Consider the following 225,267-nt stretch of genomic DNA (forward strand, 5'->3'; position numbering starts at 1 on the left):
ACAACAGGTGTAGATCTTACCGTGAAATGCTTACTTACAAGCCCTTAACCAACAATGCAGTTCAAGCAATAAAGTTAGGAAAATATTTACTAAATAAACTAAAGTAAAAAATTTAATAAAAAGTAACACAATAAAATAACAATAACGAGGCTATATACGGTACCGAGTAAATCTTCGGGGGTACAGGATTTGTACATATAGGTAGGGGTAAAATTACTATGCATAGATAATAAACAGTGAGTAACAGCAGTGTAAAAACAAAGAGGGGGGAGGGTCAATGTAAATTGTCCGGGTGGCCATTTGATTAATGTTCAGCAGTATTATGGCTTGGGGGTAGACGCTGTTAAGGAGCCTTTTGGACCTAGACTTTGCGCTCCGGTATCGCTTCCCGTGCGGTAGTAGAGAGAACAGTCAACGACTTGGGCGACTCGAGTCTTTGCCAATTCTGTGAGCCTTCTTCTGATACCGCCTGGTATAGAGGTCCTGGATGGCAGGAAGCTTGGCCCTAGTGATGTACTGGGTTGTAGGCGGTGATGCAACCAGTCAGGATGCTCTCAATGGTGCAGCTGTAAAACTTTTTGAGGATCTAGGGACCCATGCCAAATCTTTTCAGTCTCCTGAGGGGGGAAAAGGCATTGGCCTGCCCTCTTCATGACCTTTTTGGTTTGTTAGGACCATGATAGTTTGTTGGTGATGTGGACACCAAGGAACTTGAAACTCTCAACACGCTCTACCTACAGCCCCGTCGAAGTGAATGGGGGGGTGTTCGGCCCTCCTTTTCCTGTAATCCACAATCCTCTTCTTTGTCTTGCTCACGTTGAGGGAGAGGTTGTTGTCCTGGCACCACACTGCCAGGTCTCTGACCTCCTCCCTATAGGCTGTCTCATTGTTGTCGGTGATCAGGCTCACCAACGTTGTGTCATCAGCAAACTTAGTGATGGTGTTGGTCGTGCTTTGCAACACAGTCGTGGGTGAACAGGGAGTACAGGAGGGATTGAGCACACACCCCTGAGGGGCCCCTGTGTTGAGGATCAGCGTGGCAGATGTGTTGTTTTTTACCCTTACCACCTGGGGGTGGCCCGTCAGGAAGTCCAGGATCCAGTTGCAGAGGAAGGTGTTTAGTCCCAAAGTCCTTAGCTTAGTGATGAGCTTTGTGGGTACTATGGTGTTGAATGCTGAGCTGTAGTCAATGAACAGCATTCTCACATAGGTGTTCCTTTTGTCCAGGTGAGAAAGGGCAGTGTGGAGTGTGATTGAGATTGCGTCATCTGTGGATCTGTTGGGGCAGTATGCAAATTGGAGTGGGTCTAGGGTGTCCAGGAGGATGCTGTTGATGTGAGCCATGACCAGCCTTTCAAAGCACTTCATGGCTACCGACGTGAGTGCCACGGGGCAGTAATCATTTAGGCAGATTACTTTCGCTTCCTTGGGCACAGGGACTATGGTGGTCTGCTTGAAACATGTAGGTATTATGGACTCGGTCAGGGAGAGGTTGAAAATGTCAGTGAAGACACTTGACAGTTGGTCCGCGCATGCTTTGAGTACACGTCTTGGTAATCCGTCTGTGAATGTTGACCTATTTAAAGGTTTTGTTCACATCGGCTACCGAGAGCTTTATCACACAGTCATCCAGAACAGCTGGTGCTCTCATGCATGCTTCACTGTTGCTTGCCTCGAAGCGAGCATAAAAGGCATTTAGCTCGTCTGGTAGGCTCGCGTCACTTTGTTGTCCGTAATAGTTTTCTAGCCCTGCCACATTCAACGAGCGTCTGAGCCGGTGTAGTAGGATTCAATCTTAATCCTGTATTGCTTGTTCGATGGTTCGTCTGAGTGCATAGCAGGATTTCTTATAAGCGTTCGGATTAGTCTCCCGCTCCTTGAAAGCGGCAGCTCTAGCCTTTAGCTCGATGCGAATGTTGCCTGTAATCCATGGCTTCTGGTTGGGATATGTAAGTATGGTCACTGTGGGGACAATGTCATCGATGCACTTATTGATGAAGCCGATGACTGTAGTGGTGTATTCCTCAATGCCATTGGATGAATACCGAAACATATTCCAGTATGTGCTAGCAAAACAGTCCTGTAGTGTAGCGTCTGCATCATCTGACCACTTCCGTATTGAGAGAGTCACTGGTACTTCCTGCTTTAGATATTGCTTGTAAGTAGGAATCAGGAGGATAGAATTGTGGTCAGATATGACAAATGGAGGGCGGGGGAGAGCTTTGTAAGCGTCTCTGTGTGTGGAGTTAAGGTGGTCTAGGTTTTTTTCTCCTCTGGTTGCACATGTGGCATGCTGGTAGGAATTAGGTAAAACAGATTTAAGTTTACCTGCATTAAAGTCCCCGGCCACTAGGAGCGCCGTTTCTGTATGAGCATTTACTTCTTTGCTTATGGCCTCATACAGCTCGTTGAGTGCTGTCTTGGTGCCAGCATCGGTTTGTGGTAAGTAAATAGACGACTACGAAAAATATAGATGAAAATTCTCTTGGTAGATAGTGTGGTCTTCAGCTTATCATAAGGTACTCTACCTCAGGAGGGCAATACCTCAAGACTTAATATTAGACATCGCGCACCAGCTGTTATTAACAGATAGACACATATTACCACCCTCGTCTTACCGGACGTAGCAGTTCTGTCCTGCCGATGCACTGAAAACCCAGCCAACTGTATATTATCTGTGTCGTTGTTTATCCACGACTCGGTGAAACATAAGATATTACAGTTTTTAGTGTCCTGTTGGTAGGATAGTCTCGAACGGAGCTCATCCAGTTTATTCTCAAGTGATTGCATGTTGGCCAATAGAACGGATGGTAAAGGCGGGTTACCCACTCGCCAACGAATTCTTATAAGGCACCCCTATCTCCGCACCCTGTACCTCCGTCTTTTCTTCATGAAAATGACGGGGATTTGGGTCTGGTTTCTGAGAAACAGTATACGGACTCATTAAAGAAAAAATCTTAGTCTAGTTCGAGGTGAGTAATCGCTGTTCTGATATCCAGAAGCTCTTTTCAGTCATATGTGACGGTAGCAGCAACATTATGTACAAAATAAGTTACAAACAATGCGAAAAAACACACAAAATAGCACAGTTGGTTAGGAGCCCGTAAAACGGCAACCATCCACTCCGGCGCCATTGTAACCACAAAACCTAATATAATTTCAATTTAAGTCATTTAGCAGACGCTCTTATCCAGAGCGACTTACAGGAGCAATTAGGGTTAAGTGCCTTGCTCAAGGGCACATCAGCATATGTTTCACCTTGTGGGCTCTGGGATTCAAACCAGCAATCTTTCTGTTCCTGGACCAACGCTCTTAACCGCTAGGCTACCTGTCGCCCTATGTCATGTATTTATAGACTCCAGTTTAGACAACTATATCGTCTAAGATGATACAACAACAGTACAACAACCACTAAACAATGTAGCTTTACATTTACAATGTCTAGGTTGGGTGATGGGGGGAAAGGATCTATTAGAAGTGGTGGTAGTGCCACAGCTGGCATCCTAGTCCATGACCACCCACTGCTGTGGTAGAGATGTGCCCAGCTTAAATGTACATGGGGGATTTGTCTTAAGCCCGCGGGCAGACACATTGCAGGCCTGTGGGGGTTAATGGGGTTGAAGTGGGGACTAAAAACTCAAAGTGTTTAGATTATAACAACTCAGCTCTGATTGCTATGGGGAGATTAGTTCCCAAATGGGGGGGTTGAGGTCTGTGGGAGTCCGATAGGGGGTGCTAGCCATGCTACTCTGTCTGGACCCCTGGTTGTGCAACATGGGAATGAGTTGAGAGTCTTTGGTGTTAAAGCTAAGAAGTGGATGGTTTGGTGATATAAGGATAATTGGGGAAAACATCATTTGGTATAGCAAAGGACATGTCCTCGTCGATCACAAGGAGTAGTATCTCATTGTAATGTCTGTTAGGTTGAGTGTGTGTTTGTGCGTGTTGCTCTATGCTTGTGTGTCCAAATATACTCGAGTGTGTGTGCATGTCTGCCTATATTCCCGTGCCTACACTCAAGTGGTATCTTCAAGCAGACAGACCCCGGCTCTGTTCCCTCTCTTCATCCCTGGCTCTCTCAGGTCCATGTTTTATCTGGGATATGTAGAGTTCTGAAAAGTGGCTATACAAATAAAGAACATTTCCACTATCGTTAGTACAGTAGCTTGGGCTTCTAGATGTTTTCATGTTTCCCACAGCGGGCCCGCCACTAGACCAGTTGTTTGAAGCTGTAAATTTGTGAATAACAAGGCTCTTCAAGCATGTACTTATTTATCGAAAGAGACATTTTCTCTTTCTCCCTAACTTACGCCTCTCATGCTCTGGTAAGCCTGGTGTGATGTGTTAATGAGCCACTAATGAGTCCAGCTCAGTATGAATCTCACATGGAAATCTATTTCAGCATGAAACATGGAGCACAGAGGCGATTTAAACCCACCCCGGGTCTGGGAAGGCAAGGCGCTGCGAGTTGGGACATGAGAGAGAGAGTGTGTGTGTGTTTGTGGGGACCGGGGGAGTTGAAGTGTACAGTGTGTTCTTGTGCGTGTCTGTGCAGTGCAGTACTGTTTATGTATGGATGTATTGGCTGGTGCGAGGGTGATAGGCACTAGTGAGGCAAAGTAGGCCTGTAAATGAAATTGGAAACAAATGAGAATGAATCACCTACATAATAGCGCTCTTCTTCCTCTGCCCAATCCAGTCTCAGTGTGCCCTGCAGAGAGAGCCCTCACGCCCTGGGTCTCATAATGGACAGAGCCCTTTATATGGAGGATACATCTGGAGAGGTCACTACTTTGAGAGAGGTCACTACTTTGAGGTGACTACTTTGTCTTTAAAGTCTTTGAAGTCTATGTGTGAAGATGAAGGGCAACCCTCCCTTTCTTTCCCTTTCTAGCTCCCTCTCTCCCTCCTTGTCTCTGCTCTCTCAGGTCCAACGGAATAATCCTGTGGCCTTCTCTCCCTGTCTCTCTCTCCCTCTTGCACTCTCTCTCCCCCTCTCATTCTCTCTGCTCTGTCTCGCTCTCACTCTCTTTCCCTCTCTCCCCCTTAAAGATGAGAGGCTGTCCTTCTCTTCAGCTGTTCTAAATGGAGGGTCCGTTTAGTCTCTCCCAGCAGGTGTTCTGTTGCTCTTTACTTCTTATCATTTTTACCACTCTTTTACCTTTGGGAGCCCTCTAATCAATTAACTCAATTTTCTATTGAGAATCATCTCTCTGAGTTCTGCTTCATCTGAATTTAAAAGTTATAAAGAGCGCATCTATCCTAGTCAAAGTTATGGTTCAAGTTTAGTATTGAACTTGGATGAATAAAAGAGTAGTCAATTTTATATTCCCATTGTGGCGTCGCTGTAAAGTTTAGGGGATATTAGACTGTGTTTCAGTGCTGAGAGTTGTCCCAATATGAACTGCTGGGAAGTCATCTTTGTTCTCTTTTTCCTGTCTCCTTCACTTCTTGACCAAAATGCAGAGAAGGATTATCTGGGATTATCAGTTTTTCAATCCCACATTTCCCTGTTTTTCGCCTCCTCCTTGACTTCTGGTTCACCCCTGAAGCATAGACATTTGATTTACCCTCACCCTTGTCTGGACAATGTTAATACTTATCCTGACACGTTATTGGAAAATCATTTTGATTCTGCGTTTAGCTACAGCTTGCAAACGGTAAATACTAGTTTTGTATCACTTCCCATCAGAAGAAATATATTTTGATAAACTTTATTTTGACAACCCAAACTTGAACTCGGTTCAATTTAAGATGCAGTCGGACACCTGTCCGGGATTGAGTGCAGAGCGAGGTGTACAGTACTACATTATGATCAAAGTGACAGTGGGCGAGGGGGCAGCTGGGGAATTGGAGCAGCAGAACAATGTCTCTTTTGCTACAAATCTGGGTCTCATCGTATGTGTAGGGGTGGTGTTAGAATAGTGATCTGTAAAGATTTGCTCCTATATTGAGGACACACTCAACACACACTTCACACGCCACATGCAAGCATGGCACACCGTGCCATGGACACACACAACATACACTTCACACAATATTCATGGCGGTGTGGCACTTTGTGTTAGCGATACGCCATAGGTTCCACTCTCCTCGCTCTCCTCTGTAGCACACTCAACGCTCCCATCATCAACGAGCAGAACCTGCTAAAAGCATCAGAGGCCATCAGTCTATCTGCCTCAGAGCCTGCTAATAGATGTACGTTCTTACACTCTGACACACATGTACTCCAGTGGCGGTCAGTGCCGTTGAGGGAGGACGATTTATTTTTCATGAGCATGGCCTTATTTCAAATACAGCATGTTGGATGACTGTCATTCATATTCCATTCACCCAGTTCAATGTAACAGCAATAGGTTTAGGCTACTACATGATAACCAAATTTTCCCTATACCCATCATGAGGTTCCCACAACCTAGCTAGCCTATGAATTAAAGTTTACGACGTAGGTACACACAGGTCGAGAGACAAATTTGAGGCGACAGACAGTGACACATGGACAGTGACATTCAAAACTGCCTTGCACACTCTCTTGCCTGCATCTAGCTGAAATAGGGTGTAATCATTAGTCCAACAGTTGCAAACGAGACTTTCTATTGGACAAATTCAGGTATGTTTATCCCCGTTTTGTATCCGTTTGTTTGTCAACAGAATCGGCTGAATGAATGCACCCCTGATCACACGTAAACACAGTTCACTTTCATAGCAGCCACGTTGTATTCCTTCTATGCACTCTCCTCCTCTCACTTTGTCCCTTCACTTGTGGACTTCAATGCACAACACATCAGCTGTATGTGACCAGGCGAAAAAACCTTTCCAAGCCAAACCGCTACACACAGCCTACATCGCTGTCCCCATATTAGCTAAAGTAACGTCATAGTCAGCATAGCTAATAGAACTAACTTTGTCACGCCCTGACCATAGAGAACCATTGTTTCTCTATGGTATAGTAGGTCAGAGCGTGACTAGGGGGTGATTTAGTATATGGATGTCTATGTTGTATTCTAGTTTATTATTTCTATGTGGGTATTCTAGTTTTCATATTTCTAGGTTGGTGTGCTTGATATGGTTCCCAATTAGAGGCAGCTGGTTATCGTTGTCTCTAATTGGGGATCATATTTAAGATGCATTTTTTCCACCTGTGTTTTATGGGATATTGTTTTGAGTTAGTGCACATAGCACCTCTTAGTTACGGTTCGTTGTTTGTTTCATTCTTTCTTTGTTATTTTGTGCATTTCTATTGTTAAATATGTGGAAACCATATCGCGCTGCACCTTGGTCCAATTATTATGATGAATGTGACAGAATATCCCATCAAAGCAGGACCAAGCAGCGTGTTCACCAGGTGAAGGATTTCTGGACATCGGAGGGAGATAATGGAGGACAGCGACGACGACAGGGTTCGCAGCTACAGAAAGCCCAAGGACAACCGCAAGTTTTTTTTGGGGGGGGGGCACATGGAGCTGGCGACTGAGCAGTGTGAAGAGCCAGAGACTGTCATGGAGGCAATGGCGAAGTTGGGAGAGAGTGAGATGAGAGAGATGTTGTGCAAGTGTGTTCTGCTCAACATCTGACCAGAGGATCCGGTTAGCAGTCTGGTGCAACCTGTGCTGGTTCCACGCTTCAAGTGCGCCTCTCCAGTCCGGTATGTCATGTGTCTCCTCCTCACACTCTCCCTGAAGTGCGTGTCCCCAGTCCGGTGCGTCCTGTGCCTGTTCCTCGCACTCTCCCTGAAGTGCGTGTCCCCAGTCCGGTACGTCCTGTACCTGCTCCTCGCACTCTCCTTCAAGTGCGCCTTCCCAGTCAGGTACGTCCTGTGCCTGCTCCCCGCACTCGCCCTGAAGTGCGTGTCACCACTCTGCTGCCACCTGTGCCAGTTCTACGCACCAGGTCTCCAGTGCGCCTTCACAGCCCAGTACGTCTTGTGCCAGCTCCTCGCACTCACTGTGCGAAGTGTGTCATCGAACCGGTACCATTGATGCCGGTTCTACGCACCAGGTCTCCAGTGCGCCTCTACAACCCAGTGCGTCCTGTGCCAGCTCCACGCACCAGGCCTCCAGTGCACCTTCACAGTCCAGAGCTTCCGCCGACAGTTCCCAGTCCAGAGCTTCCGGCAACGGTTTCCAGTCCAGAGCTTCCGGCCACAGTTCCCAGTCCAGAGCTTCCGGAGACAGTTCCCAGTCCAGAGCTTCCGGAGACAGTCCCCAGTCCAGAGCTTCCGGCGACAGTTTCCAGTCCAGAGCTTCCGGCGACAGTTTCCAGTCCAGAGCTTCCGGTGACAGTTTCCAGTCCAGAGCTTCTGGCAACGTTTCACAGTCCGGAACCTCCAACGACGGTCCACAGTCCAGAACCTCCTGAGATGGTCCACAGTCTGGAACCTCCTGAGACGGTCCACAGTCCGGAACCTCCTGAGATGGTCCACAGTCCGGAACCTCCTGAGACGGTCCACAGTCCAGAACCTCCTGCATTGGTCAACGGTCCGGAACCTCCAGCTCCATGGCCGGAGCACGGCATCCAGTCCAGCTCCAAGGCCGGAGTCTTCTTCTGCGTTGGTGCCCAGTCTTAGCATGCCATCCAGTCCCGCTCCATGGCGGGAGCCTTCCCCTTCACCGATGCCCAGTCCAGGCACGGCGTCCAGTCCAGCTCCAAGGCCGGAGCATTCTCCTGCGTCGGTGCTCAGTCCAGATACGGCGTCCAGTCCTGCTCCATGGCAGGGGCCTTCCTCTGCACTGAGGTCCAGTCCAGGCACAGTGTTCAGCCCGGGTCCAAAGCTGGCGGATCCATGAGCTGAGCGGGTTCTTCGTCCCGCACCAGAGCTGCCCCCGATGCTGGCAGATCCGCGGGATGAGCGGTTTCTTGGTCCCGCACCAGAGCCGCCACAGACACTAATCACCCCCCCACCCTCCCCATTTGGTTTCAGGTTTTGCGGCCTGAGTCCGCACCTTTGGGGGGGGGGGTACTGTCACGCCCTGACCATAGAGAACCATTGTTTCTCTATGGTATACTAAGTCAGGGCGTAACTAGGGGGTGATTTAGTATATGGATGTCTATATTGTATTCTAGTTTATTATTTCTATGTGGGTATTCTAGTATTCATATTTCTAGGTTGGTGTGCTTGATATGGTTCCCAATTAGAGGCAGCTGGTTATCGTTGTCTCTAATTGGGGATCATATTTAAGACGCATTTTTTCCACCTGTGTTTTATGGGATATTGTTTTGAGTTAGTGCACATTGAGTTAGTGCACGTAGCACCTCTTAGTTACGGTTCGTTGTTTGTTTCGTTCTTTCTTTGTTGTTTTGTGTTTTTCTATTATTAAATATGTGGAAACCATATCGCGCTGCACCTTGGTGCAATTATTACGGCGAACGTGACAAACATGTTAGTAAACCCGCTACAATCATACAGTAACATTAGTGTACAGTCAGTAAACAGTTACACCAGCAGGCCCCAGCGGCAATAAATTAGTTATACCAAAGCTTACCTTGACTTGGAAGAGTTCCAGTGTTGTGTTGGATAGTCATAGCGCCAGCTAGCTAACATAGCATCCCTCTGTTTGAGCAGGTTGTTTCAGTAGACTAAACTAGCTAACTGCATTTGCTAGCTAAGTAAGTGATACTGAAAAAAATCACAATCCCTCTTGCTTCTCCTTCATTTTGGAGGAAATTCATTTGTTCAAAACTGTTCAACTATTGTCTTTCTCTCTCTTTGAGTCAACTACTCACCACATGTTATACACTGCAGTGCTATCTAGCTGTAGCTTATGCTTTCAGTACTAGATTAATTCTCTGAACCTTTGATTGGGTGGACAACATGCCAGTTCATGTTGCAAGAGCTCTGATAGGCTGGAGGATGTCCTCCAGAAGTTGTCATAATAATTGTGTAAGTCTATGGAAGGGGGGGGCCATGAGCCTCCTAGGTTTTGTATTGAAGTCAATGTACCCAGAGGAGGACGGAAGCTAGCTGTCCACTGGCTACACCATTGTGCTACCCTACAGAATGCTGATGAGGCTACTGGAGACCTTCTTAGAAAAAGAATGTGTTTTAATCAATTGTTTGGTGACGTGATTATATTTAGTATAGTTTTATCTAAAAATAATACCTTTAAATGTTTTACAATTTACATTTTTATGAAATTCACTGAGGAGGATGGTCCTCCCCTTCCTCTTCTGAGGATCCTCCACTGATGTACTCACATGACAATGGAAAGATGCACAGGTTCCAAATAGATTTGTGTCTTTTCGTGTTGCCTGAACCCTTTCTTTCCGTAAAAAGATTGCAGTTACTATATAGTCTGAAAATACAAGGGAACTCTGGTTTAATGCAATTTGGGTATTAACATTTGTTTTTAATCCCACTGTAAATCCTACTGTCATGCTTTAACTGAAGTTGAAAAATGTACGTTTTTCAAAGCCTATATGCCAGTCTTACTTTCAAAAATGTTTAAGCTGAAAAAGATCCAATGCTATTAAGAATGAATACCTACCGGAGGACAATAATGAACAGACCATGTGAAACCCAGAGACAATGCTAATTCAGGCCTGCTAAACCTCTCCATTAAGCCTTTTGAGGTCCGGACAGAGGGGTTAGCATTAGCAGGCCCTGGGTGTATTTATGGGCTCTCCCTGCGGATAATTGAATATCTGTCTTGTGGTCTGATTATGGTAATAGGTCCCCGCGGTACAGCCTGTGGATGTCCTTGTGATTGCAACTGCATTGGAGACTCAGAGAGTATGCAGAGGTACTGCAGCAGCAGCAGCACAGCTCACTGGTTTGTGAGGACTCCTGTGGGGGAGAGATATAGCTGATAAAGTCCCAACTTGAGCCTCATAGTAAAAGAGACACAGGGTTTGTGGGGACTGAAGCTGGCCAAGGTCACAGGGAAGTACACTCTAGGAAGGTGTGTTGGAAAACTTTGACCAAGTATGACTGTGTATGCCTATGTGTACCTGTATAGAATTGAATTATGAACCTAGCTAGTTTTTACATAAAGTAATTGGAGGTGAGTGCTCAGTGCAATATACACAGAGTATATAAAACATTAGTGATAGCTTCCTAATATTGAGTTGCACCCCCTTTTTCCCTCAGAACAGCGTCAATATGTCAGGGCATGGACTACAAGGTGTTGAAAGTGTTCCACAGGGATGACGGACCGTGATGACTCCAATGCTTTCTACAGTTGTGTCAAGTTAGCAGGATGTCCTTTGGGGAAACTGTTGAGCGTGAGAAACCCAGCAGCGTTGCAGTTCTTGACACACTCAAATCAGTGTGCCTGGCACCTTCTACCATACCCCATTCAAAGGCACTTAAATCTTTTCTCTTGCCCATTCTACCTCTGAATGGCAGATATACATAATTCATGTCTTAATTGCCTCAAGGCTTAAAAATCCTTCTTTATTAAACTGTCTCCTCCCCTTCATCTACACTGACTGAAGTGGATTTAACAGGTGACATCAATAAGGAATCTAGAGCAGATGTTTTGTACACTCAGTGTCTAATTTCATTTATAATAAGTTGATGCATCTTTTGTCTCTCTGTGGTTGATCATTTTCCTTCTGTTACGCGAGAGGCAAAAATCGCTGAAGCTGGAGACTTATATTTCCCTCACTAACTTTAAACATCAGCTATCTGAGCAGCTAACCGATCGCTGCAGCTGTACATGGCCCGTCTGTAAATAGCCCAACCAATCTACAGTGCCTACCTCATCCCCATATTGTTTTTCTTTACTTTTCTGCTCTTTTGCACACCAGTATTTCTACTTGCACATCCCCATCTGCTCATCTATCACTCCAGTGTTAATTTGCTAAATTCTAATTACTTCACTACTATGGCCTATTTATTGCCTTACCTCCTCACGCCATTTGCACACACTGTATATAGACTTTATTTTTTTCTATTGTGTTATTGACTGTACGCTTGTTTACTCCATGTGTAACTCTGTGTTGTTGTTTGTGTCGCACTGCTTTGCTTTATCTTGGCCAGGCCGCAGTTGTAAATGAGAACTTGTTCTCAACTAGTTCACCTGGTTAAATAAAGGTAAAATAAATGTAAAAAGGCTGAATGTACTGTATGTCACCAGAGAACGCATCCGAGCGAGCAAAACATTGCCCCTCTGTCTCTGTTTGTGAATCCCATCTATCTGATGCTGTCTGGTCAATAATAATATGATATTGTTGACGCCCGTAGCATTGAGCGTGATCATTTAAAAAAAAAAAAAGTAGACAATCAGCTAAACTGAGTGAGCTCAACTGTAAAAGGTCCTGGGACACCAAAAGAAAGCATCAAGGGAAGCCAGTTTGAATTTGGCTTCACACCAGTCACATCACCCCAAAAGCCAAATAATCTCATTATGTTGTTGTCTTCCGGTGGCTAGCTAAATTAGCCATGGATGGAGATAGGGATTTGGACTTGTGGTTTTACTTAATTCTCCGTACTGGCCAATGATTATAACGGTGATTCTGATCCAACCATTAATTCATACATTGTGCCCCTGGCCTGAGAGGATGGAAGTTCAACATGTAGCTAGATGTAGTAGGCTGATGTTAACTAGCTGGCCTGGCAAACTGAAAGTGTGTACTGTATGCTTGGAATCATTGTTCTTCCTCTGTCATCCATGGTTACCTGCAAGGAAACAAGTGCCGTCATCATTGCTTTCCACAAAAAGGGCTTCACAGGCAAGGATATTGCTGCCAGTAAGATTGCACCTAAATCAACCATTTATCGGATCATCAAGAACTTCAAGGAGAGCGGTTCAATTGTTGTGAAGAAGGCTTCAGGGTGCCCAAGAAAGTCCAGCAAGCACTAGGACCGTCTCCTAAAGTTGATTCAGCTGCGAGATCGGGGCACCACCAGTACAGAGCTTGCTCAGGAATGGCAGCAGGCAGTTGTGAGTGCTTCTGCACGCACAGTGAGGCGAAGACTTTTGGAGGATGGCCTGGTGACAAGAAGGGCAGCAAAGAAGCCACTTCTCTCCAGGAAAAACATCAGGGACAGACTGACATTCTGCAAAAGATACAAGGATTGGACTGCTGAAGAATGGGGTAAAGTCATTTTCTCTGATGAATCCCCTTTCCGATTGTTTGGGGCACCCGGAAAAAAACTTGTCCGGAGAAGACAAGTTGAGCGCTACCATCAGTCCTATGTCATGCCAACAGTAAAGCATCCTGAGACCATTCATGTGTGGGGTTGCTTCTCAGCCAAGGGAGTGGACTCACTCACAATTTTGCATAAGAACACAGCCATGAATAAAGAATGGTACTAACACATCCTCCGAGAGCAACTTCTTCAAACCATCCAGGAACAGTTTGGTGACGAACAATGCCTTTTCCAACATGATGGATAACTAAGTGGCTCGGGGAACAAAACATGGATATTTTGGGTCCATGGCCAGGAAACTCCCCAGACCTTAATCCCATTGAGAACTTGTGGTCAATCCTCAAGAGGCAGGTGGACAAACAAAATCCCACAAATTCTGACAAACTCCAAGCATTGATTATGCAAGAATGGGCTGCCATCAGTCAGGATGTGGCCCAGAAGTTAATTGACAGTATGCCAGGGCGGATTGCAGAGGTCTTGAAAAAGAAGGGTCAACACTGCAAATATTGACTCTTTGCATCAACTTCATGTAATTGTCAATAAAAGCCTTAGACACTTATGAAATGCTTGTAATTATACTTCAGTATTCCATAGTAACATCTGACAAAAATATCTAAAGACACTGAGGCAGCAGACTTTGTGAAAATTAATATTTGTGTCATTCTCAAAACTTTTGGCCACGACTGTACACACATGGCACACACACACACACACACACACACACACACACACACACACCACATGTGCTCAGAGACCGCTGGGCTCTTTTTGAGCTTAAATCTCTGCATCATGTGACAGGCCCTGGAGTCAGCAGCTCTCAAATAAAGTGTGTCTGTATGTTTTGTGAATCTCTGACTGTGTGTTTTTCTCTGTGTGTGTATTTCAATCTGTGTGGGTGTGTATTTCTATGTGTGAGCGTGTGCATGTGGGTTCTGTGCGATATGAGCAAATGTGTGTGTGCCTGTGCCTGTGCCCTGTACGGCCCTTTCTTGCTCCCTGTTGTGTAAAAACCGAGCGTGATGAGTAGAGGTCGACCGATTAATCGGAATGGCCAATTAATTAGGGCCGATTTCAAGTTTTCATAACAATCGGTAATCGGTGTTTTTGGCCACCGATTTGACAATCTTTTTTTTTTTATAATATTTTTTAACTAGGCAAGTCAGTTAAGAACACATTCTTATTTTCAATGACGGCCTAGGAACGGTGGGTTAACTGCCTTGTTCAGGGGCAGAACGACAGATTTTTAGCTTGTCAGCTCTGGGATTCAATCTTGCAACCTTACGGTTAACTAGTCCAACGCTCTAACCACCTGCTTTACATTGCACTCCACGAGGAGCCTGCCTGTTACGCGAATGCAGTAAGAAGCCAAGGTAAGTTGCTAGCTAGCATTAAACTTATCTTATAAAAAACAATCAATCAATCATAATCACTAGTTAACTACACATGGTTGATGATATTACTAGTTTATCTAGCCTGTCCTGCGTTGCATATAATCGATGCGGTGCGCATTCGCGAAAAAGGACTGTCGTTGCTCCAACGTGTACCTAACCATAAACATCAATGTCTTTCTTAAAATCAATACACAAGTATATATTTTTAAACCTGCATATTTAGTTAATATTGCCTGCTAACATGAATTTATTTTAACTAGGGAATATGTGTCACCTCTGCAACAGAGTCAGGGTATATGCAGCAGTTTGGGCCGCCTGGCTCGTTGTGAACTGTGTGAATACTATTTCTTCCAAACAAAGACAGCCAACTTCGCCAAACGGGGGATGATTTAACAAAAGCGCATTTGCGAAAAAAGCCCAATCGTTGCACGATTGTACCTAACCATAAACATCAATGCCTTTCTTAAAATCAATACACAGAAGTATATATTTTTAAACCTGCATATTTAGCTAAAAGAAATCCAGGTTAGCAGGCAATATTAACCAGGTGAAATTGTGTCACTTCTCTTGCGTTCATTGCACACAGAGTCAGGGTATATGCAACAGTTTGGGCCGCCTTGCTCGTTGCGAACTAATTTGCCAGAATTGTACATAATTTTTACGTAACATAACATTGAAGGTTGTGCAATGTAACAGGAATATTTAGACTTGGGGATGCCACCCGTTAGATAAAATAGGGAACGGTTACGTATTTCACTGAAAAAATAAACGTTTTGTTTTCGAGATGATAGTTTCCGGATTCGACCATATTAATGACCTAAGGCTTGTATTTCTGTGTGTTTATTATGTTATAATAAAGTCTATGATTTGATATTTGATAGAGCAGTCTGACTGAGCGGTGGTAGGCACCAGCAGGCTCGTAAGCATTCATTCAAACAGCACTTTCGTGCGTTTTGCCAGCAACCCTTCGCAATTCTTCAAGCATTGTGCTGTTTATGACTTCAAGCCTATCAACTCCCAAGACTAGGCTGGTGTAACCGATGTGAAATGGCTAGCTAATTAGCCGGGTGCGCGCTAATAATATTTCAAACCTCACTCGCTCTGAGACTTGGAGTAGTTGTTCCCCTTGCTCTGCATAGGTAACGCTGCTTCAAGGGTGGCTGTTGTCGATGTGTTCCTGGTTCGAGCCCAGATAGGAGCGAGGAGAGGGACGGAAGCTATACTGTTACACTGGCAATACTAAAGTGCCTATAAGAACATCCAATAGTCAAAGGTATATGAAATACAAATCGTATAGAGAGAAATAGTCCTATAATTCCTATAATAAATACAACCTAAAACATCTTACCTGGGAATATTTAAGACTCATGTTAAAAGGAACCACCAGCTTTCATATGTTCTCATGTTCTGAGCAAGGCACTTAAATGTTAGCTTTTTTACATGACATATATTGCACTTTTACTTTCTTCTCCAACACTTTGTTTTTGCATTATTTAAACCAAATTGAACATGTTTCATTATTTATTTGAGGCTAAATTGATAGTATTTATGTTTTATATTAAGTTAAAATAAGTGTTCATTCAGTATTGTTGTAATTGTCATTATTACAAAGGAAAAGGTATCGGCTTTTCGTGGGTCCTCCAATAATCGGTATCGGCGTGAAAAAGCATAATCGGTCGACCTCTAGTGATGAGTAACCTTGCCTAAGACCTGAAAACATGTGTTAACTCCCTAAGTCAATGCCTAGAGCTTCAGCTCAGAGGGTTAACGCAGTCTACATTTCAGAAAAAACAAAAAAAAGACCAGAGCTTTGGTAAAAGATGAATAGAACTACACTAGTGTAGCCATTTCTCCCCTCAGCTTGGCTCCATGACTCATTTGGGGGCATTAAAGAGGGCGGAGCGACCGACTGACATAGGATGAAAACAGCAGGAAAACAATAAAAAAGCCTTGTTAAGAGTTGTATTACCATTTTCTCCTCTGCAGACTGGAGAATAACAATATCACACCGTGTGCCGGAGTCTCCATAATGGAGCTGAAATAGTCCCGTTTTTTCCCCCTGACACCTTAAAAAGACATTGAGCCATTTTGTATCCCATCAAAACCACCATGTTATTATTGAACATCTTCATAGCAAGACAAGGGGAAAAAGTATAAGTCAAGGGAGAGAATTTGAGGTTTGTGCACACTTTTGTTTCCAACCCTGTCTTTTTCCATGTAGATTTTTAGGGGTCACATATCCAGTAACCTCTCCCTGTTCTTTTGTTGAAAGATTTAAATGACAAGCTAGCCCATTCCTGAACAGATAGTATTTCCAAAGCCATTCGTCATACTGGAGTTGTCCTTGTGAAAGGGAGATTCCAGAGGAGATGATGACACATACAGTTGAAGTCGGAAGTTTACATACACCTTAGCCAAATACATTTAAACTCAGTTTTTCACAATTCCTGACATTTAATCCTAGTAAAAAATCCCTGTCCTTAAGCCATTTTGCCACAACTTTGTAAGTATGCTTGTGGTCATTGTCCATTTGGAAGACCCATTTACGACCAAACTTTAACTTCCTGACTGATGTCTTGAGATGTTGCTTCAATATATCCACATCATTTTCCTTCCTCATGATGCCATCTATTTTGTGAAGTGCACCAGTCCCTCCTACAGCAAAGCACCCCAACAACATGATGCTGCTTCCCCCAAGCGTCACGGTTGGGATGGTATTCTTCGGTTTGCAAGCCTTCCCCTTTTTCCTCCAAACATAACGATGGTAATTATGGCCAAACAGTTCTATTTTTGTTTCATCAGACCAGAGGACAGTTCTCCAAAAAGTACGATCTTTGTCCCCATGTGCAGTTGCAAACCGTAGTCTGGCTTTTTTATGGCAGTTTTGGAGCAGTGGCTTCTTTCTTACTGACTGGCCTTTCAGGTTATGTCGATATAGGACTCGTTTTACTGTGGATATAGATACTTTTGTACCTGTTTTCCTCCAGCATCTTCACAAGGTCCTTTGCTGTTGTTCTGGGATTGATTTGCACTTTTTGCACCAAAGTACGTTCATCTCTAGGAGACAAAACGCGTCTCCTTCCTGAGCGGTATGATGGCTGCGTGGTCCCATGGTGTTTATACTTGCATACTATTGTTTGTACAGATGAATGTGGTACCTTCAGGCGTTTGGAAATTGCTCCCAAGGATGAAGCAGACTTGTGGAGGTCTACAATTCTTTTTCTGAGGTCTTGGCTGATTTCTTTTGATTTCTCCATGATGTCAAGCAAAGAGGCACTGAGATTGAAGGTAGACCTTGAAATACATCCACAGGTACATCTCCAATTGACTCAAATTATGTCAATTAGCCTATCAGAAGCTTCTAAAGCCATGACATCATTTTCTGGAATTTTCCAAGCTGTTTAAAGGCACAGTCAACTTAGTGTATGTAAACTTCTGACCCACTAGAATTGTGATTAAGTGAAAAAATCTGTCTGTAAACAATTGTTGAAAAAATGACTTGTGTCATGCACAAAGTAGATGTCCTAACCGACTTGCCAAAACTATAGTTTGTTAACAAGAAATTTGTGGAGTGGTTGAAAAACGAGTTTTAATGACTCCAACCTAAGTGTATGTAAACTTCAACTGTAGCTAGCAGATGGAGATCTTTGTTATCACTGTTATCCTAAGACAGGGATTGTTGTTATTTTCCATGCAGTGGGGAATAGTGGGGAGAAAATGGGATTCCTTCTTGGTGCTTTTCCCTCTTTTTCCCCCCATTTCAGAAGACGTGGAATGGGAATAATCTTCCTTTGCGTTCACGGAGGTCAGCGGAGACATGGAAAAACAGGGAGGAGAAGGAAGTCCGGGAGAGGAGACGATGTCGCGAGATTCCAGGTAAGGGCGTAACCTCTTTGATTCGGTCACGGTAACGTTTAAGCAACATTATCTCGCCGGCACAGACTGTTAGAGTTCCAGCAAGGATATTAGCTCCACATTAGCAGGACTGAGACAGGTGGACACATTTGTTGAAAAAGTCCTCTTAGGAGTAGCTTTGCTCTCCCTGTGTGTGTGCATGTGTGTGTTGTGCGCATGTACTTATGTGTCTGTGACCAGAGGTGTCATGCATGCCAAATGAAACTAAGGGAGCATTTGGACATCAATGCCCACTCCAGAAATTGTGCATCCCCAACACTGTCTGTGCGTGTGTATCTATTTGTATGTGAGAGATATAGAGCGAGCCTGGGAAGGGGTGTGGGCGTACGGGCCAGGAGGATGTATATATTTAGCCCTCTGCGTGTTTTACCTCCTCAGGTCAGCTCACAGGGGGCCCGGTAGGGCGGATGGATTAAAGTTACCGTTGAGTTTGATACATGATTTATGCATACCGCCCACCATGCAACGCACCACGCCAGTTACTCAGTCTCCAGTGACTGACCACTCTGCAATTAGATCCAAACGCTCCCTTATTTAGGGATTAAGGTGAGTGGAGGTGAACTAGGATGAAGTATGTACACTGTAGGGATCCAAATAGATTATAAATCATAGATTTAGCCAGCACCAGGAGTATCACTTTGTTGTTGTGTGCTAAATCCGTTAAATAGATTAAGTGATGATGGGGGAAGTTTGCACAGGGAAGCTGGGTGGTGATGACAGTGTATGCATGAGAATATTGGGTGCATGTGTGAGCAGGGGTAGAGAGAATAGGCCTGTGCGTTTATTGCAGTTTGTGTCAGTGGGTGATTCCGTGGGTGATTTTTGGCTGTGTGTGTGTGTGTGTGTGTGTGTGTGTGTGTGTGTGTGTGTGTGTGTGTGTGTGTGTGTGTGTGTGTGTGTGTGTGTGTGTGTGTGTGTGTGTGTGTGTGTGAAAGAGCGTTTATGGGTGTGAGTAATGTCCCACTGGGCACACACTGCTTGAATCAATGTTGTTTCCAAGTCATTTCAATGACATTACATTGAACAAACATGGAGTAGATGTTGAATTGACGTCTGTGCCCAGTGGGTTGTGTGATAGTGTGTGTGCACCATCCTCCCAGTCATTGGCGGCCGAGACGGGTTCATCTCACCCACATGAACAGATGCCATAGGGACAGACGGACACAGTGCCAACCTGACACTGGGCATCGGTGCTGGGCAAGGGTAACCTTCCTAGTTTACCCATAGTCCTGCCTGCCAGGAGGGGAGCTGTGCCAGGGAGATGCTTCCCCCTCCCCCCTCCACCCACCCAATTTACCCTGAACCCAGCTGCCAGAGTGCATAAGCCAGCGATAGAGGGAGAGAGAGCTAAAGAGAGAGAGATGGAGTGTGTGGGGGTGGGGGGTACGAGATTGAGAGAGAGATACAAAGTCGGATTTTGAGAGAGAGGGTTGGGGGAGAGAGAGTAATAGAAAATGGAGATTAAAACAGTGAGATCCGAATTAGAGAGAGAGAGGGGTGTAGTGTGAGAGATAAGCAGCATGTTATTATGCACACCTGGTTAAAATGGTATGCACGTGTTCAGTGTGTGATATTGGAAATATGTATCTGATTGGATGTGCATATCTTAATTGGCAGGCCCTCATTGGTTGTTGGCCAGGGTATTCAAGTGTGCTAACTTTGAGCGGGTGCAGATGGACTCGGCTATGTTGTATCCTCTGTCACGTTGGAAACCATCTTTGTGATGGTAATGCTTCATACTGTAGAGTGTCTCTTTGCAATAAAGGGTATATGGAGAGAGAAAAAGAGAGAAAAGTGGAGAAAGGGAAATGTTTGCAGCATCAGTAACTTCCTCGTAGGTTTTCATGCAGGGCCTTCTCATGATTGTGCCTCATTGGCAACCACAACTGGGCTCGGCTACTGTAAGTGTAGCAGCAAATTGTGGGCCAAAAAACGGCTGTCAAAAAATAACCCTGATTATTACACCACCAGTCACGATCTGCAGAAGGTGAGCCAGGAAATTCTTAGACTCAAAAAGAACAATAGGCCCATAGGCCAGCCATCCACAGTAACCACAGACCATCCAAACTGCACTGATCCAAACCACTTTCAATAAGTGCCTATGTCTCATTGCGAGAAGGAGATTACTCAAATCTCTTTCTCTGTCCTAAAACACACTTTTCAGACTAGAGTATGTGTCCATAGACTAATCATAATAACCAGAGACTACCACTTATGTTTAAACATTGCGCATCACAAATTGTCATCCATTCCCAATAAACTGACTAGATGTGGACATAACTGGCTTATGTAGCAAAATGTTTGTGTGTTTTTTACATTGGATTAAAGTAGAGACTCAGAGCTAGAAAATGGTATATCATAAACTACAGTTGAGGAACCATGAGAAAGTAATTCTGCTTTGAAAGTTGATTAACTTGTAACCCCACTTTTGAGAAAATGGCCCTTGAATGATTTGGTACACCTACTGGAGAGCTCTTCGTCTACACCCATTCAGCATCATGCACACCCTCTAAAGCCTTATCCCCATCCATGTCTTTAAGAATTCACATATGAGGCCATGTACTAAACAACAAAAGATTTCAAGACTAAAGGCTGGTTTATACTATGGTTTATACTCGTACATTTTATCTGGAGTGCCAGTGTGCTCTGAGCGTTTGTAAATTCAGAGCTTTTTCAGATTGTACGTTTGTAAATTCAGAGCGTTTTGTTCTCATAGCGTTTAGAGCCTATACTAGTCACTCTGGCTGAGGAATAGGGTTGATACGAGTGTTCTGACCTAAAAACAGCAGTCAATTTTCCAAGATAACTGGCTAACGTTGGCTAGCTTGCTTGCGATATCCAGACACAAATGAGAGAACAGCTCACTCTGACCATTTTACTCTCCCTAGCAGAGCTGGTTAGGCTGTTTTTATGTTATCCAGTGCGTTGGTGACTGCAACTGTGCTTCTGGCAACAATTTTATTGTGCTTTTTTGCCAATATTTGTAAATTCGTCAGTTATTCTGCGCTTTGGCACACTCAGACGAGGGTGTTCTGAAATTGGAGTAGATAGCCAGAGCAAATTTAGCAGCTACTTCTATCAACAGTTGTCGCAGTGACATCATGAACATTCTATTGAAATGTTTACTTGCATAGCTAGCTAAACAGTGAACCATAATCCCAACTCAATGTTACTACCCTGCATGAATCTGCAGGTAGTTAACCAACCAGGTTCAATGTTAGCTAGCTAACATTAGGATATAACTAGCAATGCAAATGGCTCTGAGATATGAATACTATTACTACACAGATCATACATGTAACATTAGCTAGCGAGCCAGCCAGCTAACATTAGCTAGCTAGCTAACAGTACACTTTAACTTGTAATGAAAATGACTTTCGGACAAAATTAGAAATGTATAATATTTCTAAATGTATCTAGATACACTCTCTTACATGCATGGATGGAAGCTCCTCCCTCTCTATCAAGGATGCCATAGTTGCTCTTAGTTTGAAGATGTAATCCGGAGACAGGTGTTTTATACAGCCTTCTGTGTGTTCTCTTTTCGACTCCGTCTAAATGTTTGCAATCAAAAAGCCAGAGTTGTCTCCATCTCCTTAGCTATCATACTCTAATTCCACTGATTTCAAAACTCGGTCCTCCAGTAAGTGGAGAGCAACACTTATGCAGTTCTAGTATGTGATACCTTTAAAAAAAAAGCTACGTTAGAAAGGATTACCTACACATACTGACCAGCTCATGTTATTGACAGAAGCGTGCTACATGGCAGACCAATCCGAACTCATCTCTTGGCATGTCCAACCCATTCATTATCTCAGCCAATCATGGCTACTGGGAAGGTTGCTCACTTTTTCCGTGGCTAAAACAGCTCGAAATGTAAAAATGTTATTCCTATTTACAGATGGCGTGCAAGTTTGTTATTAAAGCACGTGAAAGTTCACATGTTCCAGTAGGCATTTCCGCCAAAAAACACATTTTGATAAAAAAACTAAAGTTTACATTCAAATAGCTCTCCTGTGAAGTAGTGACGCACGACATAAAGTGTGCCTAGTTTCCTGAAACGAGTCACATATAAAAATGGAGCTAATTCCCATTGTACTGTAAAGTAGCTCTTTCCTGGAATAGTACTCTGGAATAGTACTATCTCCAACAGTGGTGTAGTGGTGCCTGGAGAAGTGGGTATACTCTAATTTGGCAAAAATTTCCCAAATGGCCCATGAAGGAAAGGCGCCCTGTGTAAAAAGTTATTTGACAAACAGTGACATTTACTCTGAATGACCTAAAGTTATAAATCACATATTGGTCTTTCACGGGGGAGAATTCCCGAGCTAAAGACAGCTATATCGGTCTCCTAATACAGGACTAGTAAAGGCTCAGTGCACTTATTTTGTGAATATATATTTTTTAGTAAATCGTTGATTTAAAATATATATATGATTTTTCATGGGGTGCAGCTATCAGAGATCAAGGTAAGACCCAGATGCAGACTGTCGAAGTAACAATGTTTAATGTTCCAACAGAGGCAAGTTGTAGACAGGTCAAGGCAAACAGAGGTCGGTAATCCATAGGGAGGCAGAGGTACCGGTCGGCAGGCAGGCTCAGGGTCGTGGGCAGGCAGAGTTGTCAGGCAGGCGGACTCAGAGACAGGACAGGCAAGGGTCAAAACCAGGAGGAATAGCAAAAAGAGAATAAAAGCAGGAGTACGGCAAAACACGCTGGTTGACTTGAAAAACATACAAGATGAACTGGCAACAAACAGACAGAGTACACAGGTATAAATACACAGGGGATAATGAGGAAGAGGGGCGACACCTGGAAAGGGGGGTGGAGATAAGCACAAGGACAGGTGAAAAAGATCTGGGCGTGACTGCTGCAGCACCTTCAGCACCCTTACTTCCCGTGTCTATGCTAGCACTGTTGTTTGGTTAGCGGTGTTTATGTAGCACACATGAGATGGAGTTTACATAACAAATGGCTACTGGATTGATGCAAATAATCATGATATAATTCTGCCAGGCAGGAAGACTACTTTGTAGCTAGTTAACATTTCATTGCAAAACGTTTTTGGGAAAGCCTTTCCATCTATAAGAAGAAGATTATTATATATTATATATATTATTATTATATATATTTTTCCTGTTCCTTAATTGTTTGAAACCCGGACGTTTGACTTCATATTATGAGGCATTTCTTAACTTGCATCAAAATAGCAAAGCCATAATCTGACCATTGAAATGTTGATGGGAATATATTTTATCATCACTTGTTTTTCTTTTGAACTTTCTTTCATTGTCTAGCAGCCATGATAGTTGTTGCATCTTTAGATCTCCACCATTTTTAAACATTTCTAACGGATATTTCCATCTCTGTCCATGAAACCGCTCACATGTATGGTTTGCATTTTAGAATTTGGAACATCCCACTGGCCCAGATTGGCCCGGACAGGAGTCTCTTCTCTTCTGACCCTCCAGCTGTGACCCATATTTCCCAGTGTATCTGTTGGTCAAAAGACCCATCCCATCTGGGCCCCCGAGCTCACTAACTCAGGATGCAAATAACCCCACTAATACACAAGCAGCGGCTCAGCATTAATATATGAAATCATTTGTCGTGTGAATCCAGAGATATATAATCTCTGTGGTTGGTCTAGTGGAATGAACAGAACTGCTGCTGTGTACGCACATACACACTTACATAAATGTGAAGTAAGAGCACAAGTGCAAGGCACTAGGATAATGTGGTCTAATGACAGACACTGCACTGTAATTGTGTGTGTGTGTGTGTGTGTGTGTGCACTCGTGGGCAAAAAAGGCAATTAGTGTGCGGCTGGTCAGTATTTGAGAGCATTTAATTTTCCCAGTGTGCGCCTGTGTGTCCTTTTCAGTCTGTGTAAATGGTGAATGACGTGCCTGCGACGAGTCCATCCAGACAGGAAATGGTCAGGTCTGGGCAGCGGAGTCTCTGGCCCAACGTGACAGAGCACAGCACGGTAACTTCCTGCATCTGCCTATCGTACAGACATCATCACCGCCCGCCAAGCTCGCCGCATAATCACATCAGCAGCTGTAATAGGGGGAAGAGAGAGTGACAAATCTCGTTACAGATGCAGACTCAGTCTGTTTTTATGTAGCTGGCCTCTTATTTATTTCCCTCAATGAAGATTCATGTTTTGCTGTGGGAGAAGTAATGTGATAAGCGGCCGGGGGCTGTGGTGACGCTGGCTCGAGGGACAGAACACAGTTGTTGTCCAGCTTGTTCATTCAGAATGCCGCAGAGGGTGACGTCACCTCTCGCTCTTTGCCTCTCTCTCATACGTCTTAGTCAGTGTATGGTGTCAGTCTGTGTGGGCTTTCTGACCAATGCCTCCTTCATGGTGAGTGTTGAAGAGGCTGGAATGAAGGATAATAGCTCTCTTTACACACTGTAACAATTTGGTTCGTTTCAAAACTTTGGAATGCACATAGTTGTAGAAGTAGTGCTGGACTCATCGCTGGATCAGCAATCCTACAGGGAAACAGTGTCAGGTACAATAAATATATGCTGAACAAAAATATAGACACAACGTGTAAAGTGTTGGCCCCATGTTTCATGGGCTGAAATAAAAGATCCCCAAAATGTTCCATATGTACAAAAAGCGTATTTCTTTCAAATTTTGTGTACAAATTTGTTTACATCCCTGTTAGTGAGCGTTTCTTCTTTGCCAAGATAATCCATCCACCTGACAGGTGTGGCAAATTAAGAAGCTGATTAAACAGCATGATCATTACACAGGTGCGGCTTGTGCTAGGGACAATAAAAGGTCACTCTAAAATGTGCAGTTTTGCCATACAACACAATGCCACAGTTTTGAGGGAGCATGTAATTGGCATGCTGACTGCAGGATTATCCACCAGAGCTGTTACCAGATAATTGAATGTTCATTTTGCTAGCATAAGCCGCCTCTAATGTTGTTTCAGAGAATTTGGCAGTACATCCAAACAGCCGCAGACCACGTGTAACCCCGCCAGCCCAGGACCTCCACATTCGGTTTCTTCACCTTGGGATCGTCTGAGACCAGTCACCTGAACAGCTGCTGAAACTGTGGGTTTGCACCACCAAAGAATTTGTGCACTAACTGTTAGAAACCGTCTCAGGGAAACTCACTTGTGTGCTCATCGTCCTTACTAAGGTCTTAAACTGACTGCAGTTCGGTGTTGTAAACGACTTCGGTGGCCACTGGCACGCTGGTGATGTGTGCTTTTCACGGATTAATTCCGGTTTCAACTGTACCGAACAGATAGCAGACAGCGTGTATAGTGTCGTGTGGGCGAGTGGTTTGTTGATGTCAACATTGTGAACAGAGTGCCCCATGGTGGGGGTGGGATTATGGTATGGGCAAGCACAAGCTATGGACAACAAACACGGCCTGCATACTCACCAGACATTTCACCCATTGAGCGTGTTTGGGATGCTCTGGATCGACGTGTACAACAGCTTGTTCCAGTTCCCACCGATATCCAGCAACTTCGCACAGCCATTGAAGAGGAGTGGGACAAGATTCCAGCGTCAACAGCCTGATCAACAGCCTGATCAACAGCCTGATCAACAGCCTGATCAACAGCCTGATCAACAGCCTGATCAACAGCCTGATCAACAGCCTGATCAACAGCCTGATCAACAGCCTGATCAACAGCCTGATCAGCTCTATGTGAAGGAGGTGTGTTGCGCTACATGAAGCAAGTGATGGTTACACTATATACTGACTGTTTTTTTGATCCATGCCCCTACCTTTTTTTTAAGGTACCAACAGATGCATATCTGTATTCCCATTCATGTGAAATCCATAGATTAGGGCCTAATGAATTTATTTTAGTTGACTGAGTTCCTTATATGAACTGTAACTCACTAAAATCTTTTGAAATTGTTGCATGTTGCGTTTCTATTTTTGTTCAGTGCAATACAACACCATATCCTACATCTTACACATGCCGTATTAATGCAAAGATTGCCATAGTTGTCATCTCAACTTAATTAAAGAGTTGTTGTAAAAAGATGGATGAATTGGGTTGAGCCTGTGGACAGACAGACAGACAGACAGACAGACAGACAGACAGACAGACAGACAGACAGACAGACAGACAGACAGACAGACAGACAGACAGACAGACATCATGCTAAGCCGCCCAGCCAGCCAGTTGAACCAATTTCATGTTTGGGTAAATGAAAAGGCGCAGTGAGTAGCATGTACAATGGTCTGATTATTTGAGTGGCAGAGCTACATGTGAGAAACAGGTTGTATCCAATTAAATGTAAATTACCACGCTACAGATAGCTCTATTAGTGCTGCCAATTCTTGTACATAATTACCCAAATGTTTATGCTTATGAGGTCCAAGTGAGGAATAGCAGCACCCCTCCATGGAACAATGAGGCTGCTCAGAAAGAGCTTCTCTATGTCATTTACATAATTAGGATTAAGACCAGCGGTAGGTAGGAGAGAGGTTAGATTATTTGCTCGTGGCATTTAGAAAAAGAGAACACTATTTTCTAGCCATGGGTCCAGATGACATTTTTTTCCAGGAAGAGACCGATTTCAGTAACATTTAACGAAAACACTGGGGTTGCCTTACTCTTATATTTCCTTACCCTTTACATGGTGTTCACACAAAGCCGATGGTTTTGATACCAGAACAGAAGTAAGCGCCATCTGATATTGTAGCAGGTGCTGTAGCTTAGCTTGCCTCATCGGAGGTGAGGAGTGCACAGTGTATCTTTATTGTAGCCGTCTTCACCCCCTCCTCTCCTCCCTCCTCTCACCTACAGTGATGGGATTGCCTTGCCTTGGTGTGTTCTTGTGCTCATCGATCTGTGTTACCATTACAACAACGGGACACCCACAGATCCTTTCAGATCCCTATGTGGGAAGTCAATACAGAACTCAAACACAAACGGTGAAGTCAATATAGGACAAGCACATATACCCGCAAGCTCACACAAGCTCATAAGCATACATAAACCCCCTCACCCCCTACACACGTACACACAGTACCAACACCGCCACCGACACGTGCACACACACACACACCAGAGGAGGCTGGTGGGAGGAGCTATAGGAGGACGGGCTCATTGTAATGGCTGGAATGAAATCAATGGAAAGGAGTCAAACACGTCGTTTCTTTGTGTCTGATATGTTTGGTACCATTCCATTCCAGCATTTACAATGAGCCTATAGCTCCTCCCACCAGCCTCCTCTGACACACACACACACACACACACACCAATAAACGTCTTTAAGCATGATGTGTATTTACTTTGAGCCTCCTTTTTCAAGCCACTTAGTTTCTGGACTTCAGGAGAGCAAACAAAGCAGACACACAACCCAGTGCGCCTGTGCATGGTACTGTACAGCGCAGAAGGCTATGGTGTGTGTCTGTTTAGCGTCAGAGAGACAACAGAGAGATGCAGGGATGGAGCTGGAGAGATCGAGGCATGACAGCTTGAAGTGGTCTGGGCATCAGGATACCACACTTGATCAGGTTAAATTTCCTTCTGATGTCCTAACATCAGGGAGCCATAGAGAGGGGGATTGGGCATGCAGAGAGTGTGTGTGTGTCCATGCTAAGGCATAATAAAATAAACAAACCTTATGATTGTGGTGTTATATCTATAAGAATATGTTTATTGGTCTGTTGTCAAAACGTGGTCAGAGTTACATAATGAAAGCACTGGAGTTACAGTGCAACAACTGAAACTACGAATCTTAGCATCACAATCTGCTCAGACTATACAGTAAGCATCCTAGAGGTAGGAAATGACTATTCTCACAAGCTTTACAAATGATCTGCTCCTTATGTTGCCTGATACAAGCTTTTTAGGCAAAACGCTGTGCTTCTTTGATCATTTAGGATTATCTTGCAAATCAAACTTCCTTTTTCCTCCAATAATAGCTGAATGTTTTCTATATCCAGTTTTTTGCTTTATTTTGTGCATCTTGGATTGTGAGGCAGTGGTAGAATATTACATATTTTGCTCTTGACAAATGAGCATCTATTTGGGGTGTCCAGTTAATTTGAATTAGCCACTCCCCACGGTACAATGTAATTTCTTTGGGCCTCAGGTGAGAATAATAGCCATTTTGTCTAGCTATTTGGATCTGAGATTGATATGCATCGAAACTGCCTCACTGTCTTCACATTAAACTTTTTAGAGGTGACTTCAACAAAGTCTTCAGGTAACTGTTAAAAATGTCATTACAAAAATGGGATGCATGTAGCCACACACACACACACATACTATTTGAATACCAGATTTAATTTCCGATGGAAACCCTCTAAAGCTGCCCTCGGAGCAGCATGCTTAATACCAAAACTGCAGAATTTGCCAACTCGTACAAATTTTGGTATGCATTCACACACTGTTCCATATTTAATGGCGAGGTGGGGGAGAAAGAAAGTTCAACCAAAGTTTGAGAACAATATTTTTCATTCGCACGCCTCCAGAAAGGACCCCAAGGAGGACCCCAATTGGATGGCATGAATATTCATTTTGAATTTGCAAGTGCTTAGCTTCTCATCTGCATTTGGCCCGCACACCTTTTGTGATGCATTAATCTTTCAGCGTTCCGTCCCTCTCTGAGCATATGTCATCAATCTGAAGCTACATCCTGTTTGTCTAATGCTTAATTTGCTTTGAATGTAATCAATTATATAAATATCTCTGTTGTCGCAGGAAATTGAACAGCAGCGCAGACTTGGGTTTGGGAGAGGAATGGAGATGTTGACACTCCCTCTTATCGTGCAGTGTAAATAAAGAGCTCTTCAAGTAGCTGTCGGTGTTCGGATGCCGTGGACTAATGTCAACATAGCGTGCATTATGACTCATCAATTTGTACTTTATGATTGACAGGTAGGTCAAAAGTAGGCCTATGTGTTCTGGGGGGGGGGGGGGGTAGCTCAAACAACAGAGTGCTGTTTGGAGTGCTGCATCAAATAATTTAAGCATTAAATGCACAATGAAACTCAAATACAGCAGACATTCTTTTTGTCTTGTTGATAACAAAATGTCTCAACTGTCACAGTGAACTTCATGTGCATCATAGGTGATACTGAATACAGCAGGAGTTCTTGTTTTACACTACAGTCAAAAGCCTTTTCTCCACCAAAACTGGTTTGAGATTTGAGGTTTGAGAGTGCAGTGGATAGTTCACAGGTAGTCTACTGCAGCTATCGTGGATCCATACTCGTAAATGCATCGGAGAAGATCTATATGCCCAAGAACAAAATGGTAGCTATAGTAATCTAAAGTTGACGGACAGTTTCCAAGGTGTCTGAATAACTTTTTCAATCAGAAAGTATTCACACAAGTATTGACTTTTTCCAAATTTTGCTGTGTCACAGTTTGAATTTAAAATTGGTTAAATTGAGATTTTTGGGAGTGTCAATACCCTATAATGTCAAAGTGGAATCATGTTTTTTGACATTTTTACAAATTTATTAAAAATGAAAAGCTGAAATGTCTTGACTCAAGACATTTCAGCTTTTCATTTTTTATTGATTTGTAAAAATTTCAAAAAATATAAATCCACTTTGACATTATTGGGTATTGTGAGCAAGCCTAAATAAGTTCAGGAGTAAAGATTTGCTTAACAAGTCACATAAGTCGACTCACTCAGTGTGCAATAATAGTGTTTGACTTGATTTTTGAATGACTACCTCATCTCTGTACCCTACACAAGTCCCTCAGTTGAGCAGTGAATTTCAAACACAGATTCGACCACAAAGACCAGAGAGGTTTTCCAATGCCTCGCAAAGAAGGGCACCTATTGATAGATGGGAAAAAATATATATTTTAAAAAAGCAAGCATTGAATATCCCTTTGAGCATGGTGAAGTTATTAATAACACTTTGGATGGTGTATCAATACACCCAGTCACTACAAAGATACAGGCGTCCTTCCTAATTCAGTTGCCGGAGAGGAAGGAAACCACTCATGGATTTCACAATGACCCCAATGGTGAATTTAAAACATTTAGAGTTTAATGGCTGTGATAGACGAAAACTGAGGATGGATCAACAAGATTGTAGTTACTCCACAATACTAAACTAAATGACAGAGGGAAAAGAAGGAAGCCTGTATAGAATACAAATATTCCAAAACATGCATCCTTTTTGCAACAAGGCACTAAAGTAATACTTCAAAAAATGTGGCAAAGCAATTAACTGTTTGTCATGAATACAAATTTGTATCCTGAAATCCAATACAACACATCACTGAGTACCACTCTCCATATTTTCAGGATAACAAAGAAACGAAATGGAGCTAAACACAGGCAAAATCCTATGTTCCTGAGTGGCAGAGTTACAGTTTTGACTTAAATCTTATTGGAAATCAAATCAAATCAAATGTATTTGTCACATACACATGGTTAGCAGGTGTTAATGCAAGTGTAGTGAAATGCTTGTGCTTCTAGTTCCAACCATGCAGTAATATCTAACAAGTAATCTACCAATTCCACAACAACTACCTTGTACACACAAGTGTAAAGGAATTAATACGAATATGTAAATAAAAATATATAAATGAGTGATGGCCGAATGGCATAGGCAAGATGTAGTAGATGGTATGGAGAACAGTATATACATATGAGATGAGTATTGTAGGGTATGAAAACATATAAAGCAGCATTGTTTAAGGTGGCTAGTGATACATTACATCAGGATGGCAAGATGCAGTAGATGGTATAGAGTACAGTATATACATATGAGATGAATAATGTAGGTTATGTAAACATTATCTAATATAAATAATATAAAGTGGCAAGTGATAAATTGATTACATCAATTTTCCCATTATTAAAGTGGCTTGAGTTGAGTCAGTATGTTGGCAGCAGCCACTCAATGTTAGTGATGGCTGTTTAACAGTCTGATGGCCTTGAGATAGAAGCTGTTTTTCAGTCTCTCAGTTCCAGCTTTGATGCACCTGTACTGACCTCGCCTTCTGGATGTTAGCGGGGTGAAGAGGCAGTGGCTCGGGTGGTTGTTGTCCTTGATGATCTTTTTGGCCTTCCTGTGACATCGGGTGGTGTAGGTGTCCTGGAGGGCAGGTAGTTTGCACCCGGTGATGCGTTGTGCAGACCTCACTACCCTCTGGAGAGCCTTCCGGTTATGGGCGGAGCAGCTGCCGTACCAGGCGGTGATACAGCCCGACAGGATGCTCTCGATTGTGCATCTGTAAAAGTTTGTGAGTGTTTTTGGTGACAAACCGAATTTCTTCAGCCTCCTGAGGTTGAAGAAGCGCTGCTGCGCCTTCTTCACCACGCTGTCTGTGTGGGTGGACCATTTCAGTTTGTCCGTGATGTGTACGCCGAGGAACTTAAAACTCTCCACCCTCTCCACAACTGTCCCGTCAATGTAGATAGGGGGCTGCTCCCTCTGCTGTTTCCTGAAGTCAACGATCATCTCTTTTGTTTTGTTGACCTTGAGTGCGAGGTTATTTTCCTCACACCACACTCCGAGGGCCCTCACCTCCTCCCTGTAGGCCTTCTCGTCGTTGTTGGTAATCAAGCCTACCACTGTAGTGTCGTCTGCAAACTTGATGATTGAGTTGGATGCGTGCATGGACACGCAATCGTGGGTGAAGAGGGAGTACAGAAGAGGGCTGAGAACGCACCCTTGTGGGGACCCAGTGTTAAGGATCAGTAGGGTGGAGATGTTGTTACCTACCCTCACCACCTGGGGGCGGCCCGTCAGGAAGTCCAGGACCCAGTTGCACAGGGCGGGGTCGAGACCCAGGGTCTCGAGCTTAATGACGAGTTTGGAGGGTACTATGGTGTTAAATGCTGAGCTGTAATCGATTAACAGCATTCTTACATAGGTATTCCTCTTGTCCAGATGGGTTAGGGCAGTGTGCAGTGTGATGGCGATTGCGTCGTCTGTGGACCTATTGGGTCGGTAAGCAAATTGGAGTGGGTCTAGGGTGTCAGGTAGGGTGGAGGTGATATGGTCCTTGACTAGTCTCTCAAAGCACTTCATGATGACGGAAGTGAGTGCTACAGGGCGGTAGTCATTTAGTTCAGTTACCTTAGCTTTGTTGGGAACAGGAACAATGGTGGCCCTCTTGAAGCATGTGGGGACAGCAGACTGGATTGATTAAATATGTCTGTAAACACACCAGCCAGCTGGTCTGCGCATGCTCTGAGGACGCGGCCGGGGATGCCGTCTGGGCCTGCTGCCTTGCGAGGGTTAACACGTTTAAATGTTTTACTCAAGTTGGCTTCAGTGAAGGAGAGCCCGCAGGTTTTGGTAGCAGGCCGTGTTAGTGGCACTGTATTGTCCTCAAAGCGAGCAAAAAACTTGTTTAGTCTGTATGGGAGCAAGGCATCGTGATCTGCGACGGGGCTGATTTTTCTTTTGTAGTCCGTGATTGACTGTAGACCCTGCCACATACCTCTCGTGTCTGAGCCGTTGAATTGCGACTCCACTTTGTCTCTGTACTGACGCTTAGCTTGTTTGATTGTCTTGCGGAGGGAATAGCTACACTGTTAATATTCGGTCATCTTTCCGGTCACTTTGCCCTGATTAAAAGCAGTGGTTCGCGTGTTCAGTTTTGCGCGAATGCTGCCATCAATCCACGGTTTCTGGTTGGGGAATGTTTTAATAGACGCTGTTGGTACGACATCACCGATGCACTTATTGATGAACTCGCACACCGAGTCAGCGTATTCATCAATGTTGTTGTTCACAGCAATGCGGAACATATCCACGCCACGTGATCGAAACAATCTTGAAGCATGGAATCCGATTGGTCGGACCAGCGTTGAACAGACCTGAGGGCGGGCGCTTCCTGTTTTAGTTTCAGATAGCATGTCTCGGGTGAGCCATGTTTCCGTGAAACAAAGAACGTTACAGTCTCGAATGTCTCTCTGGAATGCTACCCTTGCTCGGATTTCGTCTACCTTGTTGTCAAGAGACTGGACATTGGCGAGTAGTATGCTCGGGAGCGGTGCGCGATGTGCCCATCTACGGAGCCTGACAAGAAGACCGCTCCGTCTGCCCCTTCTGCAGACGGAGCAGTTATTTTGGCTCGCCGGCTGGGATCCGATCCATTGCCCTGGGTGGTAGGCCAAACAGAGGATCCGCTTCATGAAAGTCGTATTCCTGGTCGTAATGTTGGTGAGTTGACGTTGCTCTTATATCCAATAGTTCCTCCCGACTGTATATAATAAAACCTAAGATTACCTGGGGTAACAATGTAAGAAATAACACATAAAAAAGTAAAATACTGCATAGTTTCCTAGGAACGCGAAGCGAGGCGGCCATCTTTGTCGGCGCCGTATACTGTGGCAAGACCTGAAAATGGTTGTCTAGCAATGATCAACAACCAATCTGACAGAGCTGTTGTATAATCCAGGTGTGGAACGCTCTTAGAGACTTACGCAGAAAGACTCACAGATGTAATCACTGCTTCTACAAAGTATTGACTCAGGGGTGGGAATACTTATGAAAATTAGATGTATGTATTTCTTTTTCAATAAAATTCCTAAAAACATGTTTTTACTTAGTAATTATGGGGTTTTGTGTGTAGATGGGTGAGAAAAAATATTTAATCCATTTGGAATTCAGGCTGTAACACAAAATGTGGAATAAGTCAAGAGGTATGAATACTTCCTGAAGGCACTGTATGCTGACAGCTATCAACCGCAATCTACCTCTGGAAGCTTTAAGAGTGCTTTGAGGAGAAAATACCTGCTATTGGATACTTCTGCAAAGAAAAGTTTCTGCAAAGAAAAGATTCTGAAAAGAAAACCTCACGTCAGTTTTATCCACTGCCGTCTATTGATAAAAGATTGGTTTGAAATTGGGCTTGGCAAAGACTATTCTTTTGCCAGTGATGGCCATTATATTCATAATCAGTTTGGGAGAGCCAATCTTACCTCCGATTCTAAGACTTCATCATCCAGCATCAATGTGTAAACAAAGGTGGTGAAAAGATTTGACCTAGGTCAGACCTCTCTCCCTCTCTCCCTTCCCTCATTTACGTACAGAGGTTTTTCATCCCACAGCCAGTGTTTCCTGCCGAGCAGTTTGGAGCAGGTATGGGACTTTCCACTTTGATTTAAAGTGACTTGACGTGTATGTTTTTTGGGTGTGAGGAGATTGTTATACAGTCCAGTAAGTGCATGGTGGCAGGCTTATGTGACTGAGTAATGGAAACAAATGATCGCATTTTGGGTCCCGCTTTATATTACGTGGTGCTACAGTAAAAATGGGTAAGGTTGTTAAGTTGGCACATATTGTAACTACAGTGTAGGGCAGGCAGGCACACACACTAATACATTACAGTTATATAATATTCACTGAACAAAAATATAATTGACATGGCCTATTGACTAAGGAGACACCTTAAAACATTAGCATTTTATTTTTTTATATTGTTTTGTCGCAATGACCCACTAGGCAATAAATAGGAGCAAAGTGCAATGGTCAGGTCACTCTGAGGAAGACTTCAGCTTGATGTCGAAACATCAGTCACCTGTCCACATCCTGTACAATGGATTAAAGTGAGCAATAAGAAAACAATCTCTACCTTTTATTGTTGAGTGCTCCAACTCCTTTTTACCTCAAATGAATCCTTTTGGAAGTTTTTCTTGGTTAACTCTTGTCATGATTTTTGCTTTTGTTGTTGAGCACCCCTCCTTTCCTTTGTTTGCTGAAGCCCAAAGGCGCACCTGAATGATGCCACAGATGTCTCAAGTTTTGAGGGAGCATGCAATTGGCATGCTGACGGCAGTAATGTCCACCAGAACTGTTGCCAGAGAATTTAAGGATCATTTCTCTACCATAAGCTCCCTCCAACGTCCTTTTAGAGAATTCGTCCAACCGGCCTCACAACCGCAGACCACAGGTGTGGGTGAGAGGTTTGCTGATGTCAACGCTGTGAATATATGTCCCATGGTGGCGGTGGGATTATGGTATGGGCAGGCGTAAGCTACGGACAACGAACACAATTGCATTTTGTATATGGCAATCTATGGCTCCATGTCGCAAGGATCTGTACACAATTCCTGGTAGCTGAAAATGTCCCTGTTCTTCCATGGCCTGCATACTCACCAGACATGTCTCCCATTAAGCATGTTTGGGATGCTCTGGATCAATGTGTATGACAGCGTGTTCCAGTTCCCACCAACTTCACAAAGCAATTGAAGAGTGGGACAACATTCCACAGGCCACAATCAACAGCCTGATCAACTCTATGCGAAGGAGATATGTCGCTCTGCATGAGGTAAACACCAGATACTGACTGGTTTTATGATCCACGCCATTACCTTTTTTTTAAGGTATCTGTGACACAAATCTGTATTCCCAGTCATGTGAAATCCATAGATTAGGGCCTACTGAATTTATTTAAATTAACTGATTTCCTTAAATGAACTTTAACTCAGTAAAATCTTTGAAATTGGTGCATGTTGCATTTATTTTTGTTCAGTATAGATTCTGTAGTCAAGTAACCATTTCTTTGTGGATTTTGATGTGTGCTTGGGGTTATTGTCTTGCTGAATGATCCACGAAAAATGTATCAACCCCTACAAAAAATGCCCATTAATTATAATCGACATAGCAATTGACATTTCCTGTTGCAGGATTATATTCTGCTGTGTGAAGCTGGCTCAAATTAAGATACTTCATCTCAGAGGTGATTTTAGCATGTGCATTTTGTTTTTTTTAGATGTGTAATGGGAATTTTAATGTTTGTGCTTTTCGTATAACTAATGTCTGTGTTCTATTCATATGCTGTTCTATAAACCAATTTCTGCATTCATGCAAGTGGCTGACTGAACGAATCCTCACTATCAGTAGCTGCAATTTGGCAGTACGCCCAGATCTGTTTCATGATCTCAGCTTAGAGAGAGGAAGCCTCGTGAGGTATTGGTCTGTCACGTTATGAACCAGTATTGGTCGGTCACATAGATGACACAAAAAGGAAATGATTAATGAATTATGCTAAGTCATGCAAGTATAACTTGTCTGTGTAAAGCAGTATATAAGACAACTGCACGCTGACAAATAAACAATGATTCATTTAAGATTGATTTCGAGTGTCCCTGTGTAAAGAATTTCCACGACAATTTGGCAAACTGGATAATTGATTCTGCCTGCAGAGCTTTTCAGTGGGGGTCTGCGAGGAAAACCTGTGGCGCATTTTTTGAAGCATGAGTTAAATTCCCGTCTGATTAAAAGACGACGAGACCCACCCAGAACAGACCCTTACTGTGAGCTGCCCAGGAGTAGAAACATCATCTGCGAACAATTGAGCAACGGACACTGATTTCAGTAAGTCAATTTAAATACATTTGTGTAAAAATAAAATAAAAATTATAAAACCAATAAAATGTGACATAAAGATGTAGAGGAGGGTACCACTACCCTACAAAATAACACAAGGTGTTTTTGAATACGGGGTGTTATTTACATGTAAGACCTGTAACTCTGGTGGAATGATTTCATCTGTGTGTTGTTATTCTAAACTAAACTGTTGTTCTGGTCTGTCGTCTCTCAAGGTTATGGTGAACGTGGCCACATATGGTATCTAGATGCATGGAAGATAATTCATCCAAAAACAGTGTGAACCTCAACACCCCCTCTTACCGGCTGAAAATGGCAAAAATGGCTTTCAGTATGGTCCTTCACCACTTCTACCATGAGACCTGTGTCCGCGCCAGCAACCACTACACAGCATCCAGTCGAAGCTATCAGCTGCCTTTTCTCTCATGCTTTTTCTCTCAGGAGTGCGCCGTGGGTCCATGTAGAATGAGCATGGAGGGAGATCCAGTCCAAACTTCTCTAATGCTGCAGGTGTACTGGTAGGAAAATGGACAAAGACATGAGAGACAGGTGAGAGACATTATCAAGGGCCATCCACTTTGAACATGTGCCATTAAAAAGGACAAACTGAAACACTATCTGAAGAAGAACATGAAGAAACGCCAGGAAATGAAGGATGAGTGCAAGGGGGGTGGTCAACTGTGCCCGTAATTGATTTAGACTTATCCAAAATTATTTATTTGGGATATCAGGTTGATTGTGGAGGTCTGCACATTGCTAAATGTATAATAATTTAGACTAAGAATGCATTGAAATACCAATCTGTCATTACCACAAGTGATGAGAAAAGTGAGGGTCTTAAATTAGAGTGATAGAACCAACGTGAAGCACTAAGGACTGTCATTCTAAATTTGGGTTGGATAATTTATCAATAATTAGGATTTGGAAAGGCAAGGCTTCTAGAGATAGAGCTGTGCCCTAAAAAATTAGGGGAGCCACTAGATTGTAGCTTGGGCTAACCTTGCCCTAATCTCATTCTTAGCAAGGTTGGTGTGAAACTGTTATAACGTGTTCTCTCTCTCTCTCTTCCTTGTGAAATATTATTAACATGTTGTAAGGCGATCTGCGCCTCTCTGGCTGGTAAGATTTCAGGAGCTATCATGTTTTCTGCTCCTCCAGAGGATGAGGAACCTAGGGTTGCACATTTTGGGGAATGTTCAGAGGTGGAAACTTTCCGTGGGAATTAACGTGAATATATGGGAATTAACAGGAATATATGGGATATTTACCATATCATACGGAGACAGAAACATAAACGTTTTACCGTATCATAAGTAGACATAATTGCAAATGATTAAATCCTTCCAATAGAAATAAAAAAAACGATTTAGTTACGAATTGAACTTCAATTAAATTAGTTGACTCTTCACATGGGATGATTTCACTAAACAACAAAAGAAAGGAAATATTGAATGATCCATCGCATCTCACAAAAATGTTTTCAACATACATCTGTAAAATGATAGTCTAGAAACTAAAGCTTTGGTTGTCTTCCTCTCAGGCTTCCATGTCTTCTCCCTGGACCTCCACCTCTTGAACATCAGACTCTGAGGTCTCATCTTCACTGTCACTTTCCAATCTTGTTGATGGTGGCTCGTTGTCAGGCTCAAAAAGCCTCACATTTGCCCGAATGGCCACCAATTTTTCAACCATTGTAATGGTCACCCTGTTGCATGCTTAGGTGTGTGTGTTCCCAAACAAGGACCAGTTGCGCTCTGAGGCGGCTGATGTTGGTGGGATTTGGAGGATGATGGAGGCAACAGGGGAAAGAGCCTCAGATCCACAAAGTCCCTTCCACCAGGTGGCTGATGAGATATGTTGGTGTGACTGCCATATTGCATCTCCATCCCAAAGTCCTTGTTGGAAGTGTACTTCGCCAGACTGCCAAGAACCTTGCCCTCATTCAGGCCAAGGTGGCGAGACACGGTAGTGATGACACCATAGGCCTTGTTGATCTCTGCACCAGACAGGATGCTCTTGCCAGCACACTTGGGGTCAAACATTAAAAAATATATGTATAGATTTTTTATTTTATTTAACTAGGCCAGTTTAGATCAAACTCTTATTTACAATGATGGCCTACCGGGGAGCAGGGGGTTAACTGCATTGTTCAGGGGCAGAACGACAGATTTTTACCTTGTCAGCTCAGGGATTTGATCCAGCAACCTTTTGGTTAATGGCCCAACACTAACCACTAGGCTACCATTTTCACCTCAAATAGAAGTAGAGAGACTTTTGTCAGAGGTTGCTTGTTGTGAGCGCTGAGGGATGCACTTGGCCAGATGATGCACTTGGCCAGATGATTCAGCATGTACACTGCGGTGTGTATGGGCTTCAGGCAGAAGTCTTCCCGCTTTTTTATTTCAGAACTGCAGTTTCCTCTGCTTGGAGCAACAGTGAAGTGGGCAGGGCAGTACAGATTTCTTCACTTACATCTGCAACAGTCTGAACATCAGACAGGATGGCATTGTCTCCCTCAATCCGTGCAATGGCTACTGCAATAGGTTTCAGGAGTTTCAGGCTGCTTACCACACTCTCCCAAAATACATAATCCAGGAGGATCCTCTTGATGGGGCTGTCCATATTAGCAGACTGTAATACGGCCATTTCTTGGAGAGACTCCTTCCCTCCAGGAGACTGTCAAACATGATGACAACACCACCCCAATAGGTGTTGCTGGGCAGCTTCAATGTGGTGCTCTTATTCTTCTCACTTTGCTTGTTGAGGTAGATTGCTGCTAGAACTCGATAACCCTTCACATACCTAACCATTTCCTTGGCTCTCTTGCAGAGTGTATCCATTGTTTTCAGTGCCATGATGTCCTTGAGGAGCAGATTCAATGCATGAGCAGCACAGTCAATGGGTGTGATGTGAGGGTAGGACTCCTGCACATTAGACCAAGCAGCCTTCAGGTTCACAGCATTTCACCAGTGAAAATACCTTCTGTGGTCCAAGGTCATTGATGACTGCCTTCAGCTCATCTGCAATGTAGAGACCAGTGTGTCTGTTGTCCCTTGTGTATGTGCTCTTGTGGAATACTGGTTGAGGGGTGGAGATGTAGTTAATTATTCTTGCACACGAACATTCGACCACCCATCAGAGATGATTGCAATACAGTTTGCTTTCTCTATTATTTGCTTGACCTTCACTTGAACTCTGTGTAACTCTGCATCTAGCTAATGAGTAGATAAATCATGTCTGTTTGTGGGGGTGTATGCTGGACGAAGAACATTCAGAAATCTCTTCCAATATACATTGCCTGTGAGCATCAGAGGTGAACCAGTTGCATACACAGCTTGAGCAAGACATTGATCAGCATTTCTCTGACTACGTTCCTCCATTGAGTCAAAAAAACTTCTAATTCCAGGAGGACCATGAGCTGTTGCAATCGATAAGGTGTCTGATTCATCATTTTCACCTCGAACATAAATAGAGGGACTTTTGTCAGAGGTTGCTTGTTGTCAGCGCTGAGGGAACTTTATGCACTTGGCCAGGTGATTCTGCGTCTTTGTTGCATTCTTCACATATGATTTGGCCCAGTATTTGCAAATGTACACATATTTTCCTTCTACATTAGCTGCAGTGAAACGTCTCCACACATCAGATAGTGCCCATGGCATTTTCCTGTAAAGACTAGGAAAGAAATTGTAAAAAAAAAAGATACAATTCCATATACAGATAAATAGTTAAGCAGTTAGATTAAACCACTCCTTTGTAACCTAAATGTTTTTAAATGAAACATGTATGGAAACAGGTGAATTAACACTCCTCAGTTAGCAGGCTCAAGCAAGCTAAAACCCACATGGTAGAAAAAACTAACTAGCAGAAATTGTTAACAAGTTAGAAATGATTTAAACACACTTTGCTGTAGACTATTATTTACTAGTTAACAAAAAATAATGTATGGCATATAAAATATATTCACCCCACCCAGTATTGTAATCAAAACAGAAAGCATGTAGTCCTTGGCTCAGACAGGGTAGTAGTTTGGGCTCAATAGCGTCTCATTAGTGTGCAAGATCTTGAGAATCAGCTGTACATGTGATGGAAGAGTGCACTGCACATGTGATGGAAGAATGCACTGTGCATGCAGAGGGTTTCAATTCCATTGAATTGGGGATAGTTTAACCAAAATATGCCACAAGACCTATAATTGCCTTATGTATATCCCACAAAAAAGTTTAATTGTTATAAGCTAACTTTTTGGATGAATTTAAGCAAAATTCCCAGGCGTAACTTCCCATGGAAAATTTCAGGAAAGTTTCTGACTTTTGCAACCTAAGGTGAAACTAATGAGCTGCCAACTCTGGATGAGCCCCCATTTTCCCTTGTAGATACAGGCGATGAGTAATGATTGAAGGTTGTTTTCTTTGAACAAGTTGAGGGTAAGGTCATCTAAACCCTTAACCGGTTTACATTATGTGGAACACTGAGCTGATGAGCAACCATCAACATTTTGAAGGTCTTAGCAGAATTGTTAAACAACTGGGTTTTATATTTTGACTAAGTTGATGTCCCAGGGACAGTTACATTTTAGTCATTTAGCAGACACTCTTATCCAGAGCGACTTACAGTAGTGAATGTATACATTACATACATGTTCTTTTTTTCCCATACTGGTCCCCCGTGGGAATCGAACCCACAACCCTGGCGTTGCAAACACCATGCTCTACCAATTGAGCCACAGTTGGTAGAGTCCAGTTAGTGAAATACATAAGTCAATGCAACTTGATTGTGGTTTTAACACTCGTCGTTGAAGGGGGACCAAAACGCAGCGGGTAAAGTGCTCATCCTCTTATTTATTAAAGAAAACACTTAATCAATACTAAGCAAACGACGAAAACAGTCCAGTAAGGTGCATAGACTATACTAGACACAACCACCCACAAAACCCAGTGAAAACAAACACAACTAAATATGGCCTCCAATTAGAGACAACAACAACCAGCTGCCTTTAATTGGAGGTCATTGACAAAACTCACATAGAACTAGAAAAGCTAGATAAACATAGAAATAAGAAAACTAGAACCTAAACCCACAATACCCAACCACACAAAACAAACACCCCCTGCCACGCCCTGACCAACTACAATGACAAATAACCCCTTTTACTGGCCAGGACGTGACAGTGGTAAAAGATATGGAAACAATGGTTAACATTGAGAGATGTATTCACCTCTGAATCTACAGATCCCGTGTGTATGTGTTGATACTCACTCCCATTAATAGAAGTATAACCAGTGTCCAAAATGTACTTTTTGTCTCACCTGCCAGATGAAGAATTCCACCAGCCAAGCATATTTTTTACCGACCAAAATAATAAATTGCCTTTTTGTGTCACATATACATTAATTTCAGTACATTTCATTGATATAATAAGGTATTATGTTGAATACAAACTTAAAGAAGAGGCCAGAGCAAAATTTGAAACAAAATGATTTTAATACATTGATCAACGGTTAATCAAATCAAGTATATTTGTAGAGCACATTTAGAAACAACTGTAGTTGACCAAACGTGCTGTGCAGAGTGAAAACACGCCAATCAGTGGGCACACAATGAAATAAACAAAACATATCAGATACAATGAATAAGAATACATAGAAGTCAAAACAGGGCAACAACAATGGTAAGATACAATTATGAGAAGAGCAGTGGACATAGAACTGGTGCTCTCCTGATACAAAGGGGAAACAGGGGAAGCAGGTTTACATATCCTTTGCTTTGAGTAGAAATACCCTGATAAAATACAGTTAAAATAGAGACTTATCAGATGCTGATTAATTTTGGATGTGGCTAGATTTAATTTCCCAGCCTGAATACAACTGAAGAAGTCTTGAACTCAAAATGCTAAATAAGTATTTTCTATTAAATGTACTTTAGGATCAAACATAAAAGTACATTTCAAGGTTTTGTAATCCTATCAAATGCTTAATCATTTTAATCAACTTAAACCTCCTCATCAGACTCCTCACTCTCTTCTCTAGTCACCCTCTTTGCACAGTCCATGAAGTCTGGCTTCCTGCTCCTGACAGAGTCCTGGTGCCTCAGCATTACAGCTTTTATCGGATCATACTCCCTGATCTCTGGAGAGGACAGCTGGAGCATAAGGAGATCTGACAGTGTATCAGACTTTAGGTTAGACCGCCAATCGGTTTCCACCTGTTTCATGGCATTAAAACCTCTTTCACATTCAGCTGTGGAGGCAGGGAAGGACAGGAGCAGGTCAACCAATGCCAGCAAATCAGGGCAGGAATGCTGATGGCTCCTGTTGACACGGAACCAGGACATCTTCTGCAGGGACTGGGGCTCTTGGTACATCAGCACCTTCAGGACAGTCCACTGGTCAGGGATCCTTTCAACATGGATGCCAGAGGTCTCCAGGACAGGCTTGAAGTGGTTCACCAGGGTTTCCAGTTCAGTGTCACCAAAATCTAGAATAATTGTATACATTACAACAAGCATCATGCCGTTTTAATTCTCAAACTATAAATATATGATCATGAACCTGAACCTAACCTGACTGCCCTGTAATCCAAAACATAAAGTAACCTGCTGCTTCATCTCCTGACTCTGGCCAGTTGGTGAAGCTGACCAGCTTGGTGGCACACAAGACCCCTACACTGTCGTCCTGGAACCTGTCAGTCATACTCTCGACTAGCCTGTCAAGCATTTTGTCCTGTGAGGTGACGAGGGTCTTGCTGTCTTGCAGAAATTCCCTCATATCTGTTGGCCATTGTGGCCTTCATCATGGGCCCATCTCTGATGAGAAAAGGGCTCATTTTACCATCCTTTCAGAATTACAACACACTCTCATTCACACTATCTCTCCCTCTCTTATTGACGTAATCCTTTTTCTTAATTCTCTATAGGTAAGTATTTCGTATTGCAGCTTAAATAGACATACCTGGTTTTGTACTTCTTAAGTACGGCCTGTGTTGAGCACATGGAGCTGTGGTCTTCTGCTATGGTGATGGTGGACCTCTGCAGACAGGCAGACAGGTTGCTCAGGTGTGTTAGTGTGTCATGCAGGAAGCCACAGAAGCGGATAACAACAGCCTCCCTCGCAGTACTGTAGTATTTCCTGGCCTTGGCCTGCTGGACACCTCAGACATTTTGGTCATCAGCAGATTGAATCTGAAATACATAAAGAACAAAATATATAGAAAAAACAATTAATTGCTGTCCAAAAAATACAATATTATATATGACACATTTTATCAGTGCATAAAGCATTGAAACATGATGTTACCAGCTGTAACCATGTTTGTTGTTATTTACTGGACATTACATATTGATGATGACTTTTGGAGTACTTAGCATAGCAATCTAGAGCCACTACCTGTTCCAGGTGCTGGACAAGCCCCTGGTAACCTCGCAGGAAGTGGTCCAGTGCACGCAATAGGTGTCCTACCCATCGGGTCCCGCCAATTCTGGTGGGCACCAGTGGTGTGTGCCCAAGAGCCTGGAAGCTGTTTACCAGGTTTGCCCTGTTCAGTGGACTGGTGTGGTAGAAGGTGTAGAGCCCACTGAGGAGGTCTTCTACTTTCTGAAACATCACGTTGGACTGGATGGCATCAGAAAAGGTCATTTCAAGATGGTGTACCATACAGTGGATGCCGATGATGTAGGCCTTGTCCCCCTTCAGCTGTATGACCACACCATCCTTGGCTCCGGTCATCACAGCAGCTCCATCTGTTCCTAGAGCGACCAACTTGCTCCCCTACTCATCACACACTCCCTCCACGATGGCACTGATAACGTTGCTTATGTGTGCCGACTTGATGCCAACAAACTTCGACTCGATCTTGCCCTTGTGACAGAATCTGACATAAAATAACTCATCCTCTTTCACAGAACTGTCTGTGGAGCCATCTGACATGATGGAGAGAAATTTGGTGTTTTTCAGATTCTCTCTGATGTTGTTTCTCTCCACCTCTGCAATATGGTGCATGAACTCTTTGGCCTACTTCTCATTTCTATATGTTGAGCCCACAGCAATTCCTTTTTTTTCATCCAAACTGCAAAAATCAAACATCAAATTTATTCCAGAATAATTAAATATACAATCATGCTATCTAATATAGCTGGCAGTTGATTGTGCTAAATTAGCCTTCTACCCTTTTTTACTTAAGGATCAACACTATAAGGCTGGTAAAGTCAATTGTGTCACAATGGTTTAAATGTAAACAGCATCTGGAGACAAACATTAAAATAGAATGTTACAGAGCCATAGGAAAGCATGGAGAGCCATGTCAGCATCAGTAGGCCTATCATTTTATGGTATTTATACACTATTTTAAGGTGAGCCAAAGCTTATCAAGAGCTGAGAAATAACCTACAATACTGGACCACGTCTGCTAAATACACTTGAAAAAACAAGCTACAAAAGTACTAGTCTAGCTACAAGAGTGACAACATTTTCACTTACTTGCACATCCACTCGAAGTCAGAAAGTGGTCTCGCCTTCTTGCCAGTGGCATGTACAGTCCTAAACAGTATTTTCATCTTCGTGCTGGTCTGCTCTAACATTGCCATTAGCGCCGTCACAGAGGGTGTCAAGAGGAGAGGCTCTGATTTAAGCCCGGGACACAGACATGCAGGCAATGTGACACTTGCTGTGTTCATGGTCACGAATGTTCTCCAGCTTCATTGTTTTATTTCCGATGACAAATTAGTTGTTTCTGCTTTTATCTTTAGCATACTGGCGACACACAGAACAACTCATCACCACAGCCTCAGCATCATACTGTAGCCAACCTCTTGAAATTCCTTTATCTCCAAACCACAATTTCTCACAGAACTTTCTATTTTTATGTGATTCGTCCTCCTTTTCATTTCAAAGGTTGGCTTACTCCAGGTAAATGTCGCCACATAACAGCTATTTAATAAACGGTAGCTAGCAGCAGACCTGTGGCAAGTGAGCGGTGTCGAGTAGCTGATGTCCCATACGGTAAACAATGCCGCGAAACTAGGAGCACTAGAGACGGTCTGTGGCTGGCAAATATGAGTATTTTCCTCCGAGCCATCATGCCAGATATTTTATTACATTACTATTTTGGTACAAACATTTCCCCGCGAGTGTGACGGATAGCCTTCTGAGATTTACTCGCCAAACAGAAAATCTACCCGCATTTGGCGCTTGTCGGGTGTTAATTTCAGACCCTGAGTATAACTGTTATTATGATTATAGTATTACCATACTAATTGGATTGTACAACCCAGAATGAAGGGTTTGAAATGATGAAGTGTCTGTTGTTTTTGTGTTGATTTCCCTTACTTTAATAGGAGTATATAATATTTTGATATAGAAGCTAAAATCAAAATGCTTACATTAAAATGTAATGATTATTATCACAAGTGATAGGAGGATGGAATGTAATGGGAATTTGTATATTTGTGCTTTTCTTATAACTAATTTCTGTGTTCTATTCATGTGCTGTTGTATAAACCAATTTCTGTGTTCATGCAAGTGGCTGACTGAACGAATCCTCACTATCAGTAGCTGCAATTTGGCAGTACGCCCAGACCTTGTGTTTAAGAACGAAAGACATCTCAGTTTAGAGAGAAGAAGCCTCGTGAGGTTTTGGTCTGTCACATGTTATGAACCAGTATTGGTCGGTCACATGGATGAAACAAATCTGTAATTATTAATTAATTATGCTAAATCATGTAAATATAACTTGTCTGTGTAAAGCAGTATATCAGACAACTACTGGGACTGCCCAATCAGTGCTCCTGATGTGTACTATGGTGCATTGAGTTGGTTGGAACCTCCCCAGTGCGCTGACAAATAAACAATGATACATTTAAAGATTGACTTTGAGTGTCCCTGCGTAAGAATTTCAAACGGTGCCCACAAACTGTTAGGGCCTACATAAAGCTGTCCCAACAGCAGAGTTTTCTTTTCAGCACCATGGAGTGAATCCTTACCACTGCTACACCTGGCAATCAGCGGAGCCATGTCTGGCAGCGAAACAGTTCATTCAGCCTCATTTACTGCCTTTTAAAAAAAACATAAATGTCTGACATGCTTAAACAAATGAGGTTTCTACTGACAAATGAGATGTACAAACTATGGCCTAAGGGAATGATGAGCGAATAAGAGGCAATCCGTTATTGCGATTAAGACATTATTGAGCGAGCTAAGACGTAATAAATATAAATATTTGTTCAGCCGTTTTGAAAATGTACAGTGACAGAATTTAGAACATGGGCCGTTCTTACAGTATTCTCCCTGCACACCAAGTCAGAACCGTAGGATGAATAAACGGGGCATATACAGTGCATTCGGAAAGTATTCAGATCCCTTGACTTTTTCCACATTTTGTTACGTTACAACCATATTCTAAAATGGATTATATACAGTACCAGTCAAAAGTTGGAACACAACTACTCATTCCAGGGTTTCTTTATTTTTACTATGTTTTTACGTTGTAGAATAATAGTGAAGACATCAAAACTATGAAATAACACATATGGAATCATGTAGATTCTTCAAAGTAGCCACCCTTTGCCTTGATGACAGCTTTGCACACTCTTGGCATTCTCTCAACCAGCTTCATGAGGTAGTCACCTGGAATGCATTTCAATTAACAGGTGTGCCTTTAGTTAATTTGTGGAATTTCTTTCCTTCTTAATGTGTTTGAGCCAATTAGTTGTGTTGTGACAACGTAGGGGTGATATACAAAAGATGGCCCTATTTGATCAAATACCAAGTCCATATTACGGCAAGAACAGCTCAAATAAGCAAAGAAAAATGATAGTCCATCATTACTTTAAGACATGAAGGTCAGTCAATGCGGAAAATTTTGAGAACTTTAAAGTTTCTTCAAGTGCAGTCGCAAAAACCATCAAGCACTATGATGAAACTGGCTCTCATGGGGACCGCCACAGGAAAGGAAGACCCAGAGTTACCTCTGCTGCAGAGGATAAGTTCATTAGAGTTACAAGCCTCAGATTGCAGCCCAAATAAATGCTTCACAGAGTTCAAGTAACAGACACATCTCAACATCAACTGTTCAGAGGAGACTGCGTGAATCAGGCCTTCATGGTCAAATTTTTGTATTTGTATTTATTATGGATCCCCATTACTCTTCCTGGGGTCCAGCAAAATTAAGGCAGTTTATACAATTTTAAAACATTACAACACATTCACAGATTTCACAACACACTGTGTGCCCTCAGGCCCCTACTCCACCACTACCACATATCTACAGTACTAAATCCATGTGTATGTATAGTGCGTATGTTATTGTGTGTGTGTGTGTGTGTGTGTGCGTGTGTGCGTGTCAAAGTCTTCCCTGTTGCTCAGTTGGTAGAGCATGGTGCTTACAACACCAGCATGGTTTGTGCAACGCCAGGGTTGTGGGTTCAATTCCCACAGGGGGCCAGTAAAAAAAAATGTATGAAATGTATGCATTCACTACTGTAAGTCGCTCTGGATAAAAGCGTCTGCTAAATGACTAAAAATGTAAAATGTCAAATTGCTACAAAGAAACCGCTACTAAAGGATACCAATAATAAGAAGAGACTTGCTTGGGTCAAGAAACACGAACAATGGACATGAGACTGGTGGAAATCTGTCCTTTGGTCTGATGAGTCCAAATTTGAGATTTCTGGTTCCAACCACCGTGTCTTTTGTGAGACACAGAGTAGGTAGACGGATGAGCTCTACATGTGTGGTTCCCACCGTGAAGCATGGAGGAGGAGATGTGGTGGTGCTTTGCTGGTGACACTATCTGTGATTTATTTAGAATTCAAGGCACACTTAACCAGCATGGCTGCCACAGCATTCTGCAGCGATACGCCATCCCATCTGGTTTGCACTTAGTGGTACTATCATTTGTTTTTCAACAGGATAATGAACCAACACACCTCTATTCTGTGTAAGGGCTATTTGACCAAGAAGGAGAGTAATGGAGCACTGCATCAGATGACCTGGCCTCCACAATCACCCAACTTCAACCCAATTGAGATGGTTTGGGATGAGTTGGACTGCAGAGTGGAGGAAAAGCAGCCAACAAGTGCTCAGCATGTGTGGGAACTCCTTCAATACTTTTGGAAATGCATTCCAGGTGAAGCTGGTTGAGAGAATGCCAAGCTGTCAACGAGGCAAAGGTTGGCTACCTTGAAGAATCTAAAATATAAAATATATTTTGATTTTTCCCGTGTGGCTCTGTTGGTAGAGCATGGTGTTTGCAACGCCAGGGTTGTGGGTTCGATTCCCACGGGGGACCAGTACGGGAACAAAAAATGTATGAAATGTATGCATTCACTACTGTAAGTCGCTCTGGATAAGAGCGTCTGCTAAATGGCTAAAATGTAAATGTTTAACACTTTTTTGGTTACTACATGATTCCATGTGTTATTTCATATTTATGATATCTTCACAATTTTTTGACAATGTAGAAAATAGTACAAATAAAGAAAAACCCTTGAATAAGTAGGTGTGTCTAAACTTTTGACTGGTACTGTGTTCTCTCATTAATCTACACACAAAACCCCATAATGGCAAAGCAGGTTTAGACGTTTTTGCCCCCCAAAAAATTATAATAATGAAATAGCAGATTTACATAAGTATTCAGACCAAAGCTTCGGTAGATATAACGTGATTTGACATTTTATCTGTAGCCAATGACCTTGAGCCTTCTTGGATGGGCACTTCTAATGTGAATCTATGGCAGCACCCAAGGGGGCTTGAACATTCTAGCTCTCCCTGTAGATTTTGAGGTGGTGTAATGTCTCCACGAGCGACAGTACACTCATCTTTATCAAGGGTGCCAATATTTTGGACCTGACTGTAGGTACTGCATGCTGTACTGTATGCTTTGAGGTAGTGGGGTATAATGAAGACACTAATAGGAGTGATATTCTGTTGTTTTGCTATCAGGAAGGTATGGGTTAAATGATCAATAATGTAATTACTGTCATTGGTCAACTTGGCCTTGGAGGTAATCATGTATGACCAAGTCTAGAATGTTAAAAATACATTATTATCTCAAGTTCAGTCCACACACACGCACACAGGGAGAATACTTCTGCAACCAAGGAAATGTGTCTTTCATGATAAATTCTCATTGGTGTGTCCAGAGAAATCCAGCCCATGCCGACAAATCAACACATTTTTCAATCTCTCGCTCTCCCTCCCTTTCTTTCTCTTATATTCCCTGTAATTGATTTTTCTTGCCCTTCTTTCTCCCTTCCTATCCCTGCTCTGGAAACAAATGGAACGTTCCTCTAAAATGTGGTGTCAAAGTCTGCAAGGCTCAGCATCATTAAGAAGAAAACTAGCAGTTAGCATGTTACATACTGCAGGCCACATACTATAACAGCGCCAATAAAGTTGACCTGCTCTTCAATGTTAAAGTTCACACTTTATTTTCCTATTCAGAGACCTCTACACATGTATTTATTTTTAGCAATAATGATTGCGCAGTATATTCCTTTTTGGCAAAGTATAAACATCAACACTAACATCAACTGAAACCCAATCTGCAATCTTTCATCATGTTATAGTGGTCGACGTCTGAATGGACTGAGAGAGGAGAGAGAGAGAGATGCTTTAATTTCGGACACAGTGGAAATGTCAGACCTCTGTCATTAATAACCAGTGAAATCTAATAAGGAGGAAGGAAGAGGGGCACCGTTTTTTCCATCCCCCTGCCCCTCTGAAGTCAGTTCCAAAAATTGGAAACAGCGGCAGGCCCTAATCTTCCATAACATGCACGGAGAGTCATCGCGACGATAAACGTCCCCAGATATACGTCCCCAGATATACACCCACATGTAAATAAAAAAGGGCCAGTCAGGAAAACAGACATTTCACATAGTCCCGAGACTAACTGCCTTGCCTGTCTATATAGCATTATTTATAAACAGACATTGGTACCTTTATTGATATTTATGGAAATCAGGGGTGGGGGGAATAAGACCCCATGGTTACGGGATATTGTAGAGGATTTAATTTCACACCGAGTCGCCTCGGACCCGGCATGCTCAGAAATTAGGTCTGGTCGGACAGAGCATCTTGGAATGTGTCCGTGCAGATCACACCATTCTTCCTGATTACTTAGTCAGGGCTCTTATCTGCAAACTGCCACATGGATACTACTTCGGCATCGTACTGTAACTCCATCCCTCCTTCTTCTTCTTCTTTAACGGCTCCGTGGTCTTCTTCTCTCTGACCTATATCCTCCTGTGCTGATCAGATTAAAGACCAAACTTTGGCCAGAGGACTGCTACTAAAGTTACAACAGAGCTGGAATGCATTATTAGAAATGTGTGACAAATATGTCAAGCCTAATTATTGTGCTGGTGTGGAAAAGTAGACAACCCACAGTACAAAACTAACTGTGTCCCGAATCCCCCGATGTGCCACCAACAGGAACAACGACCTTGAGGGACATTTCAGCTGTGGAGCACGCTGCTAATTAGAACAGGAAGTACTCATTAGCCAATGAGTGTCACCCTCCCATGGGTTGTCCCATCTCCCATGATGCTCCCTTGGACCAGCATGAGTTGTTCTTCAAACTTGTCTAGCGTAGAATGTACTAGGCCTACTACAGTGCTGATGATTTGTTTGGCTAATTTGCATGAAATAAGAAATGAATAGTAAATATTGCAATACATCATAACATACTGTAGTAGTCTAGTAATAACAATGATGGCTATAAAAACAAATCTGGCCAGTGATACCGAAACCATTACCTACCATCTGATTCCATTAGAAACTGGCTCTAAGATGAATGGTCATTGGTTTATCATCACACAGGGGAATGGCCATTCTCTAAACACCAGTCAGAATAAAGTATTAGACGATGGCGGCTCATCAGTGTCCGTTTAAACGACTTGTCTGTATTTATTGTCGCCAGTCGGTCGGTGTGCAGGCAGTGTCTCTCAGCGCGCCATATTAACGCCTCTCAACTGACACAATTTCCAGGGCTGAGGTTTGGGAATAACACATTGAGTCGTACAATACAACATGGACTCATAGCCCTCCTCTCTCAGCCTCCCCTGCGCCATGTTCATCCCCCCCCTAGAGGTTGTCAAGAGATTACCGGAACATTACAAAGCAGGTTTTCCCATGTCACATTAAAACCTCTCCCCCTCTTAACAGCATCTTAAACCATCTTTTTTCTCCTCGCTTTCCTTTTCCGCTTGGATGACTGGGAAAATAACCAGGGAACAAAAAAGGTCAAGTGACTGCCTCTGTGTTGCCTCCTCTGTTTTTTTATATAAAGAGCAAAGGAATAGAAAATGTTCTGAGGTAGACCAGCATGAAATTGTTGCATGGTAATGAGTCTTTGAGCCAAGGATGGGATGGGGGGGACTGACATCTAGTTAGGCCACGCACTCACACTCTGTGTTTGAGTGTGTGTCTATTGATGTTCATGTTATATGCCTAGAGACATTGCAAGTGAATAGAGGGGATTTGCTGGTTGCGTTTTAGTGGTGGAAGTGTGGTTGGGGGTTGGTGTCTGTGCTGGCTGACTTATGACCATACTGGACAAGTTGATCAGGTCTGGAGGTCTGGCTTGCCCCCCTGCTGAGGGGATCTGTCTGTGGGTGATAATCTTTGTGCTGAGAAGGGTGTGTGTGGAGGAGGGTTGGTGTGAGTGCACGCACGTGTGTGTGATATGGGGAAAGGATGTGGGTGTGTGGTGGACTTATTACATTTATTACAGTGCAGTTTTATGTCTGGCAGGCCGTGCTTAGGGGGAAAATTAGGTGTGATGACTTTCTGTTTCATTAGGTCATTAGTTAGAAACGTAGCTACATAAATAGCAGAAGCTATTATTATATCGAAGTCGTGCCAAATAGAAGAAAAAAATACATTTTCCATGCAATTCTGTAGATTTATGTTTGTTATGGCAGCCTATGCATTGCAAATCCCTTATGGGTCCACACTGTTACTTTTCACTTTTTAAGTCATGTATATGCTTATTAATACAAGCATTTTGACACAGACCAAGCTTTGTAATTGTGCAGGCATTAAATCATTATGACAAAATAACATGCTAAATAACAAAACTGTCTCAGATCCAAATCGGAGTAGTTTTGTCTGTGTACTTTAAAGCTTGGATGAAAGCCTTTCCTTTCTACCAAGCATGATATTCGGCTAGTTGTTCTGTGTCTTTTTGTGTTACCAGGTTTTTAAAAAACTCTTTGTACAAATGCTATTGAACTGGCGCCTGGCGGGGGTTTGCTCTCCAATAACACTGCAGAGGATTACACCAAAAAATGAAAAGGAGTAGAAATCCACATCATAGATCTGCCTTTAGTTGTCATGCAGCTTTATTGATTTTAAATTGTAAGATACTACCTGATTCACCTCCGCAGTTTGCTACATTTTTACTGTTGACTAAGACCAATAAACTGTTTTGCCTCAGCTGAAAAGATAACATGATCAATTTGGCCCACACATGTCAATACGACAGTTTCAATTATTTGCAGCATCAGTTTTTCTTTGTACAGGATGCAAAACGTTGAAACTTTATCGAATTTCTTTTGGTCTCTCCCTTTGGCAATCATTACTCCAAAATTATGGTACATATATATAGGATGCAGTAAACACAGTGTAGGCTTAAGGTGCAATTAATCAGAATGTTAGCCTATTTGTTAATGCAGCCTATAGGCTACTATAATACAGTATCTCGACATATTAGTGAATAATAAAGGACTGTCCTAAATACTGTCATTTGATTTTTCGGACAATTAAAAATGACCAATATCAGCTAATAGTGTTGAACAATGATTCAATTGGTTCATTAATTCAATTAGTCAACAATTCTAGCCATTTAATGTCGCATTAACATCGATTCCTTCCCTCCATTGTCTAGATATAATTCATCTTCATTTAATCTAAATGCATATAATCCAATCATTAAAAGAAAGATATTCTTAAATATTATGGCTATTATGGCCTTTAGCTCACCTATCACACATAGAAAGCAGAGGATTCCACCCACCAAGCCAAAGCTGCCGTTACTTTAGTTCGATTAAAGGCGAGGTGATATATATATTTATATATTTTAAAAAAATCACAAAGCGCTGATGATTCGAATAGCGAAAACACCTGGCGTTGCGATTCATTCCCGCGCGCTTTGATAGGCGACCTTCCTGTACCCTCGTTTCGAAATCTTCCTTCATTGCACTTGCATGATGTCAATCTGATGCACAGCACCCTCCCCCGAGATACCAAGTAAGCCGCTGTAGTGAGTGAAGCTCGCACTAGCCCGGACGGCTCTAGCTTCGCGCTGCTCTGTGTGTTACGCGCGAGCCCGGAGAGAGATGACAAGAGCTTCGCGAGGCTGGACATTCAAACATGGAGCTTTTTAAAACGCAAATTTCGGTGCTTTGGATATTATTGCTGAATGGAAACAAGGGCTGTCACGCTGAAGAAGGTATGTGGAATGTATTTTATACGTTTGTTGTTGTTTTTTAACCCCGGACTGCTCGTAGCAGGTGGATGAATGAACGTCCACACACTCCAGCCTAGCCGAATCGCCAGTCTGGTTGCAGGTGATGCGAAAGTTCAGAGATGCCGACAACGTTGTATATTTGTACAAATAGGTCTATATTAAGTAAATTATTTCAGTACCTTTAATGAATTTCCAACATTTTAAAAAGGGGGGGGGGGGGCGCCAGAGTTCGGAAAAACCGCTCCAAATCTATTTGGTATGAAAGCCGTCTTCGTTGTGTTTCACACAGCTGGCAGATTTACGCATCTCTTTCAGTAGCTAAGTGACAGTTGAACATGTGGACAAAATTTTTTTTTTTAAATGGCGTCATATGTGAGTAAAAACGAGGTGTTAAGTTTACCGACTTCGGACAAGGATTCACACAAACTTATCTTGTTGCGAATGTGTAGCCTAATCCTACAATCGCATTGTTAAAAGCTGCGTCCATTTATCACTTTGACATTGACAGTAGTAGCCTTGCAGCAACGTCGTAATGATCTACTTTGTATGAGCATATTACAAATTGGCCACTATTCGTCAAAAAGTCTGAAACGCAACAAAAAACATTGCTTAAATGTCAGAAAGTGATAGGCTACTGTCAACGGAAAATATATTCCAGCACTAGGCAACGTCTCAGCATTTACTTCGTTAACCAGATTGAATAGGAAACATTGTTTCCCTCAGACACTTGCATAGCCAGAATAGATTCTGACCCTAAACTTGCTTACATCTGCACTGGGGTCGGACTTCCCTAATCATCATATTGTTACCCATGGATATTCTGTCTGTAAGAAGTTGCCCTAAAAAAGACGCAACTGTCTCTTCAAGCCAGAATGTTGAATAAAATAATATGTATACTTACTTTACCGGTTGTCTGTGCTGTTGGCACTTTTGACAGTAGGAAGTGGAGATAAAATATCCACACGAAAGCATTGTTTACATGACTTTTTACGGCGGGTAGGTTATGTTACTTGTTTTTTTTTCTTCCATTTCCTGAGTCATAGCAAATTATGCAAAATGTGTAAACAACATTGTAACCGAACATTGTCTACCTTTCCGTCTGTGGTTCGGTTATCGGTGTGCATCATGTGATTTTAACCAATATGTGTAGGATGTCAATGGAAACACATCTATCTTTTTCACTACAAAACATAGAAACGTGCCATTTTCACATACTGTATGTTGGGGTGGTGCTGGAGATGAATGATTAAAAAATATATGTATTTTCATTAAGCTTGGCCATTGTTTACATATTGTGTTTGTCACATGCGAATTGCATCAGTATTGAAAATACAAAATGGGAAATACAAACCGAAAAAAATACCAGCGTACTGAAAGTTGGGTTATTAACACTTGCCTGTGGATATTATGTCTCAGACTACCTCCACCATAAGGACAAAATCAGTAGACAGGTAAAGTAAGTTGAAATTAAGTTTATTCAAAATTCTAACTTGTAGTGGGACTGTTTGGGAAAACTGAGCCTGCATGTTTAAGACGAGAGTGTAAATCATCCACTCTCAGATTATAAGAGGCTAGGTTAGACAGGCTTCCTGTTGGGATTAAAGGGCAATTCCACCACTTTTCAACCTAATTTTCATTATCTCCTGCACAAATAAGCATCTTCATATGTGAAAACATTGTATTGCTATGATTTGTAGAAAATATAAAGTTCTACCCAATGACAAAATGTTAAAACATAAAAAAAAGTTATTTTCAAACACTATGAGATTCGCAGTGATGTGGGGAGCAAGAAAATACCCTCCCTCTGGCTAGAATCTCATTGCAGTATCTGGAAATCAGAGAAGCATTGTTTAGGCCCTTATCTTTTAAACCACCGATCATAGAAACACAATGTTTTCACATGTGATCAACCACCTTGATTTGGTCTTGTGTTTTTTACATTGGATAAAATAGAGACTCAGAGCTACAAAATGGTATATCACACACTACGGTTGAGGAACTACGGAAAAGTAATTCTGCTTTGAAAGTTGATAAACTTGTAAACTAACTTTTTAGAAAATGGACCTTGAATATTTGGTGCATATACTGGATAGCTCTTTGTCTACACCTATTCAGCATCGTTCACACCCTCTTAAGCCTTAGCCCCACCCATTTCTTTAAGGATTCACATAGTAAGGTAGTGTAGTAAACAACCAAAGATTAAGACTAAAGTGGTGAAAGTAGTAGCCTACAATAAGGAAAAACTCCAGGTAACAATACACTATCTAGTCCTTGGCCTATATCCTAATCTGACTTTGGTGGAGGTCATGTTCCTCATATTACCGTCTCTGGTAAACACACACTATATCAAATAAAATCAAAGTTTATTTTTCACATGCACAGGATACAGGAGGTGTAAACGGTACAGTGAAAGGGTTATTTGCATAGTAGCAATATCAAAAATAGAAAGTGTCCAGATAAATATATTTCATAATTATTAGATGATGCTAACCCAGACACACTTGTCTAAATTGATGGGTCATGTGAAAGAAATGCAATAACCTCCCCCAGCCACATCTAGCTAAGTGGATGGGTCACTAATGTGTAGACGTACACATGTTCATGAAATACAATAGATGGTCGTAATCACCCCCAGACACACCTGGCAAGCTATCTAATAAATGTATAGCTTCTTCAGTGGATGTTGAACACATTTCTACCTGCAAATGAACACATTTCAAGTTAGCTAGCTAAACAATGAACCATAATCCCAACCCATACAGTACAAATGGATTGTCATAGCTAGCCACCATGCACGAAATGCTGTAGTATAAATCTGCAGGTAGCTAAAGATAACCAACTAGGTTCAATGTTAGCATGATAGCTAACATTAGACTATACTTAGCAATGCAAATGGATTTCTGAGAAACAAATAATATTACTACACAGGTCATACACATAACGTTAGCTAGCCAGCAACCAAGCTTACGTTCGCTAGCTAGCTATCAGTACACTTTAACTTGCAATTAAACTTTCTCACAAAATTAGAAAGTATAATATCTGAAAATTAAGCTAGACTCTTGCCCATATACATGGATGAACGCTTCACGGCAGACTGGAACCCTTTAACTAAGTAATACGTCCTGTGTCGTTTCCATTTTGTCTGTAGCTACAGCTTGTTTGGCCCGTTGTGTCAAGTCACTCCGGTTCACACTGACCGTGTGCAGAAAGTAGTCCATCACAACTTTTCCCCACTGATCTTTGTCGATAGCACCTATTAAATTCAGGGCAGCAATGTTGTTGAGAGCAGTATCACCACTTTTGCAGTTCTCCATGGCTAACGTTATAGCTTTTAAAAAAGCCACAGTAGCAATGATTATCTACACATACTGAGCAGCTCATGTTATAGACAGAAGCCAGCTACATGATAGACCAATCCGAGCTCCTCTCTCGGCATGTCCAGCCCATTCATTATCTTAGCCAATAATGGCTAGCAAGAAGGTTCCTGTCTGTTTCTGTGGCTAAACCAACTAGGCTCATAATTTATCAATTTTATTTTACACTGCAGAGCCCGGCGCAAGAATGGCTTGGAAAACGTACCTCAATCCAGGGATGCGAAATGTGTTGTACTTCGAATTGTCCCATTATTCCAACTATTACACCGAGAAGTTTGAACGACTGCCAGTTTTTTGTTAGCAGTTGTTCAATCTTCTCAGTGTAACAGTTGGGATAATGGGACAATTCAGAGTACAACACTTTAATCCAGTGATGAGAAATGCATGTTTTCCGAGCCATATCCTACACCAGCTCCGCAGTACCTTTATCTAAACAGGAAGCCTGTTTGATCCCAGTGCAGTTGTAAACAACCATAGGGTCGGAATCTATTCTGGCTGACACTTGCATAGAGCAAATGGTTTCCTTTGTCTCATTCCCTGACAATCGCTCATACTTCAAAACCGAGGGCAGAATGTGAAAGCTGGCTTATTGATGCCCCCTCTCTACCTTCTCTTTTTGCCCTGTAAAGTAGTCTGGCCAGTGAGCTATCTCTCTCTGGTTGTGAGGTATTGAGCGTGGCTCTGATGCAGGAAGGGCTGGGGCTGTGTCACTGTTAGGCTCAGGTGCGGCCAGTAAAGCGTCCTAATCGGTGCTTGGATTCAGAGAAGGAAGAGCACATAATCGCATGCTTTCCCCAGGCGAGGGTTAGTTCCAGCAGTGTCTAAGCACAGCTGAGCCAGGCTGTGCAAACACACATTGCATGTACAAACACAAACATGCAAACGAGCACACACACACACATTCTGCTCATACGCACACATAGCTTTGTTACTTACACACAGACACACACACAATCTCACTTAAACACCGCAATCTCGCTTAAACACAGATGCACGTCATAATTACTTACACACACACATCCTCTCATACACACGCTGCACACACCCACATGACAAGGCATGCCGACCACACACACACACACACACACACAAGCTTTCTTACTGTACACCCACATGAACACAGTCTTGCATGCATACTTATCCACACAGACATAGCGTACAGTGTTCACGTATAAAGTATTATACCATGGAATTGTTGAATACTCGTTTCTGATTGGCTTGAAGGACATTCTAGAGCGTGGATTATTTTGCTATAACGCACAGTGGAATTGAATGCCTATATATCATTCTTATATGTTCTATGTTTGAGCTCCTTTAGAAAGCAAAAGTCGAATTGAAAACGTTATTGGCATTGTTGAATAAAATCTTCATAACATCAAGTTAGGATTGGCGGTTTGGTTCGCTAAACTAGCAAGTCTGTTTGTGGTTACCAAGGCAACTACTGTAGCTATCTAGTAAACGTATAGCTTCTTCAGTGGATGTTGAACACATTTCTACCTGCAAATTAACACATTTCTAGCGGCAAATGGTATAAAAGGGATTATCAACTCACGTCTCTATTCGTTCTGTGGAAAATAATGCAACTCTGTCGAAGGTCAGTTCCACTCCGCTGGCACATCGTGGAACACACCTACGTCGTTCATTATTTTCCATAGAACGCATAACCCCTCGTTGATAATTCCTTCCCTATAATACTATAGAGCACTTTACACCCACAGCTCAGTGTTGCCAGCTTGAGTCGTTTCCCTGGAATGCTGGCCAGTTGGATTGGAAGCTCTGTTCTAATTGATGTTGTGACAACGATTAATTGCTGTGAAAGCAATGCGTTTCTGAAGGCTGGGGTTGGCAGCCATGTCATTGGGGTTCGCAACAGTAGGGGATTTGCCTCTGTCTGTTGTTCAAATCCCTCTCCATCCTATCAGTATTATGCGAGATGCAGTGCATTCAGAAGGTATTCAGACCCCTTGACCTTTTCCACGTTTTGTTATGTTACAGCCTTATTCTAAAATGGATTACATACATTTTTTCCCTCAATCTACACACAATACCCCATAATGACAAAGCGAAAACAGGTTTTTCCAAATGTTTGCTAATTTCTAAAAAATAAAAAAACATAAATACCGTAAGTATTCAGACCCTTTGGTATGAGACTCGAAATTGAGCTCAGGTGCATCCTGTTTCCATTGATCGTCCTTGAGATTTTTCTACAACTTGATTAGAGTCCACCTGTGTTCAATTCAATTGATTGGACATGATTTGGTAAGGCCCACACATGTCTATGTAAGGTCCCACAGTTAACAGTGCATGTCAGAGCAAAAACCAAGCCTATGAGGTTGGCGGAATTGTCCAAGACAACGAGCTCCAAGACAGGATTGCGCTGAGGCACAGATCTGGGGAAGGGTACCAAAAAAATATCTGCAGCAAAGAAGGTCCCCAAGAACACATCATTCTTAAATGGAAGAGGTTTGGAACCACCAAGACTCGTCCTAGAGCTGGCTGCCAGGCCAAACTGAGCAATCAGGGGAGAAGGGCCTTGGTCAGGTAGGTGACCAAGAACCCAATGGTCATTCTGACAGAGCTCCAGAGTTCCTCTGTGTAGATGGGAGAACCTTCCAGAAGGACAACCATCTCTGCAGCACTCCACCAATCAGGCCTTTATGGTAGAGTGTCCACACGGAAGCCACTCCTCAGTAAAAGACACACGACAGTCTGCCAAAAGGCACCTAAATACTTTCAGACCATGAGAAACAAGATTCTCTGGTCTGATGAAACCAAGATTGAACACTTTGGCCTGAATGCCAAGCGTCACGCCTGGAGGAAACCTGGCACTGTGAAGCATGGTTGTGGCAGCATCATGCTGTGGGGAAGTTTTTCAGCGGCAGGGACTGGGAGATTAGTTAGGATGAAGGGAAAGATGAACAGAGCAAAGTACAGAGATCCTTGATGAAAATCTGCTCCAGAGCGCTCAGGACCTCACACTGGGGAGAAGGTTCATCTTCCAACAGGACAACGACCCTAAGCACACAGCCAAGACAGCGCAGGAGTGGCTTCGGGACAAGTCTCTGAATGTCCTTGAGTTGCCCAGCCAGAGCTCAGACTTGAACCCAATCGAACTTCTCTGTAGAGACCAGAAAATAGCTGTGCAGCAACACCCCCCATCCAACCTGACAGAGATTGAGAGGATCTTTTAGAATAAGGTTGTAAAAATAAAAAGTCAAGGGGTCTGAATACTTTCCGAATGCACTGTAAAGATCAGAATTGCATTGTGTGGGCTGTCACACACAGCTTCTCACAGAGGATACTGTGTATGTCCGTGTGTATTCCTGGTTCTGAGTAACCTTTTCATGGATCTTTATAATGTGTCTTCATACTGTACCAGTCAAAAGTTGGGACACACCTACTCATTCCAGGGTTTTTCTTTTTACTATTTTCTACATTGTAGAATAATAGTGAAGACCTCAAAACTATGAAATGACACATGGAATCATGTAGTAACCAAAAAAGTGTTAAACAAGTCAAAATATATTTGAGATTCTTCAAAGTAGCCACCCTTTGCTTTGAGGACAGCTTTGCGCACACTTGTCATTCTCTCAGCCAGCTTCGAGGTAGTCACCTGGAATGTGTTAAGTTAATTTGTAGAATTTATTTCCTTCTTAATGTGTTTGAGCCAATCAGTTATGTTGTGACAAGGTAGGGGTGGTATACAGAAGATAGCCCTATTTGGTCAAATACCAAGTCCATATTATGGCAAGAACAGCTCAAATAAGCAAAGGGAAACGACAGTCCGTCATTACTTTAAGACATGAAGGTCCGTCAATACGGAACATTTTCAAGAATTTTGAAAGTGCAGTCGCAAAAACCATCAAGCGCTATGATGGAACTGGCTCTCATGAGGACCGCCACAGGCAAGGAAGACCCAGAGTTACCTCTGCTGCAGAGGATAAGTTCATTAGAGTTACCAGCCTCAGAAATTGCTGCCCAAATAAATGCTTCAGAGTTCAAGTGACAGACACATCTCAACATCAACTGTTCAGAGGAGACTGCGTGAATCAAGCCTTCATGGTCGAATTGCTGCAAAGGACACCAATAAAAAGAAGAGAATTGCTTGGGCCAAGAAATATAAGCAATGGACATTAGCCCGGTGGAAATCTGTCCTTTTGTCTGATGAGTCCAAGTTTGAGATATTTGGTTCCAACCGTTGTCTTTGTGAGACGCAGAGTAGGTGAATGGATGATCTCTGTATGTGTGGTTCCCACTGTGAATTATGGAGGAGGATGTGTGATGGTGTGGGGGTGCTTTGCTGGTGACACTGTCTGTGATTTATTTAGAATTCAAGGCACACTTAACCAGCATGGCTACCACAGCATTTGGCAGATACGCCATCCCATCTGGTTTGTCCTTAGTGGGACTATCATTTGTTTTTCAACAGGACAATGACCCAACACACCTCCAGGCTGTGTAAGGGCTACTTGACCAAGGAGAGTGATGGAGTGCTGCATCAGATGACCTGGCCTCTACAATCACCCGACCTCAACCCAATTGAGATGGTTTGGGATGAGATGGACCGCAGAGTGAAGGAAAAGCAGCCAACAAGTGCTCAGAATATGTGGGAACTCCTTTGACTGTTGGAAAAGCATTCCAGGTGAAGCTGGTTGAGAGAATGCCAAGAGTGTGCAAAGCTGTCATCAAAGAAAAGAGTGGCTAGTATATATAAAATATATTTTGATTTGTTTAACACTTTTTTGGTTACTACATGACTCAATATGTGTTATTTCATAGTTTTGATGTCTTCACTATTATTATACAATCTAGAAAATAGTTAAAAAAATAAAGAAAACCCTTGAATGAGTAGGTGTGTCCAAACTTTTGACTGGTACTGTAGGTATGCCTGGTAGTGAATGTCTTTCTGGTCTCTGTGTGTCTGTCCTTGTTTCTGTGTTTCTCACTAGGTCTCTGTGTCTATTTGTGTTTCTTGTTGTGTCTCTTGGATTTCTGCATGCAGCTAGGCTAGGTGTGTGTGAGCAAGGCCTCTATGTGTGCGTGACCCCCCCCCCCCCCCCCCCACATTTCCATGCGTCTCACATCCCAGGCTGGATTAAGGAGCGCTAATACGGCTGTGGCCCTGTAGGCAGTGCGGGGTGTCTTCCCCTCCTTGCGCAGTCAATCTAGCTCTCGCAGCCGCTCTCTCATTCCCCACGCCTCAACGCTAACACACCTTGGCATCTCATCGGGATCTCATTTACTTCCCTCTCTCCCTCCTCCCCTACTTATCCATCCATTGTGCAGCTGGAAGAAGGGGAGATTCAGCCTGGGCTAAAACTGAAATGTAGCCTCTGGGTTCATTGTGTTTGTGCCGGCATAGCTTTATAGCACTGTGTGTTGTAGGCTAGTGGCCAATCCTCAAGAAGGGGATTAGCTGTGGTAGAACAAAACACAACTATGTTTTTTCACATCTCTAATTTCCGAAATCGATGGTTGTGAAGAAATATTTTCTTGCAAAAGTGATTAAATTGCTAGATATCGTCAGGAATCTTGTTGTTGATGGAGCTCTGCAGAGTGGTCACTAGCTGGCACGGCCAAGTCATAAAATAAGATTTTAAACCTAACCTTAACCCTAATGCCTAACCCTAACCTTAAATTAAGACCAAAAAACGACAAAAAAAAATGTATGCAATTTTACAAAATAGCAAATTAAGACTCATGACGATGACCATCAACCTGCCTTTATTTACCTGCACGTGGGGCTTAAACCAGCTGAAAGCAGTCGCCCCATGAAAGACAGAATCAAAATGAGTTGACTATGCTACATTGTGCTATCCTGAACTCTCTGAAATGAGTTGTAATGCATGCTTTGAAAGCAGATGACCCAAAGTAGTCACTTCCCTTATGATTGATGCAAACCACTTTTGTGTGTGCCAACCCGTGGGCTCAGATCCCTGGTCCTTCTCTCTTGGCTGAGGCAGAGGGTTTCTGGAGCTGATAGTGGCGACCTCGCTGTGTGCGAAAGGTCAAAGTGATTTGTGAAGTTGGAAGCCGTGTCCGTGACATTGTCCCCCTGGGCTTTTTGGGCGATGTCATTTTGATGGCAGGGACCGAGGGAGGAGAGGAAAGTGCCAGGTACATGGTGTGCGAAAGAAGGGAGAAACGGAAGGGGAGGTGAGGGAGACTGGGATGAGGGAGGAGCGAAAAAGGGAGCGTCCTAACCAGTCACCTTTCCTTTGGTGCATAGCTCTCCAACAAAGGATATGTAGCCTAATACAGTCCAACAATCCCCAAAATGACTCTGCACTCTAAAGCATTTGCTTACTTACCATAGGCTAACATTGACTTTGTGATGGATTGATTGATTTTATGTGTCTTTAAAGCCTCCCAGAGGGTCACCTGATTTTCCTTTGTTCTCCTGTAAGGACGGACGCTATTCTGCTGTATCTGCAGTAACGCTCTGTGCGTGTGTGCGTGTTTGTGCCGATTGAGATGTTATAGGTAAGATTGTCTTTTTAGCTGATTCTTAGCCTTATTGGATAGTGAGGAATGATTAGGGGACTTTATACTGGTGCTAGTGAGGAATGGGGATATTTGGGATAGATGGATCGCAAGGCACTACAGAGGGTAGTGCGTACGGCCCAGTACATCACCGGGGCCAAGCTTCCTGCCACCCAGGACCTCTATACCAAGCGGTGTCAGAGGAAGGCCCTAAAAATTGTCAGACTCCAGCCACCCTAATCATAGACTGTTCTCTGTGCTACCGTACGGCAAGCGGTACCAGAGCGCCAAGTCTAGGTCTAAACAGCTTCTACCCCCAATCCATAAGACTCCTGAACAGCTAATCAAATGGCTAACCAGACTATTTGCATTGCCCCCCCCCCCCCCCTCGTTCTACGCTGCTGCTACTCTCTGTTATTGTCTATGCATAGTCACTTTAATAACTCTACCTACATGTACATAATACCTCGACACCGGTGCCCCCGCACATTGACTCTGTACCGGTACCCCCTGTATATAGCCCCCTATTGCTATTTACTGCTGCTCTTTAATTATTTGTTATTCTTATCTCTTACTTAAAAAAATAAAAACAAATTGTATTTTCTTAACTGCATTGTTGGTTAAGTAAGCATTTCACTTAATGTCTACTACACCTGTTGTATTCGACGCATGTGATATACAATTTGATTTGAATGGCAGATTCTGATTTAGGAATAATGAAGAATAGTGTGTTTATGTATCTGTGTGTAATTTTTAGCATCTGCATGCATGGGTAATATAGAGATATTACAGTGTGAGAGAAGCCTTGACATGATCCTCCAGTCTGCTCTATAGGTTTCCATCCTCCACCACCAAAGCTGTTAACACAAGCAGAAGCCAAGGTTAATAATGCTAGCTCACTCCCCACGCCACATCGGTCAATATTCATAAAGCTGCCAAACTCAAAGTGGAGAGGAACATGGAGAGTGGGACTCTGGGGAGCGCATCAATACAGTAGCAGGGTTTGGGGAGAAGTTTTTTATTTTTAAACAACCGACAGGTGTGCCCCTCCACGTGCAAAACACTCATACACATCTTAAACCACACACGCACATTAAAACACCTCACATGAACACACACGCACATACATTAAACACACACTCCAGACCCTAACCCTTCCCTTACAAGACATGTTGTTTTGTAAAGGTTCCTTAAAGGTTGAGTATAAAAGGCCTCATTAATATAGAAAACATTTACCTTAAGAAAGGGAGGGACTGCTGCTGTTTTCTTTGCCTTTGTTTTACAATATTGCCTTTAAGAATGCATTTTCTCCTCTGTATATACTGTACAGTGATAATAATAGAACGGTTGTCTGGCAGACCATATCAGCCAAAGGGACTTAGTTCCTCAACATATTCAATACAGTATATTATGTAGTCCAAGTGGGAATTGAACTGACAACTCTGATACTTAGAAACTGGCCTTGGAAGTACAAAACTTTTATGCTTTTGGCATTCAAGGTGAGTGGCAAAGGAAAAGTCAGTATGGCCTATAGTACCTGGTCTGAGTACCAGTCTCTTTAGCTAACATTCCACTCCTTGTCATCGCCAAAGAGACTGTACTCCAAGCTCATTAATGATAGAATGTTCATTTTGAAATGATACATGACATGGAGTACAGGGAGTGGGTTAGCTAAAGAGACTGGTACACAGGCTATACAGTAGACATGGAGTATAGGGAGTGGGTTAGCTAAAGAGACTGGTACCCAGGCTATACAATAGACATGGAGTATAGGGAGTGGGTTAGCTAAAGAGACTGGTACCCAGGCTATACTGTAGACATGGAGTACTGTGAGTGAGTTAGCTAAAGAGACTGGTACACAGGCTATACAGTAGACATGGAGTATAGGGAGTGGGTTAGCTAAAGAGACTGGTACACAGGCTATACAGTAGACATGGAGTATAGGGAGTGGGTTAGCTAAAGAGACTGGTACCCAGGCTATACAGTAGACATGGAGTACTGTGAGTGAGTTAGCTAAAGAGACTGGTACCCAGGCTATACAGTAGACATGGAGTACAGGGAGTGGGTTAGCTAAAGAGACTGGTACCCAGGCTATACAGTAGACATGGAGTACAGGGAGTGGGTTAGCTAAAGAGACTGGTACCCAGGCTATATAGTACCTGCTTGTGACTGAATGTGCCGTCTCCTATTACCAAAGGTTGCTTGTGCTGGTCCTCATCTCACAGCTGTTGGCTTAGAGACTATCAGCCTGAATCTAGCCTGGTCTAGGCTGCAGCATTACCTGCTGTATCACAGGTCATGGTAACGGCATAGAGGAACACACACAATGAATACTCCTCGTCGGTGTCTTCATTACACAGCAAATGATCAGAATATCCACGTGTTGGTTTGGCAGGGTATACAGTGTACTTTTGATGCAGTTTTTCTATCCTAACATGGAATTACTGTATCTGCCTACCACTCTTGAGCCATCCACTGGTCATGTAAACCACTGTGAGCCAGAAGGTTTAATTTCTTTAGCGGCTTGTAGAACATGACATGAGGTCCGTGCCATGTGCCCATCTATCCAGGGATTCTATGTTGGACAGGAAACTAAAGTCACACGAGATGTGAAACAGAATGTCATGTCCACCCCTGCTAATGTCTGTTCCCCTCCCATGAGCCTCCCCTCTCCTCATCTACACTGTCAGTGCTCGCCTTGCCAGGCGTGACTCTGAGGGCTGCTCGTCAGCCTGAGAGTGCTGCATACCGTATCCCCAGGGTATTTCGAAATACCAATACCGTCAATATACATTTGAATAAATACTTATAGTCAACTTGTGCACTAGGTAGTAGATGAAGCAGATTACATTCATCACTTTCTTTTATTATGAAGCTTACCGGTACTAGTTTGTACAATGTCCCTGTGCAGTTTTTTTAGTAGAGGAAAGAGTGCCTCCTACTGGCCCTCCAACACCACTTCCAGCAGCATAAGGTCTCCCATCCAGGGACCAACCCTGCTTAGCTTCAGTGGCAAGCCAGCAGTGGGATGCAGGCTGGTATGCTGCTGGCTATGAGATGTGCCAAATAAATTCTATCCAGCTGGGTTTTGTTAACTTGCTAAGTAGCTAACGTTAGCTTGCAAGATGAAACTTCTTGGTAACAGACAATCCCCTCCTGGATTAAGATCCCTGCTTTCTAATAATTGTTTTCTCTGTGCTGCAAACTGCGTTTTGAGATGATTGCGTAACTTAATGAGCTGGGTTGTCTGTCTTTAGTCGGTCTTCACATGCGCTCGTTAGCATTTAACTAGCATCAGCTGTGAGGATTCTTTAGTACTTGTTAGCATTCTGGTGATGTTCTTTTGGCTTTTTTTTTTGTTTGGAGAAAATAATATATATCCCGGGATGGCACAGGCACGGTAAGAAGGTATGGACATCTGGATACTGTTCAACTCTTGCTCCTAATGTCTTTTTATGTCCTCCCGCTAGTCCTATGCTGCTGCATCGTCCGAACGGCACATGTTAGGGGATTTAGACAGTGGGGCTTTTGACCTCACACATGCAATACCAATCAGAAATTCCTATGCACCTACTGTACAATAATGGCGTCTTCTAACATTTTAATTTCTCACTTCGAGGCCTGGTGACAGGCCTGTAGGCTGCTCTCTGTGTGCAGGGCTACTTCTGTAGTGTTTCCAATCTCACTAAAATCCCTGCGTCATCATATTCATGCCATCATGTTCTTCCTCCTCCTCAACATCTGTGCTGCAAATATGATGTGTATAATGCGTCATAGCAGACATCTCAGTAATGCATGATATCACTGTGTTTGCAATAGGAGTTCATACACTTTACATGTGAGTGACTGCATTTTTAAAGCAGATGGGCTGGACTTTAAAGCAACTATTACATGTTTGATTGAAAGCCCTCCTGAGTTGAATGGACACAATTTTATATATTTTTTTATTTATTTCACCTTTATTTAACCAGGTAGGCCAGTTGAGAGCAAGTTCTCATTTACAACTGCGACCTGGCCAAGATTAAGTAAAGCATTGCGACAAAAACAACAGTTACACATGGAATAAACGAAGGTACAGTCAAAAACACAATAGAAAATTCTGTGTACAGTGTGTGCAAATGAAGTAAGGAGGTAAGGCAATAAATAGGCCATAGTGGCGAAGTAATTACAATTTAGCAATTAACACTGGAGTGATAGATGTGCAGATGAGGATGTGCAAGTAGAAATACTGGTGTGCAAAAAGGTTCTTGTGTTTTGAAAGGCACTTGTGTAAAGAGATTGATGCAAACATAACAGGAGTCCCATCCAGTGACAAAGCAAAGGATTTGTGCAATCAGAGGAAATATGTAATGTCGCGCCTAATCACGCGCTTATCAGCGCTGTCAACTCCTCAGTTAAACAGCCTGCCTACTGATTAGGCATTTAGACACAAGTACCACTGGCTTAATTTAAATGCACTGTGTACTGTATGCATACACCCACAAACGGTTCATTCACTCACACACCAACGCATCCTCTTTGTGTGCAATCTTGCCCCCCTTTCCCCGCCTCCCTTCTGGTAATGTTGGTCAAGTAGGAAATTCATCTGGCTGGGGCTCATAAAGCATTACCCCCCCTCATGCCCATAACACCCCATTAATCTTTTGGAGAGGCATTTGACCTTTCAAACTCAGACCTGTGGAACTTGCTCGCGCACACAGTTCATACCCACTCAGAGTACATGCACGTCTACACACACACACACACACACACCCTTACTCCCTCCCTCACACACACACAGGTGCATATTGAGCCACGGCTCACTCCCTCCGTTACAATAGGAAGGCCGTCTCCCCTCTCCTCCTCGGCAGTGTGGGTTTGACCAGTGACTTGGAAAATTGCCCGACCTTCTAATGCGCGGTTTCCTCTGCGATGAATAAATACATAAATCGCACGGCTCTGGCTCGATCTCTTTTACGACCTGCCTCCCTCCCTCACCCCTGTCTCACCAACACCCCGCCAAAGAGCAGAGTAGCTTCCTCTGAAGTGGCTACCCCCCCTGGAGACGGCTGTTCATAATGAAAGGGTCCTTGCCGTGGGGTCCTTGGCGAGAGCAGTGTAGGTGGTGGAAGCCTGTAATGGGCTGAGTGGCAGGGGCACTGTAACCTGCCAGCATGGGCCCCTTAGTATTCAGTTGTTCAGCAGAAGTACTGGAGAGGGAGGAGAGGGGGATAAAGAGGAAAAGAGATTAAAGAGGGAGACTGGTAAGAGAGGGAGGGGGGATTAGAGGTGGGTGACTGTTGTCAGGGACCACACACACACACACCGTATGATTGAGTTGAAAGGCAAAGAAGGTCATTGTGTTTCATTGCTGCTAGTGTGGAACCAGACGTGTGTCATAGGGTGGCAAGAGAGCAATGACACTATGTTACAGATGCCTCTGAGTCAGTGGGTGTTTCTTAATATGGTACCGTGCCCCCGAGCACGGACCGGTCGGCATAGGAGTGCGAAATTGGGCACGGCGGGCAGTTTTCAGATGCCTACTTCGTTTGTACACATTTCGATGCATCGACGCAAGCTGCAACTGAATTTTTCCCAGGATTGTTGACGCAATATTACGCAACCACGTAAAAAACTACGCAACCTTTCTTTTTAAACAATGGTTGGCTGGTTTTGCACTGAAGCAGGAAAATGTTAACTCTGGCTTCAGAATCAAAAATGACCTGCTCACATCTCATGTTATGACGACAATATTTTATGTTGATACGTTAATACATACGGTGTTCATTTTGTCATGTTTAACTGCCTAAAATATCCACTGTAGTGTGCGTAGATCTCAGGCTAACTGACAAATAATTTTTTGCTACCCACAAAGAGTTTGTGGCTAAACGTTGGCCATCTACCTTATATAGGAACATTACATGTAAAACTAGCTGACTAGCTAAATTATTCCGATTCACATAAAGCTAACTGCTAATTTGTGTTTGGTTTATGTATGGTTGAAGTCGGAAGTTTACATACACCTTAGCCAATTACATTTAAACTCAGTTTTTCACAATTCCTGACATTTAATTCTAGTAAAACTTCTCTGTCTTAGGTCAGTTAGGATCACCACTTTATTTTAAGAATGTGAAATGTCAGAATAATAGTAGAGAGAATTATTTATTTCAGCTTTTATTTCTTTCATCACATTCCCAGTGGGTCAGAAGTTTACATACACTCAATTCGTATTTGGGAGCATTGCATTTAAATTGTTTAACTTGGGTCAAACGTTTAGGGTAGCCTTCCACAAGCTTCCCACAATAAGTTGGGTGAATTTTGGCCCATTCCTCCTGACAGAGCTGGTGTAACTGAGTCAGGTTTGTAGGCCTCTTTGCTCGCACACGCTTTTTCAGTTCTGCCCAAAAACTTTCTATAGGGTTGAGGTCAGGGCTTTGTGATGGCCACTCCAATACCTTGACTTTGTTGTCCTTAAGCCATTTTGCCACAACTTTGGAAGTATGCTTGGGGTCATTGTCCATTTGGAAGACCCATTTGCGACCAAGCTTTAACTTCCTGACTGATGTCTAGAGATGTTGCGTCTAAATATATCCACATTTTCTTTCCTCATGATGCCATCTATTTTGTGAAGTGTACCAGTCCCTTCTGCAGCAAAGCACCCCCACAGCATGATGCTGCCACCCCTGTGCTTAACAGTTGGGATGGTGTTCTTCGGCTTGCAAGCCTCCCTCTTTTTCCTCCAAACCTAACGATGGTCATTATGGCCAAACAGTTCTATTTTTGTTTCATCAGACCAGATGACATTTCTCCAAAAAGTACGATCTTTGTCCCCATGTGCAGTTGCAAACCGTAGTCTGGCTTTTTTATGGTGGTTTTTGGAGCAGTGGCTTCTTCCTTGCTGAGTGACCTTTCAGATCGTCGATATAGGACTCGTTTTACTTTTGTACCTGTTTCCTCCAGCATCTTCACAAGGTCCTTTGCTGTTGTTCTGGGATTGATTAGCACTTTTCGCACCAAAGTACGTTCATCTCAAGGAGACAGAACGCATCTCCTTCCTGAGCGGTATGACGGCTGTTTGGTCCCATGGTGTTTATACTTGCGTACTATTGTCTGTACAGGTGAACGTGGCACCTTCAGGCATTTGGAAATTGCTCCCAAGGATGAACCAGACTTTTTTTCTGAGGTCTTGGCTGATTTCTTTCGATTTCCACATGATGTCAAGCAAAGAGGCACTGAGTTTGAAGGTAGGCCTTGAAATACATCCACAGGTACACCTCCAATTGACTCAAATGATGTCAATTAGCCTATCAGAAGCTTCTAAAGCAATGACATCATTTTCTGGAATTTTCCAAGCTGTTTAAAGGCACTGTCAACAACTTAATGTATGTAATCTTCTGACCCACTGGAATTGTGATGCAGTGAATTAATGTGAAATAATCTGTCAGTAAACAATTGTTGGAAAAATTACTTGTCATGCACAAAGTAGATGTCCTAATTGTCTTGCCAAAACTATAGTTTGTTAACAACAAATTTGTGGAGTGGTTGAAAAATGAGTTAATGACTCCAAGTGTATGTAAACTTCCAACTTCAACTGTAGTTATCTTGTTTCTTCTGTATTGGTTGAAGTAGTACAGCGTGCGAGTGTTTCTCAAATGTAACATTTTATGCGTTCCACACTCTCGCCCTCACAAGAACTTACTCAAGAAAACGTCCTCGGAGAACGAACATGGAGCATGAATGTGTGGAGCACGGTAGTATGCATATTGAGAAACACCCAGTGTCTTCACCACAATGCAATAATCTTTGAAAGTGTGTTTTTTTGCCTGTTGGTCTGTGTTTGCACACTTCTAGCTGTCCTGCGTGTGCGTGTGCGTGTGTGTGTGTGTGTGTGTGTGTGTGTGTGTGTAGACTAGCTGGTAGTGATTGCAATCAGTGCAGCAGCAGTAGATCAGGCTGTTTCAGATGGAACCGCTTTATTTCCAGTCAGTCATGTCAGTCAGCTGGATGACTCTCTCCAAAAAATCCACTAGCAGACCCACAGCTATATGGTTTCTGTTTGGCTTGCTTTCAGCTTGGTTTACTCTCTGGCTTGCTTTCAGCTTGGTTTTACTCTCTGGCTTGCTTTCAGCTTGGTTTTACTCTCTGGCTTGCTTTCAGCTTGGTTTTACTCTCTGGCTTGCTTTCAGCTTGGTTTTACTCTCTGGCTTGCTTTCAGCTTGGTTTTACTCTCTGGCTTGCTTTCAGCTTGGTTTTACTCTCTGGCTTGCTTTCAGCTTGGTTTTACTCTCTGGCTTGCTTTCAGCTTGGTTTTACTCTCTGGCTTGCTTTCAGCTTGGTTTTACTCTCTGGCTTGCTTTCAGCTTGGTTTTACTCTCTGGCTTGCTTTCAGCTTGGTTTTACTCTCTGGCTTGCTTTCAGCTTGGTTTTACTCTCTGGCTTGCTTTCAGCTTGGTTTTACTCTCTGGCTTGCTTTCAGCTTGGTTTTACTCTCTGGCTTGCTTTCAGCTTGGTTTTACTCTCTGGCTTGCTTTCAGCTTGGTTTTACTCTCTGGCTTGCTTTCAGCTTGGTTTTACTCTCTGGCTTGCTTTCAGCTTGGTTTTACTCTCTGGCTTGCTTTCAGCTTGGTTTTACTCTCTGGCTTGCTTTCAGCTTGGTTTTACTCTGTGTATTTGGGCTGTGTTGCCCAATGTTGACCCAGTGATGCCAACAAAGAATTGATCATTTGCACTGGCAAACCCAGAGTGATTGTAGAGAGCGGAGGAGAGGAAAAACAAGAGAGGGACTTGTTCCTATGCACAGCCTAATTCCTATGCACAGTTGATTCATTGGCGTCTTCCTGAACGGCACACACACGTGAAACACACAGAACTCCCTAAACCACAGAACTAGCAGTGATTCCCACTGGCTGAAATGAATTCATCCCAAAACGTGGGATAGTCTTGTGTATTCTACAAAGTAGGTGACATACATGTCCCTCAACTCACCTGTCTGTCGTTCACTCAACATACTATACTTTACAAACACGCTGTGTGTATTTCCAATTACATACATATAAAGGATGCGCTTGAGGCTCATACGGCACACGTCACTGTCACTCACTCACTCACGTCACACAACCTTCTTGTGGTAATCTAACATTGAAAGTAAGAAATATGAATGTTTTAAATGTCAAATATTTAAACGTTATGTCCTCCCTAATTCTCTTCATTATATGGCTGTCCACCAGCCTCCCTCCAGCCTCAAGCAGAAACACAGCACTGTAGCCATGGTTATTAGATGCCAAAGATGCATGAAGGGAGAATTTGTGTGTGTTTACGCTAAAGTTGCATGAGGGGAGAATTAGTCCGCCGCTGGAGCAGCAAGAGCAAGGCATGTCTCTGTAGTTATTGTCTTTCCCTCTGTGTATTGTGTTGGTTTACTGTGTCTGTTTTATCTGGTTTTCATGTTGTTTGCGGTCTCGGTAGGTGTCTGTGATGTTTGGCCTGTCTCACATGGAAAAATTGGTCTCGCAACGGCAGGATTGTGAGTTCGATTCCCAGGACCACTCATACAAAAAAATGGATGCAGGCATGATTGGAAGTGTCTTTGGACAGAAGTGTCTGCCAATTGGTAGATATTATTATGGCTATATATGATGTTAGTGAGGGCTCTTGTAGAAGATGGTGGCATATTCAGTGAGTCTAGGTGCGTCTTTGAGTGTGTGTGGTTGCACTTGCGTTGGTGTTCGATATTCTGTGGAGCTACTGTAGATCGTGTGTGTGTGTGGTGCGCTGAGGGGTAAGGATGTAATGTGTGGTCAGATGGTCAGAGGGTGAGGTGGCTGCTCGTCTCTCCTGGGCAGATGGGGCCAACACAGGAAGTGCCAGTTCCTCTCCTCCCCTCAGTCACCAAGACTACTGCCATGACCATCACAGCCAGGATGGGAGAGGACTCGCACACCCACACTCTCACTGTACACAAAATGCACATGCAGAATTATGCAAAGAAATGACCACACACACTAGTTCTACAGGCACACTTCCTCTGAATTCTCTGTATCTCTCGTCCCCGTCCCCCACCTGTCTGTCTGTGTCTGGCATACTCGCGCTCTCTCTCTGTCTGTCTTTAAAGGGATACTTTGAGATTTTGGCAGTAAGGCCCTTTACCTACTTCCCTAGAGTCGGATGAACTCATGGACACTATGCTAGCTGTTACCATAGCCTTCCAGTCATTGTGCTAACGCTAATTAGCAACTTCCTTCAAAGACATAAAAATGGTATCCACGAGATCATCTGACTGGAAAGTTTTATAATGGGCTTCATTGCCAAAATCCCAAAGTATCCCTTTAACACCCACGCACACCTCTTCTGCCTAGTGAATCCTTTTCCCCCCATTGTTATTTTGTCTCAAGTTGGTGTCTCCTTGAGTTGACCTTCAGAGCCACAGCCCATTAGCCCGCCACAAGTGGAGTGGTAATTCAACATTAACTAAGCCCACTACACAATGACAGACAACACACTCTGAGAGGAGCCATTAACATGCTGCCAGGTTGGCAGGCTTCAGAGTGGAGAGAGAGAGAGAGAGCGCGTATCTGTGTGTTTCAGAGAAAGTAGGCTGCACATTATATGTTTGTATCCCCACTCTGTGGTAAATGCTCCAGAGTGGAGACATTCAGTAGCCCCAGGTTTTCTGATCCAGCAGCCTGTGATGCTAATGCAGCCGTGTTTGTGAATGATCAGTGTTTAGTGTGGCTTCATGGGACTGCAGAGGAGGAACACAACACGCACACACCAGCACTCTGAGACTGAGTCACAGAACCAGTGCCATCCATTCATTACCTCAGACCCCCTCCGGCTCCCCCTTTCTCTCTCTCTTTGTTTATTTTTTATTTAACCTTTATTTAACTAGGCAAGTCAGTTAAGAACACATTCTTATTTACAATGACGGCCTAGGAACAGTGGGTTAACTGCCTTGTTCGGGGCAGAACGACAGATTTTTACCTTGTCAGCTCAGGGATTCGATCTAGCAACCTTTCGGTTACTGTCCCAATGCTCTAACCACTAGGCTACCTGCTGTTGTTACACTACAACTGCCAGGGAGAAGGAAAAATGTCCAAAAGTTTAAAACAATAAGCATAACGACAGTGGTTAAAAGTTGATAGTGAATATGTTAACAAGTCCATGTGTCTCCACCTCTCCTCGTTGGTCAGAGCCCCGCGCTCTGAATGACTAGAGAACTGTTTTAGTCTCTCGCTCTCTCTCTCTCACTCAGCCACAGAAGAGTGCCCCGTGAGCTCTGAAACGTGTCCTCCGCTGGGCTGAACACAGAACATGATTCCTCTTGTCAACACGCCTCCTTCCGCAGGAAACACTTCAGCACAATAAACCAACAGGGCCGTTTCGTCCAACACAAGCTGAGACGTAGTGCTTAGTTAAAGTTCAGGCTGGGTTCCAGTACTTCTCCCACTGCCCTCAAACATTCCCTTATAGCTTGAAGCATCCTGATCTTGCAGATCTGGGAGATTTGGATTGGAATCCAGCCTAGAAGTTTACTGTACTCTCATCTGTCTACAGCAACCCCCGTCGCATTCTTTCTTGTTTTGCTTCATGTCAACCGTGTGTGTGAGGCGGCAAGCACACACCCTCGCGTGCACACACACACGCCTCCACTTTACAACAACAAGGAAACAGGTACCATTATCTGCAGGCTGAAATCTGGGGAAAAATGGAAGTGTTGCATTTGCATTTTAATTCTCTCTCAATCATGCGTGTGTTTGGTGTCGTCTGAAATTGCCTCCTGTTTTCCCCTCTTCTGTATTTATAGAGGCTCTCTGAGGCAAGCCTTGCATTCCAATCTGCCTGTTTCCACAGTATGTGGCGATGCGGCCTCTTTCTCTCCTGGTCCCTCTCTCCAGCCCCCTCTCTTTCTCGCTTGGTCTCTCTCTTCCTCTCCTCCTGGCATATCGCTCGCTCGCTCCCTCTCTTTCTCTTTCCATCTCATCCCCCCCATCTCTCGATCTGTCCCCTTTATTTTCCGTGGCTGCCAGGGGATTTTAATATGCACATATTTCTTTAGTGATGCCATATTGCTACAGAATGAGCTCTGATGCCGCTGTTGTCGCTGACCTTCGCTCCCTCCCTACCCTCTCCTATTCTCTCTGATATACCCAGCAGATTTTCATGACCATAAGATCATTCCGGCAGATGAAGGGCCTTCAGAACAAACCAACGTGTCATAGATGAATGCCTGGTTTAGAGTGAAGCCGCCTCACAATCGATCTTTATTGAGTTTACCTTCTATGGTATCAATATCTATTGTACTATCACCGTATATATCCATATGTAGGTTGAGGCGAAAACTGCTCTGCATGAAATGGATTTGTTTCACTGTGTGACAAATCGGTCGTGACGTTGGCTGATGCATAGGTGGTATTGCTTTTATACTTCTTTCACGCATACTTGTTCACATTTATGCTCAGTCCCATCAAATTGGCTCCGTTTCTTTGTAGGGGTGTCCCCAGCTGGAAACAAACCCACAACCCTTGGCTTTGTAAGTGCCATCCTCTACTGACTAAGCCACAGGACTTTGGGTCAGGCCTTTTTTTCTTTTTTTACCGCTTTGGAACGTTTTAGAATCTACAACGTTTATTTCCAGCTCCATTCGTCTGCATCTGATAGAAAGATCTGGAAAGGAGCCAGGGTTTAGCCTGCTGTGATTGTACAAGAGCCCCTCCCTCCTCATTCAGACCGCAACATCAGAGGGCTGTATTAAAGCCTAGAAATAGAATGTCGACTCATCCGTCCTCATTGTGGTCTCTCTCCCCGGGCCTAGGTAATTGGCTCTAAATGACATGGTTGACATTTTTGAAAGCGCCATTGACTGGCAATGTGTCTGATGCCAGACACACAGACACACACACACACACACACACAGCCACCTAGCAGGCCTGGCCTGGCCTGGTCTTAGCCACTCTCTCATATCCATGTATACTGTAATAGGTGCCTACATAAGAGGCATACTCAAATGACCCATTCATTCCATTTGGCTCAGGGATGGAGATTGGCTTAAGAGCCTTTAGGCAGAGGACCATGGCGTTCTCTGCTATGCTGAAAACAAGCTGGTGCTATATATGTTAATCAACGAGCTGCGTTCTATGTATGAGGCGCGTGCATTACCAGTGAGACGCATACATGCGTTACTAAAGCCCCTACGTCCCTTTCAGGTGTTCTCATTTGGTTCCTATGTTGTCGATTTTGGTTGACACAAACCCTGGCGTCGACGGTAGAGCCCCTCGGGGGTGGTTGACCTCTGACCCCTGGATAACGACGGGTCAATAGGAGTTGTCAGGAGGGCATTGGAGGGAAGCCACACCTGACCCTTAACCCCTACGGGGCCAGGAAGTCAACCGGTGCCCTTGAAACTATTATGCTGTTGGGACTGACCTTATGACCTATAAAGGAAGTTAATTTACATATAGTGGAGAAGTGATGTGGTAAAGAAGACATAGGAGCCATAGGAAGGTAAAATACTTGGGCCATTCTGTTTGTCTTATAGGAATATAACGACAGGTTGAATGTACAGTTCTATAGAAATATACCACAACGCGGGGGCGGGAAATGGCTCCCTAGGCATAGCCAAGTACATAGTACAAAATGTGACTGTCTGTTGACTTGGCTCGTATATGTCGAACAGAATGGCAGCAATGATATTTCAGTCTCATTCCGCCGTTCCGTTCCTCGTATGGAAATCTACTGTATAAGTGATCAGAAAACAAGCATGTCGACATGACTATAATTATCCAGGCCATCTGGAGTAGCTATGACAGTTTTGTACATGAATGTGGTGGACTCGGAGGGAACAGAATCTACTTGTTGCTGTCATCTGAGCCGTTGTGTTAATGTGCGTCTCTAGGGTGCGCAGTCATTTCACAAGTGGCAAGTAGGAGTGTGTGAGAGTGACTATTCGCGTGCCACTGACTCCATGGAAGGTGTTATTGTGGTCATTTGGCAGTTAATTTGATCTAAAGCCTCTTACTATGAAAGCGGAGGCTAGTCAGTATAGTATTTGTGGCCCGTGTGGGAATAAAACCCACAACCTTGGAGTTACCAGCACCACACACCAACCAACTGAGCTATTGGAACCTCTATTGGAGCCTTCCCTTGAACCAGCCTTCAAGACATGCTCCAGAACTTTGGCGAATACTACGTGTTTTCTTGAAACCTCCCGCTTGGGGATGGATGTGTGTCAGCGTGTAGCTGCATGTGTAATCTATGAGCAGAATGAGTGGATCACATGCACTGCAGCGTGAGAGAGGGAGCAATAACCTGGTACACGTATCTGCACATTTTGTGCCTTATTAAGCCTTTTTCAGGGGGTCCACTTTTGGCTTGTGAACTACTGGCTAAAAAGTTGTACAAAAGTACCTGAGAATCTAATATTTATGCAATTTAGCAGATACTTAGTAATGATTAGTAATGCAGGCATACATTTTGAGACCTTTGCATAAGTAGGAGAAATTAGCTATTTTGAGCAATATTACTGAAATTAATATCGTTCCATTATCTGGCCCCAGATAAGCAAATTAACAATTGACGGAGAAATTAAATGAGACTATCCGCACAACCAGGATTTGTGGGTGTTGACAGTCAATGGTGTGAAAACTTGGTGCCTCCCTGGGGATTATGTGTGTGTGTGTGTGTGTGTGTGTGTGTGTGTGTGTGTGTCGGCTTGTTTGCCTGGAGGGAGGCAGAGAGTCCTCAGTCGGTAGTAGAGTGCTTTATCTCCCATTAGACAAGCGCTTTGATTCCATTAATTACTGACGTGCTGTTTGAGGTTCCAACCCAACCGGAAATTGAATCACTCAAATTATTTATTTATTGCCTCGACTCCTTGTGTGTGTTTTCTGTGCAGTTGTTTGAGTGGTAGGCATCTACGGTTGGTGTGTTGTGGTGATTCTTCTTGGTCTTTGGACACCCTTTTTCCCCGGGCCTTCCCTTTTCCATGTTGTCGTTGTGGAATGAATACAGTCCTGTCCTGGAGGGACTGTCTCTAGTCTTTATTCTCCTGGATCGTTTGTGCTGATGAGGCTTCACTCTGATCTCGTTGAGTCAGTCCACCTGCATGGCTGATCAGTGGAGTCTCCTGTGACGGAGGGGTGAATACGTCCATCTGGCCAACAGCACCCGGGGTGTTGAGGGGTTCTGAGACTACACACATGCGCCTACGCACACACACACTCACCCTCTGCGTCTACCCATTACACTGCTGAGCTCATCTGATTTGTTCTGTCTCTGGAGCCGAGCATCAGACTTGTGTGTGTTGTAGTGTATTTAGAGCCCTGCTCCCGTCATTGTCCTTCACTACATTTACACAGACTTGTTTTAACGCAGACAGATGGTTTTTCTAGCCAATCGACTCACCCAGCTGTCTTTCTACAATGGGGCTAGTTATGTTTCCTATTGATTGATTGGCTGTCAGCCCTATTGACCTGGCTGGTCGCGGTGCAGCGTATTGACTGATGACTCCCTCGCCGCACGCCTCCGCACTTCCTATTGGCGTTCGTCCCCCTTGCCTTCGTTCATCAATGGAATGAAGATCAATGCGTCCGATCATGCCTGGCCACGCCCTCCCCCCTCTCCCCTCTGTAGACAGGCGATGACATGACCTGTGATAGAGAGGAGGAGGAGAAGAAGAAGAGTTGATGTAAGTCCAGGGCCCGTCCAGCTTGTCCCAATCCATTTGTGGACATAGTTTGCCTTTGCTCCTCGGTGTATTCCTTTTGTTTCGTTCCCTCTGTCTCCTCCCACCTCAACCTCTCCCCACCTCCCTCACATCCACCCATTTGTTCTTCCTGTACCTCTTTTCCACATATCCTTCTCCTCCTCCCTCCCACCCTCTATTCTGACCCTCTCTCTCTCTCTCTCTCTCTCGTCTCTCCACCTCCTTCCCACCCTCTATTCTGACCCTCTCTCTCGTCTCTCCACGTCCCTCCCATCCTCTATTCTGACCCTCTCTCTCTCCTCTCCACCTCCCTCCCATCCTCTATCCTGACCCTCTCTCTCTCCTCTCCACCTCCCTCCCATCCTCTATCCTGACCCTCTCTCTCTCTCGTCTCGCCACCTCCTTCCCACCCTCTATCCTAACCCTCTCTCCCTCTATGGGTTGTAATGGGAAGCTCTGTATTGGCTGGTGCCTTTGTTTCCTTTTGAGCAGAGCAGACCAACCTGCTGGTTGTGTTGTTGGTACAGCACATCATAGCAGCACATGCAGTCCGCTTCTACTGTCCGTGTAGGCTGCTCTGAGAGAATAATGAAATAAAAGTGTGTGTGTGTGAGTGAGTAATATGAGCGTTTGGATTAGTTTAATATGTAGGCTGGGTGGGTGGATTGTATCCCAATGGATTGTATCTCAGGTGCAGAATTGCTGCTGACCCGAATAAGCAGGAAAAAGTTGTACGAAGCTTTTTATTGGAATTCTGTCCTGTCTGTCCGTCTGTCTGAACCTTGACTTGAGCAGCGCTGCAGGTGCTATTCAGTCAGGTGTCAGTGAACGGGGGGGGGTGAAGTAGGTAGAGACAGTCTAATTTAATCTAAAGTGGATTCTTAAATTGAACGAGATGGAAAACAAAGTCAGCACAAAGCTTGGAGCTGGTTTCACTTATGTAACCATTCTGCACTCTTGACTCATCATTAATAAGGGAGAGGAGAAAGTTACAGGGGAGGAAAATGGGGGAGAGTGTTAGTGAGGGAGGGCGATCGAAGCGGGGGGGTTAGCAAGAGGGGGGAGAGCGAGGAAGAATAGAGAACTAGGGACTGGGGTAGAGGGAAAGGTGAAACGGCAAGGGGGCGAAGGCGAGACGCAGTGAGGGTGAGCGAGGGTACAAAGGTGAGCATGAAAATGAGAGGGAAAAAAGTGATTAAGAGAGTGCGGGTGTCACACACTACCGACCCTAAAAGACAATCTTTCTCTTTCTCTCTCTCTGACGCTAGCAGCCTGCGTTCTCGTCTCCTCCTCTAATAGCATCGGAACATGCTGCCTCTCCGTCCGGTTAAATAATGCATCATTCTGCTCGGCTGGGCCTGTATGGAAATGGAAGGCACCACACCAGCGATACAGCCTCAATAATGCAGCAGTCATCTGAAAGGGTTATCGGGTCCTCTCATCCAGAAAAAGCTGCCCCTAACACGCACCACCGCACCGCAACGCTACGTTGTTGCGAACAACAAACGGAACACCCAGAACAAAAAGGTTAAGTCTCCCGGTTGGCACTGCGACAAGGGAGCCTGAAGGCGTCCGCTTGTTTCCCAGCTGAAACAGTTCCTAACAGTTTTGTGCGTGTATTATGATGACGGTCTTTGTGGTCTTTCAACGAGAGACGACTCGTTTTCATACACGTTTGTTTTTTTTGGGGGGTGGAATTACGCTTGCACAACTGTTTGCACATGGGTTCTTATGGGCACTGCCCCACATGTGGGCCGAAATGTGCTGCGGTTGTATGCATCCATGCCCTCTGCACTGCAGACATGTCAGAATGCATCTCTCCTCATACGCATACAATGCATCAAATATGCAGTATTTTATAGGTTAACCTTCGCCTCTGCACTTTCTTTCTCCCATGTCTAGCCATTACCCCGGTAGCACTCAAAGTTCTGCTCTCTCTCACTCTTTCTCTCTCCCTCTCTCTTGTTCTCTCCCTTTTTCTTGTTCTCTCCCTTTTTCTTGTTCTCTCCCTTTTTCTTGTTCTCTCTCTTTCTTGTTCTCTTTCTTGTTCTCTCTTTGTTCTCTTTCTCGTTCTCTCTCACTCTCTCTCGTTCTCCCTCTTCTCTCCTCTCTTTCTCTCTCGGTTATGTAAGCACATCCAGTGCCTCAGAGCGCCTAGCCAGAGCCAGAGGCATCCCTCCCCTCTGGGACTCCCTGTCCTCCCTCTGAAGCCAGGCCATTACTACACTAGACCGAATACATCTCTGCCTGGATCTCTCTCCTACTAACTCTGTGGGAAAAGTACACCTATTGGCCATTTAATCTGTAACGGCCATTTTAAACTCAGTTTACCTTAGACAGGGACCATGCTGGACTCCCCATAGTCTCCAACAGCACGGTGAATGATTTAGGCTGTCTATTTCCGCCTCTGCATTCTACCTAAGTTGCCACCTTAGTGCCCCCCCCCCCATATTAGTTCTGGGCACCCTGGCACAGGGGCACAGCTCTGGTTTATAATGAACCACCAGTGGAGTCCATCCATAGATACCTGGCAGGCTGCCTCCTAGAGGTTATCCCAGAAATTAAACCTGGCTTCCCTGACTGCATCACCTCCAGACACTCAATTACTCCCCTTTAAGAATTCCCCTCCCAAAGGAAAAAAAAAGCATCTGTCTTTCAAAAAGGGAAAAGAGGCTATTTCTGCTTAGACATTTGCTGCATTTTCCCCCAGTCTTCAGGTGACAGCATAAGAGCAGGTCCGTATTCTTAACACTTCTCAGTTGGCATGCTGATTCAGGATCAGTTACTCACCTTTTAGATCATAATGAACGTGATTATATGGACAGGGTGGGGCTGATCCTAGATCCTACTCGGAGACACTTTGGGAATACAGGTCCAGGACTGCATTCAGAGCTGTAAGGTAAGGCTGTGATACTCTCTCTATTCTCTCTCTGACGGGGTGGTGGGTTCCTCTCCTAGCCACAGACAGTGCCTCTGAACAGGTTGGTCATTCACATTCACGGCTGCTGCCAGCCACCCAACCACCTGTCATATACTGTCATGTGGAAAACAGTCCAGAGAGAAAGGGGGGCGAGGGAGAAGGATGGAGAGACGGTCTGAGACTCGTGAGTTGAAATGAATGAGGAAAAGAAAAAGAGATGGGACTCAATTAACCTAGCAGCAACCCGGTGGAACTCAAGTGTGTTGCCATGACAAAGCCTTCTGGCCACGTAGTGGTTGCCCTCATTTTATAGTTAACACACTGAGGTGTGTGGCTGGGGGGTGGGGGAGGGAGGAGCGTCATAGAGAAAAGGCAGTGCTCCTTAGACCCCAATATTGGAGCTGAAAGTTTAATGATGCTGTAAAAGGCAGAGCCAGGGTCTGTTCTGGAACCTGTACTGACACTCCGGAGGGGACCAACTGTTGCCCATAGTTGTGTGTGCATTTTTTTTAATTAATTTTTTTTATCAAAAAGGGGCTTAGGTGTTCCAACGGTCTGCCCGTCGGTGTGGCTTAATTTTAGAACATTTTAGAGGCCCCCATCTTGACGGCGTAGAGACATTGTTTGCATTTTTAAGCAGATTTCCTGCAATTCAAAAAAAATTCTCCATGGAGCTGAGAGACATTTTTGCAGTTTTTAAATTCCTGCAATTATAAGCATTTTACTCATGGCTAATGCTGTGTTCTTTTACTCATGGCTAATGCTGTGTTCTTTTACTCATGGCTAATGCTGTGTTCTTTTACTCATGGCTAATGCTGTGTTCTTTTACTCATGGCTAATGCTGTGTTCTTTTACTCATGGCTAATGCTGTGTTCTTTTACTCATGGCTAATGCTGTGTTCTTTTACTCATGGCTAATGCTGTGTTCTTTTACTCATGGCTAATGCTGTGTTCTTTTGCTCATGGCTAATGCTGTGTTCTTTTGCTCATGGCTAATGCTGTGTTCTTTTACTCATGGCTAATGCTGTGTTCTTTTACTCATGGCTAATGCTGTGTTCTTTTACTCATGGCTAATGCTGTGTTCTTTTACCATGGCTAATGCTGTGTTCTTTTACCATGGCTAATGCTGTGTTCTTTTGCTCATGGCTAATGCTGTGTTCTTTTGCTCATGGCTAATGCTGTGTTCTTTTACTCATGGCTAATGCTGTGTTCTTTTACTCATGGCTAATGCTGTGTTCTTTTACTCATGGCTAATGCTGTGTTCTTTTACTCATGGCTAATGCTGTGTTCTTTTACTCATGGCTAATGCTGTGTTCTTTTACTCATGGCTAATGCTGTGTTCTTTTACTCATGGCTAATGCTGTGTTCTTTTACTCATGGCTAATGCTGTGTTCTTTTGCTCATGGCTAATGCTGTGTTCTTTTACTCATGGCTAATGCTGTGTTCTTTTACTCATGGCTAATGCTGTGTTCTTTTGCTCATGGCTAATGCTGTGTTCTTTTGCTCATGGCTAATGCTGCGTTCTTTTGCTCTAACATAATAACAAAATCAGTACAGCTAAAATAATTTACACTGTTTGGACTTGGCGGCACGCCCAATGGTAGAAAAGTCCTGTGTGTGTATTTTACACTCATCTGTTTTTGTCTGCTCTCATGTAGCTGTATGTGTATTTGTATATCTCCCCTCTCCGCCCTCCTCCCTTTCCCTCCATCTCCCCCCTCTCCCTCTTAGTGTTGTCCTATTAGAGGGATAATGTGTGGACAATAGCTCTCCCCCTGGGTCAGTGGCCTGCCTATCCCAGTCTCCTCTCTCACTGAGCCCCAGACCTGTTGGTCTGACTGTAGACTGATAAGTTGCTCGGGGGTTGCAGGGTGGACACTGGAACAACGTAGATAATCCTCTCTATTGAACTTTATGGGGCTCATTTCATAATTCTCCCTTTCCCTGTGACTCGGGAGGGGAATTATTATTTGTATATATATGTGTGTGTGTGTGTGTGTGTGTGTGTGTGTGTGTAAGGAGACTAGCACTGGCACCAGCTTAGTCTACTTCGTTGCTGCTGCTCTCACTCCTTTCAGATAAAACATGCTGTCGTACGCTCTTCAGTCTTTGGCTCTCACGTCTGTATAGAAATGTAGTTGAAAAGCGAGCCACACACACACACACACTATCGCTTAGTAAACTGCAACACAAAGAAACAAGTTCACCCTTTTACATATGCTCATACTGCCATGCTAACAGTACTGCCCCCGCATGCAAAAGGAACCATTGTAGGATAAAATTTGCCTTCAGAGTATTCATTGAACAATGGCCTATTAGTATAATCCCTCCATACAGCTGTCTGTCTTCCCTCTTTTCCCTCCCTCCATCCCTTTGTCTTCACCAGTTAGTAACGTAGGGATATGAATTCAGTGTCAGCAAGGCCAAATAACTCAATTTAAACGATAGAATGAGGCACAAGTGCCTTTCAGGATGAAGAGAGCGAGAGCGGCACTTACTAGTTAGATGGAACAAGGACTCTCTCCAGTTCATTTGTGTTTAGCACTAAATGCCCTTCTATTGAATGCCAGGGCTGCCTGGCTCATCACTGCTGCTGCTGGAGGAGAGGACAATTCCCCTTCGCTCTGTAGCTGAGAAATATGGGGCTTCAACAAAGGACTTCCGTCAAAGTCATAGACGTCACTGCCCTCTTTGAAATCGACAGTGTAGAATAAAAAGTTAGGTTAACGACCGTATGTTCCTTGCTTTGCTGCTTAGTCAAATTGACATCAAAGGTAGATTAGCAGTATTTTTCACTGTTTCCAAAGAGGGTTTCATACGATGTCATAAATCCTCTGATCAAATTATGTTGTACAGGTGGCCTGATGTTGTGTAATGCGTTCTCCTATCATAACCGTCTGCGTTGACTGGTTCACTTTCATCATATCCTCTTTGAAGGACACTAGCCAGCCTCATTGGATTGAAACCACAAAATTAAGATTCATGGCTTGACTCGAATATCCAAATTGTTCTAAACTAAACGATAGGCAATTATTTATAAAATGACCCCCTTGGAAATCTGTGTTTAGCTGTTGATATTGGTCACGGCCATTACATTAGTCATTAGCCACAAAGAGAAGCATGGTGTTCTCTCTCTCGCGCCTCTAAAGGCCCAATAGTACGTCTAACTAGGGTGTGATTATTCCTATTAGTTATTATGATCAGAGCACTGACTTTCTGTACGCACTACTGACTGACTGATGCTTTCAGATGCCTTTGCTCTCTTTATTTAGTCTCTCTCTCATTCTCTCTGGCAATTGTCATTCTGATCCCTTTACTCTTTCTTTCACGCTTTCTCTCCCTCTCTCTCTCTCTCTGTCCCCCTTTCTCTCTTTTCTAATGCTGCTCTAAAAGGCCGTGTGTTATCAGTGACGCACAGCCAGGCCCAGGACTCTCTGTTGTGTAAAAGGGGAGAACAATACCAGTTTGAAAAAAGAGATCTCTCCAAGGATGCGTGGTACTTTAAAACTTTTTAAGCGCTGTCCAAGGTGCTGACATGGCACATTATGCAAGCACCCCCATCAAAGGTTGCTAAATATCAGTGGGTTTTTATGGAAGCGCTGCTGTCCAATGTTCTAAAGTATCAGTGAAAAGGCTTGTATGCACCAAGGTTGCTATGTGTCATCCATTATTAATATTGTAGATGCACTGTCCAAGGTTCTGAAAAATTGGACAAACTGAAGTTGCAGTAGTCAGGCTGCCTAAATGTTAGATGGCTACTGTAGAAGAGCTGTCCAAGGTCCTGAAGAGCAGTTCTGCTGTATGTAGGTTGTCATGGCTGAGAATGTGCTGTCCAAGGTCAGGGTGTTGGGCCAGGGCTGCCCAACCCTCTTCCTGGAGTCCAACCCTAATATAACACACCTGATTCAACTTATTAGCTGCTGAATCAGATCTGCTAAATTAGGGTTGGACTGAAAACCTACAGGACAATAGATCTCCAGAAAGAGTGTTGGGCAGCCCTGCTCTAGGGTGCTGAACCACCGCTCTAGCTGTTTGCTTTCTCTGGTGCTGAAAGGAGTCTAGACTCTCAATATCCTTTGTGTCCTTAATGCCCTGGCTTGTTTTCTAGTAGCTGCTGCGTTTTAAAGTTACAGGATAAAAACATGTTGTCCTACAAGCTTAATTCCTGAACAGATGGTGTCAATGCACTTACGAAAATATGTTTTATCAGTTGGAAATAGTTGAGATTAGCCAAATCCCCAAATATAATGTGGGGTGTTATTACTTTAAGTGCAGATATTCAAGTATGTAATCACCTCATTTTCCTCTAATGGCTAGTATGTGGGTTTATGTTCTAAAGTTATGTCCAAGAGTAAATCTCAACTACAGTGGCTTATTACCTCTTTATAAAAGTTCTCCATTTGCTTTATGAGTAGTGCGTGACCCTAGGGATTTCAATGCTTATCTCTCGTTCTGATTGTTTTAGAATGTTCAATTAAACTTCAACCCCCCAAAAGAAATTTAAAATAAACTGAATTTGTATCAATTTCTGCATTTCCTGCACTCATCTGAGATCATTTCCACACTGTCACGTAGGGCTGCACAATATGGGCAATCTAGAACTTATTTTTAACATATGTTGCAACTGTGATTTGACTTGCGATTTTAGTTGGAATCATGCGAACTGTTGGAATCATGGCAAGAAATATAGATTGTTCTAATTCTATAGTTAGAAGGTTATAGTGGACACTTTGAATGCAGTGTTGTTTGACATGACAACAAATGACAATGCCAGGGAGGAGTTATTGTGACAGAGTAGGAACCAGTGTTGGTTAGTGTTTCCTAGGGGACCCTATAATCTTTGGCTGTATTAAATGTTTTCCCTTAGCTACTTCATGTAGCTAACATATTCATGTTTCGCCTATTCCTCTTTGATTTAAAATATACTGTTGCACAAACAATACATTGATTTAGGCCTACACCATCACTGGTATCAGGCTGTATAGCTAGCTACGTTTGTTCTGACCCAGTCCATTTATTAGCTAGCTAGCCAGATAACTAGCGATTAGCATTAGCAGCTAACACGACTTAGCCACAACTTGCTAAGAAAAGACAAACTAGCTGTGTGCAGATGTAAGAAACACAAACTAAATGTGTAATTTATAGAACCCTTGTGGATTTATATTAAGCAAAGTGGAAACGGCATCGTAAGTCATCAACATTTGTTGCATGTGCTGCATTGACCATGCAGACTGAACGCTGGGTGTCTCTGGTCGGGCAATAACAAATGCACGGTGACGGGGTGGGCATCTAAGTCAGCTCTGGATGCGAGTGTCTGCTTACTGACTGACATGTCTGATGTGATGAAACCATGAGATGACGTGTGGTGTTTGATGCAGACTGGCGAGATGTAAATGACATTTGACTTCGACTAACCTAATGCTATTCTCCCCTCTTTCTTTTCCGTTCTTTCTTTCAGTGGTCCTGCTGAACTCTAAAGAAACTCAGGCAGAGCTCGGTTGGACGTCGTACCCATCCAATGGCGTGAGTGTACCAGCCTGTTATATACTTTTGAATGTACATGTTTGTGTGTATTTCTGTGAGTTTGCGCGCGTGCATGTTTTGAATGCTTGTGCCCATGCATATCTGAAAAGGGGTCTGTCTGTCTGTCTACATCTACACTACAGCTGGGACGATAAACCAGAAATAATCGACACCAACCATACCAATGACTTACCGCAGGCATTTTGCTGATGCCGTTCATTGCAATAAGTAGTTTATACTAGAGAAATGTGAAGTTTTAGCATGAAATAAGTTTGCTAATATTGGTAATTGTTAATGGGACAACTGATGGCTACAACCATCAAGCTAGTAGTAGTTGAAAGGACAAGTGTGGTGCACATTAATGTTCTAAACTTATCATTCGGTTTATCGTTATCGCATCAATTTATCACAACATGGCCTGGCTCTTATCGACACTCCCTTTGTGCCACGGAATAGTCCAGCTTGCTTCTAGCTCGAACTGAGAGCAGGTCCCCTGACCTCAGTGGGCATAGTTCCATGGAGCACTCTGCCCAAATGGACTGTGAGTGGACAGCTGTCCCCACCTCTCTGCCCCCTGTACCTTCCTCCTCCTTCCCCTCGCTCACCCTCCCTGAACAAAACAGAGCAGAGCTCGTCACTTCATGCTAATCGATGGCCTAATCCTGGACAGGATGTCACTGCACCCACCGCCAGAGACACACACAGCCACATAAATTGTCCCCTCCGCTATCGATTTGGCTTGTAAAAACCACACGCTAACTTATGAGTGACTGGAAGATAAATAATAGCCGGTGGAGGAACGTTTTTAAGAATCACTGAAGACGAAGTGGTTTTTGAAGTCACTGGCTATCATTTATCTTCCACTCATACGTTTTGTCACTGAACTATAAGACTGTGAATGATTTATCATGCTCTTTTATGAATCGATGGGGCTTCAAGTTTTTGAAGTGGAAATGAATGGACTTGTCCAATTCATATACTTCAGCCAGACTGCTGAAGTATGTGAAGCGTACCTTTTAAAGTCATTGCAGTGCAGCAGTCTTTCGTAACTCGTTGTCTGTCACTAAACCACAAGACCTAGGCTTAGATAAACTACCCCAGTCCAATGCTGCTGCTATAAATCAACTTGTGGAGGCTAGATTTAGTCAATGGATGGATACAGTTCCACTGAAGCCAGCACACACACACACACACACACACACACACATTCTGAATCATATTGAGTCTGTGTCACCATAGACACAGGACCCAGGACCATACCATTACCAAATTGGCTGGTTTTTCAATGATAAAAGGCCATCTCCATATCCATCCTTACATTGGTCAATTGGTATAAGTCAGACTTAAACATAATATTTCTTTATCGAAACTAATTGAACGCTTCCTATGTTTCCTACAACTCACTGTGATACACAGGCTACATATTTGTGTGTGCCGATGAAACCGTGAATGTGCCCAAAATGGTGGGAAGCAAAGTGGTGTGAGGAGCCTAGCCCTTCAGCACAGGCGCATGTTCCCAAAGCATCTCGCCTCTTATTCATTTGTGATTTATAAGGCAAAACTGATCCTAGATCATCACTCCTACTATGAGAACCTAAATTCATACATAGCCAGGAGTTTTTCGTGACCCTGTGACCTAACCAGGAACATGTCCTGACCCTTGTGATGTCAATTAAACATTACACAATACAGAAGGGCATTTTTCGATAATATATTTCAACATGTTCAGTTGTTTGGCTAGCTAATGCAGTCCCACTAGGGCGTTTAGCAGAGCTGCAGCGTTGCTCATTCAGCACACATGGTGAGTCAGTTTTACCTGCAGTCCAAAATGATGACGGCCATGTGGGCACGTCTCCCGCAATCTGTTCTTTATTTACCCAGTTAATTCTGGACGTGGCAGCCATTTGCATTTTCCCTCCCCATAGTGTCAGTGGGCAGCTGTGAGCTGCTTACAGCTCTATAGTCTCTGTGGAGGCCCGCCACTGTAGTTTGTCTTTCTCTCTGTTGTCTTGTCTCTCTGTTGTGGGGAGAGGGAGGCAGGCGCGCGCACACACACACACACACACATACGCACACACACACACACACTGGAGGCTCATTTACTCCTCAATATCATGTGTGGTTTTCTCTGTGGAGAGTGGAGATACATTAACACACACTCTTGAGGATCATTTAGTCTTTCTCTTACTTCACTAGTACAGAACCATAGTGCCAGCCCCTGCAGGCACAAACCCACACATGATATTTACCCTCTGTCTGGATTATGTCATACACTTGACCCACAACAACTCCCACTTTGTTGTGGGTCAACTTTAGGACTTCCGTATGTATGTATGTATGTATGTATGTATGTATGTATGTATGTATACATACAGTTGAAGTCGGAAGTTTACATACACCTTAGCCAAATACATTTAAACTCAGTTTTTCACAATTCCTGACCTTTAATCCTAGTAAAAGTTCCCTGTTTTAGGTCAGTTAGGATCACCACTTTAATTTTAAGAATGTGAAATGTCAGAATAATAGTACTGATTTTATTTTAGCTTTTATTTATTTCATCACATTCCCAGTGGGTCAGAAGCTTACATACTCAAATAGTATTTGGTAGCATTGCCTTTAAATTGTTTAACTTGGGTCAAACCTTTCGGGTAGCCTTCCACAAGCTTCCCACAATAAGTTGGGTGAATTTTGGCCCATTCCTCCTGACAGAGCTGGTGTAACTGAGTCAGGTTTGTAGGCCTCTTTGCTCGCACACGCTTTTTCAGTTCTGCCCAAAAACTTTCTATAGGGTTGAGGTCAGGGCTTTGTGATGGCCACTCCAATACCTTGACTTTGTTGTCCTTAAGCCATTTTGCCACAACTTTGGAAGTATGCTTGGGGTCATTGTCCATTTGGAAGACCCATTTGCGACCAAGCTTTAACTTCCCGACTGATGTCTTGAGATGTTCTTTCAACATATCCACATAATTTTCCTACCTCATGATGCCATCTATTTTGTGAAGTGCACCAGTCCCTCCTGCAGCAAAGCACCCCACAACATGATGCTGCCACCCCCGTGCATCACGGTTGGGATGGTGTTCTTCGGCTTGCAAGTCTCGCCCTTTTTCCTCCTAACATAACGATGGTCATTATGGCCAAACAGTTCTATTTTTGTTTCATCAGACCAGATTACATTTCTCCAAAAAGTACGATCTTTGTCCCCATATGCAGTTGCAAATGTAGTCTGGCTTTTTTATGGCGGTTTTGGAGCAGTGGCTTCTTCCTTGCTAAGTGGCCTTTCAGATTATGTCGATATAGGACTCGTTTTTCTGTGGATATAGATACTTTTGTACCGGTTTCCTCCAGCATCTTCACAAGGTCCTTTGCTGTTGTTCTGGGATTGATTTGCACTTTTCGCACCAAAGTACGTTCATCTCTAGGAGACAGAACGCGTCTCCTTCCTGAGCGGTATGATGGCTGCCAATTGACTCAAATGATGTCAATTAGCCTATCAGCTAAAGCCATGACATAATTTTCTGGAATTTTCCAAGCTGTTTAAAGGCACAGTCAACTTAGTGTATGTAAACTTCTGACCCACTGGAATTGTGATACAGTGAATTCTAAGTGAAATAATCTGTCTGTAAACAATTGTTGAAAAACGTACTTGTGTCATGCACAAAGTAGATGTCCTAACCGACTTGCCAAAACTATAGTTTGTTAACAAGAGATTTGTGGAGTGGTTGAAACACTTAGGTTGGAGTCATTAAAACTAGTTTATGTAAACTTCTGACTTCAACTGTATGTATTTCTCTGTCGGTCTCTTTTTTTCTGGCTGCTCAATCCCCCTTTATCTCTCACCCTCTCTAAATATCTCTCTTCCTCTTTCATCCCTTTATCCCTTTCCTCACCATCTCCCCAGTGGGAGGAGATCAGTGGCGTGGATGAGAAGTACAAGCCCATCAGGACCTACCAGGTGTGTAACGTGATGGAGCCGGCGCTGCAGAACAACTGGCTGCAGACGGGCTGGGTGGCGCGGCGCGGTGGCCAGCGCATCTTCGTGGAGCTGCAGTTCACGCTACGCGACTGCAACAGCATCCCGGGCGTGGCGGGCACCTGCAAGGAGACCTTCAACCTGCTCTACGTGGAGTCGGACAAAGACCTGGGCAGGGTGACCCGCGAGGAGCGCTACACCAAGATTGACACCATCGCCGCCGACGAGAGCTTCACGCAGGGCGACCTGGGCGAGAGGAAGATGAAGCTCAACACGGAGGTGCGGGAGATCGGACACCTGAACCGGAAAGGGTTCCACTTGGCGTTCCAGGACGTGGGGGCGTGCGTGGCTTTGGTGGCGGTGCGGGTGTACTACAAGCGCTGCCTGGCCACGGTGCAGAACCTGGCTGTGTTTTCTGATACGGTTGCGGAGGCAGCGTTCGCCACACTCGTGGAAGTCAGGGGAGCCTGCGTCAACAACTCTGAGGTGGACACGGACAGCCCTCCCAGGATGCACTGCAGCGCCGAGGGGGAGTGGCTGGTGCCCATTGGGAAGTGCAGCTGTTCAGCGGGTTACGAGGAGGGTCACAGCAGCTGTGAAGGTAAGAAAAAAAAAAAGCGGATGTATGGATGGAAGGAGGGATGGATGGAAGGAAGGAGTTATGTAAAGTGAGTGAGGGAACGAGAGAAGAAAAGAGTGAAGGATGTATGGAGGGTGGAAACAAATGCGGGGCAGGGGACTTTGTTTTTGTGGTAATCACCATGCAGAAATGTTCTGTTTTTTGACCTCAAGCAGTTCTGTCTGGCTGTTGGAGACATTTCATCGACAACCTGTAATCATGTTTGAGGCAGACAACATTCTTACATTGTGAAGGGAAGTGGGTGAAACGATTTTATGAATAGGATGAGTCAGGCACTGTCCTCAGGTAGTCATTGTATTTAACAAGACAGCATTTGTAATATTGATGACTGTAGTGAATTGCTGTGTTAAGAATGTGGCACGTGGGCAGTTCATGGCCAACTAACATATACCCACACAAACCCTTGTGCCAGTGTTAAGGCAGTGGGCGCTGTGAGTGCTCTGACGCAGGACTAGAGATTCTGGTTCATCCTCACAGCCAGTGGTTCAGGCTGCCATCAGCTTTCGCAGCCCATCTTGTGTCTTTTTGAAAATGGGCGAGAGAGACTGGGCGAGAGAGACTGGGCGAGAGAGACTGGGCGAGAGAGACTGGGCGAGAGAGAGTGAGACACTGAGAATAAAGTGTTACTGCTTTAATGAGAAGAGTCCCTCAGGGCTTTCCTGGTAGAATATACAGTATGAGTGCTTGTGAATGTGTGAGCTTAATGTTCCAGGAAGTTATGCATTATTTGTGACTGTGTGTTTTACAGGGAGTTTTGAGTGAGTAATAGAGCATGTGATAGACCAACAGCTAACAGAAACACAGAGAGAGAGATAGCATAGCAAGAGAGAGGGACAGATCGAGAGAGAGGGGAGATAGCATATTGGTAGAGAGAGCGCTCTAGCCTCATTGGGACTCTAGTGGGAGATTGGCCCTGTCATTGCCCATCAGTGGCAGCCCCAGTGGAGTACTGCTCTATTCAGTGTTAATGGCGTGAATATGCACGGCCAGCAGTGCCCAAGCACTCTCCCACTCCCACAGGCCATACAGCACAAGCACTATTGATCAGCCATAACGCTCCACTAAACTGAGGAATTAGGCTCGGAATCCACACGCATCTGCATACACACACACACGCGTGAGCGCACACACACACACACACACACAGCAGCCTATTCTAGTATTTAATTTTACGCACCCAATACGGTGTGTGTGTGGGGTAGGGAGTGGCAAAAGGTGTTTCTAGATCGACGTTCTATATGAGAGGCTTTTTTGCTTACTGATTTTTAAATGTTTTTCGACAGTGTATTTGAGTACTTGTGTGTCCTGTATCTTATTTAGATTTGGAAGTAATTGCGTTTCCTAGTGTGTGCGCCGCTCGGTAGTATTGAGTAGAGGCCTGAGGAGGTACTGATAGGGTGTAAAGAGAGAGACCGTGTTCTGTGGAGCAGTGCAGAGCTGATACACTGGCTAGAGCTGCTGCACGCCCTCCTGTGATTAGGTGTGTGTGCCCGTGCGTGTAGAAGGAGAGAAAGAAAGACGGGGTTTTGTGTGTGAGAGGGAAGGGCATGACACGTGTACACACACACACACACACACACACACACACACACACACACACACACACACACACTCTCACACACACACACACCTTGTTTCCTTTGTCTGTGTTGTTGTGTGTAAGGGAGAAGGAGGGAGTGATGCAATGTAATGTGCTGAACAATAAAGCTGGGCTGAATGTCAAACCTAACACTAGGCCCCTAAGCCCTTTATCAAGTGGCCACTTGCTGTTGTGTTTGATAGTGATCACTCGAGTCCAAGTGTTTTGGGCAAAATGAGCACTGAGTAGATGTGCACTCGACGTCCCAACTGCCACTTATCAATATTCCAAAATTGGGACTAGTTTCAGGAAACTAGGCGAGCTATTTTAAAGGTAAACTTTTTTTTTTTTTTTTTAATCAAAATGTGTTTTTTGGCAGGAATGCCTTCTGGAACATGTGGACTTAATAACAAACTTGTATGCCATCTGTAAATACAAATAAAATTATTAAATTACGGGCCTAATTGGTTTAGCCACAGGAACAGTCAGCATCCTTCCCGTTAGCCATGATTGGCTGAGACAATGGATGGGTTGGACATGCCGAGAGATGCGTTTGAAATGGTCTGCCATGTAACATGCTTCTGTATATAACATGTGCTGGTCAGTATATGTAGGTAATCCTTTCTAACGTTGCCTTTTTGAAAGATATCACGTAGTAGAACTGCAAAAGTGTTGCTCTCCACTTACTGGAGGACGGAGTTTTGAAATCAGTGGAATTAGAGTATGATAGCTAAGGAGATGGAGAAAATTCTGGCGTTTGATTTCAAATATGCAGACGGAGTCGAAAAGCGAACACACAGAAGGCTGTATAAAACACCTGTCTCCGGATTACATCTTCAAACTAAGAGCAACCATGGCATCCGTGACTGAGAGGGAGAAGCGTCCCCCATGAATACTGACGGGTAAGATGGTCTAGCTAGCTACATTTTCAGATATTACACGTTTCGAATTTGATCAGAAAGTCGTTTTCATTTCAAGTTAGTGTACTGTTAGATAACTAACGATAGCTGGCTGGCTCGCTAGCTAACATTACATGTATGATCTGTGTAGTTATAATATTTGTATCTGAGCCATTTGCATTGCTAGTTATAGCCTGTTAGCTAGCTAACATTGAACTGGTTGGTTAGCTACCTGCAGATTCACGCAGGGTAGTAATGTTATGAGTTGGGATTATGGTTCATGTCTAAACAAAAGACTCCACTATGCAAGTAACCATTACTATGCAAGTAACCAATAGAATGTTCATGATGTCACTGCGATAACTGTTGATAGAAGTAGCTGCTAAATTCACTCTGGTTATCTACTCTGTCTTTAAAGCACTCTCGTCTGAATGTCCCAGAGCGCAGAATAACTGACAGATTTTACGAACGCTCAACACCCGTTGAATATGGCCGGTATCCATAAACGTTGGCAAAAAAGCGTAACTAAATTGTTGCCAACAGCACAGTTGCAGTCACCAACGCACTGGATAACATAAAAACAGCCTAAACAGCTCTGCTATGGTTAGTAAAATGGTCAGAATGAGCTGTTCTCTCATTTGTTTGGAAGTAGCTAGCAAGCTAGCCAACATTAATTAGCCAGTTAACTTGGGTGCTTGACTACTGTTGTTAGGTCAGAACGCTCGGATCAACCCTACTCCTCGGCCAGAGCGTCCAGTGTGTGCTCCGAGAGCGAAACGCTCTGAATTTACGAACAGACAATCTGACAATGCTCTGCATTTACAAACACCCAGATCTGGCACTCCAGATTAAATTCACGAACACACGCCGATACCGATATCCAATATTTTCCTTGCCAAAAAAAAACTATATCGATAACTGATATTTCAAATTTTAGCGGCCTTTTAAGCATTCTAGTATAGTTAACATACACACATGGACACAGCGGTCTAAGGCAAGAGGCGTCACTACAGTCCCTGGTTCGAATCCAGACTGTATCACATCCGGCCGTGATTGGGAGTCCCATAGGGCGGCGCACAATTGGCCCAGCGTTGTCCGGGCCGTCATTTTTAAATAAGAATTTGTTCTTAACTGACTTGCCTAGTTAAATAAAGTTATTTTGTTGGCATTTACGTATGTCCCCATTACCAGTAAAACATAATCAAAACCTATTTCTTTCAATTACTTGCTGTGCTGTTTCGTTGTTCATTTGTTCAGTCGTTTCATTCTCAACCAGGATTTCTATGGAACGCCGTTTGGGTCTTTGACGTGTCAAATAAGCTTGTTGACCAATCAGGACTTGAATATGACTGCACGTCACATAACTAATGCATTCATACATTTTTTACCTAGTTATTACACATTGATTACACTATCACTCCTATTTCATATGTCACAACGATTCATCAATACGTATGTTATGATGCTGGTAAAGTTGTCTTGTGCACCTACAGCGCTGGTCATAAAAAAAAAGCTAGCTAATGGATACATACAATGTTCTTCCCTAAAAACATAGCAAAACAACATAATCGGTTTCAGTAGCTAGCTAACTATATAGCTAGGTGTCATCATCTAAAATAACCCTAATTTATAAGACAGTTCTTACTTGATTAGTGGTGGTCGGACCCATCTATGTGAAGCTAGCCACAATAAGGATTATCCACAATAGTGGACTTGGCGGTTAGCCTTAAATAAAATGATGGCATAATTCTACTATTGGTATTCATTTACATCACTGCCAATTGCATACTTTTATTTAGAAGGCAAACAGCAAATTCCACTTTTGTTCCTAATCCTTATTGTGGCTAGCTTCACAACACATAAACGGGTCCGGTCAAGCCTCACTAGCCAGATGAAGCTAGCTGGCTGCTTATAACGTTAGCTTTGGGCAACAGGGTTAAGTAGCTGGCTAGCTATTTATTTTCATGAACTGAAGTTCAATTTCCATAGACGAACAACAAGTGGCAACATTCACAAGGATTCCTAAATCATTGCTAAGAATAATGAAAATGACTGCAGTTTCTACTGGTCATTGTTTTCAGGCTGGTTGTATTGGTGCTAGCTAGGTACCAAGCTAAAGCTAGCTACCCCAGAAGTTGCGGTCAAGCAAATTATACTTTATTACCAACGCGATATTGTAAACACAACGTTCGTGGCCGGTGTTTGCAGACTTTTTTTGTACAGCTTTGTCAGTGCTACTGTATCTTTTTTGACACACAAAGACCCAAACAGCATTCCATGGTATGCATGTCGGGAAGCTAATAGCAGTGACGCTATTACTGTGTAACTCCGGTAGGGCAACATCTGAAAAATAGCCCACTTGGTAGTGTGTACCAGTGCTCGACCAGTCGGCGAAAGCTAACATCACCCACGACAGATGTTAGCAGTTGATTGTCAAGGGCAATGAATTCCATTATCTTGGCTTTAATGGATTTCGCCTTTGCGTTGTCTCGCTAAAATTTTCTTACTCTTTCAAATGACTGCTCGAGTTGTTGACTGCTCGATCCACACAGCAGACATTGTGGGTTGGGTTAGGAATGCTGTGTAGCACAAACTTTTATGTGGCGTCATTACGTCATGTACCTACGTTATATAGGTACGCACGGTAGCTTTGACTTCGGTTTTTAACATCAGCGTTAAACTAGACATCGGGCCGATACCAATGTTGGCATTTGCATCCCTAACCCGTAGTATAAACCAGCCTTTAGTTTTAATATTTGGTTGTTTAGCACATGGCCTCACATGTGAATCCTTAATGAGATGGGTGGGGATAAGGCTTTAGAGGGTGTCAACAATGCTGAATGGGTGTAGACAAAGAAGAGCTTTCCAGTAGGTTTACCAAAACTTTCAAAGCAGAATGACTTTCTCATGGTTCATCAACTGTAGTGTATGATATACTATTTCTAGCTCTGAGTCTCTACCTTTATCCCATGCAAAAAAAATTATTAAATAAAAATGTTGCTACATAAGATCGAACCGGTTAGTCACAATTCTAAATCCTTTCACGAGCATCGTCTTCCGCAACCTGTCTTGTAGCATGGCTCACTTGCTATGGAAGACGGGTACTGGGGACCTGGGGGAAAACACAGATGTATACTCCAATTGACAGTGACCGATACTCCTAGATAAAATATGTGCAAGTAAATTGGTCGCTAGTGATTTCATCAGCTGGTTTTAGCTTGTTGTAGCTAATTTCACTGACAAAACACAGGGATGGAATGTTTGCTAGCGCTAGTTAAGGATGTTGGGCACTGCACTGATAAACAGCATATAACTTGTCACTTATTTACAATAGTTTGACAGCTTGCTGATGAAGTTGTAGACATGTTCCCAGCAGGCAGTCAGCACTTCAGCGTGTTTCCAAAGCACAAATTGTAATGTTGGGTCAGCTAAATGCACAGCGCAGCAGTACTGCTGTACTGACAGAGCAGGTTGTTTGGTGCTTCATTAAAACGTGTTAATTGTGATATAATGATACTACAGTAGCTAGCTAGCTTGCTTATGGAAGGAGCATTGCATTTAGTGGTGCACTAGCTAGTTGGCTAGCTTTCATTTCGTATGAAGTGACTGACTCAGGCTTAGCTAGCAAGGACAGGTTTTTGTGTACATGATCAAACTTCAGAAATACACTAAACTCCTTAGCTAGATGTCAAAGCGTGCGACTAAGATCTCGACATTAAACTTCAAAATTAATTATGGATTTCTTGATTCATTCTGACTATATTTGAGGGTGACATAGTAATGATTGTTGTTGCTAGGTAACATGCTAAGATTCATGGGAAGAAGTTGCTGCCAAGGGCGCCGAGTCGGCATAGGATGCCCACTCGATAAAGAGGCTTCTGAAGGGCACAGTGGAGCGCTCGATCACTTGACAACTAGCGTTTGCAATGACTGGTGTATGCTCATATTGAGGGATTGAATGCTCAAAGTGGTCGGTTTGAGATCTAGCCCTGGTCTCCAGGGAAGGGAAGGCACCTGTCTAAGCTTACTGCCTACTGTAGGTCCGCCCTCCCTCACCACGTAGTTTGCCACGGCACGTGAGTGTGTGCATATGTGTGTGGTGCTCTGAAACACCATCAATTATTCATATTTCACCTCAAAAGTGTGGTGCTCCGTGTGCTAGCGCGTGCACGTGTGTGCTCGCGCGTGCGCATGTGTGCTAGTGGTTGCGTGCTCGTCTGTGTGTGCTTGCTTGTGGTTTTCTTGTTTTAATTAAGGCTAGCTGGTGTACAGTAACTGACTTCTCTATAATTACAGAGACAATGCCTGAAGCAGCTCCTCTTGTCATTATCTCTGTTTCATATACTCTGCTGTCCAGCTTGAGGCGTATCCACTTACACACTCACATTCCCTAGAGTACTCCCTAAGAGTGCGCACTTCATGTCTACTGTACTGCTGACTTCCTCAAACACCTCTGTCCTGGTCCTCTCTCATACTCTACCTCCTGCATCCTCCCCCTTGGGTATCTCTATCTCCTTTTCCCTGTCCCATCTCTCCTAGTCCCTCTCTCATACTGTACCTCCATCTCCTCTTCCCTGTCCCATCTCTCCTAGTCCTTCTCTCACATCCCCTTTTTCCTCTCCATTGGTCCCACTTGCTCTTCACTCTTAGCCCCACCCTCTTTACTCCTTCTCTTTTGCCTCTCCCCTGTAGGGTCTGTAAGGCAGAGTGAGACAGGGTGAGTCAGGTTAACGGGCGTACATTTTGGGAGGCCAGAGACACCGTTGTGGGCTAGCACTGGAGAGTGGAAGTATGTTTTATAGCTCTGGCCCTCCCTCGCCTACTTGTCCTCGCTTTACCTCTCTCGCTCTCTTGGGCACTTTCTCTGCTCTCTCTCTCCATCTCTTTCGCAACATTTCTCTCGCATTTTTCCCAACCCCATCGCTCTTTCTCTCTCTGGTCCTCCCCTGGCATGGTGCCACCCTCGCCCATCTGTTGGAAAGCGGAGGCGGGTGGAGCCCTCCCTCCCTACCTCACGCCCACTAATGTTCACTGTCTCTCTGCGCTCAGTTTCAATATTTCACGCTCTGGCGGGAGACAAACCCACGCTTCTTTCTCAAGCATCTGATGTATTTATTTAGCCAGGCCATCGAGACGGCTCGCCGCTAACACACACGCGCACACACACACACACACACACACCGAGGGCCTTGAAATGGCTTGGCACAGACCCTCCTTTGCCTTCCTTCACCCGGGAGGAAGAGGAGATGATGGGGTTATAAAAAAGGTAGAGAAGAAAGGGGCTAGACTCTTTGAGCACGTTGTCATGAGAACCGTTGGTCCAACACGCCACACACAACCCTTCCACGCACCGCAGTGAGGTGAGCTGAGGATGCCTACTGACTGACCCAGGGTCACCTTAGCTGTCCTGATGCAACAATATCAGTTGGTTAAAACTGGTCTAGAATCAGATTGGATATAACTCCTAACAGCCTGTCTGTGTAATATGAATCCCGTTGTGTTAACCTGGCACTCCTGCTTCTAAATAACCACCAATAGAGAGTGTAAGTATTGAAATGTAGGGTGTGTGTGTAATGTATCTGTGCGTGTGCTGCCAGACTACGTCTGGGTCTCTATTCACAGCTCTGCTAGCCTGCAGTGGGTTTTCTCTCCCAGCCCCCTTGTATAGGAAGGCTGCTCTGCCAGCTTGCCCTGGCACCGCTCTGATGCCTCATTTTGTTGTCATTTGTCACCCACCCCCAACCCCACCCCAAAGAAAATGGATGACATTTCCACAGACACCTGCGTCTCTCCTATGTACACGCACACATATACACACACTGAGATGGACAACTCGCACACATACAAAAAGATGGCACAGATACACACGTGCATATTACACACATACGCACAAACACAATGGCACATGTGCGTGCACAGACTCTGGCTTCCTCTCACACTCTGACTCACATTCACAATCTGTCCTTAACTCACTCCATCTGTTTCTGTCTCTTTGTCACACACACACACACACACACACACACACACACACACACACACACACACACACGATTGACACACTGAAGGGAATGTTATCAGTGACATTTCCAGTGCAGTGTGGTATATGGCGCTCCTGCCAAGCCCTAGGGTTAATGTGGGTCCACTGTCACACTGAGAGAGAGATGAAGGAGAGGGAGATGCTGGACACCTTAGGTGCTATACTATCAATGTGATAGGCTAGAGCAACCCTCTCTGCTCAAGTCTTTCTCTTTTCTCTTTCTTTTACCCTCCTCTCTTTCTCATGCTCCTCTTTTCCTCGTCTATGTTCTCCCCGCCTCTTTCCCTCCTCTCTATCACTTTGTTTTCCCTCTCCTGTCTTCCCCTGTTCTCTTTGCCACTCATTTTAACCCCCTGCCACTCTATCGTCCCTCTCCTTCCCCTGATGCCCCCTGTGTCTGGTGTTGACTCCAGTCAGCAGCCGTTCCCTGAAGGTCACCTCCCTCGGGGGGCTAGAGGGGCATACACAGCCAGGAGGGGGGGTGTTAAATGTCTCTACAGAGTGTACACTATCAATGTCTGCTCAGAGCCCCTGGCCTCCTAGTCTCACACACAGTCTGATTCAGCTAGCCTCGAGAGGGAATGAGGTAAGTCAAGTGTACGTGTGGTGGGGCTGTGTGTGTGTGTGCATGCTAAAATGCACATTCTCTCTCCGATGGCTAGCATGGGGAACATCCTCACACACTCTCACATGCAAATGTGAGAGTGTGTCTTTGTTCATCTCTGTTCACTGTTGTGGAGGCTGACACCGAGTACCTGTCATCCGTTAGTGTACATCTACTGTTGAATGAGTTATTTCCACTCATCATCCATCATATTGGACCGGGTGTGCGCCTCAATGGTGCTTCTCTGTATGTCAGTGTTTGAACTAGTTCCTGGCTGGGTGACGGATGGATGGAGTGTTCATGAACTCAAAACTCCTCTCCCAAGATCAAGGAACCCCAGTGTCCCTCAGAGAAATAGAGAACTACTGTAGAAGTATGGGGGGGGGGGGGGGTAGAGAGAACCCTGCTCGGAGGGAAGGTCATAGGCAGCGGGGAGAGTCGGACACACACTGTCGCTCATGCTGTGCCAGGGACACACACCCACACTACACACCCAGTGATAAACTCGGTTTGTCATTTCACTTTGAAAAACACAAGGACTCCCAGACATGTAACCAGAGTAGCTTGTGCCTGTCAAACATACACTTAACCATGCTTACACTGATTTTTTTAACATGCATTTTTAATCGAACCTTTATTTAACTAGGCAAGTCAGTTAAGAACAAATTCTTATTTACAATGACGGCCTATCTTGGAACATTGCCTTGTTCAGGGGCAGAACGACAGATTTTTACCTTGTCAGCTCGGGGATTCGATCTAGCAACCTTTTGGTTACTGGCCCAAAGCTCTAACCACTAGGCTACCTGCCGCCCCTAATGACAGACATGACTTTAGACATTACAGTCCCAACACATGTATGCACTGACAGGCTTCATGCCTTCATTTACAGTCCCTCCTTCATAGGGCTGGGCAATATGGGCTAAAAATCATAGCTCTATTTTGTTTTCCTAATTTATGGGTGATTCACGATATATTTCTTGATAATTTTTTTAAGTTTTAAAGGTCAATACACAGCAAGTAAAATTATACCTGGGCTAAATATAAGACCCACTAATAATTGAGTTATTTTATCCAAATAGTTTAACCTGATTTTTCTTTTGTTGTAATAATCACTGATCTGGCTTTCAAGTCTGTTTTATGAAAATGCTTTTTAATTTTTTTTTATTGTAAACAAATTTAACCAGAACCATACACCACTTGCAAACATTATAGAAAATGAACACAGGTCTCATAAACAATCTCTCAAGCACAAGCCCACGTGCGAGTGAGTAGCCAGCTAAACTTTATATTTCAAGTCTAGCCAACTTGGACCTATTTGCTTGTTAACAAGATAGAACTGTTATGAACACAGCCTCCTATCCGCCTCCAACTGTTTGAACAACAGCCTGTTCACTTTTAAGATTGGAATCAAGTGGTTTACCTAGATAAGAGGATGCTTATTTCTCAGAATGAGAAATAGTTGGCAATTCCTGATTTTTATAAATGTCTTTTTTTTGCTCATTGCACATTTTTAAAACAACGACTAGAAAACTAGCACATGAGTCTGTGGCTAAAATGCTGCTAGCGGGTACGTGGACCCACAATGCCGCCCGCGACATTAACTGACCATTCATTTCCCACAATCATGTTCATTGCTACTTTTTTGTTTTAGTACTGTCTGCTCTGTTCTATATGTTGGGAGATGAGACAATAAAAGGGTATCGTTACAAAGAGGAAGTTCTCGTGTATTACAGTAAAATAATGGCTGAGCGTTTTGCTGTTCATATGACTGGTTCTGTTGGACCAAACCTCAAATGCAAATATCGAGTTTAAACTGCATGTTTTCAGACAGGAAGAAGTTATCTTTCGTCGTTGTTGTGAGTGGCAGCGGGAGGTGCTTTGGTGTCTGCACAGAAGGAGCAAATGAGACAAGACCAAAAAGAGAGAACTCTATCAAAACGAAACAACATTAAAACCTTGATTTTTGCGATAGACATTTGGAACATCATGCTAAAACATATATTTGAATTAATCTAAATAATTTGATATATCGCCCAGACCTACCTCCCGCACTCACAGAGACACACACCACTGCTCATCCAGCTCTAAAACACCAGCCCCCCTCTCTCTCCGCCCGGTGTCATCATTTTGATTTGGCCGGTGTTATAGCGTGGTGTATAAATCCCCGGTGGTTTTACGAGGCAGCAGCCGGACTGACAGGCAGGCCGCGGGGCCGGGCTGGTAAACTGCTGAGCTGTAGCTGGTGATAAAGGTGTTGAATGCTCTCTAACACACACACACACCCTGGGGGATAAAACTGATCCCGGAACAGCCTTCCCTGTGGGGACTGGGCAGCCTATCCCAGCTTTAGATGCAGATGGTGAAGTCCCTTTGAGATAAAAAGCCCCAGGGTAGATTTGTGGTTTGTGGGGACCTTAGGAGTGGTTTATAAGGACCTGGGGACGGGGTGATGTCCTCTGGAGCGGTTAGTTAGGGTCGGAAGACTGTCCCCAGGGCTGCCTAGAGGGATACAGTTCCCCTTCACATGCCACCTGTGATGGGATATGAGCCGGCTGTTGGCTCATTATAGGCCATGGTTTTTGCCTCATTCATATGGGTCCAGAGTATAGATGGTTGTGTGTTTATGAATAATTCAGTTCTTGTAATGGCAATGTGATGTAAAGTGGTGTGTGCGTATTCGGGCCAGGAAAATACCAGTATCATGATACTCCTTAGTATCGTGGAAAGGAATCAAAACACGAAGCGGATTTAACTTCTTTAGGAAAACAGCCCTAATGATCAAATCTAATTTTAATTGTCACATGTTTCGTAAACAAGAGGTGTAGACTAACAGTGAAATTCTTATTTACGGGCCAATCCCAACAATGCAGAATACAATAAAAAAATTACAAAATAATTTTATATATATATATATATATATATATATATATATATATATATATATATAGTTGGAAGTTTACATACCATAGCCAAATACATTTAAACTCAGTTTTTCACAACTCCTGACATTTAATCCTAGTAAAAATTCCCTGTCTTAGGTCAGTTAGGATCACCACTTTATTTTAAGAATGTGAAATGTCAGAATAATAGTAGAGTGCTTTATTTCAGCTTTCATTTCTTTTATCACATTCCCGGTGGGCCAGAAGTTTACATACTCAAATAGTATTCTGTAGCATTGCCTTTAAATTGTTTACCTTGGGTCAAAGGTTTTGGGTAGCCTTCCACAAGCTTCCCACAATAAGTTGGGTGAATTATGACCCATTCATCCTGACAGTGCTGGTCAGGTTTGTAGGCCTCCTTGCTCGCACACGCTTTTTCAGTTCTGCCCACACATTTTCTATAGGATTGAGGTCAGGGCTTTGTGATGGCCACTCCAATACCTTGACTTTGTTGTCCTTAAGCCATTTTTTCACAACTTTGGAAGTATGCTTGGGGTCATTGTCCATTTGGAAGACCCATTTGCGACCAAACTTTAACTTCCTGACTGATGTCTTGATGTTGCTTCAATATATCCACATAATTTTCCTTCCCCATGAAGCCATCTATTTTGTGAAGTGCACCAGTCCCTCCTGCAGCAAAGCACCCCCACAACATGGTGCTGCCACCCTGTGCTTCACAGTTGGGATAGTGTTCTTCAGCTTGCAAGCCTCCCCCTTTTTCCTTCAAACATAACAATGGTCATTATGGCCAAACAGTTCTATTTTTGTTTCATCAGACCAGATGACATTTCTCCAAAAAGTACGATCTTTGTCCCCACGTGCAGTTGCAAACCGTAGTCTGGCTTTTTTTATGGCGGTTTTGGAGCAGCAGCTTCTTCCTTGCTGAGCGGCCTTTCAGGTTATGTCGATATAGGACTTGTTTTACTGTGGCTATAGATACTTTTGTACCCGTTTCTTCCATCTTCACAAGGTCCTTTGCTGTTCTGGGATTGATTTGAACTTTTCGCACCAAAGTACGTTCATCTCTAGGAGACAGAACGCGTCTCCTTCTTGAGGGGTATGACGGCTGCGTGGTCCCATTGTGTTTATACTGGCGTACTATTGTTTGTACAGAAGAATATGGTACCTTCAGGCGTTTGTAAATTGCTCCCAAGGATGAACCAGACTTGTAGAGGTCTACACATTTTTTTTTTTGAGGTCTTGGCGGATTTCCTTTGATTTCTTTTCCACCATGATGTCAAGCAAAGAGGCACTGAGTTTTTGAAGGTAGGCCTTGAAATACATTCACAGGTACACCTTCAATTGACTCAAATTATGTCAATTAGCCTATCAGAAACTTCTAAAGCCAAGACACCATTTTCTGGATTTTTCCAAGCTGTTTAAAGGCACAGTGAACTTAGTGTATGTAAACTTCTGACCCACTAGAATTGTGATACAGTGAATTATAAGTGAAATAATCTGTCTGTAAACAATTGTTGGAAAAATGACGTGTCATCCACAAACTAGATGTCTTAACTGACTTACCAAAACTATAGTTTGTTAACAATACATTTGTGGAGTGAATTAAAACTCATTTTTCAACAACTAAATATGCAGGTTTAAAAATGTATACTTGTGTATTGATTTTAAGAAAGGCATTGATGTTTATGGTTGGAGCAACGTGTACCTAAGCGATTATATGCAACGCAGGACAGGCTAGATAAACTAGTAATATCATCAACCATGTGTAGTTAACTAGTGATTATGATTGATTGATTGTTTTTTATAAGATAAGTTTAATGCTAGCTAGCAACTTACCTTGGCTTCTTACTACATTCGCGTAACAGGCAGGCTCCTCGTGGAGTGCAATGTAAAGCAGGTGGTTAGAGCGTTGGACTAGTTAACCGTAAGGTTGCATGATTGAATCCCTGAGCTGACAAGGTAAAAATCTGTCGTTCTGCCCCTGAACAAGGCAGTTAATCCACTGTTCCTAGGCCGTCCCGTCATTGAAAATAAGAATGTGTTCTTAACTGATTTGCCTAGTTAAATAAAGGTGAAAAAAAAAAAAAATCAGCGTCCAAAAATACTGATTTCTGATTGTTATGAAAACTTGAAACCGGCCCTAATTAATCGGTCGACCTCTAGTATGATGAAATGTAGGTTCTTACAGACTAGGCAACTGGATAGATAATAGACTTGCTATTTGGTTGACTATTTAACTATTTAGCAGCCTTATGTCTTGGGGGTAGATGCTATTCAGGAGACTTTTGGTACCAGACTTAGCGCTCCGGTACCGTTTGCCGTGCAGTAGCTTAGAGAACAGTCTACGACTTGGGTGACTGGAGACTTGGACAATTTTTAGGACCTTCCCCTGACACCGCCTGGTATAGAGGTCCTGGATGGCAGGGAGTTCGGCCCCAGTGATGTACTGAGCCGTATGCACTACCCTCTGTAGTGCCTTGCGGTCGAATGCCAAGCAGTTGCCATAACAAGCGGTGATGCAGCCAGTCAAGATGCTCTCAATGGTGCAGCTGTAGAACTTTTTGAGCATCTAAGGGTCCATGCCAAATCTTTTCAGCTTCATGAGGGGGAATAGGCATTGTCGTGCCCTCTTCACAACTGTGTTGGTGTGTGTGGACCGTGATAGATCCTTTGATGTGGACACAGGGACATGAAGCTCTCGACCCGCTCCACACAGCCCCGTCGCTGTGAATGGGGGCATGTTCAGCTCTGTTTCCTATAGTCCACGATCGGCTCCTGGAAACAAACAACACCAGAGTCACATGTATTTATTTTCCAAGCTATAGCTCACAGTATTTTACATATAGTAGGTTTTTAAAGGACCACAGAGTTCTGTCTGCTTTGTATTTTCACGGAAAAATATTGCATCGTCTCGACCATAATGTGTGTGTGTGTGTGTGTGTGTGTGTTATAATAGTTTCAGTTAGTGTGTCTCACAGGAGGTTGGTGGCACCTTAATTGGGGAGGGTGGGTTCATAGTAACGGCTGGAGCGGAGTGAGTGGAATGGCGTCAAATACATCCACCACATAGTTTCATGGGTTTGATGCCATTCCCTCCGCTCCATTCCAGCCGTTACTATGTGCCATCCTCCCCTCAGCAGCCTCCACTGGTATGTGTGTTTAGGTGGGAAGGGAACGGAGGGCTGCTGTGTGTAAATGGGGGCACTGAATGAGTACATGAAGGCCGTGTGTGTGTGTGTGTGTGTGTGTGTGTGTGTGTGTGACCGTCAGTGCAGTCACTGAATGAGTAGGTGACACGTCTGCCGTTTCAAACCCGTCTGTGTTTCGGCTACTGTCCCCCTGGGTCCTCTACACTCTCTGATGGCACATCAGAGGCCTCCGCTCATAAACACACGTCATTAATAACACACACACACATTCCTCACTGACTGTTGTTTATACGACTGTAAAATTCAATTACGCAGCAGGGGAGCTGGCTGCCCCCACATTACAGCCTTCCAGGGTGACATTTCATTTGCAATGAATCATGGGCCGACGTTGGACTCGGCAGAGGAGCACAACACCGCTTCTCTCTCTCGCTCTCTCCAAGCTCTCTCTCTCCTCTACGTTATCCCCTGTTCCCAAACATAAACACTTTTGCACCGTACGTGCTTTCTTCTCGTGTCGTGATGCGATAAAATTCCCGTGCAAGAACAGACCCGTTTACCGTCTGGTGCCGATGTGGTGGTATGTTTGGTTTACCGCCCTCACAGTTCCCAGGGTGCACCACGGTGGTCGTTAGGTATTCACAGACCACCCTCAGCCCCACCAGCGACAATACCAGTGTAGTGTTGTGAATTAAAGTTAGGGCCCCAGAGTTTTTCCCTGGCCATTTGACCTGACCAGGATATTCTAGGCCATAATTATAGCCTATACTAACTAGGGCATGGGGTTTTCCTAAGACCTGGAGTTTGTCTCGGGTAGGTTACATGCAGAGGAAAAACTCTGGGCCCTACAGTAATTCAAGTTAATGACAGTCATCTGTTGTACGTCATTGTATTTGTCAGGACTACCCCATGTTCCTGCTCTCCTCGTCACAAAGGCAAACATGTACAGGACAAGGACACTCCAGCTCTGTTAAACGAGGAAAATGCCCCATCAAATATGAAAACGCATAGCTTTTCTGAGCCAGCAGCAACACTTGCCAGATCACTGCAGCAGAATCACCAGCCACTGAAAGCGTTACACAACGCCAAGGGAAGAAACAAGGCCGTTTCCTCGCAAAGAGAGCAGCACAGCTTTTTCGTCAAAAGGCATCGATTTTGGGGACTCCCCACTACAAAAATAGTCTCCCCTAGGAGTTGTGTGTTTTGATTATATGCGTCCTTAATGTGCGCATGCGGTGTGTTTCTGCAGTGTCTCCCCTAGGAGATTATTTTTGTAGTGGCAGGGAAAGTTAAAGGTTTTAGTCGTGGAACAGGCACTCTTTGGAAATGTTGAAATAATTTGAAAGACAAAAAGGGACACAAACTAGGACACATGCTCTGTACTGTACTTACAGTACACGCCAGTAGGCCCAAATAAACTGAGTGAAAGATTAGCCGTATGTTGCTATAAATACATAAAGAACAATCCGTTTGACATTTTTGTGTGTTTTCTGGCTGCTCGTTTTCAGTTGTTAGGCTGCTCCTTTAAAATTCTTCAGAGTGTGTAGGAGTGTTGTCCAGGCCTAGGGCTGTGTGTTGTGATTGTATGTGTCCGTAATGTGCGTCTGCGGTGTGTTTCTGCAGTGTGTCTTATCAGCAGCATGTTTAGTGACCTGTACTGTTGTCAGCCAGTGTCATGATGAACTGACCCTAGATCAGAACCTACCATTGGATAAGGGCACTATCTCCCTTTTAGGAGAACAATCCATCCACCTCTCTCCCTTTAAATTACTTTCATTCTCACAGTGATGCCTGGCAATCTTCCTCCTATTTACTTTACCAGTGCTTCAGATTGCCCGGGCCAGATAGGACCGTTTCAATCTGCCTCTACATGCTATCTTGACTGTGTGAGGGGGATGATGTGGGGCGATGGTCAATTCTCGTAAAACATTGAACCGTGGCGCACACAAATCCCCCCCTCTGCCGTCGCCTGTTTTATGTTTCCATAAAACTGTCCAATATCCCCTCCTAACACTCCCATGTGACAGAAACGGGTCAGAGCGGGGGAATAAATTCATGGTGGCAACCATTGAGCAGGCCGCCTTCTGGAGTAATGCATTCTGCGACACCTCAGACAAGAGCGGCTCAGAGACCAAATGGTAAATTCTCGCCGCCCCGTCCCAGAATGCATTACACCAGGAGGCGGCTCAACCGCTGACCTTCAGGTGTCACCATTTACATAATATCAGACAATGAGGTGTGTGTGTGTGTGTGTGTGTGTGCGTGTGAGAGAGAGTGACGACTCTGCAACCCACCAACTCCAAAATCATTTTTTTTAATTCCTAGAGAGACACTCTGATGCAGATAACTTGCATAATGCAGTGACCTCTGAGACACATGCACACTACATACGCACGCGCACACAAACTGTATGACAGCGGAGAGATGTCTCGCTCCCCCTCTCTCTCTCTCTCTCACACACACGGCCTCTGTCCCTCATCCCAGTTTGGGGATGAGTACCCCATGAGGAAGGTGATCTTTATTTAAATCCACTGGTCTGTGTGTCTGCCTCCCTAATCTCTTCTGTCAGAAAGAAGGGGTTTCTCTCTTCCCTCTCTCCTCCACTCAGCACTGATGTGATTTAGACCGGAGGGGGAAGGGGCGGGTGCACGTGATGGGGAACAGAATAATACTATTATGCAGGATGTGATTATACAGGTTTGTCTATGTTACTAATGCACTTATTTGGTTACGTGATTGAATATGATGTCTGAGTGTTTATTTAACCTTTTATTTAACTAGGCAAGTCAGTTAAGAACAAATTCTTATTTTTTGATGACGGTCTAGTAACAGTGGGTTAACTGCCTTGTTCAGGGGCAGAACGACAGATTTTTACCTTGTCAGCTCGGGGATTCAATCTTGCAACCTTTCGATTACTAGTCCAACGCTCTAACCACTATGCTACCTGCCGCCCCAGTCTGAGTGTATGAATGCATGGCTGTTTGTATACTGTTTAATGTGTTTGTTAATGTCATCACTCTCCCGTTGGTTGTGAAGACTGTCAGGAGCATGCTGGGTGACTCTGCACTTTTTAAAGGTTGACTTGCACTCTGTGCGACACACAGAGAACATATAGCACCATATGAAGACACACACAGAACACTACAGGGATAAACACTATTATTGCTGATACCACCCATCGTTGCTCTTACAGTTCCGCCTCTTTACTTTCCTCCGCTCTTTTCCACCCTTCAGCCGTTCTTCTTCTCAAAGTCAAACTCACCCCCCCTCACCCCCATCTGAGGGATTGGATCGATCCATCCTCAGCCCACCTGCCACATTGTCCTTTGACCGCTGGGCTAAACCATTAAACTCCACAAGGGGGGGATTACACCCCTTGTCCTCTCTCTATTCCCATAGTGTGTCCTCTTGTATTGTCTTCTATTTGTCCTCACGAGAACTGTTCCATGTATGAGTCTCCCTCCATATAGGGACCAACCCCTTGTTTCACAACGGTTATCTCTGCTAATATCTCTCCTCCCTTATCCCTGATCAATATCACCCCTTCTTTCTTCCTCTCCTCCCTGTCTGGCTCTCTCCCATGCCCTCTGTCCTTCCCAGCCATAACTAGCTCCATGGTGTGTGCCCGTACTGCTGCCCTTCTGGAGGATAATGCCAATTGGAGAATGCACACTAGATGCATGGGTAGGATTGTGTTTGTTTGTACACACACACACACACACACACACACACACACACACACACACACACACACACTTCCCATTGGGTCAGTCAATACCCTCAGCATGAGAAACCAAATAAACCCTGGCGGCAAACCTGTTATCCTCCCTCCATCCCTCCTTTTGCCACTCTCTCTCTTCTTCTTTTCTTCCCACTTCTTGAGTCCTTCACTCAAAAGGGCCCCCTATAACGCTCACCACGGTTAGAGGAACAAACGGCAACAAACAAAGTGAGAAATCAATAAAAGCGAGAACACCAGCGGGTTGGAATAGTCTGTGTTTGTCAGAGAAGAGGTGTGTGTGTGTGTGTGTGTGTGTGGAGCTGTCGTACATTCAGAGAGGGAGCTTAGCTTGTCAAGGGGAATCTGGATTCAGTGACACGGGCTGTCAGCCCTCAATCACAAGCTCTCAAACGAATGACAAGCGCACAGAGGCATCCAAACACACACACACACACACACACACACTAGCCTACAGATGCAGGAGGCTCAGCTTTCCCAGCTTCTCCCCTCAGACACATTTTTGTCACTTTGTCATTCTGCAGGCCCCACGGCATGCTGTGTGTGGTGATTCCACAGCTGTAGCCCCCATTCTGTCCTCATTACTTCACAAGTCACACTCCCTGCAGACTGATCACGTCTTGGACGACCCTCCACCCCTCTCCCCACCACCACACACACACACACACACACACACACACAACCACTTGGTGACACAATTCGACTACACTGCACTGGAAGCTGCATCAATTTGTCAAATGTGTTTTAAGAAAAGAGGAGGAACGGGGAGGAAGAGAAGAATGAATCACACCAACTCATTCCTCCCCCTCTTATTTGGTCTCCGTCTTTTTGTTCACTCGTCCGTCTCTGACTTTTACAATATATCTTAGGTCTTTACTAAGTTGGTTAGTGTCTTTGGTTGCCAAGCCCTTTGCTTTCACTAATGTATGAGTCTCCCTCCAATCCCCCCCAGTGTGTGGCATGTTTAATTCATCTGTGTGTGTGTGTGTGTGTCTGATCAGAACGTGTGTATGAATCTCCTCTGGGCTAATGGAAGTGGGAGGAATAGGAGAGAAAAGTCCCTCATTTCTCCATGGAGGAATCCCCCCGAATACTCAGCTCTTCCAAGACCCTAACCACGAACACACCCTCAGGCAGACTATGTTAACTCACACACACACACACACGCTGTACATTAGACCCAACTAGCACATACTATGTATGTCATTTCTTAAACATGCTGTCACGGCACGCTATAGGTAGTCTGGTGACTGTATTGTCATTCTATCTTCATCACAGTGGAGAGATATCATAGACCTGAGGTTGGTAGCTGTCAGAAACCTTCCAGTTCCTACTCAGTTGATTATTTTAGGAAACTACTGTATGTGAAGTAATAAAGTCATTTACCTCTAGTTTTTGTTTGAGGTGGTGGTCCTCTGTAGCTCAGTTGGTAGAGTATGCGTCTGCTAATTGGTATTCGTTACGGCGTTATTTTGAAGTCGAGGTGAGTTTTAGTAATATAGTTGTTTTTAAACAGTTGATTTAAGGAATGAATTGACCTGCGTCTCCCAGAACACCTATTAGACCAAATCGTCAATCCAATTTCCGATCCTGTCCTTAACTTACTGCCCTAGAAAGGCAATGTTGACCTCAACCCTGCTAATCAAATGCTTTTATTGTGACTCAGCCATGCATTTTATCACCCACTGAAATCTACCTCATCAATATCAAGCTGTGGTGATGACACCCAGGGCAATTGTGAGGGTTCTAAGCATTTCCAACCACTGTGTGTATGTCACCTATGGGTTTCTACGTGGCACGTTGACTGAGTAGGTATGCGAAGCATGTCGTATGGCTCTGCAGGGGTGATGAAACTCATGAAACATCAGGGGACCATCAAGGGCACGTGGTCTCTCCGTGTCTCTCGCTCTCTCTCTCTTTCTCTCTCTCTCCCTCATCGAATGCACCACTGAAGTGAATCCCTGTTTAAACGCTCAGTGAACGGTCAAGGAACACTCTGAGATCATGTTACATACTGTCAGTGTGTCGGGGTTTATCATGAGGATGTTTGAGGGGTGTTTATGGTACTGTAAGAATGATAGTGGGGGGGTGCATGCACACGCGCACATACTGAATGAGTGCAAGGGTGTAGAGAAGAGCTTTGGTTTCTAGGTGAATTTAAAAGGTTTTTGAAAGCACTAAATAAAAGTGAACGCCAAACTCAGCATTATACTACATATATAATTATGTGTGTGTTTGTATAGGTAAGTGAGTACCGTTTAAGTTTTGGGTTTTGCGTGCCATATTTTTCTTTAGGCTACATGTGGTCGAGGACAATTGTTTTGCCCGTGCTGTCCTGATCCCGCAACCGTTTTGTAACCCCAGAACTTTCCTGTCACATCCCGTTTTTAAAAATCACTCCTGTCATTTTCATGCGCAGAAATGACTTCCTCTGTTATGTGCGTGTCTGTCCCTCGCTCTGTATTTGAGTAGCTATAGCAACTGTGCCGTTTGGCTGCTACTCATTGCTCACGACAGTTGCCTGCACACGCAGCTGACAACCAGTCGGATGAACTCATGGACATGTGTAATTATGTACGCTACATGGCAAAAGTATGTCGACACCCCTTCAAATTAGTGGATTCGGCTATTTCAGCCACACCCGTTGCTGACAGGTGTACAGAATAAAATCGAGCACACAGCCATGCAATCTCCATAGAGAAATATTGGCAGTAAAATGGCCCATGCTGAAGAGCTCAGTGACTTTCAACGTGGCTCCGTCATAGGATGCCACCTTTCCAACAAGTCAGTTCATCAAATTTCTGCCCTGCTAGAGCTGCCCGGGTCAACTGTAAGTGCTGTTATTGTGAAGTGGAAATGTCTAGGACCAACAACGGCTCAGCCGCGAAGTGGTAGGCCACACAAGCTTACAGAACGGATTCTCCGAGTGCTGAAGGGTGTAAAAATCGTCTGTCCTCGGTTGCAACACTCACTACCGAGTTCCAAACTGCCTCTGGAAGAACTGTTCGTCGGGAGATTCATGAAATTGGTTTCCATGGCCGAGCAGCCGCACACAAACCTAAAATCACCATGCACAATGCCAAGAGTCGGCTGGAGTGGTGTAAAGCTTGCTGCCATTGGACTCTGGAGCAGTGGAAACACATTCTCTGGAGTGATGAATCACGCTTCACCATCTAGCAGTCCGACGGACGAATCTGGATTTGGCGGATGCTAGGAGAACACTGCCTGCTCCAGTTTGGTGGAGGAGGAATAATGGTCTGGGGCTGTTTTTCATGGTTCGGGCTAGGCCCCTTAGTTGCAGTGAAGGCAAATCTTAACACTACAGCATACAAATGACATTCTAGATGATTCTGTGCTTCCAACTTTGTGGCAAGGCCCTTTCCTGTTTTCAGCATGACAATGCCCCAGTGCACAAAGCGAGGTCCATACAGAAATGGTTTGTCGAGATCGGTGTGGAAGAACTTGACTGGCCTGCACAGAGCCCTAACCTCAACCCCATCGAAAACCTTTGGGATGAATTGGAACGCACCAGGCCTAATCGCCAAACATCAGTGCAGTAATGTTCTTGTGGCTGAATGGAAGCAAGTCCCCACAGCAATGTTCCAACATCTAGTGGAAAGCCTCCCAGAAGAGTGGAGGCTGTTGTAGCAGCAAAGGGAGACCAACTCCATATTAATGCCCATGATTTTGGAGTTAGATGAGCAAGTGTCCACATACTTTTGACCATGTCGTGTATGTCTCCGCGTGAATCTGAGGCAAAGTAGTGACTGGCTTCAACTGGAGCGAGGCGCAAGAGTGAGCTGACAGAAAGGGGAGAGAAAATAAATTAGCATTTTTTTTAAATACATTTTTATTTGGTAAACTATATTAGGGCTACGTACAGTTTATTTTAATTTATTAGATGCTCTACACCCCCCTTCCGATCCTGTACTGCCCGTTCCTGTAGACTGTCAATCCTGGCTTGTCTAGAACTTGACTCCCATTCCTGCCCATTCCCTTGTCAACCTGCAATGCAGAGTGCCTGTACCCCCTCACAGAAGAAATCCCACAGCAATATAGACCTTTGAATAGTAACCATGTTGACTTAATCTCACTTCAGAGTCAATTTAACTCCCTAACAGGGTTTCTGAGGTCAAAAACACACTAGCACATTCAGCATGCCGTAGTGCCTGCAGAATACACTTTTGGATTCATGTAGCTTTTCCAGTGCCAGACAAAATGGAACTGCACATTGATTTGATCAGATTTCTTCCTGTATGTTGTGTTTTTATTTCAGAAAGCAGGAATAACGTTATCAGTAGAATCCTAGCCTGGTCCCAGATCTGATCATGCCTTTTTACCAACTTCTAGCTATACAACAGAAACCGATCTGGGACCAGGCTGCTTGAGTCCTACTGTACATTAGCAGTTGCCATAAAGTGGTTTACAGATACCCTGTCATTGAAAAGCTCAAACAGAACACAGAAATTGGTGATTAGAAAAGCACAAACATAAATATTTTCCATCACAATCCCAAAGAGCAAGCAATGCCAAGGCAGAAGCACAGGCTAGGAACAACTCCCTAGAGGGCAGGGACCTAGGAAGAAACCAGACTGCCTCTGCATTGAAGCCTGTGGACAGATTGACTTGTCTCAACTCGTCTCAAGACTCACGGTGACATGTCTGGTCTGACTATATCGGGCTGCTCTGGAGTAGTGTTTCTGTAGTGTGTTTTGTGCGTACAGGAATTGTATTGTGTACCGGTCACCCTGTACAAGGTAGTATAGCTTCCTCTTCTCTCTCGTTCTCTGATCCCTGGTGGTTTGCAATGCACTGGCCTCCTACACTGTTTGTGTATGTGACCAATACAATTGTATTTTATTTGAGTGAATGCGTGCCTCGGTCGCGCGCGCACGTGTGTGTGTGTGTCTTCTGCCAGTGTCCCAGAATGCAGCAGCCCTGTCCAATCCCAGCTTTAGGAACAGCCAAGTAATGATAGTAGATGGACACATCCTGGTCACCAGGAGAAAGGGCACTTTCAACACAGAGACAGTCTCACTGTGATCTCTCCCTAAAGATTGTGTGTGTTGCCTTCATATTAGGACAGTCTTTCACTCTGTAGCTTACGTGAATGCCTCCAACTCTCTGCTGGGTGTGTGTCTGTGTGTTTTCAGCACTCTCTCTCTCTCGATGGGAGCTCTATCTGTCAGATTAGAGTTTAGTCTTTCCCACAGAGAGGGACAAGCACCCTGCTGCTCCTGTCCAAACCAACCTTTCTCCCCCCCTTCTCTCTCCCTGCTCCAGACCTCATGTAAGAGCTCTCTCCTAGATGAACCCCATCCTCTCTCTCCTAGATGAACCCCATCCTCTCTCTCCTAGATGAACCCCATCCTCTCTCTCCTAGATGAACCCCATCCTCTCTCTCCTAGATGAACCCCATCCTCTCTCCTAGATGAACCCCCATCCTCTCTTTCTCTCCTAGATGAACCCCCATCCTCTCTCTCTCTCCTAGATGAACCCCATCCTCTCTCTCTCCTAGATGAACCCCCATCCTCTCTCTCTCCTAGATGAACCCCCATCCTCTCTCGCTCCTAGATGAACCCCCATCCTCTCTCGCTCCTAGATGAACCCCCATCCTCTCTCGCTCCTAGATGAACCCCCATCCCCTCTCTCTCCTAGATGAACCCCCATCCTCTCTCGCTCCTAGATGAACCCCCATCCTCTCTCGCTCCTAGATGAACCCCCATCCTCTCTCGCTCCTAGATGAACCCCCATCCTCTCTCGCTCCTAGATGAACCCCCATCCTCTCTCGCTCCTAGATGAACCCCCATCCTCTCACGCTCCTAGATGAACCCCCATCCTCTCTCGCTCCTAGATGAACCCCCATCCTCTCTCGCTCCAAGATGAACCCCATCCCCTCTCTCGCTCCTAGATGAACCCCCATCCTCTCTCGCTCCTAGATGAACCCCCATCCCCTCTCCTAGATGAACCCCCATCCCCTCTCTCTCCTAGATGAACCCCCATCCCCTCTCTCTCCTAGATGAACCCCCATCCTCTCTCGCTCCTAGATGAACCCCCATCCTCTCTCGCTCCTAGATGAACCCCCATCCTCTCTCGCTCCTAGATGAACCCCCATCCTCTCTCGCTCCTAGATGAACCCCCATCCTCTCTCGCTCCTAGATGAACCCCCATCCTCTCTCGCTCCTAGATGAACCCCCATCCTCTCTCGCTCCTAGATGAACCCCCATCCTCTCTCGCTCCTAGATGAACCCCCATCCTCTCTCGCTCCTAGATGAACCCCATCCCCTCTCTCTCTCCTAGATGAACCCCCATCATCTCTCCTGGGCCTACTGCTCATAGTAGTCCTTATCCCTGGAGGGAGGGAGGGAGGGAGGGAGGGAGGGAGGGAGGGAGGGAGGAAAGAGAATAGAGGGTTTCAGCCCAAGCTGGAGGGATGAGTTGTCTGAGGGGCTTCTTGGTCAGGAGTTAACATTTCCTTTTGTGCATAGAACAATGACAAACAAACCAATATGCTATCGCTGTTTATGGTTACTGATTAACTACATACATATATTCTAAACGAAACATCTTGTAAAAGCTATTTGCTGTATGTGTCTTTATCTAGGCCTATTACCTTGGTGAAGTAGGTGGTCGAAAATGACTCATGCTTCAAGTTCGAGATCTGAACTGAACCAATCTTCTGACGTCGGCGTCAAATTGCATTTCACAATGCTTACAAGCAGAGTCCTTAGATCCTCACACCAGAAAATGGCTCCTATCATGCCTCCAAAGACTCTCTTTCTGTCCCTCTCTTTCTCTCTCCCTCTCCCCCCTCACGCTCTGCTCTTTTAAAAAGCCATTTCTCATCAGCAGGGCTCTCCAGGACTTGTCCTCCTCTCACTTCCCATCTCCCCCTCTACCTTCACCCCCACCTCCCTCTCTACCTTCACCCCTACCTCCCTCCCCTCTACCCCCCCCATCTACCCACCCTCTAGCTCCCTCCAGCTACTCGTCAGTCTCTCTGATAAGAACATACACACAAAGACTCCTGTGGATCAGAGAAAGGGATGAAAAATGGAGAGGGAAAGAGACTAACAAAGATGCAGACACGCAGACGTGCGCACACACACACACACACACAGAACTACACACATACAGAACTACACACATACAGAACTACACACACACACATACAGAACACACACACACACAGAACTACGCACAGAGAACTACACACACACACACACACACACACACACACAGACAGGACTAACACACACACACACACACACACACACACACACACACACACACACACACACACAGACCTACACACACAGACCTACACATACAGAACTACACACACAGAACTACACACACACACACAGAGAGAGAACTACACACACACACACAGACAGGACTAACACACACAGACAGGACTAACACACACAGACAGACCTACACACACACACAGACCTCCACACACACACACACACACACAGACCTCAACACACACACACACAGACCTACACACACACACCTACACACACAGACAGAGAGACACACACAGACCTACACACACAGACAGACCTACACACAGACAGACCTACACACACACACACAGACAGACCTACACACACACACACACACAGACAGACCTACACACACACACAGACAGACCTACACACACACACACACACACAGACCTACACACACACAGACAGACCTACACACACACACACACACACACACACACACAGACAGACCTACACTCACACACAGACCTACACACACACACACACACACACACACACACACATACCTACAGACAGACCTAGACCCACACACACACAGACAGGACTAACACACACACAGACAGACCTACACACACACACACACACACACACAGACCTACACACACACACACCTACACACACACACACACACACACAGACCTACACACACAGACCTACACACAGACCTACACACACACACACAGAAAGACCTACACACACACAGACAGACCTACACACACACACACACAGACAGACCTACACACACACACACACACACACAGACAGACCTACACACACACACACACACACACAGACCTACACACACACAGACAGACCTACACACACACACACACACACACACACACACACACACACACACACACAGACAGACCTACACTCACACAGACAGACCTACACACACACACACACACACACACACACACATACCTACAGACAGACCTAGACCCACACACACACAGACAGGACTAACACACACACAGACAGACCTACACACACACACACACACACACAGACCTACACACACACACACACACACACCTACACACACACACACACACACACACAGACAGACAGACAGACAGACAGACAGACAGACAGACCTACACACACACACAGACAGACCTACACACACACACACAGACAGACCTACACACACACACACAGACAGACCTACACACACACACACACACACACACACACAGACATACCTACAGACAGACCTAGACCCACACACACACACACACACAGACATACCTACAGACAGACCTAGACCCACACACACACAGACATACCTACAGACAGACCTAGACCCACACACACAGACCTACACATACAGACCTACACATACAGACCTATACACACACACACACACACACACACACACACACACACAGACAGACCTACACACACACACACACACAGACAGACCTACACACACACACACACACACACACAGACAGACCTACACACACACACACACACACACACAGACAGACCTACACACACAGACACAGACACAGACAGACCTACACACACACACACACAAACAGACCTACACACACACACACACATAACTACACACAGACACACCTACAGACCTACACACACACACAGACCTACACACACACAGACCTACACACACACAGACCTACACACACACAGACCTACACACACACACACACACAGACCTACACACACACACACAGAAAGACCTACACACACACACAGACAGACCTACACACACACACACACACAGACAGACCTACACAGACAGACCTACACACACACACACACACAGACCTACACACACACACACACACACAGACCTACACACACAGACCTACACACACACACACAGACCTACACACACACACACACACACACACACACACAGACAGGCCTACACACAGACAGACCTACACACAGACAGACCTACACACAGACAGACCTACACACACACACAGACCTACACACACAGACACAGACCTACACACACACAGACCTACACACACACACACAGAAAGACCTACACACACACAGACAGACCTACACACACACACAGACAGACCTACACACACACACACACACAGACAGACCTACACACACACACACACACAGACCTACACACACACACACACAGACCTACACACACAGACCTACACACACACACACAGACCTACACACACACACACACACACACACACACACACACAGACAGGCCTACACACACACACACACAGACAGACCTACACACAGACAGACCTACACACACACACAGACCTACACACAGACAGACCTACACACACACACAGACCTACACACACACACAGACCTACACACACAGACAGACCTACACACACACACACAGACAGACCTACACACACACACAGACAGACCTACACACACACACAGACAGACCTACACACACACAGACAGACCTACACACACACACACAGACAGACCTACACACAGACAGACCTACACACACAGACAGACAGACAGACCTACACACACAGACAGACAGACAGACCTACACACACAGACAGACAGACAGACCTACACACACAGACAGACAGACAGACAGACAGACAGACAGACAGACAGACAGACCTACACACACAGACAGACAGACAGACAGACAGACAGACAGACCTACACACACAGACAGACAGACAGACAGACAGACCTACACACACAGACAGACAGACAGACAGACCTACACAGACAGACAGACCTACACAGACAGACAGACCTACACACACAGACAGACAGACAGACCTACACACACAGACAGACAGACAGACCTACACACACAGACAGACAGACAGACCTACACACACAGACAGACAGACAGACCTACACCTACACACACAGACAGACAGACAGACAGACAGACAGACAGACCTACACACACAGACAGACAGACACACCTACACACACAGACAGACAGACAGACACCTACACACACAGACAGACAGACAGACCTACACCTACACACACAGACAGACAGACAGACAGACCTACACACACAGACAGACAGACCTACACCTACACACACAGACAGACAGACAGACAGACAGACACCTACACACACAGACAGACAGACAGACAGACACCTACACACACAGACAGACAGACAGACAGACCTACACCTACACACACACACAGACAGACAGACAGACAGACAGACAGACAGACAGACAGACAGACAGACAGACCTACACCTACACCTACACACACAGACAGACAGACAGACAGACAGACAGACAGACAGACAGACAGACAGACAGACCTACACCTACACACACAGACAGACAGACAGACAGACAGACAGACCTACACACACACACAGACAGACCTACACCTACACACACAGACAGACCTACACACACCTACATACACAGACAGACCTACACACACAGACAGACCTACCTACACAGACAGACCTACACAGAAAGACCTACACACACACAGACAGACCTACACAGACAGACAGACAGACCTACACCTACACACACAGACAGACTGACAGACAGACCTACACCTACACACACAGACAGACAGACAGACAGACCTACACACACAGACAGACAGACAGACAGACCTACACCTACACAGACAGACAGACAGACCTACACCTACACAGACAGACAGACCTACACCTACACACACAGACAGACAGACCTACACCTACAGACAGACAGACAGACAGACCTACACCTACACACAGACAGACAGACAGACAGACCTACACCTACACACACAGACAGACAGACAGACAGACCTACACCTACACACACAGACAGACAGACAGACAGACCTACACCTACACACACAGACAGACAGACAGACAGACCTACACACACACACAGACAGACAGACAGACCTACACCTACACACACACACAGACAGACAGACCTACACCTACACAGACAGACACAGACAGACAGACAGACAGACAGACAGACAGACCTACACACACAGACAGACCTACACACACACCTACACACACAGACAGACCTACCTACACAGACAGACCTACACACACACACACCTACACAGACAGACCTACACACACACAGACAGACCTACACACACACACAGACAGACCTACACACACACACAGACAGACCTAGACAGACTGACAGACTGACAGACAGACCTACACCTACACACACAGACAGACTGACAGACAGACCTACACACACAGACAGACTGACAGACAGACAGACAGACCTACACACACAGACAGACAGACCTACACAGACAGACAGACAGACAGACAGACCTACACCTACACAGACAGACAGACCTACACCTACACACACAGACAGACTGACAGACAGACCTACACCTACACACACAGACAGACTGACAGACAGACCTACACCTACACACACAGACAGACTGACAGACAGACCTACACACACAGACAGACTGACAGACAGACCTACACACACAGACAGACTGACAGACAGACCTACACACACAGACAGACTGACAGACAGACCTACACCTACACACACAGACAGACAGACAGACAGACAGACAGACAGACCTACACACACAGACAGACAGACACACCTACACACACAGACAGACAGACAGACACCTACACACACAGACAGACAGACAGACCTACACCTACACACACAGACAGACAGACAGACAGACCTACACACACAGACAGACAGACCTACACCTACACACACAGACAGACAGACAGACAGACAGACACCTACACACACAGACAGACAGACAGACAGACACCTACACACACAGACAGACAGACAGACAGACAGACAGACAGACAGACAGACAGACCTACACCTACACACACACACAGACAGACAGACAGACAGACAGACAGACAGACAGACAGACAGACAGACCTACACCTACACCTACACACACAGACAGACAGACAGACAGACAGACAGACAGACAGACCTACACCTACACACACAGACAGACAGACAGACAGACAGACAGACCTACACACACACACAGACAGACCTACACCTACACACACAGACAGACCTACACACACCTACATACACAGACAGACCTACACACACAGACAGACCTACCTACACAGACAGACCTACACAGACAGACCTACACACACACAGACAGACCTACACAGACAGACAGACAGACCTACACCTACACACACAGACAGACTGACAGACAGACCTACACCTACACACACAGACAGACAGACAGACAGACCTACACACACAGACAGACAGACAGACAGACCTACACCTACACAGACAGACAGACAGACCTACACCTACACAGACAGACAGACCTACACCTACACACACAGACAGACAGACCTACACCTACAGACAGACAGACAGACAGACCTACACCTACACACAGACAGACAGACAGACAGACCTACACCTACACACACAGACAGACAGACAGACAGACCTACACCTACACACACAGACAGACAGACAGACAGACCTACACCTACACACACAGACAGACAGACAGACAGACCTACACACACACACAGACAGACAGACAGACCTACACCTACACACACACACAGACAGACAGACCTACACCTACACAGACAGACACAGACAGACAGACAGACAGACAGACAGACAGACCTACACACACAGACAGACCTACACACACAACTACACACACAGACAGACCTACCTACACAGACAGACCTACACACACACACACCTACACAGACAGACCTACACACACACAGACAGACCTACACACACACACAGACAGACCTACACACACACACAGACAGACCTAGACAGACTGACAGACTGACAGACAGACCTACACCTACACACACAGACAGACTGACAGACAGACCTACACACACAGACAGACTGACAGACAGACAGACAGACCTACACACACAGACAGACAGACCTACACAGACAGACAGACAGACAGACAGACCTACACCTACACAGACAGACAGACCTACACCTACACACACAGACAGACTGACAGACAGACCTACACCTACACACACAGACAGACTGACAGACAGACCTACACCTACACACACAGACAGACTGACAGACAGACCTACACACACAGACAGACTGACAGACAGACCTACACACACAGACAGACTGACAGACAGACCTACACACACAGACAGACTGACAGACAGACCTACACCTACACACACAGACAGACAGACAGACAGACAGACCTACACCTACACACACAGACAGACCTACACCTACACACACAGACAGACAGACCTACACCTACACACACAGACAGACAGACAGACAGACAGACCTACACACACACAGACAGACAGACAGACAGACCTACACCTACACACACAGACAGACAGACAGACCTACACACACACACAGACAGACAGACAGACAGACCTACACCTACACACACACAGACCTACACACACACCTACACACACAGACAGACCTACCTACACAGACAGACCTACCTACACAGACAGACCTACCTACACAGACAGACCTACACACACACACACCTACACAGACAGACCTACACACACACACACCTACACACACAGACCTACCTACACAGACAGACCTACACACACACACACCTACACAGACAGACCTACACACACACAGACAGACCTACACACACAGACAGACAGACACACCTACACACACACACACACACCTACACAGACAGACCTACACACACACAGACAGACCTACACAGACAGACCTACACACACACAGACAGACCTACACACACACAGACAGACCTACACACACACAGACAGACAGACCTACAGACAGACCTACAGACAGACCTAGACAGACAGACCTAGACAGACAGACCTAGACAGACAGACAGACCTACAGACAGACCTACAGACAGACCTAGACAGACAGACAGACAGACCTACACAGACAGACAGACAGACCTACACAGACAGACCGACAGACCTACACAGACAGACAGACAGACAGACCTACACACACAGACAGACAGACAGACCTACACACACAGACAGACCTACACACACAGACAGACAGACAGACCTACACACACAGACAGACAGACAGACCTACACACAGACAGACAGACAGACCTACACACACAGACAGACAGACAGACCTACACACACAGACAGACAGACAGACCTACACACACAGACAGACAGACCTACACACACAGACAGACAGACAGACAGACCTACACAGACAGACAGACAGACAGACAGACCTACATACACACACACACACAGACAGACCTACATACACATACAGACAGACCTACATACACACACACAGACAGAGACAGACAGACAGACCTGCACGCACGCACGCACGCACGCACGCACGCACGCACGCACGCACGCACGCAGACGGAGACGCACGCAGACCTGCACACACGCACACAGACGGAGACGCACACAGACGGAGACACACATATTCGTCCATTTTAAAAGCAGTGCATTGAGTTACTGGCATACTATGCATATATGTAAGGGATGGATGTACACAATTATCTACATCTGTGTGTGTGTGTGTGTGTGTGTGTGTATATATGTGTGTGTGTGTGTGTGTACAGTGAGGGAAAAAAGTATTTGATCCCCTGCTGATTTTGTACGTTTGCCCACTGACAAGAAATGATCAGTCTATAATTTTAATGGTAGGTTTATTTGAACAGTGACAGAATAACAACAAAAATATCCAGAAAAACGCATGTCAAAAATGTTATAAATTGATTTGCATTTTAATGAGGGAAATAAGTATTTGACCCCCCCTCAATCAGAAAGATTTCTGGCTCCCAGGTGTCTTTTATGCAGGTAACTCTTAAAGGGAGTGCTCCTAATCTCAGCTTGTTACCTGTATAAAAGACACCTGTCCACAGAAGCAATCAATCAATCAGATTCCAAACTCTCCACCATGGCCAAGACCAAGGATGTCAGGGACAAGATTGTAGACCTACACAAGGCTGGAATGGGCTACAAGACCATCGCCAAGCAGCTTGGTGAGAAGGTGACAACAGTTGGTGCGATTATTCGCAAATGGAAGAAACACAAAAGAACTGTCAATCTCCCTCGGACTGGGGCTCCATGCAAGATCTCACCTCGTGGAGTTGCAATGATCATGAGAATGGTGAGGAATCAGCCCAGAACTACACGGGAGGATCTTATCAATGATCTCAAGGCAGCTGGGACCATAGTCACCAAGAAAACAATTGGTAACACACTACGCCGTGAAGGACTGAAATCCTGCAGCGCCCGCAAGGTCCCCCTGCTCAAGAAAGCACATATACATGCCCGTCTGAAGTTTGCCAATGAACATCTGAATGATTCCGAGGACAACTGGGTGAAAGTGTTGTGGTCAGATGAGACCAAAATGGAGCTCTTTGGCATCAACTCAACTCGCCATGTTTGGAGGAGGAGGAATGCTGCCAATGACCCCAAGAACTCCATCCCCAACGTCAAACATGGAGGTGGAAACATTATGCTTTGGGGGTGTTTTTCTGCTAAGGGGACAGGACAACTTCACCGCAATGCAAATCGATTTATAACATTTTTGACATACATTTTTCTGGATTTTTTTGTTGTTATTCTGTCTCACTGTTCAAATAAACCTACCATTAAAATTATAGACTGATCATTTCTTTGTCAGTGGGCAAACGTACAAAATCAGCAGGGGATCAAATACTTTTTTCCCTCACTGTATGTGTGTGTGTGTGTGTGTGTGTGTGTGTGTGTGTGTGTGTGTGTGTGTGTGTGTGTGTGTGTGTGTGTATATGTGTATATATGTGTGTGTATGTATATATATATATATATATATATATAACACTTTTTTGATTACTACGTGATTCCATAGGTGTTATTTCATAGTTTTGATGTCTTCACTATTATTCTACAATGTAGAAAATAGTAAAAATAAAGAAAAACCCTGGAATGAGTAGTTGTGTCCAAACTTCTTGAAGTTTAACACTTTCTTTCTGTCTCACTCACTCACTCACTCACTCACTCACAGCTTTAAGTACTGTTAAAGCTTCAGGCATTCTAGATGAGTAAGAATATAGGAAAAAATAACTGGCTCTGTGGATACAAAGAACAAAGAGCTTTTTATTAATTTTTTTGTCCAACAATGTTATGAAAACACTAACCGTCTGTACCGTTTAGATAACTTCACACACATAGGCCTACACACTCTCCCTCCCACACCCGCTATACTCCTGCTCTCACACATCCTCTCAAACACACCACATTCTTGCATATACAGCCTACCTTTTATGCTTCTCTTTTAGTAGCCTATTCCTTTTCAGTCGTCTTGTGCCCATACACATTTGTGCATAGCCTAGTCAGTATTCAAGTTATCAGGTTGCTAGCTAGGTAACATGACTAGCTAATTTAACAATGTAGCTTGCGAGTAGTTTAAATCGTCTCACGACATGCGCACAAATCCGCAACAGAAAGAAAAAACATAGCTCCGGTAATATTGGGCATAACTTTTTACATGATTGTGGCTAGAGGCACACGGTCTTCAACGATGTAGCTAAAGGCCCAAACATTGACTGTAGCTGTGCTCCGTGTTGTGTTATGCACTTAAAGGGGTCTGTGCGGAAACACGTGCGCTTAAACGGTTCCGTGCGGTGAAGAAATGGAATACTAGATTAATAACGGCTTCCAAGAAATTTTGCGCCGATAAACATGGCACGGGTTAACGCATTATTAATCCCTAATTAATTTACATTCACAGCCTGGGGTCGATCAAGAGTAGAGAACACAGAACACACACAGATGTCTCTGTGGATCTCAGTTTGTGATTGCTGTGGCACCTTTCTCTCTCTTTACAAAGTAAAACTGGCAGTTCCAGAGTAGAGTCAGACACCATTGTTTAAGGCTTACGCGGAGTTAGTCACTGCAGCTCTAATCCAATCAATTTGCTGCTTTGGCACTATTTCAGTTCCACTTACATGAAGTGTGCCCGTGTGTGTACCTGCATGCCTATTGATCAGTGACGCTCTACACTCCATCGACCTCCAGTCACTACTTTTTCCTCAGGCATTGTGTTAATAGGTAACACAGGCACATTCAGACACCTACTTCAAACCCAAGCCAAGGAGACCCACAGTAGATTACATTGGCCCTCTCCAACCATTGCATCTTGTACCCCTCTGCGAACCGTTGCCCCAGCAACCTTTTGTGTACCCCTGATCCAAGATCAATCTAATTGGCGTCTGCCAGCCCCCCGGATCCAATCAAAATCACCGGATGAAGAGCAGGTACGGTGCATTTGGAAAGTATTCAGACCCCTTGACTTTTTCCACATTTTGTTACGTTACATCCTTATTCTAAAATGGATCAAATATTTTTCTACACACAATACCCCATAATGACGACAATTTTTGCTAATGTATTACAAATAAAAAACGGATATCACATTTACTTAAGTATTCAGACACTCGGCCTCCTGAGTGGCACAGTGGTCTAAGACACTGCATCGCAGTGCTAGCTGTGCCACTAGAGATTCTGGGTTTGAGTTCAGGCTCTGTCGCAGCCGGCTGCGACTGGGAGACCCATGGGACGCCGTACAATTGGCACGTCATAAGGGCTAGGGAAGGGTTTGGCCAGCAGGGATGTCCTTGTACCATCGCGCACTAGCGACTCCTGTGGTGGGCCGGGCACATTGCAGGCTGACACGGTTGCCAGGTGTACAGTGTTTCCTCCAACACATTGGAGCGGCTGGCTTCCGGGTTAAGTGGGCATTGTGTCAAGAAGCAGTGCGGATTGGTTGGGTTGTGTGTCGGAGGCTATCGACCTTCACCTCTCCCGAGTCCGTACGGGAGTTGCAGCTATGAGACAAGACTAACTACCAAATGGATACCACAAAATTGGGGTGTTAAAGGGGTAAAAAAAAAATATATATATATATAGTATTCAGACTCAGTACCTTGTTGAAGCTCCGTTGGCAGCCATTACAGCATCGAGTCTTCATGGATATGACGCTACAAGCTTGGCACACCTGTATTTGGGGAGTTTCTCCCATTCTTCTCTGCAGATCCTCTAAAGCTCTTTCAGGAAGGATGGTGAGTATCGCTGCATAGCTATTTTCAGGTCTCTCCAGAGATGCTCGGTCAGGTTCAAGTCCAGGCTCTGGCTGGGCCACTCGAGCATTGAGACTTGTCCCGAAGCCAACTCCTGCTTTGTTTTGTCTGTGTGCTTCAGGTCGTTGTCCTGACTAGTTTCCCAAAACCTGACGCTGAAAAACATCCCCACAGCATGATGCTGCCACCACCATGCTTCACCTTAGGGATGGTATTGGCCAGGTGATGAGCGGTGCCTGGTTTCCTCCAGATGTGACGCTTGGCATTCAGTCCAAAGAGTTCAATCTTGATTTCATCAGACCAGAGAATCTTGTTTCTCCTGGTCTGAGAGTCCTTTAGGTGCCTTTTGGCAAACTCCAAGAAGGCTGTCATTTGCCTTTTACTGAGTGGCTTCCATCTGGCCACTCTACCATAAAGGCCTGATTGGTGGAATGCTGCAGAGATGGCTGTCCTTCTGGAAGATTCTCCCATCTCCACAGAGGAACTCTGTCAGAGTGACCATCGGGTTCGTGGTCACCTCCACCTCTTAGTCAAGGCCCTTCTCACCTGATTGTGCAGTTTGGCTGGCCGGGCAAGCCAACTCTATGATGAGTCTTTAAGAATGATGGATGCCACTGTGTTCTTGGACTTTCAATGCTGCAGAAATGTTTTGGTACCCTTCCCCAGATCTGTGCCTCGACACAATCCTGCCTCGGAGCTCTATGGATAATTCCTTCGACCTCAAGGCTTGGTTTATGCTCTGACATGCACTGTCAACTGTGGGACCTTATATAGTCAAGTTTGTTCCTTTCCAAATCATATCCAATCAATTTAATTTTCCACAGGTGGACTCCAAGTTGTAAAAACATCCCAAGGATGATCAGTGGAAACAGGATGCACCTGAGCTCAATTTCGAGTCTCATAGCAGATGGTCTGAATGCTTCCGTAAATAAGGTATTTCTGTTTTTTATATGTAATACATTTGCACAAATTTCAAAAAACCTGTTTTCACTTAGTCATTTTGGGTTATTGTGTGTAGATTGATGAGGGAAATGTTTTATTTAATCAATTTTAGAATAAGGCTGTAACATAACAAAATGTGGGAAAAGTGAAGGGGTCTGAATACTTTCTGAAAGCTCTGTATAAATAAAGGAATGGATGGATGGCTGAATAAATGCCCCTTGTCGTTTATTGACCGCTGTGTGTTATCTCCTGCATGTTAGAAGCCTGTTGTGTGTGTGTGTGTGTGTGTGTGTGTGTATTTGCATGTCTGGGTGTCTGTATAGGGCTTTTGTGCAAGACAGGAAAGGTCATTATGTGCTTGTATGTCTGCTCGCTCTGTGTGTGTCTCAGGTTTCTTTGTGTGTGTGTGTGTGTGTGGGTGTGTGTGTGTGTGTGTGTGTGCGAGCGAGCGAGACGGCCTCGGCTCTATCAGATTACACTATTATTGTCTCGGCTACCTCAGCCATTAGACAGGCCGAACACCCTCCCCTCTCTTTGTGTGGAAACTACCCAAAGTGCATTGTGGCTCTCTCTCCATTGAAGTTAGTCAACCGCGAGCATGACTCCTTCAGACCCATCATATCCCTTTCTAGAACAATACATGCTCATTTAGATTATTTTAGTCTAAACTACCTACAGTTGACAGTATGTGGTCCATGTGAGACTCGAACCCACAACTCTGGTGTTGCCAGCACTATGGTTACCAACCAACTTAACCATAGCAACCACCATACTTGACATAGAAGTCCCTATGGATAAAGAAATGCTTACTAGTCGCTTGGGTAAAACATGAGCCTTCCAGGAAAATCTGATTATGCATCTCCTATCGGAGGAAGCAAAAAGAAAAGCGCGATGCCGGACACGAGCAAGCGAAGCATAAACAACATTCTGAAGGCAACGCAAATGAAGCATAAACAACATTCTGAAGTCAACGCTCCCTACCCGGCATAAACTAATGCATCAAATTAAATTAGCTCCCGACTAACAATCAATTAAACGGAACGGCAATTATACATTTATTCATCCATTGAAAGAACAATGAATTCTCAGACACAATGTCATTTGTAAAAAGGCGGGTTGGTTTTGAAATGCTCGACTGTAATCAAACTCTAACTCTCCTAATCAGAAGACATCAATCGCGCTGTCTAAAGTGATTTGAGCAAACATGCCCTGTTTGCCGTTTTTGGCAATGCTTTATGCAAATAAGGCATCCTTCAATATTTTATTTTCAAGAAAACAAATTCTTGGTTTGTTTGCTGCAATAGCAATCCTTCAATCTTCATAATCTTTCAAAGTAACGAGAAGGATTTTCCTATTATGTATAAAAACAGTCTATTGCGTGTCTACACTTCTGGTTGCTAATGAGTTTATCAGATGTTCAGCTGACTTTCATTTTAGTCAGTTCTCTAGTTTTCCATCTCGGCGGTCTTCCAAGGATGAAAACCATAGCTTGCCTGACCCCTCACACAGAAGAACTTGAGAAATAGTTTTGTAGTGTAATAATATGCCATTTAGCAGACGCTTTTATCCAAAGCAACTTAGTCATTCGTGCAAACGTTTGACGTACATGTGGTGCGGGAATCAAACCCACAATCCTGGCGTTGCGAGCGCCATGCTCTACCAACTGAGCGACAGAGGACCACCTCAAGTCCCTTTGCCTTGAATCTACAGTAGTGAGAATGAATAGGCTTCAAACGACATGTAACTAATGCCAACCGGAGCGTTGCAAATCGCTGAGAAATTTCAAATGGATGAAATGGCCCTCTATAGAATATGGTTGTCATTAGTTACTACAGCCACAAAGTCAAAATTGTCAATCGTTAAAAAAAATCCTACATTTTTGTTTTAAGGTTAGGTTTAGGCGTAAGGTTAGCAGTGTGGTTAGGGTTAAGGATACACCGTAAATTGTAGAAATAGGCAGGGTTTATGACTTTGAGGCTGTAATAAATAGTGACAAACAGCACTGGAGGGTCCACGGTTAACAATCCATTTTTATGATGACTCTTGGCATCTTCTTGGTGATTTCTCTCTGAAAAATTCATCTCCCAAGCACGTCTTGACTATGTTGTGACTTGGAGTTGACATCTGTGTGTTTCGGTATGTGTGTCTCTCAACTCTCTCCTCGTATATAGAGACTCAGTCGGCGCTGGCTGTGATGTCACCGTTGCTTCCTGTCTCTGTTTTGTCACTTCCCCTCAAATAAACCTTCAGGACATCTAATATGCCCAGCTGGCTCTGTCAGAAGCACCCGTCTGAGGGAGTGTGTGTGTGTGTGTCTGTGTGATTGTCTCCGTAATAGCACCAGGCTGTGTTTGTCCTGATTGCGATCACAGTGAAGGTTAGATCGGCAGGATTGAGCAGGTTTTTTTTATTAAGATGTGACACCCACTGTTCAGGCTCTGTCGGGGTGTAATCAAAAACGTACACACGCACTCTCATAATACTGATCTATGGGTCATCTTTGTACGGGAGACATCTTGTAAGCAGGTCCTGTGTACCTACAAAGTCATAGATCAAGAACGGCAGCATTCTGTTGTTGGGTTTTATTTTAGGGGCAGCGCTCTATTCTGCCCTCTCAGCACTGCTCCATGCACGCTTTACCGTTCCCCTCTCTTACTCTCCCTCAGGTTTCTTATTTAAATTGGTCCACTCACGTTTCTACCTGCTTCTCATTCTCTTTCCCTCCCCCTCTCTCTTTCTCCCCCTCTCTCAGCCTAATCTACCCTCTCTCGCTTCCTCCCACTCACTTTCTCTCGCGCGCTCCTTCGCTTCCTCCTCCTCTCTCTCGCTTCCTCCTTCTGTCTCTCTCTCTCACGCTCCTCTGCTTCCTCCTCTCTCGCTCCTTTGCTTCCTCCCTCCCTCTCGTGTTCAAGGTCACGTTTCTCCCTCATCTCACCACTGAATCAGTATGATGTGCTGTCAGTGTCAGGCTGTCATTGCTGACCCTGCACGGTTACCCCCTCTGAGACACATATACATAAACATACATACACACAAGGTGGTGACCCCGTGGTTGTCGTGGTGATGGTTGAACCACACACACTTGAGTGTGAACGAGATCGTCAGCTGACATGCATGCTGCCCTGCTTTGTCCTGATGTTGTGATATGTCCTGAAGTCCTGACAATTTAGAACAGTGGTCCCCAACTGGTCGATCTCCAAGGAAGTTTTAGTTGATCGCCAAACATTTCGCGTGGTTTGTGCACCTGATTCAGCTGCCCTGCGCGCCTGGTAGGTGGAGTGTTCCGAATTTGAACCATTTCGTGTGTCTGAAGTAGAGGTCAACCGATTATGATTTTTCAACGCCGATACCGATTACTTGGGGACCAAAAAAAGCCGGTACCGATTAATCTGACTATTTTTTTACATTTATTTGTAATGACAATTACAACAATACTGAATGAACACTTATTTTAACTTAATATAATACATCAATGAAATCAATTTAGCCTCAAATAAATAATGAAACATGTTCAATTTGGTTTAAATAATGCAAAAACAAAGTGTTGGAGAAGAAAGTAAAGTGCAATATGTGCCATGTAAGAAAGCTAATGTTTAAGTGCCCTGCTCAGAACATGAGAATATATGAAAGCTGGTGGTTCCTTTTAACATGAGTCTTAAATATTCCCAGGTAAGAAGTTTTAGGTTGTAGTTATTATAGGAATTATAGGACTATTTCTCTCTATACGATTTGTATTTCATATACCTTTGACTATTGGATGTTCTTATAGGCACTTTAGTATTGCCAGTGTAACAGTATAGCTTCCGTCCCTCTCCTCGCTTCTGAACCTGGGCTCGAACCAGGAACACATCGACAACAGTCTACCTCGAAGCAGCGTTACCCATGCAGAGCAAGGGGAACAACTACTCCAAGTCTGAGCAAGTGACGTTTGAAACGCTATTTGCGCGCACCCCGCTAACTAGCTAGCCATTTCACATCGGTTACACCAGCCTAGTCTTGGGAGTTGATAGACTTGAAGTCATAAACAGCACAATGCTTGAAGAATTGCGAAGGGCTGCTGGCAAAACGCACGAAAGTGCTGTTTGAATGAATGCTTACGAGCCTGCTGGTGCCTACCACCGCTCAGTCAGACTGCTCTATCAAATCATAGACTTAATTATAATATAATAAACACAGAAATACGAGCCTTAGGTCATTAATATGGTCGAATCCGGAAACTATCATCTCGAAAACAAAACGTTTTTTCTTTCAGTGAAATACGGAACCGTTCCGTATTTTATCTAACGGGCGGCATCCCTAAGTCTAAATATTCCTGTTACATTGCACAACCTTCAATGTTATGTCATAATTACGTAACATTCTGGCAAATTAGTTCACAACGAGCCAGGCGGCCCAAACTGTTGCATATACCCTGACTCTGCGTGCAATGAACGCAAGAGAAGTGACACAATTTCACCTGGTTAATATTGCCTGCTGACCTGGATTTCCTTTAGCTAAATATGCAGGTTTAAAATATATATATACTTGTGTATTGATTTTAAGAAAGACATTGATGTTTATGGTTAGGTACACGTTGGAGCAATGACAGTCCTTTTTCGCGAATGCGCACCGCATTGATTATATGCAACGCAGGACAGGCTAGATAAACTAGTAATATCATCAACCATGTGTAGTTAACTAGTGATTATGATTGATTGTTTTTTATAAGATAAGTTTAACGCTAGCTAGCAATTTACCTTGGCTTCTTACTGCATTCGCGTAACAGGCAGGCTCCTCGTGGAGTGCAATGTAAAGCAGGTGGTTAGAGCGTTGGACTAGTTAACCGTAAGGTTGCAAGATTGAATCCCGAGCTGACAAGGTAAAAATCTGTCGTTCTGCCCCTGAACAAGGCAGTTAACCCACCGTTCCTAGGCCATCATTGAAAAATAGAATGTGTTCTTAACTGACTAGTTAAATAAAGGTGTAAATTTTTTTTATATATTATTTTATTTTTTTTAATCGGCAAATCGGTGTCCAAAAATACCGATTACCGATTGTTATGAAAACTTGATTAATCGGTCAACCTCTAGTCTGAAGGTACAAACTCTGCCTTCCAGGTGGGCCCGGAGAGCAAATCAAGTGCACTATAGGCCTGCCGCTGGCCAATAGGATGATTCAGATTACCATGTCTGCAGTAACGTAGCAGGCGTAAAAGAAATCTACAGCAAAGTTGATACTGTGAGATTTTGAAACTTTTCAAACCAGACTAAAGAGAGACTGTCAACGAATACATCACGGAGATGCTGTTTTTGCTGCCTCTGCTTCCACTGAGACTGACCGTCAGATGCAGGCTCCATCAGCCCAGTAAAATAAAAATAGAAGTATTTATACTGAACAAAAATATAAACGCAACATGCAACAATTTCTACGATTTTACTGATTTACAGTTCATAAAGGAAATGAGTCAATTGAAATAAATTCATTAGGCCCTAATCTATGGATTTCACATGACTGGGAAAACAGATATGCATCTGTTGGTCACAGATGCCTTAAAAAAAGGTCTGGACTCAGAAAAGGTTGGTGACGACTGCTTTAGGATATCTGCTTTCCTTGTCCCCTTTAGTGGTCCTCTTTAGCTCAGTAGGTAAAGCATGGCGCTTGGAACACCAGGATAGTGGGTTTCAATAATATGTATGCACGCATGACTAAGTCGCTTTGGATAAAAGCATCTGCTAAATGACATTATATTATCTCCTCCGAGTCAGTTGGACCAGGTTAACTCATTTCATCTCAACATAGTATTTGATGTCCTGACAATGCCACGTATTGTTTAACGTTCTGTCTCCACATTATAATGAACTGTACTGCAGGGCACATGTTTTGCGTGCGTAACATTTGAATTGGCATTCAGCGACGTGTGTAATGGTGTGTGTGTGTGTGTGTGAGGGTGCGCGTGTGTGTGTGTTACATAAATGTTCCAGACAGTACAGTATGTAGAAGCTCCAGGAGAATCCACATCATTTGGTCTAGACCAGGGATGGGCAACTGGCGGGCTAGTCGAAATGTTGTGTCAACAGTTTTTCTTTTGAAATGTCAGTCACTGATAGTCACTCAATTAGCCCATGTCAGACAAACATTTTTAGATTAGTAAATTAGTCTAGCGGCCAGCTATCTAAACTTGTAGTAATCAACATCGAATTAGAGCCCGGGGGGGGGGCATTGATTTTATTACTCTCACTCAGATATCATATTAAAGACTGGAGCTACTGCGGCCCCTCGAGTTCTTTTGTGGCCCCTACCCCCATCAAAGTTGTCCATCTCTGGTCCAGACTATCTCTAGTCCCTTTCTCCTTCACAGAGACCATTTCTGGGGAAAAGCAGTGTGGATTTGTAGTGTGTGTGTGTGTGTGTGTGTGTGTGTCTCTGTCATTAGCTAGTGACAGACAGGCCCGTGCTATGTGTTCCAGGGTTGAGCAGGGCCAGCAGTGAAGCGACTCTCTGACCCTGTCTGACTGTCTGTCTGTCTGACTGACTGACTGTCTCCGCTATATCTCTGTCCCGTTGTCGTCTCCCTGTTCTCACTACTCTGCTATTGCTGCTATTTCAGCTCTTTCGTCAGGACAGCACCAGCACCACCATGAATATTGACTGAGAGAAATGTGTGTCAATTAAGACAACCTGCTCATATACTGAACAAAAATATGAACCCAACATGTAAAGTGTTGGTTCATTACCTTATGCTGCAGACAATAAAAGGCCACTCTAAAATGTGCAGTTTTGTCATACAACCCAATGCTACAGATGTCTCAAGTTTTAAGGGAGCGTACAATTGGCATGCTGACTGCAGGAATGTCCTCCAGAGCTGTTGCCAGAGAATTGGTTGTTAATTTCTCTGCCACCTCCAATGTTGTTTTAGAGAATTTGGCAGTATGTTCAACCGGCCTCACAACCGCAGACCATGTGTAACCACACCAGCCCAGGACCTCCACATCCGGCTTTTTCACCTGAGGGATCGTCTGATATCAGCCACCCGGACAGCTGACGAAACTGTGGGTTTGCACAACCACGGAATTTCTGCACAAAGTGTCAAACGTCTCAGGGAAGCTCATCTGTGTGCTCGTCATCATCACCAGGGTCTTGGCCTGACTGCAGTTCGGCGTCGTAACCGATGCATATCTGTTTTCCCAGTCATGTGAAATCCACAGATTTAGGGCCTAATGAATGTATTTTAATTGACTGATTTCCTTATACGAACTGTAACTCAGTAAAATCTTTGAAATGATTGCATGTTACGTTTTACATGTTTGTTCAGTGTACGAACACACACCTTTTTTATTATGTGATTGTGTGTTTTGCGTTCCTGTCCTTCAAACCGCTAACCACCGACTCTGACGGGAACTAACTCCACCGTAGGAAACAGAAAAATCTAGAACACCGATACCATCAGTATCTGTAGCAGCAGAGGTAACAACACAACATGTCTACCATCAGTATCTGTAGCAGCAGGGGTAACAACACATGTCTACCATCAGTATCCGTAGCAGCAGGGGTAACAACACCACATGTCTACCATCAGTATCTGTAGCAGCAGGGGTAACAACACAACATGTCTACCATCAGTATCTGTAGCAGCAGGGGTAACAACACATGTCTACCATCAGTATCTGTAGCAGCACAACATGTTTACCATCAGTATCTGTAGCAGCAGGGGTAGCAACACATGTCTACCATCAGTATCTGTAGCAGCAGGGGTAACAACACAACATGTCTACCATCAGTATCTGTAGCAGCAGGGGTAACAACACATGTCTACCATCAATATCTGTAGCAGCAGGGGTAACAACAACACATGTCTACCATCAGTATCTGTAGCAGCAGGGGTAACAACAACACATGTCTACCATCAGTATCTGTAGCAGCAGGGGTAACAACACCACATGTTTACCATCAGTATCTGTAGCAGCAGGGGTAACAACAACACATGTCTACCATCAGTATCTGTAGCAGCAGGGGTAACAACAACACATGTCTACCATCAGTATCTGTAGCAGCAGGGGTAACAACACCACATGTCTACCATCAGTATCTGAAGCAGCAGGGGTAACAACACAACATGTCTACCATCAGTATCTGTAGCAGCAGGGGTAACAACACATGTCTACCATCAGTATCTGTAGCAGCACAACATGTTTACCATCAGTATCTGTAGCAGCAGGGGTAGCAACACATGTCTACCATCAGTATCTGTAGCAGCAGGGGTAACAACACCACATGTCTACCATCAGTATCTGTAGCAGCAGGGGTAACAACACCACATGTCTACCATCAGTATCTGTAGCAGCAGGGGTAACAACACCACATGTTTACCATCAGTATCTGTAGCAGCAGGGGTAACAACAACACATGTCTACCATCAGTATCTGTAGCAGCAGGGGTAACAACACCACATGTCTACCATCAGTATCTGTAGCAGCAGGGGTAACAACACCACATGTCTACCATCAGTATCTGTAGCAGCAGGGGTAACAACACCACATGTCTACCATCAGTATCTGTAGCAGCAGGGGTAACAACACCACATGTCTACCATCAGTATCTGTAGTAGCACAACATGATTACCATCAGTATCTGTAGCAGCAGGGGTAACAACACCACATGTCTACCATCAGTATCTGTAGCAGCACAACATGTCTACCATCAGTATCTGTAGCAGCAGGGGTAACAACACAACATGTCTACCATCAGTATCTGTAGCAGCACATGTTTACCATCAGTATCTGTAGCAGCAGGGGTAACAACACATGTCTACCATCAGTATCTGTAGCAGCACAACATGTTTACCATCAGTATCTGTAGCAGCAGGGGTAGCAACATAACATGTTTACCATCAGTATCTGTAGTAGCACAACATGTTTACCATCAGTGTCTGTAGCAGCAGGGGTAACAACACAACATGTCTACCATCAGTATCTGTAGCAGCACAACATGATTACCATCAGTATCTGTAGCAGCAGGGGTAACAACACAACATGTCTACCATCAGTATCTGTAACAGCACAACATGATTACCATCAGTATCTGTAGCAGCAAGGGTAACAACACAACATGTCTACCATCAGTATCTGTAACAACACAACATGTCTACCATCAGTATCTGTAGCAGCAGGGGTAACAACACAACATGTCTACCATCAGTATCTGTAGCAGCAGGGGTAGTAACACGTTTACCATCAGTATCTGTAGCAGCACAACATGTCTACCATCAGTATCTGTGGCAGCAGGGGTAGTAACACAACATGTCTACCATCAGTATCTGTCGCAGCACAACATGTTTACCATCAGTATCTGTAGCAGCAGGGGTAACAACACATGTCTACCATCAGTATCTGTAGCAGCACAACATGTTTACCATCAGTATCTGTAGCAGCAGGGGTAGCAACACAACATGTTTACCATCAGTATCTGTAGCAGCACAACATGTCTACCATCAGTGTCTGTAGCAGCAGGGGTAACAACACAAAATGTCTACCATCAGTATCTGTAGCAGCAAGGGTAACAACACAGCATGTCTACCATCAGTATTTGTAGCAGCAGGGGTAGCAACACAACATGTCTACCATCAGTATCTGTTGCAGCAGGGGTAGCAACACAACATGCCTACCATCAGTATCTGTAGCAGCATTGGTGGCAACACAACATGTCTACCATCAGTATCTGTTGCAGCAGGGGTAGCAACACAACATGCCTACCATCAGTATCTGTAGCAGCACAACATGTTTACCATCAGTATCTGTAGCAGCACAACATGTTTACCATCAGTATCTGTAGCAGCAGGGGTAGCAACACAACATGTCTACCATCAGTATCTGTAGCAGCAGGGGTAACAACACATGTCTACCATCAGTATCTGTAGCAGCATTGGTGGCAACACAACATGTCTACCATCAGTATCTGTAGCAGCACAACATGTCTACCATCAGTATCTGTAGCAGCATTGGTGGCAACACAACATGTCTACCATCAGTATCTGTTGCAGCAGGGGTAGCAACACAACATGCCTACCATCAGTATCTGTAGCAGCACAACATGTTTACCATCAGTATCTGTAGCAGCATTGGTGGCAACACAACATGTCTACCATCAGTATCTGTAACAACACAACATGTCTACCATCAGTATCTGTAGCAGCATTGGTGGCAACACAACATGTCTACCATCAGTATCTGTAGCAGCACAACATGTTTACCATCAGTATCTGTAGCAGCAGGGGTAGCAACACAACATGTCTACCATCAGTATCTGTAACAACACAACATGTCTACCATCAGTATCTGTAGCAGCAGGGGTAGCAACACAACATGTCTACCATCAGTATCTGTAGCAGCAGGGGTAGCAACACAACATGTCTACCATCAGTATCTGTAGCAGCAGGGGTAACAACACATGTCTACCATCAGTATCTGTAGCAGCACAACATGTTTACCATCAGTATCTGTAGCAGCAGGGGTAGCAACACAACATGTCTACCATCAGTATCTGTAGCAGCAGGGGTAACAACACATGTCTACCATCAGTATCTGTAGCAGCACAACATGTCTACCATCAGTATCTGTAGCAGCATTGGTGGCAACACAACATGTCTACCATCAGTATCTGTAGCAGCACAACATGTCTACCATCAGTATCTGTAGCAGCAGGGGTAACAACACAACATGTCTACCATCAGTATCTGTAGCAGCAGGGGTAACAACACAACATGTCTACCATCAGTATCTGTAGCAGCAGGGGTAACAACACAACATGTCTACCATCAGTATCTGTAGCAGCATTGGTGGCAACACAACATGTCTACCATCAGTATCTGTAGCAGCACATGTTTACCATCAGTATCTGTAGCAGCAGGGGTAGCAACACATGCCTACCATCAGTATCTGTCGCAGCATTGGTGGCAACACAACATGTCTACCATCAGTATCTGTAGCAGCAGGGGTAGCAACACAACATGTTTGCTGGTTTTCTTTATGGATTATGGCCAGGATGTCTTTGGTATATACTAAAGACCAGGCCTTATTGATTTTGAACCGGGCAGGTTGGCTCTGGAGCACTCTCTGGCCCCAGTGTGGGTCTGTGTGAAGGATCATACTGGCTGACTGATACTGCGTGTCAGAGAGCTGTCTCCTTCATTGGGTTCTATGTGTCCTCACGGAACAGATAGATCGAAAGATAAAGATACTTTGAGAGGGAAGGAAGGAGGAACGTAGTGAGAGGGCAAGGGTGGGCGGATTTTGATTGTGAAGGGAAAGGGGGTTTAGAGGGAACATGAGGGACGGACGACAGGAATGAAGGGAAGAGATTGAGGGGAGCGAGAGAGGAAAGAGGAGACGGGGGGGCAAGATGCAGCAGGAGAAGTAGAGAGGTGAAGGACAATTGATGGGATTTTTGGCAATCTCCCGACTTGTGTATAATGACCTCCTTTGTCTGGCTTGATGAGAATCCAATCAGCTTCCTCCTTGTGGGTGGGGGGTGTGTGTGTGTGTGTGTGTGTGTGTGTGTGTGTGTGTGTGTGTGTGTGTGCGCGCACATTTGTTTGTCAGCGGTGTGCATTTTGCATGTGTGTGGGCACACGAGAGTCCACAATCTGTTTTTGTATGAATGATAGCTGTGTTTCTCATTCCTGAATTTGACCCCAAAATACTTACGGCTTTAGTCCCTCGTGATAATCTAGTCTGTGAGAAGAGTGGCGGACGTGCCTTTACTGCCATAGGGGAGAGTACATAGTGGAGGATAGAACAGGGTAAGTCAGGGATGGACGAACCAGGACAGTGAGGCCTCAGGGCTATAGCAGAAGCTCACTCATCTGGGTACTCATAGCACGGACACATGTTCATCACGGTTGAGTCCACTGAACAGTCAAAGCTGGAATCTGCATAAGGCGAATCAGCGCCGCTGTTCGGCCCAGCGCCTTTGTTATTGTTTATATTTGTTGTTGAAACGAAGAGGAACGTCCAGCATCGTGGGAGAAAAAATGATCAGTACATGTTCTGCTGTTCTATTGCTAGTGCAAGGACATCAGAGGGGGAAAAAACATGTTTGTTGTTCGAAGTACCTCTATATATACAAAAGTATGTAGACACACCTTCAAGTTAGTGGATTTGGCTATTTCAACCACACCCGTTGCTGACAGGTGTATAAAATCCAGCACTAAACCATGCAATCTCAATAGACAAATTGGCAATAGAATGGCCTTACTGAAGAGCTCCATGACTTTCAATGTGGCACTGTCATAGGATGCCACTTTTCCAACAAGTCAGTTCATCAAATATCTTCCCTGCTAGAGCTTCCCCGGTCAACTGTAAGTGCTGTTATTGTGAAGTGGAAACATCTAGGAGCAACAACGGCTCAGCCGCGAAGTGGTAGGCAACACAAGCTCACAGAACTTGACCCCGCTGAGTGCTAAAGCAAGAAGTGCGTAAAAATCGTCTGTCCTCGGTATCAACACTCACTACCGAGTTCCAAACTGCCTCTAGAAGCAACGTCAGCACAAGAACTGTTCGTTGGGAGCTTCATGAAATGGGTTTCCATGGCCGAGCAACCGCACACAAGCCTAAGATCACCATGCGCAATGCGAAGTGTCGGCTGGAGTGGTGTAAAGCTCGCCGCCATTGGACGTGATGAATCACGTTTCACTATCTGGCGGTCTGATGGACGAATCTGGGTTTGGTGGATGCCAGGAGAACGCCACCTGCTCCAATTCACAGTGCCAACAGCAAAGTTTGGTGGAGGAGGAATAATGGTGTGGGGCTGTTTTTCATGGTTCAGGTCCCTTAGTTCCAGTCATTCAATGACATTCTAGACGATTCTATGCTTCCTACTTTATGGCAACAGTTTGGGGAAGGCCCTTTCCTGTTTCAGCTTGACAATGCCCCGTGCACAAAGACATCCGTACAGAAGTGGTTTGTCGATGTGGAAGAACAGAGCCCTGACCTCAATTTTTTTACCTTTATTTAACTAGGCAAGTCAGTTAAGAACAAATTATTTACAATGACGGCCTACGGGGGAACAGTGGGTTAATTGCCTTGTTCAGGGGCAGAACGACATATTTTTACCTTATCAGCTCGGGGATTCGATCCAGCAACCTTTCGGTTACTGGCCCAACGCTTTAACCACTAGGCTACCTGCCACCCCAGGTATTGGAATGCCACCTGCGAGCCTAATCGCCCACCATCAGTGCCCAACCTCACTAATGTTGTTGTGGCTGAATGGAAGCAAGTCACCACAGCAATGTTCCAAAATCTAGTGGAAAGCCTTCCCAGAAGAGTGGAGGCTGTTTGCTGCTATAACTCCGTTAATGCCCATGATTTTGGAATGAGATGTTCGACGACCAGGTGTCCCCACATACTTTTGGTCATATAGTGTATCATTCCACAAAGCAGCAGTTAAACATTTTTTTTTTTTAAAGTTTTCTTAAAAATTCAATAGAAAGACCTTAATTACAGTTTCTCAAACACCAGTTGTGGATGATAAATTCATCAACAGCTTCTACCACAGAGGCTGCTACAATACCCAAACGTTTCCTCGAATTCTCAACTAGTGTTAGGTTATTGTACTTTTCCTAAACTTATGTTGAACCACCTGCGATCAATACTGCATGTAGCGTACAGAAGTTGAATACAACGTCTGCACAATCACTGTTCTCTTCTTGCCAGTGAGTGATCCTCCCGATGTGGATTGAAAAGTATAGAGGGATTATTTTTTATGAAGTACTAAGCAGCCTTGCTCGGAGCGATAGAGTACTCAAAGAGGAGTGAAGTTCAGCCCAGAGGGAGCGAGAGACAGAGGTGAATTGAGAGATTCAGAAACCGCTCTGGAGAGTAAGAAATCGACGCAAACGCCCACACAACTAGAACAACATGGGTAGAGTGTGTGAACCGTCGCTGACCTCTACGCTTTTTATACATCATGTGAAGAGTTGGTTTGGAGAGTGTACGGTTTGCATATTTTTCTTTGATTTTGATTGTAGTTTTTTATTGCACATTCTGGTAATTCTATTCATTCCAGTTCAGTTTTACTATCTGGTGGTTTGTTTATGGCCCGTCCTAGAAGATAAAATAATTTGAAACAGTGTGCTGACTGTGACTGTGGTCTAAAGTATGTGTACAGCCTGGTTTGAACTAGTTTCACTCAGTGCTCATTGGAACTTAGTACCAGCACCTCAAATGTTCTACTGCTTGAGTTCCTGTGCCTAATTACAAAGAGTACCGGCACCTATTTCAGTCGAGCACTGACAGTTTCACTTCCTGGTACATGCTTTTCTAGCCTCCATGGTTCTTTATTAAAGCCAGTCTGGCGGTCTGTCTGGGAGCACCTGCTCTGGTCTGAGTAGTGCTGCTTGTATCACTTACAGCAGGAGTCATGTCTGAATCACTTTACTCCATAGGCTAAAACGTCTGGTCCATAGCCCTAATGGAGGAGAGACGGTGAGAGGGGGCACATAAACACTAGTGATGGGGGAAAAAATTGACACAGTTACATATCGGTATATTGTTTTTGACAATATATCTTATAGTTTTGACTGTCGCAAAACAAAAACTCCAATATTTTTCATTCATAGCTTGTTCTCCATCTTTTTAAATAGGGTGCCGATTTAGTTTTCAGCACTTTAATTTCCATGATTGTTGGATTCTAACTTGAAATATCCTTATTCATGTTACCATATTAGAACTGGGTGTATGGAAATCTACTGAGTGAGAAAGAATGTCAACTATCAGATCATTTTATTGTCAAATCTCATGTATCCTATGGAGAGATGCAAAGAGTCTGGTTTCAGTCAATGATGAAGTTCGATAGCCGTGGATTAGGGAGGAGTGAGGAATGTGGGCCCAGGTCAGATGAAGTGAGAAGGAGCAGTCACCACTTAAGTTCCTGCCCAGCAACAGAAATGTATTGGCTGTCTAGAGGTACAAGGAGGAGACGCCGGCTAGAAGGAGGGTATAAATATATGTGCCTGTGCAAACATGTTTTTGTCTTATGCAGCTGTTTGACCCAGTGGGTGAATAAACTTGGTTTGAGCTTTGACTAGTGAGTTTTACGCTGTTTGGTCAGAACCAAACGAATGAACACCAGATCTGAAATGCCATACTGTTCTCATTTGCCCAGTGATCATTTGCTGATAAAATGCTGGGTTTTCAGTGTAGTCGTGAAAAAATTACAATTATTCAAGAGAAGGTTGTTTGAGTATAAGAGATGGTGTTATTCAGCACATGTAGAGAAAATAAAAATCTTCTCTCTTTACCCTTCTCTCTCCAACATGGTCCCCCTCCTCCTCCCCTGCTTTATCCCTCCTCCTTAGTCATCTCCTTTTCTCTTAAATGCTTGACTTCATTTTTTCCCCTACCTCTCCATTTCCCCTTTCCCTCCCTACTTCCCTCCCCTCTTTTCTTTTCCCCTCTTTTTTTCTCTTTCTCTTAATCGCTTGACTTCAGCACACTCCTCCCGATGCCATCTTGTGTGTCTTAATTAAAAGGCGGACAGGCTGCTAAGGAATAAATGGAAAAAAGGAGAGGAAATTAATGAAAGAGTTTGTTAATAACACAACAAGGGCAGCTGTGTTTTACCTTCACAGCTTAATTGCGGCCCCTGATTGTGTTTTGGGCCTATTTTTATTCAAACAGCGGGCCTGACAAACCCCGTTAAGTGTGTGTGTGTGTGTGTGTGTGTGTGTGGGTGTGTGAGCGAGACAGCTGGGCAAGGGCTCATTCATGATAGGATGTTGTCATGCTGAGAGGGTGGGCAAAGTGTGTGGGAGGGTCGGTGTTGGTTGAAATAGTAATGACACATTATGCGAGTCAAATACGTGTAGCTGTTTGTTGTGTGTGTGCTGATGTGTGATACAACAATGAGCCATTAAACCCAGCAAGGGGCCACGGCTCCAAACTCTGCTCCAAACTCATCCATCTCTCTACTGGAGCAACATTCCCTCATCAGACAGACAGACAGACAGGGTCACCCCCCCCCACCTATGTTTTTGTTTCTCCCTTGGGAACAGGGCCCACTTGTCGGCGACCTTACACCCCTGGTCTACGTAGGTCAAAGGTGAACTTGAGTGCACTCAGGGGAGACGGTAGCATCTCGCCGACCGAGAAGACCTCTGTCCATATGTTAGCCTGGCCCTGTGTGTGCTACTAGCCTTTTGACCTTTATCTTAGTGTTTACACACACTGAGACACACACTCTAAATGACTTATTCACAGATCTCCCTCTCAGCTCCAGAGCTGTGATAATCCCTGACCTCCTCTCCATTGATCTTCACAAAGACTAGCTGACAGACAGACCACCAGGCCCACAGCCATACCCTGGAATCACTACGTCTACTACTAATACTGCTACGATTATTACATGCACTATATCTGTCTGCCCCGCTGCACATTCGACCTGGCTAAAGACAGATTTAGAGCTTCCAGATGTAATTGTAATATTAAAGCTGATCAACCCCCCTAATACATTTTTGTGGGGATCAGTAAAAAGATGTCTGGTTATTCCAATAAAGAAACAATGTAAAGCTGCCTGCACTATTCTCCAGTCCTTGATAAACGGTGTCAGTTAACCAACATACTTAGTCAGATCAGACATACACTGTTTTATTTCTATGCAATTGTGTTGTCGTTCTTTCTCCTTTTGGAGGAGGTCTTGATGGGTATGATGGTCGTGAATCTGAACCTGCGTCGTCTGAACTCTTGGAACTGGGGAAAGCGTCACAGCACACATTCAAGGCTGTCCTCTTCTCACCTTATCCTTGAATCAATTACCCTGTCATTGGAAATCTGTCCAATCAGGGTCAGAAGCTTACATCTCCCGTTCTCGTCGTTGACGTGGAACCCATTTGTCAATGTTTGGGGCCGTATCTGGGTCACCAGCTTAAAGAAACTGGCCCATTTGAAATAATGATACATTTTAGCTTCTATTTTATCCTCTTGGAGCTCATTACGAATCGACAGCCTTAAAGCGGTTCTGTTCGACTGGGGTTGGTGCGTAAGAAAGTGAGACGGGCGAGTGTGCGCGCACACAAACGTGCACACTTTTTCATAATGCTTTTCCGCGGCGTGGATACAACAGACGCCATTTGCATATATTATTGAATATTTGAGAATGTCAATTGGGAGGTAGTGTGTCAAATTGTATTACGGCTGAGGTCTTGAGGTACGCTTTGCTGGGTTTACAGTTTTTACAGTTTCCTTCCAGTGTGTTCTTTTATTTATTTTTCTCTCAGGTTTTCCTCGAATCAAACATTCCCCGTACGACTCCATGCTTCTTAACTATTGCTCAAGGCGTACACATGCTACTTCCTCGTATGTGTTATGTGCAACAACAAGGCCGGTGGATGACATTGGATATTGCCGTTGGAAATCACGAGAAGTGGAGCTTCACTTAAAGCAGCACGACTCGTGCATAATCTTCCTATGTGAGACAAATCAGTGGGCTTCTTCTTTGCCTGGCCCATCTTCAATCTCAGCAATAGTATTTTTAGTCAACATATTTGATGGGCTGGAGCTAGACCAACACACACACACATAAACACACACATATGGCAGAGCTTCTGTCAAAAAGGAGCATCTCAGATTGGATCTCATTTCGCAGGCGCTCAACCTGAAATTGCCATGCAAATGACTAGGACCTACCTCCCTTCTGTGTCACACACACACACACACACACACACACACACACACACACACACACAAAGGTACACACACACACACAGAAGTACAGTACACACAAACACATACAGCTGCTGCCCTGTCTCCTGCGAGGAGTAACACCTGTGTGAATGTGTGTGCTGGGCCGTGATGGTGATCATGAGTGGCTTGAGATCACTCAGCCTTGGACACCACGGATGACTCCAGACACACACGCGACTCTGACACCGCCCTCCTGCTTTGTCATCCCCTCACAGTACTCGCATGCACTGGAACACACACACACACCGACAGGCGCACTCAAATCAAATCAAATTGTATTTGTCACATGCGCCGAATACAACGGGTGCATTTCACCTTACAGTGAAATGCTTACTTACAAGCCCTTAACCAACAATGCAGTTTTAAGAAAAAAAGAAATAAAAGTAACAAATAATTAAAGAGCAGCAGTAAAATAACAATAGCGAGGCTATATACAGGGGGTGCCGGTACAGAGTCAATGTGCGGGGGCGCCGGTTAGTCGAGGTAATTGACTAAACAGACACTTGTAAGAAATCATCTCTTATTTTCAGACTTCAGTAATACAATGGGAGACTGGTTAGGCTCTGAGTGTTTTTGCACGTGCTTATAATACTAATGCACGCACGCGCTTGTGTGAATGCTCACGCATTTGCTGACGTGTACATGTTTGAATGGTGTCAGAAGGTAGGGGATGATGTACATATGTGCTGGTGTTTGTGTATGGGGGGTGAGCAATGTTCCCTAACAATAAGATTCTGCACTGAGCAAATTTCAGGTCCGCTGAGCGTTTACTATGAACACCGCTTAAAGTTATGGTTACAGTTTTAACTGTGGTCAAGTAGGCTACTGTGGCTATTGTATCATAATGTAAGTCTGCCAGAGTGGCATACCATCAAAGCCAATGAAGAAAATGCATCCCATAACATTTTTACATGAATTAGCTGTTCTATCAATCAGCCTACAGTTGCAGCCAATGTGTGGTTTTCAATGTGGGCCCACATTCAATGTGGGCCTAGACTTTTGAAAAAAACATGCAGGGCTTAACTTGTTTATCCACTTGTCCTTCAGACAAGGTGACTGAACATGTTGTGTAGTTTGCTGCAAGAAACCACTTTACAAAATAAAATGCATAATTATTCCCATTATTACAGAGAATCAGACAAATTATGCTACCCTCTGCTGATTGGCTACTTAGCTTAAGCCTGTCTCAAATTACAACACTTCCCCTTTAAGACATAAACATGCTCTTTACCTGACTCTCTTTTAAAGATGGCTAGAAATGTACACGTTTTGTGCTCTTGTAGGAAGCAATCACTCCCCCATTGCTGACTACAAATGATCTATAACTGGGATAATAACTCACTAAATAGTAAAGGATATGAACAAAATGTGCACTCGTGGCTACATGCAGCTCTCGCTTTGATCTCAAAACAAGCGCATCTACTCACAACCGCTCATGCTGTAAACACAGTCCAGTTCAAAGTAAATGGTACAGATCCATATATGGCAATGGTCTATTTGCATATAGGGCTACTGCAACTCTGTGTGTGTGTGTGTGTGTGTGTGTGAATGGCCTAAGTAGTGAGGAAGTGTGCGTGCGTGATCAGACCTGGTTGTGAATGTGAAACAAATGGCCCGGCTGCCGGGCTAAATGGAAGCAATCCATCAGAGAGATGGGACACAAACACACCCCGGAGATGTCGTAGCCAATCCCGCCTCAGACACAAGGCTAGATCTGATGTAGAGGGATAAGATGAAGGGAGAGGGAAAATATTGAATGACGCACACACTTTGACTCGGCCCAAAGACGGCAGGGACCTCTGCCACATGGTTAGATAAGAACACTTATCAAATGAAAAGATGCTTTAAAACGGGAAACTGATAGATGGATGAGGGAGGCATGAACAAATGAATGGAGCGCGCGCGGGGGGGGGGGGGGGGGCAGAGCCATTTAGCTATTTTGTGCAGTCCAGAACTCGGTTCACAAGAACATGGAGCTCTCTTGATAATCTCTAATCCAATTAGGGGACTGAGTTAGACTGAGGAATGGAGGAGTAGAAGCAAGGGAAAGATGGGCCTGGAAAGCAATGGATGAATGGAACGTTGAATGAAGGTCGAGTGAGAGAGGGGAGAGGGGGATATCACAAAGAGCCCTACAGTGAGCAGGGACTGCATGGGATGGCTGGGGCTGTAGCCAACTGAATGACTGGTACTGATGAGGAATGCTATACAGAAAGATGGAGAGTTGGAAAGGGAAAGATGGGGAGAGAAAGCGAGATGGAGAGAGGGTGGGAAAAGGTAAAGCGAGAGATGAAGAGAATGATAAGGACCGATGGAAAGTTTGAGAGAGAAGAGAGGGAGCGAGAGAACCAAAATGAGTGCATCCCTCTTTATACTGAAGTCCTCGGTAATTGTTTAGTGTGATTAGGATGGAGAGAGGGATGAGAGGAGAAAGAAGAGCGGTGTAATATCCTGTAATTGAAGCCCTCGTCTGCCATCATCCCATTGTTCCACCACACGCAGATAAGCCCAGGGAAATGAGAGACGGGGGGGCTAGTGGGAGGAAGAAAGTGTGAGGCATAGAGGAGGCTGTGAGAAAGGGAGGGAGAGCGACTGAGTGGGTGGATTTACATTAGTAGAATATGTCTAGTGAGAATATGTCTAGTGAGATCTATCTCTCATCAACATCCGATTTGAAACGTTTCTCAGTGTTTACTCTAGCCTTGGATGTGTTGTGTCCAAAGCCACAGTTCTGCTTCATATTATAAACTGAGTGGTTCGAGCCCTGAGTGCTGATTGGCTTACAGCCACGGTATATCAGACCGTATATCACGGGTATGACAAAACATTTATTTTTACTGCTCTAATTACATTGGTAACCAGTTTATAATAGCAATAAGGCACCTCCTGAGGTTTGTGGTATATGGCCTACTCCTTGGGCATTATTTCTTAAATGAACAAAGAGTTCTGTGGTTGGCATGGTGCTGTGAGGTCGCCTAGGCAGAGAGCTCATGTATATTTTGTAAATATTTAAGCATTTGTAAGTGTTTAAAAAATATAATAATTAACTTTTTATTTTTGATAAATCTGTTTTGTTCAGATAAATATTGTGGTCTTCAATGTCAAAGTTCAGACGTTAAGTCCGTTTGTTTGCCTTTCCTGGCTAGCTGGATGGCTAATGTTTGTGTAAATAGCGCAGCAGCAGCTCCGGCTTTTTTGTTTCGCCTGCCGTTTAGAAGGTGGAGACTGCAGTGTCTGAGATGTCCGAGAGGCAGAGGGACTGTTCTTGATCACTGCTGAGGTGTGGTTGATTTTCTGCCCCTTTACTGCTGCCGAAGCATCACCCAGGTGGGTTCTACACTGTCGGCAACGGAGGAGAGGCTGCCTACGGAGGAGAGGCTACTATGGAGGAACTGGGAACGTCGGACAAAGCGACGGGCCTCGATGGAAGGCTCCTGGCTTGTCCGACAGACTGACTTTCACCCTGGCTGTACTGTACCATCGACGCACCCTCCGCTCAAGCCATACAGACTTTACCAAACTGCCTCAACTCCATTCGTTTTCCATCTTTCATTTGTTGTTCATTGATGAATTATGTATTTTGTTAACGAGGACCACAATGGAAATACGTTTCTAAACTTTTTTGTTTTATCCTCTATGATTTTGAAATGCATTGTATCCACGTGTGGTTGTATAGATGTTGTTTTTATTGTCAAATAAATCATATCACATATGCATATGGTGTTGCACAATTGATTTAATGCCAGTGATTTAACAAAGGTAATTCTCGCAGGGACATGTGGTGTGGGAGAGCCATTGTCTTTACGCTGTACCACTCAAGAGGGGGGGGGTATACGGTGTAGGTGTCTGCGGGAGACATCTCCTGAATGAGATTTTCATCTAGATCCGTCTCTTTACACTACTCAAGTATCTCTCCTGGACCTAGTTTGTGTTATCAAAGTAGAGTAGCGTAAAGAAGGAGATGAGAGGTGGGGGAAAGGAGTTAGAGCGGAGGTAGGGAGGAGGTTAGCGAGTCGGAGAAACAAGAGGAGTCTGGGAGAGGAGGTATAAGTAGGAGTATTAAACTTTGTAAACAGCATCTCCCTTCAGAACCTGTGTGTGTGTTTCTGCCTGTGTTTCTTTGTGTGTGTGTGTTTGTTTCTTCTCGTTCTCGTTCGCGCTCTCGTTCTCGTTCGCTCTCTCGTTTGCGCTCTCGTTCCCTCGCTCTCTCTCGTTCCCTCGCTCTCTCTCTTTCCCTCGCTGTCTCTCTCTCGCCAGCCAGCCGCAGGCTGCTTGGAAAGGCCTTTGATTACCATGATGACATCTTTCAGCAGCAGACTTCCTCTTTGATTGTGAAGATGCTGTTTGTGTGGATGACGTAACATTGTTTGCGACGTCATCGTTGCGGCTTTAGACATCTGCTGTGTTGTTGTAGCCCCCAGTTTGTACTGAGAACACGGAGGCTTTCGCTCGTTATTCCGGTGACAGCCAGCCTTTAGGTTGGGTTATGCGTTGCCGCGGTCATTGTACAGTGCTACATCTAGCATGTCCCCTCCATTAGCACTAGGTGTGACTGTGATCAGTCATTCCTCCCCAGCCATCTGTCTGTTTGATCCCCAGGACCTTTAAAATGTCCCTCTTCCTCCCCCCGGAATGGTGATTTATCCCATTCATCAATTAGCATTAGCAGCAGAGAGCCAGTAATCTGAATATGGGGTCATAAATTATTGATTGCACCCCCCCCCTCTCGCCCTCCATCCCTCCTTCCGCCTGCAAATCTAACCCTGACATTTGAATATAAGACAGAGCAAAATGATGGCCTGAAATAATGACGGCCATTTGGGGTGTGTGTGTGTGTGTGTGTGTGTGTGTGTGTGTGTGTGTGTGTGTGTGTGTGTGTGTGTCGCCTGGGTGTGTGTGTGTGTGTGTGTGTGTGTGTGTGTGTGTCGCCTGGGTGTGTGTGTGTGTCCTTAGCTTTTTTGTGTATGTGTTGGTGTGTGTGCGTATGCAAAGCAAACCTCTTTTAGCCTCATTAATATTCATTAATACGTCCTGTCAGAAAGGCACAGAAACAATTCATTGCTCATATTTACTGTATTAAGTGCTTCATGATTTATTAATGTGCAATGAGAGGGTGAGGGAGAGAAAGATAAGAGGGAGGGGGGGAGGGGAGACAGGGTGAGGGGGGAGCACTGAAATGTGAAAGACAAGGCATTGTAAGCTATTCACCTGAAACCAAACATAAAAACCATAAATATGCTTGCTCTTTTTTATTGTGTATTTGTCACCCATCGAATGATTCTGTTTATTTGTTTGTTTTGCATAGTGTGTGTGTGTAGGTAGCCACATTTTGACTTAGCAAACAGCTTGGAATAATATATACCGTTTAGCTGACGCTTCTAATCCAAAGCGATTTAGTCACGCGTGCATACATTTTACCTATGCCTGGTCCCGGGAATCAAGCCCACTATCCTGGCGTTGCAAGCGCCTTGCTCTACCAGCTGAGCTACAGAAGACCACTAAACAGTGTATGGTCAAAAGACTCCTTGCTAACGGCTTGGAAAATGGACACCGGTGCCAACCCGTCCAGGAGTATTGACAACAATGTGAATACAGTGGTGTGTGTTTGACCTCTCTACCGCTCCCTCTGTGTGACTGCCTCCTCCATAACATCCTCCACTACTGGCATTGTAGATGCTGCTAACCATCTCTTTCTCTTCGCTAGACAGTATCTATGTTGTATATTTAGCCACCAGGCAGTTGGCAGAGCTCAGCGTTACAGTGCTTGTATTATTAAAACTTCAGGAAGTAGAATGATCTTTCTCTCTATACTAGCGTGCTGACAGCTCACTCTCTACCTCTCTCCCACTCTTTCTCTCTACTTGAGCTGTGCATGACCCCTTTTCCCTCACTTCTATTTCCTTTGATCTTTCCCTGTGCTTATTTGCTGTTAGCCAAGGGCTATCTCTATTCCTCCTCCCTGTGTGCTGTGCTGCGTCTTCTCTTCTCCCCTAGAGGGACTTGGCACAACCCACCGTTATACATCAGTGTTATTACACCTTGAGGGTGGGTGTGTGGGTGTGTGTGTGTGTGTGGGGGGGGGGGGGGGGGGGGGGATAGACTTTCCATGTCCCGTTTAATCAAGCTTCTTGCACAGCACACAGGACAAATTGATAAGTTGGGCAGCCAGCTGTTCTGGCCCAGCTGTGTGCCGTTTCTCTCTCTCTCTCTCTCTCGCTCTCTCTCGCTCTCTTTTTCCCCCTCTCGCTCTCTTTTTCCCCCTCTCGCTCTCTCTTTCCCCCTCTCGCTCTCTCTTTCCCCCTCTCTCTCGCTCTCTCAATTTTTCTATTCAATTTTCTTTATTGGCATGACATAACAATGTACATATTGCCAAAGCTTACTTTGGATATTTACAATATTAAAATAATAAGAATCAAAATTGTCATCGGGACAACAGTAACAACAATAACCAAGGGTCAAAATAACCATACATTGAACAATAACGATAAGCATAGAGGACATGTGCAGGTTGATTGGTCTGTCAGACACTGTCCCTCATCTTATGGCAGGCAACAATGTAGTGCGCTGCCAACCCACAGCTCTCTGCGTTCTCCCCCAACAGGACGTAACCTACTCTCACCAGAGAGGTCTTTGAAACCTTGAATAAAGGTTTCAAATTTGGGGAAATGATTCTCTCTAATTGTTCTATATTTTTGACATTTTCTCAGGAAATGCAGCTCTGTCTCAGGTTCTGCTGTTGTGCAGTGGTTGCACAGCCTTTCCTCTACAGTGAGACAGGTTTTCCTGTGTCTACACTTCTCAATGGCAATGCTGTGCTCACTGAGCCTGTACTTTGTCAAGGTTTTTCTACGGTTTTGATCAGTAACCATGGTCAAATAGTTAGCTGTCGATTTAGGGCCAGATAGCACTGCATTTTGCTTTGTGCTTGTTTTCCAATAAGCAATTAGTTTTATTCTGATTGATTGGATGTTCTGGTCTTGAGGCTTCAGTGTGTTAGTAGAAGAGGTTTTGTGAACCAATTGAGAACTTTGGTCTAATTCCCTGAGATCTGGATCTTTTTGGGGTTTACTGCCGGGGCCGAGGTCTGACAGTACTGCTCTAGCAGGTCCGGGTTCTCTCTTTCCCTCTCGCTCGCTCTCTCTCTTTCCCTCTTGCTCGCTCTCTCGCTTTCCCTCTCACTCGCTCTCTCGCTTTCCCTCTCGCTCACTCTTCTCGCTTTCCCTCTCGCTCGCTCTCTCGCTTTCCCTCTCGCTCGCTCTCTCGCTTTCCCTCTCGCTCGCTCTCTCGCTTTCCCTCTCGCTCGCTCTCTCGCTCGCTCGCTCTCTCGCTTTCCCTCTCGCTCGCTCTCTCGCTTTCCCTCTCGCTCGCTCTCTCGCTTTCCCTCTCGCTCGCTCTCTCGCTTTCCCTCTCTCTCGCTCGCTCTCTCGCTTTCCCTCTCGCTCGCTCTCTCGCTTTCCCTCTCGCTCGCTCCTCCGCTTTGCCTCTCGCTCGCTCTCTCGCTTTGCCTCTCGCTCGCTCTCTCGCTTTCCTCTCGCTCGCTCTCTCGCTTTCCCTCCCTCTCGCTCGCTCTCTCGCTTTCCCTCCCTCTCGCTCGCTCTCTCGCTTTCCCTCCCTCTCGCTCGCTCTCTCGCTTTGCCTCTCGCTCGCTCTCTCTCTTTCCCTCTCGCTCGCTCTCTCTCTTTCCCTCTCGCTCGCTCTCTCTTTCCCTCTCGCTCGCTCTCTCTTCCCTCTCGCTCGCTCTCTCTCTTTCCCTCTCGCTCGCGCTCTCTCTTTCCCTCTCGCTCGCGCTCTCTCTTTCCCTCTCGCTCGCGCTCTCTCTTTCCCTCTCGCTCGCTCGCTCTCTCTCTTTCCCTCTCGCTCGCTCTCTCTTTCCCGCTCGCTCGCTCTCTTTCCCGCTCGCTCGCTCTCTTTCCCGCTCGCTCGCTCTCTTTCCCGCTCGCTCGCTCTCTTTCCCGCTCGCTCGCTCTCTTTCCCGCTCGCTCGCTCTCTTTCCCGCTCGCTCGCTCTCTTTCCCGCTCGCTCGCTCTCTTTCCCGCTCGCTCGCTCTCTTTCCCGCTCGCTCTCTCTTTCCCGCTCGCTCGCTCTCTCGCTTTCCCTCTCGCTCGCTCTCTCGCTTTCCCTCTCGCTCGCTCTCTCGCTTTCCCTCTCGCTCGCTCTCTCGCTTTCCCTCTCGCTCGCTCTCTCTTTCCCTCTCGCTCGCTCGCTCGCTCTCTCGCTTTCCCGCTCGCTCGCTCTCTCGCTTTCCCTCTCGCTCTCTCGCTTTCCCTCTCGCTCGCTCGCTCTCTCGCTTTCCCTCTCGCTCGCTCGCTCTCTCGCTTTCCCTCTCGCTCGCTCGCTCTCTCGCTTTCCCTCTCGCTCGCTCGCTCTCTCGCTTTCCCTCTCGCTCGCTCTCTCGCTTTCCCGCTCTCTCGCTTTCCCTCTCGCTTTCTCGCTCGCTCGCTCTCTCGCTTTCCCTCTCGCTCGCTCTTTCCCTCTCGCTCGCTCTCTCTTTCCCTCTCGCTCGCTCTCTCGCTTTCCCTCTCGCTCGCTTTCTCGCTCGCTCTCTCGCTTTCCCTCTCGCTCGCTTTCCCTCTCGCTCGCTCGCTCGCTCTCTCGCTTTCCCTCTCGCTCGCTTTCCCTCTCGCTCGCTCGCTCGCTCGCTCGCTTTCCCTCTCGCTCGCTCGCTCGCTCGCTTTCCCTCTCGCTCGCTCGCTCGCTCGCTTTCCCTCTCGCTCGCTCGCTCGCTCGCTTTCCCTCTCGCTCGCTCGCTCTCTCGCTTTCCCTCTTTCTCGCTTTCCCTCTCTCTCGCTTTCTCGCTTTCCCTCTCGCTCGCTCTCGCTTTCCCTCTCGCTCGCTTTCCCTCTCGCTCGCTCTCGCTTTCCCTCTCGCTCGCTCTCGCTTTCCCTCTCGCTCGCTCTCGCTTTCTCCCCCTAGGACCATGCCTCAGGACTACCTGGCCGGATGAATCCTCACTGTCCCCAGTCTACCTGGTCGTGCTGCTGCTCCAGTTTCAACTGTTCTGCCTACGGCTATGGAACCCTGACCTGTTCACTGGACGTGCTACCTTGACCCGAACCTGCTGTTTTCGACACTCTCTCTCTACCACACCTGCTGTCTCGAACTCTGAATGCTCGGCTATGAAAAGCCAACTGACATTTACTCCTGGGGTGCTGACCTGTTGCACCCTCTACAACCACTGTGATTATTATCTGACCCTGCTGGTCATCCATGAACATTTGAACATCTTGTCCATGTACTGTTATAATCTCCACCCGGCACAGCCAGAAGAGGACTGGCCACCCCTCAGAGCCTGGTTCCTCTCTAGGCTTCTTCCTAGGTTCCTGCCTTTCTAGGGAGTTTTTCCTAGCCACCGTGCTTCTACATCTGCATTGCTTGCTGTTTGGGGTTTTAGGCTGGGTTTCAGTATAGCACTTTGTGACATCGGCTGATGTAAGAAGAGCTTCATGAATACATTTGATTTATTGATCGATCTTTCAATCACCCACATGGGTATATGCTCCTAACAACCAATGAGAGAGGTGGGACTTGCAGTGCGTCAAGCGTCAGAAATAGAACAAAGTTCTATTTTAGCGCCTGGCTACGCAGACACTCGTTGACGTGTGTGAGCAGTCTGGGTGCAATGACAATAACGTGTGTACGTTTACGCGACACGAGCGAAGTCAAGACAGAAAGCTGTACCAGTGTCTATACAGTAGCTTGGCCCAAATAGAAGGTTGTTGTCAACAAGGTTGTGTCAGTCAGAGCCAACTGCCAATAGGTAAGAGACACTCCCAGAAGGACCCAATAGGGATACAGGGGGTATTGGACAGAAACAACACAGGCATTCTGGGACTGTATTCATTGCATTGTTGCTTTCCCCTCTACCTTTAGACGAGTGCCATGGCGTTTCAGCTGAAAAGCAGACGAGAGAGAGAGAGAGAGAGAGAGAGAGAGAGAGAGAGAGAGAGAGAAGAGAGAGAGAGAGAGAGAGAGAGAGAGAGAGAGAGAGAGAGAGAGAGAGAGAGAGAGAGAGAGAGAGAGAGAGAGAGAGAGAGAGAGAGAGAGAGAGAGAAAAAAATATATTACACCAGCTATAACAGACTGACTCTAGCCCCCAAACACAAACTATTGCAGCATAGATACAGGATGTTGAGATTGGAGGGGTCGGGAGACACTGTGGCCCCGTCCGACGATACCCCCGGACAGGGCCAACCAGGGAGGTTATAACCCCACCCACTTTGCCAAAGCACAGCCCCCACACCACTAGAGAGAGATCCGCAAACCACTTACTACCCTGAGACAAGGCTGAGTATAGTCCGCGAAGATCTCCCCCATGGCACGAACCCGAGGGGGCGCCAACACAGACAGGAAGATCACGTCAGTGACTCAACCCACTCAAGTGACGCACCCCTCCTAGGGACGGCATGGAAGAGCATCAGTAAGCCAGTGACTCAGCCCCTGTAATAGGGTTAGAGGCAGAGAATCCCAGTGGAGAGAGGGGACCGGCCAGGCAGAGACAGCAAGGGCGGTTCATCGCTCCAGTGCCTTTCCGCTCACCTTTAACCCCCTTTCCGCTCCCTCTCTCTCCCTGGGCCAGACTACAATCAATCATGGGACCTACTGAAGAGATGAGTCTTCAATAAATATTTTTATATTTTTTAAAGCGTTTTTTTTCTTCCCAATTTCGTGATATCTAATTGTTAGTTACAGTCCTGTCCCATCTCTGCAACTCCCGTTCAGCCTCAGGAGAGGCGAAGGTCGAGAGCAGTGCGGCTTGGCGGGGTCGTGTTTCAGAGGACACACTGCTTCTTGACACACTGCTCGCTTAACCCGGAAGCCAGCCGCACCAATGTGTCGGAGGAAACACCGTACACCTGGTGACCGTGTCAGTGTGCACTGCCCCCGGCCCGCCACAGGAGTCGCTAGAGCGTGAATGGACAAGGACAACCTGGCCGGACAAAACCTCCCCTAACCCGGACGACGCAGGGCCAATTGTGTGCCGCCTCATGGGTCTCCCGGTCACGGCCGGCTGTAACACAGCCTGGGATCGAACCAGGATTTGCAGTGATGCAGCTAGCACTGCCTTAGACCGCTGCGCCACTCGGGAGGCCCAGTCTTTAATAAAGACTTAAAGGTCGAGACAGTCTGCGTCTCTGACATGATAGGCAGACCATTCCGTGAAAATGGAACTCTATAGGAGAAGGAGGCCTGCATCTTATGATCGTAGCGTATGTAGGTATGTACGGCAGGACCAAATCGGAGAGATGGGTAGGAGCAAGCCTATGTAATGCTTTGTAGGTTGCAGTAAAACCTTGAAATCAGCCCTAACCTTAACAGGAAGCCAGTGTAGAGATCATAGCACTGGAGTAAAATGATCACATTTTTTGGTTACAGTCAAGATTCTAGCAGCCGTGTTTAGCACTAACAGGAGTTTATTTTGTGCTTTATCCGGGTAGCTGGAAAGTAGAGCATTGCAGTAGTCTAATCTAGAAGTGACAAAAGCATGGATTAGTTTTTCTGCATCAAATGAGGTCCACACTCCAGTCCAGTAGTGGTAATGCACCTTGAATTGGTTGCCAACCACCATATAAAGTCCAAAGAAGCCTGAAGGAAGAAAGATTACGTTAAACAAACTCGGTTTACCCTTTTATCTCTGGATTAATTGTCAGAGTAGAGGACCTTGTGCATTTTAGGTAAAATGACAACCCAATGTTATATCCCAGGACAAATTAACTAGCAACAGCAAGCTAGCTAAATTGCCATAAATGTTTCATGCTTTTCGACCTGTCCCAAAATTAATATAGTTGGTTCAGAGTTCGTTTTGATGTTTCAACCTGCGTGTCTTTATCACTTCTGGTGTGGGTGAACAAAATCAACATCCGCGCAATGGCGCACGCGGGCAGTCTGATCTACATGTAATTGTACTGATAAAACGGGCACCCCTGCCAAAAAGAGAGCAGCTACATCCAGCCATTTCAGAAGCAAGGTTTTTCTTCACCCTCTGCAGCACTGTAGCTAAAGAGTGGTTCTCTACAAAGCAGGCTGTTCGGTGTTAGTGTAATGGAAGACATTAGACAGACGATTACAAGGTTCTTACAGACACCGCTACGCCATACACACTCACACTTTCACATCAGTCTCAGCTTGGGGAGTTTGAAAGGGCTAATCGGTGTGACTTCGAGGCTGTGTGTGCATGTGTGTCTTAAATTGTGTGCGTGATGCATCTGTCTGTGTGTGTTGCGTCTACGTGTGTGTGTTACACCCAAACCCACTATCTATTCACCATTCAGGCTTTACCCTCCACTCAGACACGGTTACATCGTTGAGGCTGGGGCCGGTTGTCTTCACAGCCACATTCATGTATTATCTAACCTCAGTGCATTAGCAGTAGGATAGGGAACGGCAGTGATGAATATGATGGTGATCATAATGGGAAGAGAGAGCGTGCTGAAGGTGATAATGTAGAAATGTTGTTGGGGACCCGGTGACAGAGGGGAGCAGCGCTCAACTGATTTCACACACATTACCACTCGGAGCTCTGGCACGGCAAGCGGAAAATGAACCCCAGTGAGAAAGAGTGGAAATAGTTTGTGCGCGCGGGCCCGTACTAACGACCGTGCGTGCTTGTGCCGTGTGCGTGTAGTCGCTCTCTCACTCTCTTTTTTTCTATCGTTCTTTTCCCTGCCTCTCTCTCTCCCCGTCTCTCCCTCTCTCCGTGCCCCCAGTCCCAAATTAAACGGAGTTGTGTAATAAGGAATTGTCAGGAGCCGTTAACACGCAAGAAAGAAGGGAGGAGATGACAGAATGAATTGGAGAAAGAGGAAAAAGGTAGAGGGGTTGAGCAGCTCGGTGCCTGAAGAGAGGTTGGACAGCATGTGTTGGTTCTGTACTGACTAGCTGGTCCAGTTCTATTGACCATATGTTCAGCTTAGAGGCTCAACATCATGTGTTTGTGTTCAGCCTTACAGCTGGCTGAGTCATCAAATCTCGCCTTCTAAAATCGCTCTCTTGCTCTCTCTCTCCCTTTCGCTTTCTCGAACTTGCTCTAGCTCTTTCACATGCTCTCCTCTTTCTCTCCTCTCTCCCCCTCCCTCCTCCTAGTCCTCGCTTTCTCTCTCCCCCCCTCCCAGAAGACATAATTAGCTTAAATGTATGTACCCCATGTCGCTAAACCATTATCAGTACGTTACAGCAGTTTTAAAACATACACCAACTGAAATAATAATACCATGTAATGTGTTTTTAATGCATATTTATGTTGATCTTTTTTTCTCAGCGTGTCCCCCTGGCTCGTATAAGATGTCATCCAGGCAGCAGGAGTGTTTTCTGTGCCCAGCCAACAGTGTGGCTGAGGAGGAAGGATCGGTGGTGTGTGTGTGTGAGGAGGATCACTTCAGGACCCCCCTGGACAACCCCTCCGCCCCCTGCACCCGTAAGACACACACACACACGCATGTGCATACTCACCTGTTCCTATGCAAACTCCTCATCTGACTATATCACTCTATCATATCACCTCTCCTCTAGCCATGTAACCCTGTCATTCCTCTTCTCAGTCTTTCTCTCTCCTTCACTTCCTCTCTGACCATAATCCCTTCTCCCCTCCATCCTCCCACTGACCTTGTCCCTTCATCCCTCCTCCCCTTCCCCAACCTCATCACTTAATTATTCCCTCTCCCTCCCGCTCTCTCTACCCCATCCCTCCATCCATCAGGTAACCCAATCCCACTGTCCTTCACCCGTCCTTCACCTTATCCCTCTATCGTTCCCCTATTCCCTTCATACTTCACCCATCAGTCCTCCACTAAACTGAAATCTTCCCTCTAGCCTACCCCCCCCCCCCACGTGGTCACCCCAATCTCTTTTCAGCCTTCCATCACTTTAGCAACCCCCCTCCTCTCCCCCCACACTCCCCCTCCAAAGACACACATACATTCACAAGGCTAATTCCATACCATATCGCCAGGGGCAGCAGTATTGATCTAACCACTAACCCTCTGTAGTGTTGATGGTTAAATACACACACGCCACCTGATTTAATCCACCTAATAAGCTTCTTGAATAATATGCTCTATAGTGTACCAGACAATAAAACACAGAGGTCAGAAATTGAGTGTGTTCATTCTTGGCTCGGATCAGCTCCAGTTTTTTATAGCTCTGTAATTAGAAGGTTTAATCACGATATTGATTCCCGGTGCTTTCATATCGATCAGGGGCAGTCGGGGATAGCATTTATAGCTCTTTAATTACCACATTTAATTACAATATTGATTCAGTAATTGTGACCATCTCCTGATTCCACCAAGCTATTGTGTGGAGAGGTGGAGACAGGCAGATGGGAGGACAGACAGATGGAGAGGGGGAGGAGAACTGAGAAGAGTTGTGAAGGAATGATAGATGGGAAGAGGGAGACTAAGAGGAACTTTGAGAGAGAGAGCTGGAAGAGAAGGAGAGACGAGGCTATGAAGGCCCAGCTGTGTGCGTACAGGTACGTGTTAATGAATAAGTGAAGGTGGGCTGCTCCGTGCTCGCTGATGAACACGTCACACACCACAGCTGTGCCCCACTTCTGGCCACAAGCCCCTGTTACCTTGTTACATAACCCCACTGAGAGAGCATTCAGTATCCACCCACGGACACCCACTGACACGTTTATCGCCCCTCTACACCTGCACGTTCATTATTACCACAGAAATATTGTCACTTTCCCACACACACCACCACCACTATCAATGTCCTTTAATGGACCAGTACTTTTTATGTTCCGTTCATGTGTTGAAACATGCACGGTTACCCCGCGTCATGTAAAGGCTTTGCCTTGAGGTAGCGCAAGACCTTGAAAGTGACCGTTCTGCGTGCGCATGAGTGTGGTTGACCGTTGTCAGAACCTCTACCAGGTGAAGAGAGGAAGCTACGTAGGACTATCGAGATGCACCCGTCGTATTTCACCTTTTGATAACAGAGAGGATTCTCATTCCGCGAGCACTAACCACCTTTTCTGTGGTGACTCATATTTGCGGTTTGTAAACAAGGCGTTTGTTCCAGCCATGACTGTTGACTTAAATAACTAATAGACAGTCCTTTATCTCTCTCGCTCTCTCACACACACACACACACACACAACCACACCCAGTATACACACACAGCATTACACTTCACCATCACTAATAGAATTCCCTCCATTTTATTTCTCAATCCGCCGTATAATGAGGTGGTCGGTAGATCAGGGACTGTCTAGAAATCGCATGAGTGAATAAAGATAGTCGGCGAGCAGCATATTATACATGTCTCACTTACGGCTCCTTTGTTCTGTCGTCATAAGCACACACATTTCATCTAGACCAGGCAAGCTTTAGTTGCTTTGGCTAGTCTTATTTTCTCTGTTCTTCTCCCCCCATGCATCACCCATAATCCCTTTCTCATCTCAATCCTATCAAAGTATTACGTAGGCATCGTAGCCAGATGTGTGCTAGCACAATAACACTATGTAGCTACGATTCTGGGCGGGCTACACTTTGAGAATGGGACTACAGAGTGACGTGTTCTGTAGTAATTGGTTACCACTGGTTTTAATGCTGAATTCAAATACATTGCACTGATTTTAGACCTGATTGCTATCTAGCCCACACACTTCCTTAGTCATTCCCTCATACTGATGTCTGATGTACTGGTACCTAGTCTGTTACGTCCTCACTTTTCTGCTTTGCTGCACCGTATATCGCTGTCATCTTGGTCAGGTCGTTATTGTAAAAGAGAATGTGTTCTCAGTGACTTGCTGTGGCACTGTAGGTAGTAAGTACATCATACAGAATAATCATATGTCATAGAAATGCCTAACACTTTTAACATCATACGGGGGCCATAAGACGAGCACTAAATGTGACTTATTCTCCCTCCCAGGCCCCCCCTCTCCTCCCAAAGACTTGGTCTACACCCTCAAGCAGTCCACCCTGATCCTGGAGTGGATCGCACCAACGGACACGGGCGGCAGGGGGGACCTGACCTACAGCGTGGGCTGCCGCCGGTGCGTGGGGCTGCAGTGTGAGCCGTGCGGGGCCAGCGTGGGCTTCATGCCCCAGCAGAGCGGGTTGACCGAACGCACGGTCACCGTGGTCAACCTCATGGCCAACTCCAACTACACGTTGACGGTCGAGGCCCTCAATGGCGTATCAGAGCTCCTGCCCAACAAGAGGTTCTACACACAGGTCAACGTGTCAACTAGCGTGCCAGGTCAGTGGAAGTTGTGTTCACACAGTCTTGCATAACTAACCTTGTGGGGACACAATTCAGTCCAATTCAAAATACTATTTTCCCTAACCCTAAATCTAACCTTAACCTGAAAACCTAACCCTAAAACTAACCCTAGCTCCTAACGTTAAACCTAATTCTAACCCTAATTCTAACCTTAACCCTAAACCCCCTAGAAATAGCATTTGACCTATGGGAGACTAACAAAATGTCACCAGTTGGTCAAATTTTTGTTTGTTTACTATTCTTGTGCGGACTTCTAGTTCCTACTAGTATAGTTAAACACATCCAGACACACACACACACACACAGAGGAGCGCACACACACATCACATTGATTCTCGTTCTTTACCCTCAAATCAGAAACACCACGAACGTCTGAGGACAAAGGAGTGCTCAAAAGCACACTGTACACAAACTCTGAACTGATGACACACACACCCTCGGCTAGGTGCCCCTCTCCGCTCGGCGCTAGCTAAAAGATTCCCGTCATCACGGTGTGGCCATCTCATATTCATCCACACCCTTCACAAAGCCATTAGCCGGAGGCTTTAAAAAAGCACTCAGCAAAGTGTCCCTGTCACACACACAACACACCCAGCAACCCCACCACCGACCCAGACTCCATACATTCTCACACATTTGATGACTCATGTTTATTCAACTTGTCTGCATTCGCCAGCTGATATTTCACAAACATTGACCTGCTGTGGGGGAAAAGGAAAAATGAAGTGTGTCATTTGCATATGCAGAGGAAAGACGAAATGGAAGCCCTCGAAGTGAGAGCGTGTTTTGTACTCTAATTGTTAATTAGTGGAAGCAAATGCAATGCGTTATGAATGGAGCTTGTATTAATGCACATTTGGAAATGGAACGCCAGCACTTTGGATGATCCACGGTGGGGCAAAATCAACTCAGGCAAACACATATACATACATACACACACACACACACACACACACACACACACACACACACACACACACACACACACACACACACACACACACACACACAAAGTGAAGTCATTAAAGCGAGAGCTATCACGATGGCTTCTTCACACCAAATGGTTTACTCCAATATTCATGATTTGGTAAAGGAACAGGTATGTTTGTGTGTGTGTGTGTGTGTCTGTGAGCTTGTAAGGGAGTGTGTGTACTGGGAGTGTGTACTTGCGTGCGTGCCTCTGTGTGACAGTGCTCTAGATTCTAGTGCTGACCAATTACAAAATGGAGGTTGTGTAAGTGCATGGGGGGGTATGGGGGGAGGGCTTAGCGAACAGGTGTGTGTGTGTGCGCTGGATGGTACCTACAGTATGGATGTTAGATGAATGCTGGATATTATGCTGAATGGTACCTACAGTATGGATGCTAGATGAATGCTGGATATTATGCTGAATGGTACCTACAGTATGGATGCTAGATGAATGCTGGATATTAGGCTGAATGGTACCTACAGTATGGATGCTAGATGAATGCTGGATATTATGCTGAATGGTATCTACAGTATGGATGCTAGATGAATGCTGGATATTATGCTGAATGGTACCTACAGTATGGATGCTAGATGAATGCTGGATATTATGCTGAATGGTACCTACAGTATGGATGCTAGATGAATGCTGGATATTATGCTGAATGATACCTACAGTATGGATGCTAGATGAATGCTGGATATTATGCTGAATGGTACCTACATTATGGATGCTAGATGAATGCTGGATATTATGCTGAATGGTACCTACAGTATGGATGCTAGATGAATGCTGGATATTATGCTGAATGGTACCTACAGTATGGATGCTAGATGAATGCTGGATATTATGCTGGATGGTACCTACATTATGGATGCTAGATGAATGCTGGATATTAGGCTGAATGGTATCTACATTATGGATGCTAGATGAATGCTGGATATTATGCTGGATGGTACCTACATTATGGATGCTAGATGAATGCTGGATATTAGGCTGAATGGTATCTACATTATGGATGCTAGATGAATGCTGGATATTATGCTGAATGGTACCTACAGTATGGATGCTAGATGAATGCTGGATATTATGCTGGATGGGGCTAAATCCAAGGGTCACGGAATGGCCTATATCTGCATTCTTACAAAGATTCACTCAGTCATCCTCATAACCAGGGATGTTAACTAGTCACCTTTCGGTGAAATTTGCCATTTCGTGGGGGGGTTGGAGGTAAGCGAACAAGTGATGTGCGTTTGGAGCAATACTGGCTGCTTTATCCAAGGCTCAGCCAATCGTTTACATAACAACAGAATGCAGCGCAGCACGTGACAGAAGAGACAACCAACTTACTAGTTACAGCATCAGCGCGCACTCTGGAAAGACAGCTTGCCAGTTACAGCAGCCTGTTCCCTGAACGATAAGGAAGAGGTAACATTAGGTGAGAAGCCAGGCCACGGAGACGGGGGTGAGAAGGTGATGAAGCGTACTTCATGAGCTGTAACCGAAAAACAACTGGCATTTGGAAAATTTGAGGTGAGGGAGAAGGTGTGGTGGAACAAGTATTAGCATTGTTAAGTATCTTGCTAGCTGGATCAAATTCTCCGTTAGCTAGCCAGAGTAATGTTGAGCAACATTAGCCAACTTAACGGATCAAATAATTGAGTTTATGGTGTGAAAATTAGCTTGCTAATAAAGTCAGACAGCTAACGTTACAACATCAGATGTGCTAGCAGTATTTGACTCTGATGTGTTTCACAGAAAGTACTTGACCCTAGTCACAAAATTAAAGAAAATAGAATGGGGGGGTGTTTCGGCAAGGCCATTTCTTGCCTGCCGAAATCCCCCCCCCCCCTTCTAATTTCCTCCCCCCATTCTAATTTCCACCCCCCCTTCTAATTTCCAGAAAGTACTTGACTAGGGTCAAGTACTTTCTGTGGCACACATCAGTGTCAAATACTTTCTATAGAACAAACTTCACGTCAGGATAGGCAACCGAAATGAATAATTCATGTACGTGTGTTATATTAAACATAGAGGGAGTAAAATGTAGGCAAGCAATAAACATTTCAGAACAACTACTAGTCGAATAAGACATGGGAGAGATGATGAATTTTGGCAAAGAGATTTATTTATAGACGAATACACTTGAAACAAATAGCAAAACCGAAAACTGCAGACATGACTAGTGCCTCCCCCGCGATCAAAGGACCCAAATAAAAAATGCTTTCTGCTACTAAGATCAGTGAAATGTAGGCTAAACTGACAACAGAGTGAAGAGCAGAAGTCTCAACTAGCAAGCAATTCACAGCAATGAAGAAGTGCGGGGGGGTTCTGTCATGGGGGAGATTTTTGGCACATCAGCGAATGAGAGAATTAGGTGAAAATGAGGCGTTGCTTGTTAATAAACAAGTGGATTCAGGGATCAAGTGTAGCTGAAGATGGGCCTGGCTTAAGCTGGATGCCACTATAAAGGTGAAAGGAACACCACACATTTTCCCTCTTTCTCACTTTTTCAATACAGTGGATAAAAGGGTTATGCCAAGTGTACTCTGCCTGAAAGAGATCAATGATGCCAACAAAGGGTATCATGCTCTGCTGGCACGTTGTAGAACAGATGTCCACAGGCAGAAAGTGTACAATGTAATAATGTGCAGTGTAGCTCAAAGATATTGTTTTTGTTGTGTTGAACTTGACAGTAACACGTGTGTGTGTGAGTGAGGGGGATTATAAAATGTTTTTACTCGGTGAACATTATTTTTGCATACATGTAGTCTTGTGCACTTGATCGGTGTCTATAGTGGCCTCTATAATAGAGCAAAAATAGAATGCCTGTTTGTTTCATTCTATTTCTACTTTAAGATGTTTTTTTCCCAAGTGCAATATTTGTGTGTGTTGTCACAAGCGTTCTATTATAAAGGCTGTCATGGTAACAAGCGTTCTATTATAAAGGCTGTCATGGTGACAAGCGTTCTATTATAAAGGCTGTCATGGTGACAAGCGTTCTATTATAAAGGCTGTCATGGTAACAAGCGTTCTATTATAAAGGCTGTCATGGTAACAAGCGTTCTATTATAAAGGCTGTCATGGTAACAAGCGTACTATTGTAAAGACTGTCATGGTGACAAGCGTTCTATTATAAAGGCTGTCATGGTCACAAGCGTTCCATTATAAAGGCTGTCATGGTAACAAGCGTTCTATTGTAAAGGCTGTCATGGTAACAAGCGTTCTATTATAAAGGCTGTCATGGTGACAAGCGTTCTATTATAAAGGCTGTCATGGTGACAAGCGTTCTATTATAAAGGCTGTCATGGTGACAAGCGTTCTATTATAAAGGCTGTCATGGTGACAAGCGTTCTATTATAAAGGCTGTCATGGTGACAAGCGTTCTATTATAAAGGCTGTCATGGTGACAAGCGTTCTATTATAAAGGCTGTCATGGTAACAAGCGTTCTATTATAAAGACTGTCATGGTGACAAGCGTTCTATTATAAAGGCTGTCATGGTAACAAGCGTTCTATTATAAAGGCTGTCATGGTGACAAGCGTTCTATTATAAAGGCTGTCATGGCAACAAGCGTTCTATTATAAAGGCTGTCATGGTCACAAGCGTTCTATTATAAAGGCTGTCATGGCGACAAGCGTTCTATTATAAAGGCTGTCATGGTCACAAGCGTTCTATTATAAAGGCTGTCATGGTGACAAGCGTTCTAATATAAAGGCTGTCATGGTCACAAGCGTTCTATTATAAAGGCTGTCATGGTCACAAGCGTTCTATTATAAAGGCTGTCATGGTCACAAGCGTTCTATTATAAAGGCTGTCATGGTCACAAGCATTCTATTATAAAGGCTGTCATGGTCACAAGCGTTCTATTATAAAGGCTGTCATGGTCACAAGCGTTCTATTATAAAGGCTGTCATGGTCACAAGCGTTCTATTATAAAGGCTGTCATGGTGACAAGCGTTCTATTATAAAGGCTGTCATGGTGACAAGCGTTCTATTATAAAGGCTGTCATGGTGACAAGCGTTCTATTATAAAGACTGTCATGGTCACAAGCGTTCTATTATAAAGGCTGTCATGGTCACAAGCATTCTATTATAAAGGCTGTCATGGTCACAAGCATTCTATTATAAAGGCTGTCATGGTCACAAGCGTTCTATTATAAAGGCTGTCATGGTAACAAGCGTTCTATTATAAAGGCTGTCATGGTAACAAGCGTTCTATTATAAAGGCTGTCATGGTCACAAGCGTTCTATTATAAAGGCTGTCATGGTCACAAGCGTTCTATTATAAAGGCTGTCATGGTGACAAGCGTTCTATTATAAAGGCTGTCATGGTGACAAGCGTTCTATTATAAAGGCTGTCATGGTGACAAGCGTTCTATTATAAAGACTGTCATGGTCACAAGCGTTCTATTATAAAGGCTGTCATGGTCACAAGCATTCTATTATAAAGGCTGTCATGGTCACAAGCATTCTATTATAAAGGCTGTCATGGTCACAAGCGTTCTATTATAAAGGCTGTCATGGTAACAAGCGTTCTATTATAAAGGCTGTCATGGTAACAAGCGTTCTATTATAAAGGCTGTCATGGTCACAAGCGTTCTGTTATAAAGGCTGTCATGGTCACAAGCGTTCTATTATAAAGGCTGTCATGGTAACAAGCATTCTATTATAAAGGCTGTCATGGTAACAAGCGTTCTATTATAAAGGCTGTCATGGCTAACTGCAATATTAGTGTAGTTTTGTTCTCAAGACTTGAGTGTCATTTGCAGTAAAGTCTAGGCAACAAATTACATTGGATTGCTTGCTTTACATTTTTTAGCTGTGAGTTAGTTTCACATGAACCACTTTTTATTTTACACACAGAGACTGATCATGTAGATCATATTCTTTGTTGTTTAATTAGTTACCCTGCATTTCCCGCTAGCAGGGATTTATTACATGTTTCACTGCCAAAAAATTAAAAGGTCACCTTTTTGAGCCCTCACCAGTTTGCATCCCTGCATAACTCTACACACAATCATATATATAAATATATATATAGTACTAGTCAGAAGTTTGGACACACCTACTCATTCAAAGGTTTTTCTTTATATTTACTATTTTCTACATTGTAGAATAATAGTGAAGACAACTATGAAATAACACGTATGGAATTATGTAATAACCAAAAAAGTGTTAAACAAATATATTTTATATATCTTCTATGGGCTAGCGTCCCACGTAGCGGGACACAGCCAGTGAAATATCAGGGCGGCAAATTCAAAAACAACAAAATGTCATAATTCAACTTTCTCAAACATACAACTATTTTACACCATTTTAAAGATACACTTCTCCTTGATGTAACCACATTGTCCGATTTCAAAAACCTTTACAGCGAAAGCAAAACATTAGATTATGTTAGGAGAGTACATAGACAAAAATAATCACACAGCCTTTTTCCAAGCAAAGACGTGGTAATAAAACCCAAAACACAGCTAAATGAAGCACTAACCTTTGACGATCTTCATCAGATGACACTCCTAGGACGTTGTTACACAATACATGTATGTTTTGTTCGATAAAGTTCATATTTATATCCAAAAACAATTTTACATTGGCGTGTGACGTTCAGAAAATGTATTCCCACCAAAACTTCCGGTGAATGTGCACATCAATTTACAACAATACTCATCATAAACGTTGACAAAATATATAACAATTATTTAAAGAATTATAGATAGACTATTCCTGGATGCAACCAGGAATTTTAAAATAGCTTTACGGAGAAAGCACATTTTTCAATATTCTGAGTACATAGCTCAGCCATCAGAGAGAGCTATACAGACACCCGCCAAGTTCGGGGCAACCTAAACTCAGAATTAGTATTAGAAATATTATCTTCCCTTTGCTGATCTTCGTCAGAATGCACTCCCAGGACTGCTTCTTCCACAGGAAATGTTGTTTTTGTTCGAAATAATACATATTTATGTCCAAATACCTCCGTTTTGTTCAGAGCACTATCCAAAGGCATAACGCGCGAGCGCGGAACTAGAGACGGAAAGTCAAAATGTTCCATTACCGTACTTAGAAGCATGTCAAACACTGTTTAAAATCAATCTTTATGGTATTTTTAACGTAAAATTGCGATAATATTCCAACCGGACAATAGCGTATTCATTCAAGAAGAAAAAGAAGGAACGGCGCACTCGCGTGACTGCGCATATCCAATCCCTTTGTTGCCAGGCAGTCCACTCAGAAACTGAGCTCCTATTATCTGCCCAGTAACAGGAGAAGTCTGAAACAACTTTCTGAAGGCTGTTGAGAGCCAATGGAAGCCTTAGGAAGTGCAACGTAACCTCACAGATACTGTAGTTTCGAAAGGGACTAGAAAGAACTACAATTCTCAGATCCTCCACTTCCTGGTTGACTTTTTCTCAGGTTTTTGCCTGCCATATGAGTTCTGTTATACTCACAGACACCATTCAAACAGTTTTAGAAACTTCAGAGTGTTTTCTATCCAAATACAAATAATATGCATATTCTAGTTTCTGGGCCAGAGTAGTAACCTGTTTAAATTGGGTACATTTTTCATCCGGCCGTGAAAATACTGCCCCCTAGCCCAGACAGGTAAAATTTTTAAATATATTGAATATTTGAGATTCTTCATAGTAGCCACCCTTTGCCTTGATGACAGCTTTGTACACTCTTGGCATTCTCTCAACCAGCTTCATGAGGTAGTCACCTGGAATTAATTTCAATTAACAGGTGTGCCTTGTTAAAAAATATTTTTTGGAATGTCTTTCCTTAATGCGTTTGAGCCAATCACGTTTGTTGTGACAAGGTAGGGGTGGTATACAGAAGCCCTATTTGGTAAAAGACCAAGTCCATATCATGGCAAGAACAGCTCAAATAAGCAAAGAGAAACGACAGTCCATTATTACTTTAAGACATGAAGGTAAGTCAATACGGAACATTTTAAGGACTTCCAAAGTTTCTTCAAGTGCAGTTGCAAAAAACATCAAGCGCTATGATGAAAGGAAGGAAAAGAAGACCCAGAGTTACCTCTGCTGAAGAGGATAAATGCATTAATAAAGGCTTCACAGAGTTCAAGTAAGACACATCTCAACATCAACTATTCAGAGGAGACTGCGTGAATCAGACCTTCATGGTCAGATTTCAGCAAAGAAACCACTACTTAAGGACACCAATGACAAGAAGAGACTTGCTTGGGCCAAGAAACACAAGCAATGAACATTAGACTGGTGGAAATTTGTCCTTTGGTCTGATTTTTGATTCCAACTGCTGTGTCTTTGTGAGACACAGAGTAGGTGATATGATGATCTCTGCATTTGTGGTTCCCACCGTGAAGCATGGAGGAGGAGGTGTGACGGTGTGGTGGTGCTTTGCTAGTGACACTGTCTGATTTATTTAGAATTCAAGGCACACTTAACCAGCATGGCTACCACAGCATTCGGGCAGATATGCCATCCCATCTGGTTTGCGCTTAGTGGGACTATCATTTGTTTTTCAACAGGACAATGACCCAAAACACACCTCCAGGCTGTGTAAGGGCTATTTGACCAAGAAGGAGAGTGATGGAGTGCTGCATCAGATGACTTGGCCTACACAATCACCCAACCTCAACCCAATTGAGATGGTTTGGGATGAGTTGGACCGCAGAATAAAGGAAAATCAGCCAACAAGAGCTGTGCATATTTGGGAACTCCTTCAATACTGTTGGAAAAGCATTCCTCATGAAGCTGGTTGAGAGAATGCCAAGAGTGTGCAAAGCTGTCATCAAGGCAAAGGGTGGCTACTTTGAAGAATCTCAAATATAAAATAAATGATTGATTTGTTTAACCCTTTTTTGGTTACTACATCATTCCGTATGTGTTATTTCATAGTTTTGACGTCTTCACTATTATTCTACAATGTAGAAAATAGTAAAAAATCAAGAAAAACCCTTGAATGAGTAGGTGTGTCCGAACTTTTGACTGGTACTGTGTGTATATATACACAAGCATAAAGAAACCAGTTGGCTTAACACACATAAACACTGAACACACCCACACGCCAAGGGAAAGCACGCACTCATTATGTCGCACAGAGAGAGATACAAACTGACAAGTGCACAAATGCTGAGCGAACGGAGGCCTTGAATGCCTCCTCAGCTCAGTGCCACCGTTGCATTCTTAGATCTGAGTTTTGAGCTCAAAGACCCAAGTCGTCAATGCCAGGCAGTAGCGTTAACCTTTTACCTAACTCAAGTACTAAAGACGTAAAGCAGGGGTGGCAAACTAATTCCATGGAGGGCCTAGCGTGTGCTAGACAAGCAGGTGAGGGGAGTTCCTTACTAATTAGTGACCTTAATTCATCAATCAAGTACAAGGGAGGTGGGGAAACCCGCAGACACTCTGCCCTCTGTGAAATGAGTCTGACACGTGACGTAGAGGCTGCCGCCACTCCAAAATGCTCCCGTCTCGTCTGTCTTCCGTGCCACACACCTCCAATGACAACGACTCTTGTATTTTTCTCGATCTCTTCCTGTTGTCTACCTCCTTATCGCTCTCTCCTTTTCCCCCTCTCCCATTGTCTGCACTCTTTTTTTCATTCGTTCTTTCTTTCCCCTTTTCTTTCAGTCGATCTCCCTCCATCTCTGTCGCTTGCTCTCTCTCCCTTTCTCCCTTTCACCTTTTCTATTCTCCCTTCGATCCTTTTCCTGTGTCTCATACCCCCCCTCTCTCGCTCTCTCTCTAACCAGCCCTACTAATTTAGACATAAATCTCCCTGGTCCAGAGAGTGGAAAGGGGGCCTTTCTCATTGTGTGCTTCTCTGAGTGCTGCCCGCCCGGGGCCTTTATACATTAAGAAGGAGAGACGTTATAAAACGCTGCCAGTTTATGCCCTGTGCATATTTTAGGCTAATCCACTCTGTGTAGAGCTGCTCCCTCTAGTCCCCACCCAGCCAATAAAATATACTGCTGCGCTCCCTCCAAGGTTAGAGACCGACATTCTCGGCAAGCCATGTGTAGACTCTCTCGCTCTCTCTCGCTCGCGCTTTGCTCTCGCTCTCTCTCTTTCTCTCTCTCTTTCTCTCGCTCTCTCAATGGCTGTCACAGCTTAGAGTTGATGTATGGCTATTATGGGCTGTTAGCAGCCATGTCCTTCTGTTTGTTGTCGCAGGGATTGGGTTGGAGTGGGTTGGACAGTGCCATATTCCTGAGACTGAGACCGAGAGACAAGGCTTAATAAATTGGAGGGATTTTCTATTGATATGTGACTTTTCTGTGGGACGTTTATGGCGAGGTGTATGGGTGTTTTGCACGTGTATTAGAAGACCTGCATTATACACGCACCATTGACACACTTCTCCTCAGATCACCAACAAAGCATGACCAAACCCCTGGTACAATCTGCTCCCCTCGAAGGTTAAGCGTGCTAACGCCCTTTGTGCGTCCTGAGACAATACCCCATAAAAGCCCCCACTGACCTTTGAGTACTGCATTACTGACTGAGCACAGGCTTCTCTACTCCTTTTTCCTCTCTCTCTCTCTCTCTCTCTCCTCCCCATCCCCCTCTCTCACGTGCAGCTGTAACGTATTCGGGCTTGTTGTGCTGGCTAAGCCTGTTAGCTGGAGGTGGGGGTGCAACGCTTTGGCGTCCGCTGCTGCTCTAATCTAAAATAGGGGTTATTTAGCCTGCAGGCTACAGCTGTGTGTGTGTGTGTGTGTGTGTGTGTGTGTGTGTGTGCGTGTGTGCATGAAAAAGCACACACAGTGAAAGTAGAGTCTGTAGACTAGCTATGAACTGGGGAGAGGTGCAAGGGGGTCTGTCCCCTGAAAGCCTCCAAAGGAATCCTCACACCCTGACAGAAAGGATTTCCCATGAATGGAGAGAGCGAGGGAGAGGGGGTTTATCGGTACGCCACAGACCCTCAAGGGGGGTTGGGGGTATAGAGGATTGGATGGATGGAAGGGTGTGGGAAGAGTGGGAGTTGGGTAAATGGGGATCATTCCTGCCCCAAGGGGCTCATGGGACCCATTATCCTGCTGTGGGTTAGGGGTGTGTGTGTGTGTCTCCGTCACGCTTTAATTGTGCGTGTGTCGTTTTGTGTATGAGAGCGAGAGAAGGTAATATCTGTGTCTCTGTCATATGTATCAGGTCACGCTAGAAGTGTGCGTATGTCGATTGCGTGTGCGAGCGAGAAATGTCACGCGTGTGTACATATCGGCCCTGAGGATGCCATTGTGTATTGGCTATTGCGCAACACCCATCAATATTTTCCTTTCTATTGTTCAGATGAACTAAATGATCTGGCGATCCGGTTATGAAATGTCACGCTTATTATAAATCCATAGCCCTATTCGGACAGGACTAGTATTAGGTTACTAGAGACATTGGTTATGTAATTATTATAATTTGTGTTATTCCAGATGACGATTCGCACGGGATTCGTTTTTCCAAACTTCCCCCTGTCATTTAAAAAAATATATATATTCAATTGAGTCTTATGATGGAAACCTGTTTTTTTAATTCTAGGCATGATTTATATTTCAATATGTCTAAATGATAAAAGGCTAGAATGATAACTTGTGCTTGGCTGCCAAATGTATAGATGTCCCCATAATATTTACATTGAAGAAGTGTGATCATAATCGTTATTTTAGCGGTAATTGTCATTTCCCAAAAAGTTTTAAATGGAGGTCATTCACATGAAATGTTTGCGCAGAACTTTTTGTTTTAAGCATCAATTTATCAAAACAATTCTTGTTTTCTTGCTCAAACTGCGAGCAGCACCTGTCAAATCTCTGTCATGTCTCGAATAACACAGGGATGTCGTTTCGCATGGGACTAGTAGGCTATTGTCAGAGGACCTTGGAGTTCTACCATCACCCCAAAGATGGAGGTTATTCTGTCTGGAATTGTTCGTCTACTGCCATGTAAAACTTACTGACGTGGCAGATTTGCACAGAACAGAAATGATGGATGGGGTGTTTTTGTGCTCGTGCACATAATTACGTTCTCCCACCTCCCCCAGTAAAACGAATCCCATCTGAATAGGGCTGATGTTTAACCTGAAATAGACTATTAAATGAGAGAGCCTATGTTGTTGATAGACCGTAATGTGTCTCTCCTCACTGATGTCAATGAATAAATGGGCGATGGAAACGCCTAAGCTAATTGAGCATGTGACTTGATGGTGAGAGCCCAGTATTAGAATCACTGCTGTCCCTTTTTAATTATAGGCTTATTGTTACTTTGTGTATTTAAAATCACAATGTTTCCATTTATTTATTTAACCTTTTATTTTACTAGGCAAGTCAGTTAAATAAAGTCAGTTTTGTAACAGTGACGGCGTACCGCGGTCAAACCCAGACGACGCTGGGCCAGTTGTGTGCCACCCTATGGGACTCCCGATCACGGCCGGATGTGATACAGCCCGGATTCGAACCGGGACTGTAGTGACGCCTCTAGCACTGAGATGCAGTGCCTTAGACCACTGTGCCACTCGGGAGCCCAATATAGTCATTTTACAAGGAGGATTTGTTTTGGTTGAAACCACCAAATGTCGGCTTTTTACCAGATCCGAATATATACCCATGGACTGCAGCTGATCAAGTTTCTGTAGGCTGTGTCTACAAAATTCTGCCCATATGAATGAATTTGCATTAGGCCATAGTCTAAAAAACAGCCATGCATGATTTAATGAAAAGCAGCAAACATACACAACGTTATTTGATTCTAATAAGACTCATAAACAAAAAAAGAAAATGCTACAGCTCAGCCATTTCCAGGCCAAACACAATGAAACTTGAGGTATTGTAGCCTACAGTGCACAGAGGGTTCTGTACGCAGTGTTGTACCCTCACAGACGCGTTTTGCTCGACAAAAAGCCACGTAAGCCCAAATCCCCCAGCCTCAGAGCGGTGGCCTCTCTAGTTGTTGAGCTCCTCAGTGGCATGTTTAAAGCCCTTTAGATGAGGGGAAGAGGAAAGAGGAGAGTGGGGGTCGGGGGGCTGGGATTGACATTTCAATATCTTCAGAGGATTTATTTGGCCTGCTTTAGATGCCTTGGTCCCTGTGGAGATGCATGGGGGCTCAGCGCACCTCTCTGGGAATCCTACTGAGGGGAGGGGGAGGGGGGCAAGATCACGAGAGGAGGACAGGAGGTAGAGAGGAGGACAGGTGGTAAGGCAGGAGGTGGAGAGAGGAGGTGAGGCAGGAGGTGGAGAGAGGAGGTGAGGCAGGAGGTGGAGAGAGGAGGTGAGGCAGGAGGTGGAGAGGAGGTGAGGCAGGAGGTGGAGAGAGGAGGTGAGGCAGGAGGTGGAGAGAGGAGGTGAGGCAGGAGGTGGAGAGAGGAGAAGAGGACAGGAGGTGGAGAGAGGAGAAGAGGACAGGAGGTGGAGAGAGGAGAAGAGGACAGGAGGTGGAGAGGAGAAGAGGACAGGAGGTGGAGAGAGGAGAAGAGGACAGGAGGTGGAGAGAGGAGAAGAGGACAGGAGGTGGAGAGAGGAGAAGAGGACAGGAGGTGAGGCAGGAGGTGGAGAGGAGGACAGGAGGTGGAAAGGAGAGGAGGTGGTGAGGCAGGAAGTGGAGAAGAGGTGAGGTGAGGAGGTGAGGCATGAGGTGGAGAGGAGGACAGGAGGTGAGGCAGGAGGTGGAGAGGAGAGAGGACAGGAAGTGAGGCAGGAGGTGGAGAGGAGAGAGGACAGGAAGTGAGGCAGGAGGTGGAGAGGAGAGAGGACAGGAAGTGAGGCAGGAGGTAGAGAGGAGGACAGGAGGTAAGGTGGAGAGGAGATGAGGAGAACAGGGGTTTAGTGTATTAGGATCTCCATTAGCTACGGCACATGCAGCAGCTACTCTTCCTGGGGTGCACATAAAACGTAGAAGTCCATGAAAAAGTGACTTTCTCACGAGAGAACTCATTTCCTGGTCATTGAATGAAAAAATTAAAAATTCAATGTCTTTTGTAACCTCTCTCTCTCCCTTTTGAGGTGTGTGTGTGTGTGCCAAGCCTTTTGGGTCTCCTAATGAAAAGTGATGGGCTTGGTGAGGCTTCAGCGACCACCAAATGAATAGAGCCGTCAACCAACTTTTCATGACTGAGGCCCGGCCACTGAGGACGCTTTGTCAGCCAGTGATGAGAATTTGAATTAGTTAGCTTGGCTTATTATCAGGGTCTATGAGGACGCACTTTAGTGTCTGCACACATGGTACTTTGAATTGATGTTTTTCTGTTCAGTATTTTGCAGTCATACACATAGACAACACACAGTCACGGACAGACATACACACCATCACAAACACACACACACACATAGAAGACACACACGCACACAGTCACAGACTGAAAAGACACACACCCTTGGTTAATCAGAGTAACACGCTGGGCTGGAGGGCTCCTTTTGAACGGAGTCTCTACAGCGCAATGACTCAGTCTCCAGGCAGAGAGCGAGAGAGGTGAAAACCCATTTTTCATCTCGGTGAAAGGAGAGGAAATTTGAAGTTGTTTCGTTCAACCCCTCCTCCTCTCTTTCATTTTGGCCTCCTCACAACTGTTAAGATCTTCATTGTGCAGCTGTCAAAAACAAATCACATTGTATTGGTCACATACACGTATTTAGCAGATGTTATTGCGGGTGTAGTGAAATGCTTGTGTTCGTAGCTCCAACAGTGCAGTACTATCTAACAATTCACAACAATACACACAAATCTAAAAGTGAAATAATGGAATTAAGAAATATAAAATATTAGGACGAGCAATGTCGGAGTCCGGAGTTTAAATATATACATAAACTCAGCAAAAAAAGAAACGTCCCTTTTTCAGGACCCTGTCTTTCAAAGATAATTCGTAAAAATCTAAATAACTTCACAGATCTTCATTGTAAAGGGTTTAAACACTGTTTCCCATGCTTGTTCAATGAACCATATGCAATTAATGAACATGCACCTGTGGAACGATCGTTAAGACACTAACAGCTTACAGACGGTAGGCAATTATGGTCACAGTTATGAAAATTTAGGACACTAAAGAGGCCTTTCTACTGACGCTGAAAAACACCAAAAGAAAGATGCCCAGGGTCCCTGCTCATCTTTGTGAACGTGCCTTAGGCATGCTGCAAGGAGGCATGTGGACTGCAGATGTGGCCAGGGCAATAAATTGCAATGTCCATACTGTGAGATGCCTAAGACAGCGCTACAGGGAGACAGGACGGACAGCTGATCGTCCTCGCAGTGGCAGACCACGTGTAACAACACCTGCACAGGATCGGTACATCCGAACATCCCACCTGCGGGACAGGTACAGGATGGTAACAACAACTACCCGAGTTACACGAGGAACGCACAATCCCTCCATCAGTGCTCAGACTGTCCGCAATAGGCTGAGAGAGGCTGGACTGAGGGCTTGTAGGCCTGTTGTAAGGCAGGTCCTCACCAGACATCACCGGCAACAACGTCGCCTACGGGCACAAACCCACTGTTGCTGGGCCAGACAGGACTGGCAAAAAGTGCTCTTCACTGAGTCGCAGCTTCACTGAGTGCCCGAGTCGCAGTTTTGTCTCACCAGGGATGATGGTCGGATTCGCGTTTATCGTCAAAGGTATGAGCGTTACACCGAGGCCTGTACTCTAGAGTGGGATCGATTTGGAGGGGGAGGGTCCGTCATGGTCTGGGGCCGTTTGTCACAGCATCATCGGACTGAGCTTGTTGTCATTGCAGGCAATCTCAACGCTGTGCGTTACAGGGAAGACATCCTTTTCCCTCATGTGGTACCCTTCCTGCAGGCTCATCCTGACATGACCCTCCAGCATGACAATGCCACCAGCCGTACTGCTCGTTCGGTGTGTGATTTCCTACAAGACAGGAATGTCAGTGTTCTGCCATGGCCAGCGAAGAGCCCGGATCTCAATCCCATTAATCACGTCTGGGACCTGTTGGATCGGAGGGTGAGGGCTATGGCCATTCCCCCCAGAAATGTCCGGGAACTTGCAGGTGCCTTGGTGGAAGAGTGGGGTAACATCTCACAGCAAGAACTGGCAAATCTGGTGCAGTCCATGAGGAGGAGATGCACTGCAGTACTTAATGCAGCTGGTGGCCACACCAGATACTGACTGTTACTTTTGATTTTGAGCCTGCCTTTGTTCAGGGACACATTATTCCATTTCTGTTAGTCACATGTCTGTGGAACTTGTTCAGTTTGTCTCAGTTGTTGAATCCTGTTATGTTCATACAAATATTTACACATGTTAAGTTTGCTGAAAATAAACCCAGTTGACAGTGAAAGGACTTTCTTTTAATGCTGAGTTTATATATATGTGTGTGTGATGGGATGTATAGACATTATGTATAGAATATGTAGTATATCTGAAGAATACGTAGGATAGACCGTATGGAAACATTATTAAAGTGACCAGTGTTCCATTAAGGGTGTGTGTGTGTGTGTGTGTGTGTCTCGGGTGGTTTGTTGATGAGCTCAACTGTCTGTCACCCTCCTGCTGGTCTGTCAGACACAACAGTGACAGGCCTAACACACAGCAGCCTCTCATCACTTAGCTCCCATCCACTGACGTCTAATACAGCACAAATGGAACACACACACACCTCCCATTTAGCCTACATATCCCCACGGTCATTCGTGCGCGTGTGTGTGTGTGTGTGCGTGCAGAGTGTGTTTGTGATACACAGTATGTGCATCCATCTCTGTGTGACAGTGTTTCTCTTCCTCTTTAAGCAGTCATCAGCACTTTATACCCTCAAACTTCACTTTGCACTCCCTGTAAATTCATCGCCTCTGTTTGCTGTTTATTTGTGTGTGTGTGGGCTTGCTTGTGTGTGTGTGTGTGTGTGTGTGTGTGTGTGTGTGTGTGTGTGTGTGTGTGTGTGTGTGTGTGTGTGTGTGTGTGTGTGTGTGTGTGTGTGTGTGTGTGTGTGTGTGTGTGTGTGGCATTTCCTCCTGACTGGGTGTTCTGTCAGGCTGTGTTGAGCACTCTCCGTCTCCTCTGCCAAACCGCAGCGACAGGTCTGCCTCTCCCAGTATGTGTGGATGTGAGCCCCGCCACAGTCTGCCTGCCTTACAGCAACCGTCACGGGTTATGGAAGAAGACAGAAGAATTCACCCATCCAAAAATCACTGGAAGAGGATAGTTACTGACAGACTGAGCAATTCGGGCTATTCAGGAGCTAGTCCGTCCAAACCACTTACTGGCAATCTGGTTTGAGACCCAAACATTTGAGAATGATTTGGGGAATGTGTATTTCAGATGAATTTGGTCTATAGAACTATGGGGGATGGGGGGGAACTAAGTTGACTCCATAATTCAATCATGTGCCTCTCTTGTTAATTCACTTTCTGGCTCTTGCTCACCCATCCATCCATCCATCCACCCACAGGCTGGCACATGTAATCACTCTGTCACCCTCCTCTGGTTCTCTCTATCACACACTGAGGTGCTATCAGCGCGCACACAGATACACGCAGACACACACACACACACACACACACCGAGCCCCCACAGTCTATAATCGTGGGCTTTAGATGAAAATGTATGTCAGGTGTCAATTCTCCCCTCCCTCACCCTTCTCTCCCACTCTCGTCACAAATTGCAGAATCCCCTGTCGTGTGTGTGTGTGTGTGTGTGTGTGTGTGTGTTTTCTCTCAGAACGTATGTCACTCTCACACACACACTCACGCACACAGACAGCGGTTCATATGAATGATAATGGCCAGCAATAATACCTGCCTCTGACTTGATCTGTCCACCCCTCTCCTCCTTCCTCCCTCTCCTTCCTCCCTCTCTTTATACCCCTTCCTATTTTGGGTAGCTGGTGCGCCGGTGTAATTGTGAGGTTTTTATCTGGGCCCGGCACGGGGCATGCAGACAGACAGAATACTGATAGGGCAGATTACACAGGGAGCGGGGGACATCCTGCCAGATAGCGCTCCACCGCTGGGCCGGCTGATAGACCCAGATTAAAAGCAGGGGCCACGGCCAGATAGTGAGCCCTGGGAGGTGATGCTGGGCCACAACACAACGTCATTATCGCGGGTCTGTCTTTGTGGCTCACACGGATTCTGATTGAAGGGAGTGGGCTTTTTTTTTTTTTTGATGGCTGGGGCTTATGTGTTGAATGATTTTTAAAAGGTTGTGTTGGATTTGGTGACTGGCGTTGCTGTCACAGAGATGCATACTTTATATAGGGGAATTGACACACTTTACTGGTGGGTGTGTACACACACACACAATGTAGTGGCATTCAGATGATCTCAGATTTGTTTTAAAATCTACCATCACCTCAAATATGTATTTCTGTCCCGCAGTATCTTTAGTGTTTATAATGGCATTGTTCTGAGTTCATTTAGCTATGCCAAGACTCAGGGAGACACATAAACACACACAAAGGCACTCCAGAGATGTGGGTTGCCTCTGTAGCACTACATTTGTCTCCTTTCCTCCCCAAGTCAGTTTTAACCCAGCTTGTAGATGTTTGGAGTAATGTTGTACACTTGTACTTTACAGCCTGTTAACTTCTCTGACGTGATTGGCTGATACATGTTGGCTCAATCACTCGTCTTTTTTTGGATGTATACGCACACACACACACACAAGAGCGAGAGACGGGGGGAGAGAGAGACGAGTAGAACAAAGAAACCTCTGCATGGTAAGATGGATTTATTCATTGCAGAGGCATAAACAGGGCTGTAGGGGAGAACAGAAAAAAGAGAGAGAGCGATGGATGGAGGGAGGGCAAGAGAGATGTTCACACACTCTCATTCTCTGCGGTGGTCCTGAGGGACTACAGCTCCACTGCCTGTCTTCGGTGATAGCGAGAAGCAGCATAGTGCACCTTTTGTTGGCTGCGTCAAGATGGACGGCATGTGCAGCTGTGGAACACAGAGGCCATTTTGTGCCAAATTGTATTCATTACCTGCAATAGAGCCACCGCCGCCACCACATCTTCTTTGTCTGCACAATGTAGCATACATTTATACTGCACCTTGGTTGGCTGCGTGAGGATAGAATCCAACTGTGGAGGCGGGGGCCATTTTGTGCCAATCTACCTGCCTGTCGCATAGCTGTCTTTTACTTTCTCATGTCTTTTTATACTGCAACTTTGTTGGTGGCAGACAGATGGTAGGCAGGTGCAACTGCCTATGAATCAGAAGCTGTATTTGTGCCTGTACACCACCTGCATAGACACATGCCAGAACTGAGCCATCAGACCACGTAGCTTAATTGCCTTCCATACCATTAAAACATCTTGGACTCCGAAATGAAAGGGATTGGATCTGTTGGTGTCAAATCCGTCCGTCTTTCCCTCCATATCATTCTGTGGAAGTTATCTATGGTGGTGGGGGGGGGGGGGGCTGTTAAGCTGTGGTGTGGCTCATCTGTCTGGTTAGCCACGGGGTCTGGTCCTGTATTACAGTGGAGCCCTGTAAGGTCATAACCTCCGGTCTAATGCCTGTGGAAATTAGGCTTGGTCTGCCGCGGCCAATTCAGTCTCCTCTCAGCATCCATTTCCTTTCGTTCAGACGGGGTCAGCCCAATGAACACACACCAGCTGCTTTCAGACCGGATGGGAAACTAGATATTTGTGTGTGTGTGTATGTGTGTATGTGTGTGTGTGTGCTCGCCGGTGCGAGATGGAATATTTGCGGGTTTGGGTATGTGCATTACTACGTTGGTCTGTGTAACTAAACCCCTGTCCTTTCCAAGTGTGTGTGGGTTTTCTTCACACTCTATTTCTGTTCCTGCAACTACACTACCAGGGTGTGTAGGGTTGAAATGTTCTCCCTTAGTGTGTTAGTGTTTAATGTTCTCCCTTAGTGTGTTAGTGTTTAATGTTCTCCCTTAGTGTGTTAGTGTTTAATGTTCTCCCTTAGTGTGTTAGTGTTTAATGTTCTCCCTTAGTGTGTTAGTGTTTAATGTTCTCCCTTAGTGTGTTAGTGTTTAATGTTCTCCCTTAGTGTGTTAGTGTTTAATGTTCTCCCTTAGTGTGTAGGGTTGAAATGTTCTCCCTTAGTGTGTTAGTGTTTAATGTTCTCCCTTAGTGTGTTAGTGTTTAATGTTCTCCCTTAGTGTGTAGGGTTGAAATGTTCTCCCTTAGTGTTTAATGTTCTCCCTTAGTGTGTTAGTGTTTAATGTTCTCCCTTAGTGTGTAGGGTTGAAATGTTCTCCCTTAGTGTGTTAGTGTTTAATGTTCTCCCTTAGTGTGTAGGGTTGAAATGTTCTCCCTTAGTGTGTTAGTGTTTAATGTTCTCCCTTAGTGTGTAGGGTTGAAATGTTCTCCCTTAGTGTGTAGGGTTGAAATGTTCTCCCTTAGTGTGTTAGTGTTTAATGTTCTCCCTTAGAGTGTAGGGTTGAAATGTTCTCCCTTAGTGTGTTAGTGTTTAATGTTCTCCCTTAGTGTGTTAGTGTTTAATGTTCTCCCTTAGTGTGTTAGTGTTTAATGTTCTCCCTTAGTGTGTTAGTGTTTAATGTTCTCCCCTAGTGTGTTAGTGTTTAATGTTCTCCCTTAGTGTGTAGGGTTGAAATGTTCTCCCTTAGTGTGTTAGTGTTTAATGTTCTCCCTTAGTGTGTAGGGTTGAAATGTTCTCCCTTAGTGTGTTAGTGTTTACTGTTCTCCCTTAGTGTGTTAGTGTTTAATGTTCTCCCTTAGTGTGTTAGTGTTTAATGTTCTCCCTTAGTGTGTAGGGTTGAAATGTTCTCCCTTAGTGTGTTAATGTTCTCCCTTAGTGTGTAGGGTTGAAATGTTCTCCCTTAGTGTGTTAGTGTTTAATGTTCTCCCTTAGTGTGTAGGGTTGAAATGTTCTCCCTTAGTGTGTTAGTGTTTTCCAAACTCAATACAAGCGTGCACTACCACCGGGTTTGGCTACGTATCCGCAGGTAGGATTCTGTCAGATGGCGTTACCGCTGTGAGCCGGACTCATTTGAGCCTGAGTCTTGGAGCAGTTTGTCCCATGCATAATTCATCACAAAGGAATGGCAAACAATGGCCCGGAGTTGTAGAGCAAGTTGACCCGGTTTTCTTAGTGTATCTAATTCAGCACTCGCTGCTCAAAGTAGCGCCTCTTGCTCTCTCTTCGCTGACGCTGTCCACGTATTTCACATGGGACGTGTGCGCTTTCCTGTGTGTCCATGCGTCTGATTCTGCCAGTATCTGTCTGTGTGCCTGCCTATGCTTGTGTGTGTGTGTGTGTGTGTGTGTGTGTGTGTGTGTGTGTCTCACCATATTGTGTATGCCTGTGTGTATATGTTTGTTTGTTTACAGTGCGGTATACACTAAGTGTACAAAACATTAGGAACACCTGCTCTTTCCATGACATAGACTGACCAGGTAAATCCAGGGGAAAGCTATGATCCCTTATTGATGTCACTTGTTAAATCCACTTCAATCAGTGTAGGTGAAGGGGAGGAGACAGGTTAAAGAAGGATTTTTAAGCCTTGAGACATTTGAGACATGGATTGTGTATGTGTGCCATTCAGTGGGTGAATGGACAAGACAAAAAATGTAAATGCCTTTGAACGGGGTATGGTAGTAGGTGCCAGGAACCGCAACGCTGCTGGGTGTTTTAGGCTCAACAGTTTCCCGCGTGTATCGAGAATGTTGAGGCGCTTCTAGGTATAGACCTCTGCCTTTTACTGAGATGAGAGTAGGTGGAGATAGATACACACACACACACACACACACAGTACAAATACATACGGACACTCATAGGATTTCTATCAGATTGCTTTGTCTTTTACCAGTCCATTTCGCTCTATTGTCTCATCATTGAGTTGCTGCCTGTGGCTGTAATTGAACAGGCTCATCCAGGCTGTGTGCAGCCCTCATTAGCTGCCAGTAAGACACAGACCAATATGAGGGATACTCCGAAAGACGAGGTCGGCTCTGGCTTTGATCCTCACCTCAAAACGACTTCAATACCGATTCCACTGAGGGAGACTGAGGCGCGGGGTCACACGGGGTGTGGGTGGATGTGTGTGTGGGCCTGCGTACGTGTGTGTGCGCTCGTATGTATTTGATAGAAAGGAAGTTGTAAAATCAGAGTGTGGGGGGGGGGGTGACGAGAGGTCTCGAAAGAGATTAGAAGTGAAAGAAGCAAGATTGAGGAGAAAGAAATTCGGACTAATCCGAATTGACATGGGAGAGAGCGAAAGAGGTTTAGAAAGAAAGGGACAATTGCACAAATTGAAACATAGCTCGGCAGATGGACAGAAAATACCTAGCAATGAAAATATAATGAATGTTTACTGACTATATTGCTCACTAGCAATATGTTAATTGTGGTAATGACAAAATGCTTCAACCGTACTGGTCGTTGACTGACAATGAGCTGCACTTAAGTGTTCCTTTTGAGGTTTGAGTGTCAGCTAATTTTGCATTACCTCATTAATGACCTCTTAATTATAGCTTGACGAGTCGGCGGAGCTTTCGGAGCATCAGTGGTAACAAGGGACGTTTTCCTGGTCGTGTGGTAAAGGAAGTATTTCTTATAGAATTGTCTTATAGAATGTGGAAATGTTTCTGTACACTGTTCATGGTCAGTGTTCATTCAATACATCTACTGGATATTATTGAGTCCGAAACAAAAGTTCTGACCAGGACTGAGTCTGATAGGGAGAGAACATGTCCACCCACCCTCCAGCCATCAATGAATACTGTATGGAGCTCCGCTCAGTGCTAACATCATGTAACTTTTATGACCTGGATGAAGTCGTCCCAGAAAGAACTTTGATAAATACATTTAATTATTTCTTTTATTTTCTCCCTTTCACCCTCTTTCCCCCCCCCCTCCCGCTGTCCTTTCCCCTTCTCTCTTTTTCTCACATGATTCCCTCTCTCTTTTGGCCGTCCTCCTCTCGATAGCGCCCTCTCTGGTGAGTGAGTTGCGTGCGGAGAAGATTGAGCAGCGCAGCCTCACCCTGGTGTGGAGGGAGCCTAGCTACCCCAACAGCAGCAGCACCGAGTACGAGATCAAGTACTACGAAAAGGTAACTAAAGAAACGTTTAACTCAGTCATTCCGTCATATACGGTCCACTCCGCCACGTTTACAACTGTCAACTCCATCGCGTTACATTTCATCGCAAATCCGCTCTGTTACACCCGTCCACTCTGTCACATTCACTCTTTTAAAAAAAAAATATATATATATTTCCCACACTCAACTACTCCGTCGCACTCCCTCTCAACAATACTCTCAAATCGTCACTTGGCGCACTCCCTCTTTCAACACTTCTCTCTGTCTCCCTCGTCACATCCCACTCTTGGCGTGCCGTCCGTCCATCACGTTCATCTCTGTCAATGTCGCCTTTTTGCAGTCTCCACAGGGACACTCAGTACGACTGTCAATCTCTCTCTGTTCTCTCCATGCCATGTTTATTCATGGACAAGTATGACCGCGTTAAAGATCACGCACCTCCAAATCCTCATTACCGTGTGACGACAAGCAAACGGCACACACCACACACACACACACACACACACACACACACACACACACCTAAACATTCATTCAGACACGCATGCAGATCCTAGGGTTTTGGCTACCTTTAAAGCTTTGGTGAGTTCTCTCCATATGTTGCTTTGATCCTGAAGGTTTTATGCACGTCGTCTCACGGCCTTTAACCTTTAGAATCAAAGTCGTTTTGAATCACATAAGTCTGCTTGTATTGTTTTACATATTGTCAGCCATACTAGTACGGCGCCCCTGGAGCAAATTAGGGTTAAGTGGCTTGCTCAAGGGCACATCGACAGATCTTTCACCTTGTCGGCTCGGGTATGCGAACCAGCGTCCTCTCGGTTACCAGCCCAACGCTCTCTGAGTGATCTTATGACACGCATAGGCCCCAATCAGAATCAACCAAGTGACGGGAAAGGGAACAGTCAAAATTGTTTCTTGTAATATATAATAATATATGTTGTTGTATCCAAACGCCATTTACATACGGGTGGTCCCCGGAATCAAACGCACTGTCCTGCCGTTGCAAGCGCCAACTGAGCTCCGGAGAACCACGTAAAATAAAAACACCGACGTGTTTTGCGACAGAGTATACCCGCTTGGTGCTCTCGTAGTTTTAACGTAGCAATGTTTCGACAAAACGTCTTTCAAACGTTCTTTCCTGCCACTCTCTCTCCTCCCTCCTTCAGGAACAGAAGGACAAGAGCTACTCAACGGTCAAGACGGCCGCCACCCGCATCAGCGTCAACAACCTCAAGCCTGGCACCACCTACGTCTTCCTCATCCGCCCTTTCTCCACCCCGGCCCCCTCCTCCCTCCTATCCGCCGCCGCCTCCTCCTCTTCCTCCTCCCCCTCTCCCATCGACTACGGAGGCTACAGCGCTCCCCTGGAGCTGCAGACACTTGGCGAACGTGAGTATGCCCATTTCTCCCTCATTTTCCTCGCTATCTCGTTCCATCGCCGCGAGGCAGCTTGGGATAGGGCCGTGTGGGCGTCTGGACAGCCCACACAATGAAGCCTCCTGTTTTCTAAAGACTGAGGTGTGTGGACGGGGGGGTACATGCAAGGCTCCAGGATTTAGAAATCAAGCTGTGAAATGTCTCTTCTTTTTGCTCTGTGATAGGGTGTCCCTTTATTGTCATCTGTGTGTTTCAGTGTGGGAGAGTTTGTGTGTTTGTGTCCGTTTATGTATGTGTGTGTATTCTCCCGTGTGCCTGCTCTTAAACAATATGTGTGTGTCCATTCCAATCCACAGTGGCGCTGGCGTCCAGTGAGCAGAACCCAGTAATCATCATCGTGGTGGTGTCTGTGGCCGCCCTCATCATGCTGCTCTCTATGGGAGTGGGCCTGCTCCTCTGGAGAAGGTACACACACACACACACACACTCTCTCTCTCTCTCTCTCTCTCTCTCTCTCTCTCTCTCTCTCTCTCTCTCTCTCTCTCTCTCTCTCTCTCTCTCTCTCTCTGACACACACACACACAGACAATAGGCACGAATACACACACTCATACAGATACACACACAGACAATATGCACGAACACACACAGTAATACACACACATTCAGATATACACAACGTGCACGCACACACACAAACAATTACATCTGAAGAAGGTATACCCATAATGGGCACGCACGCATACTCCTAAACACACACTCTCAGTCACGGCTCATGCCACTCCATCATAATCCTGATGACAATAATCCAATGACTAGAAGCACTCTGCCTCAAAGCATGTAATCACAATGAGAAGAGCTTTAATGCATGTTCAATCAGCTCAGCTCAGAGCCACTGTAATATAGAGCATTAGCAAGGCTCTTTAGATTGGCGATGCTGGGTCAGCCATGCTAAATGGTTGTATCGTTTCCAGGATTTAAATTAGACTCATCCTCTTTGGCTTGTGCTCTTACTTTGTCATTCAGCCATAGTTTTGTGTACATTATTTACAGTTGTCATGCAGAATTGAGTACTTTCACTATTTATTTATTTATTTTTATTTTACTAGGCAAGTCAGTTAAGAACAAATTCTTATTTACAATGACGGCCTAGGAACAGTGGGTTAACTGCCTTGTTCAGGGGCAGAACGACAGATTTGTACCTTGTCAGCTCGGGGATTCGATCCAGCAACCTTTCTGTTACTAGTCCAACGCTCTAACCACTAGGCTACGCTGCCGCCCCATGTGTGACAGAGTAGTTACCAATTGTTACCAGAGTAGTAACTACACCACTTAAGGGCAACTCCATGTTGTTGCCAAGAAGTTTTGCCCAAAATGGCATTGTGTGCACAGAAGTTCTGTGTGTTTTATTCAGTTGAGTGGAGAGATGGAAGGTGGTTCTCTGCCATTTCAGCTCTGTGCACTTTGACATCTGTCTACGTCTATAGAAAACCCAACTCACACGCCCACACACACTCCCTCGTGCTCTCACACACTCCGTCACACATGCTCCAGCGTGTTGGCATTCAGACTCCACACTCCCACGCAGACACACACAATTATACACACACACACGAACGGCCGCAATCAGATCTTACATTTGCGTTTGACCCATTTGGCCGACACTCTTGTATAGAGCCAATCACAGTCAGTGCATCTAATATGGAGGCATTTAGAATGTTAGTCTAAGATAGTAACATATACACACACTCTCTCTCTTTCCCTCACTCACACACAGCAGTGTACACACTCAGTCGCTGACTTATCACCCAGTATCTTTGTATAAAAGAGATGTCCGACTATACAAACCCTCTATTTTCTTCAATTTTTCTCCTGCTCCACATTAATCTGGGAGATGGGATTAGATGGAGTGTGAAATAGCTTCCATTCATTCATTCATTCATTCACACCAACACAATACGCTGAGGAGGCACAGGAACTGTCAATCACACACACGCTTATTGCGCACACACTCGCCCATACACACTCGCCCATACACACTCACCCATACACGCGCACACACACACAAGGATATGTTGCACACGCTGGCCAATTACACCTTCACACCGACATGCTTTAAACGGCTAATGGACCCCACACACACTCGCTCAGATACATACTGTAAGTTATTGACCCATACACACGGACCCAATCCTGCGGACGCGCCCCCATGACCAGAATTCCCTACCAGTTTGAACCAATTGTCCTTCACTGAGAATGGATCTATTCCAAAGTGCTCATCCCAGAATGCTTGCGTCGTTCATCAGCCTATGAGAATATGGCTATTAGCCGGCTCCTCTCATCCTCAGACACAGGCAGGTGGGTTGATGCCGCAATTACCATGCTTTCATGTTTGCAAATATGGCTGACCTCCGATATCACCGCAGGGCTACAATTACAGATGATCTGCTCACTGAGGAGGGGCACGCGCACACACACACACACACACAGATTATCTCCACTTGAATGAAATGCCCCTGTCAGATCAGGCAGTTTGATATTGTGTCTGGGGTCGGCTAGTTGGGTTTTGCCTGGAGGTTATATGGTACGTATATGAATCTCACCCATCTTTCCTGTCCCTCTTCCCCCCTTCCTCTTAGAGACCTTGTTACGAGTTACACGGACACATTACTGGAACACACACACACACGTAGTGTGAGAGGGAGACATTGTTATAGCCATGCACATACTGACACTGACGTACACAGTGATTGCCACACTGCATATAGAAAAGCACTTTCCTACTTTAGTTTACATGAACAGACAGATGCAACACACACACATTTCATTCCTGCTTGACAGAGTTTGACAGTGCCAAGGTTACAGGGCAGCAGCAACCCCTAATCTCTCCAGGAAGTTCAGGCTTGGCTGGTCAGAGCACTGATTGTTTACCCTCTGCTGCCTCCGGACAGACACTGTTGGTCACACGGTCAGCGGAGAGGGGGGATGGAGGGAGAGAAATAAATATAGTAGGAAGGAAAGAAAGAACGGTGTAGGTGGAAAGCCATTGCGTAAGTGCGTGGACTATGACCCAATCATAGGAGGGGTGGATGAGATGGAAATAAAGAGAGAAAGAGGCTCAGTCCCTTGTCACACTTGTACACACCAGTGCTTTCCAATCAGTGTTCTCCTCCAATGGGCAGCAACCTACTCCATTTTGGATCTGCCCCCTGTGCTCCGCTACATTTCTTTCGATTTCCCCTTTTTGTTTTTCTCACTTCCTCCTTGTTCCCCTCACTCCCTCAGCCTAGCTCCCCTCGTTCTCTTTTATGTCCGTACATGTGAGGCTCTCTATGATCATCACAAGTTGAATCCCAATTCTCTAAAATGGCCTCCTCTACAGAGTTTGACCCTTATGTTGGCAGACTACATAGCAGTCTAATGTGCTACTCACTGGAAGAGAAAAATGAGCTATTTTTGCCAATAAAATTCAAACTAAAATAGTTTTCCAAACTCTTCGGTGTATCTAGGCTCTGGGTGAAAGCACCATGCATACCTTCTGGTTTACATCCAGGCTGTCCTATGACGTCCAACGGAAAGGAGAATTGGGGCACACCACCTGTCCTGTAGCCAATGAGGAGAGATGTTGTGATTTAGCCCCGCCCCCCTGCCCTTCTTCTCGTCTACCCAGCAGTCTCTCGTCCAGCTCCTCCAACATAGCTCCTACTAGCGTGGTGCTGCTCTCCACCTCCTTCTCCACTCTTCCTCCTCTTCCTCCTCTTTCTCCCTACACGCAGCTGTCAACCCCCAGGTACAGGCATGTCTGCACTCCTCTCCCCCTCTCCTGCTCCTCCCTCTTTCCTTTCTTCCCTTGACCCTTTTTTTGGTAATATTCCTTTCTCCCTCATTCTTTTCCTGCCTGACCCGGTCCAACTCCACCGCCCCAGTCTAGTCAGAGAGATGATGGAACAGTGAGTCCTCGCGTGTGTACTTTAATGTGTATGCTATGTTGATGTGTGTTGGGGTGCTAAACAGGGGTCATCTGGAAAAGAGACCTGGGTCTCGGCATTGACTCCCTGTCAAAATAACGGTTCCATTCGGATCCGTCTGCCCATTTGGATTTCACAGATGACAATTGATGCGTTATGGTGGAAGGCTAGGTGGAGCTTACACGCTGTCCATGCTTTCAGACCTGTGAAAGCTGCAGGTATAGGGGCTAGGGGCTGAAATGGTACCAGGCTGTAGTATGCCCTTTGTGCTCTCTCTCTCGCTCTCTCTCTCGTCCTGCAGTTTAAGAGTCTGTGTGTGTCAGCCACCCCTCCAAACCTGTCTTTCCCATCGCACCGTGTGTGCATGCACTGGTGATATGGCTTGACGTGCGCATTAACACACATGAACAGACACAAACGAGGACACACACACAGACAGCGCATGCACACATGAACAGACGCACGCATTAACAAGCACACACACACGGCAGACAGCCAGACACACACGCACATACACGGACATGCATTTTTTCATCAGACATACACACTAATGCACAGTTGCAATCACACGAAAACAATGATGTGCGCTCACACTCCTCTTGTATATTGTACAGTACAGCACTTAATTTGGGAGGATGGGCTCGTAGTAATGGCTGGAATGGTATCAAACATACCATTCCATTCACTCCATTCCAGCCATTATTATGAGACGTCCTCCCCTCACCAGCCTCTTGTGTTTATTATATGTTTATGCACATATTTGGCCTTTAGCTCCATTTGACCCTGTGCCTTTCTTTTGTTTCAAACTGGTTGTGAATTAGAGACCACTCAATCGCTGAATGCTCCTTCACGTCCTGTAATGAATGCCCCTGTTTCCGACTCGGACTCGAATTGTAGCACTTCATCAAGGCCTCTTGTCCTCATCTCAATTCCTATGTGCATGGTGGCCAAACAGAATGCCTGGCTCTGGCTGTCCCCATTCCGTTCTTAATGGTTCACTCTGGTGGCCTTCGGTCCTGAACTCTCTCTCTCTCCAGTTGGAAAGCTCCACCAATTAGACAGCCTCTCTGTACTACTACTTTAGGACCCTCTGTGGAGGCACAGGATGAGCTATGTGAGAGGAAGTGTGTACAGCTCATTAGAACAGGTGGAACAGTGTGTGTTATGGGTTGGGGGGGGGGGAGATATTTATGCAGAAGTGTGTGCGTGTGGAAATGTGCGAACTATGAAGGTACGCCCATGTGCAGGTTTGATTTCCACAGGAGATGCCCGGTTTCACAAGTGACTTTTGTCCAGCCAGTTCCACTGAACAACAGGGGGGCTCGATCAATGATCCAAGTTTCAATTCACTGATGTCCAGAAACCTATTGTTCTCATTTTAAGAGGAATTGAAGACTTGTATCATGTATTTTTTATATAGCTAGTGATGTTTTCTATCTCTGTTTGTTCCCTCTGCAGACAGTGTAGATACAGCAAGGCCAGTCAAGAGGGAGACGAAGAACTCTACTTCCAATGTGAGTAACTGTGGCGACACACACACTCCCTCTCTCTCTGTGTGTGTGTGTGTGTGTGACTGAGAGATTACTTGTGAAGTATTAACTTGTGCATGGCCATTAATACTTAATTCCATGTGCGTGCTTAGGATACACTGAGCACACTGTTACAGTCCGTTGGATGGTGTGTGAGGCGGAATGTGATGGAGAGAGATTTAAATGAATAGGGAGGGAGGGAGGGAGGGAGGGAGGGAGGGAGGGAGGGAGGAGGATGATGAGAGGGGGGATGGGGACAAGGGAATTGATAGCTGGAACAAAGACAACGAAGGAGAAATAAGGATACGGAGTGGGCCAGCCAGATGATTTGCCGTCCCCTGACCAGGAAGGATTTAAATGTTTCCCATGTCTGCGCACACACACACACACACACACCAACCATTTTGAAGGGCTTTGTTTCACCGATTGTGGGCTGTTTCACATTTTTCCTGTGTGTGTGTGTGTGTGTGTGTGTGTGTGTGTGTGCGCACACTATGTGGCGTGTCTGTCTGTGTGCAGGTGTCTGTGCTTGTATGCGTGTGTGCGTGCGTGTGTGTGCGTGCGTGTGTACGCTTGGTGAGTAATGAGCTGCAGCCATGTGGCTGGGAATGAAATCTGCTCAAACAAGGACACGCCAGCAGCTGACGAGCTCACACACACTCACACACTTTCTCTGAGACGTGTACAAATGCGGACAGACATCTGCGCACACTTAAAGCGTGTAAACACAGACACACACACACACGAGCATACACATACACACTTCCCCCGCCTCCCCGTTGATAACGCTACTTATTCAATCTCTGGGGTGCCCCTGTATAATGCTGCCCACAGTTAGTCTGTGCTGTGTGAATGACATGAAGCCGTTTCCTCCCCCTTTGGTGGGTCTACGTACATCTCTTTGTGTGTGTGTGCGTGTATTTCTTGTGCAGTCATGCAGTCTTAAGAGCCATTCATTTCCCCTCAATCGCTTGTGGCAAAGACACGGTTAACCGTGAAACAAATCAGCCACACAAAAAGCCCAAGCAGAGAGAGAAGGAGCGAGAGCAGAATGAATCAAGACTGGTGCTGGCCTACTTTAAATAAAAGTAATAACTCCTCCACTTAGCTATTGTTTTGTGTGGTTAAGAAACCCACTGCTCGGGAAAAAGAGGGTCTTCGATCCTTCCACTCAACACAGGCCAGCTGGAATGGAGAAGCTTTCATTTGCTCTGCAATCAGACGTACGTGTGTGTGTGTGTGTGTGTGTGTGTGTGTGTGTGTGTGTGTGTGTGTGTGTGTGTGATCAATAAGCCGTTATGAGACAGTGAGTCGAGACCTGGTCGATTTAGAGTTGTAATCACATTTCAGAACCAGTCTGGCCCCAAAGGCTTCTGGGATGGCCCGGAACATTCACAATGGAGTACAGGTTAAAAGGCAAGAGTTCACAGGACAGACATTTAGTGTGAGTTCACAGATACTTGTGGGATAGGAACTGAATATCACCTCCTTTGATGCAGAGAGAGTTTTTAGGTTGCTTTTTGTGAAATTAACTCTCCTAACAAAGTGACACACTCAAAGGCTTTTACCTCAGCATTTCCTGCCAATTATTCCCGACCCTAGTTTCTAGTGAAGATGATTAGCTTTTTTTCTCAACAGTTCTGAAGTCTAAGAGACAAACCCTTTGAGCTGAGCTACTCTGTCTCGAGGAAATGTGCGATGCTCAAATAAGACATTCAGTTAGTGATGTGGTTGATTCCCTTTTTCCTTTCTTTTTCTTTTTTTCAAATAGTTCAATGGCTGAGAAAAGGGCGACGAAACAAACAACGTATTCAAATGTTAAAACACCACCTGTACGTTAGTTGTCAAATGAAAGACTACACTACGGATTCTCACTTGTGTCGTGATCTATTTTCAGTGCCTTAGTAGTGTTGAATATGGATTTGTGATTCTGTGGTGTTGCAGGTAGATTGTGCAGGTTGTAATATTATGTGACTGTCTGTGTCCCACAGTTAAGATCCCGACCCGGAGGACCTACATAGACCCAGAGACATGTGAGGACCTGGTACAGGCTGTCCTCGCCTTTGCCAAAGAGCTAGACAACTCCAGCATCAAAATAGAGAGAATCGTGCACACAGGTACTGAGACAGTGCTTTGGCTTTCATATACTCTCATATTCATCTTTCTTTGTGCTTCTGTCTTTTTCTTTGCCAATTTTCACTCCTCCCTGTTTGCCCTGTCTTTGTCTCCTTTTCTGTCTCTCCCCCCTGCTCTTTCTCTCTCTCGCTCTCTCCTCCGCTCTCTCTCTGCTCCTCTCTCTTTCCTCCGCTCACTCTCTCTCCCTCACTCTCTATCTCTCTCTCCACCGCTCTCTCTCTCACACTCACTCACCCCCAACTCTCTCTGTTAAACCAGTACTGTAGTCCACGATCTAACCCTCTCTCTGTGTCTCCACCTGCAGGTGACTTTGGGGAGGTGTGTCGTGGCTGTCTCAAGCTGCCCAGTAAGCGGGAGCTTCCGGTGGCCATTAAGGCGCTGAGGGCTGGCTGCTCAGAGAAACAGAGGCGCTCCTTCCTCAGCGAGGCAGGGATACTGGGACAGTTTGACCACTCCAACATTGTCCGTCTGGAGGGGGTCATCACCAGCGGTGAGCTACTTACCTAAATCACAAACAAAACCCTGGCCCCTACGCACTTACAGTGCATTTGGAAAGTATTCAGACCCCTTCCCCTTTTCCACATTTTGACACATTACAGCCTTATTCTAAAATTTATGAAATTTCGAAAACAGGTTTTTAGAAATGTTTGCAAATGTATTAAAAATAAAAAACATCTTTTTTTTAACATTAGTATTTGGGCCCTTTGCTATTTATTAGACTCAAAATTGAGCTCAGGTGCATCCTGTTTCCGTTGATCATCCTTGAGATGTTTCTACAACTTGATTGGAGTCCACCTGTGGTCAATTCAATTGATTGGACATGATTTGGAAAGGCACACACCTGTCTATATAAGGTCCCACAGTTGACAGTGCATGTCAGAGCAAAGACCAAGCCATGAGGTCGAAAGAATTGTCCGTAGAGCTCCGAGACAGGATTGAATCGAGGTGCAGATCTGGGAAATGGTACCAAAACATTTCTGCAGCATTGAAGGGCCCCAAAAACACAGTGGCCTCCATCATTCTTAAATTAAAGAAGTTTAGAACCACCAAGACTCTTCCTAGAGATGGCCACCCGGACAAACTGAGCAATTGGGGGAGAAGGGCCTTGGTCAGGGAGGTGACCAAGTACCCGATGGTCACTTTGACAGAGCTCCAGAGTTCCTCTGTGGAGATCGGACTTCCTTCCAGAAGGACAACCATCTCTGCAGCACTCCACCAATCAGGCCTTTATGGTAGTGTCCAGAAAGAAGCCACTCCTCAGTAAAAGGCACATGACAGCCCACTTAGAGTTTGCCAAAAGGAACCTGAAGGACCCACAGACCATGAGAAACAAGATTCTCTGGTCTGATGAAACCAAGATTGAACTCCTTGGCATGAATGCCAAGTGTCACGTCTGGCGGAAACCTGGCACCATCACTACGGTGAAGTATGGTGGTGGCAGCATCATGCTGTGGGGTGAAGGTTCCTCCGCCACAAAACAGAATGCACAAACCCCATACGATTAACTACATGACACAGACAGCCGTTGAGGTCCATCAAGGGAAGGGAGGAATGGAAAATTAGAGGATGAAGTATAATGTTAATGGAGAAAGGTAGGCGAGGAGGGGTTTAGAGCGTTTCAGAAGGCTACTGTGGAAGGGCAAGGTGCGTGTAAGTCAGGTGAGGAAGAACCAGGGTAGGGAGGGATGGGATTGGATGGGAGCAGTGCCTGCCTGGCTGAACACACACTGTCTGCAGCAGATGTGCTGGATACGGTAATTGGTGCTAGAGACACAGCGGGACTCTGAAACCCACTTTCGCACACACCCCACCGCCTCACACGCGGGCGTGCACACACACTCGTTTAAACACACATACACACACACACCACACACACACACCACCCTCAGATTGCAAATCACCTGCATTGCATTGCTTACCCCCCGCTAGCCCGCCATTCAACCCCTTCCACCCCCACAGCCCACCTGTCAGCCCCCACCACCTCTCCTCTCTCCTGCCTCCTCCCTCCTTTCTCTCTCCATCTGAGGTCTGCAGCGCTGCAGGAAAGGTCATTAGAGAGACTGAGACGTGCTGCTAGCTAAACGTCCAGCAGGGTGCACCAGGGGAGGGGTGGGACATGTAGGGTGCTCAGTAGTGTAGTATGTTGGGGGGGGGGGTCAGCTGGATAGTTAGTCTGGTAGAAAAGAAGAGGTAGAGTGTCTTGTAGTGAAGCGGGATAGAAAATGTCATAGCGTACTCATTGAGGTGCGATAGTGTGCCAGTGTGTGTGTGGTGCGGTAGTGATAGGTTAGTTAGATAGGGAGTGTGAAGCAATAGTACTGTATGCTAGTCTTGCATGCTAACATAGACAGATGATGTGATCGAACGGAGTGATGGTGCTGTGTAATAGTGTAGTCGTGCCTGCCTCTCCTCTCCTCCAGTCTGTCTGTCTTTGATTGAGGGGGACTGATAGTGTCCATTTATGAGGCACTTAAATCCCCAGCCACGGCCATCAAGGGGGGGTGCAAGACCTCAGTTTTCATGTTACTATGCTCCATCTCTGTCTGACACACACACACCACCTGGTCACTAGGGGAGTCACAGCTTCCTGCCTTTCTCCTGACTACTTTCTCCCCCTCTCTCCCTTTTTCCTGACTACTTTCTCCCCCTCTCTCCCTTTCTCCTGACTACTCGCTCTCCCTTTCTCCCGACTACTCGCTCTCTCCCTTTCTCCTGACTACTTTCTCCCCCTCTCTCCCTTTCTCCTGACTACTTTCTCCCCCTCTCTCCCTTTCTCCTGACTACTTTCTCCCCCTCTCTCCCTTTCTCCTGACTACTCGCTCCCCCTCTCTCCCTCACCATCTCGCCCTCCTTATCCCACCACTCTCAATAAAAGCTCACTCGTTCTGTCCCCTCTTCCTCTACTTTATGTATTTTCTTTCCTCTCTCCCATTCACTCGTCCCTACCCCAGTGCCTACTCCTACTGTCTTCTCTCTTTCCTCCTCTCGGGGATCTGTCTTCTCTCTCTCTTTCCCCCTCTCAGGTGTCTGTCTTCTCTCTCTCTTTCCCCCTCTCAGGTGTCTGTCTTCTCTCTCTCTTTCCCCCTCATGTTTCTGTCTTCTCTCTCTCTTTCCCCCTCTCATGTTTCTGTCTTCTCTCTCTCTTTCCCCCTCTCATGTTTCTGTCTTCTCTCTCTCTCTCTCTTTCCCCCTCTCATGTTTCTGTCTTCTCTCTCTCTCTCTCTTTCCCCCTCTCATGTTTCTGTCTTCTCTCTCTCTCTCTCTCTCTTTCCCCCACTCATGTTTCTGTCTTCTCTCTCTCTCTCTTTCCCCCTCTCATGTTTCTGTCTTCTCTCTCTCTCTTTCCCCCTCTCATGTTTCTGTCTTCTCTCTCTCTCTCTCTTTCCCACCCATGTTTATGTCTACTCTCTCTCTTTCCCACCCATGTTTATGTCTACTCTCTCTTTCCCACCCATGTTTATGTCTACTCTCTCTCTTTCCCACCCATGTTTATGTCTACTCTCTCTCTTTCCCACCCATGTTTATGTCTACTCTCTCTTTCCCACCCATGTTTATGGCTACTCTCTCTCTCTCTCTCTCTCTCTCTCTCTCTCTCTCTCTCTCTCTCTCCCACCCATGTTTATGTCTACTCTCTCTCTCTCTCTCTCTCTCTCTCTCTCTCTCTCTCTCTCTTTCCCACCCATGTTTATGTCTACTCTCTCTCTCTTTCCCACCCATGTTTATGTCTACTCTCTCTCTCTCTTTCCCACCTATGTTTCTGTCTTCCAGTTTGATACACCCTGGCCACCTGTGCTCAGCGAGTGTGAAAAGTGTGTGTGGTTATTAAAGTGGGTGTGACTGTGATAGCAGCACACAGGTCATTCTGCTCCTCTCCAGCTCACACAGTTTTGTACATTTTTTTTACGTTTATTTATGCAGGGTTTTTTTCCTCATTGAGATAACATCTCTTTTTCAAGAGAGACATGGTCAAAAGGGTCAAGGATGGCGGTGCATAACCACTGCTGCCCCTGAGCCAACTGGACTACACTGATAACCGTGTGTGTGTGTGTGCAGGTAACACCATGATGATTGTGTTGGAGAGCATGTCCAACGGGTCCCTGGACTCCTTCCTCAGGGTAAGTGTGTGTGCATACTGTGTGTGTGCGCATGTGTCTTTTTGTGCTCTTGGAAAACAGTGTTTACCTCACCATGACTCCTGGTCTAGTTTCCAAACGTTGCATAAGATGTTGGTATGAAATAAATCCCTAGGCATATAGTGTATCATTGGGTTTATAAGCCATATGACTAACAGTAAAGACATCATGTTATTCAATCCTTCATAACTGAGTTTGTTCTCCATTGCACTGAAATGTATTTCGACACACCAGGGGTCCCAAGTTACAATTTCATATGGGCCTGATATCATTGGTCCCAACCCACCATTTGAGATACACTGTCCTAACCACACAATGAAATATATCAGTGTTATACACTGCTCCAAAAAATAAAGGGAACACTAAAATAACACATCCTAGATCTGAATAATCTTATTAAATACTTTTTTCTTTACATAGTTGAATGTGCTGACAACAAAATCACACAAAAATAATCAATGGAAATCCAATTTATCAACCCATGGAGGTCTGGATTTGGAGTCACACTCAAAATTAAAGTGGAAAACCACTCTACAGGCTGATCCAACTTTGATGTAATGTCCTTAAAACAAGTCAAAATGAGGCTCAGTAGTGTGTGTGTGGCCTCCACGTGCCTGTATGATCTCCCTACAACGCCTGGGCATGCTCCTGATGAGGCATGCTCCTGATGGACAGTCTGGTGCAACGTGGCGTTGGTGGATGGAGCGAGACATGATGTCCCAGATGTGCTCAATTGGATTCAGGTCTGGGGAACGGGCGGGCCAGTCCATAGCATCAATGCCTTCCTCTTGCAGGAACTGCTGACACACTCCAGCCACATGAGGTCTAGCATTGTCTTGCATTAGGAGGAACCCAGGGCCAACCGCACCAGCATATGGTCTCACAAGGGGTCTGAGGATCTCATCTCGGTACCTAATGGCAGTCAGGCTACCTCTGGCGAGCACATGGAGGGCTGTGCGGCCCCCCGAAGAAATGCCACCCCACACCATGATTGACCCACCGCCAAACCGGTCATGCTGGAGGATGTTGCAGGCAGCAGAACGTTCTCCACGGCGTCTCCAGATTCTGTCACGTCTGTCACATGTGCTCAGTGTGAACCTGCTTTCATCTGTGAAGAGCACAGGGCGCCAGTGGCGAATTTGCCAATCTTGGTGTTCTCTGGCAAATGCCAAACGTCCTGCACGGTGTTGGGCTGTAAGCACAACCCCCACCTGTGGACGTCGGGCCCTCATACCACCCTCATGGAGTCTGTTTCTGACCGTTTGAGCAGACACATGCACATTTGTGGCCTGCTGGAGGTCATTTTGCAGGGCTCTGGCAGTGCTCCTCCTTGCACAAAGGCGGAGGTAGCGGTCCTGCTGCTGGGTTGTTGCCCTCCTACGGCCTCCTCCACGTCTCCTGATGTACTGGCCTGTCTCCTGGTAGCGCCTCCATGCTCTGGACACTACGCTGACAGACACAGCAAACCTTCTTGCCACAGCTCGCATTGATGTGCCATCCTGGATGAGCTGCACTACCTGAGCCACTTGTGTGGGTTGTAGACTCCGTCTCATGCTACCACTAGAGTGAAAGCACCGCCAGCATTCAAAAGTGACCAAAACATCAGCCAGGAAGCATAGGAACTGAGAAGTGGTCTGTGGTTACCACCTGCAGAACCACTCCTTTATTGGGGGTGTCTTGCTAATTGCCTATAATTTCCACCTGTTGTCTATTCCATTTGCACAACAGCATGTGAAATTTATTGTCAATCAGGGTTGCTTCCTAAGTGGACAGTTTGATTTCACTGAAGTGTGATTGACTTGGAGTTACATTGTGTTGTTTAAGTGGTCCCTTTATTTTTTTTAGCAGTATATTTAGGGTTGCCAAGTTCTGGGAACTTTCCCAGGTTTTCCAGAAATTCCCGGAACAAGGAGAGAAAAAACAGGACATCTGGAAACCTGGGACCAGGATTTATGGAAACAATTGGAACTTTGGGAAATCAATCCGAATTATATTGCATCTCTATGGTCCTAATCCACTTCACCCCTCCCTCCCCCTCTCCAGAAGCACGAGGGCCAGCTCTCTGTGCTCCAGTTGATGGACATGCTGGGGGGCGTGGCCTCTGGGATGAAGTACCTGACAGAGATGGGCTTCGTCCACCGCCGCCTGGCCGCCCACAAGGTACTGGTCAACGCCAGCCTGGGCTGCAAGGTGTCTGGCTTCAGACCCCTCCAAGAGGACAAGATGGAGGCCATCTACAGCGCAATGGTGAGACTACTGACTGTGATGGGTACTAGATTATTTACTACCTTGTTTAGTCTTTACCCATGTAGACCACACTGCTGAGAGAACTGGCTGATATTTTCTCCTATTAAATATATTACGCCTAATAAATATAAAAATCCTATCTTATAGAAAATGCTATAAAAATCCTACATTAAAATGACAGTTAAGTCTTTTATAGAAGCGCATTGAAGCCAGTGGGAGAAGTTCACATTTAATTGCGTATGTTCTTTTGTATTTCCTCTTTGTGTTGAATCTGATGTGTGCAGTGCAGACCGACTTAAAATAGTTTCTATAATGAATCCGGGTCTCCCTGTGGTTTCTCGTTCTCGCTCTCTCACTGTTTTCACTCTCTCTGGGATGACAGTGGTTGATTAGATTAGATGTTCTGTTTAGTGTTCTTTTTGAGGCAGTATATGGGATGCAGAGTGCGGTAGGATGTTTAAAAGTAGACCCTAACACAATGCTGTGCTGTGACGAGGCAGGCTAACATGAAGCGTGTTCATACAAGATGTCAAGTGTGGAGGTGAACAACTCTCTCTCTCTCTCGGTCTCTCTCAGCATGGGGGGAAGAGTGTGGTGTTGTGGACAGCCCCAGAGGCCATCCAGTACCACCGCTACAGCTCAGCGTCTGACGTCTGGAGCTTTGGCATCGTCATGTGGGAGGTCATGTCCTACGGAGAGAGACCCTACTGGGACATGGGCAACCAGGACGTGAGTAGAGTGACTCTCTTTCTTGCATCCCCCCATCTCTCTCTTCCTTCACTCTCTCTCTTGCATCCCCCCATCTCTCTTCCTTCCTTCACTCTCTCTCTCTCTTGCATCCCCCCATCTCTCTTCCTTCCTTCACTCTCTCTCTCTCTCTCTCTCTTGCATCCCCCATCTCTCTCTTCCTTCTCTCGCTCTCTCTCGCATCCCCTCATCTCTCTCTTCCTTCACTCTCTCTCTCTCTCTTGCATACCCCCATCTCTCTCTTCCTTCACTCTCTCTCTTGCATCCCCCATCTCTCTCTTCCTTCACTCTCTCTCTCTCATCCCCCCATCTCTCTTCCTTCTCTCTCGCATCCCCTCATCTCTCTCTTCCTTCACTCTCTGTCTCGTCTGTCTCCGTCTGTCTCAAGCTCTCCACATGTGCAGCCTCTCTGTCCCCTCCCTCACCCCATTCCCTATGCGATTACCTTCTCTACCTATTCATCTCTCTTCTCCTTTCTATTTATACGTTCTCTTCTTCCCTTTTGCTCTCTCTCTCTCTCTTTTCTGTCCCCTCTAAAACTGTGTGAGCTCTTTGACTCGGGATAGCTCAGATCTTATTAAAGAGGGAAAGCCACAGGTGCTTCTCTAAAAGACTCTTTGGGCTCTAAGTGTCTGGCATAAGTCCACTTCAGCTCTGTGACCAATCCTATTTCTCTTAAGGACACCACGTCCCTTTCTAGTGGCCGTCCCAATGTGCCACCACGCGCCCCGCTCTTAGAGGAAGCAGAAAATCCCGGCAGAAAGCGACAGTCTCTTTTAAGGAAATGAAAGTGTAGCTATTTTAGGAAGGTGAGGAGATTGTCCAATCGATAGCACCCCGCCACCACCTGTTTGTGTGAGAAGTCAATGAGGGTGTTTTTTTTTTTATCCCTTCTCCCTCCCTCCCTCCTTTTCCTAGACAAGTTTTTTTTTTTTTTACTTTTGAAGAAACAAGACTTCAGACGAGCGCAGCAGGAAGTGTTGCGTGAGACTTTGTTGAAGAGGAAAGTGACTATTAGAGTCGATAGAGGGTTCGTCAGAGTTCACAAAGTTCACTTTTAAGCCAACCGCTTGTTCGTGCTAATATGCCGTCTAAAATGACTCCTTACGAAAACGTTCCACTGAACTGAACAATAAAACTGCAAACTAGACGACCGTGTTGAAATGACCGACTATGAACCCTCCCTCAGCTAGGATATGAACCGTGAGGGTTTATCACGATCCAGACGTTTTGTCTACCTCCATGTTCACAGCACTGAACTCACCAAATGAAATGTCAAAGTTCAAGCTGGCTGAGTGCTTGAGATATTAATGCATTAAACGGATAGTTAATATCACCGTTAACTCACCCAGCACACACCCTGCTCTAACATGCCCTTTGTTTTTCAGCTCTGATGAAATGGAAAATGCTAGCCAATGGAGAAACACTGTTTGGTTGAATTGAGGTCAGGATAGAACTGAAGAGGACAGTGTTTTTGTTGAATGTGGTTCAAGGGAACATTTTCAACCTTTTTTAGTTTTATTGGCGTGTCAAGCTTTTTCTTGGGAGCACGGTGTTCTAAAACTGAGAGAATATATTTTTGAAGTGTTTTGTTTTTGGAGCAGTCTTTACAGGGGGACCGTTCTGTTTGATGGGTTAGCTCTTTGAGAGAACCTTGCAAAAAGGGATATTGTTTCGGAGATCTCCTGAAGCCACTGAAGTCCTCGTTCACTATCAACATTTCTCCCTGTAAGTTAACCCGCCTTCTCTCTCCGTCTCGTCCTAGGTGATCAAAGCGATAGAGGATGGCTTCCGCCTGCCCGCCCCTATGAACTGTCCACCCCACCTCCACCAGCTGATGTTGGACTGTTGGCAGAAGGAGAGGACAGAGAGACCCACCTTCAGCCAGATCCACTCTGCTCTCAGCAAGAGCATCCGCAGCCCTGACGGCATCGGCTCCTCCACGCTGGCACGCAGGTAGGACATAGGCCTCTGCAAACCATGCTTAACATGGGCTAAACATGGGTGAACATACAGGCTAACAGGTAACAGACTCTGCTAGCCAACATGGGCTGACATGAGTATGGTTTGTTTATGTCATCCAAGCAGGTTCCCCACGTCCCACTGAGTTTTGATACCAGAGTAGAAATACTACCGCTTATGATAACAATAGAATCACGAATCTCTCTCTCTCTTCCCCCTTCTATCCGTAGAACCCTCCCTCAGCTAGGAACCCTCCCTCTGGGCTCCTCCATCTCCCTGGCAGAGCGGACTCTTCCGTCGTTCCCCTCGTTTAACTCGGTCGGAGAGTGGTTGGATGCGGTGGACATGGGGCGCTACAAGGACAACTTCACCGCGGCAGGATACTGCTACCTGGAGTCTGTGGCCCGTATGACAGTCCAGTGAGTGGCTCCGAATGAGCGTGTGTGCGTTGACGCGTGAACAAGTGTGTGTTTGCCACAAGCCTTGCTTTTTGTGCTTGCGCATCTGAGTGTGAGTTGGTATAGTCTAACGGATGTCTTTGTGCTGTGGGTCTTCTCCACAGAGACGTGTTGAGTCTAGGCATCACCTCTCTGGAGCACCAGAAACAGATCCTGTCTGCCATCCAGACCCTTAGAGCCCAGGTCATCCAGATGCACGGCAGAGGGGTGCAGGTCTAACACACACACACACACATAGACACATACACACACGTGCAGACGGACGGACGAGCGGATGGATAGAAGGATTTTCAGAGAGTAGAGACTCGTCGCTCATCCAGATGGACGAAATGAAGTGGATAGTGAGATGGGCAGCGATATCGCCCACACTGCACCCACACACTCGTTCCCCTTCTCTCTCCCCCGTCTTGCCCCTCCTCCCTCTCTTAAGTCCTTGGGAAGGAGGCATCTTCCAGTCATGTGATCAACGTACTCTGTCGGAAGTCACATGACTTCTGTCTGCACGCTAACCCGAATCAACTAGATCTCCTCTCTTACAACTGGCCCTGGATCAGTAGTTAAATAGACTTAAAACTACCCTGATGGAGAAGTACTGTCCATCTAAAATGTCTGGCACTCTACCACTGGTCTCAGAACATGGGGTAATAACATTTCCTTGATGGAGAAGAACAGTCCCCTCAAGTGATACTCTACTCTACTGAACCACTGGTCTCAAAACTGAGGTTAAAACCACCCTGGTTGAGAAGTACTATTCATCTAACAGGGCTGGCCCACTACCACTGGTCTCAGAACAGTGGGATAAGGTACCAATGGAGAAAGTGCTGGCTGTCGAACAAGGTTGGCATTGTAAATCTGGTCTCAGTTCAGTGGTTAACACCCTCCTATCCCGGTTGCTGAAGTGTGATCAAGTGACAGGTTCCCACAGTGTGGGCGGAGCCCAGGCCGTGTCTTGTCTTGGCCCGACCAATCATGAGGCTGGAAAAAAACGTACCTTCAGGAAAAAAAACGACTGATTTAAAAACAACTAGGAATTTGTGTAAATCAAAACAAAGGATTTACGTGTGTTTGATTGTTCATTCCTATTTCGTCTGTTACACAATTTACAATCCATTAACTGTCTCTGCTCTCCCTGTGTTTTCTCAGTGTGTGGAATGGCTAATGTCCCTTAGCCGGGATGTCAGTGGTGTGTCATGTAGCGTCTCGCTAATATATTTCTCCCGTCTAAAAAGCATTTTCACTACAAGGGTATATTGCACTGTTAAGAATAAAGGTCAAGTCTCAAGCTGACATACAGTATATATAATATGTATTCATTTTTATTTATGCATTTACAGTTTACAGACTCTCACACAACCTCCTGACGGGAAGAGGTTACGAGGGTCAAAATAGACATACTTGATTGAATAAATGGATAAATAATAAATTACATTTTGTGTTTAAGGATGCTGCAAAGCACATGTCCTCTGGTTTCAGTGTAAATCATGAAATATTTCATTTTCTTTACAGTTCGAGGGATTCTGTTACTGAATAATGGTGTCCTGTACTGAACAAGGTATTATGAAGAGGACTTACACTATAGTATGTTGACTGTTTTCTTCTCATAGTCAGGGGTATTGAATCATTTTGATACTGTTAACAAATCACCAGTAGTTGATATAGGACTTATACATTTTGAGTCCAGTATCGCTGGATGTATGGTATCAATGTGTTGCATTATAGAAACAGTATTGCAGTATTTCAGAATGTCGTAGAGTGATCTCATTTATTTATTTTATATATTTTTTTTGGGGGGGGACAGCAATTCATAGGGCCCACAACCCCCCACTGTGCATTTACAATTTGTCAGTATTATGTATTTTACAAAAACGGTAACATTTAATCGTAGTTAACATGTTTTGGGGAATTATTTGATTTCTATCATACTCATGTAGCTAGCTACACAGTAGACGTTTTATTGGTTCCGTTTGGTTCGTAGATGGGTTATTGTAATAGTGAGACATCTGGTATGAAAGGACTACCAGTGTATGTCCTCCTCTCTTCCCTACATACTCTATCTCTTTGTAGCTGTTTTGCCTTAACATTACTGTATATAAACCCAAAATATACTCCTAGGCTGCATTTACAAAGACACAATTCTGATATTCTGCCCAATTATTGTAGAATCTGATTGGTCGAAAGACCAAGAAGTGGAGAAAGATCAGAATTGGGCTGCCTGTGTAAACGCAGCCCTACAGACTCACACACATGCACATATTTAGAAAGTCTCACCACCCCTGTATACGCAGACACCAAAACAGACCTTAAGCTAGCGACTTAACTCAGTTGTTGTCCCCCCCCCACCCTCTGTTTACTACTCGACGATTACAAAATGTTTAATACTGTAAATATGTATTTGAAAATGCAATCTATTTTTATAATTTCTTTGAAGAACAATGTGTTGAAAATATCTGCTCACTGTGTAGGGGTTTTATTGTTTAAATGTAGGGCTGTTGCCAATGAACGTGTGTGTTTGGAATATTAAAACATATTTTCTTTGTTTAGTTTTTGGATGATTTTTACCTGTTAGAAAAACAGATGGCTGTTGCAATATTGAAATGTGTTATAAAAAAAGAAAAATCTCCCTTAAGAGCAAGCGTTTGTCTGTGTTTTTGGGGTGCTTCAGGCTTTGAGCTAGATTATTTGTTCTTGCTTCCAATGCAAGTCTGATTCATTCCCCTTGTGAAATGATGCAGCCAATCAGCTCACAGAAAACTAAACTCTTTCAGTTCACCTTTTGTTTTGTTCTTCTCTGCAAATGTTCTGTTCACAACCTCATGTAAGAACTTTCCGGATTGAATCTAGGCCTTAATTGAGAAAGAGCTCAGGAGTGAATCCCGGCCTCAATCTTGTTCTGGGGGAAGCTCCTTCAAAGACTGTGGATAAATTAAGATGTCTTACTCAGGCCGTTTACCATTGAAAGAAAATTGTCTCAGTTCCGGTCTGTTTAAGGGGTGGCTCTCTTCAATAGGCACCAATGCAATAGCAGCTGGGTCTGGTCTGCTTAGTTCATTTGCCACAAAAAATGAGGGAGTGGGATATCTCGCTTCCTCTTCTGTCTCTGGCTCCACTTTAAGGGCAGAACTAATTAGATTAGTTGGATGACAGCTTTGGGCAGACACGTCAGTGGAGTTTACATGTGAGAGTAAAACATCTTTTGTTTTTTAAAGAAGGCCTTACGGGTGGTAGCCAAGAATTTAACTCCACGACTTACGATGGAGTTGAGCGGCGGCGAGTGTGGGCGGACTGAACCTCTGACTTTGGCAGCTCCTGTTACTCTACTCTATTTAAACCATAATGAGGCCACAAGGGCCAGGTGACCTGTCGAACAGGGGATTATGGGCCGTGTAGTCTTTACCATGATGGCCAACTTAAGGCAAACACCCCCTGCGATGCCTACTGTGTGGCATGCAAGCCCGTAGGTGGAGAGGCTTGTCACATCACGTGTGTGTGGTATTGTAACAACATGAAACGGTTGTTTAAGCGGTTTAAGAAATAAAAATGGTACATTTTAATAAGAATTTAAATGGTTACAGGGAATAACTCAAGTTGGAAAATGTGTTAAAAGCGACAACTCAGGAATTTGAAGTAGGTAACTCTTACCCCAGGTAGTGTTCTCCTTAGTCACTAAATTAGCCCATGTCAGCTAAACATTTTTAGGTTGCTAAGTAAGTTAGTCTAGCCAGCTGAGTCGTTCCAAAAGAGTGCCGTTTCTTTCCTTTTGATATTTTAAGTAGAAATTGTGCACCAATATTACATTTTTAAAAGCCTGGTATATTAAATGAAGTACTCTTTAATATAGACCGCATGGAGAATTAATCCGATTTTTAACATGAATAAAGAATTGCTAAAGTGCCAAAATGTGACGTCACTCTGTGTCTTCTAGGAAGATTTTAACCCATTAAACCTCAACAGGTTTTAGCATCGTTGTAAAGTCCTGGTTATGTTGTTGCTTTGACAAAGTCATTTCTGAAGATTATGACTTATGTAATGTGATTCATTTACGTCTGTCCCTCATTTAAAGGTCAACCCTGTTACGAACTCTCTATTTAGAAGAAATGTTGAACAAATATATAATAGTCAAATCATAGTGTAACAGCATAACACGTCAACCCTTTTACCCATAGATAGACAGACTAGAACTGTTATAACAATTTACTTTGTTTGTGAAGCTTGCATTCAATTGCATCACCTTGTTGCACACAGCAAGCTTCCATTCCCCGTCACAAGGGGATTCATGGCTGATTTCAGATGAAATTGTCAACCCTGTTACTTTATTTGGTCATTTAATAGGCTTTTTTTTAAGTTAACCTTTTTAGATGGGAAACTTGTTTTTTATGAAGTTGAACATGTGCTCTTTGTGACAGAATGTTAAAATGAGGTAAAATCAACAACAGAAATGTTACAAGTTGCACTTCTTACAAGGCACCGAATTGGTGGAATGACCCAGGTTTCTAAACCTTATAGTAATTATGCCCAGGAGCCCTGATCTCCAGAAGGCCCACATTTGATTTTGTTAGTCAATCTCACCTGATATGAACATGTCCTAAATCAATGCAAAATGTGTAATATTACAGAAAAATAGCTTTAAAACTGCTACTTTTCTCAAACCTCTTGCAAAATGTGTAGAAGGACAGGAAATGCATGCGAGTACACATTTTTGTGTGAGGTGTGTGTGTGCACATTTAAGCGTGCACGTATGGTTGCGTGAATGAGTTGTGATGATTGCCTCAAAGAGGGAGTGCACGAATCCATACTATTTATTACAGTCTTATTGAAGTTGAGGAAATTAGTTGGTGAGTTAGATTTATCTCCACGCTATTGCTGCTTGGTAAACACACTGCCTTCTACACCAGGGATCATCAACTAGATTCAGCAGCGGGACCATTTTTTTTGTGTGTGCGGATGGTCAGGAGGCCGGAACATAGTTACAAATAATTTGTAGAGACGGCAAATTGATGGCAAGAAGCCCAAACAGATATGTTATACAAAAAAAATTGAATTAAAAACTTTACTAATTTGTATACGATCACATGTTTCTCTCTATTATGCGTGGGAATACTTGGGAACATATTTCTTAAATTAAAATCACTTGGAGCTAATTTCCTGATGTTTTTGTCTATGTCCAACAATAGAAATATATATATTTTTGTTGCTCAGGGCCAAATAAAACCATTCACCAGTTGGGGAACCATGTTCTACACAATCAAAAATACCTCCACCCACCAGCTTTTCATAAACACAATGAACCCTTCAAATAAATTCAATATTTTATGTACATTTTTTTCCATTTAATCTGTGATTGGATTACCAGCGTCCAGCAAAATGGCAGTAACTGATCTCATTGGGCAGTGATCTCCTTGGGCATTGAAACGTGGTTTACACCATCAGTACTCGACCCACAGGGTTTTCCATGGAACGGGGAGATAGGACAAAGGCGTCAGGGAAAAGCAAAGGAGGTGGGATATGTTTCATGATCAACAACTCTTTGTGTGACCCCGGCAATTTCCAAAAGCTCTTGTAATTATCTTCTGAGGGAACTTTTTTCCGTTATCCTTGCGGCTGTATAAATTGCCACTTGAGTTCTCAAGGATTTATACGGGACTTTTAATAAACTGAAAAGAGGCACACCCAGAAGCTGTGTTCATTGTGACTGGGGATTTTAACAGAACGAATTTAAGGACCGGTTTACCAAAACTTCATCAGCACATCAAATTCCACACTCACTCAGACCAGACTTTGGGTCACTGCTACTCTCCCTTCCAGGATGGATACAAAGCCCGCCCCCTTTTTGGCAAATCAGAGCACTCCTCCATCCTGCTCCTAACCACCTTTAGGTAGAAGCTGAAGCAGGAATTGCCCGTGACTAGAACTGTCGGAATATGCTTCAGGACTGTTTTCCCTTCCGTGGACTGTGAAATGTTCTGGGTCGTCTCTGAGAATAACATAGACAAGTACACTGACTCTGTCACTGGGTTCATCAGGAACTGCATAGAGGATGTTGTTCCAACGGTGATGATTTGAACAACCAAAAACCATGGTTAGATGGCAGTATTCGTGCAAAACTGAAAGCGCGAAGTACAAACCGTCCAGCTACGACCTCTGAAAGGAAATCCAAGGCAAAAAGACAGTACAGGGGAAAAGTCACAATTCAATGGCACAGACACGAGATGCATGTGGCAGGGACTTCAGCTAATTACAGATTATGAAGGGAAAACCAGCTGCATCGTGGACACAAGCCTCACTTCCAGACAAGCGAAAAACTCTTTTTTTGCGCGCGCTTCGAGAAAAACATTGTGCCGGCCACTGCTCAGGAAGATTGTGGGCTCTCGAACTCTGTAGCCAACGAATGGAAGACTTTCAGGCGTGTTAACCTCCCCAGGGGTGTGTGCTTAGCTCCCTCCTGTACTCTGTTCACCCCCGACTGCGTGGCCACACACGACTTCAACACAATAATCAAGTTTGTTGAAGACACGACAATGGCAAACCTGATCACCAACAACGACGAGACGGCCTACAACAACGAGACAGCCTACACCCTCGCCGAGTGGTTCCAGGACAATAACCTCTCCCTCAACGTCAACAAAACCAACACTCTAAAAATAAAAGGTTCCTCAGATTGCAACATCGGCGGAACCTTTAAAGGTGCTTCCAGGAACCTTTTCCCTGATCCTCAAATAACCTTTTAGGGTGTTAAGGTTCCTGTAGGAACCTTTTATGTCCCATGTATTATATTATGAATAATAATATTAACAAGAATAATACAAATAACGTTGAGTGGCAAACTTGTAGTTACAAATTAATTGAATTGACTTTAAAAGTCCTTCAGTGAGTAGCTCCTCTCCATCCAGGAAGAGTTGGATGTGGATGTCATCCGCAAAGGGATTCCTCTCTATTCTTATGATGGGTGAACTTTACACACTGTAAAAATGTCAAATTAAGGTTACTCAAGTCATATTTCAAACAGTAAGTTAACAACTGAGCACAGTACACCTTACACAGTACTAATTTGCATTCATTTATTTGCCTGCAGGGAAATACATACCCTGTCTGTGACGCACAGCCCACTTGGATCTTCTTTGAAGAGGTAGGGGAGGAGCAAAATGGCTGCAGTGATCTTCAGACCTTAAATTGGAAGGTGTGTAATAAAAAGGCTGGATACGTGTACATTTTACATGCCGTTACATTGATAAAAAAAAAAAATCCTTTGGGAACCTCCTCCGTGTGCGAGAGAGATTCAGCAATTCCACGGCCATACCCCTCCTCTCCATTTCTGCAATGATTTTGTCGGCTATTGTGCCAAATCCGGACAGAATGTTTCTGTCCACATCATACCGAATTTGCATCTCATCTCTGCGAAAATCTGAAAGAATTTGTTTCTAATGCATCATCAATATATCTTCGATTCAGGTGACAGTACTTGGCCATGTTAAAAGTTGTGCTTTTTACCATTTCTTTCTATCAGACTTTTTGTCTACTTACAATGGCTGACAAACGGAGTGCTGGGTACTGTTTTAAGATGGCCTTGTTGTTTCATAAAGTTCTCTCTTTTTTTTGGTACTCCACCTGCATCTTTTCAACATGTAACTTCTGACTGAAGGAATCCTCAACAGTCTCAGTCTGATATTGATACATACAGCATCAAACATGATCAAGTCTGTAGAAAAAGGCAAAATGTCCTGTATTCACAAAGCATCTCAGAGTGCTGATCTAGGATCAGGTCCCCACCTGTCCATACGATCTTATTTATGATCGTAAAAACTGATCCGGGATCAGCGGTTTGACTTTGAAGCACTGAATATGCGCCATTATTTGTATGTCGTTACCTTGGCTATTTTGGTCAGGTCTTCATTTTTGGTAGCGTCTGGTCTTATTTGTTTCACTTGCCTCTCAAACCTCTTCTTTATTTCCTGTACTTGTGCAACGTGAGCAAGCGGCTGCCACTCTTTTTTTTTTATTTCTTTTTTATCATGCCCGTGCCATGACTCCTTTAAAAAAATCTAATGTGAAGAGGAGAAATGTCATGACGGATTATTGGGACTGAGGTCAGAGGAGCAGACGAGAGATGGTCTTGTTAAGCTGCTGGGAATGTGATGGTTTAACATTGTGAGAAGAAAATATCCAAGCCAGCACATTATGGTCTGGGTAGGCACAATGGTGTAGAAAGGTTATTACTGTGAATGAATGTGTATAGGAAAACTGAAGAATTCTTACATATCCCTTCCCTGTCTGGTCTCTCAACGAGGGGTACTTTTGAATGAGCGCTGTGCACACATCCATGTATTGCTGGGGTACCTAAAGCAAATGAGAAACATACATTACATTTAGACTAACAATTCTGTTTGTAATACAAATGACATTGATGAGGTTGATTATCATCATGTAAAAGTTGAGTATGTGCTATCAGCTGCAGTGATTATGACAACAGTATGGAGGACAGACAGAAGGGCTCGAGGTGACGCGCGCACACGCACGCACACACACACACACACGCACCCACGCATTATGATTCATATTTGAGGAACTTATATCATTAACATTCAGCTAAGATCAGTATATTACAAAACTATAGTCACGAAGTGTAGGTACACAGGAAGTCGAACAACACCTGCACAATCTGAGACTTCCACAGTAGGACTTTTTTATTTTTTTCAAGTTTTTCTTTTAATACGTCTGGAAATCTAAACACAGATGGCCACAATCTTTGGCTGATTGATGTGTCCTGTTGCTGGCCAGTTGATATGTCATGCTGAAGGCCAATTGGTGGGTAATTGTGCTGTGAACTAACAATAATACAGTTGTTTTGTGCTTTCAGGCTCTGAAAAAAAAACTGCAGAGAATTGAAATAGGATCAATGATGCAGGTAACAGTCATACATTGACTTACCTATTTACAGCTTTTAGATTCTCCATTCATTTTGTGAATTTGATTCGAACTTTGATTATTGGAACGAGTTGCTCCACCATTCTTTGGTTCAATGATATCAATGTCTCTCCATCAATTTGGTGTTCTGTGGGGGGAAAATATACAAAATACCATGTCAGAGTTCTGGTCAGTGATGTCACTGTAGGAAATGCATATGAAAATGTGAAAAGAAAAGTGTGTTGTGCTAATTAATAAGTTAATAAATCAATGAATTTTCACTCACTGCAATCCAGTGGCGGAGTGGAATGGGAACTCTTCCCTCTGGCTCCCTGTATCCATCTAACCCACTGAAATCGATCTCATCACCAGGCCTAATCCATTGTTGACTGTGTTGAACCATGTATGCGTGGTGAAGGCTGTTGAAACTGGCTGGTAGTATCAAATGTATTTATAAAGCCCTTCTTTACATCAGTTGATGTCACAAAGTGCTGTACAGAAACCCAGCCTAAAACCTCAAACAGCAAGCAATGCAGGTGTAGAAGCATGGTGGCTAGGAAAAACTCCCTAGAAAGGCGGAATTTAGGAAGAAACCTAGAGAGGAACCAGGCTATGAGGGGTGGCCAGTCCTCTTCTGGCTGTGCCGGGTGGAGATTATAACAGTACATGGCCAAGATGTTCAAATGTTCATAAATGACCACCAGGGTAAAATAATAATAATCACAGTGGTTGTAGAGGGTGCAACAGGTCAGCACCTCAGGAGTAAATGTCAGTTGGCTTTTCATAGCTGATCATTCAGAGTATCTCTACCGCACCTGCTGTCTCTAGAGTTGAAAACAGCAGGCCGATAGTTGTATTTTCTGGGTCAAGGTTTGGCTTTTTGAAGAGAGGCTTTATTACTGCCACTTTTAGTGAGTTTGGTACACACCCGGTGGTTAGGGAGCCGTTTATTATATTCAACATAGGAGGGCCAAGCACAGGAAGTAGCTCTTTCAGTAGTTTAGTTGGAATAGGGTCCAGTACGCAGCTTGAAGGTTTAGAGGCCATGATTATTTTCATCAATGTGTCAAGAGATACAGGATTAAAAAATGTGTGTTTCCCTTGATCCTAGGTCCTGGCAGTGCTGTGCAGACTCAGGACAACTGAGCTTTGGAGAAATATGCAGATTTAAAGAGGAGTCCGTAATTTGCTTTCTAATGATCATGATGTTTTCGTCAAAGAAGTTCATGAATTTATCACTGCTGAAGTGAAAGCCATCCTCTCTTGGGGAATGCTGCTTTTTAGTTAGCTTTGTGACAGTATGAAAAATACATTTGGGATTGTTCTTATTTTCCTGAATTAAGTTGGAAAAATAGGATGATCGAGCAGCATTGAGGGCTCTTCGATGCTGCACGGTACTGTCTTTCCAAGCTAGTCGGGAAGACTTCCAGTTTGGTTTCAGACCAGAGGAAACGTTTTTGCTCAAACATGCAACCTCATGTGCTGGGAGGTTATCAGCTGAGGTTGTTGTGATTGTGCCTCGGAAGGTTTTGTTTTCACCATTGCATGATAACTTCACACCCAGTGTTTCCAATTCCTGGATGTCACGTATCAAAGGCTTGAATACATCTTCGGAATTGGTAACTTGTTTTTGAATAAAGCGGTGATGAACCAATGTGGAGAGGCATATATTTTGGAGTTGGGAAGTATCCTTGTGGTCAAGACTTCCTAATCTAAAGAACACTGTGGTCAATTTGTGCTTGCCTTTTTTAGAACCCAGTGGATTTACAACACCCAATGAATCCACGTAGAACTGTCGTCGGTGGCTCGGATTTGTTAGGGTGGGATTTGATTTGACCAATTCACCGTCAGTAAAGTCTTCCAGAGTATCATCATGTGTCTTTTGGTCTTGATTCAAGGTGTCCCGGACCTCTTCGTTACTTGCTTTTTTTTGTATGCTGACCAATGGGATGTATTGAAATAACCTTGTTTTATAATCTTCAATTGGCCTGACCAAAACCAATTCTTTCACACAGTAATGCTCCAGCATTCACTCAGAGCTTATGCATTCCTCAAATACTGCAGAGGTGTTAAGCAAGTCCCTGAGATCATCTTCAGACACATGTATTTGCTTATTTGTAAGGTGAAACCTGAGGGCATCACTGTAGTGTGTCATACATGTATAAAAAATGGTTCTGAGGTCCTCAACAATGCTATTCTGTACCGTAGTTGGGATGCAGTGTTCTTCCCTGATTTTTCTAAATAACACAATGTTATTTTTCAGACCATCCATTAGCTGCTCAGTGTTGATCTCTGTGGCTTGAACATGTTCAGCCTCTGCCAAGACTCTCGACATCGCTCACGTTAAAATGTGGTTCCTGCTGGTGATAGATGCCAATATGTGTGAGTAGTCTGGACACAGAGAAATGATGTTAGTTGCAAAGTGGACCATTTGAATAGAGTTGGCATTCTTCAGACAGATTGTGAGCCTTGGAATGATGGGATGGAATCATGGAGATCATAGGTACTCAGCCACTTGCAGACATCATCAAGGGACCAGTCTTCCACAGCCACACTCAAATTCAAGTTGACACTCAGAGCAAAAGTAAAATGTATTAGTGTTGAGGCTAAAACAAAATATATACCACTCTTTCCAGACAACCACCTGTCCTCCTAATGTGTATTTATGGTTGTTCCATAACGAAGCAGAGCTTGTCAGGAAAGGTGAAGATATCTCTCATTTATCTGATGCCATATTTGTTAGTAGGGGACATTATGGGATTCTGCAGTCCCACATTTAAGTGTTGACGCTGATAATATGATGCTCCAAATGGGACACACAGTTCTTCTTCCGTGTCGACCCAAATTGGCCTATTAGAGATCTCAATAAGGAGAGCCTATTTGGGCAGTTAAAGGCTTCTTGATATAATTACATATTAGGGAGCTTTAATCCTCCCTTCTAAGTTTTAGCCTGTAATCTAGCTAGGTTAATCCTTGTCCTTTTTAATAGCCCAAATAAACTGAGTAATCATATTGTCTATGGTGTTAAAGGTGTAGGAAGGTATGGACAGCGAAAACATACTGATTATGTAATTCAGTTTAGGAGTTTTAACCATCTTTATAACATGAGGCCCACCCCACAATGAGATTTGTAGCTTATCCCAGTTCTTAAACTGGAGTTGAATTTTGTTCAAATATACAGAATGGAAGAAAAAAAAACATTTCCCTTCCCATAAGAAACAACTTATCTTCTCACATACAAAAAGAAGATAAGATTACACCAGACATTCACCATTCAGTTAGCACTGGAAAAGACAAAGGAATTACACAGTACATACAATATCTTTCCAACCATAATCTTGTTTCTCGCTTCCAGTTGTCTTTTGACCAACGTTTTTTAGTTTGAATTATAAACTAGGTGGTTCGAGCCCTGAATGCTGATTGGCTGACAGCTGCGGTATATCAGACCATATACCACGTGTATGACAAAACCTTTATTTTTAGTGCTCTAATTACGTTGGTAACCAGTTTAAAATAGCAATAAAGCACCTCGGAGGTTTGTGGTATATGGCCAATATACCATGGCTAAGGGCTGTATCCAAGCATTCCGCGTTGTCGTGTATAAGAACAGCCATTAGCTGTGGTATATTGGCCATATACCACACCTCCTTGTGCCTTATTGCTTAATTATACGCACGATGCCCTTTACTCACAAGCGCACTGCTGGTTCCAAAACTAACCCCTCTATTGACAAGGGTTCTTCAAAGTTTTTTAACCTTTGTAGACACAAAGGTTAAAAAACAAACTGATGGCAGAGTATAGGTTCTTAAATGAACCCTAAGGCAAATTTTTTCACCTTAAATTATCCTAAAGGATCCTCCAGGAACCTTTTCTTTTTAGAGTGAAGAGCTGATCGTGGACTACAGGAGACAGATCAGAGAGCACACCCCCATCTACATCGACAGGGCCACAGTGGGGATGGTTAAAAGTTCCTTGGCATGCTCAAGTTCCTTGGCATGCACATCACTGAGGACCTGAAATGGTTCCATCACAAAAGCACAACAGCGCCTCTGCTACCTCAGGCGGCTGAAGAAATTCGACATGGCTAATAAAACTTCTACAGATGCACCATTGAGAGCATTCTGTCAGGCTGCTTCGTACAGCATCTGCACCGTCCTCAACCGCATGGCTCTTCAGAGGGTGGTGCGGTCAGCCCAACGCACCATCGGGGGCACGCTGCCTTCCCTCCAAGAAGTCAAGAAGATCATTGAAGACCTCAGCCAACCGGGCCACGGACTGTTCACTCTGCTACCTTCTGGCAGATGGTACAGGTGCATCAGGCTTGGAAACAGCTTCTATCACCAGGCCATCAGAATGTTGAACAGCCATGACTAGCACACAAGCTCACAGACACCTGCAGTCACATATACACTAACACATGCTTAAGGCCATACTCACAAACACATACACAGCCAACGCTGCTGTCCCATGTACAGTATATAGAGACATTAAACACATGACACTCCTCGTTTTCTTTTTTACTGTTTTTCACGTATTTATATACTGTATTCTTAACATAGCTCATTCTAATACAGTATATCTACTGCTGTAGGTTGCATTTTTGTTATTGTTTATACACACCCAGTGGTGATTTTAACATACAAATCTTGGTGTGGGAAAAAATTTATATAATGTTTAGATGCATGCCAGCAAAGCCACTACACAACACAACACTAAACAATACATTAATTTCACTACAACGGTGACAAACGGTACCTACAAACTGTTAGGGCCTACATAAATCTGTCCCAACAGCAGAGTCCCAATAGCAGAGTCCCAACACCTTACCACTGCTACACCTGGCTATCAGCGGAGCCTTGTCTTGTAGCGAAACAGTTCATTCAGCCTCATTTACTGCCTTTTAAAAAAAACATAGCTGACTTGCTTTAACAAATGTGGTTTTTACTGACAATTTATATGTACAAACTATGGCATAAGGGGACGGCGAGCAGATAAGAGGTTATCTGTAATGTCAATGAAGACAATGAGCGAGCTAGGACCGACTTAGTCAATATAACTATTTGTTCAGCGCTTTTGAAATGTACAGCGACAGAATTCAGAACATGGGCTGTTCTTACAGTATTCTCCCTGTACACCAAGTCAGAACCGTAGGATAAATAAAGGGGGCATATAAGCAGACAATGAAAGCTCTTACAATATTCAATGATTACATTTATCTTAAACAGGCTATAGGCTACATGTGTACCACCAAGTCAGAACAGTAAGTCGTGAGGGAGGAAAAATACCAAATTATTAGGGTGGCATATCGGCAACCAACAGCTTACTACACAACATACACTTAGTATTACTTTCTTAGCTACAGTATACATATCTCCCTGGTATATTACATCATTTATGCAGCAGCATACAAGACATTTTTCGACTCACCTTGTTGTGCTGTGTTCACTTGAACAGGAAGGTGGCGCGGCGGTCCTTTGTGGGCAAATGTTGATTCCAAAGTCTGGCATTCTCTGGATTTATGGTGCTTTCAAGACAACTGGGAACTTGGAAAAAAACAAGGTCGAATCATGATGACGTCAGTGATCTTCAGGTCGGAGCTCTAGAAAGATGCTCGAGTTCCCGACTTGCAATTCCGAGTTGGATGATCGTTCAAAACTTATTTTCCCAGTATGAGCTTGTTTTTTTTTCCAGAGTTCGCAGTTGTCTTGAACTCACTCAAGTCACATTTCCCAGTTCTGAATTTCCAGTTGTTTTGAGCACGGCAGAAGTAATGCTGGATTGACAGCATGACCAATGTTGAATGTTTATCCTTTTAAGCTTGGAAAAGAGACCATTAAACCCAGACTTGGGACCACACAGTCACTCAAAAGCTTGCATACAGTACGGGCCCGTAATCAAGCTTAATAAAATGGCTTCTCCTCAACCTCAAACCCCATGCACTGATTGGCCAGGACAAGTCAACAAGTAAGGAGAGAGAAGCAAAAAAGAGGAAAGAGCCACAGAGAGATTGAATGAAAGAGCGAGTGAACAAAAAAAAGAGGGAGAGAAGAGGAAGCGACGTAAAGACTTGAGTGACTCCCAGCTGTGCATCGGTAAGGGCCGCTCTCTCTCCTCCCTCAGAAGATGAAAGAGTCCACCTCTAAGCCAGTGTGAAGGGGAAACTTCCCCCAGTACTAAAGTTGCTCCAGCTCTTTGGTTGAAAGGAAGCGTGCCAGAGCTCAAATCGGCTTTGAGAAATTAATCCCTGTATTGTGGCTGGGGCATAAATAAACAGGGGACAGTGAGGGGACCTGGGAGTGTGCATGTGTGTACAGTGAGCTAAGGGACAACGGGCCTATTCTAGGTGAAAGTGTGTGCGCACACTCGCTCACTGGGGAGGATAGACATGTTGAGGCTTTGAAGAAAGTGTGCGTGCGTAAGAGGGAGAGCTAGAGAAAGGCTATAGGGTTAAAATGAAGGAAATGAGGCAGAGAAAAGCCTGAACAATCCTCCTGTGTACTCCTGGGAGAAAAGGCTGAACAATCCTCCTGTGTACTCCTGGGAGAAAAGGCTGAACAATCCTCCTGTGTACTCCTGGGAGAAAAGAGCAAGAACTTCACTTATTCCTACATCACACTCTTTATTCCTTTAACGTCTCTTTTACATCTTTCTCGCGCTCTTTAGCACAGGTACAGCATAGAACAAACAGAGTCATTATGGCCTGTAATGCTCGGATCTGGCCTTGATATGATCATAAATCCCTCCTCATTCACTCACTCTTCCTGATGGAAGAGACTCCATTATCACCAAATCCCCCCCGCTCTCTTTCCATCCACTGAGAGGTGCTCAAGTTCAGTCCTGCTAAATCACAGCTTTCCATTGAGCTCAGATGAAACCGCGTGGCCGCCATGTGGCTGGGAGCTCTCCTCCCTCTCCTTTTTATTAGTTCTCGCTCTGTTTGTCTCTGACTGAAGACAGTCAGACCATCTTCCCCTTGGATCTATGCTTGTGCCGTAGTTCTCTATCGCTTTATTTTCCCCAATACACTCATCTCAGTCTTTATCTCCGTGCTTCATCTCTCCCGTCTGCCCCATCTCCCATTCATCCCTCTCTCCCAGTGCCAGGAAACAAGCAAAGACCCACCATTCCTCTCATTCTCTCTACTCTGTTTTTACCATCAAATGTACTTCATCATTGGGTGATCTGTGTCTCATCCTGACAGGAGATTTAAAGAAGGGCCATCCGACTGTGTTTTTGTGCTCAATCCCGCTCAGCAAAACAGCAGTGGAGAATGATGTTAAACTGACATGGATAATTTGACCTTTTGGTGTTCGGGATAGAGGGTATTTGTTTGATTGACAGGAGGGAGTTATGGCTGGGCTTGAAACTCCAGAGACAGAACACTAATCTGCTGTTTTAGAAAGGGCTCATATAGCAGTATGACACTGCCTCTTTGTGGTGGAATTGTGTATTACTCACATTGCACACAAAATATGTTCTGTACGCAATACTGCATGCATTTAAACAACAAATACCAAATCTAAACTCTAACAAAGAGGTGGTGCAATATGGGTAATTGTTGTGCCAAAAGCCACACAGAAAGTTCCAGGGAAAGTTATGAGTAGTTATTTAAGCATTAATTTAGCAATTTATCTACTAATTTCAACATTTTGATCATGAACCATCTTGCAACCGAGCCTAAAACCTACCTACCATTATGCAATTTATATTGCTATTAAATGTGACATTTCATCAGTTCATGCTTTTGGTCTTTTTTTTTGTACAAGAGGATATCTGATGTTTTGGATTGTCACTCATTGATGTTTCAACTCCCCATTGAGTAACTTAAATTAACAATGGTTCCCATACATTTCGTTTTGCATTCAGTAAATGCATGCATTCTACAAAGAACTAAAGTTGTTTCTTGAACATCTTTCCTCGGATTTTTTTCCCCAACTAAATGACCATTAAAATAAGTGCAGTGAGTTTGACAACGCGGCTCAGATTGAATCCCTGCTCTGGTGGAGCAGTTTATTTTTAAAGCAGTCTGGCACCCCACACATCTGACCCTACATTTTAATATAGCTTCTACAAGCAGGGCTCCTTCTGCTGTGACCAGTGTGACAGCTAGAGTTAATGGAAACATCTGAAGCTATTGCTCATTGATGTTTAAAGTGTACATTAGACAAAATACAATGCATCTCGTTGGAACATAAACCTGTCAAACTGATACTTAGCGACAAATTGAATTCCAGGGGAACTTGATTTGCCTGGAGTCTTCATGAATAATGCACCCTCCAGAAACACAAATGGGCAGGTGGTCTCAGGGAATCTAAGCAGGCAAACAGTATTGTCTAGTTGTCTGTGATTACAGCATATTGAAGCGATGATGACAATGGGAAAACATGAAAAGGTGGTTGTATTTCTGTACTGTATTACCAGAACGACCCCAGGTCGTCGTAGTGGAGAGGGTGGAGAGTTTTAAGTTCCTCGGCGTACACATCATGGACAAACTGAAATGGTCCACCCACACAGACAGCGTGGTGAAGAAGGCGCAGCAGCGCCTCTTCAACCTCAGGAGGCTGAAGAAATTCAGCTTGTCACCAAAAGCACTCAAACTTTTACAGATGCACAATCGAGAGCATCCTGTCGGGCTGTATCACCGCCTGGTACGGCAACTGCTCTGCCCATAACCGTAAGGCTCTCCAGAGGGTAGTGAGGTCTGCACAACGCATCACCGGAGGCAAACTACCTGCCCTCCAGGACACCTACACCACCCGATGTCACAGGAAGGCCAAAAAGATCATTAAGGACAACAACCACCCGAGCCACTGCCTGTTCCCCCCCTATCATCCAGAAGGCGAGGTCAGTACAGATGCATCAACGCTGGGCCCGAGAGACAGCTTCTATCTCAAGGCCATCAGACTGTTAAACAGCCATCACTAACATTGAGTGGCTGCTGCCAACATACTGACTCAAATCTCTAGTCACTTTAATAATGGTAAAATTGATGTAATCAATTTATCACTAGCCACTTTATATTATGTTTACTTACCCTACATTACTCATCTCATATGTATATACTGTACGCTATACCATCTACTGCATCTTGCCATCTGATGTAATTAAATGTATCACTAGCCACTTTAAACAATGTCACTTCATATAATGTTTTCATACCCTGCATTGCTCATCTCATATGTACACTGTTCAAAAAAATAAAGGGAACACTTAAACAACACAATGTAACTCCAAGTCAATCACACTTCTGTGAAATCAAACTGTCCACTTAGGAAGCAACACTGATTGACAATAAATTTCACATGCTGTTGTGCAAATGGAATAGACAACAGGTGGAAATTATAGGCAATTAGCAAGACACACCCAATAAAGGAGTGGTTCTGCAGGTGGTGACCACAGACCACTTCTCAGTTCCTATGCTTCCTGGCTGATGTTTTGGTCACTTTTGAATGCTGGCGGTGCTTTCACTCTAGTGGTAGCATGAGACGGAGTCTACAACCTACACAAGTGGCTCAGGTAGTGCAGCTCATCCAGGATGGCACATCAATGCGAGCTGTGGCAAGAAGGTTTGCTGTGTCTGTCAGCGTAGTGTCCAGAGCATGGAGGCGCTACCAGGAGACAGGCCAGTACATCAGGAGACGTGGAGGAGGCCGTAGGAGGGCAACAACCCAGCAGCAGGACCGCTACCTCCGCCTTTGTGCAAGGAGGTGCAGGAGGAGCACTGCCAGAGCCCTGCAAAATGACCTCCAGCAGGCCACAAATGTGCATGTGTCTGCTCAAACGGTCAGAAACAGACTCCATGAGGGTGGTATGAGGGCCCGACGTCCACAGGTGGGGGTTGTGCTTACAGCCCAACACCGTGCAGGACGTTTGGCATTTGCCAGAGAACACCAAGATTGGCAAATTCGCCTGTAGTGTGGTTTTCCACTTTAATTTT

General features: G+C 44.7%; 1 protein-coding gene and 1 long non-coding RNA gene across 2 annotated transcripts; one reads left to right on the forward strand and one right to left on the reverse strand.

Moving 5' to 3' along the window:
* Nucleotides 1-24,160: 24,160 nt before the first annotated feature.
* On the reverse strand, nt 24,161-59,159 carry LOC115173438 (uncharacterized). Its single transcript, XR_003871611.1, has 3 exons — nt 59,107-59,159; nt 37,022-37,233; nt 24,161-24,462 (listed from the first exon to the last, which is right to left on the reverse strand). It is a non-coding gene; the product is annotated as an uncharacterized LOC115173438 (long non-coding RNA).
* Nucleotides 53,925-209,052, forward strand: LOC115173437 (ephrin type-A receptor 7). The gene is made up of 17 exons (XM_029731495.1): nt 53,925-54,162; nt 88,094-88,158; nt 92,057-92,729; nt 161,958-162,113; nt 164,582-164,911; nt 187,760-187,884; nt 189,042-189,264; nt 189,609-189,717; nt 194,679-194,734; nt 196,741-196,866; nt 197,190-197,375; nt 200,939-201,000; nt 203,062-203,265; nt 203,842-203,994; nt 205,778-205,968; nt 206,205-206,393; nt 206,537-209,052. The coding sequence occupies exons 1-17, from the start codon at nt 54,084-54,086 to the stop codon at nt 206,649-206,651; spliced, it is 3,042 nt and encodes a 1,013-aa protein (XP_029587355.1). The 5' UTR covers nt 53,925-54,083; the 3' UTR covers nt 206,652-209,052.
* Nucleotides 209,053-225,267: the final 16,215 nt, after the last annotated feature.

This window comes from Salmo trutta, chromosome 34 (genome assembly GCF_901001165.1).
Source record: "Salmo trutta chromosome 34, fSalTru1.1, whole genome shotgun sequence".
NCBI lineage: Eukaryota > Metazoa > Chordata > Actinopteri > Salmoniformes > Salmonidae > Salmo > Salmo trutta.

What these genes read in the sequence shown, in the direction of transcription:
- LOC115173437 (XM_029731495.1), top strand. Translation starts at nt 54,084, where the DNA reads ATGGAGCTTTTTAAAACGCAAATTTCGGTGCTTTGGATATTATTGCTG. An exon ending in CGTCGTACCCATCCAATGGC is followed by an intron (nt 88,159 to 92,056) that starts GTGAGTGTACCA and finishes CCATCTCCCCAG; the next exon opens with TGGGAGGAGATCAGTGGCGT. An exon ending in GTGGCCCGTATGACAGTCCA is followed by an intron (nt 206,394 to 206,536) that starts GTGAGTGGCTCC and finishes TCTTCTCCACAG; the next exon opens with AGACGTGTTGAGTCTAGGCA.